Raw genomic sequence first — 288,358 nt, forward strand, 5'->3', positions numbered from 1 at the left:
CGAGCTCCTTCCAGATGATATTCAACCCGTCTTGCTTTCCGAGCCATAAACCATCACTACGACTAGTTTGGGTTAGGGTCTGGGAGACCTTCTCCCTTGCTTTTAGACAAGCGCATAAAACAACACATGACCTTTAAATAGCCGTCGTTGAATCATTCTCCCACTTGACTGATGCATCTGCGCCAAATGCGCCTTTCTTTCTGACCGCATCTCTCTTCCTTTCTGTCTACGTCCCCATACACGGTTCTCCCACGTCCCCTTCCCCTTTCTCTCTCTCTCTCTCTCTCGCTCTCGCCCTCTCTCGTTCTCACTCTCTCTCCCTCTCTCTCGCTCTCGCTCGCGCTCTCGCTTTCTCTCGTTCCTGCTCTCTCTCCCTCTCTCTCGCTCTCGCCCTCTCTCGTTCTCACTCTCTCTCCCTCTCTCTCGCTCTCGCTCGCGCTCTCGCTTTCTCTCGTTCCTGCTCTCTCTCCCTCTCTCTCGCTCGCTCGCGCACGCACACACACACGCACGCACACACACACTTGGCTGCTAATGCATGATTTCTGGGTGGACAGGTGCTTGTCTTCAACTTGTCACCTTTCATCAGTCAAACTGCTGTTCAGTGAAAGCACTTGCCTGTTCCACACACACACACACACACACACACACACACACACACACACACACACACACACACACACACACACACACACACACACACACACACACACACACACGGGAGAATGGATAGTTGGGTGAGTTTCTCACCCCTGCCTGGTTAGAATGTTTACTCCTGGGTGTGTTATAATGTGTTAACCTGCATGAAGTCATCCGCGTCACATTTAAAAACTGATGCGTGTGCGTGTGCTTGTCTCTGTTGTGTACGTGCGTGCGTGCGTGTGTGTCCTTGAGAAGTCCTTGTCCTCTGTGACGTTAACTGCTCCAGATGTTGAGTTTTCCTCTCTCTCTCTCTCTCTCTCTCTCTCTCTCTCTCTCTCTCTCTCTCTCTCTCTCTCTCTCTCTCTCTCTCTCTCTCTCTCTCTCTCTCTCTGTTGCTAAACGGCTAATTGAACGAAATCATTGGGAAAAAAATTTTCGGGTCTGTATGAGCCAAAACATTATGACCACTCACAGGTGAACCGAGCAACGATCATCTCCAAACAAGGGCACGTGTTAAGTTTTGGGTAGATCGAACAATCAGTTCTCGTAGTCCACGTGCCGGATGCGGGGGAATTGGGCAGGAGTATAGACCTGAGCGACTTTGACAAGGGCCAAATTGTTAGGGCCAGACGACTGGGTCCGAGCATCTCTGAGACGACGAGGCTTGTGGGGTGCTCCCGGTCAGCAGTGGTGAGTACCTACTGACAGTGGTCCGAGGAGGGGCAAACGCCGCCGCAATAGTGCGCTCTTGGATGCCTTTGTGGTAGATAACACATGATAGAGTGCCCCCTAGGGTGGCCCAGTGTGCAATACAGTGTGATACGGTGCCCTCTAGGGTGCCCTTCCAGTGGACAAAATGTGGACTTTCTGCACACTGGTGCCCTTTTTATTTTTTTCCGTCCCTGCCCCTCAAACAGCAGGAGTCCGCCTCCGCCCCCTGTCCACCTTCGAAGGCACCTGCAATGGGCAAGCAAGTGTCCGAACTGGACCTTGGAGCAGTGGAAGGTCGCCCGGTCCGATGAGTCCCGTTTTCTGTTGGATCTCGCGGATGGTCGTGTACGTGTGCGTCGTTTACCTGGGGAAGTGATGGCACCAGGGTGCACTGTGGGAAGACGACAAGCCGGTGGAGGGGGTGTGATGCTCTGGCCAATGTCCTGCTGGGAAACCCTCCCTTAAACATCGTTGCAGACCAGGTACACCCCTTCATGGCGATGGTGTTCCCTGATGGCAGCGGCCTCTCTCAGCAGGATACTGCGCCCTGCCACACTGCACACACTCTTCAGGGATGGTTTGAGGAGCATGACGAAGTGTTCAAGGTGTTGCCCTGGCCTCCGGATTCTCCAGATCTCAATCCGACTGAGCATCTGTGGGATGTGCTGGACCGACAAGTCCAATCCACGGCGGCCCCATCTCACAACCTACAGGACCTGCAGGTTCTGCTGCTAACGTTTTGGTGCCAGATACCACAGGACACCTTCAGGGGTCTTGCGGAGTCCATGCCTTGGCAGGTCGGCGCTGTTTTGGCGGCACACGGAGGACCAACAGCATATTAGGCAAGGTGGTCATAATTTTTTGGCTCATCATTGTATATTTTTGTGATCGATGTGCAGTTTTGGGTGTGTGTGTGTGTGTGTGTGTGTGCGTGTGTGTTCATATAGTGTTTTAACCCCCTTTTTCTCCCCAATTGTATCCGGCCAATTACCCCACTCTTCCGAGCCGTCCCGGTCTCTGCTCCACCCCCTCTGCCGATCCGGGGAGGGCTGCAGACTGCCACATGCCTCCTCCGATACACGTGGAGTCGCCAGCCGCTTCTTTTCACCTGACAGTGAGGAGTTTCGCCAGGGGAGGCGTAGCGCGTAGGAGGATCACGCTATTCCCCCAAGTCCCCTCCCCGAACAGGCGCCTCAACCGACCAGAGGAGGCGCTAGTGCAGCGACCAGCATACATACCCACATCCGGCTTCACACCCGCAGACACAGCCAACTGTGTCTGTAGGGACGCCCGACCAAGCCGGACGTAACACGGGGATTCGATCCAGCGATCCCCGTGTTTAGTGGGCAACGGAATAGACCGCTGCGCTACCCGGACGCCCCATATAGTGTTTTAAACCCGTATAGGCCATTTACGCTTGTCACACGGGCTGCTCCCGTTAGGGGTCGCCACAGCGGATCCTCCGTTTCCATCTCTTCCTGTCTTCTGCATCCTCCTCTATCCTACACATGCTGACCAGTGTTTTGACCAAGTATTACAGTTTCCATATACACACCGACTAAACCGTGAGAGTAAACTTATACGTATGGCGCAACTGTGTTCCGTGCCCAGCCCTTCACTTTGTCTCTGTTTCACATGTTGGGACCCCCCCCCCCACCACCACCACCACCACCACCACTCAATAGCTAATGGAGCGAACCTGTCTGTGCTTTCCAGCGGATGCATCCACAAGCTGGAATTTCCCATGGCTGATCATCATCTACAGTCACGGACGCCTTCCCTCCCCACCCACCCACCCACTCCCCCACCCATCAAACCCAGTGAAACACAGAGGGAAAGATATCAAACAATTCACCATTTCCCATTATTCTCTCTATCCGGCGACATATGGTTCCAATCAGCACTTTGTGTGTGTGCGTGTGCGTGCGTGTGTGTGTGAGTGCGTGCGTGTGTGTGTGTCTGACATCATGTGAATGTTTTTATTTTCCATATATTTTCTTTCCTCAAATACAAAGCTCTTTGTCCACACTCTTGCTATCCATCTCATCCACGCTCCTCCTTCCTCTCACGCCCTCTCCTTCTTCCATGCATGTCTCTCATCTCTCTCTCCGTGCCCACGTCCCGATTCTCAGGTTTAAAATCCCCCCCTCCCCCCTCTCTCTCTCTCTCTCTCTCTCTCTCTCTCTCTCTCTCTCTCTCTCTCTCTCTCTCTCTCTCCCTCTCTCCCTCTATTTTAGTCTTGCTGTTCTTGGCTGCATGTCAGACCTCAGGCAGACCTAGAGGTCTTTTTCCCAAGCGATCTGCAGGGCGGACTCCAGGGACCCGCGCCCACGCACGCGCGCACACGGACACACACTCAAATACGCACGCGTGCACACAAACAAACACGCACATACAAAAACACACGCACACACGCGTATACACTCAATCACAGCTCCCATTTTTCTCCTCATACTGAAATAACATCTAAACACACAGATAAACCCCCCACGCAATATGTCCTTGCCTCCCTTTGCGCACGCGCACGCGCGCGCACTCACACACACACTCACACACACACCATGCTGTGTCCATTTCCTCCTCTGAGCCCTCCCATCTCTATTTCTATCCCACATCTTCCTCTTTCTGCTGCTCTGCCCTGGATCCCAGCATCATGTAAACAAGCGGCCACGGAGCGTTGTTGAAAGTCCAAGTCCAGGTCTCTCTTTTAGCTTATCAATCCGGGTCGAAGGAAAACACGGAGCGGGTGCTCAGCGTGGTGGTCTGGGGCAGCCCGAAGTGTCTGTCTGCATGAGGAAAGTGCCTTTGTGCACGCCACAAACTTTTCAATCAAGCTTTTTTTTCCATTAAGGTTAGATCAGCTGATCCCGCTCACAAGGGAGTCCTGGTCATGACAGCAGCGGTGCATTTAGGTATAGGTAAGACAAGAATCAAAACTAAAACACTCCCCCCCCAACCTGGCTTGTTCGTGGTGCTAGCTGTCCTGTGAGTGAAAACCTAATCGACACAGAAGATATTCAGGGTACACAGCGGGCCGGGGGTGAGGGGGTGGGGGGTGGGGGGTACGGCTGACAGCTCGGCATGAGATGCATCACCTCACACTGTGCAAGCCAAGGAGGTTAAAGGGCTTTTTAATGCATTTCCGTTTTCAAATATTACTTTAATTCGCCTTAATTGGCTGAAAGAGGCTCCTTGTACTGATTATGTATCGAAGTGTATTCTGCCCCGTGCATAATGGGGGGGGGGCTTTCCACGGCCCAGCCTCTGAGGGGGGGGCGGGGGGGTATGATGGGACGTCTACCGACCAAAACGTGGTTTGAACCAAATCAGTGATGATCAACTGGTGAAACCAAACACAACAACTTTATATTGAACAAATTAATCAGAATTCGTTATTCGTCCCCGAGGGGAAATCGCGGGGGGGGGGGTGCGATTACGGACGCTCGCGCTCTACTAAAGAAAAACCCCCAAAAGTTAACCAGACACAAGATAGCGAGAAAATAGAAACAAAACCAAGAGAAAAACGGAAACAAATCGAAATAAAAGATAAAAGAAGAAATAGAAAGAAGAACAAAATATATAAACAGCTGTTTATATTTTATATACATTTACATAAATCAGATTCGTTGATTTAATAAAGCGTTAGCCCCCCGCCCCGGACCATGGTGCAGCGATGAGTGAAGCAGCTCCTTCATCTTCACCGGCAGGCTTTCTCAGGAGCCCAGTGATTAATTAGTGCGGTGCAGATTATGACCGAGTCACATCGTCCACGTGTATCTTCTCCTACCTTCACTTCCTGGTCCTTGAACACACACAAAACAAAGGACATGATGTTCAGAAACTGTATTTCCCTAACTTAACGTCTTGTCAAGCGTCTTCTTCAGCGTGAACGGAGGGCTCGGCAGGGCGGCGTGTGCGTGAGCTTGGAGGGCCGGGTGACAGATGAGTGGGCTTACAGCGTTCTCTGGTGGTCGCGTAAGGAACAGGCATGCTGGAGCCTGAGCGGGAAGAAAGACGTCATGATGGATGGCTCACCTTCCAGTCAACAACGACGCGCCTTAAGCGAGCTTGGAACAGAAAGCAGGTTGAAGGAAAATGGAGGATTTGGTATTTGCACGTGCACTTGCAGGTGTTGCACGGTCTAGCTGTGTGTTCTTGTATGAAGGTATTTTGCATAAAAGTAGAAACTTGTGTCTGTACTTTGGCAGTGCTTTCTAGTTTCCCCGTAGTTGCACGGAAGGTAAGCGATAACAATCCCCTGGACAATACCACCTGCTGGTGTAATGGGGTATTTCCAATGCTTTGCAGCTTCACCGGATCAGTAAACTGCTGTGAGTAGAAGTGTTGACACACCACAGTGACTACAGGGTTCAGGTGGAGGCTGTATGTTTAAAAAAAAGCCTCTTTATTTGTATCATTGTAAAGTTGTTTTTAGTTACAATGAAACGTGTCTCCTGCATCTAACCCATCCTATCGTATAGGAGCAGGGGGCAGCTGCAGCGCCCGGGGACCGACTCCAGTTCTTCTTTCCACTGCCTTGCTCAGGGGCACAGGCAGGAGTTTTAATCCTAACATGCATGTCTTTTTGGTGATGGGGGGGGGGGCGGAGCAGCCGGAGGAAACCCACGCAGACGCGGGGAGAACATGCAAACTCCACACAGAAGGGACCGGGACGGCGTGGGGTTCGAACCCAGGACCTTCTTGCTGTGAGGCAACAGTGCTAACCACTGGGCCACCGTGCCGCCTGTTCGGGCGTATCAAATAAACCAGGGGTGTCAAACTCCAGGCCTCAAGGGCTGCAGTGTCTGCAGGTATTTGTTGCAACCGTGCACTACACCACCTGATTAAACTAGTTCCTTTCCCTCCTTGATCCAGGAGGTGAGCTAATTAGTTAAATCAGGTGGTGTAGTGCATGGTTGCAACAAATACCTGCAGACACTGCGGCCCTCGAGGCCTGGAGTTTGACACCCCTGATATAAACAGTTCAGTGTAATAGTAGGTAAGAGCGGAAGTGACGGCATCAAGAGCCAGCGGATATCTAATGAAGTCTCGCTGTGTGCTATTCGGGCGGGGATGCTTCTTGGTTGTGAGTGATCTGCGCTGATCCTCCCACGCGCTACGTCCCCCTGGTGAAACTCCTCACTGTCAGGTGAAAAGAAGCCGCTGGAGACTCCACTTGTATCGGAGGAGGCACGTGGTAGTCTGCAGCCCTCCCCGGGTCGGCAGAGGGGGGGTGGAGTTCGGAAGAGTGGGGTGATTGGCCGGATATAATCGGGGGGAGAAGAAAAAAAAGGGGGGGGTCAAAAAAAAGAAAAGAAAGGGGAGTTTTGTCAGGTGGGTGGAACAGTCAGAAATCCAGAGTTACCTAGAAGAAGATTTGTTAGTGAGCTGTCCTGATGTGTTCTCTAGCCCCCTCTCACCTCCATGCCCCGCGACCCACCCCACCCCACCCAACCCCGCTCCCTTGTTCCCACAGCTCCTGAATGCTTCATCAGCTTCTTAAAATACATACACACACACACACACATCTGTCAATCTCTTCTACTTTTTCTGTGATTCAGACATGATAACTTATGAAGGCTCTGGCCTTCACATCGTGCTGTTGGCCTGACAGGTCCATGTGTGTGTGTGTGTGTGGGGGGGGGTGTCTCTTGGGAGCAGCTGACAGGGACAATGAGTGCACTCACATGTCAGCCTTATGTTTTCACCGAAACGAGTCCATTTTCATCAGTTTTTCTGTGTGACGACTTCCCCCCCCCCCCCCTCTGCTTCTTAGTGTCCCCGCTTGTCTGCCTGTATCCATCAGTCTGAAGCTGCACCGCCGTGGAGACACGGGACTTGAAAACGTCTCTCAGCACTGACACTCAGGTACACACACCAGACGGTCATGTGCAGTACCACAGACCCACTGATGAACCCTTGTGTCTGCTTATCTACAGCAAAGCATTGTGTGTGTGTGTGTGCATGTGCATGTGTGTGTGTGTTTGTTTGAGTGTTTCTATGAGGGAGAGAGTGCACATGCACACACCAATGAGGATATTTCTTCTTCTTTTGGCTGCTCCCGTCAGGGGTCGCCACAGTGCATCATCCGTTTCCGTCTCTGCTCTTATTGTGCTCTGACTGATTCATCTGCTCTTTCTGGCCCCGGACCACGCGGGGCCCCAAAAAGGTCAGGGGTATCATGTTCGTGTATAGTAGGGATGCCCAATCATACCCTACAAGGGACATTTGTTCCAACCCTGTGTCGCAATGCAGGGCCCAGGCTAGTCTCTACTGATTCAGGGCCCCAAGCTAGTCTCTACTGATGCAGGGCCCCAAGCTACAGTCTTTACTGATGCAGGGCCCCCTGCTACAGTCTCTACTGATGCAGGGCCCCAATCTATGGTCTCTACTGATGCAGGGCCCCAAGCTACAGTCTCTACTGATGCAGGGCCCCAATCTATGGTCTCTACTGATGCAGGGCCCCAAGCTACAGTCTCTACTGATGCAGGGCCCCCTGCTACAAAGTCCATGCAGATTGGCATAGCATCGACTACCATGTTGGGTATTTGCATTAGTTTCACATTTAACAATGTTTAGTATTGTTTGCGTAGCCTATCTGATGGGGCGGGGGTGGGGGGCGCAATGGACATGCATGCCCCGCGGCCCCCTGGTGGGTTAATCTGGCTATGTCTTTGGTTTACACCTGCACTATGCCAGCTTAAAGATAAAGGCCGGCGCTTGGAACGCCTTTACATGAAAATTGACCTTGTTGTTCATAAAGACATGTATGATGACCACATACTTCATGATAAGGAGGCTCTGTTCACAGCAAAATCGTCTTATTATGCACATTTAATTAGATCAAGCGAAGGGAACACTAGAGCACTGTTTTCCATGGTAAACAATACTTTACAGCCACTGGACACTCTTGCACTTCACCTGTATTCAATTGCTCAATGTAACCCCTTCATTACCTTTTTTAATGCCAAAATTGAAAATATTCATCAGCAACTGACCTCGTCGAACAGTACCGCATACAGTTCATCTTATTCACCCTTCTATGTTCCCCTCTCTTCTTCACTATCTAGTTTTAAACTCCCAGCTGTTGCTGAAATATCTGGTCTTATTCGCAAATCTAAATCATCTACCTGTCAGCTAGACCCCCTTCCTACTCATTTAGTAAAAGCCTGTATACCTTCTCTATCTTCTTTTAAAGCTGATATCATACATTCCTCCCTTACCTCTGGCCTTGTTCCCTCATCTCTCAAAACAGCTGCAATAACTCCAATACTCAAGAAACCTGGTGTTCTTGAGTGCTCTGAAAGGCGCCCACAAAAAATATTATTATTATTATTTATTATTAATATTATTATTATTATTATCTCTTCCTGCCCTCTGCATCTTCCTCTGTCACACCAACCACCTGCTTGTCCTCCCTCATCACATCAATTTCCTGTTGCCTGGCAGCTCCATATTCAGCATCCTCCTCCCAATAAATATACCCAGCATCTCTCCTCCACACATGTCCAAACCATTTCCATCTCCAAACCATCGCCTCTCTTCCTTTGTCTCCTCCTCCAAACCATCCAACCTGAGCCTACCCTCTAATATACTCATTCCTAATCCTGTCCTTCATCACTCCAAATGAAAATCTCAGAATCTTCAACTCTGCCATCTCCAGCTCTGCCTCCTGTCTTTTCATCAGTGCCACCATCTCCAAACCATACAACATAGCTGGTCTCACAACCACCTTGTAACTCTTCCCTTCAACCCTTCTGGTGCAAATCACTCCTGACACTCTTCTCCACCCACTCCACCCTGCCTGAACTTTCTTCTTCACTTCTCTTCTGCACTCCCCGTTACTTTGAACAGTTGACCCCTAGTATTTAAACTCATCCACCTTCATCACCTCTACTCCTTCCATCCTCACCATTCCACTGTCCTCCCTCTCATTTACGCACACATGTTCCATCTTGCTCCTACTGACTTTCATTCCTCTTCTCTCCACTGTCACAGTGTCACACTGCCCTCATACATATCCTGCACCACTCTTTCATACTTCTCTGCCACTCCTGACTTCCTCATGCAATACCACACCTCCTCTCTCGGCACTCTGTCATATGCTTTCTCTAAATCCATAAAGACACAATGTGACGCCTTCTGATACGTCTCCATCAACATTCTCAAAGCAAACATCACATCTGTAGTGCTCTTTTGTGGCATGAAACCATACTGCTGCTAGCTAATCATCACCTCCTTCTTAAACCTAGCCTCTAAAACTCTTTCCCATATCTTCATGCTGTGGCAGAGCAACTTTATGCCTCTGTAGTTGCTACAGTTCTGTACGTCACCCTTATTCTTGAAAATCAGTATCAGTATGTTTCTTATCCACTGCTCAGGCATCCTCTCACTTTCCAAGATTGTGTTAAACAATCTAGTTAAAAACTCCACTGCCATCTCTCCTAAACACCTCCATGCCTCCACAGGTATGTCATCTGGACCAACTGCCTTTCCATTCTTCAGCCTCTTCATAGCTGCCCTAACTTCTCTCTTGCTAATCCACAGCATTTGCTGATTCACTATCCCCACACCATCCAACCTTCTCTCTCTCTCTGTAATTTTCTTCATCCATCAGCCCCTCAAATTACTCATTCCACCTTCTCAACACACCCTTCTCGCTTGTCAGCACATTTCCATCTCTATCCTTCATCACCCTAACCTGCTGCACATCCTTCCCAGCTTGGTCCCTCTGTCTAACCAAACAGTTCAAGTCCTTTTCTCCTTCCTTAGTGTCCAACCTCTCATACAACTCACCATATGCCTTTTCCTTTGCCTTCACCACCTCTCTCTTTGCCTTACGCCATAGCTCCTTGTACTCCTGTCTACTTTCTTCATCTCGCTGACTATCCCACTTCTTCTGTGCCAGCCTCTTCCTCTGTATACTTTGTTGTACTTCCTCATTCCACCACCAAGTCTCCTTGTCTTCCTTCCTCTGTTCTGATGAAACACCAAGTACCTTCCTACCTGTCTCCCTCACTATTTCTGCAGTGGTTGCCCAGTCATCCGGCAATTCTTCACTACCACCCAGTCAGTGCCTGTCTTCACTCCTGCCTGAACGCCACACAACAGTCTTCCTACTTCAACTTCCAGCATTTGATCCTTGGCTCTGCTTTCACTCTCTTCCTCTTCTTCATCTCCAAAGTCATCCTACAGACCACCATCCAATGCTGCCTAGCTACCTTCTCCCCTGTTATCACCTTGCAGTCTCCAATCCCTTTTAGATCGTGCCTTCTACATAAGATATAGTCCACCTGTGTGCACTTTCCTCCACTCTTATACACTCACCGGCCACTTTATCAGGCACACCTATCCAACTGCTCGTTAACGCAAATTTCTAATCAGCCAATCACATGGCAGAAACTCAATGCATTTAGGCATGTAGACATGGTCAAGACGATCTGCTGCAGTTCAAACCGAGCATCAGAATGGGGAAGAAAGGTGATTTAAGTGACTTTGAACGTGGCATGGTTGTTGGTGCCAGACAGGCTGGTCTGAGTATTTCAGAAATTGCTGATCTACTGGGATTTTCACGCACAACCATCTCTAGGGTTTACAGAGAATGGTCCGAAAAAGAGAAAATATCCAGTGAGCGGCAGTTCTGTGGGCGAAAATGCCTTGTTGATGCCAGAGGTCAGAGGAGAATGGCCAGACTGGTTCGAGCTGATAGAAAGGCAACAGTAACTCAAATAACCACTCATTACAACCGAGGTATGCAGAAGAGCATCTCTGAACGCACAACACGTTGAACCTTGAGGCAGATGGGCTACAGCAGCAGAAGACCACACCGGGTGCCACTCCTGTCAGCTAAGAACAGGAAACTGAGGCTACAATTCGCACAGGCTCACCAAAATTGGACAATAGAAGATTGGAAAAACGTTGCCTGGTCCGATGAGTCTCGATTTCTGCTGCGACATTCGGATGGTAGGGTCAGAATTTGGCGTCAACAACATGAAAGCATGGATCCATCCTGCCTTGTATCAACGGTTCAGGCTGGTGGTGGTGGTGTAATGGTGTGGGGGATATTTTCTTGGCACACTTTGGGCCCCTTAGTACCAATTGAGCATCGTGTCAACGCCACAGCCTACCTGAGTATTGTTGCTGACCATGTCCATCCCTTTATGACCACAGTGTTCCCATCTTCTGATGGCTATTTCCAGCAGGATAACGCGCCATGTCATAAAGCTCGAATCATCTCAGACTGGTTTCTTGAACATGACAATGAGTTCACTGTACTCAAATGGCCTCCACAATCACCAGATCTCAATCCAATAGAGCACCTTTGGGATGTGGTGGACCGGGAGATTCACATCATGGATGTGCAGCCGACAAATCTGCAGCAACTGCGTGATGCTATCATGTCAATATGGACCAAACTCTCTGAGGAATGTTTCCAGTACCTTGTTGAATCTATGCCACGAAGGATTAAGGCAGTTCTGAAGGCAAAAGGGGGTCCAACCCGGTACTAGCAAGGTGTACCTAATAAAGTGGCCAGTGAGTGTATGTCACCCTGAGTTCCTCCCTCAACTTGAAATATATACTAATAATGATAATAAAATTAAACTTATATAGGGCTTTTCTAATACTCAAAGTTGCTTTACAATAAACGGGATGAAACAACACGACAGCTAAACATAACACAGACATACAGGGGTGGATGGGAAGGGGGGCTATGAGAGAGAGAAGCGGCAGCCACACACGACGCCATCAGTACTCTCCGACTTGGACAGATACAAAAGGGAAAGGAAAAACAAACATCATAAATCACATAAATCACAGATGAAGTCTGAGGAGATGAGTCCCGACCAATGACCTGTATGTGGGCAGCCCGCAGCAGTGCCCGATGCGCTTGGGGAGAGAGTTGGGGAGGGAGTTGAGGGAGGGAGCAGGTCGAGCGCTCAGTCCCCAGCCTGCCCCAGACCAGAGGTGGATGAGATGACGGGGGGGGGGGGGCGAGAAGGCAATGGAGAAAATGTGTATCTTGAGACGGGATTGGAAGAGTGGGAGGGATTCTGAGTCTCTAATGATTTGGGGGAGTGAGTTCCAGAGCCTGGGAGCAGCCCTGGAGAAGGCTCAGTCACCAAAGCCGCGGAAGTTGGACCGGGGGGTAGAGAGAAGGGAGGTGTAGGTGGATCAGAGGGACTGAGAGGGTTGGTAGGGGGAGAGGAGGTCGTGAAGTATAGGGGAGCCAGTTTGTGAAGGGCTTTATAAGTAAGAACCAGGATTTTGCAATTGATCCGGTGGGAGATGGGTAGTCAGTAGAGGTCTTTTAGGACTGGGTCGATGTGGTGCCAGGATTTAGTGAAAGTTAAAAGTCAGGCAGATGCGTTCTGGACCAATTGGGGTCTCCTGTTAAAGCTAGCACTGATGCCATAGAGGAGGGAGTTGCAGTAATCAAGGCGGGAGGAGATGAAGGCATGGATCAGTAGCTCAGCAGCAAGGTGTGTGAAAGAGGGTCTTATTTTCGCAATGTTTTGAAGGTGGTAGAAGGAGGATTTGACCATTTGGCGGATATGTGTCTCAAGGGAGAGGCTGTGGTATTCACCACAGCCATTTTCATCCTTTTCGCAAAATCCATCACCATCTCTCCTTCCACATTCCTCTCCTTGACACCATACCTACCCATCACCTCCTCTTCACCTCTGTTCCTTTCACCAACACGCCCATTGAAATCTGCTCCAATCACCACTTTCTCCTCCATGGGTACACTCTCCACCACTTCATCCAACTCACTCCAGAACTCTTCTTTCTTTTCTATCTCACACCCAACTTGTGGGGTATATGTGCTGATAACATTCATCATCACAGCTTTGATTTCCAGTTTCATACTCATCTCTCTGTCTGACACTCTCTTCACCACCAACACACTCTTGACATACTCTTCCTTCAGAATTACCACTACCCCATTTCTCCTCCCATTCGCACCATGGTACAACAGTTTGAGCCCACCTCCGATGCTCTTGGCCTTACTCCGCTTCCACCTGGTCTCTTGCACACAGTATATCTACCTTCCTTCTCCCCATCAAATCAGCCAGCTCACTCCTTTCACCAGTCATAGTGCCAACATTCAAAGTTCTGACTCTCACCTCCACACTCTGACTCTTCGTCCTCTCCCGCTGCCTCTAGACATGCCTACCCCCTCTTCTTCTCCTTCACCCAACAGTAGCATAGTTTCCACCATCACCCTGCTGCCCAACAGTATTAGTGGCGGCCATTGGTAACCTGGGCCTCAACCGACCTGGTATGAAAATCTGATTTATGAGCCGCATATTTGATTTGGCAAAGGTTTTACGCCGGATGACCTCCCTGACACAACCCTCTCCATTTATCCAGGCTTGGGACCGGCACTAAGAATGCACTGGCTTGTGCATCCTCAGTGGCTGGGTTACCAATGAGGAAATTTAAAGAATTAAGAAGAAAAAAACGCATACACGCTCAATTACACTAAATTACATAGACAAGATTTACAAAGGATACATTCATAGCTTATCACATATCATTCCATTAAGTTGCATGCTCTATAGTACCCAACTGAAAACATTGAATAAAACTTAAGAATGACTAATATCTTCAGCTAGCTGTAGTAAAAACCAAGATTGAACCAATGACATGATATGTCTTTATGCATGCTCAATAATCCAGGTAAGGAATTCACAGAAAGTTGGATCAGTTCATCTTGACGCAACATTTATTGAGAAAGAATCATTTCATCACTCATTTAAGTGACCTCTTCAGTCTCAGTTGACTGCAGGTATCCCACCCTTATGAACAATACAGTGGCATAACAACTGAAACCAACGATCAGTTTCATATGCAAATTGACATGAGTTACTGGTTTGAACGGGGAGTCAAAGTGGTCATCTGTGTTAAGAGGGAACGACCTTCCCTGAACCGGGGGGAGCTAAGAGTACATCTGTCACCATCTTACAATGCTGTGATTGCAACTATTCCCCAATTCTCTGTGAACATGGCCTCTAGTTAATGGTCAAAGTAATTTACATATGAAACCGATCGTTGTTTCCGGTCATTATGCCACTGAATTGTTTATAAGGGTGAGGATACCTGCAGTCAGTTTAGGCTGAAGAGGTCACTTAGATGAGTGATGAAATATTTCTCTCAATAAACGTTGTGTCCAGATGAACTGATTTAACTTTCTGTGATCAATGACATGATACTTGTGCAGCCCTAGATATCCATCCATCCATTATCTTAACCGCTTATCCTGCTCTCAGGGTCACGGGGATGCTGGAGCCTATTCCAGCAGTCATTGGGCGGCAGGAAGGGACACACCCTGGACAGGCCTCCAGGCCATCACAGGGCCGACACACACACACCCATTCATACCTAGGGACAATTTTTAGTACCACCAATTCACCTGACCTACATGTCTTTGGACTGTGGGAGGAAACCGGAGCCCCTGGAGGAAACCCATGCAGACACGGGGAGAACATGCAAACTCCACACAGAGGACGACCCGGGATGACCCATCAAGGTTGACTACCCTGGGTCTCGAACCCAGGACCTTCTTGCTGTGAGGCGACTGTGCTAACCACTGTGCCACCGTGCCACCCAGATAATCTAAGCAAAATAAGTAATTTAAGCAAAATGTCAAGGTCCTCTTTGCCAGATATTATGAGCTAATGGTGTAAGCTAGCTCAGAACAGTTAAAAAAATAATGCTTTGTGTAAAAATAATCCAAAGTCAACATCTTTGTTGTTTTATAAACGCATTGGTTTTATCAATGTTACATGAGTGCAATAAAGTAATGGTATCAAACATATCAAAGTCGTGGTCTAATTAATTAACTCATGTGCTGAAAGATGATCAGGTCAGGTCTTGGCCTGTAGCCTGGTCTATGAGTGCGAGACAACCCTGGCCTACAATATGAAGGTGCTCATGCATGTAAAACTTTTCAATAAAGTTCAAGTTCAAGTTGTGATTGTCCAATAAGGACAAAACAATGTGGAGATAGGCAGCAAAGCATTCATCATGGGTAAATGACAGGTAAAAGATGAGTTAAATTGTGGTGTATAGACTTTCTCATGACAAATGCAAAAAAGTCTTTTGCCTAGACTTCATTGAGGCAATGAAGGGGATGATGCTCCTTCATTACAAATATGGAAATTATAAGTTGAAAAAATCTTATTACCATAATTTAACCATCATGTACTTTAGTTTGGAGTGGATGGATGGCACGCATTACTGCGTGCTTGACTGACATCTCGGAGTGGATGGCGACACACCACCTGAAGCTCAGTCTGGACAAGACAGAGCTGATGTTCCTCCCGGGGAAAGGTTGTCCACACCGAGACCTGGCCATCACCATTGACAACACCGTGGTGACGCCAAATCGGACTGTGAGGAATCTGGGTGTGATCCTGGACGATCAACTGTCGTTTGCTGCAAACGTTAAATTGGTTGCTCGCTTCTGCAGATTTCTCCTCTATAACATCAGGAGGATTTGCCCATTCCTCACCGACGAGACGGCACAGGTGCTCATCCAGGCTCTGGTCATCTCCCGGCTGGACTACGGCAACTCCCCCCTTGCTGGTGCCCCGGTGTCGGCCATCAGACCTCTGGAGCTTGTTCAGAAAGCTGCAGCTCGTCTGGTGTTCAACCGCCCTAAGTTCTCCCACACAACTCCCCTTCTCATTTCCCTACACCCAGTAGCTGCTCGCATCCAGTTTAAGACTCTGGTAATAGCCTACAGGGCAGTGAAAGGAACAGCGCCTTCCTATCTCCAGGCCATGGTCAAGCCCTACACCCCCGCCCGACCACTTCACTCTGCTGCCTCGAGACGCCTGGTTGCCCCGTCGCTCAGAGGCCCCTGCTGCCGATCGACCCGGTCACGGCTCTTTTCTGTCCTGGCCCCCTTCACTTGAGGCAACAACTCATCCCCAACCCGGAGGGAGCAATCCACCATTTTCCGGTAGAGAACCATGGCCTCAGACTTGGAGGGGCTGACTCTCATCCCGGCCATTTCACAGTCAGCTGCAAACTGCCCCAGTGTGCTCTGGAGGTTGCGTTCTGATGAAACCAACAAAACCACATCATCTGCGAAGAGCAGAGATGCAATTGATTAACAGGCGGATTGGTGCAGCATCAGCAGTAATGTGGACATTGTACCTGACTGTTGTGGTGAAGAGGGAGCTTAGCCGGAAGGCAAAGCTCTCAATTTACCAGTTCCAACCCTCACCTATGGTCATGAGTTTTGGGTAGTGACCAAAAGGGTGAGATCGCGGATACAAGCGACTGAAATGAGTTTCCTCCGTAGGGTGTCTTGGCTCAGCCTTAGAGATAGGGTGAGGAGCTCGGACATCTGGAGGGAGCTCAGAATGGGGGCCGCTGCTCCTTCACATCGAAAGGAGCCAGTTTAGGTGGTTCGGTCATCGGATTAGGATGCCCCCTGGGTGCCTTCCTTTGGAGATTTTCCGGGCACAGCCAACTGGGAGGAGACCCCAGGGTAGACCCAGAACTTGATGGAGGAACTACATGTCCAATCTGGCCTGGGAACGCCTTGGGATCCCCCAGGAGGAGCTGGAGGGCATTGCTGGGGAGAGGGATATCTGGAGTGCTCTACTTAGTTTGCTGCCACCGCGACCCTACCCTATAGAGAAGCAGCTGAAGATGAATGAATGAATGAATAATTGCTTAACATTTAGTGCATCTGCATTTCTTCAAAATTAGTCTTGTAACTATTATGTTGATTGGGCTGTTGATTCTTCAGTCAAATTGGATTGAAGATTAAAAAGTCTATTCTATTCTCCTCTATTCCATTCTTCTTTATTCTATTCTATTTATTCCACTCTGTTCTATTTACTCTAATCTATTCTGCTCTATTCTAGTCAACTCGATTCTATTCTATTCTACTCAGTTCTTTTCTATTCTGTTCTATTCTAGCCTATTCTATTCTATTCTACTCTTCTATTCTATTCTGTCAACTGTGTTAACTGTCTTAAGTTTTGTTTTTTGGTTGTTTTTTTATCTCTAAACATTTCTTATTACACGTTTTTCATTTTCCTTTCTATGACACCAAGTGGATATTTGGGTTGTACGTAGCATTGAGTTGTGTTATTCTTGGTACATGACATTGGGATGTGTTTTTCTTTTTTTTTTCCCTTTCTCTCGTGTGTTTTTGATGTGTTTTGTTTTCTTCTCCTCTTATTGTTCACAGTAGTTGAGTTTGTGTTGTGCAGCACAACTTGCATTGAGTTTGAACTATACAGCACAGTGGAAATTGAGTTTGAAATGTATAGTAGCTGAATTAACTTAAGAGTTGGTGAGAAGGGTTTGAAAAAAAACTTCATATTTCCTCCTACTCCTTTTCGAACACGTAACAAACAATCTGATGCATACGGGGATTTGATCGCTGAGTTTGGTGTGTTGATTTGTTGATCACTTCAGATTATTGGCAATGCATTATCTGTATGTTATATTCTGCTTATTTACATGTTCGAAATAAATCAAAATTCTATTCTATTCTGTTCTACAGAGTTTGCAGATCATCTCAGTGAGTCGGCAGGCGTGCGATGACCACGGGAGAGCCAGCGTATCTGTGCGTGTGCGTGACGTCAGCAGAGGAGGACGTTTCTGTAGCAACTGGGGCAGGTCCGCCAGCCGCATTTCCTCACACATCCGGAGGATCGCCGTTGGTACCTGAGATCCGGGTCTGTCTGTGGCTTTGCAGACGCGGGGCGACGCAGTATCGAGGCGGCGGGCCCGCGGGTGCGTGGAGATGCTGAACATGTGGAAAGTCCGAGAGCTGGTGGATAAAGCGTGAGTATTGCGCCACACGCACTTGTCAGCAGCTAGCCAGTTAGCCGGATTGTAACAGTCGGCGAGGTACCGGGCAGAGGAAACGGGCCGATGTCGTGACGTCACGCACGTTAGCCCCTCAGCTGTTAGCTCGGGCAGCTAAGGAGCATCCCGAACCAGCTGGATAGTTGCCAGTTATTTTTTGGCTTCGCGGGACAGTAAGAAATCCCGTTTGAACGTTGCGTCTGTCATTACGAACTTTTGTAAGACTATTTGTGTGGATGCGACCGCCAAGCTGCAACATAATGTCAAGTAAACGTTGCTGCCTATGCAAACTGAAAAGCCTCACAGCTAGCTAATTCCGACAGCAAGCTACCCCCCCCCCCCCCACTGCCGCTGTTGCTGCTGCTGCCCAGCAGCGCTGCAGGATCACGCCCTGTCCCACCCTGCTGATGCTCGCTACACCCATCGGGCATCAGGCTATCGCCGTATCGCCGCGCCAAGCATTTAAAAATAGCAAGCTTTAGATATTTCCCGTACATTTGAATGATTAACGTACTGCTAATTAGCTAGCAGCTGAGTTCTGCGCTATTAGTAATCGGTCTCAACAAGGCCCGTGCTTCACAGGCAGGCAAACAAAGCGGTATCCGAGACCACATCACAAAGCCGATTTTACAGCTGTTCATAGTTCCGATATGATCTGGGTGCGCTTGGTTTATCACAGCTGTAGGTTACACACGCGGAAGAATTCGCTCTGCACATTGCCTCGAGTCTTAAAGTGCAGCATAACGGTGTGTACTGACTCACGAGGTCACTTAGAGGAGTGGTGAAACGTCTCTCCCACTAAACGCTGTGTGCAGATGAACTGATTCGACTGTAGCTAGCGCTTGTGGAGAGCTTTTTACTTTTGCTTCTTTTTCTTATCTAGTGTAAAGCGTCCTTGGGTTCCTTGAAAGGCGCTATACAAGTTGTTGTTGTTGGATTATTGAGCATGCATGTATGCATCGAGACATAATGATGTGTATTGATGCATGGTCAATAATTCAGGTAAGGTGTGTACTTTGTTTGCAAAGCCTGAAGGAAAACACTCTCCTCTTGTTCTGTTGTACATGATAACCTACCCAAGTAAACAACGCGTATATCATCAGGGTACCCACTTGGAGATGAGGTTTACATAAGTCCAAACAAGGATGTGTTTGGATCATGTGGCAAACAAATGACCATTGAACACAATGATGGCATTCTACATAAGCAGCACTCACTTACATGAACGCTTTAAAGCACCTTTTTGGTATCTTTGCCTCGGTGGGAATCAAAGCCTTTACAATGGCAGTAATCATACCATGTTCTTCCTATTCAATGACACTGAGCCGATAACAAAATACTATTTAAAGAGACAGAAAATGTAGAGATGAGACAGAGAATGCAGAGATGAGATGAAAAGAAAATAGTGATAAGAAGTAAGAAAGCATAAAGCAAGAATGTTATGAAAGGAGATGAGATAACGTGAAAGACATAGCACAAAAGGATCCATCCAAAAAGCCCAGAGAGAGGAATGGATACCGGCTCCTGCTGGCTGTCGGTTGTGCCTGGCTGGGCAGGATGAATACACTATTATTGATCTACCTTGGTAGGAGTGGCAGCAAGGCCTTGGATTTCCAGCAGGTTGAGGAGTCGAGCCACTCTAGAAATATCTGTGTCCTGTCTCTCTCAGCTATAAAATACATCTTCACGAGGCAACTCGTGGAAAATACAGATGCTGCTTTTTTTTCGTTTTTTCTGCTGGAGGAAAGCAGATAGAGCGAGAGAGATGTAGAAAGGGTGGAGAAAAGGAGAGACATAGATAAAGAAAGATGAAAGAGCAATGAGAGGCCAGCAGAGAAGGGGAGATGAAGGGAAGGAGGAGAGGGGGAATAGGAATAAGATAAATGAGGGGATGAGGAAGGAGAGACAAAAAGGGGGGAAACAGGCTGGAGGAGGTAGGCGAGGAGACAGAAATGGAGGGGGGGCAGTGGATAAGAGAATGGAGGATGTATATGTTTCACATTTACATGTACTTTGACAATGTGTAGGCTAGGGGGTCTGTGTTCAGGTCTGCAGCAGTGAGCCAGACCCATCGAGAGAACAAAACAAACACACACACACACACACACACACACACACGCACACACACAAAAGCAGGTGAGGCCGCAAAACAAAGAGGGCAGAAAATAGAGGTTGCCTCTGTTGGGGTTTGGTTGTGTTTACCTCACTAGAGTGAGGTAAACACAACCAAACACATGCACACACACACATGCACACACACACACACTGCATTGCTCAACTCACTTTGATGTACACACCCACTCACTTCCCTTTGTCTCTGGAGCAGCTGAATATATCACACGTGTGTGTGTGCGTGTGTGTGTGTGTGTGTGTGTGTGTGTGTGTGTGTGTGTGTGTGCATGCGCACATTTCATGTGTCAATGTACTGGCCAGGATGCGAAGGCTTTTTAAAAAGGTTTCATTCATTATTCAAAAGACTGAGATTCTCCTTGTCACCTTGAAAAACACCCACTCTTGCTGTCTCTCTTTTATACACTAAAGTTCATTCTGTTTGTATGTTTGTGTATGTGTATGTGTCAGTTGGTGGATTTAATTGTGTGTGTTTGTGTGTGTGTGTGAATGTGATGTCACAATAATCTTTTCTTCTACAATGCTGCAGGGAGTGTTGGTGTGTCCTCTCCTTTTCATCTGTCTAAAGAGTGAATTTGTACCTTAAGTTTGTGTGTGTTTGTGTTCTGAGAGGGAAGGGGGAGACATGGAGAGACAGAGAGAGAAAGGAAGAGAGACATGGAGAGAGAGATTATGTTCTGATTTTTTAATCTGTTTGTAATGACTGATATCTGTAATGACAAATATCAGATGATGTTTGTAATGACAAACATGGAGAGAGAGGGGGGGATACAGAGAGAGAGACATGGAGAGAGAGAAAGGGAGAGAAAGGAAGAGAGAGACATGGACAGAGAGAGAGAAAGGAAGCGAGAGAGAGACATGGAGAGCGAGAAAGAGAGAGGTTGTTAGAGAGAGAGATACAGAGAGGAGGAGAGAGACCTGGAGAGAGAGAAAGGAAGAGAGAGAGACATGGAGAGAGAAAGGAAGAGACATGGAGAGCGAGAAAGAGAGAGGTTGTTAGAGAGAGATACAGAGAGGAGGAGAGAGACAGAGACATGGAGAGAGAGAGAGGAAGGAAGAGTGAGACATGGAGAGAGAGAAAGAGAGAGAGGGGTTATCAGTAGCAGCAGGTATTCATCTGTCATATGTAGTAGTAGTAGTAGTAGTAGTAGTAGTAGTAGTGTGTGTGTAGATAGGCCTGAGACGTCAAGATGGGATAATGAGGGTCTGCTAGCTTTGAAGATCCTCTGTAATGAATGGTTGTTCGAGTCCATTTGGGTACGTGTTATTGTGCACATGCATCCATATGAGTGTCTATTTGTCTTTCCTCTGCCATCCCCCACCCCTCCTTCATTTCATGTTTTTGTTGTTGAATGTTTGACCCTTGACCTTTGGGAATGTGACCAGTAGAGTGTGAAGGGGACCGTAGAGCTAAGCCAAAGATCATTTGCTGAGAACTAACAAGGCTGACTGTAATACACAATAATAGGACTATTTGAAAGGTTTTTCATTTCCCAAGCTGCGTGTTCATTTCATTTCCTTATTTCAGTTCGTTTTTTGTTTTTTGTGATTGTGGGTTATATTTTTGGAAAGGTTGTTTCCACATACAAGTCACAGCAATCCTCCTGGCACTTAACAGCATATTGGTGAGTTAATTGTAAAGTGCTTTGAGTGGCTGTTGCAGCTAGAAAAGTGCTATATAAAATGCAACTTGATTGATTGATTGATTGATTGATTGATCCAATATAGCCTGAAATTGATTATTCAAGATTCAAGATCCTTTATTGTTACTTCTCATTATGCAAGTACAAGAGAGTAAAATTCTTGTGTTAAAATTCTTTGACTTCTGACATACATATAACACATGTTACAACACATATTTCTTACAAAGTTTATATTACAGCGTTTAATATTTTATCTTTGGTCATTTAAAGCTGCCATGAGTAGTTTTGGATTTTTGTTGATTTTGCACGGCCCTGTTAACAAAAGTGGTAGTGTTGTGCAGAAGAATGATTTCACGGGGCGTCCGGATAGCGTGGCGGTCTATTCCGTTGCCTACCAACATGGGGATCACCAGTTCAAATCCCCGTATTACCTTCGGCTTGGTCAGGCGTCCATACAGACACAATTGCCCGTGTCTGCGGGTGGAAAGCCGGATGTGGGTATGTCCTGGTCACTGCACTAGCGCCTCCTCTGGTCAGTCGGGGCGCCTGTTAAGAGGGGAGGGAGAACTGGGGGGAATAGTGTGATCCTCCCACGCGCTACGCCCCCCTGGTGAAACACCTCACTGTCAGGTGAAAAGAAGCGGCTGGCGACTCCACATGTATCGGAGGAGGCATGTGGTAGTCTGCAGCCCCCCCCCCCCCGGTTCAGTTATGGCTAGATGGGGTACAGCCACGGACGGAAGTGACACAAAATCTCGCCGGGCGTATTTCGTTGTTATGGCGCTAGCTTGCCTAGCTAACCTCCTGAGAGACATGGCGGCAAATTCAGAAGAAGCTCACAAAGGCTATTTTCAGTTTCCCTTTACGTAGATCTTTTGAGGGTATTTTTTTAAAAATATGAGGAGGACACACTGATGAAATTTGTTGTTTCGACAAAAGACAAGGCTTTTGGTCAGGAGTTTGAGTTTTCATAGCTAGCTAATGTTAATTATCTAGCTAGTTAGCATAGTTATCGATAGCTTAGCTAACATTACAAATGTGACGTTACGTTTGCTAACGTTAGCTCACCATTTGAAGTGGATTTGTAAGATACACGGTATCACGCGGTTCATGATTTCATTTCATTTTACTAAGGTACGCTACGTAGCTAGCTAGCAATTTATAGCAAAACACCAAGAGAGGTCGAGCAAATTAAGAAATCTATATGCAAAATATTCTCAGACAATGGGCTAAAAATCACAATTGAAGCAAACAAAAAACAAATCGACTTTGTGGACATCTCAATTGACCTTAGGAATGGCACATACAAGCCTTACATTAAGCCCAACAACACGCTGCAGTATGTCCATAGAGAAAGCAACCACCCACCCTCCATCTTGAAGAACATCCCAGAAAGCATTAATAGAAGACTCTCAACATTATTGTCTAATGAGTCAATTGTCAGTGAAGCTACACCCCCATACCAAGATGCATTACAAAAGAATGGCTACAATTTTAAACTAAAGTACAGCCCACCATTAAATACTGACTGCCAGCAAATCAATAAATGTAGCAGAAGACGAAACATCACCTGGTACAACCCACCCTGCTGTGGCCACAAACATCGGTAAGCACTTTTTTAAACTTTTGGATAAGTGCTTTACCCTGGACCATCAACTGAGGAAGATATTCAATAGGAACACCATCAAAATTAGTTACAGCTGCATGCCAAACATTCATTCATTCATTCATTCAACATCAGCCACTTCTCCTGGGTCGGTCGCGGTGGCAGCAATCTAAGTAGGGCACTGTCCCCAGCAACGCCCTCCAGCTCCTCCTGGGGGATCCCAAGGCATTCCCAGGCCAGATTGGACATGTAGTCCCTCCAGTGAGTTCTGGGTCTACCCCGGGGTCTCCTCCCAGTTGGTCATGCCCGGTAAACCTCCAAAGGAAGGCACCCAGGAGGTATCCTAATCAGATGCCCGAACCACCTCAACTGGCTCCTTGCGAAGCGAAGGATCAGCGGCTCTACTCCGAGCTCCCTCCGGATGTCCGAGCTCCTCACCCTATCTCTAAGGTTGAGCCCAGACACCCTACAGAGGAAACTCATATCAGCTGCTTGTATCCGTGATCTCACGCTTTGGAGCACTACCCAAAGCTGATGACCATAGGTGAGGGTTGGAAGATTGACTGGTAAATTGAGAGCTTTGTCTTCCAGCTCAGCTTCCTCTTTACCACAACTGTCCAGTACAACATCCACATTTCTGCTGATGCTGCACCAATCTGACTTTCAATCTCCTGCTTCATCCTCCCCTCACTCGTGAACAAGACCCCGAGATACTTGAACTCCTTCACTTGAGGCAACAACTCATCCCCAACCCTGAGAGAGAGCAATCCACCATATCCCGGTAGAGAAATGCCTAACATTCAACAAATAATGTCATCCAACAACACAAGAATCATGAACAAATCAATGACACCTTCATCACAATCGGACTCCCCCAACTGCAACTGCCATATGAACGACTCATGCCCCTCGAAAGAAAATGCTAGACGAAGGGAGTTATCTACCAAGCTACAGTGATGAGAAATGACAGCAAAATAGAGACATACGTCAGTCTAACAGAGGGAACAATCAAAAAGAGGTTTAATGCACACGTGTGTAGCTTTAGAAACAACCGTTTAAAGAATGTAACAGCTTTAAGCCATTATATTTGGTCATTGGCGGACAGAAACATTAATTATTCAACGACCTGGAAAATCCTCTCAAAGAACAAAGCATATTCAACCAATAGTAAAAGGTGCAATCTATGTCTAACTGGAAAATATTTTATCATTTGCAAACCAAAAATGTCCACATTGAATAACGGGACTGAATTGACCAGCAGTTGCAGACATAAATATAAGCACCTATTTTGTAATTATAAATAAATCATACCAATAGACAAATACCCCCCTCCCCCCACTGGACAGTTAGCGATCACGTTTTTGAATGTAGGCACCTCTCCCTTCCCCATTGGACATTGTGCACGTGATGTGCATGACGAGACACTAAATGGTATGGTCTTTCCCGTGTAGCTTTATTGACAGCTGATGATTGCTTATGGCATTTAACAGGCTTGTACTTTCTCATAAAGAATTTACTTGACTCACTGGATTATTTTGCTCCTTATTTGTTGAGCACTTTTCCTATCGTTGAGTGTTTCTTTTAACAAAGTTATATTTATATTTATTTATAGTGGTGTTTTCATGTCACCTTTTAGTATTGGCTCAGCTCACTTGGAACCTCAATGGAGGTGGCACCAAAAAAAGTACCTGGTACCAGGTACTATCCCTAACTTTTGCCCAATGGAAAACCCAAAAAAAGTGAGTAGAGTTGAGTTAAGTCGAGCTGGTACCATGCAGTGGAAAAGGGCCATTAGATGAGTGGTGAAACCTGTCAATCATTGTGTCCAGATGAACTGATGTAACCTTCTTTGAGCTGTGTATTAGATATACAGTGATGAGGTAATGTACCTCAAATTATGCGTATCACATCGGTGTGCCGAACATCATTTTGTAGGACATCCCACTCGGAGACAAGCGTTTGGAATTTAATGACAAAATCTAACTCATAGTAGCTATAAGATAAGTATTATAGCTGGGGGAGCTTAGAAATATCGTTTATTGGGCTGCAGTTGAATTGAGCACCCTTGCCTCTTAATGTGAAAACTGAATGTGCATCTTTACTTATGCACCAGTCTCCTCCTTACGGTTTTAATGACTGTTACTCTGCTCATTTTAGCTACAGATGTTGACTTTTGTGATGCAAATATACAGGAAAGATGTGTACTTAAAAAAGTTTTAAAAAAAAGTATGCAATCACACACAAGCATCTAGTGATCGTTTTGTGCCTCTTGTTTTCAGCACCAATGTGGTGATGAATTACTCTGAGATCGAGTCCAAAGTGAGGGAGGCCACCAATGATGATCCCTGGGGCCCCTCTGGACAACTTATGGGAGAGATCGCTAAGTATGTCTCTAACATACACACACACACACACACACACACACACACACACACACGTAAATGCACACACATATCAGAGAGTTAGCCAAGTGGGTCATATGTGTGCAAATACGTATCTATATGCATGTTTTGATAAGCACTTATTAGCAGTAATTGAGATGGATAAGATAAATAAGATGTGTCTGTTGCCTGCAGGTCTACCTTCATGTACGAACAGTTCCCAGAGGTGATGAATATGCTGTGGACCAGAATGCTGAAGGACAACAAGAAGAACTGGAGACGGGTGTACAAGGTAAGGCCACCAAAGTTTCCAGGGCTGTCTACTGGAAACAGATTTGCTTTGTAAAAAAAAAGTGTGACCGTGATAAAGGTCTAGTCAGTTTCCCTGTCTGTCATCCACCTTGGTTCACACCCTCTTCTCGTGGCCCCGTTCCATGCTCTGCTTTGCTGGTTTTGCCAGGACTGGTTGGCATCTTTGTGACCTAGCAGCTGGAGCAAATGATCCATAAAAGATATGTTACACATGCCGTGTGTACTCCTACATTGATCATTCATCAAAGTAAACGACGACAAAGCAAAGCAAGCAAAACAAACAAATTATAACAAATAAAATGGAAAGGTAGCACATACGCAGCAAGTTTGCCAGTGAGCTGTTTCCTTTGTTTCAGTCAGCGCCGCTCTGCAAACCACTGGGAAATTTGCCAGCCATGTTTCAGGAAAGCTGAACTATTACACATCACACCTTCTTAAAGGTGTATTAAACTTTTTCTTTACATTTTTGGAGCTAAAGAAATGGTGGTATGGGCCTAGGTTGGTGTACGTGATTGTCTTCATGATAAATTCAACAAAAATTAGACTCATCAAACAGTTGTTTTGAGGAAGGAAATCTATTCTTTTATATGCAAGGAAAAACACACAGGGCGGCACGGTGGCGCAGTGGTTAGCACGGTCACCTCACAGCAAGAAGGTCTTGGGTTCAAACCCCGGGGTTGTCCAGCCTTGGAGGTCATCCCAGGTCGTCCTCTGTGTGGAGTTTGCATGTTCTTACCGTGTCTGCGTGGGTTTCCTGCGGGCGCTCCGGTTTCCTCCCGCAGTCCAAAGACATGTAGGTCAGGTGAATCGGCGATACTAAATTGTCCCGGGGTGAGAATGTGTCAGCCCTGTGATGGACTGGCGGCCTGTCCAGGGTGTCTCCCCGCCTGCCACTCAGTGACTGCTGGGATAGGCTCCAGCATCCCGCAACCCTAATTAGGATAAGCGGCTTGGATAATGGATGGATGGAAAATGCGCATTACAGTCAGCACCTGCCAAATTGCTTGTTTAAAGAGTTTGTAAATCCTGGACCATTTTAGTGAGTTTGCTGATATCTACACTTTAAAAACGATCTAAAGGTTGGAAGCATGCCAGGCTGATCTTGGTAAAAAATTATGTGGGTAGAAAGACAACACACCGGCGTTGGCTAACTTTATATCCTTTATACATGGACACCTCCATCACTGTCCTCTACATCTACACCCCTTTATATCCTTTATACATGGACACCACCATCACTGTCCTCTACATCTACACCCCTTTATATCCTTTATACATGGACACCACCATCACTGACCTCTACATCTACACCCCTTTATATCCTTTATACATGGACGCCTCCATCACTGTCCTCTACATCTATACCCTTTATATCCTTTTTACATGGACACCACCATCACTGTCCTCTACATCTACACCCCTTTATATCCTGTATACATGGACACCACCATCACTGTCCTCTACATCAACACCCCTTTATATCCTTTATACATGGACACCACCATCACTGTCCTCTACATCTACACCCCTTTTTATCATTTTTCTAAATGCGAGTAGGAGGAGAAAAAGTGCTTACTTACTGTTTAAAGCTTTCATTTTTTTTCAGTGATAATGTTTCCCATCAAATCTCATCATTGTAAATCAGTGTGGATGAAAGTGGCTGCTAAATGTCACATCCTTCACATGTAAGTTTGCTTGTGATGTTGTGGACTTGAATCCACATCCCCCCCTTCTCCCTCACCTTTCTTGTCAGTCTGCACTGTTCCGTCTCAGTGTGTGCATTCACGATCAGATGTCTTCACTGCTGTTCAGTCGCTCACTTGGACCCCTGAATGCACCATTTTGAACTGCGGAGCCCCTTTCTGGTCTTATCAACCAATGGTTGTCCATAGGAACAATATAGTGATTGTTTTTATAGTCTTTTATTTGTTTTCATTTTAACTTTTGTCTATGAATAAATTTCTCTTATGGTCTAACGAAGCAAAAAAGCCTTAAAATAATCTCCTGAACAAGATTATTTCTGGCCTAGTCCTGCTGATCATCTTCCTCCTCCTTTAGCCCTCCTTCTGTTATGACATTCCTCTCTCTATTCGCTACCCAGGCTCTACTGCTGCTGGCCTATCTGATCAGGAATGGCTCGGAGCGAGTCGTCACCAGTGCCAGAGAACACATCTATGATCTGCGATCACTGGAGAATTACCACTTCATCGGTAGGGCCCTATGAGACAATACTCTTCTTTCGGCTTGTTCCCTGTTTCTCAGGGGTCGCCACAGCGGATTTTATAGTTTCCATCAGTACCCTGTGAGGGCACAGCACCAATGGCGATCATTGTTAACCCAGGCCCTGACTGATCTGGTATGGTCTTGTCAATCCGCATACTGATTTGGCAGAATTTTACGTTGGATGCCCTTCCTGACAGAACCACTAACCCTATGGATGGGGGCACAGGTAAAGCACTGGATGCCATCCCAGTATTCATGAACTTGCACCCATGCCTGTCACCCTATGAGACAACACACTGCCTCTTCATTGGTCAGATTGGCAGTGTGACAAAATATCCATCCATCCATCCATCCATCCATTATCCGAACCACTTAAGCACTTAATAGGGGTGACATTAGATTGACATAGTGAGCAGAGAGACTACCCTTTAACCCAAAGGCTGGGGTGCAAGCCCTAATAACTGCAAGCATCCCCTCTGTTTAAATGTCATTGAAGAAGCTGGCCCTGTGAGGGTGGGCAAGGGAAAAATTAACTTTTACAGTCATTCTCATTGAACAGTCATTTGGGCAGTAAACTGAAAGTTGCTGTCACAGAATCGTTAAGATTAGATTGTTTTATTAGTCACACGACCAAGGCCGGTGGGATTTGTTTTTGGTTCACATTGAACTCTGCAGCACAATACATACATGGACAACAACAGACACTCCACATATTATCACGAACAATACAGTTACACAATAGCAGAAACAAACATATCACACATAACAATTAGGTGAATGGTGGTATTTATGCCAATGGTGTGTGATGAGGGGACTATAGGGAGGAATTCAGAGTCCTGATGGCTAGGGAAAAAAACTGTTTGTGAAGTGTTTAGTCTTAGTGGACAGTCACCTGTAGCACCTCCCTGAGGGAAGGAACTGGAAGAGGTGATGAGCAGGATGTAAGGGGTCGGAGATGATATTCTTTGCTCGCTTTACAGTCCGGTTAGTATGTAGAGATTCAACAGAGGGGAGTGGGTTGCCTATGACTTTGGATGCCTTGTTGACAATGCTGCAGTTTTTTCCATGTTTGATTGTCCGTGCCGCCGTATTATACTGTAATGGAAGATGTTATGATGGACCCGATAATGGCTGAGTAAAACAGAAAGAGCAGTTGATGTTTGATCCGGTATTTTTTAAGCTGTCTAAGAAAGTAAAGTCATTGTTGAGTTTTTGCAATGATGTGTTCAGTGTTAATTTTCCAGTTCAGGTTATTGCTGATGTATGTTCCAAGGAATTTAAAAGAGTTGGTTGTGGTGATGGGGTCTCCATTCATTTGTATGGGTGTTTTGGGATTCGGCATGCATCGGAAGTCAATAATGAGTTCTTGGGTTTTGGCTGTGTTAAGCATAAGGTTGTTGTTTGCGCACCAAGTGACAGCTTGGTCTATTTCAGTGCGGTACTGGGTTTCATCATTGTTGGAGATGAAGCCTACAATGGTTGTGTCATCTGCGTATTTTATTATTAGAGTGTTTACATCAACTTTAGCGTTCTTTCAGTCCATCCCAGCTGACAAGTTATCCCTTTAAAAAGAGCTGGTCATCTCAGTGACACTAATGTTGAATAAAGCTGTTGATTGTGAATCTTATGGTCTTATTTTAGACACAATCAATTATGAAATCTGAACAAATAAACTGACAAGCGACAACAAAATTCTGTGAGCGCTCTTAGGTTTGTCAGGATTGCCATGATACAACAGGAAACATCCTTTCTATGCATCCCACTTGCATGGTGCAAACTCTGCTTGTGTGCCTCCAGATGAGAACGGTAAAGATCAGGGCATCAACGTGCGTCAGAAGGTGAAGGAGATGGTGGAGTTTGTCCAGGATGATGACAGACTGAGGGAGGAGAGGAAGAAAGCCAAGAAAAACAAAGACAAATACATTGGTGTCTCCTCAGACAGCATGGGAGGAGGAGGAGGCAGCCTCAAGAACTGTGAGTAACCCTACATTAGATAGTTTTACACATGCAGTGCCTGATATTTATTTCAGCAAGCAAGACCTGAACCTGGTTTCTAACTCACTCACTCACTCACTCATTCACTCACTCACAAGCTGTATCATCTGCATAGATTAGAGGGGGGTTTGCAACCCCCTCAAAAATGTGTGTTAGTGAGTGCTTCTGAAGATGTGCTATTATAAGGTGTTAAAAGTTTTGTGGTTTGTCTTTTTTTTATAGTCCTCATTGGTAAGAAAATTGGCAAAATATTTTTTTTCACCCCTACCACTATTCTCTATTACGCTTCGGGACAGCACAGTGGCCCAGTGGTTGGTGCTGTTGCCTCACAGCAAGAAGGTCCTGGGTTCGTACCCCAGGCTGTCCCAGGTCCTTTCTGTGTGGAGTTTGCATGTTCTCCCCGTGTCTGCGTGGGTTTCCTCCGGGTGCTCTGGTTTCCTCTCACCATCAAAAAGACATGCATGTTAGAGTTAATACTCTTGTCTGTGCCCCTGAGCAAGGCAATGGAAGGAAGAACTGGAGTTGGTCCCCGGGTGCTGCACGGCAGCTGCCCACTGCTCCCAGCTACACAGCTAGGATGGGTTAAATGCAGAGAGTAAATGTCACTTGTTATTCTGTTCTATTTTCTCTTATTCAATCATTTGGTATGTCCCTTGTGGTTTCATTCACGGTAGGATTTCACAGAAACACCACAGATAGTGATGCAAGTAAAATGTACTGTCACCTTTAACATGCTCAGACAAATCAGTCTTTTGATACAAGTTTTGATGTGTTTCTGATGCGTCAGCTTGCTTTTCTGGGTTGTTGGTTAGCTAAAAACATGATTCAGACACGTTAACTTGAGCTCTGTAGAGCTTAGTGCAAAATAATCTATTTTACCATGTCAATGTTAAGCATCAGATCAGGATATTTTTAAAATAATATGTAAAGGTTGCGACCCTGTTGAAAATGTGCAGTCAATATGAGGTCTACTTCCAGTTACAATGTGAAGACGGATGATCCTTGTGTCATTCTGTTCACAACAAAGTCACACAACCACTGTTTAGGATTATATTAGGCGTGTGTGTGTGTGTGTGTGTGTATGTATTTGTGTGTATATGTTTGAGGCAATAGATGACGAATGCCCTGAAAAGCTCTCCAAATCCACAATTCTTTTTAATAACACAGAACACAGAGCATAAATCCTCCATACACCATGGAGAATCGGATTAAAGGTGGTGGCAGGTGGGGTGGAGAATGGCACAGCAGCAGCCAGCCAAGCAGGAGCACAAACCTGACACTGAGCAGCACAGACTCGAACTTCACCAGTCGGATTGCTCGCCCTTTTCAGCAAGGCGGCGGGGGGGGGGGGGGGGGGGTTGTGATTGGTGTATGATGTGGATGTGGCAGAGGCCTACTGGATGAGCCGCCCTACCGTGAACTCTCCCTGCTTATTTAATTACAACCAGCACACTGGCCTTAGGCGAGACGCGTGCCCTCATGGGGTGAAAGGTGGAGCCGCTCAGTTAGCAGTCATACCAGACTGAAGTTGCACTGAACAGCTCCCAGGTAAACATACATGTTGATGTAAGATAATGATCACTATAACCTTTACTGGCATAGAAGAAGGTTTAAAACAAAACACCTCAGGAAAGGTTAAGTGTCGAAGAAAATAAGACGTGTTGACCTCGGATCAGGGCTCACTCAGAATATTGACATGACTTCTGCAATTACTCGCACAGTTTGCTGTGAAGTGCACGTACTCTTTCCATAAGGAAATCATAGCGTTTACACACATTCAGCTGAATACTGAAGGACTATGCATCAGAAACATTTAGTAAGGACAGCATAGATGATGTTATCAATTTCCGACCTCTAATCACCCTTTCTAGACAAGTTCATACACCAACACGTTTATGAACCAAGTCCAGAAAGGTGATCACTTTTCTTCTCTAATTCTAATTTTAACCACTTTTCTAATTTGTTTTTTTCTTTTTACACTATCACATATGGCTTTTTCAGTGATGTGACCATATTTTTCCATTTAAAGAAATTTCAATATTGTGAATTGTACAGTCAGCTTTTTTTCTTTTTTTTTTTAATATGACAGAGCCTGGATGTTATTGTTAATCTCCTTCACTCATCATCTGGACTCTGAAGCAGTGTGCAGAAAACGCACATTGTTGCACCATTGGTGAGTGTTACCCAAAGCTCCCTGTTTGACCCTCTGACTCTTCCTCTCTCTCTCTCCCTCTCCCCCAGCTGGAAGTAGCGAATTGGACCGGAATAAATGGGACGAGGACTGGGACAAGAGCAGAGGGGCCTTTCCCTTCAGTGAGAAGCTGGGAGAGATCAGTGACAAGATTGGCAGCACTATCGACGACACACTGAGCAAGTTTAGGAAGAAGGAGCGCGATGACTCCCCCGACAGAATCAGGTAAACAAATCAACACACACAAGCAAATTCCCTCATGAAGTCTACGTGCAAGTTTATGCACATGTGGAGAGATGCACAAATAATCTCTGGTGATGGAGCAGCCGGGGAAATCTTCTAAGTTACCAACTGCAACGAGATATATGTTCGGTTGCCATAGTGATGGAGAGGAGGACCGGGCATCCAGGAATGGTCGTCAGGAAAAACTAGACTTCAAAGACGAGGAGGAAACTGTGACAACCAAGAGCATCCAGATCACCCAGGCAACTGAGACCACAACAACCACCACGCGGAAGCGCAGCGGAGGGACAGGCAGCAAGACTCTGGATTTGGGGGCTGCAGCACACTACACTGGTGACAAGAGCCCTGAGGAGGTGGTGTGTGTGGTTTTTGTTTTTTTCACACACGCGGACACCCACACGCATGCACTTTTTTAAATACAAAATCTATTACCTAAAGTTGAATATTATTAAGAATTTTGTAGTCACTTTCTCCCTTTCTTATGACTTCTCTCGGCTTTCTCTCTCTAGCCATCAGTCAGGCAGTCGTCCAGTAGCGGCCTAGCTGATCTGCTGATGGTCGACCCTTCATCCAATCACAGCGCTACAATAGGTAAGGCCCACTCCCTCCCAACTGAACACAAAAACATGTGTCCTAAAGCGGATTTAGAGTTGGCCTCAGGATTGGTATTCCATAATCATTTCTGTGTTATTTAAAGGTACAGTCCTGAAGACATGATTTTGTTTAACTTTCTCTCACCTATAGTTATACTGATCATTGCGTTGGTGGTCGACCTGTCAAAATCTCAGAGGTCTATTTCAAAATGCAAGCAAGCAAGCAAAATTTTATTTATATAGCACTTTTAAAAAAATAGTTACAAAGTACTTTACACTCAATACACCAAATATGAATAAATACATAAAATAAATTGAATGACTATAAGACATGGTATAGGGAGTAACAGACCAAGCTAAAAACGACACAAAACAGAAGGCAGGGGAGGGAATCTATAAAAAGGCTTGCCTGAAAAGATGGGTTTTTAGAAGCCGCTTAAAACGGTCCAAAGATTCAGCGAATCTAATGGACTGGGGAAGATTATTCCAGAGGCTCGGGGCTAAAACTGCAAAGGCGCAGTCAGCTTTTGTTTTGCAGTTGTAGTGAGGGATGGATAAAAGACCGAGGTTTGAGGATCGGAGTGGTCGGGAAGTGGAATGAGGAATGATAAGATCAGAAATGTAACTGTGGGCAATATCATGCAGTGCTTTAAATGTAATCAATAAGATCTTATAGATTATTCTGAATTTTACGGGAAAATGAAATGGACACTAGAGCTGTTGCCAATGTTGTTGTGTCAATACATTTCCTCACTGTCAAGCAGAAACAACATGGTTGAACCTGTTTCAGCTATCATTTTTTACGAGCATGACCTGTGATATCCGCTTGTCCACCACAACAACTTTGCTTCCTCTGTCACACCAGGAATTGGCAGAGCAAAATATATTCACATGTTCTGCTCCTGCTTCACTACTTACTGCAAACCATGCCGCATGTTTTTTGTGTAGCAGTTATATTTTGGCAGAGCACAGTAGTGTAAAACTGGATGGTTATACACTGCTAAAATTATAGCTTCCTCTGTTTACTTTCCCCAGCGACTGCCCTGTCAGAGGTCAACACAGTCAAAGCCGTTTTTGGCTAGACCGGACCAGCAGGTCAACCCGACAAACATGAACGTCTGTCTGTGTCATGTTTAGAGTGACTGAACAGGGGTGGCAGCACGGTGGCGCAGTGGTTAGCGCGGTCACCTCACAGCAAGAAGGTCCTGGGTTTGAGCCCTGGGTTGGTCCAAACTTGGGGGTCTTCCCGGGTCGTCCTCTGTGTGGAGTTTGCATGTTCTCCCCGTGTCTGCATGGGTTTCCTCCAGGGGCTCCGGTTTCGTCCCACAGTCCAAAGTCTGTGAGTGTTAGTAAAATGAGACATCCGCACATAAAACATATGAAAGAGGAGGGGGAGTTAACAGATAATTAGAATGGGCATCCAGGGAGTGTAGCGGTCTATTCCGTTGCCTACCAACACAGGGATCACTGGTTTGAATCCCCGTGTTACCTCCAGCTTGGTCGGACGTCCCTACAGACATAATTGGCTGTGTCTGCGGGTGGGAAGCTGGATGTGGGTATGTGTCGTGGTCGCTGCACTTGCGCCTCCTCTGATCAGTCGGGGCGCCTGTTCGAGGGGGAGGGGGGACTGTGGGAAATAGTGTGATCCTCCCACATGCTACGTCCGCTTGGCGAAACCCCTCACTATCAGGTGAAAAGAAGCGGCTGGTGACTCTACATGTATCGGAGGAGGCATGTGGTAGTCTGCAGCCCTCCCCGGCTTGGCAGAGGGGGTGGAGCAGCAACCAGGAGGACTCGGAAGAGTGGGGTAATTGGCCGGATACAATTGAGGAGACAAAGGGGGGGGGGGATCCACAAAAAAAGCTAATTAGAATAGTTATAATTACAATTAAATTGAGTTCTCTTTCAAATCAAAAAAGACATGCATGCTAGGGTTAGTACTCCTGTCTGTGCCCTTGACCGAGGCATGGCAAGACAAACTGGAGTTGGTGCCTAGGTGCTGCACGGCGGCTGCCCACTATAGGTTAAATGCAGAGCATAATTTCCCTACGGGGATCAATAGAGTATATCAAAATCAAAATGTGATATGCTGCTTCAGTACACTTTAACAGCAAATGTTACTGGGACCGCAACAGAAAATTGCAGATGAACATTTAATATCCAGGAATTCACACTATACTGCTACCACTGACTATCCCTGTAACAAACTGGCCACAGTTTCGAACAGTGACCATACTCGGTCCAGCCATATATGAGATTTTGACCTAGTCTTACCCTCTTGGTCACTGGCGCAAGTTCAAGTGTCAAGAGTTCACCAAATTTGAACTCTGCTTGAATACATCACATGAATTTATCTCACTGCTGGGTGAAAAGCCATAGATTGCAACGATTCCATCCAAATGCATTCAATTCATTGCGAAATATTACTGTCGAAATATGCTGGTGGATCAGGGGCTTTATTCCGCAGCGTTTGACTGCCGTGGTGAAGGATGTAAAACGCTAGGCACCTCATCATTTTTCCTGGGAATGTCCTGCCAGATGAGCAACTACAATGTCATTCCTGATTTGTATATTGATGGGTTTGTTATTGCCTACACCAGTAAAACCAGTATCCGTATCAAGTTTGTGTGTGGCTCTTGAAGATTGCAAATTTTGGCCCAGTGAACTGTTCTGGATTTTGTTTTGTAATAAATACAGGACAGATTTAAGTGATTCACTTCCCTTGTGTTTGTCTGTACAGGTGGAAGCTCAGACCTCATCGGCGGTTTTGCCGACTTCTCCTCCCCGGCAGCCTCCGCCAGCCTTCCATCCTCCACTGGTATGTACTTCTACTTGATCTCTCTGTGTACTCCTTTCTTTCTTTTCTTTTTTTTTTTTGCCTCCACCTGTTAGTACATGGATCGCTGTACCACTTCCCTTTGAAAATCTCTCCAAACCTCTAGTCTAGTCAGTGGGAGAGGTGGGGGAAAGCTCTACGAGTGCAGGGCTTTTGTTGGCTTCTTTGCCATATATATGCTTGTTGGCAACAGTTAACATTAAAATGAGTTGCTAAAAAAGCATTTATTACTTAGATATTTAGCTACATCCAGACTTCACCTCAACTGTGACCCATCTTTTGCTTCAAAAAAGGGAACATTTTTTGTTTAAATTTGGTTCACTTTCATATGTGGTCCCAGATCAAATGGATATCTGATGGTCGGCTGTGCAACTCGGGTTTGTATGGTTAAGTCAAAATGGGTGTGACTGGCTGTTTGTATAGGCAATATAGCTGGTCTTTTAAGTGACCAATCACTTTTATTGCCTCTGCAAAATTATAGTGCAATGAAGTCAGGGACGAGGCCTGTGACACAAGTGGGGGTTGTGGTTATGACAGACATTAGTTGGGCTATTCGGTCGAAAAAAAGCAAAGTCACTGATTTTAGAAACCCAAGGGTATGTATTACAATTGACCAGTGTTTGAAAAAAAAATGGTGAAAAGACAGAGCGCTGTCATAAGACTTCATTTATTGTTGGCCGTTTGCACATATGACTCATTTGAGGATGGATCAGATGAGTCACTTTCATAGATCAGTGTGAACAATGGAACAAATTTGTGCAATAATACAAAGCTTCAAAAAGGACCTTTGTTTGCATCTAAATCTTCAGGATTGTAACTTGAGGTTTCTGTTTCAGCGAGTGTATAGATGGTGTGGGATGTTTATGAAGGGAGTGCAGAAGGAAAATCAGAGAATGGGATAGCTTAACAGGAAATATGAAGAGGGCTGATTGATCAGGGAAGCGAGGAGGGTAGTGGATTGAATTGGGGATACATTTTTAAAAGTGTGTATGTGATATGGTGTAGTTATGTAGAGATTTGAAGGGTGGAGGTACATGCATATTCCACCTGTCTGGATACAGAAAGAGAGGGGTGAAAGGAGAGAATTGGAGATGGGGTTGAAGTAATAACTAATTCAAAGTAATGAGAAGGCAGGAGGATAAGGGGTAGTGGGTTGGGAAGAATAGAGCACAAAGCAGATGAAACTTCTTGCAAACTTAAAATAGACCTTCAGAATCATGACCTCAATCATCCATTCCACCCCTGTCTCCCAGGTGCTGCGTCATCCAATGGCAATGGAGAATTCGGAGACTGGAACGCCTTTGCAGCAAATGCCCCAGCCACCTCAAGCGCCGGTCCCTCCCAGTCCGTCAACAACCTGTTTGGCAGTGTCCAGTCACCTTCAGTTCCAGCCTCCAATACCACCACCGTCCCTCCTTCCGCTGAGCTCTTAGACCTGATGGGTGGGGCTAACCATCAACTAACCAATCAGCACACAACACTGAGTGCCTCTCAGAGCATGACTTTCTGTCTGGGCGGGGCCACACCAGGAACAACTGTTGCCATGCCCGCCGTACCCCTCTCGCGTTCCCAGCAGGTAGCTACTTTAACACTACAGGAAGAGCTTCTTTGTCTCAAACTTTCAGTCATGGAAGTGATCAGAAAAAACTGAAGTGTAAGAAGCACTGATACAACAGCCCAAAGTCAACACAACATTTGGAATTTTATAATGCAGCCATGTCAAAATACATATTACAGTCTAACTGCCTCACGTCTTATTTGGAAAGCACCATTGTACTTTGTAACATCTGAGTCGTCAGGTCATACAAATACTTGTGTGTGTGTGTGTGTGTGTGTGTGTGTCCTATGCAGTGTCGGCACCAGAACAAATCTGACGGCCGGGCCTATGGTTTTCACGGGGGGCATGAGCATTAAGGCTGTCAAATTTACATTCTATATTTGAATATTCTTCGATTGTGAATTTTTTTATTAATTATTTGCTAAATTAACCTTCGAATGTGCACTTAGAATCCTTACTTGTGCTCCGCTCTTTTCCCCCGTTGTTTTCCATTCGCACACAGACGCTACAAGCAGATCGCGTGAGCTTACTCGCAGCAAACAGCCCTGTGTGTCACACGCAATTACCACCTGAATGGACAAAATCACAGTGATGTTCCGCTCCGGTGTCCTGCTAACCCCGCTCCTCCACAATCACGAAATTTAAGCATTTTATTTCATTGATTATTATTATTATTGATTATGTATTGAAATGTGCTATGTGCATTAATTAATTACATGATGTTTAAGTACTAATTTTCACATCATCACTGGGTAATTGGCGGGGGGGGCACAACTTTCATTTGGGGGGCGAGGCCCGGCCAATGCCCCCCCGTAGCGCCGACACTGGTCCTATGCCTATAATCTGCAGGGTTCAGGGAAATAGAAACTGCCCTTTGCACTAATGTAGTCAACATTCAAGCCAGGGAGTTTTTTGTTTTTTGGGGGGGGGGGGGGTCCAAGCTTTTTTCCACAGTTTAAAAGTGATGTATTTCTCTACTTGTGTTTGTGTGTAGCCCCACTTCTTGTGTGTTCCTTTAACTGTAACAAGTACGTATTGTATTTCTAGAGCCTGGGAGGCCTGATGTCCCAGCAGCCATTTGGACAGCAGCAGAAGGTCGGAGTCGGAGGCCAAGGATCGTTGGGTTCAACCTGGTCTGACCCTTCAGTCAACATTAGCCTGGACTTCCTGTCAGCAGGCCTCAACCCCACCAAGACACCTCCCACTCTCAACAACATCATCCAGCAGCAGGGTATAACTGGCTTTATATATTAAAACCTACTGCATTTATCAAAGTTCAACTTCAATGAATTTGATTCAGACAAGCATTATTGAGGAATATTGATATTAGGAGTGTCATATTTTTCAGCTTCAAAACTATCATCTGATTTGTTACAACTATTTTAGCATGCCCTTTCTGAACACAGCCAGTTCTCGGGAGATCGAGGGGTGTGTGGCCCTGAGTTCACGCTATATTGATAACTAACTAGCTAGCATGATGTTGCTAGGCAACAGCAATTAAAAACAGACCAACTTGACACAGATGATGACAATTCATTGAGTGTCCATTCAAATCAGAGTAGTGGATGATGTGATTTATCACAAGATGCAGATTGGATTTCTGAAACACTTTAATTATGCTGAAACCCAGCATTTCTAACATTTTGGGTTACTCCACATTCATAAACCCTCTGTTTAAAAATACTTTGAATTTGGAGAACATGATATTCATTGGAGTAGATCTTTGCAATCACATTTAAAAGGGTAGTAACCCTGGGGTGGGATCCAGCGTGAGGTCCAGTGTGTTAGACCAATAACACATGAAGCGAGTATAAAGTGGACATCGCCAGTGTTGGCTCACTAAACTCTCTGGGTAGACTTGTGAGAAGCTGGGCTGAGGCGTTTACTACAACAGTTTTACCTTCAGTCTAACCCACACCACCATCACTGTGCTCTACATCTACACCCCTTTATATCCTTTATACATGGACACCTCCATCACTGTCCTCTACATCTACACCCTTTACATCCTTTATACATGGACACCTCCATCACTGTCCTCTACATCTATACCCCTTTATATCCTTTATACATGGACACCTCCATCACTGTCCTCTACATCTACACCCCTTTATGTCCTTTATACATGGACACCTCCATCACTGTCCTCTACATCTACACCCTTTATATCCTTTTTACAAATGTGAGTAGGTGGAGACAGACCAAAAAACAAGTGCTTACTTACGCTTTAAACACAGTCACCACAGTTAAAATTCTGTTGTCTATTGTCAAAAGGTTATGAATATATATATAAAAAAACTTCGTTTGGAAGATATTTGGAAAAACAAATTGTTTACACTTAAAGTCCAGCTCTTCAACTCTGGTTCAAACTTGAGTTGTTACCAAGTGGTAAAACCAACTGGAGACTTACACCGTGTAAACCATTGACTTCTGTCTCCACAGGTGTGCCTCCAGTCAGCCTTTTGGCCCAGAACTTTGGAGGGTTGAACCTTAGCTCCCCGCCTTCAGTCACACCCATCAGACCAGCCAATCCTATGATGGCAGGCAACACAATGACCATGGGCATACCTGCATCTATGGCAACGGGCATGCCTACTTCCATGGCAACTGGTATGCCTGCTCCGATGGCAACGGGTACCATGGGAATGGGGATGGGTGGAATTCCTGTAAACCAAGGCATGATGGGAATGAACATGAATATCAATATGAGCATGGCATCTCCAGTGATGATGGGCAGTATGGCTGGCATGGGGATGCCAGGAGTCGGGATGCCAGCCATGGGCCTAGGACACTCAATCACCCCAGCCATGGTGCCACCCAAACAAGATGCCTTTGCTAACTTCGGCAACTTTGGGAAATGAAGGAAAATGTATTATTTTTGTGTGCGGTGGTGGGTGTGTGTGAACGAGCGTTTGTGTGTGAGAGACGACGCACAGACGAGATACTGTACTTGAAGATGGCTGCAAAGGTTTTCTTCTCAGCTCTTCTCTTTTGACATCCAAGTGTGTTAACGTGGTCTTGGGGGGTAGAGCAAGAGGCTTACCGGTGTTATGAAATGTGAAACCATTCAGACAGCATCCTGGCTATACAGTGTACAGGCAGTAGTTGTCCAACAGAGGGTAGGATAGGTGTGCATCAAGGTGACATGGTTTTCCTTTCCCCTCAGAGGTTCACTGAATGGCTGAGTTGGATATTAAATACAAAAGATGTCCTCTTCTGTCATTGTCCTGTCCTGTCTTATCCTCTCCTCTCTTTTAATCAAACATACCTCACTGGAGTTGTTGTAGGTAGCCCAATATTGGTGTAGAAATGAATTCAGCTTTGAGCTGAACTTAAAAGAACAAAGTTGAACCTTGAAAGGTGGATGAGAAAAGTTAACTGGGTCCTTAAATATCCCTCGACTGTTTAACTTTGGTCCTACTCTTTCTGTCCCATTACCTAAAATATGGTCATTTTAATTTTACTGTCTTACTGTTCATGACATTTTCTGTTACCTCTTTCACGTCAATGCCTAGTTGTTTGGTAAGAATCTGACAGCAAACGCGATCAGTATTTTATGTGGCGCTATTAAGAACTAGTCACTGGTGTTTCTTAAAATCCCTCCCACCATTACATCACTTCAGCATGCCATTGCTAGACACTGACCTGGACTAATGAGATGATGGCATTTTAAGTGCACGTGCATTAAAAATATTTTAGACCTTAGAATACTATGCATACAGAAGAGTCGAGTATTTGAAAGTGTTTTGAAGGTATCGTGGACATGAAGTCTGACAGAAAGGGCTATAGAGGAAATTCATCAACGGACTACAACTGAACACCTTGCAGTTGTGGCCACCTCTCCCACATCTTAAAGCTACAATTCTGAAGACTGTCGTTTTTGTTCAACTTACTGACACCTATGGTGATACAGGCAACTCCCCTCAAAACTATGAGATCCAGTCAAAATCTTAACAGTTGCCAGTGTCAGTACCTGACCCCCTCTCCCCCCCACTGGAAAAGAACATGCTTAAACCTGGATTTCAGCAATTGATCGGTTGTAATTTTGATGGTGCTGTTCAAAAATATTTGAAATGCAACTATAGTTAAGAGGGCGGCACTGGTTGGCGCGGTCGCCTCACAGCAAGAAGGTCCTGGGTTCAAGCCCCGGGGTAGTCCAACCTTGAGGGGTCGTTCCGGGTCGTCCTCTGTGTGGAGTTTGCATGTTCCTGCGTGGGTTTCCTCCGGGTGCTCTGGTTTCCTCCTACAGTCCAAAGACATGTAGGTCAGGTTAATCGGACATACTAAATTCTCCCAAGGTGTGTGTGTGTGTGTGTGTGTGTGTGTGTGTGTGTGTGTGTGTGTGTGTGTGTGTGCGCGCGCGTGCGCGCGCACCGGCCCTGTGATAGACTGGTGACCTGTCCAGGGTGTCTCCCCACCTGCCGCCCAATGACTGCTGGGATGGGCTCCAACATCCCCGCGACCCTGAGTAGGATAAGCGGTTTGGATAATGGATGGATGGATGGATGGATGGATGGGTGGTCATCTACAAGCTTGGCCTGTCATATCTACATGTTAACAGAGGTAAAAGTCCTAAACATGTGTTTGTTTCACCCATGTACTAAACCAGCTGATCCTAATCAACAGCACTAGGAAATACAACAAAGTCTGGACCTTCTGAACCTGGTTTTGCCACCTCTGCTTGTTAGCTGCAACAGCCTTGCTTCCTCTTCAAATTTGCTTCTACTTGCTTTCATCGTTTCCATGTGGCTGCCATGTTGAAGGTGCAAAACGCCATGTGCCATGTCATTTTCTCTGGGGAAGCCCCGCCCAAGGGTGAACTCATGATTTCGATATTTGTGGATTAGATACTGCCTTAACTAAGCGAGCGATGGCAAGTATCAAAAAGGACCTTTGTTTGCATGTAAATCTTCAGAGTTCTGGCTTTAGTTCTGGTGGTACACACGCGACAGTTTTGTTCAGGCACCTTCAGTAGGTGAACAATGACCGAGGAGTCGCTGCTGCGGTGTTGCTTTAGTACCAGCTGAGCGTCGCTCACGCCGGGGGGACGCGTGACGATGCGTTTTGACCTCGCAGCTCTCCTGCTGCTGGGAGCGAGGCCCGCTGACGTGACACCTGTCATCAACATGAAGGAGTCTTTATGAATGTTGGATCACTTGTCTTTTTTTGGGGGGGGGGTTGTTCCCCCCTTTTTCTCTCCAATTGTGCTAGACCAATTACCCCACTCTTCTGAGCCATCCTGGTTGCTGCTCCACCCCCTCCGCCGATCCGGGGAGGGCTGCAGACTACCACGTCTCCTCTGAGACATGTGGAGTCGCCAGCCGCTTCTTTTCACCTGACGGTGAGGAGTTTCACCAGGGGGACGTAGCGCGTGGGAGGATCACACTATTACCCGTCCCCCCCGAACAGGCGCCCTGACCGACCAGAGGAGGCGCTAGTGCAGCAACCAGGACACATACCCACATCTGGTTTCCCACCTGCAGACACGGCCAATCATGTCTGTAGGGACGCCCGACCAATTCGGAGGTAACGCAGGGATTCAAACTGATGATCCCCGTGTTGCTAGGCAACGGAATAGACCGCTACACTACCCGGACGCCCTAATTATGTATTTTTTTAATACAACATGTCGCAACTCTCTGAGGAAGAACAAGTTATCCTGGGGTTTTTTTTTTCTTTTCAAAAAGTATAAAACCCAACAGCCCCCCCCATATGACAATGTCAACTTTGCTTTAAAAATGACATCATCGACCGAATGACACTTCATGACAACGGTCATGAACATTCATAAAAGACTCCTTCGTGTTCATGACGAGTGTCATGTCAGCCTGATGCACAGCCCTTCAAATACCGGGACCCACATTAGAAAGGGATATATGGAGGAGAGGGTTGGGGGGGGGGTTAATCTTCATCAGTGAGGCTGATCCAAAAGGGTGCTTGGATTTTGAGTTAAGCATGCTTGTATATGTGGCAGAAACAGACTGTGTGTGTGTGTGTGTGTGTGACAGAGTTTCTACATGGGTATTCGTCACTGTTTGGCGTGAACAGCGTGCAGACACAACTTAGCAGAGGCTCTTGTCACGTCCTGAGGTGCACTGCGCTTCAAATGACCAAATCTTTATTTTGTTACTCTCCGAAAGACAATTCCACAGCCATTAGTTTAATATTTTAATAATCCACTTGTAAGGTTGTGTTTATACGCTTCTGTTAAACGAATGGCATATTTACTAAAAACCCTAATTTAGTTTAAATGAAAAATGTGGAAAATGAAGGATGAATCCCTTTTTCATTGTGTTTCCTTAAAAGTGCAGCTTGTTTTGATTTGGTTGTACTCAATATTTTCTGTACCTCGTTGAGCGGCTCATTAAATATCATGACATGAAGGATTTTTGGCTTTCTCGTTTGTACCGAAGTTAGGAATGTCTAATCATGTGGAGTAAGCAAATTAAAATGCTGGAAATGGGTCATCTTTAGTTCAAATAAACACATTTTAATTTATGGTAAAATATAAAATATTGAAAATAGATCAAACTTATTTAAATGAGGTAGATAAAGACGCAGTAAGAGATTTTGCATGCTGGTTGACAGTTTTTTTTTCCTGTGAGCGACTGATTTTTTTGGGGGGGGATTTTTCCCCCTTTTTCTCCCCAATTGTACCAGGCCAATTACCCCACTCTTCCGAGCCATCCCGGTCACTGCCGATCCGGGGAGGGCTGCAGACTACCACACGTCTCCTCCGATACATGTGGAGTCGCCAGCCGCTTCTTTTCACCTGACAGTGAGGGGTTTTGCCAGGGGGATGTAGCGTGTGGGAGGATCACGCTATTCCCCCCCCCCGAACAGGCGCCCCAACAGACCAGAGGAGGCGCTAGTGCAGCGACCAGGATACATACCCACATCCGGCTTCCCACCCACAGACACGGCCAATTGTGTCTGTAGGGACGCCCAACCAAGCCGGAGGTAACACGGGGATTCGAACCAGAGATCCCCGTGTTGGTAGGCAACGCAATAGACCGCTACGCTACCCGGACCCCCCGTGAGTGACTGATTTAAGCTGAGAAGCAAGTCAGGTTATCTGGTGGTAATATGGAAAGCATTGGCTCTGTGTGTACTTCCAAGTATTGTGTTTAACCTGCCATCTAAACCCGTAAAATTACCTGTAAGCATGTCACACTCTCATCGTTGCTTGGTAAAATTGTCATAATTAAAATTATTTATCATATAACATTATGATATGAGCAAGCCATCCCCAACATTTCCCACTGGGAAAGGGTGCTCTTCTGTGGCCGGATGAGACCGACCAATTTCTGTAACTGTTACTGTACCGAGTGTCACATCGCTGCAGTTTAAGGTGTTGCTTTTTAGTTTTCATTGTTAAAAGAAACAACTACAAACTTCTGTGTGGTTCTCACTCATGTAGTTTCTTTGAGTCCAAGGTACATAATGTGGGCAAAAGCCTGAGACTAAAACTAATGAATGCCACTTTATTTAAAGCCATGTTAATCGACATTGTATTCTTACAGTGAATTCATCCTCTGCATTTAACCCATCCTATTGTATAGGAGCAGTGGGCAGCTGCAGCGCCTGGGGACCAACTCCAGTTCTTCTGTCCATGGCCTTGCTCAGGGGCACAGACAGGAGTATTAACACTAACATGCATGTCTTTTTGATGGTGGGAGGAAACCGGTGCACCCGGACAAAACCCACGCAGACACGGGGAGAACATGCAAACTCCACACAGAAAGGACCTGGGACAGCCTGGGGTTCGAACCCAGGACCTTCTTGCTGTGAAGCAACAGTGCTACCAACTGGGCCACCATGGTCTGATAACATCACCATATGTACAGAGTACATATTGTGATTTACAATCACTCATTAATGGCTTTGTTGCCTAGCAATAATGCTGGGCACTCTTAAGGATATGTGCATGCAGGACAGCTGCAGACCTTCTCTCTGTCTGGTCTTCCAACACCTTTCACACTGGATCTGAAACGTCACACTGAATGGGACAAAGGTCCAACGTAAATTTCTATGTGAAATATTTGTCTTGTCCAATAGCAGGTTTGGCATAAAAAGGGTTTCAGATAGGCTAGATCAGAGCATAACAACAATATTGTTGGACTAAAAGTCAGCATCATTGTTTTTGAGTATGTTGTTCTTTCAATACATTGTACATCTATTTAATATAAACCCTGACTGTTATTACATACATTTGTTATGCGGCGGCAACAGAGGAGGTTTATGTGTATGTCAAAGAGACATGGTGTAAGACTGGTAATATCTTTTTGGCCATAGTTCCAAAAGTATGTTTGGGTAGAAACGACACAGCACATCACCAAAAGAACAGCATACCCACAGTGAAGCATGGTGGTGGCAGCATCAGGCTTTTGGGGCTGCTGTTCTTCAGCCCGACGGTGGAGGGAACCATGACTAGCTCCAAATACCAGTCGATTTGGGGACGACACCTTCAGGCGTCTGCTAGAAAGCTGAAGATGAAGAGGAAATTCACCTTTCAGCAGGACAATGACCCAAACCATTTATCCAAATCAACAAAGGAATGGCTTCACCAAAAGAAGATCAGTGTTTTGGAAAGACCCAGTCCGAGCCCAGACCTGAATCCAATAGACCATCTGTGGGTGACCTGAGGGGGGCTGTGCACAGGAGATGCACTCACAATTTGACGGATCTACAACGTTTTTGCAGGGGAGAGTGGGGAAATTTGCCAAGTCAAGATCTGCCAAACCGATAAGACTCTCGCCCAAAAAGAGTGAGTGCTGTAATAAAATTAAAAGATGCTTCCACAAAGTATTAGTTTGGGGATGTGCACACTTATGCAACCACCTGATTGTTAAGTTTTGTAGTGTAAACTACTAATAAGACACATTAGTCCCTAGTTAATGGGTCTGACCCCTTAGCCGAGCGGTTACTTATGTCGCCTTATGGTGCAGCGTACCTCGTATCGAATCCCACACCGGGCAAGAAAATAAACGGTTACAGTAGTTTCTTTGTTTTCCCTAAAAAAATGTTTCCATTATTCTGTAGGTTGCGATTTCACATTAAAAGTGGAAAAAGACCTTACATGATTGTTCTTGGTTTCGTTTTTTTTGCATCGCAAAAACCTGCCGTTTTAACATCATAGGGGCACAAGTCAAGCGTTTTAAGGTTTGGTTTTTCTAAACACCCAGCAGACGACAAGGTAAAATATTGGTTTCATTTGTAATGTGGAATAATCGCTTTAACCATTTCCGTTCTGTTCCGCTCCGTTCCGTTCATGCGCGCGTGACTTGTCTCTTTGTAGCCTGTTCTGCTGTTATCCAGACGGGGGCGCTAACGTTACGTTGAGGAGCGCGTCTGTGTTTGCCGGCGTCGCTATAGTAAAAAAAATTAGCCTGTTAAAATAGCAGCCTACCATTTGCTGGTTGTTGAATATATACAAATATTATTTTATATCTATTAATAAATACGCAATGTCGCGTGCGAGGTAACCATGGGAACGGGTGTTGCTTCGCATGTGAAAAGCGCATTACGGTTGATTTCGCCGACTCGACTCATGATCGAGTAAACAAACGCGATCCCGTTAGATTTTCATAAAGCCGCCGACCTCGACAATGGACAGACACCCAACACGAAGGACGCAAATGACGTTCAAAGAGAGTAAACGAGTTAAAATGGAAGGTGATGGCAACCCAGGAACAAAGAAGGTCAGGCGAGCTATCGATAGCCTAGCCGTAGCATCTTCCACAGCCGATAGAGGTCAGTCTGGAGCCGGAGAGCACGTTCACCTGTTACATAACAGTCAAGATGGCGCCCAAAAAAATGAAGGCCGCCAGTTTAGCGTGACGGCCGAGGTAAGTGGTGAGGGAAATCTGGCTCCAAAGTCACCAGAGGTCAAAACATCCTGTTCACCGTCATATGCCTCAGAGGAGGTGGGGAGACCCAGTGACTGGTGCAGTTCTGCCAAAGCCCCTATACCAGTTGAGAGTCTCCAGCCAGCTGCAGGAGGGTTCAGAGCCCAACAAACTCTCAAGACAAAGGGAAGTCGAAGGGTTGACACGTCACCAACCGTTGCTGCAGGACAGCCAGTAACACCCACCCAAGTCCCGTTCCCCTGGACCCATGGGACACCCGGACCTGGGGTTAACACGTCAGGCATCAATCTCACCATTCCACCAGCAGATTCAGGTATTAAATCAAGTTGCATTTTATACAGTTCTTGTGTGTAATACCATCTGAAATCAGTGAGTAAGTTGGCCAGCGACGGGTCCATGCTATACTATCATGATATGTGTTTAATCCCGAATCTTAGTTTTCCAAAGATTATTCCAACCTTTTCAGTGACATCTCCCTTTCTTTAGTGATGATGAACATACTGTCGCGGTTTTTCTATAGCCCGGATAACTATGGATGGAGGCGGGGACTTTTAGGTGCGACAAACCGGGCTTCACCACCGTTAGCTAGATAGCTGCGCCAATGCTAGGGCTGGCCTGCTAGTTAGCTAGTTAGCCGTGTGCTAATGGGTTAGCAAGCTCACCTTGGGACCAGGGCTGGTGATGGAACAGGGCGGCTGAGCTCTAGGCGGGGCGGGAGATGGATGGCTGCTCTCCGGGGTGCGTGTCTCTCTCTCTCTCCGTACTCTGGCTCCGGCGTGACCGGGTGAATGTCTCTCTCAGTCTCTCTGGGGAAGCTCACGGGGGTAGTCAGCTAGCTACAGGTACCGAGGCAGTCTGCTGCTAACACTACCACTGCTAGCCACCGTATCTGCTGTCTAGCCCAGGATACGCTAGGTTTCCCTGCTCTATCCCACGCTAAGGTGACAGTCTACGATATGGTTGCTAAACAGTTCTGGCCTTTGTCTCCCCCGCGGTGTCTAATATAGTTGCGTCTGTGACAGCGCGAGCAAACCTGTGATTGGTCCTCTAGCTGCACGTGCCCAGTGCAACAGTCCAAGTACATCCCCAGGCATTTCCCACTACACTGCCCCCCTCCAGCACTGTTGAGTCCCTTCAACATAAATGAACAACAGACTACAAAGATCAGTCTGATTAATCTAACACGATAAACGGGACAGAACACCCGCGAAATGAACTAGGCCCGGAACAAAGGGCGTCAAACAAATGTGGGTGGTCGCTATCCATACTGGACTCTTGTGACTAGCCTAGTAACCCCCAAGTCAACTAGTCACGTCCGTCAAAGTTAGTCTAGGAGCCAGGCGGGCCTCCGGACTGGCCGGCCCCGTCTGGTGGTGTACGGGAGATGGGACTCAGCGGCGTCGGCTTCGTCTCCTTCTGGGTCAGGGGCGTTGGACTGCCCGCCCGGAGCACAGGCTGCTGTCCCACGACGTTGGGTGATTGTCGACTCGCCTGAAGAGTAGCTGGCAGCAGTGTGTTGGAGCGGCTGGAACCGAGCCGGGGAGCCTGGTGTGCTGGGTCCTCCATCGTCGTTTGCGTGGAACAGGTCCTCCAGCCGGAGATCAAGGTCTTCATCGATCTCCTCCTGCTCTGTCACTCCTTCGTACTCCTCTGTTCTCTGCGCCCCCGGCTCCTCCATGTCAGCAGCGGGAGGACCTCCTTCAGGTGTTTCCTGCGGCCCTATGGCTGGTGCTGGAGCAGACAACAGAGCATGGCGCCTGTCATCTGTGCCCCAGATCTTCACCAGGCAGTCATCTGAGCCCGTGAAAATGCGTCGCCCGGTGCGGTCGAAGGTGACACAGTAGACAGAGGAGAGATGTCCCAGAATCCTCTTGTGCATCTTCATGTGCTGGTAGACAGCTGTAGGCAGTAGCTGGCGTAGACGGTAGGAGCCATTGAGCCGACGCCCATTGCTCGTCTCCACGATATTGGGTGGACTCCCATAGATAATAGGAGGCTCTGGGGGTCGTCCACAGTGCAGAGCAGCCAGCGCTGAGCCCTTCCACACAACATGCTTGCAGCTCTTGTTGGTACGCAGGAGGTTCTGCCTGCCGGCTCCCAGGATGCTGTGGAGACCAGGCACGCTGGCAGGAACCTCTTTCTCCAGCAGTGGACATACTCGAGAACACACTTGGAGTAGGTGGTCTGGGCTGATGTGCCTGTGCAACTTCACCTTGTTAATGTTGTCGATGCCACTGGCCAGGGTCTTGAGCTCGGGGGTGCTCAAGCTGTCTCCTACCGGCGGAGGACTTGGAGAGCTATCGCGACGCCGCTCGTCTTCCCATGCTACTCGCCGGACTCTCCCCCCTCCTTCAACCTCTCGCCCCAGCGTCGCTCCAAAGTCATACTCGCGTGCCTCAACCTTCCTGATTGCTTCAGCTAGTGTTTTGGGTTCTGCCCCCAGGACTTCATACGCGATGTTTTGGTTCTTCAGCCCGCGCAGAAAGGCTTCTGCAGCGTAGGCCTCCTGCAGTGTAACACCAACCCGCGGGTATGCCAGTGTGACAAGTCCCCTCACTTCCTCGCCAAACGCATAGAGGGTCATCTCTCTGGCCTGCTTAACCTCGCTGAGTTTACGGCGCGCAGTTCCCCCAGGCAGCTCTTTACCGTAGCGGCGGCGTAACTGGGTGATGAGCGCGTGGTAGTCATCTTTTATCGGAGCCGGCTGCGCGATGACAAAAGACATGGCGTTGTCCCTCAGTCGGAGATACAAGGCGTCCAAACAGGTCTCGTCGGTCCAGCCCCTCTTTCTCGCCATCCGTTCGAATGGTCCAACGAAACTATCCCAGTCGCCCTTACCATCAAAAGTGGCGAGGAGCTTGATGTCATTTTCGTGTCCTCGGTCGGGACCTTGTGAGCTTCGGTTGCCGCTCCGACTTTGAAGGTCTCCTGTCTGGCTCTGTTGACCTCTAGAGGAACCTGCCTGCCCTCCAACGCTGTCATCCAGCAGGTTTCGGCCGCCGTTGCTGTCCAGGGACATTTGGCCACCCTGCATCCCGTCGGGGGGTGGTACTGCAGTCGCTCCATTTTTTCCACCATGACCGATCGGAGTGCTGGTAAGTGGTGCGGGCTCACTGGGTCCATTTCCTGTATAGCGCAGGGCTGCTGGGGCCGCTTTGCTGCTCGGCCTGGCTGGCGTCTCCTCATTGCGCCGGTCGCTCAAGTTAGCCACTGCGCCCATAGCTGCTGGCAACAGGTGATCAGCGCCATCTCGCTGTCTGGCCCCTGGGTTCTCCCGGGCCGGGGTGAACTGCGAGAGTAGGCCCATGTCTTGCACCGTTCTGCTAGTTCGTTCTCCGAGCACAGCCCCTGCCGACCCTACACAACTATCGCTTTGAGGGCCACCAGGAGAAACCCCCTGCTTCACCACTTGAGCGATGGGCGACAAACCGGGAGGCTCACCCCGGATATCCGAACGATGACGGGCCCAATCGGCGTGCTGAATGGGAGGTGTGGGGGGACGAAATCGCTTAGCCACCGCCTCCGCTAGTCCATCGATATGCGCTGTGAGGGCCTCCATCTGCATCTCTATCTGGCGTTGCATCTTAACCTGGGCCTGGCGTTCCACGTTTTCCATCTGGCGTTGCATCTGAACCTGGGCCTGGTTCATGGTTTCCATCTGCGCCAGGAGGAGCTTCATCCAGGCGTGCTCTCCGGGGTCTTCGGTCCCCACACCAGCACCATCCAGACTCAACTCAGACTGTTCTTCTACATCTCCCTTGTCCTGTGACATTTTCACTTTTCCACTGATTTACGTGACTGCTGAAGAAATTACAGTGCTTCACAAAACGGCTGACTCACTCAGTTGCTAGCTGGGTTAGCTCACAGTGTGCAGGCTGAATTATGCCGCCATGTGACCGGGGCAGGATCCTCCGGTGTTGAGATTATGGCGAATCCCAACCTTTTATCCCACTTCTGACACCACTTGTCGCGGTTTTTCTATAGCCCGGATAACTATGGATGGAGGCGGGGACTTTTAGGTGCGACAAACCGGGCTTCACCACCGTTAGCTAGATAGCTGCGCCAATGCTAGGGCTGGCCTGCTAGTTAGCTAGTTAGCCGTGTGCTAATGGGTTAGCAAGCTCACCTTGGGACCAGGGCTGGTGATGGAACAGGGCGGCTGAGCTCTAGGCGGGGCGGGAGATGGATGGCTGCTCTCCGGGGTGCGTGTCTCTCTCTCTCTCCGTACTCTGGCTCCGGCGTGACCGGGTGAATGTCTCTCTCAGTCTCTCTGGGGAAGCTCACGGGGGTAGTCAGCTAGCTACAGGTACCGAGGCAGTCTGCTGCTAACACTACCACTGCTAGCCACCGTATCTGCTGTCTAGCCCAGGATACGCTAGGTTTCCCTGCTCTATCCCACGCTAAGGTGACAGTCTACGATATGGTTGCTAAACAGTTCTGGCCTTTGTCTCCCCCGCGGTGTCTAATATAGTTGCGTCTGTGACAGCGCGAGCAAACCTGTGATTGGTCCTCTAGCTGCACGTGCCCAGTGCAACAGTCCAAGTACATCCCCAGGCATTTCCCACTACAATACCATTTAGCAAAGACAAGAATGGCAACATTAAAAGGCCGATGAATGCCTATATGGTGTGGGCTCGTATCCATCGGTCAGCCCTGTCCCAAGCCAACCCTGCTGCCAACAGTGCAAATATCAGCATTCAGCTAGGGTATGAGTGGAGCAAGCTCAGCGAGGAACAAAAGATGCCCTACTATGAGGAGGCTCGCAGATTAAAAAATATGCACCAACAGCAGTTTCCTGGTATGATCAATAATGCTGATTTTTCATAAGTGATGCAGCTATGCAAATAATGAACATCAACTACCAAGCTACTACTACCCTACTACCATTCACTGTAGAAGATACTTGCAGCTATATTGCAAGAAAGTGTCTCTGACTGACTGGTAGATATTTGTTTTCCCCCATGGGAAACATGGTTTTGAATTGTTTGCTGCTGTGTTAAGCATTTGAGTTCTGCTCTGAAAACGTTATTGTCTTCTTTGTGATCATTACAGACTGGATTTATCAGCCCAAGAAGAAGTGCAGTGAAGGGATCAAGACATCAGTTTCTTTGTCCTCCAGTAGCTCTGGCTCAGGACAGAGAACCGAGGCTGAGCTGTATCCCCCTAATACTGTCCCAAGATCTCAATGCTCTCTTCCTCACTACAGCACACTGGAGCCAGGTATAAAACGCATGCATGATAGGTGCCATGATAACAATCTCTCTCTAAATGTCATTAAGACAAAAGAAATCAGTGTTGACTTTAGAAGGATTAGAGGAAATCACATTCCTATTTCCATCAATGGGTCATCTGTTGAAATTGTGGACAGTTTTGGATTACTCAGTTTACACTTCACAGACACCCACACATGGTCTCTCAACACCAATTTCATCCTCAAGAAGGCACAGCAGAGACTATTTTCTGAGGTATCTTAAGAGTTTTGGTATGAGTACCAAAACTTTTACGAACTTTTATCATAGTACCGTTGAGAGTGTTTTGACAGGCAATATCACAATGTGGTTTGGCAACCTGACTGCTAAGGACTGCAGACTGCTTCAAAGGATTGTAAAGACGGCAGCAAAAATCATTGGCATGAAACTACCACCACTTCATATTTACACCACTCGCTGCAAAAGGAAAGCCCTGAAACATAGGTACTAAACACTTAAACATGTTTTTTAAGCAGTAAACTGAATGATATGACTGTATGGTGATGAAACATCATTGCTCGTGTTAATATTGACATTTCTTACCAAATTTATAAAAATCGGTTTTCATGGGTTGAAAATGTCTCAATACGCCATCTACTGTTTAAATCAGCCCTGAAGCTTGCAAGGTAAATGTTGATATAGAGTCGACCGGTTGGGACTGATCTACATCATGAAAAAGAAAAGTGTTAACGCCCTCTAATCAGTGGTGAGCGACCCACCTCCCCCAGCCCCGCCACTGAGTGTGAGTCTGTGAAACCCCGCTCATTTTCAAATATATGCTAATCGAGACTCATCATTCACAGGAGTTTACTTGCTAACCTTGTGCCTTAATTACGTTTTCTACCAACCTTTTGAATATTTACAGTTAGTTATAGTTATATTCATCATTTTCAATTTTAGCGCAATGGTTGGACTTGTGCTTTTGACGGCTAGAGAAGTATCACTGGACGACTGAGTCGGTTGGGCTGGGCTCACGCTACGGCTGGGGGGGCAGTTTCCCCATCGCCCGCCTCTCTCAGCCGCCAGGAAGTCGTGGCCCCCCTTTCGTCTGCGACGCATCTGTGTTGATGTGGTTTCTGTTGCCATGCCGGAAAGCGGGCTGGTGAAGGGGACTGGGTACGGCGGTGAGCCAGCGACTTGCGCTCATGCTCCTGCCTCACCACCCCACCTCCCCAGCCCTTTGCCCAATTTTGAGCATTTTTCATAATTATGCAGTGGGTAGAGTTAGGCTCAGACCTGGGGAAGAAGTTACACTTATGCTCAGGTTTTGTTCTCGCGCCTTCCATCTAAAAAATGTTACCGTAAAAGTTTCTTTCCACAGGCAGTCAGGTTGCTGAACAGCTTGATGCACCCATATACACCTTACATTGTTGTTACTATACTGTATATTGTGTATATAATGTATTAATTCATTGTGTACATCGTCTATGTATGTCTGTAGTGTTGTCTTTTTTTGGGGGGGGGGTATGTCCTTGTGTGCCTTGTGTTAAGGGAGAGCAAGCCAGAACACAAGAATTTCGTTGTATTCTAAATGCACTTGACAATAAAGTTGAACTTGAAAATACAGATATATAGAGGTTTCTGATACAGTGAGCATTACTCATTAAATTAATGGAAATGTGCTGTTTTTCTTTGTTATATAAATTTCCGGTCTCATGTATTATGAATTCATTCGTATGTGTGTGTGTGTGTTTGTGCATGCCTGTACCTGTGCGTATGTGAACATGTGCATGCCATCCACAGGTTCCAGTGGTCTCCCTACTGCTAGTTTTCCTGAGGGGCCCTCAGTTACTCACAGTCAGCAGTTGATAAATTCCACCCCAACCTTCAGTACTTTTGGCAGCACTTGTCCACCCAGGATGACCGAACACTCCACCATATGCACCCCATCCACTAACCTCACCTCCAATCCAAACATCAGCTGCACAGAGTCAACCGACAGGTCACACCAGAGGATGAGTGGTAGACATCTTGATGCGAACTCACCCTCATCTGACATGGTCTGTTCTTTTCTTCAAACTGTCCCATTGGCTCAACACAGTCTGCCAAACTCGAACCTGTACCCACTTTCTGCCGTGTATCCTCATCAAATGGGATTTTATCCCAGACCACACTTTGGCACCTACCCTCCCATGGGTTTCTTCTCTGGATTTCAGTACTACCTCCACAGGTTAGGAGGGGTCTTACCATCTTTTGTAAAATATTTCTACCTGTCAAGAGCTAATTAGTGGGGTTTTTGGTTTTATTTTGTGTGTGTGTGTGTTTTGTCTGTTTGCTTGTTTAAACAGATTTGGATTTTTTTTTTGTCAGCCTAACATGTAGACAAGCAAATTTAATTTTGAAAATAGGTGTGTGTGTGTGTGTGTGTGTGTGTGTGTGTGTGTGTGTGTGTGTGTGTGTGTGTGTGTGTGTGTGTTGGCCCTGTGATGGACTGGTGGCCTGTCCAGGGTGTCTCCCCGCCTGCCGCCCAATGACTGCTGGGGTAGGCCCCCAGCATCCCCGCAACCCTGAGTAGGATAAGCGGTTTGGATAATGGATGGATGGATGGATGGATGGATACTGAAAGAAACTCTCATCAGTTACACTACTTTACCTTTATTTTAACATAACTTCAGCCAGCAAGATAAATAATAGGAACTTTATATAATGTGTATTAATTTTTGTATGGTAAAACCTAATTGCTCATACATATCCTTCTTTGCCCCATCCCTCTATCCTTTTATTAACTGGCTCACTGTGTGCTCCCTTTAGTTTTCCCCACTGCTACCCAGTTACTGGACACTCCATGTGTGATGTAATGGGTTCCTATGAGAGCCACCTGCTGAGACACCAAGTTGCCCTGCCCACCCTTCATATGGGGTTCATGCAGCAGGACCAATATCCGACTGGGCTTGGTAGCCTTGGCCAGCAGGGGTATGCAGGGGTCCCCTCCTTTACGTCTTCCTCCAGCTCAGAGGTGCGGGCACTGACCGCCACTGTGGAAACAGCAATCAGAAATCTTTGTTCGACAGACAGCACCAACAAACATTCACAGGATAACCAGCCAACACCCTCTGGAGGAGGAAGAGGGATCTAAAAAGGAGGGTTATGTATATATTGTCAGTGTTCTACGAGACATAGTCAACACATACAATGCTATATGGGCAATAATTTTTACCAAGGTTGATAGGATACTTTCAAACTCAGTTCTGATGTGCTATATATTTTGTGTTTGGTTATTTAGATTATTTAAAGATTCTGTTATTCTAGTATGGTATTTAAGAAGTTCTCGAATGGTTTGAGTTGATATGATTCAACGTATTCATTTGTAACACATTCCAAGATCAACGTTATTGAATAAATGGACGTTTGTATTTACATATCTTTATTTATCCTGACGAAATGAACAAAACGTGAGCTGTTTACCGGTGTGTTTTTGTTAAAGCACATAGGCTTTAACGTGTTTGTGTAGTTTGGAGGGCTGGTCAAGACCAACCAAATATAGGTCCCTCGAGGGAAGTTGTAATTTATAAAGAATATACCGCCGCCACAACATTTAACTTCAATCATGCACAGGTATAAATTGAGTTGCTTCATTCTGCTACCCCAATAAAATGCCACCGGAAACTGTGACAACCAATGAAAAGCTATGCTAACAGCAACGCAGACTAGATTTTGAATGGAGCCTGGATGGAGTACAGATAGGGCGAACAAAGGCACCGCGATTTGAGAGACACAAGAGATTGCTTGGCAAAAACCTATACGATAACTTTTGCCTTCCAATCAGAATTCGCAAAGCGCCAGCCCGTACGGTGATTGACACGACCTTTGGCGAATGTGAGGTGGAAAAACCTCTTTAGAGGCGTTTCCAGGAAGAGCCGTTACATTTTCCTGTAATGGCGGACCAGGCAGACGGTGAAACTATCGGGTTCAACGACAACAGGTCAGTTGTGAGCGAATATATTGTTTAACCGTGTATCCTTGAAACAAAATACTGAACGTGTGAAAAAGAACGGTCTCAAGCTGGATGAAACGGCTTTGCCGTGAGAATGTGAGCGCTGTCGATATTGTCTGAGTGTGGCCACGCTAGCTAGCTGGTAATTAGCTAGCATACGTTGCCTAGCGTCTCTGCAGCATGTCCGTGGCACGCGGTAAACACAGCTAGACGAGTGTTAATTAGCCCGGTTCGTCCCGGGTGGACCGGCTCCATGTCTGACCCGGCCATGTGTCGGGGCCACGGCCTTTGTCGTTTAATTCAGCGTTCAAAAAATTGCTATATAAAAGCCAGATAATATCAGACAGCTATCAAGCTAAGCTACATTCCGATTTGTTTGTAAGTTGCAGCACATTCCGCTTCGTTTCGATTAAACTGACTCTACTGTTGCTGTGTACTCTCGTTTTGTTGCGGGAATGGTGATCTATGGTCAGCTACCGTATCGGCCACAGTTCCTCTGAATGATGCGATGTGCCCTCCAGGTTTTGTTTAAAGTTAGGTAATGATGTTGGTAGGGTTTTGTACGAGCGCCAGAAAGTGATCTGTATTCCAATGTTAACCGTGGCTTGATGCTGGTGTGGTCTACCAGAATGGCGCAGCAGCCAGTGCGGTTCCGTGGCCCTGCGCCCTCCCAGACCCCGGTATTACGGGGTCCTCCCCCGCTTCTCAGGCCACCGCCCCCTCCTTTCGGAATGATGCGAGGACCGCCGCCGAGAACCCCTTTTGGACGGCCACCCTTTGACCCTAACATGCCGCCCATCCCACCACCGGGAGGCATGCCCCCGCCCATTGGACCTCCCCACTTACAGGTGACTATCATTTTTGACACAACTGCATGGTGTTCAGCTGCATCAAAGTTTATGGCTAAGTTCTTGAATTGCACAGAAATAACTTTCAACTCTCTTGCTGAGCTCTCTTCAGTGAGTTTTGTCAGAGGAAAGTATATTTAAAACTCATCTCTTAAACATGCCTTTGTTGGGCCTGCCTTAATTCATAGACTCTTGATACAGATTTGTGCCATTGTCCTGTTACTTTGGAATCCCCTATTACTTGTGTCACTATTGGTGACCTACCTGGTATGCAGTTACATTAATTTTACAGGAAATAACATGCACTCTTGGTTAAGCTATAACTACTGTTCAGTGCTCCAAGATGCCTTTAGGTTCACACACACACACACACACACACACACACACACACACACACACATCTCATCGGTGACTTTCTTTTTAAGTCGGTTTTGATAGAGGCATCTGCTAATTGAGAAATGTTAAATGGAAATATTTTGCTTGATTAGAATTAGAAACATTTGAGTAGGATATGTCTGATGTGTTTGCACTGATGATCCTGCTAATGATGGTTTTTGTTGTACAATTGTGGAAACCACTCAAACTGATCATTCTATAATCACAAAAATATTGTGCAACACCTACACCCTATGTCATCAGATTGTAAGGTTCAAATTTTTAAGCTTATTCGACAATTGCACTGATGCAATTCAAGAGTGTGCTTTTAAATTTCGATTGACCAGTAGTGGACAGAGACACTCATGAGTCTGAGTCTGGAGAGAAATTGATCCTGGGAAGAAACTAGTTCTTGCTAGCATGAATGGCAGACTGTAACAGTTGCTCTTTTGTGTGAGATTGAGAGCACAGTCAAGGTTTGATGTGAGTAACTCCGTTTCTTAATCTTTTTGAATTTCACTAACTTCTCAGTCTCTGGAGAGCTCCTAACAACATGGTTTTCCTATCACCACAGAGACCCCCATTCCTTCCCCCTCCAATTGGAAACTTGCCCCCACCTCCAGGGATGTTGTTTCCTCCTGGGATGCCCCCGGTTCCTGGAACTGGGAATCCTGCGCTCAACCCTACCGAGGAGATCTGGGTGGAGAACAAAACTCCAGAAGGAAAGGTGAGGCACATGACAACAGTCAGTTGTGAGTAGAGATGCACCGAAATAAAAATTCTTGGCCGAAAACCAAAAATGAGGAAACCAAGGCCGAAAACCGAAACACCAAAAGAAATGATTATGTCAGTTATTAGAACCATTGCATTTATGGCTATGACTGTGTACTAACCTCACTAAAATCAAGGCATTGCAATTCAAAGAATAAATCAATTACAAAAGTATGAAAATATTTATTTAGCACTGACATTACAACAACGCACAATATAAATTAAAATTCAAAACAAAATGTTTAACTTGACCCCACTCATGTATACATTAAATAATAATGTACAGGCCTATAACTGACTGGCCTGCTGAAAGATTGTAAAATTAAATATGTTCTCTCATAAAAACACGAAGTGCGTTTGAGTCAAGTGCCTTTTAAATCTTTCTCTGTAGGACTACTACAACAAAGTGCATTGCCACTGACTATGGCATGCACTTTAGATCGGTCGATATGCCAGGTGTCGAACATATTGGCGAATGCAGCAGAAATGGCTGCTGCTGTATGTGACCCTCTAAACTCTTGTGAATGGAGCAGAATCTTTTGCAGCTTGAAATCTGTATCGATCCACTGTGCGGTTAGACTGAGCATACTGGTGAGGCTGACGTCTGCATATGTCGGTCATGAAACTGATAGCTGTAATATCTGATGCTATAAGCTCATGGACATGAGTTGCAACAACATTAAACAGCTCAGGTAAACACACGTCTGAGAAATGCCGTCTGCTTGGCATGGCATAACGGGGCTCAATGTGATCAATCAGCCTACGAAATCCCACATCTACGACAGAGAACGGCTGATCATCTAAGGCAATAAACTCCATAATTTTTTGTGTTATGCCCTTTGCCTTAGCACCATCACTGGAAAACTTTCTTGCCTTTTCAAATAAGTCCGCTACAGACGGAGTGGGCGTGCTCGGATTGACTTTTCTTTTCTGCGCCGCATTCTTCTCATATTCAGAATGGCGATCGGGATGTTTGGATTTCAGGTGATAAATTAAACCCAACGTGGAGAAACTCTTTGCAGACACACCCCCTCTTGAAATTTCAGCATTGCATGTTTTGCAAATCGCTATCTGTGTGTCTTTCCCCGAGATATTGAAATACATCCACACCGCAGACATGTCGGCTCTTATCCAGATAACCGTGTGCTGGCTGCGCTTTTTGCTTGCGTCATCACAATTCTGTTTTGGCCGTGTTGTTTCGGTGATTTAGGTCTTTCGGCTGAAAACCCGAAAATGCGCTTTTGGGCCATTTTCGGTGGCCGAATTTTCGGTGCATCCCTAGTTGTGAGTGTGGAGCAAGCCGTTGCAGCAAAAGAACATCTCTGCTGTTTTTCAGCTGGGTAAATAAAGGTGTGGAGAGGTGTATTACTTTTGCTCTGTGCGGTATGCATTTGTTGTCATTTCGCATTATGTCATCTGAGGAGCAGTCACCAGTTGTAAAGAGATATGGCTAAATATCATACAACCCAAGTCATACAGGCCAGACACAATGAATGTACATACTGCAAACCTTCACATTCAGTTTAGAAATAAAGAACTGGAAAACTTATACAAAGCTTTGTGATCAATAAAATGTGTCCGAATGTAAGGTATTTGCTCTTTCACAGATATTGTTAAACGCACTTCCCAGAAATTTGCTACACATGCATGCTCATATACATTCTTGTCAACTTTGTAATCATGCAAGTTAATATACTACAGGGCTATTTAGACCCTTTTCACTTCTAACAAGTGTGTTCTCCTCTTACTCTGACCCTCTCAGGCATATTATTACAATGCCAGGACAAGGGAGTCTTCATGGAGTAAACCAGAGGGTGTGAAGGTCATCCAGCAGTCAGAGCTCAACCCTCTGCTCGTAGCTGGTCCTGGGCCTGCAGGGACTGGGGCAAGTGCATCAGGGGCACCCGTGACCGTCAGTTCAAGCAGTGTCAACACTACAGCCAGCACGACAGTGGCTGTTACATCAAGCGAGGCTCCTTCACCGACTCCTCCTCGCACACTCACCTCCAGCCCAGACTCCACTACCACGCCAACTCCCTCTGTCTCCATTGCAGGTTGGCCCACAAGTCTAAATCAAACACACGCACAGGCATATGCACATGCATGAAATAAATATTCAAGATCAATGCTCTCTCTCCTTTTACTCCCATTCTCAACAGCCACTGTTGTAGCAGACCTTACTCCTGTTGCCTCAGTGACCTCAAGTGTTGCTGTGTCCCCGGTCGCCGTGGTGACTGTTTCCACGGTGCCGTCGTCAGTCACAGCGGTGCAGACAATGCCATTGCTCCCTGCCGCTCTGCCTCACAGTGTGGCCCAGCCCAGTGCAGCCATACCTGCCTTCCCCCCTGTCATGGTGCCACCCTTCAGAGTGCCCCTACCTGGCATGCACATCCCTTTACCAGGTAAGAGCCAGGACAGGAAAGCAACTCCTTTGTCGTGTTTCTTGCCAGCTTCAGAATAGAAAAGGACCTCCAAACAATGGCCAGTTAGCTGCCAAAATGGCTGGTAGAGTAGACAGCATTTAACTGGAATTAATTTCTCACCTTGATATGGAGTAATCTAGGGTCATCACTTAAGTGTTTGCAAATATCAATTCCCTGTCTTTCACTTTCTGGTACACCTCTTCTGATACATGGCTACTCTGATTCCTCCTGTCCTCTGCCAAGTTCTCTCTTTCCCTTAGTTGGAGTTAAACTGGGTGAAAAAGTTATTTTTTTTGCTGCGTGAAGTACCCTGTGTGTTATGTTTGAAGGTGGGCTCTGCATAGGGTCAGTATTGCAGTCAGAAAAGAGAGGGGGTCGATGTATTTGGATATAATAAAATTCAGTAAATAGACTGAAAGTAGGGCTGGGCAATATATCGATATCTTGATAGGAGATTAAATATCGTCTGGAATTTTGGATATTGAAATACGATATGGCATAAGTGTTGTCTTTTCCTGGTTTGAAAGGCTGCATTACAGTAGTGATGTAATTATCTGAACTTACCATACTGTTCTAACTGTTCTATCATTTGCCTTCACCCACTTAGTTATTATATAGGCATTATTGATGATTATTTATCAATTTGATTGTGTAACTGTTTTGTGAAAGTACCAAAAGTCATCCCCACAATATCAGTATCAAGGTATTTGGTCCAAAAATATCTTGTATTTGATTTTGTCTAAATCGCTCAGCCATAACTGAAAGTCTTCATCAGGTGATTTGTTGATTTGATGTATAACATTTGTGATCAGACTTGAAGACGGATTGGCTTTGGTTTAGCGGAGCTTAAAATAAAACATAAATGTCATTGTTGAAATCAGTCATTAGTCTCGCCCATTGAGTGAAGAACACAGTCTTTGTATCAAATGCCTGCAATCTGCTGGCTGATTAACATGAACCGAGACTGAGCCGTTTTCTTTTTTTTTCCCTTTTTTTTTTAAGCTAGAGAAACCTGTTGTGCTGCTTGCTCCTAGTGTAAGAGCATATTTTTGTATGGTCCACACAAAAGCACACTTCTTTCTCCTTTCATGGTTTCTAATTTACACATACAGGATTCCCTCATAAGTACACACACACACAAATATAAAAGTCAAAGAAGCTGATGTCCAGTTGCCTGCTATTTTCAACCAGATACTTGCTTGTCCGTTGTTCTTGCAGGTGTAGCAATGATGCAGATAGTAGGCACGCCCTATGTAAAGGCAGGCCCCAGCGCCAACGGTAAACACCCTCCCGCTCACCTCCAAGAGCTAGATGGCATGGTAGTGAATGGTGTCTACATGATTTCATATGGTGTATATGAGAACCTTCAAACAGTGGCATGGTGGTGAATGCTGTGAACATGATCCATACAGTGTACAGTGGTGTAAGTTCCCCCACCTAGACAGACAAAGCAGGCTTTTTCACTTGGCTTGTCCATCTTTGTTTGGCTTGTCCATCTTTGTTAGGATGTAAATAAAGTATCATTTACAGGCTTAGTGTTACAAATAAAAACAAATTTAGCTAATTTCAGGCAGATTTCCACAGTATGCATTGTTTATTTGGGTACATAGAAAGAAAAGCAGACCGCCAACACACAATACAAATACAACACCAGCATGTTTACAAATCTATTTTGAAGCATCAGGCATCACTGGATGCACGTTTTCCGTGTAATGCTAACTGTTCTAACGCTAATGGTCCAAACTTTCATTGATAATTTTTCTCACTTGAGAAGGAGGAAAGTGCTGGAGAAAGAAGGCATTATCTTCTGCTGTGTTCATTTTTGTAGAACATACTGATAGTTTAATTGCCTGATGAATTCACTTCATTGCTAACGAAGTAGAGGAATTCAGGCTAGAAATGCATTCTTGTGATGCATTTTAGTTGTCTATTACCCTCTGGCATTGATAGCTTCAGTGTCTGGTATCTTCAGAGAAGTCCAAGGAATCACCAGTGTTACTGAGTTTGATAAATGAGTGAGAGGCCACTTGTTAAACATTATCCAGGCTATTAAATTGGACATTTTCATGCTCCATTTGGGATGTATGGTTGTTGACTACAGGTTTATGAACGATTTGACCAAGATACAGTCTTCATTTTGTTTGGTAACATCATCCCAAACCCCAAACATTGTTAAATCCTGATAAAATGAGTCAGTAATATCAAAATAAGGGCTACATAACATGTGGTTGTCTGGTGTTGTGACATGGTTGTGTGTGTTTTACAGTACTGTGGCCCTATATGTGTGTGTGTGTGTGTGTGTGTGATCTGTGTTTAACGTCATGGCGTAACACAGCATTTAATCCTTCCACAAAATTAACCACAAATGCTGATGCAAAGAAATTGTTTGGTTTGGAAAATTTACAAAAATGGCAAAGAACAAGAGTAACTTCTCCCAGTAGTCTTGGACAATTTGTTTGGTTTTCCCAATATAGGCTTTTTTTTTTCTTGGGTCAGTGTGTTTTTTAGTTTATCTTGAAGTTGACTTATAAAGGGGCTGATGCCATGGCAAGCAAGAGATAATTTACTTGTATTCAGTAACTCACACAGAAAATATCATCAACCAATCACTGTTTGTCTGTCCATTCTCTGACCAATGACAGGTATGCTTCCTGGGATGGCTCCACCCCTGGTTCCCATGATGCACCCTCAGCTGGCTCTCACAGCAGCCCCCGGCTCCCTTGCTGGATCGTTGCAGCTCCCTGAGTGGTCAGAGTATAAAACCGCAGATGGGAAGACCTACTACTACAATAACCGAACACTGGAGTCCACTTGGGAGAAACCACAGGCCCTGCTGGACAAAGGTTAGGTCCAGCCGCATGCACGCACACACCGTTGCATGCAGACAGGATATAGTGCCCTCAAAATAGTCACCCCCCTTGCATTTTTTCACATTATGTTCCTGTTACATCTCCAAATTATGCCACATTTATGAAACAAACAAAATATGTAAGGATATTTGTCTTTTAACAACATGGAAAAAGACTTACACTTCAGCCCCCCAGAGTCAAAAATCTGTAGATAGGCCTTTGCCAACAATTACAGCATTGAGTCTTCTCAAGCATGTCCGTATGAGTTTTTGCACAGATAGATTTTGGAATTTTTGCTCATCTCATAATGCAAGTTTGTTCCACCTCTGACACATTAGATGCAGAGCGTTAGCTGACGGCAATTTTCAGGTCATACCACGGGTTTTCAATGGGGTTTAAATCCAGCCTTTGGCTGAGCCATTCCAGAATATGAAACTTCTTTTATTGAGCCATTCCTTCATAGTCTTTGTTGTGTGCTTTTGGTCATTGTCCTGTTGGAACATAAATCTTTGTACTAAACGCAAATGTCTTGCTGACTGGAACAGGTTCTTCTCAAGGATTTCCCTGTATTTGGCCCCATCTTTCAAGCCTGCTGAAAAGCAACCTCATAACATGATGCTGTCTCCACCATGCTTAATGGTAGGAATGGTGTTCCTGGGTGTTGGGCTGCATTTGGTTTGCACCAAACATATCGCTTTGCTTTCAGGCCGAAGAGCTCAACTTAAGCTGCAGCAGATCACAAAATCTTCTTCCATGATATTGTCACATGGCTTCTAGCAAACTCCAGGTGTGATTTTAATGTCAGCCTTTCTCAGAGGTGGCTTCTTTCTTGCCACTCTCCGAAGTTATTGATCTCTAGACAGATTTTCCCATTTCATTCAATGAACGACACTCTGAATTTTGTATTAGTTTTTCAGTCAGTTATCTACTCAGTTTGGTAGAATGGCCTGATTAGGGCTGGGCAATATGGCTTAAAAAAATATCTCATTATTTTAGAACCTTTTGGTGATATATCGCTCGATATTTAGGCCCTCTCTCTGAAGTGGCGTAACAGAATGAATTTTTTTTTCAATCAGGCATAATTTAGACTAAACAGCCTTTATTGAACTTGCAATCAATTAGTTTGTAGTTTGTCAACATCTCCTGGCAGCGAGAGGCAATCGAAACATAAGTTTGAACTTGAAAATGAGTATATTTAATGACTTGATGGAATTAGGCTGTAAAACAGCATGCAGTGATATAATTATTACAGTAAATGATGTATATACTGCTACCGCTGTATATTTTACCTAGGTTGTTCAGATTATTTTCCTTGCAGTTAATTGGTCAAAACTGATCCCTGAGATTTTACAATTTTATCCATTTGAAATGTGATGATGATGTGGCGATTCTGTTGGACAATCTGTCAGTATTACAGTAGAACAGCGTTTCAACATAGTTGTATGTAGGAGCCAACAAAGGGATTTTTCTTAGACTACAAACAAAGCGTAACAGCTGTTGTGGCTCATGTGCCATCAGCTGACCAAAAATTTGCCCGCACCCTTGTAAAAATGTGATTAAAGCTAATACAGGCAGCCTAAATTTCATCAAACTACATTCACATTGTTCTACAGTTCTATTGATCATCTCTCTGACAGAAGCATCATCACATCGGCATCACGTTTTAATCTCTCTTTTTTTTTTTCCTGTTGGAGTTGTTTCCAACATGTACGTGTTTGCCGCTGAACCAGCGGGGGTGACCCAACCAAAAAAAATTCATCTGCAGTATATAGAGACTGAACAGTGTCTACAACTACAGTAAAGACACCGGTTACAAGATATAACAATACAAACAACTTTATTAATCCCGCTAGGAGCTTTTTTTTTTTTTGGGAGCAACTTGTCGTACACAAAACACAGTAACATGCAAACAAACAACAATAAATAACACCCCAGGGAGCTAAATGTGGAATAAAATCTATATGATCTTTAAGTAATTAATATTGATAGGCTAATTAAACTTGGTAAACACAATAAGATAAACTTGATGAACAGTTAGTATTATGCACCCTGACTCCATGATCCAGATGGATAAATGAACAAAACCTTGCTGGGGAAATGTTGCGCATTGCTGCTTGAAATGCATCAGATATGCAAACTTTTAAGTAAACATGTTGTAATTCATTCTGGCTAAATGGCTTAAAATCATTTATAAACAAAATTGCAAACTAAATTTTCAGTTTTCAGTTCTGGGACTTGAATGTGCAGTTTTGGGGGTGCTTCCTGAGCAAAGAATTCACGCCTTGACAAATTATAGCTGGGGTCAATGGTCTTCAAGGGAAACGATCATAATTTTCTCCATTCTCTATCTCTCTCCGCTCTGTCTGTCTGTCTCTCTCTCTCAGGATAGCATTCCATGATCAGCTTTAATACTGAGCAGTCTTCTGTGTGTGTGTGTGTGTCTGAAACGCCGCTGAAATTGTATCTGCTGGCGACATCATTTGCAGACAATGTGTGAATTTGAAAATGTGCTTCTTGGTTTGCCAGTGGGCCATATTTGCCTTGTTCTTTCCACTTTCACATTTTTCTGATGGAATAACAAAGCTACGTATCAATCAGTCAATCAATCAGATTTTATTTGCATAGCACTTTTCATACAAACAAATGTAACACAAAGTGCTTCACACAATAAAACAATAAAATCCCCCCCCACACACAAAAAAATAAATAAAAGTACAGGCTAATTTTATAAAAGTACAGACAAGTTTAATACGGAGTTGGTAAAATAGATAAAAGTGCCATAAGCACTGATTAATTAAAAGTAACAACAATCAGAGCAGAATATATAAAAAAAAATAGCACTTATACACACACTATGAACTTAGCTGTAGGCTGTTTTAAAATGTAAAGTCTTTAACCTGCTTTTAAATGTGTCCAGTGTGGGGGCCTCTCTCAGGTCCTCAGGCAGGGCGTTCCATCTACTTGGGGCGTAAATAGAAAATGCAGCTTCCCCTGCTCTAGCCTTAGCACGAGGGATGGTTAAAAGACCACTGCCAGTGGACCTGAGAGTTCTTGTTGGTTTGTAAGGAGTTAACATGTCTTTTATATAGTGTGGTTGTTTATGGGGTTAAATCAGTCATCCATCCATCCATCCATCATCCAAACCGCCTATCCTGCTGTCAGGGTCGCGGGGATGCTGGAGCCTATCCCAGCACCAGAACTTGAATTGAAGCTATTGAATTGTTTACAGTGAATCTTAGGTATTTGATTATATTGGGTCTGAATTCATGTCCTTGAAATTCAGATTTTGAAAATTTAGACTTAAAAATTCAGGTTGCAGAAATTCAGTGCCTTTTCAAATAAAATGACTTGATTAAATTCTGGTTTTGAAATTCTGGAAAAACAAACCAAGCTATATTCAAACTCCCTCCTGGCCCAACGCAGCTGATAGGTCAGAGGGAAGAGCGTTTAGATATGAGAATCAATCTTTTAGTATCCCAGATGGAGGAAAATGACCATGATGGAGGAGAAACCCATTGAAACTCTTGCATGTAAACTGCTTGTTCTTCCTTCTCATCGTAGCAGCTAGCTGATTCAAACTCAAATTAGACATTTAATTTGATAGGCTAATATGACTTCATTCAAACCATTCTCCCCCCCCCCCACACATTTTAACAATTTATTAATGCACACGCATATAAATACATACAAATATACATACATACACATAAACACAAAACCAATAAGACATCAAGACAGAAAGTTAATACCGTTAAATATATAGCCTGGGTAATCAGGTATGATGATGGGATACTGGCATATCACAATAGGACCTATATGGAGGTGTAATGCGAGATCTCAGGCCATGCTAGACCATAGAGACCACTTCGGAGGGCCTGGGCTCCGTCAACTCCAATAAAGTCTAGAAAGGGATCCCAGATGTGCAAAAACTGGAATGGTTTGCCCATATTTAAACCATTCTTGTTATTGACAAGTTTGTCAATACCAGTCAAAATGAGTCTCTAATTTATGTTTGCAACAGCTTGCTACTACCATTAAAAGGAAGAACAAGCAGCTTACGCTTGGAAGAGGTAGTGAGATTACACTCAAAGCAGACTACTCAATACGGTGTTGACTTGTCCAAGCACAAGTATCATGGCAAAATATAGCAGTTCCTCTCTTCAACATGCCAAAAATCATGTGACCACCACAAACTATGCTTAGTTACTTTAGATACATGTTGGGGATGAGTCCAGCTGCCTTTGAACGTGTCAGGCTTTAAACTACCACTTTAGATTACACCAGCACATACACGTCTCGGCAGTTCCCAAAAGTATATGTTGTGCTCTGTTACACACAACAACCTTTCCCACTTGTACAAGTATATCCCTGCAATCCTTTTGCCTTTTTAATTACTTCAGTAACGTCCCTAAGTGTGCATTTTCATGAGGTCTCAACTCAAATCTTCCATACTATTGCAATACTAAGTGTTGGCCACTGGATGTCCCCATCAGGACATTTCAAACACCTCGAAACAATGAACCTTTTTTTGGCGCGTCCATCCATTATTCCAACCGCTTATCCTGCTCTCAGGTCGCGGGGATGCTGGAGCCTATTGCTTCAAAATGGTTCAGTGCTTCAGAAAGCTTTGTTTCTCCTATCACGTGGGAGAGGGCTGATGGCTTTGTCCTCAGCCATGGTTGACTCTGAGATTTCCCTATACGTGGGACAGAAAGTGCTGTTCTGATCCTATCTGAAAGCTCTATCTTCTGACCTGCAAGCTGTGTTGTGATTGGCCATGAGGGAGCTATATCACCCTGAAATCAAGCCACTTGAATATAGCGTGCTGGGTTTTCTGCTACCTGAATTTTTTTAATCTGTTTTCAAGATCTGAATTTCAAATGGGGAATTTATACTCAGTATATTCAAATATATAAAATTCACTGAAAATTTTTCGTTAACATCAAAATGTGCTTATTTTTTTCCGAACGTCATGAATTCAATAGTTTCTTAAATTAAAGTTCTGCTGAGACTGCTTTAACGCCACAGTGTCAGAGGCTGTTTACACCTGGCATTAGCACGTGTCTTGGGTGAGCCGATCACAAGTGGACATCTGTGAATACAGCTGTGAGTACAGGTGTGAATGCAGGCAATACATCTTCAATGCATCTTGAGATCCAATCGCTCAGGCTACATTCGTAGGTGGCCTGGGATGCATTTGTCTACATCACATTTGAAGTGTAAACGCACGTGTCCTAGGCCACATTGAAGGACCACCTAGTCAACTGACATCCTCTGTGTAGGCTGCATAGGCAGAAGACATCAGTTGACTTGGCAGTCACCAAAGCCTCCTCTGGGTTTATTTATTTTTTTTTATTTTATCTTTTTACCTCATCTATAATTTCTAACACACATCAGACCCACAACTGTGGAAGAGCCCCCGTATGCTTGCACATTCAAGTTTGGGTTCATTATCTACCACAGTACAGAGCCTAACCCTCTCAGATCCGCAGGAATAATTAAATAATCTAAACCTGAATTGATGTGATCGAGTTGAGCCTGACAAGGTTCGGGTTGAGAATCACAAACTCTGCTGTTCAGATAATTACATTTTCACACGTAATGAGATTTAAGAATGAGTTCCAACTTTTTCTGTGTATTTTTAGCACAAAATAAAAGGCAAACAATCGCAGCCTGATGCTCCTAATTCACTCGGTTAATTTTCCTCATCAGATTATTTGTCTCTAGCGGGCACGAAATGCATTTTCTGTATCCATGCCATTGTAATAATATGAAACTATTTACCCACAATTGACTATTTCCAAAATGCAAAATATCAGGTTAGGGGTCTGAAGGCTTTCAGACAGGTCTTTATCATAATAATTTTTATTTACACAGCACTTTGTAAAACCTGTTGTGCTTCACAACAGTGTGGAATGGAAAAAAAAGAAACGAAATGTAGTTGGGATATAGGATGATTTATTTTATTTATTTAAAATTTGTGTGACAACATGATTTGGTAGAATAATTGACAGTAATAACTTACAGATGTGAAATACGTCATACTAATTGACGGAGCATTAAAATGAGGAGTGAGCAAGGATGTCTCATTTTGTTACATACCTGTTGCTTCGAATCCTCTCTCACGTTTCTGTACATGTTTACGTGGGTTTGACACGTCTGTGCAACGTGGAGGTTTCGAGATGACGGTGGACACAGTTTTACGCAATTAACACAGGAGTTATTTAATTGTCTTTCATTTGTTCACTTGCACGGGCCAGTTTGCTCTGATGTCGGAGCCGTTTCCTTGCTGTCTCCTTTCAGCACGTGTGACTCCCCTTTTATCTGTCTCCCTTCAGCCCTGTGTTTCACCCAGGACCCAGCTTCACTGTGGTATATAAGGGACAGGTTGTTAGTTTGACACACCTGAGGCTAATTCACTAATTGGCCTCCTTTCATGTCTGCGAGCCATGCTCCCTTTCACCGTTTACAGGCGAGGCTAAACCACATCCCCCTACCACAGTAATGTATGTGTTTATTTGCATACAGAGCTGGGAAGTGAGATCCGATCACAAGTGGTCACTTGAGACGTATGTGGAGATGCATTCTAATGCCAGGTGTGAACTGACGTATTTAGAGCTGGCCACTTGTGATTGGATTACCCGAGACGCATATTAATGCCAGGTGAACAGCCTCTCCCATATGTGACAAGAAGGGGTTGTATGACTACAGTAACTAGCTCGGCCCTCAAGAAACTCGGTTGGATGCACAAAAAGCATATTAAAATCAATGTGTTGACAGTTTTGCCTACATTCCTATCTCCGACACATAATCTCAAATATATCTTAAATATTTGAAATGTCACCCAGCCCTAGGCCCAATATTGGTATTGTGCCATTATTTATTTATTTTTTTCCCATTTTGTTAAAATTGTCTTTACGGTGCTCAAAGAGGTTCAAAGCTTTTTTTAATCTTTTTATAAGCTTTTTGCTTTAACAACTTCATCTCAAAGCTTGGCAGACAGTTTCCTTGGTCTGTATGACACAAGACTGATCTGATTTGTTTCACGTGTGAGAACACGGCGTGGGTGATATTTATGCAATCATGCCATTGAACACAGGTGGATTTGAAGTCAGCATAGGTGGACATTGTTGATATATTGTGATTTCTCAAGAAAATTGACTACACCTGTCCCAATTCAAGTTATAACAAAGGAGGTGAATACTTATTAATTAGGTAATTTTCAGGTTTTTATTTTCTAGTTTGTAGGTCCTCAAAATATTTAATTTTATTGTGACATTTTGACTTTCCAACACAGCAAAATGGGAAATAATCAAAGGGGGGGATACCTCCTGAAACCACTGTATATCCATGTGTATGTAAAAACTATGGAAGCACCAGTAGGTATGCTCTTGATTGGGGTTTTTTTTCCTTTTTATTTATCCCCATCTTCTTACAATTTTGCGATTGTATACTTTTTTTAAGCATGAGTTAGATTCTAATAGCCTAGTATTTAGTGTCATGTTCAGTTTGAACACTTCAAGACCTCGCTGCATTGCATCACTGAAGTGCTTTTGTGTGCCCCTCTGCTCCCAGAGAAAGAGGCTGAGAAGGCAAAGGAGCGTCTGGCCCAGGAAGAAGCTGAAGCCATGGAGATGGAAGATGAAGAGAGCAAGGTGGACAACACCAGTGAGAAGGAGGTGGGTGAGGATCCATTACTAGTCAAATCAATTTTATTTGTACAGCCAAAATTACAAATTTGCCCCAGGGGGCTTTACAGCAACACAACATCCTGTCCTTAAACCCTCGCATCGGATAAGGGACAACTCCCTTTAAAAAAACCTCTAATAGGGAGAAACCTCAGGGAGAGCCAGCAGAGGAGGGATCTCTCTTCCAAGATGGACAGACGTGCAGTCAGTCAATCAAGTTGCATTTTATATAGTGCTTTTCTAACTGCAACAGCCACTCAAAGTGCAATGGATGTTGTCGTGTTCACTCAATTTACAGTATTGAAAGAGGATAACAGAATTATAAGGGAATTATAAAATATATGAAGAATAAGATGAGGAGGATGCCAAACAGTGTCCAGACACCTCAATAAACAGCCTAGGACCCGAGCCACGTGACCACCATCACCATGTAGACAAAAAAAAAAAACACATTAGTCACACGTCTGAGTGAGAGAAGGATATAACATTGAAACAGGATAACAAAGTTATATGGATTTATAAAATGTATAAAAAGAAAATGTGATGAGGGGGATGCCAAGCAGTGTTCAGGTGGTGATCACCATGGAGACCTGGGAGGACAGACTGCACGTGCACACATGGGAGACTCACATCACAACATGCACACACACAGAAGAAGAGAAGGAAAACATCATTCAGAGAGAAAAGACGTGTGAGAGAAGAGAACAGTTTGCAATAGTCAATAATCTATACGCTATAATCTCGTCAGCAGAACAGTGCTTGTTAAATTCATTGAGACAGAAACTGACCTGCCATGCAGTACAGGTTGTGAAGCACTCAATGTAAAGGCAAGTAATTGTAGGCTAAGGAAAAAGGATGAGTTTTAAGTTTGGATTTAAAGGACTCAACAGACTCTGATTGTCTGATGGTAGCAGGCAGGTTATTCCACAAGAATGGGGCCCAATAGGAAAAGGCCCTGCCACCAGTTGACTTCCTAACTATGGGTACACAGAGGAGCCCTGTATTTTGAGAGTGAAGAGCTTGAGATGGAATGTACGGTTTAAGGAGATCAGACGGGTATGATGGGGCAAGACCTTGTAGGATTTTATAAGTCAGCAGAAGCGCCTTGAAGTCTGATCTAACTTGGATAGGAAGCCAATGAAGGGAGACATTTAATTGGTCTAATATGGTCAAATTTTCTGGTTTTGATTAGAATTCTAGCTGCAGCATTCTGAACCATCTGAAGACTTTTAGTGCTAGCATTGGCAGATCTGAAAATGGAACATTACAGCAATCTAGTCTGGATGAAACAAATGCATGTATTAGAGTCTCTGCATCAGCCATGGACAGGAAAGACCAAATTTGAGCTACGTATGTTACGTAAGTGAAAAAAGGCAGTTTTGATGATATCTTTATTGTGCTTTTCAAAGGAAAGACTGGGCTCAAACATAACATCAAGATTTTTGGCTGCCAAACTTTCTGTAATCACAGTGTTGTCATTGTTAATTGTTACTTGATGAAATTGGTGTCTGTGTCTCTCAGGACCAACAACCAGCACCTCAATTTTATCCAAATTTAAAAACAGAAAGTTACATTTTTCACAGCAGCCAAGCAGGCCTGTAAATTAGTTATTTGAGTGTGATCGTCAGCTCTTATAGGCACATACAGCCAAGTATCATCAGTATAGCAATGGATGTTTATTCCATGACTGCATATAATTTGGCCAAGAGGTGAAATATAAAGAGAGAAAAGTAGAGAGCCAAGAACTGAGCTCTGAGGTACGCCATATTTAATGTCAGAAAATTTTGATGTAATATTATAGCAGACACAATGTGTCATTCCAGATAAGTAGGACTTAAGCCAAGAGAAAGTTAAGCCAGAGACACCAAAATTACAATTTATTCTGTCTAATAGTGTACAGTGATCAGTACAGGATTAGGAACACGTACTATATTAGAGGGACAGCTCAGGTTGGACAGTTTGGAGACAAAGCAAGAGAGGCAAGATTGACATGGCTTGGACATTTGTGGAGGAGAGATGCTGGGTATATTGGGAGAAGGATGCTGAATATGGAGCTGCCAAGGAAGAGGGAAAAGAAGAAGGCCAAAGAGGAGGTTTATGGATGTGTTGAGAGAGGATATGCAGGTGGCTGGTGTGACAGGAAGATGCAGAGGACAAGAAGAAAAGGAAACGGATGATCCGCTGTGGCGACCCCTAACGGGAACAGCCGAAAGTAGTAGTAGTATACAGTGATCAGTGGTGTCAAAGCCTGCACTGAGGTCCAGTAGTGGAAGCACAGAAGTGAAATCAGAGTCCATAGCTAGTAGGAAATCGTTCACGACTCTGATCAGAGCAGTGTCAGTGGAGTGACAGGCCCCGAAAGCCAATTGAAAAGGTTCATATTGATAGTTTTCTTCTATATGGTTCAAAAGTTGTTGATACAGTTGATGCAGTTGCCCCCTGGGCAACTGCATCAACACAAAGCCGATTAATTAAACTAGTTGGCTCCACATCCGCACTAGATTTAAACCGAGCTGGCTGTCTAATCACCTGCAACCTGCTGAATGAGAAGTCCCTAGTGTCAAACTACATGTAGACGGCTATCTAGTATATTGCTAGACAAAAGAGTGGCACCGTCCCCAGTAGGGTGAATGCTGTCTGCTTTCAGAAGGTAAAGGTGGCCCCAGAAAGAAGACCAGTTGTCAATATAGCCAAATCCCTGCTCATTACAGTAACATTTCAGCCAGCAGTTCATTGAGGTGAGCCTACTGTACATCTCATCATTACCCCTCACAGGTAAGGGACCAGAGACAATTAATCGATGCCGACACGTTTCTGGCAAACTCCAAGTGTCCTGAATAGGCTGGTCTCTTGATTGCGTCATCCTGTCATTATTGGTGGTGACATGAATGACAATGTTGCTGAAAGTAGTGGTGCTATGTGCCTGGGTTCCCTGATTCTCCCTCTGTGATGCCAGCACCCTAAGATTATCCTCTCAGGTAAACTGTGAACCAAGGCTGGTGAAGCTAATCTGATATTCTGGGTGATTGAGTTTCCTATCAGTAGGGTGCGTTGCTTTACTCTGTTGACAGGAGTGGGAGAGGCACGCTGGCTGGTACGACTACCAACAGGGCTGGTGAGGGGCAAAAACCTGTTTGCAGTCGGGAGAGGTGACTGCAGACCAGGCTACACAACCGGTGGCTTTCTCTCGCAATCCTTCTAATGCCGGTAAACAGAGACAAACTCTGCCACATCTGGCGATGAGGCTGAGCTAATGCTTACAATAGCAGGTCTGCTGTCAGGCCCAGGGCTAAGGCTATCTGGAGTGCCCATCGCATCTAACGTAATCCTAGCCGAAAAAAGCTGCTCTAACTCACGGACATGTCTCTAGTAGAGACAACATATCTGTAACTGCGGAACAGTCACCATACACCATCGGTTTATCGAGGCTGCTTTGACGGCAAATGCAATAGCGCTAGCTGCTAAGTCAGGCAAACCTCGAAGCTAGTAACAAACTAGGAAGGAGAGGCCGCCTGCTAAACACGAGTCATTTGAGAAAGAAAACTAGAGAATCTAGCGATAAATTAACTAAGCACAGAAAATTGCTAAATCAGTACATCAAATGAGGTTACAGCAGAATATAGCGAAGAGATAGTAAGAGAATAAACAGCAGTTATCGATCTCATGAAGCCAACTCTCATGAAGACAGAAGCCGGAAACAGCTGGCTGTGACATCAGTTAACGATGACGATATGAAGACATATCTGATGTGTCAGAGCTCATTTGCCTACTGCCAATAAATGAGACCACAAGAAAAATAGCAGGTCACAAAGAATTAACAGAGCCATTCTCGCTCATCCTGTCTGTGTAGGAGCCCAAAGAGGAGGAGATGACAGAAGAAGAAAAAGCTGCTCAGAAAGCCAAACCTGTCGCTACCAACCCTATCCCTGGAACTCCCTGGTATGCAACTTATTGTGCTACACTACAGCACTTCACCATACCACACCACTTTAAAACCAAGAATCTAATCTTGCCTGTGTTGGTATATGTCAAACTTTATACTTAATGTGTGTATTGTTTGTGATTATGTATGTCAGGTGTGTGGTGTGGACGGGTGATGATCGTGTGTTCTTCTACAACCCCACCACACGGCTTTCCATGTGGGACCGGCCTGAGGAGCTGGTTGGTCGAGCTGATGTGGACAAGAACATCCAGGAGCCACCACACAAGAGAAGCCTGGAAGATGGCAAGAAGACGGGTAGGAAGACGTGCACACACACAGAATACATAGTGAAAGGGCTTCAGAGCACCCAGAAAGACAATCAGGAGTTGTGTGTTATAACACATGTTTGAAGTACACATCCACACAAGTCTAAATGTATTAGACTGCTCTGTCTAGAGCTGGCTGATTCCCCCCCCCCCCCGATTCAATTGGTTAATTTGCATTTTTACTTTCCTACGATTTGTTAAATGGCAGAAACGCAAAATCGTAGAGTAGGGTGTCTCTGCAGACCGGAGACTTTTGGGTAGCTGCAGACAAACATGGCACTGCAGCATGAGCTTGTCAACACCCATCCCAACCTTTAACCCTAACTTTTTAACCATCCTGAATTAGTGTTTGACCAACAGAGGATACAGTTACCCTGCCTCACTCAAAGTCTCTGATCTGCAGAGACACAAACTTGAAATAGCAATTTCAAAAAAAGTTATAGAAAAGGAAATGCGGTGGATCTCTCTCACTTTCCAGAATGCGTGCAAAACTCAGCCCCTAACAGACCATAAAAATGTCCACGAACACAAATGAAGAACTCATTCTCAAAAAAGGCAATGTTACTTCAGTTGTACGGAAGTGGTTCAGATTCATGCGGTCAGATATAGAACAAATAACCATTCTGTGTAAGGTTTGTAGAAAATCGACCGCTGCAAGACAAGGGAACACAACCAACTTATTCCAGCACCTGCGATGGAATGGCAGGAATGTGTAGCACTAAGAGATACAGATGCCAGCTCAAGCCACAAAGCACCTGCAAAAAAGCAGGTAACCTTGGGCAGCAGCATTTTCAACAGTCATTCCTTATAACAAGAAAGGGCCGCAGTGGCCAGCGATCACAGATGCGGTGACATATTACATCGCAAAAGTTATGGTCCCCATCTATACCATAGAAAAAAAACAGGTTCATCAAGATGCTGCAAAGGACTAACCTTAACTATCAGCAGCCCAAGCGTAGCAGGCATTTTGCCAAAAATGCATTGCCCAATTTATATAACAAAAGAAGAGCTAGAGTCACAGAGCAGCTAAAAAATATCTTATTATTCTTCCACTACCGACTTATGGTCCAGCCAAACCCCAGAGCCATATATGAGTCTGACTGTGCATTTTATTGATGGAGAATGGACCCTGCAAAGCATGTGCCTGCAGATATAGTACTTCCTGGACGACCACACTGGCGATGTAATAGCTCAAGAGCTGAAAGACTCGCTGGCCTCCTGGAAGCTTCCAGAAGACCATCTAGTCTGCATAACTACAGACAGCAGTATCAACATGTTTAAAGCCTTGAAACTGACCGAGTGGCCCAACCTTTAATGCTTTGGACACAGGCTTCACAATGCCATCCGTAAGTGGCTACACAATGCATAACAAACTTATCACCATTCACACTGTTGGTAAATGCAAATTAATTTTGCACTGGTGTAATCAATGACTGCATCAGAACATCAGTAAAGCAACGTGATACATAATAGTAACATGACCCAGTTCTGTTATACTCTTTATCGGCACTCTTTGGAATACTCTTGTCCAATGTAATTTACTCGACCGGAACTAATTGTTGTATGAAAGTGCATAAGATAATGTAATACTAGTGAGTGTGTGTGTAGGCTATTCATTAATGAAATTATACTTGCAGTGTGAAACTTTTTTTTCTTTGTCAAACATAATTAAGCTTAATTAAGAAGTGTTAGACTATCACAATGTGTGAATGTTGTCCATGTCACATTAAATAATAAATGGTGACATTCTAAAATGTTTTTGGTTTCTTCCCTTTTTCTTTTCTTTTTCTTTTTACTGTGAATGGTATGAAAGATCCATGGATTTACCGCACTATTGGGGTTTGCAAAAAGATTGTAAGTGCCTACTCGTTCAGTTGGAAGAAGAGATATGGCAGTCGTACATGCTAAGCTCAGTCTACCTTCTCAAAACCTCATCACCTAGTCCCCAACCAGGTGGGGTTCAACGATGGTAGAATGATTGTTTGAACAGGAGAAGGCCATAGCACAGGTCCTTGGAGCAGACAAGAAAAAGTCACCTGGTACCCACCTGGCACAACGTTGACGTGCTGGAGTCACTGAATAAAGTGGTAAATCCACTGAAAGAATTCACTGATGCCCTATCTGGTTTGACTTACGTGAGTGTCTCGTGCCTCAAACTGGTACTGCACCTGTTAAACGACAGCCTTCTGCAGCCAAAGCAGGGTGAGGCTGAGCTCACCAAACAGATCAAGAGCAACATACTGGAGTACTTTAACAATAAATACAATGACCCTGTAAAACAGGAACTCCTGGACATGGCCTCACTCATGGACCCCTGGTTCCAGACAATCTACATAGCAGATGACAAAGTGGACGGAATCAGAAAAAGAGCTGATGTCTCTTATAGCTGAGAAAAGCAAATCCCAGCCTGGCACATCTGTGCAGGTGCACCAAGAAGAAGCTGAACCTGTAACGATGAAGAAGAAAACTGATAAGCTTCTTCAAGAAGACTGTCGTCTACCTCCCAGTCAGAGCAGGACAAAGGTGAAGCTGAGCTGTCATCCTACTTATTGTCATCTGAAACAGGCCCTGACACAGACCCACTGCAGTGGTAGAAGCTACATGAAGTTAACTTCCCAAGACTGAGTAATCTGGCCAAGAAATATCTTTCCATTACTGCCACAAGTGCCCCTTTGGAGAGGGTTTTCAGTACAGGGGGTAACATGGTAATGTGCGGAAGAGCGTGTCTCAAGCCAGAGGCAGTAGACAGGCTTGTCTTCCTCTCCAAATACAACTTCCTAGAAAGTTAAAGGGGTGTTATTTTGTTTGAGAGTATTTTGTTATTTATTTTATCATCATTATTTACTGTGGAGTTTTTTGTTTTTTTCAGGGATGGCCAATGGACACCCCCCCCCCATTTGATTTTTTTTTTTAAATCTGCACAATAATAACAGCCAAGTGGTGCAGTTTCCCCCCCCCCCCCCCCCAACAACTGATTTGTTCACATAGGCCTAGACTACTTGGTAATAATTTATTCTATTCTGGTAATAAAGTAAATATTTCTTTAAATTTTGCCTTGGTCTTTTCGGTTTGTTTAGAGAAAAACAAGAAAATCGAGATTTAAATTGAAAATTGTCCATTAGATTGAAAAGAAAAAAAAACAAGGTTTTATTTTTAGGCCAAATCGCCTAGCCCCAGGTCTGTCTATTGATTTTCTCTTGTTCCTGTCAATATACAGGTGTCAATAAGGAGGAGCCAGAGGTTGCAGTAGGTGCTGAAGAGAATCAGGAGGATGAGCCAATCAAAGCCAAGAAAAGAAAGTGAGCCTTGGGTCCCCCCTCCCTCTATATTAATTTCTCTCTCTTTCTTTCTTTCCTCGTACAAAGCCCTTTCTTACGATATTAAAACAGTATTAGAACAAGTGGCATTGTTGAGTATCTTTTTGTCTCATTTCCATCAGTGTTTGCATTCCTGATGACCTGTTCTTCCTCTCTTTCTCCTCTTCTGCTCACTCTCTTAATTTCCTATACCTTTTCCTTCATCTTTCCAAATCTCTCTTCATTTCGCCATCAATCTTTCATTTACCTTCTTGCCTAAGCTTACATCTGACCAATGTGACTTTCCTCCTTACAGGAAGGAGGATATAAAAGAGGGCGACTCAGAAAAGGAAGCAGCAATGGAGGCAGAGCTGAGGGCAGCCAGAGAAAGAGCTGTAGTGCCGCTAGAGGCCCGAATGACCCAGTTCAAAGACATGCTTTTGGAAAGAGGGGTAACGCATAACACAAATAAAAACTTAATTAGTGCTGTGATTCTATTAGGTTGTTATTGGTAATAGAGCAAGACTGGGGAAATTGATTGTGCTCGCTTCCTTTACTAAATACCATATAGGTGCAAAATGAGTAATGTATCTAACTCTTAACTTTTTTTGTGGAACTGTTTACTTGCCAACAGTTGTTGGTTATGGGCAGCTTCCAGATATGAATGAATATAATTAACTGATTGAATAAACCTGACGGATTGCAAAGTGACTGTAGTTTTAAACATGATGTGATAAAAATCTAAACCAAGTGGAGCGTTCATCTTTTTTTCCAAATATTATCTTAAGGGGACACAGTTTTCTTCCTCGTCTCCCTGCACAATCAAACCACTGTGCCTCATTTTAGAAAACGTCATGTCTCCAAAATGGATTATGGAAGTCAACTCCCTGTGTTCTTTGCCTATTGACATTTTGTTTTTCTTCTATCATCAGTTGTATCGCTAAACATTAACATGAGGGCATTTTTGAATTACAGTTTTTGAATATGCTCAGTTTTTAAATTGTTTTAAAATGTTGAACATTTTTAGAATGAAGGCCTTTAAAATTAATATGTTTATACTGCGTCTTTGTTTGTAATGCAAAGCTGTGAAACAAGCTAGCTTTCTTCTGTCCAAGCCCAATGTTTTGTCATTTAGGTGTCAGCCTTCTCTACATGGGACAAAGAGCTGCATAAGATCGTGTTTGATCCTCGCTACCTTCTGCTCAACCCTAAGGAGAGGAAACAGGTGCTCTGTCTCTCCTTATCAACCTGTCCCTGTTATTTTGATTCCCCCTGTCTCTGCTTATCGCTGTCTTTGACATCACTTCAAGACTTTGTGTCTCTGTGCCCTCAACAGGTGTTTGATCAGTACGTGAAGACAAGAGCTGAGGAGGAAAGGAAGGAGAAGAAGAACAAACTGATGCATGCCAAAGATGAGTTCAGGAGGATGATGGAGGACGCCAAGCTCAACCCTAGGTAAAGGGATAGTGTACGATCTCATTTTGTTTTGACAAAAACACCTCCCATATCATCCAACTGGAGAATTGTTCCCATGTGTTTTGTTTTAGTCAGTGAATGAAAGATTAATAATTTCACAATACTGGTACAGAGAACGACAGAATTCTGGTGCAAATCTTGGAATAATGAAATTCTGTATGATATGTACTCGGTGGCCTCTTTATTAGATCGACAGGGCCCAGAGTTCCAGTTACTATTTGTCTACTCTAAATATTAGAATCGGCAAGACCCATGATCTGGGTGATGTTGTATGTCCTGTTTGTTTGTGCCAGACATGGTAGTTCAAGCATTTTAGAAAACGCCACATTTTTAGGATTTTCGCGTTGTACACATAAGCTGGTGCCAAAAAACATCCAGTGAGTGGCAGTTATGTAAGTGAACACGCCTTGTTGAAGAGAGGTCAGTAGAACGCCAAAAGGAAGGTCACAAGTATGCAAATAACAGGTCAGTATTACAGTGTTGTGCAGAAGGGCATTTCTGAACACAGCTCTTCAAACTTTGAGGCGGGTTGGCTACAGTAAGAGACAACCATTGTGGTTTCCATACTTGTTGGCTAAGAACAAGAGGATTGGGGTACAGTGGGTACGTGATCACAAAAATTGGAGATTGACTCTGCTCTGAAGATTCTTAGCTTGCGTTGGACATGCCAGATGGGTCAGAATATGGCATCAACAACCAAGGATCGGCTCTGAGCCCTTTCTTGTTTGCAATGATGATGGACACGTTGATGGATGAGATCAGGCAGGAGTCTCCGTGGACTATTGATGTTTGCGGATGATAGTATGATCTGTAGCAAGAGTAGGGTGCAGGTTGAGGAGAGCCTGGAGAGGTGGATGTATGCACTGGCTAGAAGAGGAATGAAAGTCAGTAGGAGCAAGATGGAATACATATGCATGAATAAGAGGGAGGACAGTGGAATGGTGAGGATGCAAGGAATAGAGGTGACAAAGGCCTATGAGTTTAAGTACTTGGGGTCGACTGTCCAAAGTAACGGGGAGTGTGGAAAAGAGGTGAAGAGGAGATTGCAGGCAGGATGGAGTGCGTGGAGGAGAGTGCCAGGAGTGAGTTGCAACAAAAGGGTACCAGCAAGAGTTAAAGGGAAGGTTTACAAGATGGTTTTGAGACCAGCTATGTTATATGGTTTGGAGACAGTGGCACTGATGAAAAGACAGGAGGCGGAGCTGGAGGTGGCAGAGTTGAAGATGCTAAGATTTTCATTGGGAGTGCAGAAGAAAGAGACGATTAGGAACGAGTATATTAAAGGGACAGCTCAGGTTGGAGGGTTTGGAGACAAAGCAAGCGAGGCAAGATTGAGATGGTTTGGACGTGTGGAGGAGAGATGCTGGGTATATTGGGAGAAGGATGCTGAAAATGGAGCTGCCAGGGAAGAGGAAAAGGGGAAGGTCAAAGAGGAGGTTTATGGATGTGGTGAGAGAGGACATGCAGGTGGCTGGTGTGACAGGAAGATGCAGAGGACAGGAATAGATGGAAACGGATGATCCGCTGTGGCGACCCCTAACGGGAGCCGCCAAAAGTAGTAGTAGTAGTAGCATGAATCCATGCATCTGTTCAGCCTGGTGTCAAATTTAAAGGCTGGTGGATGTGGTATTATGGTGGGGGAATGTTTTCATGGCACACATTAGGTGCCGTTATACCAATAAGTAGCATAATTTAAATGCCGTAGTGCACCTAAGAACTATTGATGACCAAGTGAATTAATTCCCTCATGGCCACAGACGACCCTTTTTCAAGTAGGTGCCAGTAGCACAATTATGTATGCCCAATGTCACAAAGCACCTCAACATTGTTCCAGGAACATGACGGCAACTTTAGTTTACTACAGTTGTCAACACAACTCCCAGATTGAGTTTTGGATTGAGGTGAAATGGGGGGCTATTAGCAAAAACGTGTGGTCAGAAAAAGTCTTTGCTACCAAATCAGCATGGACCAAGATCTCTGTAATGTTTCCAGCACCTTGTTTTTAATATCTCAAAGAATTAAGGCTGTTTCTGGAGGAAAAATAGTGTTCTGTCAGATACTATGAAGTTTAACTTACTAAAGTTGTCACTGAGTGTATTTTTTACTTATTCTAGATCATACTGAAAACATTTGATTGACCTGAGGGGGTATCTGGTGTTATTCTGCCTCACAAGAACTAAAATCCTGCTTTTTCGAATCTGTACAGGACAACATTCAGTGAATTCGCAGTGAAGTACGGCAGAGACCCACGGTTTAAGACCATAGAGAAGATGAAGGACAGAGAGGCTATTTTCACTGAGTTCATCACCGCTCTCAGGAAGAGAGAGAAGGAGGACTCCAAGACCAGAGGAGAGAAGGTAACATTCGCAGACTTGTCCATATTGCTGTTTCTCTCCTGACCTGAAATCTTTGCGGCCACGATGGAATACAGTAAAATATGCTCTTAAAATACGTCTCACCACTGGAGAATCTGGCAAGATATCTTTCATAACCATCAAAACTAGGGAATAGTCGGAAGAGGGTAATTGGGCCCAAAATTGGTTGAATTGTCTTGTATTGTGGGCCATAAATCACTGAGTCCTTATTTGCTCCAGGGTTGGCCTTCTGTTAATCTGCTAATGTTATGTTACATACACACACACGCACATATTTTATACATTTATATGTACTGTTATATACCCGCTATAGTTTGAGGATGGGACAGCATCTTGGCAAGAAATCAAGCCCAAAAAAGGATTGCCACATCCAAAGAAATAAAATACCAGTCAGAATTACCAAACATTTAATTACAAATCGGAATAAAAGAAAGTAAAGCAAAATGACTCAGAAGGTTTCTGCTTTTGATTGCCGGATGGATTTCCTCCTCATGCAGTCCCAGACAATATCAACTTAATTCAGAAAACCTGGGGAAGTGGGAGGGGAGGGTAAAAAACAAAACAAAATGGACAACGTTGGACAGGCACAGAACGGAGGAAAGCAGATTTACTCCTTTGGGGATAGAAAAGGGTTTTTCTTCTTCTTGTACTTCATATTTCTGTGCGTGTGTGTGTGTGTCCAGGTAAAACAGGACTTCTTTGAGCTGCTTGGTGAGCACCATATAGAGGGGGGCCAGCGCTGGAGCAAAGTAAAGGAGAGGCTAGAGACGGACCCCCGCTACAAGACTGTGGAGAGCTCAGCTCTCAGGGAAGAGCTTTTCAAACAGTACATGGAAAAACAGGCCAAGGTAGGACCAGTTTTTGTGTGCGTGCATGCATGCATGTGTGCGTGTGTGTGTGCATGCTTTGGAAGGATAATTGTTTTCATGATTGTTTAGATTGTCCTGCCTTTGCATAGGTCAAGTCAAGTCAATTTTATTTGTATAGCCCAGTATCACAAATTACAAATTTGCCTCAAGGGAATTTACAGCAACACAACATCCTGTCCTTAGACCCTCGCATCTGTGGTTGTGATAAGGGACATAACCCCTTGCATTTCTGTAAGAGCAACACTCAAGACTGTGCTCAGCATGGGCTATTATTATTACTGGTAACTGCAGTGTGCAGAAAACACTTGAGTTTTTGTGCATCAGTATGATATGATTGCAGACTGGAAATACTGGCAGACCACGTATAATGTTCTGACTGCCTTTTTTTTTTGTTGCTTTGGTTCCTGTATTAGTATGAACTTAATAACACTGGCTGTGATATTGTTTAAGAGCACAAAAAGTATCATTAATGCAGGGCAGCCTCAAAGATGGCTTGGTAATTTTTAATTTTTTAATTTTAAACCTTTTTATTAAACAAAGATTGTCCCCATGATATCAGAATCAGTCTTTTAACATACACATCACTAACAACATTTGATTCCAACATGGTCCTTGGAGTTGTGTTAGGACAACAAATCCACTAAAAATGACCAAGAATTGCGTGTTTGTCATTCGCCTCAGAGTGTGGACATTGAAAAGGAGCGGGAGTTGGAGCGCCAAGCTCGCATCGAGGCCAGTCTGCGAGAGAGGGAGCGTGAGGTGCAGAAGGCTCGATCGGAGCAGACCAAAGAGATCGACAGAGAAAGGGAGCAGCACAAAAGGGAGGAGGCCATTCAGCATTTCAGAGCCCTCATGTCTGATATGGTGAGCTGCCGTGACTTTGGGTTTGTCCAGTAGGTCTTCTTCAGTGTATTTTAGTGAACTAGTGCCGTGCCCGTTCAAAACATGCCTGTTCGGAACGGCCGATTGTTTGGCCTCTGGTATTGCTGCTTGCAGCTTTCTCGAGAACCGCTCATCCAAACAACTTCATACTCGACGCTGCAGTTCCTTGGGTCCTCAGCCTTACACCTGCCAAGAGTAAAGTCAATCAGATGAATGGTTGTCAAGAAAATTGCAGGACAGACATACACAGAAACTTCTTCCATTTTAGATGTGCTGTCACATTATTCATGAATTCAAAGGATAAGAGTTTCAAATCTTTATCTCCATGCAGACATGCTTGGACAATAGACTGGTGTCCTACTGAATAAGCTCTAACAGTAATTAACAGTATAACAGTAATTTAAACCCTGAATTACATTTTTTTTTTTTTTTTTTTTTTAGCTGTAGACATGTTTGCATGCCCTCTTCCTAATGAACTCTATCAATGCTAGACATAATTTCACCATTGGCTATGACTTCTTGATAAAAGACCCAAACTTGTTTTGTGTGTGCCTTTAGGTGCGTTCTTCAGATGCAACGTGGTCAGACACGCGTCGCAACCTGCGCAAAGACCACCGGTGGGAATCAGCCTCACTTTTGGAGAGAGAGGAGAAAGAGAAATTGTTTAATGAACACGTAGAAGCGCTAGCCAAGAAGAAAAAAGAGCACTTCAGACAGCTACTGGATGAGACCAGCATGGTGAGTGAGCAATATGTTCAAATAGATGCAACGGGTGTTTAGAAAATCAAAGCCAGACTGAGAAGCAAAATATTAGGAATTAAAGCAAGTAAAAGGGTAGCTGTTGCTCTTGAAAGTTATTGACAGGTACACAAATGGTGTTTGTTTGTTTTTTTGTTTTGTTTTTTTGCAATGAACAATTTTATTAACATTTTTCAAAGAGAAAGGCGGGACAGAAAAAGAAATAATAATTAAGAAAAATAAATAAATAAATCCCCTCAAAGTTCAGTAACAATGCCTTATAGTACAGCATTCAATACACGATTCCACCTCTGTCCTTGTTCACAAAGCCACAAATGGGCCCCAGGTAAGCTCAAATTGGTCCATCTTGTCCAAAAGAGAATATGAGACCCTCTCATATTCTCTTTTGGACATAAATATTTTTTATATTTATGTCCTATATATATATATATATATATATATATATCATCATAAATATATTTGATATTTGAACTACTTTGGTTCTCCTTGCCCACTATGTCCTGTTGTCAATTCCGCCTTGGTTTTTGTATGTTTTGTCTTTGTGTGAGAGTTTTTATACTAGCTGCAAACTAATTTCCCTGCAAGGGACAATAAAGATATTTTGACTTGACTTTGACTAATAGCTAGCCAGCTGACCCATAGTTGTAGCCTACTCTTCATAGGGAGGGGGTATTCTTTTTCCAGTGTATCAACAGAGTATACGTTTGGCAGTTGTGGTGGCCAGGATAATCCACCTCTTTTCAAAGGAGGAGAGTCCAGAGTCCTTGAGTTCCATTGTTAAGCCCAACATAAACAGCTTTATGGTGGTTGGGAATTGCCTCTTAACAACTTCAAATAAAACTTGTTGAATGTTATTCCACCAGTCCTTTAGTGCCAGGCATAACTGAAGTATAGTATGTGAAATAGAGGCCCCAGCTCCCTTACACCTCCAACAGCAGTCATCTGGTATGAGATTCCTCCTATGCAATTTTTGTGGTGTCCTGTGCCATCTATGAATTATTTTCAGTTGGACAAATTTATTTCCTACTTCTTTGTACATAGTATTCAGGTTGATTAAGCATGATTTCCACTCAACAGGGGAAATGTCCAGAGCCAGCTCTTTTGCCCATTGATCCTTAACCTTGTTTAAAAGGTCAGCTATTTGTTCCTGTAGCATGCAGTACATTTTTGGAGCCACTCCCTTTCGGGATGATGCCTTTGTTAGAAGCGCCTCAGTTGGACTGCCTGTCGGACAGACAAGGGGACGTCCTAGCAATTTGGACAAAGCACTTTGCATTTGAACATGTTTCCAAAATTGATTTCGTGGGAGATTATCAGCGTTCCCACTTGTCCTGGAAATTCAGAGACAAGATTTCCAGTCATGGAAAACCTGGAAAATTTACTAAAATGAACAAATATCCTGGAAGAAAATCTATGTTGTCCTGGAACATTTTAATTGTATTTAGCCCCTCACTCAGACCATAATTTTTGGCCCTGCATAGAAAAGAATTTGGTCACCTCTGGATTATAGGATAAGATGTGTTGTATGACAGGTATACCCTCTCCTGACACGCAATTTCCCCACCTAGTGGCTGACTGTATTTTTAAACCCATTGGGCATTTTTAGTTTCAGTTTTGACCGTTTCGGGCTGCTGTAGCTGCTCAGTGTGGAGCGTTGAAGCCAGCACATGGTGTTAGCAGTGTGAAGTCAGCAGCTCCACAGAGCAAAATAAATATATGCCTGTAAGTATGAGCACACGTGCCATTTTATGTTAAGCATGTGAAGTAAAACAGATTGTTTACGATATGATTATTGCGATCGCAATGCTAATTTCCGTTAGCGCGTTAATGGTAATTCCCATTATGTGTTAGCATCGAGCTAACGGACTATGCGGTAGTGTGTGTGTGCGTGTGCGTGCAGATTATGCAACAGTTTATTCAAATTTAGATTTTTGGACTTAACTCTATGTGACACTTTGCCATGGCAATAGAAAATGTTTTAGAAAATATTTGATATCATAATGGTTAATTCAGGCTATTTATTTCTAATTGCAGAAGTGAGTGGTGCAGGGCAGAATGTCAAGGAGATCTAAGTTTAAGGAGGAATGGAAGGCAAATCCTGAGTTCAGGGACTGGATAGGTCATGTGGCAGGTGATGAACACCGTGCATACTGCAAGATATGCAAAAGACGTTTGATATAGGCATATCTGCTGTTAAAAGCCATGCCAAAGGACAGGGACATGTCGAGGTCACGTCAGTCAGTGGGCCACGAATTACTGACTTCATCAGTCAACCTCCCACCCCAAATTCTGAAGCTGACAGACAGGCAACAGTGGCAGGGAGTCAAGGGAGCAGAGAGGCAACAGTGGCAGAGAGTCAAGGGAGCAGAGAAGCAACAGTGGCAGAGAGTCAAGGGAGCAGAGAGGTCCAACCATTAACTTCTCAGAGTCTAACTCCACGCCAGGTTGCACCCAACATTGGAAGTAATTTCTCCAGTTAAGCTGTTTTAGAAGCAGATCCGCTGGGTGATAAAAATTACCCTGTCCCATTTTTCTTTTAACTCATGTTTGGATATGGCTACACTGTTTGCACAAATGACAGTGACATAGCCAAAAAGTTCACATGTGGTTCAACCAAAGCAGCATATCTGGTTTGTTTTGGCCTGGCACCATATTTCCAAGATATGCTCGTGAAATACATCAGAAAATCAGACTGCTACGTCATCTCTTTTGATGACTATCTCAATAAAGTCATGCAGACCAAGCAGATGGATGTAGTGGTCTTATACTGGAGTGAGAGCGAAGAGAAGGTGGTTGTCCATTACCTGGACTCCCAGTTTATGGGACACACCCAAGCAGAAAAGCTGGTAGAGAAAATGAAGAATTTTCTATCTCCACTGGATCCAAACAAACTCCTACTTGATGGCTCAAGTGTGAACTTCAAGTTTCTGAGAGTATTTGAGGAGGACAGGAGCGAGGAGGACCCAAATGCTAGAGGGTTAGTAAACCTAGGGAGCTGTGGTCTACATACTGTGCATGGGAGTGTTCAGCAGGGTGAGAAGGAGACTGGATGGAAGATGGGTGAATTCCTAAGAGCCCTTTGGCAGCTTCTTCATGATATACCAGCCAGGCGGGATGACTTCATTGAAATCACCATAACGTCAACATTCCCCCTCAAATTCTGGGCTCACAAGTGGGTGGAGGATGTGGCAGTGGCAGAGTGGGCCATTGAGATTTGGCCATCTGTTCAAAGATTTGTTGACAGCTACAACAAACTCCCAAAGAGCAAAGTACAAATGTCAGCATTGTATGTCATGGTCAGAGTGGCTGTTGGTAACCCCTTTTTTGAAGCCAAGCTACAGTTTTTTGCCTATGTGGGAGGCAGTTCAAACCATTTCTTGAAGCTTTTCAAACCAATGACCCTATCATGCCTTTTTTGGCAAAAGAGCTTCAATCCATTCTGAGGAGCTTGCTTTCATGTTTCATGAAGAGGGAGGTTCTTGAGAACATCAAGACACCCCTCCAATTGCTCAAAATTTATATTCTTGACAAAGCACTGCATGTGCCACTAAAAGAGGCTGACATGGGCTTTGCCACCAAACAAGCTCTGACAAAGCCTCTGAGAAGCTCCATGAAAATCCACTGCTGGGCCAACAGTTCAGGAAAGAATGTGTTGCCCTCCTCTGCAACCGCAAAGACACTGCTGGACAAATGCCCACTGAATTATGCTGCTGTAAGACACATGAGTTCCCCTCACCCAGTCACCATGATTAAGAAGAGAAGAGTGCCATATCCAAGTTTGAAAAGCCTCCTACAGCTGCTTCTGAATGCCAAATGGCATACTGCACAGGACTGTGACCAAATCCTCAGTGAGTACAAAATTGACTGAGATGGTTCAACACCACAAAGAAGAATTCCAGGAGTTTGTCTACAGAAGTGGCTCCTGCCGAGTAGACACATTTCTAGGATGGTAAAGCAAATGGTAAAGCAAAGTATGCAAATCTGTGGAAGCTACTGAAAGGCCTATTCACACGGTCACATGGTCAAGCAGTAGTTGAAACAGGATTCTCGGTTAACAAGGACATGCTGGTTGGAAACCTGAAAGAGAGGACTCTGACATCACTACGCCTGATCAAAGATTATGTGACTGGTGTGTCTCACTGGAAGGAGTACTACCAAGACCCCTCATGCAGCTTTGCAAAATTGCCAGAATGCGATATTTTCAGTACATGTAGGATGAAAAAAAGAAGAAAGAAGAATCGGCAAATGAAAAGAAAAGAGCTCACCTCCGAAATCACAAAAGTGGCCACCAAGAGACAGAAAATAATAGCCAGCATTGAAGCAATGCAACAAGAGGCAGATGTAATGGCAGAGAAGGCTGAAAGAAAGCAGGACATCACATTGCTCACAAAGTCTAACGCCTACCGCAAAAGTGTGACAGAAAAAAAGAAAGAAGTGACTGTTCTGGAGGTAACTTTGTCAGACCTTAAAGAAAGACTTCAAAGGCAGAGGTAGACTAACCTCCGCATTGTTCCTAGAGCCACACCAGATGTCTTTTCAGTAGGTTATGTTGCGTTTTAAATTGTTTTGTTTTGGTTTTTTTCAACCTCACTCTGGCATTCAGGCTATTTTAAGTTGGACTTTCATTTTAAGTTTCACTCTCTATTTAGCTGCACAACTCTGCTGTTAGTCAAGGCATTCTAATGGCCCATGCTGTTGACGTCAAGTCTACAAGGATTTCAGATGGACCTATTTAACTGCTTGTTTTCTCAAGATTTAGATTATTTTATGATTTTCTTTAAATTTAAAATCTAGACCTATGAAAAGTTCTGCTGTATGAGACACTTTAATTTCAGTAAAGCTTAGCTGTTAAAATTTAACTCTTTGAGTTGTGCGGGTTTTTTGTTGTTGTGTGTCAGTGGTTGTTTGACAAAAGTAAATTTAACTTAAACTGAAATTAAGATTTTATGCATCAACGTTGATACAGCTATAAGGGTGCGTACAACCCATTACAAGACCACCTGTTAAACAATACTTTGACAATAACACACAATGTACAGTGTACATTATGGTGTGATTTGTTACTTTATTGCATTTTGAAATTGGTGCAGAGGTAGACATTGTCAATTTTTGTCCAAGTTTGAAGTTCATACGGGGTGAGTATTGTAACTGCCACAATTCAAGTTAAGTGTAAGACAGAACATGTTAGTGTTTGTTTGTTGAGGAGAGCTTGTAAGTAAAAAATCTAAACAAAAACATAGTACAAGTGCAAGTCACGTCTAATAACAAGAGGAGGCCAGATGACCTTATTGTACGGTTAGCAGTGATGGGTGTAGCAGTCACCTGTAATGAACGTGAGACACTTCATCATGAACCCTGCATCATTATAAAAGGAGGAATAAAACTGGGGTTAAATGTGTCGATACTAGGCCTACCAGTAAATTATATGACTGTGAGCAAGTGCTGTCCTGGATTGTCAGGAAAAACTGGAAAAGTCCTGGAAAGGAAAATTAGTTCTCAAAAAGAGTGGGGAACCCTGATTATGCTTAACTGAAATTTGGTCAAAGCTTAAGCACTGTTTAGTATGTTCGTCAAATAGATCAGATATACAGTTAATCTCCACCGCCTGCCACTGTTTCCAACAGACAGTCTTGCTTCCTATAAGGATACGTTTGTTATGCCACACAGGGGGGCCTGGGGAGATTTATAAAAGTCCCAACGCCCTGCTCTGTGCAACTTGACCCATAACAAGCTGGTATTTGCAACAACAGGGTGGTCAGATAGTTGTGGTTTATCTGTATTAGATAAGCCGAGCCAAGGAGAAGCTCCTCCACAAGCCTCAAACTCTAACTGAAACCAGCTTGGCCTGACCCACTCCTACCTATTTGCTAGCCACACACTCATATGTTTTATGTTAATAGTCCAATAATACCACCTGAAATTTGGGAGACCAAGTCCACCCCTCCTCGTGGGAGCCTGTAGTTTCTTTACACTTAAGCGATGCTGTGTGTCACCCCACATAAAATCTGGTGTTTGTCTATCAATTTCTTTAAAGTAAGAGTTTTGAGATATTCAAAGTAATATGTACTAAAATGTAATAGATTATAGGTGCCAACATCATTTTAAGAGAGTTCATTTTAACCCATAAGGAAAGGTGAATCCTGGACCATCGAGCAAACTCGATTCTTTATTTTCTGAAGTAGGGGTTTGAAGTTTACTTCAACCATGTCCCTATAGCTGGGGGTTATTAGGATACCTAATAAGACCTGTCTGTGAATGTTCTCATTCATCCAGGTCATGGTTATCCAAAGGAGTTGAATCAAGTGCAACCGGACTTGGTATATAGTCAGAAAGGTACAAACTGAGGAGGCCTCTTGGATGAGAGGCGAAACATCTTCACCGATATATACCAAGTCCAGTTGCACTTGATTCAACTCCTTTGGCTAATAAGACCTATTTAACTGCTTTTTAATACCCTTAGGGGACCATTTGAACTTCCACTGATTAAAATGAATGGCTGGGCAAAAGCCTGACAGGGGCAAGACCTCAGATTTCTCTCAATTAATGTGATAACCTGAGAGTAAAATGATGGTAATAAAAACCAGACCAATTTAAAAAAAAAAACATTCAATAAAAAAAGGTAACAGAACTAAATACCCTCCCAGCCCAAACCAGAGGATCTGGGGAAAAGCAACACATACTTAACCATAACCTACTTCGTCAACTTGAGGTCACCTGAACTCGATTTACCGTCAACCTGACTCTATATATCTGTAAAAACCCCTTTTGTAAAAATATGTAAAACTATATGGCTATATAAGAGGCTTGTTACTACACCCTCTAGTAGCAAATAAACCTAAACCCATCTATAATAATGAAGGGCAACCTTGTTAATAAAAATGCATAGGCTGTTAACCGTAAAATAAAGGGGAAATCTACCAATACCAATACTCTTGGCCCAGAAACATATCTAGCCAGTAGAAGCCTAAACAGTTAGGATAGTAATGCCATGACATAACAACGAGAAGGAGAAGAAAGCAAAAAAGCCATAGCTATAACTGTATTATCAACCAATATTAAACATAGCTCACAGTCTGAATTCTGAAATTAGTCCTTAGCGATCCTCCGGTGTTCGAAACCTGTGCTTGGCCCCATTTAGTTTCATCTCCAGTGTGGCAGGGAACCCTAGGCAAACCAAACTCCACTCCCCTCTCTTTCAGATCGGCTTTTACTTGTTTATAAGACATCCTCAGATCGCTGACACATTTAGAGTGGTCAGGAAAGAACATGATCCGGGCTCCGCGCCATGTGCCCCTTCTCTCGTGCTGCCCGTGATGTTTCCTCTTTCACCTGGAAACAGAGCATATAGATCATGAGGGGCCGTGGCCAGACTCCCTCTCTCTGGTCACGTCTTGGTGGACCACCGCGCGCTTTGTGCGCTTGCTGTGTCTCCAGTGGTGTTTCAAACTGGTGCCCCAGCATTTCTGGAATCTCCTTCTATAAAAACAGTATCACGTCTTTGTTCTCTGCCCTCTCAGGTATACCTACGATTTTAATATTACAGTGACGTCCTCTGTTGTCCAGATTGTCAACGTGATCCTGTAGTTTTCTGATTTCTTAATTGCTTCCAACTGGTTATTAGACCTGTCCGCGGCACCCTCCAGTGCTTCAATCCGGTCCTCGGCTTCACCAATGCGGGAGCTTAGACTGTCAAATTTCCCCTCCATATCTTCCATTTTGGCCTCGATTTCTGTCGTCACCTGTTCAATATTTTGCGTAGACACCCAGATTACACTGATCTCTTTAGCAAGAAAACTCGGCGTAGGCTCGTCTGTTTCTCTGTCTTGTGTTGACGCTAGCGTATCTGTCTCTGGCATGATGCTGGGGGCGTCCATGTTTTTGCTAGTTTTAGACGGTTGAGTTAAATGTTTTGGGCGCAGTGTTTTTCGGTTTTCACGGTTCAACATTGGCATTTCAGTTAAAGAAGAGCTTCCAAACTATTGTCAACAAGTTCTTAATGCTAAAAGTGGAGTCGTATTGTTGTTTATAACGCTTTAGTGTCGGATTTACCGGAGCACCTCTCTCAAGCTGCCATCTCCGTCGAGAGCACACGTGATTCTCCTCAGTTTTTCATGATTGCTTGTTGGAAATCAATTAATCCAAGAAACTCAAACCAGTGTGGTTACTGTTTGAATTGCACTAGCTTAGCAATATTTTTTGTTTGTTGTAGATCACACTGACCACGACATGGAAGGAAGTAAAGAAGATTATAAAGGAGGACCCCCGCTGCATCAAGTTCTCTTCCAGCGATCGGGTAAGGATTTATTATATTTCTCCAATAATAATGATCAATATGCTGATATAGGCTTACAGAACTGCAAGATTTAAGATTGATGCTTCTGACACGTAACTCCAGGGGTCTGGGGCCTGCAGCAGGAGAAATATTTTCTTCCACATGACCTCTATAACCGTAGTCACTTGACCAGACAGAAGTCCTCATCACCTGAGGCCCCACTTCAGCTTTGGAGGAATGTTACCTTATAGCCACCAATAACATGAATGATCTGCTTGGCACAAGTCCTGCCTATTTATTGTTCACCAGCAGTTTTGTGCGTAGTCCCACACGTACATGGGTATTTTTGAAAACGTAGCTTTTTTATGCATTTTGGCCTTTTGTCCACGAGCAAGCTGCATTTTAGGTCACTGAAAACAGACCTTTTGGAGAACTCCTTGGCTTTTTTTTTTTCAAGCTTCTGATTGGCCAACATGGTTCTAGGGAGCCATGTTGGCCAATCAGAGGGTTATCACCGCCTGTTGGTTTGTATGGCTGGACCCAAATATTCGACTATTTGGATATTCATTCGTTGGGTAGGTGGGTAGGTTTTCAATTTTGGGATTCGAATATTCTTTTCATTTTCTTTTCTTTTCATATAAATGTAGACTATCAATAAAGGTGAACTGCAAAATGCATTTGTCAGTCCATTCTTGTACTACTATATTTATACTTTTTAATTGCCCTGTTAAAATGTGGAAATATATACTGTCTCAGCTTAGGTGCGTGACATCCCTCTCACTCACAGCAGTGACGTCACGCTTCAGTTCACTTTGGTCATTAAAGGGAAGACAAGATGCCGAAGAGCTCGGCTGTGCTGCTATTATAATTGCGCTACCATGTTCTGTTTATTACAGTTTGTTCATTTCTTCTTTTTTTTTTGATACATTTATTTCTAGTTTTTCCCCTTATCCCACTCGATTGACCCAATGGCATATGGCTGGAACTCTTTTCAAATAACTCCCCTGGCTCACATTTTCACAGGAAGGAGATAGTTGTAACACCAGCTTCCTTCAAACTCGTGTCGGCTGCTCTCGCTATTTTACACGCTGAAACCTTGCATGGATTACATTACCTTCAGGCCGCGAAGGAGACGTAGGGAGAATCCTTTCGGTTGCTTGGCTGCAGGCGCCCGGACGGGCCAGAGGGGTCGCTGGAGAACAACGAGTCCCCGAACACTACACCGATGTACACCCACTATCCCTAGGGTAAGGGTGGCCTAATGAATGCCTTACCCCGTGGACGCTCTGGCCGTGACCGGTTACAGCGAGTCTGGGATACGAACCTCCCAGCCACATGACGAGTGGGTTGCAAGAACGGCTGTTTATTCCGCTCGGCCATCAGAGGGGCCTTTTTCATTCTTTACTGTGTCGGTAATTGGTAAAAATAATTGTATTTCTGAGTGATTTCTTCGTCAGAAGAACGAGGTCAGAGTATTACGCCATTAAGCCTGCCGTTACGGCGATCTCATTAAAAGTATTGTTGTGATAACAGAAATAAGCGGGATTTGTATCCGTGTTTGACTCTTGTTAGGTTCAGCTTGTAAAACGTTATAGATTTAGGTTACTAGCTGATGGAATGTGGAACTGGAGTTGGTCCCCGCGCGCTGCTCCTAGTGTATAGGAAGGGTTAAACGCAGAGGACACATTTCGTTTCAATGTATGCAATTACTGAGACATGACAATAAAGAAATTATAAATAAATATAAATCTTATAAATCATAAATTTGATGGAGCCAGTATGCCGTTTCTGCACTTCTGTCTCACAGCGCCTTGTCGGGCGTTGTCTGGGATTCGGAGCCCTTTATTGTGAGCATTTATGTAGGTCTATAATTTATCCATGGTGAGAAAATTTGTCGCAAAAAGTGCATAGACAGGACCTCGTTCAACCAAATCCCTCGGGATTACAAACATGCATAAGTCACACCAAACCTTTTGGAAAATGTTTTTTATTAACAAATAACAATACAAACAACAATACTGCAGAATAACAGAATCCTTAACAATTAATATCTTCAATTAAACCGAAAGACACGTGTTGCAGCGCTATGCCGTCCATGTCAGCCGAGAACGGAGAGATGTCTGGCTGAGTCCCTCCTGAGTCACACACACACACACACACACACACACACACACACACACACACACACCTCAGCCGAAGCTCCGAGTATTCGCTGTTGATTACTACCGAAGTTCTGAGCCCAAAAAATGGTATTTGGGACAGCCCTATAATGGTTTGGTATGCTGTTGACACCGCTTCAATTGTGTTTTTGTGTTTTCAATTGGGCAGATTTTCAGGAACTCCGTTTTCAGTGTCAACTTGTAGACGGGGAAAATTGAGTTTTTGGCTTGTTAGCTTTTTTGTCAGGCTTCTGATTAGCCAACAGGTTGGGATTATATCGCCGCCTGTTGGTTTGGCATGCTCTTGACAGTGCATCCATTGTGTTGAGTATCATGTGTTTTTGTGTTTTCATTTGGACGGAGATTTTTTTTAAACCGTGCTTGTGTGGGCGGGAATTTATTTTTATTTTCTTTTAAGAATGAAGGAGGAAAAACCCCGTTTTCAAAAATACCAGTGTGCGTGTGGGCTAAGCACAAGTTGCTATTCTTTTCAGGACATTAACAACTGACAACTCTGAATGAAACAATGATCCGTACATTGCTGTCTTAACATGAATCGAAATATTATCCGCCATGTTCTACTACTGTCGAATCAGTTCTGCTTGCTGGCGTCAGCAGAGCACTTTCATTCAGGCATCTAAGCAAAAATGAAAAGATGAACAATAGCTGGTCCCGTGTCAGCATGAACAATTGTTCCACAAACCTATTCAGCTGTGATGGTTAACTTTAACCGTCCCTTTTCCATAACCTTATTCTGGGCCTTGATGCTAGATACAGTGATTGATAATGCCAATCTAGCTGGCAATTATGTGTGCTCGAGTATGGTTTTGTAACTGTTATTAATCTCACTGATTGCTTTTATTAGTCTTTTTATTGTCTTAGAGTGTCTTCTAACAATTCCTTGTAAAACATTATCATACTAAATTTGATTATTGATGACTGATTTGCTGATTTGTTCATGTAGAAGAGGCAGCGAGAGTTTGAGGACTACATCAAAGACAAATACATCACAGCCAAAGCTGACTTCAGGACCCTCCTCAAGGAGACAAAGTTCATCACCTACAGGTCTTTATCCATGCACAGCCACATAAATACATGGGACATAAATGTAAAAACTAAACCAAAAACTGAAGCGCAGTAGTTTCTTTTCAGTGAAGGTTGTGCTGTTGCTGTTGTTAAAATTCTAAACAAAATCTTTAGTCAGCAGAAGGAAAATCTGTAATATTTACTTCAAAGTACCTTCCACTCATCCATACACCCCCTTCCAGATCAAGGAAGCTGATACAAGAGTCAGAGCAGCATCTGAAAGATGTCGAGAAGGTTCTACAAAACGATAAGCGCTACCTGGTCCTGGAGTGCGTTCCAGAGGAACGCAGGAAGCTCATCATGTTCTACATCGAAGATCTGGACCGCCGTGGGCCACCCCCTCCTCCCACCGCCTCTGAACCCACACGACGTTCCACCAAGTGACCTGTTGAATCACCTTGTGGCCGGTGCCCTTCTCCTCTCTGCTCCACCCAACCTTCAGCCAGAGCATGACCCCCTAATCCCTTGACCTCACATCCTTCCTCTAGGCCCTAAGGCTGGCCTTCCAGAGAGCAGTGTTATCGTTGGGGCTTATGTTGCTTAGAGATGTACCATAGAGAAGTACTGGTAAAGTCTCTGTGTTATGTCACCATGTAGCCCTGAACTAGCCCTGTGTCTAAGGCAACAGCAGGGAACGGAGGTTACCTGATCTCAGGTTAACCTTTGACCCCTTCACCTCTGACTGACTGCATTAGAGGGAGGGGTTTTGTGATATGACTGCTGCCTCAGCAGCCAATTAGGTGTAAGATAGCTGATGTAAATGAAATTCTGTATGTGTGTGAATGTGTGTGTGCGTGCGTGTGCGTGAGGCGTCCTTAAGCCTTATTGCTCCACTGTGCCAGTTATTGGCTCAGTGTGAATGTTTGTTTCTGCTCAGTGGTTTACTCTGATGTTGCAGCAGTTTCTCTGTTGAAAATAAAGGCAACTTCCACTGTTTTTTTCCCAATGGCTCCTGTGGATTTTGTTTTAATCTGTGTGCCATTAACCAAATCTGCAAATGTTAGTGGAATAGACTCCGTTATAGTGAAACTAAAGACGTGAAAGCCCATCTCTTAATAAAGATTATTATTGATATGAAGAACACCTCCAACCCTTTCACTGAGATTTTGACATTTGTATAACGGGAGTCTCGTATGTATGTATGTATGTATGTATGTATGTATGTATGTATAGGCACGGTGGCACAGTGGTTAGCGCGGTCACCTCACAGTAAGAAGGCCCTGGGTTCGAGCCCCGGAGTAGTCAACCTTGGGGGTCGTCCTCTGTGTGGAGTTTGCCGGGTGCTCCGGTTTCCTCCCACAGTCCAAAGACTTGCAGGTCAGGTGAATCAGGCGTACTAAATTTTCCCTAGGTGTGTGTGTGTGTGTCTCTCTCTCTCTCTCTCTCTCTCTCTCTCTCTCGCGGCTTGTCCAGGGTGTCTCCCCGCCTGCCGCCCAAAGACTGCTGGGACAGGCTCCAGCATCCCTGCGACCCTGAGTAAGGATAAGTAGTTTGGATAATGGGTATATATATAGAGAGAGAGAGAGAGAGAGAGAGAGAGAGAAGGCAAAAGAAAAGGCATATGGTGAGTTGAATGAGAGGTTAGACAGAGACGGATGACCCGCTGTGGCGACCCCTAACGGGAGCAGCCGAAAGTGGTAGTAGTAGTATAACGGAAGTCTCATAATATCCCAGCTTTTATTCGATTAGGAAATAGCATAGTCATAAACGATAAAAATAACTTTGTTTAAAACTCCTATGTCCTCGATGTGGACTTGCACGGGTCAATAGTTATCAGTCATTTTTGTGATGGTGAGCTGAATATAACGGGTTGATTCTCTGCTCACGTGAACTGAGGAGTTTGAGTGAAGTGGAATTTCCCGACCCAACTACCAGTAAATTTTCACAAGCCAACGTCAAACTTTTAGCTCGGATGAGCGTTGTTGTTGTTGTTTTTCCAGAGAACATTGCGTGGAGGTCCCGCTGAAAGTCCGGGGAAGGATGTGTTAAGCAGCTTGCCTTTCATCAGCAGGGACATTGGGCGCAGCGTCACAGGGGCTCTACCTACCGTGCCTACGTTCGGGTTGAAAAATAACCGTTAATATCCCCACTGGCAGAAAGCTGATGAGAAAAAAGACGCACTCAGCGTCTGTTAATAAAAAAGAAAAAATATATATATATATACACGCTGAATCACGCCTTGTAATAAGTCTCCATCAGTTCACCTTTTCCCGTCTCAGCTGACTGGCCGGCCCGGGATGATGTGATTGGTTCAAACTAGCCCCGCCCAGGTCACGTGTGAATGTTGCCGGACGTCGACGGCAGGAGAGCCGGCCCTCACCCGCCGGGGCCGCGTCACAAGGCGATGTTTTGGCTTTGTTTCGTTTTTAAAATAATCTCTATCATTGCATATGCGCCTGGATTATTAGCCCGGAGAACGGTGTCAATTGAACGGAGGAGTCGCTAGCCGAGATTATTTCCACTCATCGGGGACAGACAGCGTGCCTCTTCGCCTTGTCTCTCCGCGCTATGCTTCGCCTCTTCCTCTTCCTCTTCCTCCTCCTGCTGTCATGGCCGCCGGTCAGCGGAGACGCCGGGGCCACCCGGCTCGACGTGGGGGGCCCGCCATCTAAGATAGGCAAGAGAAGTCGTCCGTCCGCATGTTGTCCAGCCAGCGTTAGCTGGTGCTGTGCTGGTGTTTGTGGCTTGGCAGGGGGACAGGCCAGCCGGGGCATCCTGTCCTCTTGAGACGCGTTTTGAATCAGCGATGTGAGGGATGAGTGTTGCTGTCTTGCTGTATAAGGGAAGATAACGTTCTGTGGTAAAAGCCCATAACGTGATGGGGGGGGGGCTGATTTTATCAGACGCCACGCATCGGCCTACTGCACCTTTTGTCATCATGTGCATCCTATTGAAGAGACCGACGAATGATTGATTACATACACCCACTGAGCACTTTATTAGGAACACAACAGGGCCTCCCCTAGCTCTCAAAACAGCGTCAATTCTTATTGGTATGGATTCCACAAGATGTTGGAAACATTACTTTGAGATTCTGGCCCATGTTGACACGATTGCATCGTGCAATGTATGCAGATTTGTCAGCTGCATATGCGTGCTTCAGATCTCCCTTTCTACCACATCTCAAAGCTGCCTGTGAATGTTCTCATTCATCCAGGTCATGGTTATCCAAAGGAGTTGAATCAAGTGCAACTGGACTTGGTATATTGAAGACGTTTCGCCTCTCATCCAAGAGGCTTCCTCAATTCGTGCCTTTCCGACTAGACGAAGCTAGTCTGACTGGCTGGTGATGAGACTCAGAATTTATCCTCTTGGAGTCGTTGTCACAAAGAGCCATGGACATCTATAGCTCTGACAACGACTCCAAGAGAATAAATTCTGAGTCTCATCACCAGCCAGCCAGACTAGCTTGGTCTAGTCAGAAACGCACGAACTGAGGAAGCCTCTTGGATGAGAGGCGAAACGTCTTCACGGATATATACCAAGTCCAGTTGTACTTGATTCAACTCCTTTGGACATCTCAAAGGTGTTCCATTGGCTTCAGATCCGGTGACTGGGAAGGCCACTGAAGAACACTGAACTCATTGTCATGTTCATGAAACCGGTTTGAGATTACCTTTGCTTTGTGAGATGCTGCATTATCATGCCAGAAATAGCCATTAGAAGATGGTTAAATTGTGGCCATGAAGAGATGCACCTGGTCAGCAACAATACTAAAATAGGCTGTGGCATTCAAGCTATGATTGACTAGTATTAACAGGCCCAAAGTGTGCCAGCAAAAATTCCCCACACCATTACAACACCGCCACCAGCCTGAACTGTTGACCCAACGCAGGTTGGGTCCATGGTTTCATGCTGTTGGCGCCAAATTCCGACCTTACTATCTGTGTGCCTCAGCAGAAATCGAGCTTCATCAGATGTTTTTCCAGTCTTCAGCTGCCCAGTTTTGGTGAGCCTGTGCTCACTGCAGCCTCAACTTTCTGTTCTTGGCTGACAGAAGAGGAACCCGACATGGCCTTCTGCTTTTGTACCCATCCGCCTCGAGGTTCGACATGTTGCGCGTTCTGAGATGCTTTTCGGCTCACCACAATCGTACAGAGTGGTTATCTGAGTTACCATAGCCTTTCCGTCAACTCAAACCAGTCTCATTAATAAGAACTTTCTGTCCACATAGCTGCCTGTCAATGGATTTTTTTTTTCATTTTTCACACCATTCTGAGTGAATTCTAGAAACTTTTGTTTGAAAATCCCAGATCAGCAGTAACAGAAATACTCAAACCAGCCCGCCTCGCACCAACAGTCATGCCACAGTTGAAATCACTGAGATCACATTTTTTCCCCATTTTGATGGTTGATGTGAACGTTAACAAAGCCCCTGACCCGTATCGGCATGGTTTTATGCATTGCACTGCTGCCATAAGATTTGCTGATTACGTAATCGTTTGAATAAGTAGGTGTAGAGGCTTAGTGAGTATATAACTGATGTGCTGATGTGTTTTATGTTATGCAAAGTGGATTTAGGAATTCACGGACATATTTCCTGCAAATCACATGTAAGATCAGAGATCCAGCAGGACTATCTCTTTCCCAACCAGGCTACCTAAATGGCTTATATTAATGTCACACATTTATCTGTATAATTTACATTTCAACAACTTTGAGACATCTTCACTTTTTTTTAATCCTCCTTGTTCTGTTTCTGTCCAATTCAGCGGTCATCGGGGCAGGGATAGGTGGTACCGCCACGGCTCATTTCCTGCGCCAGCACTTTGGCCCTGAGGTCCAGGTGGATGTGTTTGAGAAAGGAGAGGTCGGAGGTCGTCTCGCCACAGTAACGGTCAATCACCATGACTACGAGTCAGGGGGATCCATCATTCACTCCCTCAACCTCCACATGCAGGATTTTGTCAAACAGTTAGGTGAGTTTACGTGGCCACACAAAAACTCGCACACATACACAACCTCAAAAATTCTTCTTGTCAGTCTGTTATGCCAGTCATGAGAGCTGAGACATTGGGGTGATTTTCAAGACCAAAGAGAACTGTCCATTTCAAGTAAATTTTAAGATTCAGACACAGTATTTCCTGTATCCTAGTGGCTTGTTGTGTATAAATTAACAAACTGTAGGACATGCTACATCTCACCTGTATCTAATAATTTCTTTTATAAAAGAAGTTTTATTAAAAGCAACAATCAATTATGAATCATCTCACCATTTCTTGTCTGATTAAATTGAATTGTTTACATTTAAAGTAATAGCACTCAGTATTATACGTATTAAAATTTTATAGCTGGGGCGCCCTGGTGGCTCACCTGGTAGAGCATGTACCACATAAGGCTGAGTCCTTACTGCAGCGGCCTGGGTTCGAATCCGGCCCCTTACTGCATGTCATCCCCTGCCCCTCCTGTCTCTCTCGCTATCTAACAAAAAGGCAGAAAATGCCAAAAAAAATAATCAAAAATTTTTTTATAGCCCTTGTGGAGTAGAGACGATTCACTTGTGTGTATATACACTCACCGGCTGGCCATTTTATTAGGCACACCTGTCCAACTGCTCGTGAACGCAAATTTCTAATCAGCCAATCACATGGCAGCAACTCAATGCATTTAGGCATGTAGACATGGTCAAGACGATCTGCTGCAGTTCAAACCGAGCATCAGAATGGGGAAGAAAGGTGATTTAAGTGACTTTGAACGTGGCATGGTTGTTGGTGCCAGACGGGCTGGTCTGAGTATTTCAGAAACTGCTGATCTACTGGGATTTTCACGCACAACCATCTCTAGGGTTTACAGAGAGTGGTCCGAAAAAGAGAAAATATCCAGTGAGCGACAGTTCTGTGGGCGAAAATGCCTTGTTGATGCCAGAGGTCAGAGGAGAATGGCCAGACTGGTTCGAGCTGATAGAAAGGCAACAGTAACTCAAATAACCACTCATTACAACCGAGGTATGCAGAAGAGCATCTCTGAACGCACAACACGTCGAACCTTGAGGTAGATGGGCTACAGCAGCAGAAGACCACACCGGGTGCCACTCCTGTCAGCTAAGAACAGGAAACTGAGGCTACAATTCGCACAGGCTCACCAAAATTGGACAATAGAAGATTGGAAAAACGTTGCCTGGTCTGATGAGTCTCGATTTCTGCTGCGACACTCGGATGGTAGGGTCAGAATTTGGCATCAACAACATGAAAGCATGGATCCATCCTGCCTTGTATCAACGGTTTAGGCTGGTGGTGGTGGTGTAATGGTGTGGGGGATATTTTCTTGGCACACTTTGGGCCCCTTAGTACCAATTGAGCATCGTGTCAACGCCACAGCCTACCTGAGTATTGTTGCTGACCATGTCCATCCCTTTATGACCACAGTGTTCCCATCTTCTGATGGCTACTTCCAGCAGGATAACGCGCCATGTCATAAAGCTCGAATCATCTCAGACTGGTTTCTTGAACATGACAATGAGTTCACTGTCTTCAAATGGCCTCCACAATCACCAGATCTCAATCCAATAGAGCACCTTTGGGATGTGGTGGACCGGGAGATTCGCATCATGGATGTGCAGCCGACAAATCTGCAGCACTGCGTGATGCTATCATGTCAATGGGCCAAACTCTCTGAGGAATCTTTCCAGTACCTTGTTGAATCTATGCCATGAAAGATTAAGGCAGTTCTGAAGGCAAAAGGGGGTCCAACCCGGTACTAGCAAGGTGTACCTAATAAAGTGGCCAGTGAGTATATTCATAGACGGAAAAAAACTTTTTTTAGCTTTCGTGCTTAATTTACCAGGTTATCAAGAACTTTCACAAACACATACAGTGGTGTGAAAAAGTGTTTGCCCCCTTCCTGATTTCTTATTTTTTTGCATGTTTGTCACACTTAAATGTTTCAGATCATCAAACAAATTTAAATATTAGACAAAGATAACACAAGTAAACACAAAATGCAGTTTTTTAATGAAGGTTTTTATTATTAAGGGAAAAGAAAAATCCAAACCTACATGGCCCTGTGTGAAAAAGTGATTGCCCCCCCCCCCCCCTGTTAAAACATAAATTAAGTGTGGTTTAGGACATCTTTGGAAAGCTGAGTTCAATTTCTCTAGCCATACCCAGGCCTGATTACTGCCATACCTCTTCTCAATCAAGAAATCACTTAAATAGGACCTGCCTGACAAAGTGAAGTAGACCAAAAGATCCTCCAAAGCTAGATATCATGCTGCGCTCCAAAGAAATTCAGGAACAAATGAGAAACAAAGTAATTGAAATCTATCAGTCTGGAAAAGGTTATAAAGCCATTTCTAAAGCTTTGGGACTCCAGCGAACCACAGTAAGAGCCATTATCCACAAATGGCGAAAACATGGAACAGTGGTGAACCTTCCCAGGAGTGGCTGGCCGACCAAAATTACCCCAAGAGCGCAGCGATGACTCATCCAAGAGGTCACAAAGACCCCACAACAACATCCAAAGAACTGCAGGCCTCACTTGCCTTAGTTAAGATCAGTGTTCATGACTCCACCATAAGAAAGAGACCGGGCAAAAATGGCCTGCATGGCAGAGTTCCAAGACGAAAACCACTGCTGAGCAAAAAGAACATAAAGGCTCCTCTCAGTTTTGCCAGAAAACATCTTGATGATCCCCAAGACTTTTGGGAAAATACTCTGTGGACTGACGAGACAAAAGTTGAACTTTTTGAAAGGTGTGTGTCCCATTACATCTGGTGTAAAAGTAACACAACATTTCAGAAAAGGAACATCATACCAACAGTAAAATATGGTGGTGGTAGTGTGATGGTCTGGGGCTGTTTTGCTGCTTCAGGACCTGGAAGACTTGCTGTGGTAAATGGAACCATGAATTCTGCTGCCTACCAAAAAATCCTGAAGGAGAAAGTCCGGCCATCTGTTCGTGACCTCAAGCTGAAGCGCACTTGGGTTCTGCAGCAGGACAATGATCCAAAACACACCAGCAAGTCCACCTCTGAATGGCTTAAGAAGAACAAAATGAAGACTTTGGAGTGGACTAGTCAAAGTCCTGACCTGAATCCGATTGAGATGCTGTGGCATGACCTTAAAAAGGCGGTTCATGCTCGAAAAACCTCCAATGTGGCTGAATTACAACAATTCTGCAAAGATGAGTGGGCCAAAATTCCTCCACAGCGCTGTAAAAGACTCATTGCCAGTTAGCGCAAACGCTTGATTGCAGTTGTTGCTGCTAAGGGTGGCCCAACCAGTTATTAGGTTTAGGGGGCAATCACTTTTTCACACAGGACCATGTAGCTTTGGATTTTTTCCCCCCCTTAATAATAAAAACCTTCATTTAAAAACTGCATTTTGTGTTTACTTGTGTTATCTTTGTCTAATATTTAAATTTGTTTGATGATCTGAAACGTTTAAGTGTGACAAACATGCAAAAAAATAAGAAATCAGGAAGGGGGCAAACACTTTTTCACACCACTGTAAGCATGCACGGAGCAGGAAGAGGCTGAGCAGCAACTCCTCTAGGGCGCTATCTCTACAGCACAGGGCTATTTATGTCATTGCTGTCAATCACAAGGATGTGTTTTACATCCCCTAAAAGTGTTGAGCGCCTTGACAAGTTTTGTTTTTGTTTTTTACGCTCAGTGTACACTCAGTGTGTCAGTGTGTCTAGGGGTCAGCGTTTCAGCATTTAGTAACAGTGCAAGGTTTCAGATGGCTTTTCAAGACTCGCGTGGCAACATCTGCCATAGTCAAGTCAAGTCAAGAGGGCCTTACATACCCACAGTGAGAAACGGGTTAATACAGGAAACGACAACAGACAACACTCTCCATCCTTAGATCATCAATTCAAATGGAGGAAAATCCATCCATCCATCCATCCATTATCTGAGCCACTTATCCTGCTCTCAGGGTCGCGGGGATGCTGGACTGCTGGAAATGGAGGAAAATGCCACACAAAAAAAGAAAAGAAAACTTGTCGAGAGAAAAAGATAAGGGAAACCTCAGGAAGTGTATCAAAGGATGGATCCCTCCTTCTTGATGGACAGGTGATAAGGGGGCGAGGTAGACAGCGTTGTAACAAATTCAGAAACGAAACGTGACTACATCCAGCGCTAAGTGCAAAAGGACAACGCTGTGTGCAGAAGCGTGTGAGGCTGTCCTGCGCAACACCCTGTGTGTGTGTTACAGAGCCTTGGAAAACAGAAGAGAGTTGTCATACCTGCAACAAGCAGGCAGACCCAGACGCATCACTCACAGAGAGAGAGGGAGAGAGTTGGAGCTGTCACAAATGATGAGGGAGCAGTCATGAACAAAAGCCAAAACAAAAGGTAGATAAGAGTCCCCGGAGAGGCCAGGGCCTGGGTTAATGGGAACAGAGGATGCAGTGCAGACAGAAGCCTGACCCCTGCCATCACCGCACTGCTCCTAGCACCAAATGTCCTGAAAAAGAGAGGACAGACACACAACGGGCAGTCTCGTACACTCACATCAATCATGCAAACAAACAGGTAATGGGGTTAGAAAGGTGCTAAAGCTTTCAAGGAGAGCGGAAGGGCCGTAATGTTTTCCCATTGGCAGGATCCAGCGTTGCACTAACTAGAAAGACTAAAACACTAACCTAGCGTTACATTGAGACTGTTTAGGAGGTATTAAAGTTGAGTGCCAGCAAACCAACACAGCAGTGACTGCCAGTCAGACAATAATGAGAATGAGTTGGATTTTAGTTTTGATTCGAAGAAAACTACAGAATCAGCCTCCCATATGTCCCCAGGAAGACTGTTTCAAAGAAAAAGGGATGCAACAAGAAATGTTGGCTCTGCAAACAGAGGAGGCCCGCACATTTACATTGGAGGGCATGGGACAATACAAAAGGCTTCATAAGGGCTTATGGATAAGATGGAGCAATCCATTTTATATGTTAGCAGAAGAACTTTGAAGTTGGATTGAGCATGGATAGGTAGCCAGTGAAGGGAGGCAAGGACGTTTGTAATGGTCGAAATTTTTGTTTTAGTGGTGTCTGTTATTACTACTATTGGGCCCTTAATTACTTCAACACTAGGATTACCGATGTGATACTATTATTGGTGCTATTACTGGTACTACTACTATCACCATTATACCCATCTACTACCTGCACTCAACATGACATACACTCATGGCTATGATATATCAATAAAACTGATATGTGGCGTTGTCCATCTACTTTCTCTCTTAAGGATCTAAGGTACACGCACACTATTGCGCGTTACATGGCATGTGCGCTTGGCTATAATATCGGGAATGAGGAACACTTTGCCGTTTCCCCCAGCCCACAGCAGTACAACACAAAGACAAAAACACATCCAAGAACTACAAGAACACACATATCCAAACTAACACATATATCCAAACTAAACAAAAAAAAAAGACTGTCCAAGGGAATGAACGCCAGCCAGGATGACTGTCGGAACTGCCGGTCTGCATGGGCTAGCAGTTAGCTTAGCCCGCCCCGCTTCTGCGTCCTGTCAGACCGCCCTCGGTGTTTCCTCCTCGGGTGCAGCTCCAGGCAGGGACCGTGGTCCCCGGGCCCACCGGACGAAGCAGACCAAGCTCTCCCAGCTGATCCAGCGCCAGCTCTCCAAGCCAGACACCCTCGACACACCTCCCGGCACTCCTCACGACGACATCCAAAAACACCACAGTCAACCCCAGGTCAGGCCGCCGCCAGACCGCCGTCGGTGTCATCGGAACTGCCAGTCTGCGTGGGCTAGCAGTTAGCTTTGCCTGCCCCGCTCTCCCAGCTGATCCAGCGCCAGCTCTCCCAGCCATCAAACGAAGACAAAACTTAGACGCAGACATGGACAAAGACACTACATGGATGGTACTGGGTGAGGCCGCCGCAAACGCGAATTCGCGCCGCCGTCTTCCCACACCGGAACCGGAAGTATGATTACTTGAATTAACAGCTAATTGTTAACTTTGGTAAGTAGGGGTCTGGCTTCAGCAGTCGGTAGGATGGATTGGATTTTAGCAAAGTCATGACTGTGGGGGCAAAAAAAAGCTGCATCGGTGACTTCTCTAATGTGACTCAAAGGGGTTGGATTGAAACCAACACCACAATTTTTAACCAAGGAGTCACACAGTCTTCAAGATTTAATCTTACCTCCTCAAACTCAGCCAGTGTCCACACTTCCCACAAGCCTATGTTCAGGGTGATGAGCTAATAAAGGTTTCCTTACAGAAACTTGTGACCCAATAGCTGTTGCCAAATCTGTGCATTTTGTGTATGCGTAACCATACAAGCGCTTTATTTTATGTTTTTCATTATCTGTTTTTATGCTTATTTGTGTTTTTTCTCTCAATTCAGTTTCGCATTTCTGCTGCTCCGACAACTAAATTGCATATGAGGCTCTTTAAATTGTGTGTGTGTGTGTGTGTGTGTGTGTGTGTGTGTGTGTGTGTGTGTGTGTGTGTGTGTGTGCGTGTGTGTGCGTGTGTGTGCGCGTGCCCTCAGGTCTGAAGTACCGTCGCAGCGTGGCAGGTAAGACGGCGGTGTTTAACGGTGAAGAGGTGATTCTGGAGGAGACGGACTGGTACCTGCTGGACCTGTTCCGTCTTTGGTGGCGTTATGGCATCAGCTTCATTCGCTTGCAGATGTGGGTGGAGGAGATAATGGAGAAATTCATGAGGTTAGGGTAGAACTAACGACATTCCCTTCATCCCTGCACCTCATGGCACACTTTCCTCTCCACTCGAGCGGCTCTGAATTCTTGGGGCTTGACTAAATGTGACCCACCTCAGTGCATCATTCTGAATATTGTGTCATGTCTGTGTCTGAAAGCCCCCTTCCTCCCACCCAAAATCAAACCACCCCTACTTCCATTCATCTATCAGTCTTCCCGTTTGTCTGTCAGTCAGTCTGTCTCCTGGTAATATCATGCGGTCTTGATGCGCTGAGACAGAGTAAATGGCGACTTTCAGAATGAGCCTCAACACATTTATGTGTCCTGGTTGTGGGCATGACAGTTTTACCCTGCGGGTTACAATGCAAGCTGGACGACCTCCAGAGGTGGTTAGGCAGATCCTACGCCTATGTATCATAATGCCAGATGGCATACATGAGTACAGATCACATGTTACCATATTTCCCAGACTATAAGTAGCTGTTTTTCTTTTACTCGTCTGGCTGGTCCCGCGACTTATATTCCAAAGCGATTTATACGATGCAATTTTGTCTGACGAATATGCTGCAGTTCAACTAAGGCTACTTGATGACACTGTTTAATTTTGTGACTCAATGGAAAATACTGTACCACCATATAAATCTAGTTTATACACTGATGTTATTTTCCTTGCAACAACACTTCTTTTTTTTTTTTTTGCTGAATGCGACTTGTAGTCCAGGAAATATGGTAATACCAGGTGTAAATGATATCTTAAGTGCCTTTGCTATACATTTGCTATTGTGTGTGTGTGTGTGTGTGTGTGTGTGTGTGTGTGTGTGTGTGTGTGTGTGTGCGTGTGTGTGTGCGTGCGTGCGTGCACTCCAGGATTTATAAGTACCAGGCTCACGGCTATGCCTTCAGCTCAGTGGAAGAGCTGCTAGGCTCTCTGGGTGGGAGTGGCTTCATAAACATGACCCGGCGGCCGCTCTCCGATTCCCTGCTGGAGCTGGGCGTGTCCCAGCACTTCATAGACGAGGTCATCGCCCCCATCATGAGAGTCAACTACGGACAGAATGTCAGCATCCCTGCATTTGTAGGTCAGAAACGTGGAAAGGGAGGGAAGATGAGGAGGGAAGGAGAGAGGGAGGGAGGGTTGCGGGAAGAGAGAAGGAGGGATGCTGAAATGAGGTGTGAAGTGTCAACTAAATATCAGCCTCCCTGCTAGTGTAGGTCATGAGAGAGTAAAGAAGGGGGGAGGAGGAGAAGAGGAGCTCCCAGTTCAAAAAAGCTAACAAGGTGAAAGGAGGGGGGTAAAGAAAAGAAAAGAAAAGAGGGTGAGAATGTGTAGATGGTTGTAAATTACTTTATTGCACATAACTTTATTACTCTGGTACACACTTTGGTGTGTGTGTGTGCGTGCGTGCTCGTGTCTGTGTTTTGAGTGTGTTTTTGTTGTGTCTGCATGTGTATATGGTTGTTTGTATGTTTGCCTGTGTGTTTGTGTATCAGGCGCCGTGTCCCTAGCTGGTGCCCAGACCAACCTATGGGCGGTTGAAGGCGGCAACAAGCTGGTGTGCTCTGGTCTGCTGAAGCTAGCTAACGCGAACCTGCTGCAGGCCCAAGTCACTACTGTCTCCCCTGTCTACTCCGGTACTCAGCCCCTCGTAGTTGTATTGGCCTTAACGTATTATCAAGGCTCGGCGTTTTCGGTTTTTACCGATTTTCACTGAAAAATACCCAGGTTTTTTAAAAGGAGCAGATTGGTTTAAACTGATTTTCACCCAGATTTTATGTTTCCACGGATCCAAAAGTTGTTCCTGTTCGTGCGAGGTTATCTAACAGTGTCCTCTTGTGGCGAAATTCGGCTCGCTGGATGGCTTTGAAAAATACAAACCGAAAACGCTGAGCCTTGAGTATGATATATCAATATACTACTTTATCTGAATTCCACTGACTTGATCTGCAACATCTCTGATATTAAATTTTGCTTCCATCTAGTAGCAAAAGCACATGCAGTCCGTTACTGAAACAAATTTCAGTACCTTATAACAAAAATATTGTATATTCTACTAATGAAATGTACTTTAATTCATAGCAATGTTTGAAAATGTCACCAGTCATGCAGATTCAGATATGTGATTAACAATTTGTGTTTAACAAAAAACACAAGCTAACTGCTCATTTGATACAACTGCTCTTCACACATGTAACTGCAGTATTAATAGTTAGCATTACGGCTCATATGCAGTTTCCAGCAATAATGGAATGGGTCAAAATATGTCTTTATTCACATCCAAAATACACTTCTCAGGCTTTGATGCAACACTTGCATACATTTGCATCTGTTACATTCTTGCATATTTATTCATTAGTTCATGTAATCCCACATTTGCCCTCCAGGAGAGATAGTCCAGTACCAGCTGAGCTTCAATACAGCAACCGGGTCAGGTTCAGAGCTGTATGACATTGTGGTGTTGGCCACGCCGCTCCAGACCAGCGTGGCGTCCGGGGTCAAGTTCCAGGGTTTCTCCTCGCCCTTTGACACGCTGCCCGGCGAATACCATCGCACCGTGGCGACTGTCGTCCATGGTTACCTCAACACCTCTTTCTTCGGTTTCCCGGACCCCCGCCTGTTCCCCTTCGCCAGCGTCCTGACAACCGACACGCCCGATCTGTTCTTCAACAGCGCAGCCAGCGTATGCCCCGTCAACATCTCGGCGGGGTTCAGACGCAAACAGCCGCAGGAGGCCGGGATCTACAAGGTGTTCTCACCTCAGCCACTGGACAAGGCCCAGCTCAAAACACTCTTCAGGTCAGGGGCAACTACAATAGCATGGAAACGATTAGTCAGTTAATGCTTGGTCAGTCGACAGAACATTAATCCATTCTAATTGTGTAATTATTCGATTAATCATTTGAGGTACTTAACAAGTAAAAATGCAAAACTTTTACCAGTTACAGTTTCACAAATGCTAAGTTGCTGGTCAGACTAAGTAACAGATGTAAGACACCACTTTGGACTCTGAGAACTTGAAATGGACATCAGTCATTCTATCTGATATTTCATAAACGAACCGATTAATTAAAACAATCATCGATAGGTTGATAATGAAAGTAATTGTCATTTGTTGCCCTAAACGACAACCACTTCTGCTGCTTTTGTATTTCCTCTTGTTTCAGTTCGTCTGCTTCTCCGCCTCCTTTTTCTCCTCTCTCCACGCACCGTCCTGTTTTGCGTTTTATTTGTTGCGTCGTGAAGCTGGGATCTGAATACTGTACCCATGTTGTTTGTCTATGAAGGGTTTGGAAAAAAGAAAATCAGATGACAGCTGTACAACAATCATTAGAGTTCACACCAGTGCTAGCCTTGCAAAGCCAGCCTAACTCTCGCAAGCTTAGTTTTAGCTATACCAGATATTAGTCCAGAGAAGATCCATTGACAACCAGTTGGGTCCGGTAGCTGGATACCGGACCATTCAGCGAACTATGGGGAGCAGTTTAAATGACGACAACAACAAGCGCCATATTTCGAAAATGAAAATTGCTGTGCTAGGAGAGGTTAGCCTTGATGCTGAGAAAGAATCAGTTTTATCAGACACATTTACGAAAAAGACAAGACTCGTGTACAGACGTAATAACTAACTCTGCATGGGTTGACCTACTAGCGGTAGTGGTGTTTACTACCAGCTGACCAGTGTGTTTGGAAATGTGGGGATCTGGTTGTACGTTATGGAGTTTGCGGCTCTGACAGATTCAAATCTGATCCAGTTGCCTGCAAAGTAATTGTGGTCTGCATGCATTGACAACGTCCCTAACATAAAACAAATTCCTGCTGCGCCTTGCCAGACCACAATGAGCAAAGAGACATTTTTGGGCTGGCTTTGTGAGGTTATGACAGTGCAGCATACTGACAAATAATAATAAAGCAGAGTATACATGCAAGATAGTAAGAGTAGTCTGAATTGGATCATGAAGGTTTTCTCCATCTACCATCTTTCCACAGGTCTTACTACTCAGTGCAGGTGACGGAGTGGCAGGCCTACCCGCAGTACGCCAGCGGTCAGGGACTACCGCCGGTGGAGCTCCACTCTAATCTCTACTACCTCAACGGCATTGAGTGGGCTGGCAGCGCTATGGAGATGAGCTCAGTGGCCGCCAAAAACATTGCCCTGCTGGCCTACCACCGCTGGAACCGGCAGACAGACATGGTGGACCAGAAGGACCTAATGCATAGGATCAAGACTGAACTATGACCTGTTTGTCTGCGTCGCCAAGCCCTCGCCCAAACTGCTAAACTGTGTACGAACCTAACAACCTCAAACGTAGCTCACCAGAAAACACTGAAAGGGATTTCTGTCTCTTCAACCAAATCACAACAGCAGTGGGTTGGGGACCCACATCGCTGACAATGCCGGAGAAATCATGGATGTTCTGTCAGCGACACCAACCGCTACATGTCGGAAATGACCTATAAGAATGCTCTCTAATGCAGTCACAAGGCGTCTATCTCTCTCCATCGCCTCAATCTATCACAAACACTGGAATGATATTTAACCTGTTTGATAGTTAGCACAGCAGGACATAGCAAGTAGAGTGATGCTAGGTGTCTCCAAATTGTGTTTTGAAATATGTGGATGATGCGTTTAATTTTCTGGCAGATATCTACTGCATGGACTCAAATCGAAATAATGGCATCATGCAGTAACTGTCAACCCTAAGCCCATAAACTCTATTGTGACCTACTTGAAGGAATTCAAACATGTATTGTTTAGCGGAAGAGCTTTGGCACCTTTATATCGTGTACATAAACAGTCTTAACACTGCTAGCGACCACATGCTCCCTGTCACCACCCATTTATCAATGTTAACTGGCTGATTGCCTGGCTGCATGTGTCAGTGTTGTCGCATAGTGCAGTTTTGTTAAGTTCAAGAGCTACGGAAATCTGAGTAGAGAAAAGCCACAATCCTTCCCAACAAAATAGTACCTTTATCAATTGATATCTATATCTGCCCCTTAACAGTTCCGAGACTGGCTTCTGGGTAGCGTAGTGGTCTATTTCGTTGCCTACCAACATGGGGATAGCCGGTTCAAATCCCCGTGTTACCTCTGGCTTAGTCGGGCATCTCTACAGACTCATGGGTGTGTGTCCTGGTCGCTGCACTAGCGCCTCCTCTGGTCGGTCGGGGCGCCTGTTCGCGGGGGAGAGGGGGAATAGCGTGATCCTCCCACGCGCTACGTCCCCCTGGCAAAACTCCTCACTGTCAGGTGAAAAGAAGCGCCTAGTGACCCCACATGTATCGGAGGAGACATGTGGTAGTCTGCAGCCCTCCCCGGATCGGCAGAGGGGGTGGAGCAGTGACCAGGACAGCTCAGAAGAATGGGGTAATTGGCCGGATACAATTGAGGAGAAAAAGGGGTAAACCCCCCCCCCCCCAACAAAAAAAAGCCAGTTCCGAGATCGTAATGAGATTAGGTGAGGGCAGTTATATCCCGAGAGGAGATCTTAATGTGAATCGTGCTATTATAACATTAGTTAAAATGATACCGTGCATCACTGGTCTCTGAGGAAAATTACCTGTTTTACTGGCCCTCAACCACAGGTAGGTCAGAGGTCAGGAGGTGGCACTGATTCAAGAGTCTTGTTCACGAGCACATTTTTGGAGTGAATGCTCCTGGACAAATGGCTTCTGTGTCGATTGCTGGCTAAAGGACGAATCCTGTGACTGCCAGACAACAGACAACCCTGCTGTCCAAAACCTTACTGTTAACAGAGGGGGATTTCAGATCACTGACATCCTATCCATTAGGGCAGGGGAACAGTGGAGCATGTGTCTTCATGATTTTGTAACCTGGCTATACAACTGTTGTGTGCACAAGGTCCTGGACCCTGTCTATCTGTGTACCACTCCAGATGTATTGGCATCTTTATCTTCCATTCGCTTGCTGTTACTGCAAGGTTATCTCACTGAAAGCAATCTCGTGGGGTTTTTTTTAAATAAATACAGTCATCCTTAAATGAAGTCGTGATAATAGCCACTGGCGCTATGTTCTTTAGCCCCCGTGACCTGGGATCAACCCTTCTTGTTTCCCCTTCCTGCTGCTTCTGTTGCATAACTCAGTGGAAAGAATTTTTTTTCTGATGAAATGAGCCAGCAAGGTCTCAAATTGGACAAAAGAAAAGTAGAGAGCAAATCTTTTAGGTGCTACCGGGAGTGATTTTAGTTTGGCAATACATCACAACGTGTTTCACAAAAAAAAAAAAAAGAAAAGGAAAAAAACATTGAGGCTGTGCACCATCTCTCAGTTGCACTTTTACGGAGATATAAGAGCTTCAAATACTGAGCTATTGTTTTCTAGCTCAACAAGGAGTATTTTAAGCTACTTTGTTTGAACCAGTAGTGTAGTCAAAGGCACGCCATGGTAAATGTACCACTAAGATAACACGGTATACTAAAATATCAGCCCACTTAATAGAGTGTTTGCCGATGGTCATGTCACAGTATAGCTAACTATTGAACTATAAGGGTGGGTTTGAATCATGGTGCTGTGCCACTGAAGGGAATAATAGAAAATGAGCGGCACGGTGGCGCAGTGGTTAGCGCTGCCGCCTCACAGCAAGAAGGTCCTGGGTTCGAACCCCAGGGGTTGTCCAACCTTGGGGTCATCCCAGGTCGTCCTCTGTGTGGCGTTTCCCCCACCATCAAAAAGACATGCATGTTAGGGTTAATACGCCTGTCTGGGCCCTTGACCGAGGCATGGCAAGACGAACTGGAGTTGGTACCTGGGTGCTGCATGGTGGCTGCACAGTGGCTGCCTACTGCTCCAAGCTACGCAGCTAGGATGGGTTGAATGCAGAGCAGAATTTCCCTACGCGGATCATTAAAGTATATCAAAATAAAAAAAATCAAAATTGAGACCAAGGTTTTCCCCCCCATTGTTTAGCATTGGGTGAAATGACCAATCGAGCCCTTTCACTTTAATACTGACTCATAAAAATGTACTTGGACAGTAGTGATTTTAAGCCTAAGAAGGACTCGAACACTATTTTGCTGTCTCCAATGTTTAGCTCTGACCCTGAACTGCTGAACCAAGTTTGAACCCAACAACCTTGGTTGTAGTTCACCAGAGAAGAAAAAGGGGGCTTTGCGTTTCGTCACAAAAATGTCTCGTAGAAAAACAGCGTTGTCTCAAAAGCACTGTGGTATACAGTAAAGTGAAATGCATGGTTAAGTTGGCCGCAGTTAACGTGGGCCTTCAGTCGGTAGTCACAAGGAAGGTTCAGAAACCTGCACACCGCTGAATCGAGACAAAGTCCGTTGATTTTTCAGAAGTGTTGGAAATATTACTAGGTTTTCCTGTTTTATATTGCCTTGCTTGACCGCAGTCAGGCCTGTATTTGTTTTATGAGGACAACAGCACCGTAATGATAATGATATACCAAACCATCTTGCGATGTTTTTTTGGAGAGGTCATCGTAGTCAATGACTCCACCCCAGAACATGTTTGTTTTCAGTTGCAACTGTGATCTGGACCTTTTTTATAGCTGTGGAAAAGGTCCAGATCACAGGCTTTGCCTAAATTGTCCCACAGAGGTATTTAGAAAATGTACCGTGAATACAAAACCAAGGTCAGTTTTCTCTGTTAGTGCTCCCGGCTAAAAAAATTCATCCCTCTATAAAATGCTACTATAACCCGGGAAGCTTTGCTTGTCTAACAGAAGGGGAAATTTAGATTTTATTTATCTGTTATGATTTTCATCATTTATGTTGTTGATGGAATAAAATATTGGGGTCTTGTCATAAAGTGTCTGCCTTAATAACAATTAATCAAATATATTTAGAAAGCAAACTTCGTATGCGAAAAAAGCAATATAATGGAACGCAACATGCTTTACATTAAAAGGATAAGAAATACGGTCATTCTCTTTCTCTATATATCTATATCTATCTATTTATACATATATATATACACATACATATATATATATACACATACACACATATATATATATACACACACACGCATATATATATATATATATATATATATATATATATATATATATATATATATATATATATATGTAGGCCCTGTGATGGCCTGACGGCCTTTCTAGGGTGTCTCCCCGCCTGCCGCCCAATGACTGCTGGGATAGGCTCCAACATCCCCGCGACCCTGAGAGCAGGATAAGCGGCTTGGGTAATTGATGGATGGAAATATATATATATATATATATATATATATATATATATATATATATATATATATATATATATATATATATATATACATATATATATATATATAACTTTTTTCCCCTGAAACTGTCAATGGTATCATAAGTGCTCAACTAATGAGGAGCGGACTATCAACACAGATACAGGGGGAAAAATGTATTAAAACTTTTTTTTCCTGTATCTGTGTTGATATATATATATATATATATATATATATATATATATATATATATATATATATGTGTGTGTGTGTGTGTGTGTGTGTATTTAGAAAACAGGTGGGTGCCTAGTGGTTACCCAAAATATTTCGGTTTCCTTTTCTTTCTTTTTTTTTTATGTTTTGATTTCCAGCCACGGGTCTTGAAAAGTTCGAGCAAGAGACCGAAGGACCTTTTTTACTATTTGCTGAGTCACTGTGACAGGGAGCTTTAAGCCCCTCCCTCCTGACGTCACCGAAAAACAAAACAGTCTTTAGTGGGTCGGATCTTTCCTGTTTCAGTTGTGAACGTTTGGGATCGTTTTCTTTCTCAAACACACTTCTTTGCATCTGGTGTGATTTAATTACTTGTCAACGGTGGACACTCCCGCCCACTGGCTCAGACAATACACCCCAGGCTGGTGTTTTTTCTTTTCTTTCTCTCTTTTATTCTGACTCTGTTGAGATCTGTGGACAAGTCAGTCTACATCTCGCCAAAGTCAGCCCTCGGTACAACAAAAACAACAAAAACAAAACACACACGTTCGTTTTCCTGCTTCTATTTGTGTAAAGGTGCAAGAGTTGTAATTTCGCCTCTAAAGGGGGGGGGCAAGAAATGAAGCGTGTGACCCAGCTTAACCATTTGCTTTCAGAGGTCGAAAGCAGTTGAAAAGGAAGTGACCACTACTGCACGATTATACAAACGTATAATACTGCTTTAACATCCTACGTTAGAGGATCCACTGGCTATTAGAAGAAAAGAAAAAAAAAACACCATTCATAGTGTTGCACACTAAATTATTTAAGGAATTTCAGAGACAAACACAGCATTTACCTTATACATAAATTATTGTGATGGGAGTTTCCACTCAAGGCCCTGCGCTCTTCTGGACCTTGGGCAGCGTCCATGTTCACAGACAACCATCAAGGCTTTTCTCTCTCTGTGTCCGATAACACAGCCCTCTGTACGGTTTTCAGACTGTACCACATTCTTTCTTTCCTATTCCATTCTGAGTTATGCTGTATTCAGTTCAAACCCCGCATCTTGATGCTGGTGAGGAATCTGTGGTCCTCAGTACTGCCGAGAGAACAAAAAGCACAGTAAAGGAGCACAGTGCTGACCACCGTCACTTGTTACCTGTCAAGTGGTGCAGAGGCCCACGCATATCTGTCGCGTTCACCATCTTGCTTTCACGCACATGCATGCACGCGTGCACGCATGCACGTGCTCTCTTGTATCATATTGTCCTACCCTATACTTGCTATTGTCTTTATTTACCCAGAGACTGTTTGATCAACACAGGGGAAGCCTGTAGTGCTGGTGTGTTCCTGTGCTGCAGGGTAGCTTTGCTCCAGCACTCTCTGTCCACATCAGCTGAATCTATCTGCACTGCACTTCAGCTATCACAGCGGTAGGTAGTTTTCCTAGACCACACTCAGGCCTCAGGCTGTCTAACATTTTCCTCCTCTCGTCTCAATTCTTGGTCCACTGGAAACCACCGTGCCTGTTCGTTGTTGCCTTCACCTCATATGAATTGTTGTAGATACGGCAGCTTGGCCTTTCTGTCGGCCGCATTTTTGGGTTGCGAGTTCCTCTCACTATCTTGTGATGTTACTCTGTTGGCTGGTTCTAACTAGATGTCTTGTTGTGAGGGGGCAGAATCAAACAAAGCTTCTTTCAGTACAAGTAAGCCGTTTGTGCACTTTGTCACTTTCCCCAGAGAAATACTGAAAGAAAAAGAGAACTGATAATAACAGGAAATACAAATAGAGACAGAGAGAGAGAGAGGAAGAGAGAGAGAGAGGGAGTTTTCTTGAGCCGCTTTGTTCGTGAAGACCAATTTGAGTTGTTAACCATAATGAGTGAGGACAATTAGGCGAAGTGAGGACATTTTGGCCGGTCCTTACGTCTTCAATGTTAGGGTTAAGTTAGGGTTAAGGTTAGAATTAGGATAAAGTTAGGGTTAAGGGTTAAGGTCAGGCAGGTGGTCCTGATGGTTAAGGTTAAAATCAGGGGCTGAGGAACTGATGCAGGCAATGAGTTTATAGAGAAAAAATAAACAAATATGACTTTGTAATGTGTGATCACGCCACCTATCACAGCTTCAGGTAAAACCTCCCTAACCAAGTAAAATAATCCTTTCCAGTCTACCTATTGACCCCACTGGTGGAAAGTAAAAGTCGCTTTCCCGTTGCCTAAAAGAGGTGTGCGTGTGTGTGTGTGTGTGTGTGTGTGTGTGTGTGTGTGTGTGTGTGTGTGTGTGTGTGTGTGTGTGTGTGTGTGTGTGTGTGTGTGTGTGTGTGTGTGTGTGTGTGTGTGTGTGTGCTTGGAAGAGCTGCCACACCCACTTAAAAAATCTTTTTGGAACATTTTCAAATGAAGAGTTTTTAACATTATGTACTATGTATGTATGTATGTATTATGTACTGTGTATGTGTGTGTGTGGGGGGTGGGGGGGGGCTATGATGGCCCGGCAGCCTGTCCAGGGTGTCTCCCCGCCTGCTGCCCAGTGACTGCTGGGATAGGCTCCAGCATCCCCGCGACCCTGAGTAAGGACAAGCGGTTTGGATAGTGAATGAATGAATGAACATTATGTACTCTCGGCGCTGGGTCAGTTGTCTTACCACACCGCACATTTCCGGAGGAAGCGTAGCCGTGTATGTAAGGCATGGGTCTGATCATGTGTGTCATATGTTCATATGTCTTTTTCACACTTGGTCGATTTAACTTCTCTTGTCTAGCTAGCTAGTTAGCTATGTTTTAACTTATCATAGATGGATATCAGATATCCATCTTGATACACATGCACAGCCAGATATTATCTAGGTGTGTGTGTGAGAGAGAGTGAGACAGAGAGAGAGAGACAGAGAGAGAGAGAGAGAGAGAGTGAGACAGAGTGAGAGAGAGAGAGAGAGAGAGAGAGAGTGAGATAGAGAGAGAGAGAGAGAGAGAGAGAGAGAGAGAGAGAGAGAGAGAGAGAGAGAGAGAGAGAGAGTGAGACAGAGTGAGAGAGAGAGAGAGAGAGAGTGAGAGAGAGAGAGAGAGAGAGAGAGAGAGAGAGTGAGACAGAGAGAGAGAGAGAGAGAGAGAGAGAGAGTGAGACAGAGTGAGAGAGAGAGAGAGAGAGAGAGAGTGAGATAGAGAGAGAGAGAGAGAGAGAGAGAGAGAGAGAGAGAGAGAGAGAGAGAGAGAGAGAGAGAGAGAGAGAGAGAGAGAACTACAAATAAAACTGAAATCAATCCTCTCTTCGAGCATGTTTCAGAGAAATTGTTAAAACAGACTTAAGTAACAGAAGGCACTTGCTGTTGGCGGCACCCATTGACTGTATAATGAATGTCGCAATGATGGTGGAAGGCAGGGGGCAGGTGGATGTTCACTGTATCTGGAGAGAGAGGGGGGGGGGGTTTAATACTGTTAATTCCAACAAAAGATGGGACTTCAACAGCATGTGAACATGCTTGAATGCTACTGTCAGACCTGGGCCCTGACAATTAACATCAAAAAGACCACAACAATGATGTTTCAGAAAAAGATCCAGATGTCAGAGAAACAAATATCACTTTACAATCGCAACACATATAATAGAAAACTGGTCAACATGGGTGGCATGGTGGCACAGTGGTTAGCGTGGCCGCCTCACAGCAAGAAGGTTCTGGATTCTAGCCTCGGGGTAGTCCAACCTTGGGGGTTGTCCCAGGTCGTCCTCTGTGGGGTATTTGCATGTTCTGCCCGTGTCCACGTGGGTTTCCTCCGGGGTGCGCCGGTTTCCTCCCACAGTTCATAGACATGTAGGTCAGGTGAATTGGCTGTACTAAATTGCCCCTAGGTATGTATGTATGTATGTATGTGTGTGTGTGTGTATGTGTGTGAGATGGTCAGGCGGCCTGTCCAGGGTGTCTCCCCGCCTGCTGCCCAGTGACTGCTGGGATAGGCTCCAGCATCCCCGCGACCCTGAGAACAGGATAAGTGGTTCGGATAATGGATGGATGGATAATAGAAAACTGTTTGGGACATAATTATTTAGGCTTGAGAATAAGTCCCACTGGAATGTTCAACCCAGCAGTCAAGGAACTGAGAGAGAAAGCACACAGGGCATTTCATGCAATCAAAAGACAAATTCACATTCAGATTACGATTTTAATTTGGCTCAAATTACTTCAGTCAATTATAGAGCCCACTCTGCTCAGTGGAAGTGAAGTGTGGGGCCCGCAAACAAACCTAAACTTTGAACAATGGGAAAAAACATCCAATTGAAAATGCACACACTGAATTTTGTAAAAGCATCCTGCAGGAGCACAGGACAACAACTAATAACGCCTGCAGAACTGAATTGGGTCAATTTCCATTATTATTGAAAATCCAAAAAAAACGATCAATTAAATATCGGCTTAATCTAAAAGAAAGTGACCCCCCACTCCTACCACCACAACGTCCGGCCGAGCCAAGAGATGAGCAAAGACAACGGTCACCTCACTCAGCTGGTCCTGATGCTCCGTTCTGGTCCAAGCAGTTTTCTGCCTCAGGACCAGTCTGGCACCAGGACTATCAGAGTCCACCAAATTATAGCACAACAGAAACAAAAGCACCTCACCTATTGGAACACAAACTCACACACACAAAGTAAAATGCAACGCTATCTCGCCCTAAAAAAACAATACCTACCTAACCGCAACCTACCGAACCGCAACCCACCTAACCACAGCGACTGATGTGAAACACAGAAACATGTTACTAACAAAGCACCCCACTGAGTGCTCATAGCCTGGCCATAGAAACAGGCAGATATAAGAAAACATGGCTCCCCCAAAGAGGAGCAACTGTGCCAACAGTTGTGGAAGAACCGCTGTAGAGACAGGGCAGCACTTCCTCACACAGTGCCCAACATTTCAACTTATTAGGGAACAATTTTTCCCCAAAATTCAACAATAAACACCCACAATTTTAAATCAGATAATGAAAAACTAGAAAATTATGCTGGGGGGAATGAAAGAAAGTTGCTTTCTGGCAGGGCAGTCTATCTCTGCCTCCCACTATACGAGGGAACCAGAATGACCTGCTGATCTACACCAGGCCTCAGTTACCCTCTTTTTATTTATGTATTATATGTATACATTATTGTGTATTATATGTATATGTTATTGTGTATTATATGTATACATTATGGTCCTATTTCTGTATGCGTATTTGTTATCATTTGCTATTTATACAACGCTTTGGTATTTTGTCAAAGTCATGCCAATAGAGCAAATTTTGAATTTGAATTTGTGAGAGAGAGAGAGAGAGGGGGGGGGTTGGCCATGCAGCGCTGCCTTGCTTTAAAGAGGTGTTGGGGTAGAATCCCGGGGCCGCGCCGCTATTGGGCCCCGGCGGACCACGTGACAGAGCAGTCACGCGCTTTCCAGGAACCCGTCAGGAAGAAGAAAAACAAAACAAACCCGAGAGGCTTGGCGCATGGACTCCATTGGAAATGGCCTTATTATCGACAACCTAGCGACCTGCACCAAGTCAGTCGGAGCGAAACGTTGGTGTGAGCCTTTGGCTAAAGTGAGTAGGGTTGTTCTTGTTCGTTTGGCAAACTTCAGCCCGTTCAGCGTAGCGCCGGCGGTGCCACTGCCGAGGTGTTTGAGGGGCTGTGTGTGTGTGTGTGTGTGTGTGTGTGTGTGTGTGTTGCGGGCTGACTCGCTTTGTCGGGCTGCTGGGATGAAGGGGGCGGACGGAGGCCATACTGCGAGCTGCTCGGCGAGAAGGAAGCGAGACCCAGTTCCGCATTCAAACAGCCGAAAGAGCGTGAAAACACAAGCGATACGGCGGCGTACTGCGGTTACTCGCTGCGTATCGATTAATTTGTCGCCGCTGCAAACGTTTTCGGGGAGAAAAGAGCAGTTGCATAAGGACCAAGACCCATTATGACCAGCGTTGCAAGTGAATGACAGCAAGGCAGAGATCTGTCCATAATGCGATACTTTCTGGCGAAGGCGTCCAGGTACTCGGTTAATGTCGACCCGTTTTCGTGTGACAACAGATTGAGAAAGTAATAAACGTGCGCTTATGTAAGCAGATTTGCTGTTTTGGGATTTGCGAACCCACTGCCAATGGTTTTCCTAATCGTCCTTAAACTATTGTGTCCCGGGGGTTCGGTGTGATTATAACGATCACCCTTTCGTCGTTAGCGTGGTTTTGGGGCAGTGTGAGAGGACAGTCGTTGAAGGGGGTTAAGCGTTACTGGGTCAGTGAAATGTGTTCAACACGCGTAAACAGCCCGTGCTTCACGGTACACGCCCCCCCCAGCACAACACTCACTGCTGGGGGAAAGCGCGTGAGCGAACCAGAAATGTCCATGTGTTTGAAAAGTAGACCGATCGATGGTTTACATTATTTAATCGGTGTCACGCCGTTTTCAGATGTCACGTTTAAAAAAAAAATTTTTTGGATACTGAATAGTTTCTGTTTACATATGCAACAAAACAAACGCTGCACAGTTTGCAGAGACTACGCTGGTAGACGTCGTTGGATTCGTCCTTTTTCTTTTTGTGACGGATAAAGATCGATGCTCTGTATCGCCGCATTTCAGTTGGCAGCAACAACGTAATGTTAGGCGGTAGATCTTGTATTTGCGTTTATATAGCAATCTAGGCCATGGGCACAGGCCTCCAAATTGTTTATCTTCAGTCTCAACCTAGATTGAAACGGGCTGGCTTCATTATGAAGTCTGGCAGTCCTGCGAGCCAACCGTGGCGCAGCAGAGGCGGGTCTTTGTCCCTGGTAGACCAATAGAATAAAGGGATTACGTGGGTGTTGGCACAGCAAGTCAGGTTGAGAGATTGTTTTGTTTTGCCTAGATTCTATGGTGAATAGTGCAGAGACGGTAGACATGGCTTTTTTTACACGACACCTCTCACGTTTCGTGTTCTTTCCAGTTTCAAGTTAGGATCTGTCAACCCCTGTAATAATACGATGTTTGCTTTGTTGGCTTTGCTCCACATTGATCCCTCGAGCTTGTGTCTCTTGATCCACATTAAAGTGATACAAGACTGTTTTTTTCAGCATGTTTTTTTTTACCACGTCACCTCCATTTATTTTAAAACTTATACTTCATCCTGTTTGTTTATGTGTCGTTTGCCTTAGAAAACTTTGCAAGTTGGAATGTACCCACAACAGCACTTAGATCCCGTGGCTCTAAAATGTCCCACTTGGATCAATGCTAATGTATTCTTGTAGGTGGGGTGGTGCCTCCTATGTGGACCACCCTCTTTGTAGATGGAAACCAGGCTCTCTAAATCAGTGCTAGAGGTATTTTTGTCAGTAACTCTAGTACAACGGAGAGAGGTGTTGCTGGTGTTGGTAATCCATTCCCCTTCATCCTTCCTGCTTTGTAACAGTCATGCCTATTTGTTACAGGATGTACAAGTATACCCCAACATATAGCTACAGATTCCAAATAATGACAAATCTATCAGATCATCAATTAAAGCTCTTATTTGAGATTCAAATATTGACTTGTCACATACTTCACGTACAAGTACAATGAGCAGTGAAATGCTCTCTCTGGCAACTCAGAAATTGTGCATCAAAAAGAACACAAATTGATTTTTTTTTTTCATTGATCTTTGATTTCATTTTTCTTGCCAAATATTAGAAACATCTTTTGCGAAACGGTTTTAACATCATGCCCATCTATATTGGAAGCACTCCTCCAATGGCCCTAGAGATGTTTTTGGTTGAGCTGGAGTTTGGAATGAAAGATAAAGCAATAGATCAGTGTCATTCTTGCTTGATCAGTGGTGTTGTAAGTTACATCAGGTGGATACTTAAAACAGTGAGCAGTGAAATGATATCTATGAAAGTGAAATGGCTATTCAATAAACGAAAGAGAATCTTTACATCTTGGGTGCTCTGTTGGCTTCTGTGCATACATTTCATTTGGCAAGTTGTATGCAGTAACAGATATTTAGATGTCTTTGACTACTCATTGGATTGTCACTGAGCAGCCTAACCTGTCCCTCTCCCTCATAAATTAATTTGCCATACTAACCTTATTTGACAAACGGGAATTTCTGTGGATGCTTTCTGATTTCAAAGTAAACGCAAACAGGCCAATGCTCCTCCTGTATGTTCCCTCAGTAGAAATTTGTGAGCTTTCTGAAATCAGTGGACCGCTGATTGGTAATTGTACGTATTCATTCCAAATCAGGAGGTTGACCTACTTAGATCCTCCCCAATGTTATAAAGAAGAAAATATGAACCGTTTGCGTGACAGTGGAGCTGTAGGTTAAGGCAGCCCAACTCCAACCAGAACATTTTTCTTCTCTTTTTTTTTTAAACCCAAGTTCTGACAGGATGGGTATTAAATTTATGGATCCAGACCCAGTTAAAGTTGAAAATGTATTTCTAATTGACAAAATATTTGTCAACAATACTGTTCAACTAGAACCTGACTCAAACCTGAGCAGTTTAGTAGACACTCGGGTCTGTGTTGGGGTTTTGCAAAAAAGAAAAAAAAATCAACCGTTTTAAGTTCTTCATCATTGCAAATATTGCCGACGATGCATTTAGTTGAATTCCTATCCATTCTGCCACTGGAAAGGATGTAATTCAAACATAGCCGATAAGGGGGAAATGTACTGAATGTTTGTAAAATTATGCTTTGTGAACGTAGCTTTCATCCTGCCCTCTGTGATACAAGAGAGCCAGAATTACTGTTGTTGATACTCTCTTCTTTGTGCCTTATGTTTCCTTATTCTGCTTCTGCAGCAGGTGAAACCAGACACAGCTACTGAAGCAGGAAGAACAATGTGTGTGTGTCTGTGTGTGTAAGGGGGGTGTGCTGATGATCATAATCAGTAATGCAGAGGCTGTTTTCAGATGTCTTGGTGGATGTCACGTGGTTTTGTTTGCATGAGTGTGCCCCATAAGTGGGCTTTTAAGTTTGTACCTGTGCCGCGTGAGCTCACGTCTGCATTCGTGCGTTGTAGATTTGTTGAGTTGCTGTTCTGTCTCCAGCTGCATGTTAAATGTGCAAGGCAGCGTTTCATCTGTGACTTCCTGTCTGTATGCAAAATGTGTGTATTTGTGTATCTAGAAGACAGAGCTCAGAGCAGAGGTGATGAGTTCATCTGACTCGGTTAGTGCTCAGTAAGAGGAAATGACATCGTCAACCTCACCCCTTTTCTCCCCTTCATACACCCGTGATGTATGTTTGTTAGTGTCACTGTGTGCTATTCAGGAGCCATGCATCCCTGCAGATTTTTAAAAAAAAATATTTGTTATGCAAAGGCGATGCAGGGCCCAAAGCCCAGTCTCAGTCTGTGTGTGGCAGGCAGTAGGCAGTGTAGGATAGAAGAACAGTGACAAACAACCAGAGAATGATGTGTGGACTTGGGTGAGAGTGATGATGAAAGAGATAAGGCTGTGCCAGCCTAGCGTAGCCTGCACTGGGGAAATGATGAAAGAAAGTGAGAAGGTTGAGAAGAGATGAGAGAGTGATAGCCTTGCGTATAGCCTAGCACAGCATTACACGAGATAGGCCTAGCAGTAGTGAGACTAAAATGGAATGATCTTGTCCAGTGGCTAGCATGCAGTCGGCCTCAGTGGTTAACAGTGAGAGGCCTAGGGGCAGTTGGGCAATTCTTTTTAGCAACACAGTTCAGCAACGTGGCCTTCCCTCAGAAATGTTGTATTACAGCCTCAGTCACCCAATTTTTTTGACCATCTAAATTTTTTGGTTTTCAAATGGTTTGACCTGTACATGGAAAATAAGCCCTTTTGAAACTTCCATAACCTGTCATACCGCTTCATGTGGTGTTTGCCCATACTTGAAAAGAGGAAACAGATGTTTTTCAGAGTAGGCCCACATTTAAAACTGATCTCTGGTTGTCTTGTAATGTAACTTCTTCTGTCAAAACATCAGACTACGTTTCTGGTGTGGATCTGCTGTTACTTACCTGGCATTTCCGTATTTTGATGACCTTTAGTCCAAATAGGGCTGGGCATAAATTCAATATTATTGCTTATCGTCTTTCAGTGGTATTGTATTAGGATGAGATTTGCATATTGTCATTGTGATACACAGTTGTGCTGTCTAAACGACTGATAACAAGAATCTGTTACCTCAAATTTCTCACAAAATGTTAATATCAAACCGACTAGTTTTGGTTCGATATACTTTACATTACTTCACAGTGCAACATAAATAACCTCAATGAGGTTTTTAAAAGAACATTTTGCTGCACATGCAGTTAGTGCTGGTGGTCTATGTACTCGCTTAAAAATATAACCGCTTCACTGTAATTCATTTCTATTCTCCTGCCAATAGAGCTGTTCTACATTGTCTACATGTACAATTAATCAGGAGCTCATGACAGGCCATGGTATATTGTGATTATATCACAGTTAAGGGGTGTTGTTGACGACCCCCTTAGCTGTGATATAATCACAGTGTATCATGGCCTGGAGTGACCTATTGCTTTTATAAAACAGTTACTAAGCATGGCGGTATGAAAGACCGTTTTATTTTTATTCATTTCGGCTTTTTTTGCAGTTCGTTGACCTCCATTATACGTATCTCTTCATATCATCTTTTAGGTTCAGCAGGTGACCCCCCCCCCCCCGAGAAATGCACTGCTCAATCCAGTTCTCCATAGTTAGGCCACCACGGAGGCTGAAGTTGACCTTAGATGTTTCCATTTTGTAGCGGTTTGTTAGCTAGCTAACTAGTTTGTTAGGCTACCCCCCCGATTAGACGTGGAGTGATACTGAACTGTGTAAAGTAAAGGACTTAGACATCGTCGCTGTTGTATATGGTTATTATACCATGGCTAACAACCAGTCAGATTGCTTGATTTGAGCTATCCGTTTTATAAGTATGCATATCAACTTGATGTCCACCATCTACTGACATCAAGTGGATGGTGTAAGTAAGCCAGCTGGCTATAGTGGGCTACAGCAATACAGGCAACATTGACAAGCATTGTCTACATTGCATTGTCATTATAGAGATGCCACCACTATGACTAATAACTGGAAATAACATTTAAAATCTACCAAATTTCTCTTTAAATGTGGTAGTTTTGCATATGTAAGCAGATATTATGATACATAGCCTATTGAGCTTGTTTAAAAATTCCCAATAATTATCCATCCATCCATTATCCAAGCCACTTATCCAAATTGGGGTCACGGTGTGCTGGAGCCTATCCCAGCAGTCATTGGGCGGCACGTGGGGAGACACCCTAGACAGACTGCCAGGCCATCACAGGGCCAACACATTCACACCTAGGGACAATTTTTAGTACAGCCGATTCACCTGACCTACATGTCTTTGGACTGTGGGAGGAAACCCGCGCAGACACAAATTATCCAATAATACTAATAATAGCCAACAATTATTATCATAATATTTTCTATATTGCCCAGCACCAAGTGCAATGATACTTTTTAAATGGATACCACATTGTATTCATGTCCTGTGGTCTGTAATTTGCTCCTACTGCCAAGACAGATTCCAACTTACTTGACTGTCAGTAAATTTGAACTTGACTGCTTAAAAAAAAAACAAAAAAAAAACAAAGAACGTCAAGTCATTAAATCTCCATGTGTTCCAGCTATGGGCACAATACTGCCATCACAGTAAGCATGGGAAAGAATGTCTGCTTCGTGGTTCACATATAAGGGCCAGAACACGCTGCACCACCTGTAGCCAATGATTAATCAAAAGACCCTGGTTGACCAACCAACCTGTGCTGATGGAGCTTGGTATAAGGTGCTGCCTACATAGCTGAAGTGGTTACAAATTTGCTTTGTACCACTTTTGACTTAAAGTTTACACTCACTAGTACAAGATAAATACGAAATAATAAGTCCAACCAGTTATGCATTTAATCCTTGCACGAGAACATCTCAACCAGAAACTGAAGCCTAATCAGGGCAAGGAACTTGCAGTCTGCAGACTGGAAATATTGAAAACCTTATCTGCACTGTTTTATAAACAGAGCAGGACTTTTCAGAGATTGTATGAACCTCAGGAGGAATATTTTTTTTTACCTGTGGTGGAATAGAGCTGTAAAATTGTGTATTTTTCACATTTTAAATTTATGCGGCTAATAATCACACAGATTATAGACTTAACATTGGTATTTAACTTTTTACTCTTCTGACAATGTCAACTGCAGTAAGAAATGAGAAGATAAATGAGGATGTTGATTGGAAACAAAATAACTGGAATAATTTGTTACTTGACAAAGAAATATGCCACAAGCAAGTCTCACCAGTCTCACCAGTATGCAAACAATGGTGCACGTCTAACCCCCGTCTCAAACCCTGTATCCTCTTTCTAGCTTCACCTGAGACCTGACTGATAGAGACAACTCCACCAGACTACAGCAGAGCAGACCAAAAACGGGTCTAGTCTAGTTCCCAGTTCCCTTAAGTTCCTCAGGTTGAGGACAGCAGCACTTGGTGGTTGTCTCCTCCGGCATTGCACTCCTCTGCTGGGCAAACACAGACTCACGCCACTGGGACCAGAGAGGAGACCCAGAGGTTCCCCCCGCTGGAACTTGGAGCTGTGCCTGGCGATGCCTCAGGTGAGCAGGAGGACAGAAGGAGGGTGACTGTTCAAATACCATACAGCTGTGCTTGCACCAGCATCCAGGTAGCAAGGTGTCTGCACACCGCCGGAGAATAAATGAGTTTGATGAATTCCAGGTTTTAACAAATTGAGGAATAAGATTAAAAAAAAAATCTAGAAAAGTGCTGAAAAATGTAGTTTGGTCCTTAAAAATACAATTATACACTGTATATAGCTGAGGATCCACTGCCATTTCACAAACTTTGGTTCCTCATGTGAAGAATAATGTTCAACCATAGAATAATGCAGCCAGTGACCAGTCACGATGAACACACTGCGATTTACTGAGAACGCATAAAATGTACTCCAGAAATTAAGACTCTGGCAAAAGAATAGAACACATCGCATATACTTTTTTGGGGGTGTTCCCTCTTTTTTCTCCCCAGTTGTACTTGGCCAATTACCCCACTCTTCCGAGCCGTCCCGGTCATTGCTCCATCCCCTCTGCCAATCCGGGGAGGGCTGCAGACTACCACATGCCTCCTCCGATACATGTGGAGTCGCCAGCCGCTTCTTTTCTCCTGACAGGGAGGAGTTTTGCCAGGGGGACGTAGCGCGTGGGAGGATCACGCTATTCCCCGCAGTCCCCCCTCCCCCCTGAACAGGCGCCCCGACCGACCAGAGGAGGCGCTAGTGCGGCAACCTGCACATATACCCACGTCCGTCTTCCCACCCGCAGACACGGCCAATTGTGTCTTTACGGACGCCCGTCCAAGCCGGAGGTAACACGGGGATTCGAACCACTGAACTCCGTGTTGGTAGGCAACGGAAGAGACCGCCATGCCACCCGGACGCTCAACAACACACATACTTTTGCACACTAGTTTTATGTTCACTACGTACTGAAATATAGTCTATGCCCTGGACTGCCAACCTGTCAGGGATGGAGATGTTTGTGATAAGGTTTCTCATTGCATTTTTTACGACAAAAAATTAAAATCAGAGAAGTGGGGTGCGATCTTAGAACTTTGCTGTTGTGTTGCAGCCCAGCATCAGCGGGATGGAGCCTCCCTTTGGGGATGCCTTTCAGAACTATTCATTTGCTGACCAGGCCCTGACCAGCACGGAGCTGCTCGCCAGCAGCTCTGACCCGGACTTCATGTACGAACTTGTAAGTAACTGGTTTAACTGTTGCTCTCTCTGCTTTTGTACACACGCAAACACACACACGCTTACACACACATGCAAACATGCACCAGGATACTGTAAAAATCAAGGCAACATAAAAGGTTTGACACACAAATGTAAAAGAAACAGTCCAGAGAAAACGCTTGCACATAACAATTAACACATGACGGCTATAACCCCAACAGTACTGAAATCTGATTCAAATCATTGCTGCGTGCTTCTCTTACCACCTACATACATCACTCTCTTGTTTCCTCCCACAGGACAGAGACATGTCCCATAGGCAGAGCCCCCATGGGGACAACACAGTGGGGGTAGGAGATGCAGGGAAGGAGTTAGAGGGCTGTGTGGACCAGCTGATGGGGTTGGGAGAGTGTGAGGCGGTCTACAGCAGCTCCGCATTTGAACAGTGGGACTCCTACTGGGAGGACCTAACCAGGTACCGTACCAGATCACAGATTAGTCTTGCATATTCTGCAGTCAACTTTATCTGCACTTGAATTATAAGGAATAGGATTTGCTTAAAACTTCCTAGAACTAAAAAGGGCTTTAAATCATTGGGTGTGCCTATTTTTGGATGTGTCATGTAGATAGCAGTCAAGTAGAAAAGCTGACAGTCTGTCGCATGTTTACTAATCTGGATTTCAGAGCAGGAATGTCCTCTGCATAAAATATGTGATGAGACAATAGAGGTGATTTTTAATTTGTGACTTTTTAAAATCTGGACCAGGGTTTATTTTGAGACATTGACCTTCATCGGTTACTGTAGGAAGATCCTATATTGTTGAGCTTCCTTAACCAAGCTGGAAATGATACTGTCCCTTTGGTGGATGTCTGCAATGGACCCGAGGAACTTAACCAACTCTGCGGAGTTCACAATTTAGCCGTATCTCCAAAGCGTGATCAGCAGTATTTTTTTTTTAAGTTGGTCCCTGTCTCAACAGTTTCGGGTGTGTTCAATTGTGTATGGAGTCATTATTGTCATGAAAACTAAAGTTGAATGCAAACCTGAGCAGTTTGACGGTAGGCAGAATGGGTGCAGTCATTCCAGAACATGTAATCGATGAGGGAACATAATCAAAACCCTGGGGTCTCAGACGGGACGGGCACTTTCAGCAACTACATCCTTCTGTTTGTCAGAGAGGTTAGTATGCACCTGTGTTTAGAGAGAACACAGTAAACATGGGAAAGTTTCCAGTTTAGTAGTTTCAGTACAATGTAATGGAAATGTGTCTAAACTCTGGTGGAGCACCAGGACAACCTTGTTTGTCCATTTGCTCCACCAGAAAGTTTAGACACAGGTTTATCGCATTATTCTCAGATTGATGTGCCCTGCCAAGGGTTGAGGAGTAGTTCTGTGACATCTTTGAACTAACTTAGCTGGAAATGGATAAACTTCCCCCTGGGAGGCCCGTATGGAACTGGTGCTACTGAGCATGCACGGTGCCCAGTGGGGTTAGTCACAGGGCAGGTCCATGTGGTGGTAGTGGTGGGTGTTCAAATTAACTTGCAGGATAGTTGTTGATGGAGGGTGTTGGACATGGGTATGTGGGGGGGGGACCAGAACTCACTGTTGAGCCCACTGGAGGTTTTGTGAGCCTAATTCAACAATGCATCAGTGAAGGAAGATGCCCACTTGACAACCCCAGTGAAATACTTAAGTCTACATTCTTAGTGGTTGTCAAACTTGGTAGTCAACTAAGCCATTTGGAGCCAGGTTTATGGAGATTTATGATGGCACTTCCTGATGTCCTCTCCTTAAACGTAAGGACTAGTGAGGTAGGTTTATGGTTTAATTCTGCTTCAATTTGTGGTCCCCTAATTATCGGCACAATGGCTTTAACATCAGATCCTGTGTATTACCAAAGGCACTTGGAGGTTAGTGACGCTGGCGGTCTGTAGCTACAGAGCCAGGTAACTTCGCTTTGTAAGACACAGTGAACAATAGTGGCTACTTTGGAGGCATTTAGGGACTTTCTTGTTGAAAGGAAGCTGTTGAAGAGGCAAGTGAACAGTAGAACAGTGGGTTGGTGAAGTGTCAGGGGACTTCAGATGAGAGTCTAGGAAACTCCTGTGGTTTCCCTGATGTTTTTCTTTTCTAAAATGTTTATCACGTTCTCCTCAGCAATAGTGACGACAATGTGTTTGCTCTGAAGACTGTTTGTCAAGTGTGATAGGATAAGAGCAGCCTGTTCTTGCAGCCTTCTAAATGAGAAAGTACTGTTAAGTTCTTTACTGCTGTTTGGTGGCTCAAGAGTCCTTATTGACTTCAGACTGTTGCCTGCATCTCAGGTTTTCATAATCAATGCATTAGCAAGGTTATATTTGCAATGGATGTCTATAGTTGGGGCAGCACAGTGGTGCAGTGGTTAGCACGGTCGCCTCACAGCAAGAAGGTCCTAGGTTCGAGCCCCGGGTAGTCCAACCTTGGGGGTTGTCCCAGGTCGTCCTCTGTGTGGAGTTTGCATGTTCTCCCCGTGTCTGCGTGGGTTTCCTCCGGGGGCTCCGGTTTTCTCCCACAGTCCAAAGACATGTAGGTCAGGTGAATCGGCCGTACTAAATTGTCCCTAGGTATGAATGTGTGTGTGTGTGTGTGTGTGTGTGTGTGTGTGTGTGTATTTCAGCCCTGTGTGATAGTCTGACGGCCTGTCTGCCGCCCAATGACTGCTGGGATATGCTCCAGCATCCCCGCGACCCTGAGAGCAGGATAAGCAGTTCAGATAATGGATGGATAGATGGTCTACAGTTGGCAGGCTTTTATGCAGAAAGGGATATTTCAGACAGTCACTGTGTTGGTGTCAACTCGTAGTCCTATGGTGCTAAAAAAAGTCTTTCAGCTCTCCTTTGGGAGCCACCCACAGACTGTGAAACAAATGGGTTCACATCATAGTTTTTACATGTGTTACTTCCAAAAGGCTTTATCTGTGTCGTCATGATGTTTGAATACTATTTGAGTAAGGTGGTGACTCATGAATCAGAATCAAGTTTATTGACCCTGTAGGTTTGCACTACATGGAATGTGACTCTGGTTTCGTGGCTCTCTCAGTGTACTTAACATAGAATGTCAACATGACAATACAACAATCATCAGATATATAGATAAGGATTGACTTATATACAGGTGAAATAAGAGATGATAAAGTGCAGCGGTGCAGAGAATATATCAGAGATGCTGCAATAGATGTTAGCAGGTTACTTACATACATGCCCGAGGTAGGTGGACATGACAGAGTACCAGTATACGTACAATGTACAGTACAGTATATACAACATGGTTGGATTTATTTGACAGTGTTAAGCATTCATTTGAATGACAGCCCTTGGAAGGAAATTGTTTTTATATCTGGTTGTTTTGGGGTACATTGCTGTGTAGTGCCTATCAGAGGGGAGGAGTTGGAACAGGTTGTGGCCAGGGTGTGATGGGTCTGCAGTTTCCTGACTCTGGAGATGTATAAGTCCTTTATGGAGGGCAGGTTGGCACTGATGGTTTTCTCTGCAGATCTAATTGTCCGTTGTAGTCTGTCCCTGTCCTGTTTGGTGGCCGATCCAAACCAGACAGTGATGGATTTGCAGAAGACAGACTGGATTATTGCAGAGTAGAACTGAATCAGCAGTTCCTAAGGCAAGTTGAACTTTCTGAGCTGGCGAAGAAAGTGCATCCTCTGCTGGGCCTTTTGGATGATTGTGTGTATGTTGGATGCCCACCTTAGGTCCTGGGAGATTGTGGAACCCGGAAATTAATTTCATTCAGTGGATTTAAAATATTTTGTTTCCATGGTTATATTTAAGCGATAGTTATAAGACAGACAGCCTTTTTTTTTTTTTTTTTTTGCATTAACATTATTGATACAACTGTATGTCTATGTGCTTGGCAGATACACACGGCTGGCCAGCTGTGACATCTGGGGCACCAAAGAGGTGGACTTTCTTGGATTGGATGACTCCTCCAGTCCATACCAGGATGAAGAGGTGATTGGCCGAACCCCAACTTTGGCCCAGCTCAATAGCGAGGATTCTCAGCCCGTGTGTGAAGCACTCTACCACCCTGCTGACTTGACCGTACTTGCACCTCAGCCACAACTTCATCTGGCACCACCCCCCTTCCACAGTAAAAGACCTCTAGGCCTTAGCCTTGGGTGTGGTGCTGGTCCAACACGGCCCTCCCCTACTCCTTCATCCTCATCCCGCCCATCCCACAGCTCTCTCCCTGATTTCCCCGAGGGCTCCCAGAAGGCCACATGGCCCATCCCCTCCAGCACAGAGACTATGGCCAAGACCCAAAACCGCCTCAGTCTCATCCAGGACCATGTCCAAAGTCAACCTGTGAGCCATGTACTGGGAACGAAGATAGCTGCCCCATCATCCCACAGCTCTGACTTTGTACGCAAGGCCAAAGTTCGTGTGAGCACAGCACATAGAGCTCAGGCCGACATACCCAGCCAGTCGGAGATTGAGGGGTCAGGGTCACCTCTACCCCTCTCCCAGCACCAGGATGAAAAGGCATCCACCTCAGGCAACACCGCTCTAGTGTCTATCCCTGCTCCTCTAGCCTGCGGCTCTGGACGCATGTCAAACTATGAGAGGAGGGCAGAAGGAACTGGAAAGAGGGAGTTGCCTGTAGGCTGGTCTGCAGCCATGCCTCAGCTGGTTTCAGTCAACCAGTCCCTAGAGGGGAGTACCTCAGGGCTGGTGAGCGGCAGCGTTAGCCTGCAAGGGGCAAGTGGTGGTGTTCTGGTGGTTGAGGGCAATGAGAAGGGCAAGGAGGAGGAGCACAACTACTCTCTGTTCCTGACCCGCGCTAGACTTGCCAGCAGATCTCAGTCCCAGCTGGAAGAGGAGGAGGAGGAAGACGAGGAGGAAGAGGAAGAAGTGGAGGAGGAGGAAGCAGAGGGGCTAGAGCTGGATGATGAAGATCATGACGAGGGCTTCGGCAGCGAGCACGAGCTGTCAGAGAATGATGACGAGGAAGAGGAGGAAGATGAAGACTACGAAGCTGACAAGGACGATGACATGAGTGACGCCTTCTCCGAGCCAGGTACCCCCGCCATTTTATGCTTGCAGTCACAATTGCCATAGTTACAAACCATTTGCACCAAATTGTTTGTGTAGCTCATCATTCCCTAGTTCTTTCTTTCTTTCTTTCCTCTGTCTGTCTTGCTTAGGCTGTGACGTGGAACTGGTAGATGACATCAAAGGTCTGACGGCAGGAGTTTCCAGTCGGAAGAGGGGGAAGCGCCGCTACTTCTGGGAGTACAGTGAGCAGCTCACCCCCTCCAAACAGGAGCGCATGCTCAAGCCCTGCGAGTGGGACAGACACACACTGCCCAGCAACCTCTATCAAAAGAATGGCCCTCTCCACGGTACGTACACACACACTCATAAAAACAAAAGAAGGGGCTTTATAAAGCCACAGGCTTTAGGTTTAAACCCACACGGGGGTTTAAACCATCAGAGCGAGGTTAATGTCGTCCAGAGATGAAAGGTTTGTTAGAGCTCTCAAAGCAGTGAGAAAATGTGGTTATTTGAATAACTCTGCATACGCAGTCTTTACTTGTACAAAAATGTTGGGGACGAGACAAAGGCTCACTCTGAATTTTGATAAAACTCTTTCCAGTTTCAGTATAAAATGTGGACAGTGTTGTTGGGCGAAGGCCTGGTGTTTTTTAAGCTGCGTATACTGCAGTGTTTCTTATGGTCATTGACACATTTTTAAAGTTGGTGTTGTTTGAATGAGTTCTAGGTAGTCCGTTTCCCATTTCCTGTAAGACTGAGTTTTACGTAATCTAATGGCATGAGAGAGTTTTTCTGTTACAAAGTCTCCTCCTGTTGTTGTTACAGCCATTGGTTGTGAGCTGGGAGAGGCAGATTGTTTTTTGGGGTTTTTTTGTTTGTTGGTTTTTTGTACCAGATTTTGTGATCTCTTCAACATTCTCTAAAATCATGATAACAGAGCTGAAATTACTTAACATATTGTCTGATTTTACAGAGGTAAAATTGTCTTTGCTTTTCAAATGTGGTCTTAAGTGATGGGTCCCATCGCGACTAGGGTTGGGGTTCGATATCATTTTATCAAACCTGAATCCACCATCAAATCTGCTTATCAAATCCAATTCCATTCGAATTCAGTATCAAACCCTTTGGGTTGTTAAAAAAATAGCTTATTATTTTTGATCCACACATGTTTAGGCCCGTTTTTGCTGCTCAACTATGAGGTCAGAGGTAAATAAAATTAAGCGTTAAGGCCTGTGTTGGAGTAGACTTGCCTGCATATCACCATCACTCATTGAATCCACAGCAAAGATTTAATAACCTTTTTATTACAATGCTGTATATGGTTTTATTATGCCACAGCAAACGACAGCAGTTGTAAAACAAAGGTCTGGTGTTTTGGGAAAAAAAGTTCAATAAGAGATTTGTTTAACTCGGAGCTTATTGAGAAGTGGCTTTCGAACCCCAACCCTAACCAAGGCATGACATTTCTTATCACACAGCTTTATTGAATAGTCTTTTCTTACTGGTTAATAAAATCATACCGTTGGTTGTCGGTTTTGAGCGACAGCAAATGAATGAGCAGCAGTATGGTTTCATGCCACGAAAGAGCACCACAGATGCGATGTTTGCTTGTGAGAATGTTGATGGAGAAGTAGAGGAGGTCAGAAGGAGAGTCATTGTGTCTTTGTGGATTTAGAGAAAGCATATGACAGGGTGTCGAGAGAGGAGGTGTGGTATTGTATGAGGAAGTCGGGAGTTGCAGAGAAGTATGTAGGAGTGGTGCAGGATATGTATGAGGGAAGTGTGACAATGGTGAAGTGTGCAGTTGGAAAGACAGATGGGTTCAAGGTGGAGGTGGGATTACATCAAGGATCGGCTCAGCCCTTTCTTGTTGGTAATGGTGATGGACAGATTGACGGACGAGATAAGGCAGAAGTCTCCATGGACTATGATGTTTGCAGATGACATTGTGATCTGTAGCAAGAGTAGGGTGCAGGTTGAGGAGAGCCTGGAGAGGTGGAGGTATGCTCTGGAGAGAAGAAGAATGAAAGTCAGTAGGAGCAAGACAGAATACATATGCGTGAACGAGAGGGAGGACAGTGGAATGGTGAGGATGCAAGGAGTGGAGGTCACGAAGGCATATCAGTTTAAATACATGGAGTCAACTGTCCAAAGTAACGGGGAGTGCAGAATAGAGGTGAAGAAGGGTGTGCAGGCAGGGTGGAGTGGGTGGAGAAGAGTGTCAGGAGTGATTTGCAACAGAAGGGTGCGAGCAAGAGTTAAAGGGAAGGTTTATAAGATGGTTGTGAGACCAGCTATGTTATATGGTTTGCAGACAGTGGCACTGATGAAAAGAGGAGGCGGAGCTGGAGGTGACAGAGTTGAAGATGCTAAGATTTTCATTGGGTGTGATGAAGAAGGACAGGATTAGGAATGAGTATATTAGAGGGACAGCTCAGGTTGGACGGTTTGGAGACAAAGCAAGAGAGGCAAGATTGAGATGGCTTGGACATGTGTGGAGGAGAGATGCTGGGTGTATTGGGAGAAGGATGCTAAATATGGAGCTGACAGGGAAGAGGAAGGCCAAAGAGGAGGTTTATGGATGTGGTGAGGGAAGACATGCAAGTGGCTGGTGTGACAGAGGAAGATGCAGAGGACAGGAAGAAATGGAAACGGATGATCCGCTATGGTTACCCCTAATGGGAGCAGCGAAAAGTAGTAGTAGAGAGAGGTTGTTGGTTTTGAATTATGGACTGCTATTTCACATCTAAAGACACACAGGTGGTCACAGCACAGTACCGGAGCAGAACATGCCATTTGCATTGAAATGGGAAGTGCCGGCCGACATGTACCGACTAGACACTGGGCACTGCAGGTGTTGGGGTTTTATGTTGACATGAATCGAAGGGTCATCCTTGATGCACATCGACTGGCATTGGTTTGTTTTGGCCTTAATCAAATCCACAATTCGCTTGAATCTACATGTCTAGTTTTCTGGTCATGGAAACTATTGGAAAAACCTATGGTAGCCAGATATCCTTGAATACTCCAGCCAGTGGTGGAAAATTATTAACTTACTGCATACAAAAATATCTTCAGACTACTCTTTATAAGATTAACAGATAATAGAATTGACAACAGGATTCTGCTATCAATATATACACAAGGGTTTAGTCATTTCTATCAGATGTAAATAATATGTAGGAATGACAATAAAATTCCACTCTGGAAGACAGTCTACTGAGAAGACTATTATTTACATGTTAATAACAGGTGTACGTAATACACGTACGCCTGTTACGTAAAAGGCGTAGACACACATTTTTGACAACCTTATAGTGGATTTTGGTCTACAGCTTGAGTGGATGAGAGTGGAAGAAAGATGTATGGAAAAAAACAGGGTTTGTGTGACTGTTTCGATGAGGATACAAACTCAAAGCTGTTGTTGGGAACGTCAGGGTCCAAACATTAAAGGTGGCTGCAGTGGAAATAGATCCCTAACCCTGGCAGTGCCAGGCTCTATCCATTGAACCACGATAGAGCAGAAAAAGACAGATGGGGGTGTCCGGGTAGCGTAGCGGTCTATTCCGTTTCCTACCAACACGGGGATCCCGGTTCGACTCCCTCTGTTGCCTCCGGCTTGGTTGGGCATCCCTACAGACACAATTGGTCATGTCTGTGGGTGGGAAACCGGATTTGGGTATGTGTGCTGGTTGCTGCACTAGTGCCTCCTCTGGTCGGTCGGGGCACCTGTTTGGGAGGGAGGGGGAACTGGGGGGAATAGCGTGATCCTCTCATGTGCTACGTCCCCCTGGTGAAACTCCTCACTGTCAGGTGAAAAGAAGTGGCTGGCAACTCCACATGTATCGGAGGAGGCATGTGGTAGTCTGCAGCCCTCCCCGGATCAGCAGAGGGGGGTGGAGCAGCGACCGGGAAGGCTCGGAAGAGTGGGGTAATTGGCCGGATACAACTGTGAAGAAAAACAGGGGGGTGGAGGAATAAAAATAAATGAAAGAAAATGACAGATGAAAGTTGGTCTGCCTCCAACTCTGCCATACTTATTGCTAATAAAATAAAACATTAGTGAGTGATGTTAATAGCATTCGCTGACAAATGTTTTTGTTTTGTTTTTTTCTCGTTTGTGATCAGGGAAGTACATGATGAAGAAGTCTCGTCGTACAGACGTGGAGGATCTGACTCCTAATCCACGCAAGCTGCTGCAGATCGGCACGGAGCTCCGCAAACTTAACAAGGTGATCAGTGACCTGACCCCTGTCAGCGAGCTGCCGCTCACAGCACGGCCTCGATCTCGCAAGGAGAAGAACAAGCTGGCCTCCAGGTACAAGAAAACACAATGGCATGCACACACAAACACACACACACATACACACATGCTTGTTGCTTGTTATTTCACTTACTTTTACATCCACTCCTTACTTTTTTCTGTATGTTATCTATTCTATCATTTGTTTTTGAGGGCTGCCATTCAGTTAATAGGTTGTGTATGGCCCAAATCTACAGCCACTGTTCTCATCTTTTAACTTCCACTGTCCTGTTGTGATTTACAGAGCTTGCCGTTTAAAAAAGAAGGCTCAGTATGAAGCCAACAAGGTCAAGCTGTGGGGACTCAGCACAGAATACGGTAGGTTGCTGTAGAGTTTATGCTTTATAAATATATTCACTGATCAGCCAGAACATTAAAACCACCATCTATCTGCGTGGGGAGCGAAGGCTAGCCTGTTTGGGCTGATCACACAGAAGAGCTACTATAGGTCAGATTGCTGAAAAGTTAATGCTGGCCATGATAGACAGGTGTCAGAAGACGGTGCATCGCAGTTTGCTTCTTATGGGGCTGTGTAGCTGCAGACTGGTCAGAGTGCCCATGATGACCCCTGTCCACTGCCGAAAGCGCCTAGAATGGGCACATGAGCATCAGAACTGGACCATGGAGCAATGGAAGAAGGTGGCCTGGTCTAATGAATCACGTTTTCTTTTGCATCATGTGGACGGCCAGGTGTGTGAATGTCGTTTACCTGGGGAAGAGATGGCCCCAGGATGCATTATGGGAAGAAGGCGAGCCGGTGGAGTTCAGTGTGATGCCCTAGGCAATGTTCTGCTGGGAAACCTTGGGACCTGGCATTACTTTGACAAGTACCACGTCACCTACCTAAACATTGTTGCAGACTACGTACACCCCTTCATGGCGATGGTATTCCTGGTGGCAGTGGCCTCTTTGAGCAGGATAGTGCTTTGATTGACTTGTTGTCTGTTAGCAGTATGTGCTCATTTTTGGAGCGAAGGAGAATTCGACAGCAGTGGCTGGGACCGTATATTGCTTTAGTAGCATCGAAGAAGCCTCTGGTATCCCCAGAGCCTGCAAGGTGTTGGATCTCGAGGGCCTTCTCCATCCACCACTGGTTCTTCTGTTCCCTGACCCAGCTTTGGATGGCTGACTTTACTCTTGCAGGCAGCTCGTTTATTTTGGCAATTGATGTCATTCTGCCAGGTGGTAAAGGCTTGCTCCTTGATGTTCCTTAACCATTGGATTTCCAGGTCATTCTCATCAAACCAATCTTCGTGGTTCTTCATCTTTTGTCCAAGAGTGGTTTTACAAGTGCCAATCATTTCAGTCCTGAACATATCCCAGTGGCTTTCAATAATATCATCTGGAGGGCATCTGGGTAGCGTAGTGGTCTATTCTGTTGCCTACTAACACGGGGATCACAGTTTGAATCCCCATGTTGCCTCCAGCTTGGTCAGGTGTTCCTACAGTCACAATTGGCCATGTTTGTGGGTGGGAAGCCGAATGTGGCTATGTGTCCCAGTCGTTGCACTAGCGCATCCTCTGGTCGGTCGGGGCACCTGTTCGGGGGGAAGGGGGAACTGGGGGGAATAGCGTGATCCTCCCACGCGCTATGTCTCCCTTGCGAAACTCCTGTGAGGTGAAAAGAAGCGGCTGGCAACTCCATGTGTATCAGAGGAGGTATATGGTAGTCTGCAGCCCTCCCCGGATCGGCAGAGGGGGTGGAGCAGCAACCGAGAAGGCTCGGAAAGAGTGAGGTAATTGGCTGGATAGAAACGGGGGGGGGGGTTATATTATCTGGATACTGCTTTGGCATTGATGTACTGAGCATGGCCTGAAACTGTTGACAAAAGTCAGTCGCTCAGAGTTGAGCTTTGGGCAGCTCTGCTTTTTCTGCACCCTTCTATTCCAGTGAAGATGGATGGACAGGGTGGAATGGATAAGGCGGTGGTCAGTCCAGCAGTCATCTGCACTGATCATCACTTTGGTGTTAAGTACCTCGTGCTGGTTTCTTTGACAGACGATAATGTAGTCAATGAGGTGCCAAGTGTTAGAACGAGGGTTCCTCCAGGTTGTTTTAGATTTGTTCATCTGGCGGAAGAGTGTGTTGGTGATGGCTAGGCCTTGTTCTGAGGATGTTGTTACAGCAGGATGACATTGGAGTTTATGTTTCCAACTCCTTCCTCGCCAATTATGCCTCTCCACAAGTTGTAATTTCATCCCACTCTGGTACTGAAATCTCCAAGCAGGATTAGCTTATCCTCCATGGGGGCTTTGGTGAGAACATTGTCCAGGATGGCATAGAAGGTCTCCTTTACTTCAACTTGTGAGTCAAGTGTTGGAGCGTGTGCACTGATGACAGTGACGCTTTGGTTATTTACAAGTGCCAGTCGTATTGTCATCAGACGTTCACTGATGCCCAGACGAAGCTCAGCAAGGTGGCAAATGAGGCTGTTTTTAATGGCAAAGCCCACACCGTGGATCCTCGGCTCATCAGCTGCTTTTCCTTTCCAGAAGAAAGTGTAACCACCCTTCTCCTCTTTCAGCTGCCCTTGGTCAGCCAGTCGGGTTTCAGAGTGTGCAGCAACATCAGTCTGGATTCTCCTCAGCTCTCAGGTGACGATGGCAGTACGCCGTTCAGGTCGATCGCTTGATTGATTGTCCACGAGAGTTCATATTTTCCAGGCTTCAAAATACGAGTTTCTGTTTCTGACCATATGGTGGTGATCCCTCTGGATGCAGTGGTCCAGACAGGAGGTATGAGTCAGACTGTTTACGGCACCTTTTCTAGTACCTTCCCCAACTGGGGTGAGCAGAGCAGATCCTAAATAGGGCTGCTCAGTCATGGGTGCAGCAGCCGAGAGGTCCCTCTGCTTCAGTCCCAGGGCTTAGCGACTAATCATACAACCACCACCTGTGTGCCAGGTTGTGGCTACACACACGGGGGGGGGGGGTGTATCTCCTCAGTGGCATACTATTTTGTCCCCTGTGAAAGGAAGATTCAGCCCTGATATTTTAGTGTTTTTGGGGAGAAAATATTTGAAGAGAACTAATTTTCTGCTGATTCATTTATATTTTGGTGGGACAAGTGACACACACCAGACATTCTTAAAAGCTTTTTAACTTAGAATTTTAAACACGTTTCCAAAAGGCATCCAGTGAACAGCAACCACCTGTCTACTTTGAAACAGAAGTACAGGATGCTCACCAACACAACTGAGGAATTTTGCGTTTGTCACTTCAGTTGATGAGACGCGTTGAATTTTTTCTTTTCTTTATTCCTAGTCCTGTCTCATGATTTTTTCTTTTTAATACCTTAATTCCTTTAACACCTAAAGATCGCTAGTATTTTTGATATTACATTTGCATAATTACATTCTGTGTTTGTGTGTGTGTGTGTGTATGTGTGTGTTGTGTGTGTGTGTGGGGGGTTGTATATGTGTGTCTTATGCCTCCATAGATCGACTGCTTTTTGTGATCAACGCCATCAAAGAAGAAATAGTGACACGTGTGAAGGACGCCTCTCCCCAGCCAAGCGACATGGCTGACACGCTGGACCGACTGATACAAGAGACACTAGGTGAGTAGAACAGTGTAGCTGAGTTTCATTCACTCACTCGCTCACTCGGCCAACGTTGCTTTCCATTGCTGCCCTCTCTGAACCAACTGGGCGCCTGCACGGCTCACATCTACGGTTGATCGGGCAGCGACACTTTCAAAACATGTATAAGGTATGAGTCTTTTTTTTTGGGGGGGGGGACCTCCCTCCCTTTTTCTTCCCAATTGTATCTGTCCAGTTACCTCACTCTTCCGAGCCATCCCGGTCGCTGCTCCACCCCCCTCTGCTGATCCGGGGAGGGCTGCAGACTACCACATGCCTCCTCCGATTCATGTGGAGTTGCCAGCCGCTTCTTTTCACCTGACAGTGAGGAGTTTCGCCAGGGGGAAGTAGCGCGTAGGAGGATAACGCTATTCCCCCCCAATCCCCCCTCCCCCCTGAACAGGCACCCTGATCAACCAGAGGAGGCGCTAGTGCAGCGATCAGGACACACACCCACATCCGGCTTCCCACCCGTAGACACGGCCAATTGTGTCTGTGGGGACGCCCGACCAAGCCGGAGGTAACACGGGGATTCAAACTGGGATCCCCGTGTTGGTAGGCCACGGAATAGACTGCTACGCTACCCGGACGACCAAGGGTATGAGTCTTGAGAGTAAATGAATGTCAATCGCATTTCGCAAGTCAGCAAATCATTCTGCTGATCTAAGCACAGGAGTAATAATAATAATAATAATAAATTAAACTTATACAGTGCTTTTAGAGTCACTTTACAATAAACGGCGGTGAAACAAGACAACAGATAAATATAGCACAGACATACAGGGGTGGATGGGAAGGGGGGCTATGAGAGGGAGAAGCGGCAGCCACACACGACGCCAGCAGTACTCTCCCACTTAAACAGATGCATCAGGGCAAGCCTATTCCTCTCCCGAGGTATCCACTAGGCAGTGGCACTATTTAACCCATAGCTAGGGGCTGGTTCGTGGGCATCAGGGAATAGCCACACACCAGTGGGCCTGCGTACCACACGTCTAGGGGCCAGACTTCCTCCGAGTCCCTTGTAGTTCAGCCAGGGTCCAAGGTGTACCCAGTTACCGTGTGTCGCCACGAGGAGGCACTACATAGGGCTTGCTGTTGGAGAGGCTATGTACTGGCAGGGAGAGACTTACGTGCTCGGCTCTCCTGTTCGCATTTCTGCTAGCCAGCGGTGAAGGTTGAGAGTGAGACGTGACAGGCACACAATACTACATCAACACACTAGATGCTTCACAACAACCCCACTTCCTACACAAGAATGTCACACACAAGAATGTCAAGAGTATTCAATTCAATTCAATTTTATTTGTATAGCCCAATATCACAAATTACAAATTTGCCTCAGTGGGCTTAACAGCAACACAACATCCTGTCCTTAGATCCTCTCATCGGATAAGGAACAGCTCCCTAAAAAACCCCTTTAACAGGGAGAAAAAATAGGAAGAAACCTCAGGGAGAGCAACAGAGGAGGGATCTCTCTCCCAAGATGGACACCGTGCGATGGATGTTGTGTTCACGCAATTTACATAATAGAACATTGAAAGAGGATAACAGAATTATAATGGACATAAAATTTATGAAGAACATGATGCACAGGATGCCAAGCAGTGTCCACATGCCAACGGAGCAGTCCAGGACCCAAGCCACGCGACCAGCATCATCATGTAATAAAAGAAAAGCTTATGTGAGGAGTGGAAGGGCAGGCAGCATCGAAATGGCAACCACCATCCCCACGGAGACCTGGAAGGAGAATCGACTGCACAAACACAGAAAAAGAGAAGGAGAAGACATCATTCAGAGAGAGAGAAAAGACATGTTAGAGAAGAGAACAGTTTGAAATAGTCATTAGCCATAATCAATTAAATCATCAATTATTCATAATTTATACTCTGTAATCAATACTCGATAATCTCGTCGGCAGAACAGTGGTTGGTAAATTCATTGAGACAGAAAACCAACCCACCATCCAGTACAGGTTGTGAAACACTCAACTTAAAGGCAACTAATTGTAAACTAAGGCAAAAAGACAAGTTTTAAGTTTGGATTTAAAGGACTCAACAGACTCTGATTGTCTGATGGCAGCAGGCAGGTTATTCCACAACAATGGAGCCCGATAGGAAAAGGCCCTGCCACCAGCTGACTTCTTTTTAACTTTGGGTACACACAGGAGCCCTGTATTTTGAGAACGAAGTGCTCGAGATGGCATGTAAGGTTTAACGATATCAGACAGGTAGGATGGGGCGAGCCCATTTAGGATTTTATAAGTCAGCAGAAGCACCTTGTATTCTGATCTAACATAGATAGGAAGCCAATGAAGGGAGGCAAGAATTGGTGTAATATGGTCAAATTTCCTAGTTTTAGTTAGGATTCTAGCAGCAGCATTCTGAACCATCTGAAGACTTTTAGTACTAGAATGTGGCAGACCTGAGAACAGAACGTTACAGTAATCAAGTCTGGATGAAACAAATGCATGTATTAGAATCTCTGCGTCAGCCATGGAGAGAAAAGACCGAATTTTAGCTATGTTACGTAAGTGAAAAAAGGCAGTCTTGTTGATTTCTTTAATGTCCTTATCAAAGGAAAGGCTGGGATCAAACGCAACACCAAGATTTTTGGCTGCCACATTTTGTGAAATCACAGAGTTGTCGATTTTTATCGTTACTTGATCAAATTGGTGTCTGTGTCTAGCAGGGCCAATGACCAGCATCACGGTTTTATCTGAATTTAAAAGCAGAAAGTTAAGTGACATCCAGTTTTTCACAGTAGCCAAGCAGGCCTCTAAGTTAGTGATTTGAGTATGATCATCAGCCCTTATAGGCACATACAACTGAGTATCATCAGCATAGCAATGAAAATGTATTCCATAACTGCATATAATTTGGTCAAGAGGTGTAATGTAAAGAGAGAAAAGTAGAGGGCCAAGTACTGAGCCCTGAGGCAAACCATATTTAATGTCAGAAAATTTTGATATAATGTTATTATAGCAGACACAATGTGTTATTCCAGATAAGTAGGACTTAAGCCAAGAGAGAGCTAAGCCAGAGACACCAAAATTACAATTTAATCTATCTAAAAGTATACAGTGATCAATGGTGTCAAAGGCTGCACTGCGGTCCAGTAGTAGAAGCACAGAAGTGGAATCAGAGTCGACAGCCAGTAGAAGATCATTTACCACTCTGGTCAGAGCAGTTTCAGTGGAGTAACAGGGCCTGAAAGCCGACTGAAAAGGTTCATATAGATCGTTTTTTTTTATATGGATCAAAAGTTGTTGATACACAACTCTCTCTAGTACTTTAGAGAAGAATGGAAGATTAGAGACTGGCCGATAGTTATTAAGAGACCCTGGATCAAGGTGCGGTTTTTTAAGTAGAGGTTTAACCACAGCTGTCTTAAAACTGCTGGGAACAATGCCAGTAGTAAGAGATAAATTAACGATGTCTAGCATTGTAGGTCCAAGAAAAGGCCAGAGGTCTTTAAAAAGTTTTGCTGGTAAGGGATCAAGTAGGCAAGCAGTTGGTTTAGAAGCTGACACGAACTTAGTCAAAGTATCAAGAGAGATAGTCTCAAAAACTGTAATAACTGGAACTGTCAGTGACTCATTGTGTAGATATGAATTTAGTATGACTACTGTACAGTACTAGTGGATGAACCAAAAATAACAGCCTCTCTCTTTATTTTCCCAGGGTTAGGGTTTGACCAAAATGGTCGCATAGCAAACCTTTTATTTTTGGAAAGTGCAACTTCATATTGGACTCGGTAGCATTAGTGTGAGGGTCTGCCTAGGAGGCTGTGCGTCCGCAAACTGACAAGCTAAATGTTATTATTAGGTAGATTGTGTTAGCTTGAGCGCTGCATATTAAAAACTTTTTTTTTTAATATTTTCCATTCAGTTAACTTGGGCACTGCTTAAAAGTCATATATTGGCAGGAAAAACACTGGTTTTTCTGTCTGTGTGTATGTGTATCTGTCTGCTGCTAATCTTGCGTACTACTGGGCCTGTCAGCCACATAGTTTTTGTGCAGTTATGACTGTATGATCAAGGGCCTGTCATGGTTGCAGTGATTCAAAACCTTTGAAAAACCCGTTTTATACCGCAACTGAATGCTAATTCCTCAGGTGGTTTTTCACCTAAGTCCAAGCACCAGAGAAGGGGAGATGCGCCTGGCGAGGATCTGCACTCTACTGAGTGCACTCCTCTAGTTTCTAGTACAGTTAGTTAAATAGAGTGAACAAATTCAAAGTTCACACCCTTTTCTAAAAGGCATTTTTTTCTTTGAATCCTTTTTATTTTTGTCTTTATTTGTAGTGACTAGGATAGGTATCAGCAATACATTTCTCACTTTGAATTCTCTTTTGTCCAATCCCTGCAGTGACACCACCTGTTGCCGGGCAGACTTCAGACTTTGTCAACCAGATCTTGGAAAACACAGGACGCGGGGATCCCACTGGCGGATTGATTGGCCTGCGAGTCCCCACCTCCAAAATCTAGACAAACCCCGTCCACTGAGAGGAGTGCGTTAAATATTACCACCGTGGTGTCCCGTTGTAACTATGCCCTCCTCTGCATGCCCCTCCAACCTAGCATACATACACGTTGTTAGTCACGTAAACACACATACCACTCCCTGTGTGGATGTATGTGTGCTCATACCACCATGTAGCTGTATGGTGCCCTTTCTCTCTGTCTGCAATCAGTGTTGCAGGCAGTCAACATGTCATTGTCTCCCTGCCAAGCATCTGATGGGAAAAGCGTCTCTTTAGCAAAGCGAGGGTTAGGTGTATAGCTAATAGTACGTCCCACATCCAGTGGTGATTAAATTGGTGTGTATAATATAACATCACATAAAATCCAAGCTACAGTCATATCTGTTAGTGGTCTGCTCCTATAGAGCCCCTTACCAGGGGTATAGTCACGAGCCACACAAGTACAATCACTGGAATACTTTCCCACAATTAGTTTGACATAGTAGTAAGAGAAAGAACAGTCGCACTTTGGAACAATTGGAGGTTGAGTTACAATTACTATTTGCTTGAAGTTCACCTTTGTATGGCAAAAGGAAATAGCGATAGGTTGGTAAGGGTAAATTGACTTGCTTTGCAAAACTCCTCCATCATGGCTCTGTTTGTCAAGGGGTGAGACAGCACAGAACTGCAAAGTGAGAGGCAGCATGCTGAGAGGTCATTATGAGGTGGCAGAAAATATCTGGTATTGAAGACCTAGATATCACCATGCCACTCTGTGCCACTCACTGTAGCTGCTGTTAAAAACATAGGAGTCAACATTTAGTATCTTAAATGTCCAAAACCAACTCACCAGAGCGGCAGTATACACAAAGGTGGCAATTTTTATGAAATTTTATGGGATTTGATGAGTGAGTATATGAGCTGCCATGTCACCAAGTTGATATTAGGGTTAGTATCATGCCATATCTGACTTGTCCCCTGTTGGCTGTCCACTCTGGCACCCTGGCTTCCACACAGCAGGAAGTGCCATAATAGTGTACCCATTAGCTTGCCTCCATCACAAACAACTTTAGGAATTAACCGCCCGAAGTCCTGCTAACTTAGAGAGATTTGGGCAGGAGGAAGGTAAAGACAGCTGACTTTGACAATGTTAACTAAAAAAAACAGGAAGTAGTTGGCATTGTTGAGTAAAGGAGAGTATAGATTCGTGCCCTGGTCTCATCCAAAGCTCTTGTACTGGTTCTATATTGGGATTGGGTGAAATGGCCAGTTTGCCAGTACAGGAGCAGACTGAGCAAGATGGCTGTGCTGGTGGCAATGATGAAGATGAAGATGATAATGATGATCCATCTCCTCTGTGAACTGTTGTTAAGGGTTCTCTCGATGGGGGGGGGGGCATCGGCCCCCATTTCTTTTGTATACTAAGGATGACCAGACTAACAGTTTGGGGTGTTCATACTAGTGTTTGATCAGAGTTTTATTCATTGTGCCTTGTGTATGTGTATGTGGAAGAGGAAGGCGGGGGAAAGAACAGTTAATGGGTCAGAGCTCCCACAGGTCCAAACAAGTAGAAGGACCACTTTACACTGAGGGAGGTCATCAATGAACGCATGGAGGGGAGATGCATCTCTGGGGTTTGTTGTGTATTTCAGCTGTTTAAAGATATTCTGAATGTACATAAGAAAACAGAAGCTATCGATGTGTGATGCCACAGAGTCTGTGTATATAGGAGGGCTCTGCAAATGATTACCTATGGCTTTTGGTACTCTATCTTTGGGGATGGGAAGAAAGAAGGGGAGGGTTAAAAGATATTTTTTGTTTAGAGTTACAAGAAAAAAAAATTGCACACTATATTTTGATTGTTTTTTGTACCAAAGACACATGCAACGAAACGGCGACTAGCCAGTTTAAAGTAAGGTTTTGCACAGCTTACCTGACGCCGTATTGAATGTAAGAAATGTGGGAGGGTCAGGAAACTTCATAGAACTGTGAAATTAGCTTGGGTCCAATTCTGTACAGAAAAGGAACATTGATTTTTTTTTGTTTTTTTTTTTGGGTTTTACTAAAATCGTCTCACCACACCAGTGGGCTTTTCCAATAGATTTGTTGCTTAGGAAGTGCTTCATTCCTGTACTGATTCCTCCCTCCACATGCTAAGTGTGTTATGGTGCAGAGCAGGAGAAAGGAGTGCGCCGGTAGATAAGCTATATTACATTTCTCAATTGTTTTTGTCAAAAATGTCACCAACAGTAACCAAAATGTTATGTATCCGTGGCACTTGTTTGATTTCTATATGTAGACGAGAAAGGTTTTCTTCATCAGCGAAAAGTTAACTGAATTATGTGTTCTAAACAAAGTACTGTATATAGCTATATTCATTTTATATATATATATATATATATATATATATATATATATATATATATATGGTTAAATGCCACTTTTATTTCCATGACGACTGATACTATTAAGCATGACACATTTCTAAAGTCTATCATCGCATTGAGAAAGTTAGAGATAAAAAACAAAAAACAGATTGGAAAGAAAAATATGTGTTATATTTTTGTAATTAAGCTGCCTAGCTTTCCTGTTGGTTTGGAAGTACTCCATAGACAAGACCTCCAGGGATTCAAGTCTCTCCCCGAGGGAGGAGAAGGAAAGTGGTCTCAGTAAGCAGTTTCGTCGTTTTGACATTTTTGAGGTTCAAGCCAACCCTTCGCCTCTCCCGTCTCCGCAGGCTCCGTTTACTACAGAGAGTCGAGACCGGATGTATTCCAAACCCTGCGACGCAACCAAGACTTGGTCTGATTTGGAAGGTTTTGAAACAATTTCGGGATGCGTTTTCTTTTTGTTTTTTTGTTTTTGTTTTTTTTTTCTCCTTTATTTTTTTACTGTTTGAGAGTAGACAGGGAAAGGGTACGCGAAAAGGAAGAACTAGCCCGGACGTCACCGCAGAGTTGCGAGGGAGCCGGGCAAACTTTGGCTGGCCTCATGAGATGCCTGCTGAGTTTTATTGTTTTGGGGGGGGGGGGGTTTGTTTTGTTTTGGGTTTTTTGTTTGTTTGTTTGTTTTTTTTGTTTTTTTTATGAGACTTGTCTCTGATTGATGTAAGAGCTGCTGTGACAGGTGCTCAAAGAGGGCCAAAGCCATTAGTCTGTCCCATGCTAGCCTGGATTCAGCCCTCATGGATCACCCTTTTTTGTCCCATTCCCCGGGTTAACCGTGCGGCCTTCTGGGATTTGCACGACTTGTCTTTTGGGGGTCCCCAGTCTGCATTGATCTCACTCAGTCACCACAGCAGAGGTCCACTTCATTATTATCTTGGTTATTATGATTGACACTTAGCAACAAGCAAAGCGGGTCCGGGCTGCAAATTGGTGATTCAGATTTCAAGGCTGGTGAACCGAGCTGCTTCCTCTGCTGGTGTCCCCGGGGAAAACCAAGGGGGCCGTATCCGGGCTAGCGCAGTGTGGCTCCGTTGAGGAACAACTCCTCCACAGGAAGAGCTCTTTTTCGTTGTCTTCGAGGCTTGTCCGTTGTACTCGGCGAGGTGACGGGGCCGTTGTCCTGGGCTGTGGTTTTTACCATGCTCTGTGTGTCATCGAATAACAGCTTGTGATTGATACTTATTTTACTCCAGCTGTTTTTCTGTTCTAAGAAGGGAGAAATGGTGCTTTTTCTGAAACTAGAATGACGAGTGTCCTTGATTCTTATTTGACTTGTTGTTAATAATCTAGTTGTAGCCTAAAAACTTAGCTCTCCTACCGTCCATAACTATTTTCTTAGTAGTGATTCGTTTTTTTGTAAATAGACTATAAGTTAAAATGTATCTTCTAAATGTTCGATATAGATATATGTATAGAATATTCTATCTTATATGTTTGAAAACAAAAGCACTTTGTTCCAAAAAAAGGAAAAAAAACAAAAAAGAAAAAGAAAAGCATTTTTTCTTCCATTTGCTGCTATAAGGCCTGGTGTGAATGCTGCAGTGTACTTGACTATTACTTTCTAGGATAGGTCTATTACCTGACTTGCAGAGGTCTATTGCCTGGCAGGGCTAGATCAGTGGCCCCCAGAGGTCACTAGGTTGGGCTGGTCTGTCCGGAGCTACGCCGTGATATGAGGTGTTGGTTGATCGCGTATCATTGCGTGGCTTTTGGACCGTCCGAAGTGTCTTGGATAAGCCTATTTCTTTGACAGAATAGGCCTACTACACAGTCAGGGACGGTGTCGATAGTGAGTTTGTGGTCTTAAAAAGAGGTTTTTGATTCCAGGGCCCCTACATTGATTCTGATGATGACCCCCTTGGCATCATGATTCGTTTGCCTTCAGTAGAGGTTTCCTATGGAAAAACTGATTCTGCTTTGGCTTCCTCTTCAGGGTGATGTACAGTGTAGACACATTTCTCCAGAGAGCTATATTGTTATCATTTTTAAACTGATTTCTACTTGTGACTTAATAAGGAGGGGTTTAGCCCAGGGCGGGCAGGACGAACCTGGTTTAAAGAGGTCCTGACCGCCTCGGGGAAGTTAATATTATCATTGTACTGTATGGCAAGCCAATTACAAATGGAGATTCAATCCGGACACTTATTGCCTTCTTAAATAACCTTCACACAACACACACAGACAAAACAAAATCATAGACTAAATGACAGACTAAATGACAGGCGTCTGTCAGTAGCCAAGAGGCTTCCTGATGGCACATGACAGCGGTCTGTTAAGTACTGTCAACAACAAACATGTTCAGCTCAAAACAATAGTTACTTCAGTAGCAGACATGGGAAGAATAAATTGAAAAATGGGTGGAAATGATTAAAACAACGCAGTGTGCTTGATTTTTTTCTTTTTTTTCTTTTCTTTTTTTTTTCTCGTCGGGGCACTTAAATATTTGAGGCATAATTTCACCTGGGATTTTGCCCCAAGTCTGTTTGCGGGTAATGGCCTGTGGTTGAGCCTGCAGTGGGCGGCTGGTTGACCGACAGTAGATTGAGACTGAGCCAGCAAGCATTGTGGCGGTGTGTGTGAGTGTGTGTGTGTGTGTGTGTGTGTGTGTGTGTGTGTGTGTGTGTGTGTGTGTGTGTGTGTGTGTGTGTGGTTGTCGGTCATGAGGCTGGTTCAAGAGAGTCCTCACAGGTTTTACATTTAACGTGAGAGGTGCAAGCTGTGCAACTTTACATTCAAACCTGAAGACTCTGTGGCATTTTAACAGTCAAGGAAACAAGCAAAATTCCGCGCCAGTTAAGATATTCCTCTTTTCTTTTTTTTCCTCTCTCTGAAGACATAAAACCTATACAGTCAAATATTCAGTTAATAGAGTGTGAAGTCTGTGCTACTCTTGTCCAATATAACATAATTGAATCCATAAAGCTCTTCAGCAAATCAGGGTAATGTTCTGAGATATGTGATGACGTTTAAAATCTAAAGAAAATATATTTATGTATTCCAATTTATGTCGCCATTCTTTCCTCTGTACAAAAATTGTGTGTTTGTGTAATTACTTATCAATGTAAATCAATATGGTGCAGTGCTCTCAACGCAAACAAAAAGGCCAATAGACTTGTCATGAAAAGTCGCATGGTTTCCAAGTTCTGTCAAGGTCCTTTATTCCAACAAACATAAAGTACAATCTTTTTCCATTTGAGAGGGATTTTCACTCAGCCTTCCAGTTTTAATCCAACTAGGGTTTATCACATGGTGCTGATTACCTGTTAATGTTAGCATCCAAGATACTGAACAGGTGTCGAGTAACGACTTGGCCTACTTGTGATCGCGTCCGGTTATAATTCACTTTGTCCGAGTGACCATCGCTCTGAGTTATGATGAGCGTCAACAGTAGGCCGTACTTCACCTCCTCACTCATGGTGATTGGTTGCAAACATTGACAGTTGGCATAACAGCGCTCAGTTGGACCAATCAGAGGAAGATGGCTTCTTTCTTTAAACAACAGTAAAATGGTGATTTATGTGTTGCAAATCTGCATAATTAGTAATGTTGAGCATACGCTCTTTTTTTTTTTGTTGTTTAAGACGGACTCTTGGATTTGATGTCAACGCCTGAAATTGAATGCGTTTATTTGCACTCAAGACATTATCCATCATATCTAATGTGCATCTTTTCCCAAATACTTCCTAAAACTAAGAGTCTTGCTGGCATGGTTGATTTAAGGCACCATTTGTAAGCCATGTCCTTGGGTTTTTTTTGTAATATGTGCAAATGTTGCATGGCTGTGAGTCAGTCCCCCGCCCCGCCCCAATCCCAGTGTCTGATCTCTATATGGGTTCATGGTGAATTTGGCAGTAATATGTCATCATTGGTGGGGAAAGTGAAAGGTGAAAAATGTATTGCATTTTACAAATTAAGTTAAAGTCAAAGCCCCCTCTTTGGAAAAGGAGTTGATAAAAAAACAACAACATGGGGATCATTCAGATGAGCCGACCCCCAACCCTTGACACGTTGTACCCCGCTGAGAGTGTGACGTCAGATCTCTGAGCCTGGATTTAAATGTCTTTTAAAGCTCTTTCAAGATGTCCCCTCATGTTTTAACTGGTCCGAGCTGCCCCCTTGCCTGTAAAACATCTTGTTTCCAGAGGCTGTGTGCTTTTCCTCCACCTTATGTCGCTGTGTAACGTAGATGAATGACCATGTGTACTCTGTATGACGAGGATGCAGTGGGAATGACAGTGTTTGCATGCGGATTCCATGACATTATGTGAGAAACAGAGTTGTATCTTTGAAATGCTCGGAAAATCAGATGGATTCTCATGGAAGGTTCCTGGCAACGGACATAATTCCAGACCCAATTTGGCAAATCATGTGTAACTTCTCTGTCAGAGGTTTTTACATGACACTTAGACCAACTTACAGTGTGTTTATTGCTTTACCCTCAGTCCAAGGATTTTATACCTGAAACTGATGAATGAGCACAAAAGAGACAGAAAGTTTGGCTCCTCAAGGGTTCAAGATGCAAATAGAGTCCATTCAGTGCCCCCGCTTTCATTACCCGATCTCCCACAACGCTACCAAGCTTGCACTTGGTTTTTACAGAATCTCAAGAAAAATAAAACAAACATTGTTCTAAATATGATGCCTGCTGAACCAGGTGCCTTACTCAAAGAGATGAGAACACAAACTTGATCTGCACCTTTTGTCAGTCTGGAGGAGGTTCTCCTACAGGAACCAAGGACTGGGTCTCCCAAAACATTCATACGAGTGTGTTTCTCTCCTGGCTCTGATTCTGAAAGTGAACCTTTAAAGAGATGAAATGTCCCAATATGACATCTTGATCCCCCCCCCCTTTCAAAAATGCAATCATTTCTTTGATGGATAGATACAGTACTAACTGTTGTTGGATGCAGTTCTCACTTCTCAAAAAGTTTTTTTTGAGGGGGGGGGGCGTCTAGGTGACGTAGCGGTCGATTCTGTTGCCTACCAACACGGGGATCGGAGGTTCAAATCCCAGTGTTGCCTCCGGCTTGGTCGGGCGTCCCTATAGCCACAATTGGCCGTGTCTGCGGGTGGGAAGCCGGATGTGGGTATGTATCTTGGTCGCTGCACTAGCGCCTCCTCTGGTCGGTCGGGGCGCCTGTTCAGGGAGGAGGGGGAACTAGTGGGGGGGGGGTAGCGTGATCCTTCCATGTGCTACTTCCCCCTGGTGAAACTCCTCACTGTCCGGTGAAAAGAAGCGGCTGGCGACTCCACATGTATGGGAGGAGGCGTGTGGTAGTCTGCAGCCCTCTCCGGATCGGCCGAGGGGGTGGAGCAGCAACCGGGACGACTCGGTAGAGAAGGGTAATTGGCCAAGTGCAATTGGGGAGAAAAAAAGGGGGGGAATCCCCCCCCCCCAAAAAAAGCTTTGGTGGAAAGAAAATTATTGCTAAGATTTTTTCTCATTTGGTTCACTTCTAAATGATAATTACAGAGCAAAAAAAAAAGTATTAATGGTAAACCACACTGGTCGGCATTGTTTTGGGACCCCCGGTTGTGTTTGAACTCTTTTCTCTGCCCACTATGCCACGCTGTCTGGGCTGTCGCTGCTCGTGTGTCAGGAGGAAGAGCGACTCCTCTTCGTCAGAGCCACTAAGCCGGCTATGGCCGGGGGGGGATCTACTCGCCGAAATACATTTCACTCTTTTTCTGTGGCTTCACACGGGGCGCGATGTGTGCTGCCTCTCAGAGGAGAAGAAGAAGAAAAAAAATTCCGTAAAAGAAAAGGATGAAATATAACTTTTCTGTCTCCATCACGACACAATTGTTAAGTGCCAGACCCTCCTGGAAAGTCACCGTTGGCACTGAGTTGCACGTTGCTAAGCGACGACCGAGCATGGAGGTAAAACTGTGGTGCTAACGTGTCGGTGGCTGGGTGCTAACATGGCTGTGTTCTAAAACGAAAAACCGCATTAGCCATATTTTGTTTATTTTTTTTTTTGTATTGTTGTTTTGTATCGAGGAATCTGGTCAGTGGCACGCGTGTCTCTGACTGTGCTGCGCTGCCGAGTGCTGTCGTGTAGGCCGGTGTAACTGCTGCTGCCGCCGCCGCTGCTGCTTCTTCGCTGATGAATGTCCGGTAGTCTTCCTCACCACGATCCTAGAGACAGACACGTGCGGTAGATGGTCCCTTTGAAACGTTCCTGTCGTCGCATGTCCAAACCGTGCGGTCCCGTGTAGGCTCGGTCCGAGGGCGACAAAGAGAAACCAAAAGTCTCTCTTTGTGGTCAGGCTGCAGAAAGATTGTGAATGTTGTTGTTGTTGTTGTTTTTTTTTTTTTACACGGACACAGTTTTGAACCTTTTTTATGATATTTTGATTTGATGTTATGCTCTGAATCTGTATGTGATGTTGCACGTTTTGAGGTTTGTTTTTTTGTTTTGTTTTGTTTTTTTCCTAAATTTTATTTTATTGTTCCCCCCCCCCACCCCCAGATCCTTCTGTTCATACCGTTGCTTTGATCTGTTGTACTTTTGTTGTTGTTGTTGCTGAGTCTCGGAACGTACCATTTAGTGAGGTTTTATATGGAATATAGCTCACGCAGCTGTTCTCCCGTAGCGTGCGTTACTCAAAGAGTCCGCGAGGCGTCGGTTTCCGGCCTTTTTTCCCGGCCATGGCGGGAAAAAAAGGGGGGGGTCGACGTGCTAAAAAGCCGATGTCTGTGAAACCAGTTGAAGAGTTCTGTCATGTGAAGCACCCGTAAGAGAATAGAAAGAGGACACGTTTTTAGGACAGGGGAGCAGCGCCTGACTTGGGCTTGAGTCGGCGAGGAGCTTCTGCTCTGTTTGACACAACTCTTCTTGGCACGAGGGCAACAAACAAACAAAAACTGTCTTCTGCGGCTCGCGGAGCGCTGATCTGCGATCGGTTTGCCCCGCTGCCACTTCCCAACCTTAGCCGGTGGCGATCGGGGCGGGGGTTTGCAAATCTGACCCGAGATCAGCGTTCAGGGACACCCCCCCTCCCCCTCTTGTCTATAGGTGTTTGACCCGCTAGGTTTTGTGTCTCTATAAGAGCTCCTGGCGATGGTTCGCATTTGGCCCGGCCGGGGCAATCCTGAGATCAGCCGGACGTCAACTAGGGCTGGTGGGCAGAGACCCCTCGTCCCCCCTTGTAATGAATCATGTTTTGGGGTTTGTTTTTTTTCCCCTTCCCTCTCCTGCAGACTGATCTAATAAACAAACAATAACAACCCAACCGTCAACAATAAAAAACTCAACCCTCTTTCTATACAAGTCAAACTTCATCAACCACATGCTGCGATGATTTACATCTCCTTCCAAACTTGCCAAATTGCATGGAGTGAGAGACGCGCGTGTGTGTGTGTGTGTGTGTCTTTTTTTTTTTAAATGAAATCTTCAAGTGTTGGTTCTGTTTTAGTGAAAATATCAGTGGATGTTGACACGATTGTTTTAGGAAATCCCGTACAAGTCATAACGTGTTGAGAATATGGGCGATGATCCGCCATCCTGAGCTCCACAGCCACATGCCGTCGTTGTGATGCTTCTGGTCTCGTATGGTAGCCTGTTTGACTAGATCAACAGCATGGGATCTTTCAGTAGCTAGTCGTGTGTGTGTGTGTGTGTGAGAGAGAGAGAGAGTGTGAGTGTGTGTGTGTGTGTGTGTGTGTGTGTGTGTGTGTGTGTGTGTGTGTGTGTGTGTGTGTTCTCTCCCCCAGTCTCAGTAGGAAGGCTGTACTTCATTGCTAAGTGCTCTGTAATAGATCTCTTGGTGATTATTATTGTTACTATTATTTCATAAAGAAGCAAAACCCGCAGAAAGTGTATCCTGCTGAAACTAACTTGATCCTCCCCTTAGCAACAACGTCTATATTTGTAGTTCACATATATGCCTGTTAAAATATAATATCTTGACAGTTGTTATATTTATGTTGTGTAATAAATGTCGTGCTGGGTTTTTACTTTTTGTTCTAACTTTTCATTTTACACGGTCAGCTTTTTTGTTTTTTGTTTTTTTTTGTTTTTTTTGGAGGCACTGCATAGAGGTATAAATCATCACGTGTCTGGTTCTTTTAACAGCTTCTGACACCGATATGGTCTCTAGCTGTTTCACATCCAACAGACACTTGCCCTGTGACTCGTGTGTTATTGGGCCTCTTTTGTTTCCCTCCTTTTTTTGTTTGTTTGTTTGTTGTTTTTTTTTTAATCATGTTTTCCCTGTTGTATCAGCCAGGAGTTGGTACCTCAGTTCAGCTTGTAACCACAATAGTCTCATTATGTTATTGATTTTACTATCAAAGTAATAAAACATAGCACCACATCCTTGACTCGTGTCTTTTTACTGTGTACTCTAGAGACTGTGTCCCCGTAACGCATCGCCAGAAACTACAACTTAAGTCTTAAGATTTAATGGTCACGTCTACAGCTAGGTTGCTGATGTGAGGAGGGGGCTGCATACTGACGTAAATGCATCAGTTAATTAAATTAAGTTTCCCTTATTCATCCCCTTGGGGAGATTCAGTTACTGCAAACTAACCCATCCTAGCTGTGATCTGTGTTGCTAGCAGCAGTGGGCCGCCGCCTTCATGCTGCACCCGGGGCCCAACTCCAGGTCTTTTCCCACTGCCTTGGTCAGGGGCACAGGCCAGAGCATAAACCCTAACATGCACGTTTCTTTTGATGGTGGGAGGACACTGGAGCAGACACATGCAAACTCCACACAGAAAGGAACGACCCCTAAGGTTGGACAACCCTGGGGTTCAAACCCAGCACCTGCTCCGCACAGTATCACCGTGCCGCATCAACACACTGATGCAGCGGTTTGTTGAACCATAATACAACTGCAGAGGTCATCAACTAAATGTACAGCATGGGTCTATATCCCTCAGTTGCATGTCTGAGCACACTAACTGACATACTCACCAGTGTTACTGATAGGGAAGTAGAAAGTGGACCACGTCTAACTGATGCAAGTGGCCATCTGCCAGTCTCTGCAGTCCTTCAGAGCTGTGCCAGGACCAACAAAGACGTTAAGACTAACAAACTAATTAGACACCAGGTGCCATTAATTATTTTAAAAGAAGACCCAACGAAACGAAAATAAAGTCTATGTGGAAGATCTACATGAGGCCTATGAGACGTTTTTGTCCATAACAAAAGTTGTCCTGTAGTAAACAGAAATTTACGGAGAAGCCGCACCGCAGTTAACGAAGGTTATACACAATACGTGCAAAAAAAAAACCAAAATATAGACACTACCGTTCAAAAGTTTGGGATCACCCAAACAATTTTGTGTTTTCCATGAAAAGTCACACTTATTCACCACCATATGTTGTGAAATGAATAGAAAATAGAGTCAAGACATTGACAAGGTTAGAAATAATGATTTGTATTTGAAATAAGATTTTTTTTACGTCAAACTTTGCTTTCGTCAAAGAATCCTCCATTTGCAGCAATTACAGCATTGCAGACCTTTGGCATTCTAGCTGTTAATTTGTTGAGGTAATCTGGAGAAATTGCACCCCACGCTTCCAGAAGCAGCTCCCACAAGTTGGATTGGTTGGATGGGCACTTCTTTGAGCAGATTGAGTTTCTGGAGCATCACATTTGTGGGGTCAATTTAACGCTCAAAATGGCCAGAAAAAGAGAACTTTCATCTGAAACTCGACAGTCTATTCTTGTTCTTAGAAATTAAGGCTATTCCATGCGAGAAATTGCTAAGATATTGAAGATTTCCTACACCGGTGTGTACTACTCCCTTCAGAGGACAGCACAAACAGGCTCTAACCAGAGTAGAAAAAGAAGTGGGAGGCCGCGTTGCACAACTGAGCAAGAAGATAAGTACATTAGAGTCTCTAGTTTGAGAAACAGACGCCTCACAGGTCCCCAACTGGCATCTTCATTAAATAGTACCTGTTAGAGCCTGTTTGTGCTGTCCTCTGAAGGGAGTAGTACACACCGGTGTAGGAAATCTTCAATTTCTTAGCAATTTCTCGCATGGAATAGCCTTCATTTCTAAGAACAAGAATAGACTGTCGAGTTTCAGATGAAAGTTCTCTTTTTCTGGCCATTTTGAGCGTTTAATTGACCCCACAAATGTGATGCTCCAGAAACTCAATCTGCTCAAAGAAGTGCCCATCCAACCAATCCAACTTGTGGGAGCTGCTTCTGGAAGCGTGGGGTGCAATTTCTCCAGATTACCTCAACAAATTAACAGCTAGAATGCCAAAGGTCTGCAATGCTGTAATTGCTGCAAATGGAGGATTCTTTGACGAAAGCAAAGTTTGATGTAAAAAAAATCTTATTTCAAATACAAATCATTATTTCTAACCTTGTCAATGTCTTGACTCTATTTTCTATTCATTTCACAACATATGGTGGTGAATAAGTGTGACTTTTCATGGAAAACACGAAATTGTTTGGGTGATCCCAAACTTTTGAACGGTAGTGTATATATATATATATATATATATATATATATATATATATATATATATATATATATATATAAAGAATTTTTGAAGAACAAAAGAAGTAGAACAAGACATACAAAAACAAACTGACAAGTATTATGAGATGCAGCAAAAGTGAATAATTGGAGGACAACCGAAATATTAAAAAACACATTGAAAGTATTGAATGACATTATAAAAAAAAAAACGGCCAGACAAAGCAAAGTACAGCTATTAGTGATATGGATTTAGTTGCAGATGAAGTCAGTGATTTATTTCTTTTTCTTTCTTTTCTTTTATTGGATCTAATGTAGCTAACCAAGGAGAGTGTTAAGCCCTGCAGTAAAGATGGTGTGGAAAGTAAAACTAAATAAACACTCCATGTTTATAAGGGGAACAGATGACAAAGAAATCATTCACGTTTAAGAGTAAGACGTCTGGGCGTCCGGGGCTATTCCGTTGCCTACCAACACGGGGATCGGAGGTTCGAACCCCCGTGTTACCTCCGGCTTGGTTGGGCGTCCCTACAGACACAATTGGCCGTGTCTGCGGGAGGGAAGCCGGGTGTGGGTGTGTGTCCTGGTCGCTGCACTAGCGCCTCCTCTGGTCGGTCGGGGCGCCTGTTCAGGGGAGAGGGGGAACTGGGGGGGATAGCGTGATAATGATAATAATAATAGTAACTTAAACTTATATATCGCTTTTCTAACCCTCCCACGCGCTACATCCCCCCGGTGAAACTCCTCACTGCCAGGTGAAAAGAAGCAGCTGGCGACTCCACATGTATCTGAGGAGGCATGTGGTAGTCTGCAGCCCTCCTGGATCGGCAGAGGGGGGTGGAGCAGCGACCGGGACCGCTCGGACGAGTGGGGTAATTGGCCGGGTACAATTGGGGAGAGAAAAAAACCCCAAAACAAAAAAATAATAAGACGTCCACAGACGGGGATGGAAATGATCTGGTACATTTCCTAGCAAATTGAAAACCGATGACGTCATACCTATATATAAGGCTGGAAGATAGACGTGTATTCTCTTAATCACAGACCCGTCTGCTTACTTTCACTGTTCTCTCAAATACTGGGGGAAATATTCTACAGGACTGCGCGGTTTCATTGCCAAACACAACAGACTATGTGAACAGCAATGCGGGTTTAGGACTAATAGGAGGAAATATCAACCGCAGTAGAAAATAGGAATATACAGTAGCGGTACTCCTAAATTATGTGCAGAGCAATAAATTATTACCGGAGCGTATCCAAACGCTGTTTAAAAAGAAAGAAAATACATATGATTCGAGAGGAATTCGTATGTTCAAAAAGCAGACTGATATAAAATAACGTTGTGTTTCAGTCACAAGGCGTCCATCCATCCATCATCTCTGCTTTCAGGCTCGCGCAGATGCTGGAGCCTATCCCAGCAGCCACTGGGCGGCAGGCGGGAAACCTGGTCTGAACTTTCAATTTCCGGACTAAACGGTAGTGTAACCGAGCTATTTTCTCGCCCGGTGCGGGATTCGATACGGGTGTACTGCACCACAAGGCGACACCACTAACCGCTCGGCTAAAGGGTCAGATCCGTTAGCTAGGGACTAACGTGTCTTACTAGTAGTTTACAGTAGTCTGTGTGTATTTTAAGGGACTCGCCGTTCATTTCCCGTGACGCCAGAAGACTCCATTAGTAATGTCCCCACTTGCCATGCCGTGTTGAGTATTTTATGTGCAAATATACGTGTGGGTTAATTTATTCTAAGAATGTAATTATAATGCTCTTAACTGAACCTACACGAAGTGACGCAAGGTGCTCTTCTTGTTTCTGGAAACACTGGAACAAACGTTTAAATCACGGTGGACGTGTGAACTGCTGCTTTTAGCTTTATTTTTGTGTTGTTATCCTGTGTTGTATTCCTTTGTTGTCGTTTTCAGTGTGGACCTACCCATGCGTCTGGATAAAGTAAGAGTTGACCCCCCGAGTAGGACAGGTAAAAGATCGCGCGGGAACGTCCGGAAGCCCGGAAGTGCCCTTTTGCGCATGCTCGGAAGATTATTCAAGCCTCCTCTTTTGCTCGGCCAACATAATTATAATTATCCCCCCCCCCATATTTAAAAGTCGCCTGACCACAGTTATACTCGTTCGCTTGATGCAACTTTTAAAGCGGAATGGTCAAAATTATGCAATAATTGATAAAAGCTCGTTTATATTTTTTGACACAACCATCATGTTGAGCCAACACATTTCTTCATTTACACAACCTTTCTCAACATTCATTTTTATAGTGTAGTAGTGTTAGGAATAAGTATTGTATCAATAGTAGTTTTAGTAGTATAAGTTTCATTAGGAGTGTAAACTACTAATAAGACACGTTAGCGCTGACCCTTTAACCGAGCGGTTAGTGATGCCGCTTTGTGGTGCAGTACACTCCGTATCGAATCCCGCACCGGGCAAGAAAATAACCAGTTGCAGCGGTGGGATCCGGAAGTGTGCAGATCCTCGGAAGTTTCTTCGGAGCGCGGGAATAACAAAGCGCGAGGGTGCGCTTCCGGGAGAGGATGACGACTGTAAACTACTAATAAGACTAACGGGTCTGACCCTTCGAGCGGTTAGTGATGCCACCTTGTGGTGCAGTACACCGCGTATCGAATCCCGCACCGGGCAAGAAAATAACCGGTTACAGTAGTAGTAAACGTTTTAGTGTTAGTAGTTGTTATAGTTATTAGTATTTGTAGTAGGAATAGTTTTTAGTGTTAAGATTAGTGGTAGTAATAGTTTTAGTAGTATAAGTAATAAATGTTTTTGTGTTAGTATCATAGTTTTAGTTGTATACGTAGTAGTAACACATGTTAGTATTGTAGCGAATTCAGTAGACAACGCAACCACAGGAACTGCCGCGGCCGGAAAGCGAACCAGTGTCGCCCACACCGCAGGAGACATCGCTAACCGCTCGACTAAAGGGTCAGACTCCCGAGCCAGCGGCCAGCGTGTCTTCTTATCCATGCACGTTACAGTATTAATAGTTTTAGTAATATAAGTAGTAGTAATAGTTTTTAAGTGTTAGTATTTTAGTAGTATTAGTGGTAGTTACAGTCTTTTAGTGTTAGTGGTAATAGTTAGTAGTGATAGTTTTAGTAGTAGTAGCAATTTGTCCAAGCAAACGTCCTTAGCACATTCACATCTGTGCCAACGTACATCCAACCTCTCATAAAAACCAGATAAAAGCTCAATAATGATGTCTTCAAAATAATTAACTGCTTTTCTAGTTTTTTTTATCTTATGTTTATGCTGCAACTGTCCAGTGTGTCTCCCCACCCGCCACCCAGGGACTGCTGGGGTAGGCTCCGGCATCCCCACGACCCTGTTTAGCTGTAGCCCAAGTTTTCTATCTGTACGGTAGGGTCCCATTTATTGATGGCCTTCCTTAGCGGGCAGAATCAACGATTCCTCTGACATCACAGAAAGCTGACTCAGTTCATCTGGACACAAGGTTGTAAACATTGTGTCCAGATGAACTGAGTCAGCTTTCTATGATTTCCTTACTGGATTATTGAGCATGCATAAAGACAGACAAGTGGTCCCCCTCGTTGAACAGACTCATAATAGTTTTGCAAAAATGACATCATTCCCACAGCTTTGAGAGCAAGGTTTTGTTTGAGGTAACTCTGGAGTCACATGCATTTTAATGGTCCCCATTTTCAGAATCAGAAGCAGAATCATGTTTATTGGCCATGTGGGTTTGCACAAACATGTGTACTTAACAGTGTACTTAACATAGAATAACAACACTATGTAACGGGGGCAGTTCTATGCTGGTCAGCCTGCTGCACGCCCGTCACTCTCATCATTAGCTCTGCGTTGTGTTCTATTTTCGGTGGGGTCCCAGATGTTGTGGGGGGCCCTCAGTCTCTCATCATCATCATCATCATCATCATGATCAAGGAAGGAGGGGGGACACACAGGACTCTATTTGGCTCACCTTGCCATTTATTTTGGTTTCAAACCCTTCGACAAACGTCCGGTCCTCCAGCGGGAGCGGCGTTTCTTACGGACGTGGGGGTCGAAGTTCAACCACTGCCCGGACTTCACTCGTGTGCGTTAGAAGGAGAAACCGTCCACGGGACTCCGATGTAAGAAAGGATAAACAAGTATTTTATCCCACAGCTTGCAGTATCTTCTTACAGGGATACTCAAGGTTACGTTCTCCTCAACCAGCAAAACTGTCCTACGGTAAGAAACACGCGTGGCTCGGCTCGATCGCTGCTTGAGACTCCTCCCACAAAACAAAAATGGCCTGTCCCGCGTTCCCTCTTCCGTGTACCCACAAGACCTCTCTCTTAAAGCGACAGTACACGTATATGACGGTCGTTGTAAAACACATAAAAGTAAATAATGACATAAAATAAAATGTAGTAAATACAAATAACAGCACACAGACAGGATTTGGTGATATTTCATACTCAAACAAAATAAAATAAAAACATTAATTTTAACCTGGTTACATTCACCCCTCCTGAAATTCACCAACATCCTGACAGCAGGATAAAAAGAGAAAGAGGAAAGGAAAAGCCCATCACTGACTTCTGGCACAAGTGAAAAGAAGGACCTAGTCCTCCAGTCAACTTAGGAGCTACCTTGGTTACGAGCTCCAGAAAATAATGAGGTTGATCAAGTCTCAGAATTCCCTTAGATCAGGGGTCAGGAACCTTTTTGACTGGGAGAGCCATAAAAGCCAAATATTTCTAAATATATTTCATTGAGAGCCATATAGTATTTTTAACGTATAATAAATGAAATATGTCTTACTTTTAATGCGACTTCTGGTGCTGCATGGCGTATCGAAGTGCCGCTTTATATGTGACCGTTTCATCGATGCAATGTTATCATTGCATATGAGACATACGGCAGATCCTGCTCTCTCCACAAATGCAGATTCCTCTGCGCACGCAGCCTGGAATGCACGGCAACCACCGTCTTTTTTTCTTTTCGCCCTCTTTTCCCTTACAAGGGTTGAAGCGGATAAACTAGTTGGCTATCTGATCAAATTGATTTCTTCACGTTTACAATGACCCGGACATGCTCGCGAGCCATTGGTTCCCGACCCAACCCACGGGTGACCCGTGACCCGTGAAATTTATCTTCAAAACTCATTTCTGTTTACTTTAAAATGACACAGTATTATTAAGAAATATCACAAGTATTTTAAAATCAGTTCCAAACTGATTTTTTTTTTCAACTCAAAATTGTCTGGGAGCCATATGCCGTCACCGGAAGAGCCATATATGGCTCGCGAGCCATAGGTTCCCGACCGCTGCCTTAGATCAATGTGACGCCTGATACGCCACACCATGCACTTGGCCCAAAACAACCCTGTCTGATAGACACCTAATAACTCACATTAAACTAGTTTGAATGACTCCAACCGCCATCAAAGTTCAAACCCTCACTCCGTAGAAATGGCATCTGAGCCATAGATTCTATTAACCTGTTCACTGACCTCACCACCCTCCCTGTGCGTGTCCTAACCCGACCATCGCTCTCTACTTGTGTGCGTGAGACAGTGCGAGCTGCAACATCTGTATCGAGTGAGGGTGGTGCCCCTGTGTGCGAATCAGTGTGAGATATAACACCTACATCGAGTGAGTGTGATGCCTCTATGTGTGGTGCGTGTGTGTTGGGTGGAGACTGAGCAGTGGCCCCCACAGGACTGACTACCAGACTAGACGGAATGAACTCTTCCGCTTCTGCCCACTCAGATCTAGGTGAGTCTCCAAGTGATGAGACTGCTAGCCCCACTGCATCCCCTGAGACCGTCAGGCCATCTGCACTGTCCTCCTCATCGGACTCTGTGCAGTCAAACAACTGACTGGTTGTACTGGACTCCTCACCCTGATCTAACTCAGGAAGGGGCAAGAAGTTGACCTCCAACAAACGGTTCCTGTGCACCACCCTGGTGTGCCCCCTCTGCATCCTGAATCTTGTAGACGTGGATATTGGGGTTGACACCGACAACCGTGTACACTCTGTTCTCCCATTTGTCAGCCAACTTTCTCTTCCCTCGCTCACTCTGGTTCGCAACCAAAACACGATCCCCGACAGACAGGACAGTGCCCTTGGCATGTCTGTTGTACTGTCGCGCCTGATGCTGCTGCTCAGCCGTGGAGTGCTTCTGAGCGATCTCCATTGCACTCCTTAGACAGGAAAGCAGAGACTGAGCATAAGAGGCATAATCAACAACGTGAGGGTCATGCAAAACCTGCCTGAACATAACATCCACCGGCAGTCTTGGGACACGCCCATACATCAGGAAGAAAGGCGCGTAACCCGTGGTCTCGTGAACAGTGGCATTGTACGCGAGCATGAGAGAATGGATCTGCTGAGGCCACTGTTGCTTCTGCTGAAGCGGAAGGGAACGGAGCATATTCCCCATCGTGCGATTAAACCGCTCTGTCCCGCCATTACCCATAGGATGGTAGGCCGTCGTGTGGGACTTCGCTACACCCGCCAACCTGAGAAGCTCTGCAATCAGGTTGCTCTCAAAGTTTGTGCCCTGATCAGAATGTATTCTCTCCAGAAACCCGTAAACACAGAATACATGATCCCAGAGTTTCTTGGCGACCTGCTTCGCTGTCTGATTAGCGCAGGGGAACGCGTGAGCAAGCTTAGTGAAGTGGTCAGTAACCACTAGGACATCGACCGACCGCTGCTTACTGTCCTCAGCGGACCAGAAATTCATACACACAAGCTCACCAAACTCCTCATATAGTCATCACCGCCAGAGACAGGTGCGGGAGACGGTGCGGGAGACGGTGTAGGAGACCTTGCAAAAAATGGTATAGGAGATGACGCATGAGCCGGGACGGGAGATGGCACCACCGGCACGGTCGTGTTCAAGTCGGGAGCCATGTCGACTACAGGGACATGAACCTGTGAATGGAACCTATGCTCTACCACGCCTGCTTCACGTTGTCCACCTGCAGCAACACGGGACTTCCTCTCCAGCATGTGCTCATCAAGCCTCTCCTGGATCTCGCTAGCAGACCATTTCCCTGCGGACTTGAACTTAAAAACATTGGCAAGAGACTGATCTGGACAGTGTTTGATAAACATCATGCTTACCTCATGGCTTGGCTCTTCAATACTACGGCCCTGCCACTTCAAGCATTCGGCAGCCACCTCCACTGTCTTATTAAGCCTAATCCAATACTCCATAGCGTCCTCACCTGGCTTGGGCAGCGTACTGTAAAAGTCCGCCAGGGGCATGCTCGAGTATGTGAAGTCACTAAAGTGTTGCTTCAGTACATCAAAAATAATGTGGGGGTTCGCTATGTGGTCGACAGATGTGTTGCACAGCTTTATCCTCACCACGTCCCTTGCTTTCCCCATAAGCTTAGCTAGAATCTCATGTGACTGCTCACTAACTGGAATGGCTTGCTTCCTCAAATACAAAGTCATAAGGCTCTCCCACTCATGAACTGTAAACTTATCAGAGCTATCGCCCCTGAAAATAGGAGGCTCCCTAGCATCTGTCTGCATTACTACTCTAACACTAGGCACTGTTTCCGAACACTGTTCAGCAGACCTAGCACTGTCTGTGTGTGTGTTTCTAAGCATTTGTGTTTCCTGCAGCTTAGCAGTGATTGACTCTCCTATCTTCTCTGCTAACTGAGTAATGAGCATTGCTAACTCACCCACTGGCTGCTCGCTGTTACCTAGCACAGCCCCTTCGCTGATACCTGGCCTGGCCCGTTCTACGTAGCGTGTGGAGGTGAACTGAGGAGTGCCAAATGTGGTCGGGTCTCTAGGTCCTGGTGCTCTGGTGTCTGGTTCCCCACCCTCTAAGAGCTGCCCGAAACTCCTACCTACACCTAGCCGTAAACCCCCACCCACATCTAACTGGTACCCCCTCTCCATAGCACACTGGTGATCCAAAAGATCCTGATCAGCAATGTTACCCCCACCTACGTACGAACCACCCTCTGCCATGTTCCTACCTCTAACACTCAGATAAAATAAAAAATAAAATAAAAAAGTGAAAAGCTCAATTCATTTAAATAACTGAATCTAGAAATCACTAAGAGATTGAAACAATCACACACAATCAACAAATTCACCAATAGATTAATCACATATGCACATATCCAGTAGTTTATATCAATAGATTATTCACACGAGTCCTTCAATCACATCAACATTAACCTTTTTTCCTTTTTTTTTTTTTCGTGTGTTTTTCTTCCTTCAGTATATACAAATGTCCTGTTCACAAGCCCAGTCCATGGTAACCACAGCTATGACTGCCCAGTGTCCACACAGCTCAACTCCAGTCCACTGTAACATGAGCGTACAGTCTATAGAAATACCTGAGGACGTCTGGGGCTTGATGACGACAGCAGCCTCCCGCGGCGAGCAACTGATGTCACTCTCAGGATCCAGGAGGGTCACGGCACCAATGTAACGGGGGTAGTTCTATGCTGTTCTATGCTGGTCAGCCTGCTGCACGCCCGTCACTCTCATCATTAGCTCTGCGTTGTGTTCTATTTTCGGTGGGGTCCCAGATGTTGTGGGGGGCCCTCAGTCTCTCATCATCATCATCATCATCATGATCAAGGAAGGAGGGGGGACACACGACTCTATTTGGCTCACCTTGCCATTTATTTTGGTTTCAAACCCTTCGACAAACGTCCGGTCCTCCAGCGGGAGCGGTGTTTCTTACGGACGTGGGGGTCGAAGTTCAACCACTGCCCGGACTTCACTCGTGTGCGTTAGAAGGAGAAACCGTCCACGGGACTCCGATGTAAGAAAGGATAAACGAGTATTTTATCCCACAGCTTGCAGTATCTTCTTACAGGGATACTCAAGGTTACGTTCTCCTCAACCAGCAAAACTGTCCTACGGTAAGAAACACGCGTGGCTCGGCTCGATCGCTGCTTGAGACTCCTCCCACAAAACAAAAATGGCCTCTCCCGCGTTCCCTCTTCCGTGTACCCACAAGACCTCTCTCTTAAAGCGACAGTACACGTATATGACGGTCGTTGTAAAACACATAAAAGTAAATAATGACATAAAATAAAATGTAGTAAATACAAATAACAGCACACAGACAGGATTTGGTGATATTTCATACTCAAACAAAATAAAATAAAAACATTAATTTTAACCTGGTTACAACTACAAACACAACAATCTTCAGACACAAGGATTGACTTATACGGGCGAAATAAGAGGTGATAAAGTGCAGTGGTGCAGAGAATACATCAGAGATGCAGAAATAGATGGTAGCAGGTTACTTACACAAATGCCTGAGGTAGATGGACATGACAGAGTACCAGTATACGTACAATGTGCAGTACAGTATATACAACATGGTTGGATTTATTTGACAGTGTTAAGCGTTCATTTGAATGACAGCCCATTTTCAGTGTAACACCAGATATAAAGCAGGCCTCCCTGTTGTACTGTGCATAAAGGTTCCACAAGTCATGCAACAAGATGCACAGCCGTTGATACAAAGGGAATCAAACCAGAAGTCCTTTTTGTGTTTACATGGCTCCTCTTCTGAGCATGGAGACATTCTTAAACCGGGGAGTCACAATGCTGCTAAATATTCAATCAATCTAATATGATATTTAAGGCAAATTGTTGGTTTTAACAAATTACCGTTCAAAGAACGACTCTCTCTCTCTCTCTCTCTCTCTCTCTCTCTCTCTCTCTCTCTCTCTCTCTCTCTCTCTCTCTCTCTCTCTCTCTCTCTCTCTCTCTCTCTCTCTCTCTCTCTCTCGCTCTCTAATACTCCTACAAGCACACACCGGTGTGCCGTTTGTCTTTAAAATTATTTGCTTCTATTATTTGCTTATTTGCTGCGGGTGAGATATTTAAGCGAAATTGTATGTCTGTTTTCAGCCCAAATTTCTTACTCTTTCCTTGTTTGTGTTTTCAGTGTTTTATATCTATCACTTTACTTTTATGTGTTACTACTGTGTTTGGCTTAATTAACTTGTGGGGTTTAACGTGGATTTAGCTCTAAAATGTCTGGTAGTGCTTTAGATTAAGTGTTAGTTAATAAGTAATAATGCCCTTATAAATCCTTACGAAATGCTTATTAACATTATGTGTTAATCTACCGCTACCACCACCACCACCACCACTACTACTACTACTACTACTACTACTACTACTACTACTTTCGGCTGCTACCGTTAGGGGTCGCCACAGCGGATCATCCGTTTCCACCTCTTCCTGTCCTCTGCATCTTCCTCTGTCACACCATCCACCTGCATGTCCTCTCTCACCACATCCATAAACCTCTTTGACCTTCCTCTTTTCCTCTTCCCTTAGCAGCTCCATATTCAGCATCCTTATTTTCGGCCACTAGGCGGCGCTTGCGAAATATGCAAAACCTACTTTTTCCCACACTTGTTTTAGGTTGTGAAACCAATTTGCATAAAACGTTGCACAGAGCATCCTCATGATTACGGTATTAAATAACTTTGATAGTCCACAAAATGCAAACGTTATGACTAGTAAAGGTCTTATTACTCATTAACCAGTGGTTATTATTGTATTATTAACACAATAATGTCTGTAATTGAGAGAACCTGTTATATGCAGATGCACACAAACGCACATTGTGTTGCAGGTTCCTCCATCGCCTCAGTGCAGCTAATCCCTTAATATAGTGTACTGGATTATTGACCATGCATCAAGACACCTGGTAAATTTAAAAATGTTTAAAAATAACACACTGGACGAATATGAGAATGGATGGTCAGAAGAAACACAACATGTAAGTTTTTTTTTTTACTTATATTGTTTGTTGTTTTGATGTTACCTTTTGATGTCAGATATGATGCGTTGTTTAAAGGGGGGGCATTATAAACTGTAGCTTCACCCTACAACTTTTTTAGACCGTGGAAATCTTAAGTTGTGTAACCGGTTAATTTCTTGCCCGGTGCGGGATTCGATACGAAGTGTACCGCACCACAAGGCGACATCACTAACCGCTCGGCTAAAAGGTCAAACTCGTTAGCTAGGGGCTAATGTGTCTTATTAGTAGTTTACAGTTGCGTTATTGCGTTGCTTTACACAGTGGCATTTGAGTTTCTGACTCCTCTTTATGTGTCTATGTATGTGTGTGTATGAATTGATATGTTTATACACGTGACTTAATTGTTTATGGCATTGATTGCAAACCGAAATCAGTTTTCAAATTTCAAATTGTCAAATGTTGTTCTGGACAGATAGAGAGCCGGCCACTGCAAATAGCGAATTACGTTATACAGCTAAAAAGGGGAAAAAAGAAAGAAATTTTACGTTAGAAATGCGACTTTTATCGCAGCGTTGAGCAACAATGGTTTTAAACAGATTTTTTCTGGTTTGGTTTGTTTTGTTTTATTTTTTTTACTGTTAAATAAATAAATGAACGGATACGACTTCCTCCTCGTTTTCAGGGCAGCGCGTGCAGTTTGATCGTTTGGGCTTGCCGTACAAAAACAAACATGGCGTCGTCTTTGGACGTCCACGTCCGAATTTGTGGACAAGAAATATTAAAGTACGATTTGGAGATAAAGGCTCTCATCCAGGTAAGGATTTCAGTACGTTGCTTATAGATTTCCTCCGTTGTTTTTTAGCTAGCCGCTGCCCCCCCCCCGAATTTCCCCGAAGAATATCTCTCCAGAGAGCTGGCTAAAGCATTAGCATGAGCAATGTGAAAGGTAACGCTACATGAACCAATACGCAACCGTCTAGCTACACGATCAGAACTTCGAACATAGATTCTGGCTAACTGCAAAGTGGAAGGTCGACACGGTTTATTTGTTACGTTTATCCGTCATATTTGCTTTGGTTTGATCTTCCGCAGCAGTACTTTGGAACAATTTAAAGTGTTGGGGGGGGGCAGTTTTTCTGTCATGAGATAGTTGATTGGCTGATCTGTATTAGAGTTACTGGTGGCCCCTGTTTAAGCTCTGAAAAAAAAACAACCTCTAGTCAAGGGCTATATAAAGTCGTCCTCTCTGTCTTAAAGGTAATCAAACATGATGTTATCTGGTCAAACACGACTCACATACTGATCGTCTCTATACTATCAATTGCTCATAATATTTCCTGTCTGTCTGTCTGTCTGTCTGACTGTTTGTGAAATATAGGACATCAGAGAATGCTCTGGCCCCCAGTCTGCTCTCATGGAGTTCAACTCCCAGGTCAAAGAGAAATTCAATCAACTCCGTTGTAGAATACAGGTCAGGTAACTCAATGAAAAAAATATTGCTAAAGCGTATGAAACTATATTATTGTGTTTATATCAGATCTGCTACCATATTTCAGATGTAGTTGTCGATTTTGTGTTTGGTCTGGTTGTTGTTGGCAGGACCTGGAACAGATGTCCAGAGAACAAGACAGCGACACAGACAGACTGACAATCCAGGCAGAGACAGAAGGCCAGCGCAGACAGATGCTTAGGTATACAACATAAACACACTCACATATGTGTACACACACACATTCACACATTGGTTTGAAAATAAAGTGTGAATTTGACTTGGTGTAACCTTCCAATTAAGGTCAGGGGCTCAATGAAGAGTGACTGTTTGGTTGATTATCTTTTCAAATGCAAATCATCTTATTTTAAAGGCAACCTAAAGTTGTATGATGTAGGAAGAACGTCCCCGACATTTTGTTTCATGCCGTCATTTTGTTTCATCTCCAGTGTAAGTCTGTACAACCAACCCAATGCTTTCTTTACTTACTTATTCATATGCCCCTTCAGCACTGTCAAGATCTCTCCTGGGGATGTAGCAATATCTCCAGGGGAATGTATTTAAATGTGTTTAAATGTGTCTGACAAGTAGTGAAACTGGACAAGAAAAAGTCACTGAACTTTGCATCTTCTGCATCATTTAATAATGGCGAGGTGATTACTTATATTTTCTTTGAACCCCTAGGGACAAGTGTCTGAAGCCATCCATATTGTGATGTAACGTCCATTGTGCATTCTAAAATTCCATTAATAACTATCAAGAATACTGAAGGGGGCCCTGGTCTTGGCTTTGTTATCAAGAAAGACAATAAAATATTGTTCGGAATCCTTATCCAAACATCAAGTCTGACCAACTTAGGGGGGGGCAATGTTGAGCAGTTTTACCTGATGCAGTGGCTGCCTAAGCTTTTGCTATATTTACTGTTGTATTTTATTTTTCAATCTGTTAAATTCGATAAGTAAATAGAAGTTGTGCATTCAAATTTGCAGAAATATGTCATGTTAAAGTTTGTTCTTTCCAGAATTTTTTTTTAGAAATATGTCATGTTAAAGTTTGTTCCTTGCAGAATTTTTTTTTTAGCTTGTTTTCACCAAGAGGTTCAACAAAACATGCGATTTCTCCAAGTGTGCCCAAACTTTTGTGTACCACTGTAAGTTTATCTTATCAAACCATGCGTTATCAGTGTGCTGCTCCGTCTTTTTCATAATATAGTTCTTCTCCCTTGTTCATAGGGGAAAAAAAACAGAACAGCTAAACACACGAACACATAAAACTGAATATAACAAAGAAGTCCAGACAACTGAGCAAGAAGGGGGCAAGGAGAACAGACACATAAAAAAAACCCACTGAAAATTTGTTATGCTCTGTCACTGTCAGCAACCAGACAGCGTGGCGGAAGGCTAACCTGGCCTGTAAACTGGCTATAGACTACATGGAGAAGGATGAACTGCTGCATGGTGGGGAGAACCTGGCCACAAGACAGAGGTAATTAGAAGTAATCACTGCTGCTAAGCTACCATTAGAAATAGAACAAAATACCAAACACCACTCTACTGGCATTCTGCTAAATAACAACAGTATTCTCAATGTAAACTCTTCTAACCAAATTGGAAAATCTTTCTTCTAGTAAATGAAGGATACCATTGAGTAAAAAACTATTGCTATATTGTCAATCTAACTGAAAGTTGAGACAGATGCCTGCCTGCATATTTTCCTGCAAAGATAGCACTGCAGAAACTTGTTTTTCAATTCTCACTGTCACTTCCACTGGGCAAGTGGAAACACGCTTCTCTGCCATAACTGCACTCAAATTTAATTCCAATGTTTCTTCTATGTAAAGTGACAATGCATGCCCTGTTTTGATTTGTATGTGTGTGCGTGTGTGTGTGTGCATGTGTGTGTGTGTGTGTGTGCGCGCGCGCGCGTGTGCATATGGTCCTTGCATATGTGAACCCTTATGCATATTTGTGCTCATTTGCAAAGTGTGTATGTGATTTATCTGTTTGGTTTGTGTGTATCAGAAAGGCAACCAAGGAAAGCCTAGTGCAGACAAACAGCAACATCACAGAGAGTCTGATGTCAATCAGCAGAATGATGGCCCAACAGGTGAAGCAAAGTGAAGACTCCATCGGCACTCTTGGTAAAGATCTTATTCTATGTGTGTGTGTGTGTTTGCTTGCGTGTGTGCGTGTTCCCATCCACTGAAGATGAGAGGCAGAGAGCTAACAAAAAGTAACTTGAGAAATGATGTTCTCCCTCTTCCTTCTCCCTCCTATTCTCAGCCACCTCCTCTAGAACAGTGCAGGAGACCAATGACGAGTTCAAGACCATGACGGGAACCATACATCTGGGAAGGAAGCTGATCCTCAAGTATAATCGTCGGGAACTGACAGACAAGCTGCTCATCTTCCTGGCTCTGGCTCTGTTCCTGGCCACCGTACTCTACATCCTCAAGAAACGCCTCTTCCCCTTCATCTAGGCAGCTAGGTAGTGACCCTATCCAAATACTGCACAGTATGTCTCTGCTTTTCTTTCAAGGATAATGTGGGCCTAGCTGCAGAGCATTACACACATACAGGGATGCCAGTATGGAAAATGCCATACCAAAGGGAAAATCACATACAGGCTTGGAGACCTGAGAGATTGGGACCCATAGGTTTACACCTCATGTCGGACTCAGAACTAAAGATGGCCCAGTGCTTTTGTACCTAACAGAAAATGTTTTTGACAGGTTCAGCTTACATTCTGTATGTGGTGAGTGTGTGTTGGTTCAGTTGTGTGTTTTCCAGACAGCTTTCCAAAGCCAGAGGATATCTCTGTTGTTTCAGGTCCAATGGTAACTACTGTCAGTGATAACTACGCTGAGTGCCTTCTTTCAAATCAGGACAGTGTTACCACTAATTGCTAAACTAGAATACATTTTGTATACCAGTCGCTGGTAAGGGCCTCCTTGTTTTATTGTCAGTGAGAGTTTGTTGCTGAATGATAAATGTTAGTTTCAGTCAAGTTCCGTTGAATGCGTTGTTATTGTGCACCGGTCATTGGTAACGATATCCCACTAGATGGCAGCATACAAAATAATAGCATCATTAAAGAGATGGTAAGTTTCTTTTTACCTTTGTTTGAGCTAAAACATGTTGGTGTTTTGTGAGAATTTCCCCTGAAAGCTGTGCTGCCTTCTCCCAGGGTAAAATGCACATTACGATCAACATCCCAGAATTGCCGATGTCATATGGGGTTATCAAAGACACCGATATGTAATGTTGCATAGCCGATAGATATTGGGTCTAGTGGCCCAGTCCCGCAACATGTTGCCGTTGGCCAAGTAAATGCTTTGGTTAAGACTTATGAGAAGCTGAGGTGTGTTGTTTTACCACAACATTGCCATCTTCACCCCCCCACACACACACCCACACACACCACTGTCCTCTTCATCTGCATCCTTTTTTTAAAATGAGTGTGTGTACTGTTAACTTACTGTTGAAGTGTGTGTCTGTGTGCACTTGCATGTGAGCTCGTGTGTGTGTGTGTGCATGTATGTGCAGGGACTCATAATAACTTACTTTTTATTAGTTTCAAATACCTGCTTTACGCGAGGTACTTAAAAGTTTTATTGAATTCCGAGTGAACATGCTATCAAACCTCCTGAGTACACATTCATTAAGAGATAAAACCCACTAAAATTTTACAAAAGGGTTAACATGAAACAAAAGACTCGTAGGAAAAGTGAAACACCAGAAATACATAATTATATCACAACCTTAATATGCTGCTATACTCCGACAGACTATCCTGTGTCATCAAGCTTTTAACAGACATTAAGTTAGCTTTTACAGACTGTATGGTGTAAAGTTTTGCAAAGACATTCCTTATAAATAAAAAAAAAGACATATATGTAGAATATAAACACTATTGATCAGCCGCACTTCAGCTGGAGACAAATTTCCTGTAAAGTGTTTACCCATGTTTAAGTCCAGAGCATTTTTGTCTTTTATGTATGTATACTACTGGACAAAACGTTTTTGAACACCCCCGTTTTTCTTTCTTTTTTTAAAAAAATTGAAATGTAAGCAGTTCAAGTCCAGTGGGTGAATAACCTGAAATACTACAACGGTAAGCGATAAACTGCCAGAGGTAAAAAAAAAAAAAAGTTACCAAAAGCAAAAAAATTTTAATTTCAGAATTAAAAAAAAAATGTTTCAGGGAACAAGTACTGGGTTAACAACTTACAGCTGTTCTGCAGCAATGCAAGTAAATTAATCCTTGAAAGTTGATGCAAACAATTCCTACAGGTTTCTCAACTTTTGTTGATCATTTACAAACCCTCTGTCTGTATAAAAGCAGTGTTGTAATAACACAGACTGGGTTATTACACCCTCTGAAGTATTATTCGGACAATACTGCACTGTAGGAAGTAGCATTTTGCTATCATAATGGTGAGAAACAGGCAGTTAACCAAGGAAGACAGCCATAACCCTTAAAAGTATAGGCTTTCCTTTTTGCGTCCCCAGTGATGCCAAGTAGAGTGTAGACCTTGCACAGTGAGCGGCCGGCAAAGCCTTCTACACCCCACTTCAATAGGCTCATAACATGCCTTCCAGCGTCTCCTCCGGCACTGATCCACCAGCTCCTGGTGCTTGGACTGCTTCCACTCATTTGCCTCTTCCATCTGGCCCTCCTAAGAAACTGTCAGCTCTATAATGAGCACCTGCTTTGAGGAGGCTGATGCACTACGTCTGGCCCCAACGAAGTTGTCATAACATGGTCCAGTGGTCCGTGTTACCTGAGCTGCTCCTCCAAGTCGACTCACAGCTCCCAGTCTGACACAGAGGTGAGAAGACCGGCTGCTGATCTGGGCTGTGACTGAGGCTGCTCACCAGCTCTGTCAAAGGCAATGTTCCTGTGTCCATGGGCTTGCTTGTCGTTGGCCACGGCTTTGGAGTTGGCCTCTGCGACTGTCTTCAGCACCTGGTCATGTCGCCAGGAAGAAGGTCTTATGGACCGATGAATCAAAATTTAAAATCTTTGGTTCATAATGCAGGGTTTTTATACACCGTTGAGTAGGTGAAAGGGTGGTTCCTAAGTGTGTGACACCAATTGTCAAACATGGAGGAGGAAGCCTGATTGTCTGGGGCTCTTTCGGTGACGCACAGAGTTACTGGCACCCTGAACCAAAAGGGCCCCCACAGCATTTTGCAGTGCTATGCACTACCCTCGGGCCTATGCCTAGTTGGTCAGGGGTTCATCCTACAGCAAGATAATGACCCAAAACATACCTCCAGGCTATATCAGAACTACCTTAGAAGAAAAGAACAAGATGGTAAAATTCAAATCATAGAATGGTCAGCACAGTCTCCAGACTTAAACCCCACTGAGCTGGTTTGGGATGAACTGGACAGAAAGATGAAAGTAAAGCAACCTACAAGTGCAACACGTTTGTGGGAACTTCTGCAACAGTGGTGGGGAGAATTTTCTGAACAATATTTGATTTCCATTGTAGAAAGAATGCCACGAGTGTGTTCAACCGTTATATCTGCAAAAGGTGGCTACTTTGAGTCAAGAATTTAGGTTACATTTTGTCAAACCATGACTCCATGATTCCTTTTTTATCTCCAATTGTTTATTTGTTCTGTTGTTTAATTTCAGAGTACATTGAGACATTAAACTGTGTAAATTTCAATAAAAACTGGATATGGAGGTGTTATAAAACTTTTGACCGGTAGTGTACGTGCTACTACACAGTTTACTGTAAAGATGATGTGAGGTAGATATCTGGTTCTGTTTTTATCTTTCTGTCATATACAGTGCATATAAAACGTATATCACAAGCACCTTGTAAAGTTATAATAAATTATCGTTCTGTGCTCTCCCCCATAGAGAGTATACTTTAATGGAGCTACTTCTACCACTGCTGCTACTGCTACTACTACTACTCTACTACTACTACTACTACAAGTACTACCTAAGGTAGCAAGTATAACCTTGGCCTCTGACACGTCTGTCTGCACATGCTCCTTCCTGTCTGTTGTTATGACTGGCCATATCCCTTTCTGTTTCTCCGCCTGCCTGTCTCTGTCTGTCTGGCTACTTGTTTCTGTCTGTCTATGGTGCAATGACCGTTATTTCACCAGAACCTGGGAGGTCAGGTTCCGTGGCTATGTTGAGCCGATTAAAGCCCCTCGTTCCCTCCGGATCAGCTGTTCTGGTTGTCTGCTGCTGGCGACCCTGGCCAGTGATAGTCTGAGGTATGGTAGGAGGCGGGACAGTGGTCTGTAGCGGAGCATCCGATTGGCGTAGAGAGCAGGCACTGCTGAAGCTGCTGCACAGCGCCCCCCAGTGCTGGTTGCACTGTGCATGCAAACGACGGCCAACCCATGACCTTACCTCCTCTCCACAGCCCATCAAGAAGTTCACCAGCTCCACGTATGACCTGGTGAGGAATACACATGCAAACATGGAGTCTTATTTCTTCCATAGCCAACAACTTAAGAGGCAAAAATAACAACAGTAGACTGGGTAAGATTACACGTTTACTGAGAACCTCTCTACCTCTCTTTTGCTGTTTTCTTATTATTTTCAGTGGGAAGGATGTGGAAGGACGTTGCAAGTCCAGAAGTGAGAGCTCAACATGTCCTGGTGTTCTTAAAAACTAAGTGGTAGACGTTAAAAATATCAGAACGGTTAATGTTTTTACTTTCTCACATATTGTAGAGGTTTTAATAAATTGCTAATCTACGATAAATCCCTTTTGTGGATTTGGGAAAGGTCTGCCACAGTGTATAATTACAATTCTGGGGGGGTTAGTCTGAGAGTGTGCTGCATTCATTCTGTTGTTGCTAGCTTGGATCGCGATAACGTCTTTATTCGAATTTTGTTGGCATTTTCACTGTGAAGACAGACTCATTTGAAGTGGGTGTTGGGCTGAAGGATGGGCTTTGCCCCTTTATGGGATTTTCCCGATCGGGATGTCACAACCTGACGTCAGCGCAGCGAATGTATGCGTCTGCGGGGCATCTGGCTCAGTGACATGAGCACAACATTTCTGGTCTTTCAGAAGGACGTCCTGTTGGCGTCATCACAATGCAGCCACCAATGTGCACTGATGGTGGTGTGCTGCCAAGTGTGACATGGCTTGATTCAGATTCAGCTCCCCCCGAATATCTGAGGCCGATGTCCATGCCTGGACAAATCTTATTTACAAGTGAGTGTAAAGGGATCATAAAATTGATATTCACATAGGTGCAGCAACTGTAGCAAATGCTGGGGCTATGTGAAATGGTTGTTGAAAATAAGTAGCTGTGCCACGAAGCAAAACTCTCTTGATTCGGCTGTCCCATCTTTTTTCCAGTACAAGTAGAGGAAATGAGGTTTTCTCTGTGGGGATTGCAGAGCTCACCCAATGTTACAGGGTGTGCAGCTCAGCAAACCCAGATGACCTCAAGGTATGGACACTTTCCCTCTTCACCAAATTGAGCCCAGCTGAGGTGGCTCAGACATCTGGTGAGGACTCTGACTGGATGCAGCCATTTTTAAGTCTACTGAGCGCTAGCAACTGAAAGAAGACCCTGCGGCAGGCCTAGGTCATTTTGATTGGGATAATATATCCCAACTTGCTTAGGAACACTTTGGGATGTCCCAGGAGGAGCTACTAGACGGTAGTGACACAAAGGAGAGGTATGTCTGGGATCCCTGTTGCCATCGCGGTCCTGACCCGGCTTGAATCTGTGTGTCAGTTGCATGAGAGCACCTGTGCGTGCCTTAATTGGTTTGTTTGTTTGTTTATATGTGTGTGCGTGTGTGTGTGCGAAGCCCTCACCCCGGTGGAAACAGCAGGTGGAAGTGGATGAGGTCACCCATGGTGTCCATGTGGTCCCGGAGTACCAGGCAGAGCTGGTGTTTGGAGTAACATTCTCGCTGGAGTGAGAACACCATCTCCCTCACCGCTCCACACCGACGACTCACGCAGCTGAACCGTTGGCGAAGTCCCAGCGCCATGCAGCGTAACGCCTCCTTCACAAACGACTTACCCTAAAACGAACAGAGGGCATTTATCCCAGCTCAGTGCTATGCACAAGAATGAGCTGCTTAACAGATAAGGAAGATGCATAACCTTTCACAGGATTGACTTTGAAGCAGCATAAAGTTAACAGCACCTTGCATACGATGCAGGCGAGACACACAGCACACTAATCATTATTGAACTTGCCAAGTAATTTTTCCAGGAGAACTGTCGGTATATGACACGGCATATTTCAAATAGTAGTATTTGGCATTTCAGAAAGGTGAAGAACCACTGAGACTGATCATGCTACACCATGGGAACATAGTAGGTGAACTTGATGATTTAGAACATTCAGTTTGGATAATGCCTTCAAGACACTCCTACTATTCTGCATTCTCATGGCATATGAAAAGGATTTCTTAATTGTCTGGTCTGACATTAATTAGGCCACAGGCTTGCAGGGTGGTATTCCCGGTTATGTGCAATGTATGTAACGCCGCTAAGACAAAAAGCAGACAAATGCTTCCCAGCAAGGCTGCATATTATAGAAAACAACAGGGTCTACCACCAGGGACACAGTCGTCTACAGCTGTGATAATGAATGTTATACTTGTATAGTGTCTGTCCATCTCTCCAACATCATCATCATCCTCTACTTCTCTCGCTCTCTCAGAGCTACAGTGACAAGATTCATTTCCATTATGTTATGCTGAATCACATTGCAACTCACGGTACTGTGTCATATTTTATCCTATTGCTTTGTATCTTATACTTTTCTATATCCAATTATATCATCTCATATACCCCCCCCCTTTACTTTGTGTTGTTGCATCTTATGGACCTTATGGGTTCATATTTTACATATTAGTTAACACATTTGACACCTTCCCAGTGTATATACTGAAGACATGTTTGTTTTTAATCTCACTTCTGTCCTGAGGTAAATAGTTCAGTTCTCAGTTGCCCTCCGGAGTTTACTGTATACCCTGCAGTACCTTACATAAACTTCGCAGAGATCACTGTGACACCGCACAAACATCACTCTCAACTCATCCTTCGGTAAAGACCTGCTTTTTTTGGATGTCGGGTATAGCAAGCGTAGACTGTATTTGTTGTATAGCATGACACGGTGTGAACACCATCTTAACCAGTTAACAGATAGGCAAGCTCACAAAGAGAGAGACACACACACACACACACACCCACACACACACACACACACACACACACACACACACACACACCTGTGAGTCATAGCGTCCAGCGTTGTGCAGCAGCGTGAGACAGATGTGGTGCAGCCCTCGAATTTCACAGGAGTTGTTATTGAAACACTGAAATGTCCCACAGCCAACGTCCCCTGAACTCACCAAGCAACTCTGGATCTCCGCTGAGAGACAAATTTGAGAGACGAAGCATGAAACCTGGGGTGATGACTGATAACTGACTTGACTTGAGAAACATAACAAACTGATGCACAGTAATTCGTCTTGTCTACTTATATATATATATATATATATACACACACCAAGGTCATTGATCAGACTCGGACTGTCATTACATAGACAGTGGGGGGTTGGTGGCGGTTGCCGGCGGGGGTTCACATGAGGCCCGTCAGGGAGGTCCGCCTGGTACGGAGGGAATGTGCTGGGACAGGAGTGAGCCGCCGGGCGCATTGAATTACAGCGCACCAACAGAACAGGAGACCGCGGAGGAGCCACGGCGAGCATTCACACACTCCGCTGCGCCGGGCCAGGTTGTTAAAAGGGTCCAGAAACAAGATCTGATTGACTAGAGACGGGCTTTTACCTTGCAGGCGACCCCGATCCCACGGACGCACCGCCCCCCCCCCCCAGCGCATTGTTAAGTGCGTTACATCCAAATTCATATATATACATATATATATATGTATATATATGAATATGAATATATATAAGCCGCAATTACCCATCGACCGCCCACTCAGGTACATAAAGCTCCCGAGCCTGATGTTAAACCAGCGGCAAACCGCCCGGAGCCTTATAACGTGTCAGGGACGGTGTCGGTAAGAAGGCGGACGTGAGGCTTGATGGATGATCTTGCGAAGTCGGTGCGGTTTCAGTGTGCAGCAAACCCGAAAGCTCTGTGAGGGGGGTTGGCTCCATCAGAGAGACACGCTCTGCTTCACAGCTACAGGTATCAAATAATGTCGCGATTACGACAAAAACAAAAACTAAGCGACTGAATTTGCAACTATAGACTCGGGTGCAAAGCACGAGTAGCGCCACTACAAAAAAAAAAATCGGCTGTGAGCGTGGAGCTGGGCGCGCGATGGTAGTATACAGGTTCCGATATTCTTGCGCCAAGTTTTTAACGGAAGTCTTTTATTTTTTTTACACCCGCTGCGCCGCTGGCAGACTACAGCGAGGCTGGCACGCCGGCTAAACTCACGAGAGAGAAGGGCACATTTCACCGAGTCAGACAACCGAGCGCCTCGTCGCAGCGCTGACGACACGTAAACGTCAGGAGGCGGACGGGGGGGGAAGGCTCCTTCCTACCTGTGTTGTGGAGGGACAGGCGTCTTTTGGGCTGGATGAGCGCCTTCTCCTGGGAGTCGCTCTGGTCCGTTTGCGGCGCTACCTGTTGACAGGCAAGGAGCACAAAACACAAACCAGACCACTTCAGTGGCATCGCTGGGGACAAATGCGATCAAAAAGTTTGAGATGGGGGGAGGGGTGGGGTGGGGGAGAGAGAAAAAAAAACCCGAAAGGTTAAATGGGTTTTGTTACAGTCTTTAGCAACAGGGAGGTGGCAGCCACGTTTGAACTGGACGCGCTTTGGGGCCGGACGCCGTGTAACACGCCGGCTATAAAGCCCCGCTTGCCTTGCGCGTTCGTGACACTGTGAATGAGGGAGCCGCGGTCCGTCTCCACCAATCACAGCGCAGTCGTGCGCGCGCGCGCACAAGCACACTTTGCTCATCCACTACGAGAGAAAGGGAAAGGAGGAGGGAAGGTGTCAGAGGAGCTCGGCGGTACAGTGAGGGAAAATGAGAGAATGGGATAAAAGTACCGCCGTCAAATAAGTGGGGGGGGGGGGACGTGAGTGGTTTCAGAATACTTAAAACACCCCCCCCCCATCAGAGTTAAAATGTTCTTATAAGGTATTAGACAGAGGCAGACGCTTTGTCCCTCCAGAGCCAGGGCACATGAAGGTCAACTAGACAGAAGAGATCAACACTCAATTAACCCGCCAGATAGCCGTGTGTGTATGTGTGTCTCTCTCTCTCTCTCTCTCTCTCTCTCTCTCTCTCTCTCTCTCTCTCTCTCTCTCTCTCTCTCTCTCTCTCTCTCTCTCTCTCTCTCTCTCTCTCTCTCTCTCCCCCTCTCCGGGAGGGTGAGGGTAAGCAGCTGCTGGTGTAGCAGTGAGACGTGCAGTAAGGAACGTAGCTAAGGCGCTAAGAGTGAAGATAATCACAAGAAGATGTGGGGGGGGGGGGTTACATAGGCAGAAAGACAGACTGGCTGATTGATTACAGGGTAGTTTTTTTTGGGGGGGGGCAAGTTTTTTTCCCCTCTTACCATTTTATGTTTGACAAAATTTTACAGAGACTTCCACAAACACATTGACATCATTGTATTGTCATATTTATCGCCATTTACCTGTTATCAATTACCTGTGATGGCAACACAATAGGAGGGTTTTATCAAATAACAGCAAGCCGGGTGGGCAGACGGGTAGCTTAGGTAACATACATGACTATGGGTGTGCACGCGGGCCATCTCCACCTAATTTTCACCAGCTTGCCCTTAGTGGCTTACCAAGTGCAGCAATGCAGGATGGGACAAACAACCTGCAAGTTTAGGTTTCACTTTTTTTTCTCTGCATTTAGTGGTCATTGTGTGGTGGAGAGAATGTTTCTCGTGTTCTTAAATGTCCTTACTTCATGTCCGCTGAACCTCTCCAATGTTTGCATTGTATTGTACTTATATTTCAGTCCACACTTTAGTCTCTCTATCGCTTCATCTGTCTGTCTGTCTCTCTATCGATCTCGGATATGTGTGTATGTCCAAGGTAAGCTGCTTTTGGTAATATTTCAAAGCTGTTCAAAGCATACAGCCTGTTTTGTTTTTTTTAATGGCCCTGACCAATGACCCCTGACATCCAGGGCAGGACACAACAAGGTCATGTGACATCACTGTCTCCAGAACAGACGGTGAACAACAAAAGAGTCCCAAAATGCCAAAATCTCACCTACTCAAGCCACTGCTGAACTCACCTCTTTACTCCCCCAGTCTCTCCCCAAATCACCATAACTGAAATTGGGTGTCAAATCGTCATTTCATCAATGGAGCGTGGGAGGGAGGTAACGTAATGGGACCGTGTGGTGTTTGTGTGTGAATGTGTATCGGGGCACATCAAGGGTAGGCTTACTTACTTACCTTGTGTTTGGATGTTTTGATGAAGGACTTTCTTCTTTCAGTCTCTCTCTCTCTCTCTCTCTCTCTCTCTCTCTCTCTCTCTCTCTCTCTCTCTCTCTCTCTCTCTCTCTCTCTCTCTCTCTCTCTCTCTCTCTCTCTCTCTGCCGTTCTGATCCAGTTTCAAAACAACATCCCACGGCTTCCCTCACTCAGCCCTTGTTGACCACTCACACAATGACCCTTAGGCACCCCCCCTCACACACACACACACAGATACATGCCCACACACACACACACACACACGCAGATACATGCCCACATAGACATAAAATGAAATTCTTACTATACAAGCCAAGTACACACACACACACACACACACACACAAACATAGATACATGCCCACATAGACATAAAATGAAACTCTTACTATACAAGCACAAGTACACACACACACACACACACACACACAGCAGTGCAGTGCAAACACTAAGCATGCACAGCTCACCTGTACCCTCTGTCCTTCACATGACCATGCAATGGCGAAGCCAGCAAGTAAACATACTGTGCATGTCTGCCTGTATGACAGCAACTTGAAAAAAGCTTTTGCTTTTGAGATGACGCACAGAAAGCTCGAGGTGGCCAGTTCATACACACAGTGCTGGTAAAGCGGTGACATGTGCCGTAGTGTACCTCCGAAACGACACAATGAGACGTTAAACCCTTCTCCCCTTTGAGACGGGGGGAGAAGCTGATGAGGGAACCTGGCTGTCAAGAGTCACTCATTTTAACTGATCCCTGCCAATAATCATGATAAATATAACTGACATTTTTTTTGGTGATGGTGGCCGCTTGGCTCGGGTCCTGGGCTGTTCCGGTGGTGTCTGGACACTGCTTGGCATCCTCCTCCTCATATTCGTCATGTATTTTATACTTCCACAATAATTCTGCTATCCTCTTTCTACGCTGTATCGTGTAAATTGGGTAAACAAAACATCCTGTCCGTCTTGGGGGAGCGATCCCTCCTCCGTTTGCTCTCCCTGAGGGTTCTTCCCATTTTGTTCTCCCCGTTAAAGGGCCTTTTAGGGAGCCGTTCCTTATCTGATGCGAGGGTCGAAGTAAAACTGACTTGACTGAAACTGACTTTGTTAAAACAACACGCAGAAAACAGCGCGGACTTCTATTTTCCCCCTGTGTCTGAAAGAGACACGAGACACTGTCTTAGCCCCAGGAGTGGAATACCAACAGCTCTCATTATCCGCACACGAAAACACAAAATACTGCAATACACACTGCACACATAGACGTAGATGCTCACAAACAAAACACACACACACACACGCACAGACTCGCTATTGCACACACTAGTACACACGCACATTTTTGCGTTGCGGGTCATTCACTTAACCGAAAACAAGCGGGTAAATCAATAAAGGTTATACAAGCACAGATGAGTGACAGCGCTCCTGGCCGAGGGAGGGAGCGAGACCTGTGCCCGTGTTTACGGCTCGTTCTTTGAGACCCGTTGGGGCGTTTGTTTCGCTTCCTTTGAGACCGTAAAGAATAAAACGGTGACACGAGCAAAACCAGGCATCCGAGAAACCGCAATGCACCAGTTTCAGCTGAGTGTACACACCTTTTGATATAATGATATTGATTAATCTTTTGGAGATTGCATAAATATTTCTGATTTAAAATTCACAGCTACAACTTAGTCTACGTCTGGAACAGGCCCCTTGAAATCTGGATCGTGAAAATGAAGCAAAACCCCGGGATCTTCACCTGAGCATAGTTAAAGTTGAAGATATACAGACTACATAGAAAGATGGGTTATATCCAGGGGTGGGCAGTAACGAAGTACATTTACTTGAGTACTGTAGTTAAGTACATTTTCAAGTATCTGTACTTTACTCGAGTATTACTTTCTTCTTCTTTTTTTGTTTAAGCTTACGACTTTTACTCCACTACATTTGAAAGACAAATATTGTACTTTTGACTCCACTACATTTCAAACCTCAAAATTAACCAATACTTCACTGTCTGAAAGTTTTGTTTGGTTGGGAATTAATACAATCTTTATCGAGGTTGTTTTTTTTTTTTGGGGTTTTTTTTGTCTCGCATAAAGCAGTGTTGCTGTTGGGCAGTTATAAAGCTAGAGGTGTGTAACAGGGCTTTTAAGGTAGGTTGGTTGTTTTAGTAAGTGGTTAAATTTAAAAAATGAAAACAACAATGACTGTCCTTCTGTCAATTACATTATGGGCATTTCTATAGGCCTTGTAGCGTATTCTAGAAGCATTTTATTCTAAAGGTTCTAGAAGCAAGTCAGTGCATTCAGTAGATAGTTTCACAGTCAGTTGTAAATGCATTGTGGCAACAATACAACTGCGTTGACTCTAAAAAGAAAATGTAATTTTGAATACTTAGTCCCCCCCCTTTCTCCCCAGTTGTATCCGGCCAATTACCCCACTCTTCCGAGCCATCCCGGTCGCTGCCCCACCCCCTCTTCCGATCCGGGGAGGGCCGCACACTACCACACGCCTCCTCCGATATACGTGGAGTCGCCAGCCGCTTCTTTTCACCCGACAGTGAGGAATTTCGCCAGGGGGACGTAGCGCGTGGCAGGATGTGGGTGTGTGTTCTGAAACTTTTCACCCGTTTGCTGGGAGGTGCAGGTGAAAGTTTGTCGACAATTCTGTTGCATGTCGTTGACATTTATCCATGGTAAATCTTGCAGGCATCATGAAAAATATGCCATTGACAACAGCACATGCCAACAAACAGGAACCTGGTATGACCGCTGCGGTAGAAACCGGAAGTCAGTGGACTACAGTTATGCACAGGGCAGATTTAGAGGCCAAGGCAACATCTTGACCTCTGTCATGTTCCTCAAACCATTCCTGAACATTTTTGCAGTGTGGCACATTATCCTGCTGAAAGAGGCCACTGCCATCAGGGAATACTGTTGTCATGAGGGGGTGTACCTAGTCTGCAACGATGTTTAGGTAGGTGGTACGTGTCAAAGTAACATCCCCATGAGTGCCAGGACCCAAGTTTTCCCAGCAGAACATTGCCCAGAGCATCGCACTGCCTCCACCTGCTTGCCTTCTTCCCATAGTGCATCCTGGTACCATCTCTTCCCCAGGTAAACGATGCACACGCAGCCGGCCATCCACAGGATGTAAAAGAAAACGTGATCCATCACACCAGGCCACCTTCTTCCGTTGCTCCATGGTCCAGTTCTGACACTCACGTGCTCATTGTAGGCGCTTTCAGTGGTGGACAGGGGTCACCATGGGCACTCTGACTGGTCTGCAGCTACACAGCCCCATTCGCAGCAAGATGCGGTGCACTGTTCTGACACCTGTCTATCATAGCCAGCATTAACTTTTTCAGCAATTTGAGCTACAGTAGCTCTTCTGTGGGATCGGACCAGACGACTAGCCTTCACACCCCACACACATCAATGAGCCTTGGGCACCCATGTCCCTGTCGCCGGTTGTCCTTCCTTGGACAGCTTTTGATAGGTATTGACCACTGCATACCGGGAACATCCCACAAGACCTGCCGTTTTGGAGATGCTCTGACCCAGTCGTCTACCCATCAAAATTTGGCCCTTGTCAAAGTCACTCAGATCCTTACACTTGCCCATTTTTCCTGCTTCCAACACATCAACTTCAGGAACTGACTGTTCACTTGCTGCCTAATATATCCCATCCCTTGACAGGTGGCATTGTAATAAGATAATCAATGTTAATCACTTACCTGTCAGTGGTTTTAATGTTTTGCTGATTGGTGTACACTCCAAAGCAGCCATCCTCACGGTCTTTTTGACGCATTAGCTATGCTAATGGAAGGTCTCTCTTATAAACTGCTTGCAAAAAAAAATCTTAAGTCTTGCATGAGGTCCAGTGATTTCCATACTAATTATACACGCTACACATTTTGTGATAATTCTGGATGGAAGTTATAGGAGGGGGAACCTGTCTCCCCACGTGATATTACCTCTGCCAATATAAACCATCTTATTTCACCATGTCTTGTCTCACAAAATATCAACATCCGAATCATTTTTGGTGTATTTCCCCTTTAAAATGAAAACGTTTGGAAAAACTACGCTTCTTAGTGGTTTGGAACCATTACCATAAACTGTACTCTTGTCTAGTATGATAAACTTTGGTTACTGACATGGCCAATACCTCTTCATCCTGAGCCAGAAAATAATACAAGTACTATAGACACCGTAGCTCTGTTGCTGTCGCCTCTTCCTTCAAACGGGGATTAACAGACTCAAGCAGTGTGTCCTACTGTACTAATAAACAACTGAGGGGGTTTTCCAGTCTAACACCATGTTTATCTTCTCATCTCTTGGTTAAAATGTTTACTTACAAAATTTGATTGATTAAAAAACAGCAAAGCAAAAGCCCAAATGACACATCAGCATTTAAAAAAAATCACTTGGCTCATTTTACACATAACAGCAATAATGCTTATTCTACAATTAATTAATAATTGCGAAAGAGGTTAACATGCCTAACAAAACCCATTCCGTACCTAGTTTATCAAAAAGTGGGTTATTCCATGAGGGTGCACAGCATGTTAACTTTTTGCATCAAGGGGTATCATCCCACCTCTAAAACAGTAGCCTTTGTACTTCACTAGGCGGGTTTCCATTAACCTGCTTAATGCGCAATTTGAAATGGCTAACTAAAAAACGAGTAATGGAAACACGTGAATTTCGAAAAAACTCAAATATTGTAAAAAAGTTTATACACTTGCATGAGGTGGTTTTTCGGACGATTCGACAAAGCAATAATGGAAACATTTTTTGCATTTAAGTCAAGGCAGCCAGTTTATAAAGAGCGATGGCTATGCGCTTCTTGGTTGGAACCACAGAATAGAGATCCTACGATCTCTATTCTGTGGTTGGAACTGGCTCTCCCGGGCATGACACGCAGCCCCACGAGGAGTCCTATTCCGTAGCATAACTCATCAAATGTTAAGCAGGTCATTCTGAGGTTTTGGATGCACAGGACCTCTGTAAAATCATTGCGGATGTTGGCTTACAATAAATTCCTGATATATGGCTACTGCCAGGTATAAGGGGTTTTGCATCATTGCATGCATCGCATGCCCCCCCCGTCACATTCGATTAAACACTACCAAGGCTATAGCGGTGCAGGCAATCAAAATCACCATGCCAACACTTATCAGGTCTTGGAGCTCTGTCGCCGTATCGTGAGAGGAGAAACCCCAGCTTTAATCGCATATTATCACTCAATGGAAACATAGACCATTTGCAATTGTGTTTTATTGACTTTAAAAAAAATCACTTCATTTTGCGCAAAACTGCAATGGAAACCCACCTACAGACAGCACTGAAACCCCACCTAAGTGCTGACCAGTTTGAAACCAGAAAGATTCCGGAACTATAGTCTGTTTAAACAGAAAGAGGTAGTTTAAAAACCTCCTAGCCCCACTCCTCTCCCTCCGCCTCTTCCTCAAGTACGCTCTACCCTGGTGCCACACACCTACATAGGCTTGTCCAGGTGTACACCAGAATATCATCAGCATGTACAGCTGTTTGCAGGGGAAAAGAAAAGAGGAAAGAGATTGCTGCACTTGTATCAAGCGCAAGATACTATAAGTAAATCTTCTACACAAGTCACAAACAGCAGCAGACCACATCCCTTGATTCTGCAGCAGGAGGTGGTGACACACATATACAGAGTTTTCTTATTCCAATCAGAGGCATCAGTTTTTTCCAAGTCATTGCTGTGTGCATTTAAGATACAAAATCAACTTCAGGATAAGGGGGTAAACAGGCAACCTGTGGTTGTGTGTAGGCTGATTTCAGGGTGTTTGGGGGGCAGTCGTCTGTGGGACATCTGGCTGTTCTATCTGCTCTGAAGGTGTATGGTTAGGATTGGAGACGCTCTCGTCTTTCCTGTCTCCAGACAAGAAGTCATGAATAGCAGTCTCGATGTGTGGCCGGAAAGTGTGATTTAGCTTGGGGTCGACCACTTGAGTGATGATCCTGTCCACACCAGACTCCAGCATGCCCGAACTGTCCACAGCAAAACAATACAGACGATTAATGAAGCCGTCCGCAAAGCATGGGAGAGCAGGAGCGTGAAAAGCATTTAAAGTTGTTACTCACTGTACTACACTTTGCCTCAGCCCGTTCCTCATTTGGTTCTTGTTGATCGACGGGTTCCAGTCTTGCGTGCTCAGGTGCGTGGTTACAAAGTTGTCGACTTTCTGACGCAAATTCTGATAGGCTGGCTAAGGATGGTGTAAAAAACAGATAGGTTAGCCATCATGCATTATCTGACCATACTGCTCCGTCCACACATTAGCAACGTTGCCCATATAAAGTCCACACATTAGCAACGTTGCCCATATAAACTCATACACTTTACTCAGTTAAAAAACAACAACAAAAAACACACAATGAGATGGGGGGGGGACCCCAGTTGGTTTTAGTGTCCAGCACTCTGTGACATGGTTAGACTTAAGCTAGCAAGAAAGCTAGCTCACCTTTGTATCTACGTCTGCTAGACAGTCCCGGCGAAACTCGTCGAAAAGCCCTCGGTTCTTTAGATGCTCTACAATCATGGCGACCAGTTGTGGGTCACCAGGGGGTAGGTTTGCCGCAGTGGCATTGCCACTACTGCCCTCCGCCATGCCGAAAGGCAGGGGGGCAATTTGATTTCCAGATGGATTTGCTCACTTTCTTTCTTGATAGCTAAATAATGGCTAGCCACTTGTTTCGCTACAACGGATACGACTGGTTCGTTTCTCCTCGTAAAACTGCGGGCGGAGCACTCCCTCCCTCCAATGAACGGCTCTCAGTGTCGCCTTAACGGTAGTTACTGTAGTAACATACGAGCGCCCCATTTTCAGTTGTCACGCGTGCGAGCTCAGAATGCGTTTTATAAACCGGAAGTTGACGAGTTGATTCAAGTATTGTCGCGGAATGAAGGTAACCGTAGCATGGGGTCTGGTTGCATTAGCTATTTAGACTTTTTAAAATGAACACCATGCTACAAAAAAAAAACAACCTCCAACTTGGTTTACGCCGAGTTTCCAGACTGATATAGATACTACCAAATGTCAACGACTTTGCTTGTCCTTCGGTTGTTAACGCTAACTAGCATAGCTAGCTAACTAGCATAGCTAGTGACTGCCAACATTATGCTAGCTGCAGGATAATAGCACAAGCTAGCTGTGTAGAAAGCGCACGAACAGTCAACATCTATCTCAAATAACACTAAAATCAGGTTTTTCATTGTGTGAATGAATGATAATGTTAATTACAATTATAGCCGGACACACGACTAGCTGTCTATTATTGCCAAGTTAGCCAGCTAGCAAACGTAGCTGTCTTGTATGACTGTAATGCTGAATTTGATTTTAATCCTCCTATATTTTACTTTAAACATTGTTCACATTTTTTTTGTCACATCTAATATTTAATCATTTCTGCTGACCTTCCTTCGCCGCGAAGAGTGGTCTTGAGAGCTTAGATGAAAGTTCCTCGCAGTACTTGCTCACTTTATATCTCCCTTCAAACACATTTTACAAAGAAATCTTAAATCGGTAAATCTAACGCTAAACTGTGTGTAGTCATGTTTAACTTTGCCTAAATTTATTTTTAATTTTATTTAACTTTAAACTGGATTTTGAAAGGCAGTTTGTGGAGCCTGCATTTAAGCCACTAGCCTGTGGTATGGGATAAGGTGAGTTGCTTTTGAGGTTTTTGACGTTGTGTTTTTGTTGAAGATGAGTGGTGAATCGGGTGGGAACAAAGAGTTTATGGAGCAGCTGCGGATGCAGCAACTGTACGGTCAACGAAGTGAGGATGGTTCTGACCCGTATACCTACACTGACCCAGAGGATGGGACGGTATATGACTGGGATCATGACAAGAAAGCCTGGTTCCCCAAAGTATGACCTTTTTTCAGCTCTCAGATTTGATGCCCTAGAATGTTGTCTGCTTTGCAGGCTTTTTCATTCCCAAACTTTCTTATTCAGGGCTAACTTTTAGTGTTTCATAATTTTATGCAACTTTATCTCTACTGGCAAATGTTGATGTCCACTTATGTATTTTTACATTGTTGATAATTGGTATCTTTAGATTGCATGTTACTTCAACTAAATACTTTTTTTCTGTCACTGCAACATATTGCTATCAACACTGACCATTGACTGTTAGGTTTTTGCAACAACAAACATTCTTTACCTATTTAGTTGGTTATGAGTCAGTGTTGTTGGCTGGATAAGTTACTTTGAAAAGGCTATGCCATTGTCTAGCATTAGTACTTTGAACTTCAGGATTTAAGTCCTGCTTAAGCACATCAAGCTATGCAAATCTTGCAACTAAGAAGATGCCGTCATAGGTTGGAGGACATAGCCTGTCTTTCCTTCAGTGATCATTTTGAAATGAGCAAAATCTAAATTTCACTTGATTGCAAAATTATGAAAAAATTTAAACGTTGGTTTAGCTATAGTCTTGTTGTCAGATTGTTAAACATTTTTTTCATCATACATTTTTCAAGTTAGTGCACTGATTTACTTCATCTATTAATAATATATTTGGTCATGCCTTCTTGTCAGTTTGTCTGAATGCAAGCTAGAGTCTTAAGTGATTTTTTTAAAATTTATTTTTCCATAAAAGATATTAGCAGTGCTTCCCTAATCCCAGGCAGGGATTAGTGAATCATATGATTACACCATCTGTAAGCGTGGCAAAAGGTGTCAGTTGTGGAAATGGCTAACCTCCATATGCGTTGGATCTTACTTTTGTCTTTTATGTCCCACCAGATAACAGAGGACTTTATTGCAGCCTACCAGGCCAACTATGGCTTCACTCAGGATGGAAATCCAGATGCTAACGCTTCCACAGTTGGTGAGGCAGCAGCCTCTGGTCCATGTGATAAGGCTCCGGAAAAAGGAAATCCAGCAGAACCAGCCCAGACGGAAAACTCCAACCAGGATCCAACACAAGCCACAGAGGCAAAACAGAAAGGAGAAAAGAGGAAAGCAGAGCCAGGTATGGTGAAACACACACATGGTGTAACTTGAGAAGCGGATTGTGTAGCCTTTGAAAGAGCAATCCAATTGCTTCTATACAAATAGGAAAGGAAAAATGGTGGGGTGGGCTTGGCAAGGGTCGACAAGTTTTAATCACAGTAAATATCTGAGCATCTGTTTTTCTAGTCCAATGAGTGTTTGAGCTTTTGTAAAGGTAACAAACAATGGTATGGATTTCTTTTTCTTTTTTTCAGAACTTTGTTTATTGAAGTTTTAAGTGGTATAAACATACAAGATGTCGTATCAAGACATGAATTGACAATTATGCACAGTAATACCCACAAAAAAACAAAAACAAAAAGACAACTATAGTAACCGCTTGCTTGGTCGCCTTGCCCATCAATGGTATGGATTTCTACCCTGCTGTGCATCAGCAGTACTGATGAAAGAAAAAGCAGTGCACACTGCTCCAGTGATATTTTTGCACAATATAAGTTTCTACTATTGCTAAAGGTGGCTCTACATTTGGCGACTGAACCGGTTTTTGCCGACACAGGCTGTTCTGACTTACACTATTCAGACTTAGACTGGTCTTAACGATCAGTCTTGCCTCCTGTGTTGAGCTTATTCACACATGGCGACAGGACAGATTGAGGGTTTCAAACTTGGAATACTTACTTCTTCACATCTCATCTCAAATTTTGTGGAACCTTGTGGAAAATGTCAGCTCAAAAAGGAAGCAAAAGAGCAAAGCGTGCTGAAGAAGTGAGTGAGACTATCAGCAGACAGATAGCGCTCTCGTCAAAGTGCTGGTGAAAGTACAAATTAGGGGTTGCACAGACTAGTTGACTTATCAACTTAACTGCTCTGTGATGACGCTTTAAGCTTGACTTTGACTAGTCGCTGATCACATGGTTATGACATTAACAACATGAAGCCTCAGAGAAGACAACAGGTGAGAGTAGCCCAGTGGCAGGTCATCCCAGCAAACCAGTAGTGCAGGGGTCGGCAACGCGTGCCCACAGTGGCACACAAGGACATTAACACAGGCATGTGTAGCAATTCGGAAAGATTTGCCAGTTTTGTTTTTCTCAAAAGTGTTTCTCAGACATTTATTTTTTTATTTTTTCGTACTTAAATGGGAGTTGTAGCACATATAGGTTATTGCATACACTGATGCATCTGAGTTGCAACCTGTTGTTGTTTCTACTTATTTCTGTTCCATAAATAATGTGTATGAGCTGTCTGTTATCAGCATATGCATTAAGTTTTGGTTGCAAAGCAGTCCCTCCTGCCTTGGTTTTATTCATGACATCATCAGCAATTAGTCAAGGTCGACTCAACTTTCATCACATAACAGTCGACTTTAAAAAAAATCTGAAGTCATGCAACCCCTAGTACAAATTAACAAATATGGCGCACAAACAATTAGTTCATGGGTTTAGTTTGTACAACTGTCAATCTGCTTCAAACTTAACAAAAGAAAAAGTAATTACATCACACATTGAAGAAGACATGACTTGAGATGACCACCTCAGATTGTATACACAAAGAGTAAAAAGCGGCTACAACAGCCATTGTCTTGACCATTGTCATTAAATGTTTATATCCTTGTATGTGCAAGTCGAATTTATTGTTAAATGACTTAATGTCTCTGTTTATGTTCCAAAGCTTAAATCCCATTGGCTGTTGCCAGAGCCCGTCTCCGACTTCAATCTTTGACTCATTCACAATACCTGACACAGTCCTGACTAAATTGAACATGTTTAAAAAAGTTAGCCGCAAAGATTCAGACTGGTCAGGACTCAACAGGGGGGTGAAGAAATCTTGAGACTTGAGCCCTTTCACACACGAGGATAATCTGCGTCCAGTTATCAAGCCCCCTGTGGCTTCTGTCAGCAAGGACAGCCCAATTCGAGAATCGGCTGAATTCTTGTCAAGTGTAGGGCTGCCTTAAGGTAGAATTTCTCGGGTGTATTTTTTTCATCCCCTTTTTTTTTATCTCAACAGGATGGTTTGATGTGGACAACAATAAGAACACTAATGTCTATGTGTCAGGTTCGTATCGCTCATTCAGTTTGCCTATTCAAGTCATCCAATCAAAACAAATTTCCTTCAATTTCTGTCTTTTTTTTTTCCTTCTCTTTCTCTCCTTCCTTCCCCCAGGCCTACCTCCTGACGTCAGTATTGAGGAGTTTGTCGAGTTGATGTCCAAGTGTGGTATCGTGATGCGGGACCCCATCACTGAGGAGTATAAAGTCAAACTCTACAAGGACAGAGAGGGCAATCTGAAAGGAGATGGCCTCTGCTGCTATCTCAAGGTCTGTTAGTTCACCTGTCTCTCTGCCTTTTCTCTTTTGTATTGTGATGGTTCCTTGACAAGTCTGTCTCTTGTCTCGTGTTCTTCTGACCTGTATACTTAAAAATGACATTGAAGCTCTACAGTATCTTGTCTTACAATCTAATTGACGATGTGTTTATGCTTGCGTGCACGTGTATGTACTCTCGGGTGTGTGCCTGTTCAGAAAGAATCGGTGGCCCTGGCTGTGCGTCTGATTGATGAGTCTGAGATCAGAGGTTACCATCTCCATGTGGAGGCAGCACGGTTTGAGATGAAGGGCGTGTATGATGCCAGTAAAAAGAAGAAGAAGAGCAAGGAATATAAGAAGAAGATGCAGCAGCAACAGAAGTACTTCCTTATTCAAATAAAAAAAATGATTGGCTGTTTCATTGTCTTTATGTTTACAGTAGAGTCTCCCTGCCTAGCATTTACTTTGGAACCCTCTTCTGGTGTGTGTGTGTGCATGTGCGTGTGTACGTGCGTGCATCATTTAGGCAGTTAGACTGGCGGCCAGAGAAGCAAGGAGAAGTGAGAAAGCGCCATGAGAAGGTTGTCATCATTCAGAACATGTTCCATCCCAGTGACTTTGAGGTAAAGTGAGAGACACATGCGCACATATACCCACACACACACACTCAATTCTCTGTCTGTACGCTCTATTAACGTCTTTTGTGACCGCTCCAGGAGGACCCACTGGTGCTGAATGAGTATCGGGAGGACCTGAGGACAGAGTGTGAGAAGTTTGGGCCGGTCAAGAAAGTCATCATCTTCGATGTGAGTTCAAGGTTGTGTGTGCTGTTGTCCAGGTCACAGTTAACTTGTCATGTGAACAGCTTAGTTTCTAAGTAGTCCAGGGATAAAGGGGAATCAGATCTCTGAAACTCAATTTCATCTACTTTTTCAACATTATTTGGAAGGGAATTATACAGTGGTGCTTAAAAGTTTGTGAACCCTTTAGAATTTTCTATATTTCTGCATAAATATGACCTAAAACATCATCAGCTTTTCACACAAGTCATAAAAGTAGATAAAGAGAACCCAGTTAAACAAATGAGACAAAAATATTATACTTGGTCAGTTATTTATTGAGGAAAATGATCCAATATTACATATCTGTGAGTGGCAAAAGTATGTGAACCTCTAGGATTAGCAGTTAATTTGAAGGTGAAATTAGAGTCATGTTTTCAATCAATGGGATGACAGTCAGGTGTAAGTGGGTGCCCTGTTTTATTTAAAGAACAGGGATCTATCAAAGTCTGATTGTCATAACACATTTGTGGAAGTGTATCATGGCAAGAATAAAGGAGATTTCTGAGGACCTCAGAAAAAGTGTTGTTGATGCTCATCTGGCTGGAAAAGGTTACAAAACCATCTCTAAAGAGTTTGGACTCCACCAATCGACAGTCGACAGTCAGACAGATTGTGTACAAATGGAGGAAATTCAAGACCATTGTTACCCTCCCCATGAGTGGTCGACCATCACAGATCACTCAAAGAGCAAGGCGTGTAATAGTCGGCCAGGTCACAAAGGAACCTAGGGTAACTTCTACGCAACTAAAGGCCTCTCTCACATTGGCTAATGTTAATGTTCATGAGTCCACCATCAGGAGAACACTGAACAACAATGGTGTGCATGGCAGGGTTGCAAGGAGAAAGCCGCTGCTCTCCAAAAAGAACATTGCTGCCCGTCTGCAGTTTGCTAAAGATCACATGGACAAGCCAGAAGGCTATTGGAAAAATGTTTTGTGGACGGATGAGACCAAAATAGAACTTTTTGGTTGAAATGAGAAGCGTTATGTTTGGAGAAAGGAAAACACTGCATTCCAGCATAAGAACCTTATCCCATCTGTGAAACATGGTGGTGGTAGTATCATGGTTTGGGCCTGTTTTGCTGCATCTGGGCCAGGACGGCTTGCCATCATTGATGGAACAATGAATTCTGAATTATACCAGCGAATTCTTGAGAAAAATGTCAGGACATCTGTCCATGAACAGAATCTCAAGAGAACGTGGGTCATGCAGCAAGATGACCCTAAGCACACAAGTCGTTCTACCAAAGAATGGTTAAAGAAGAATAAAGTTAATATTTGGAATGGCCAAGTCAAAGTCCTGACCTTAATCCAAGTTGTGGAAGGACCTGAAGCGAGCAGTTCATGTGAGGAAACCCACCAACATCCCAGAGTTGAAGCTGTTCTGTATGGAGGAATGGGCAGAAATTCCTCCAAGCCGATGTGCAGGACTGATCAACAGTTACCAAAGACGTTTAGTTGCAGTTATTTCTGGACAAGGGGGAGGGGGTCACACCAGATACTGAAAGCAAAAGTTCACATACTTTTGCCACTCACAGAATATGTAATATTGGATCATTTTCCTCTATAAGTTTTTTTCTCATTTGTTTAATTGGGTTCTCTTTATCTACTTTTAGGACTTGTGTGAAAATCTGATGATGTTTTAGGTCATATTTATGCAGAAATATAGAAAATCCAAAAGGGTTCACAAACTTTCAAGCACCACTGTATTCCCTCTTCGTAATGTTGTGTGTACATAATACAAAATAAACTCTAAATGATCTCAATTAGAAATGGGGTTATTGCAGCAGCAAAAATATAGGATATACAAAAGAATACCAAACCCAATAAAATCTGGATGGGCTATGTAAAAATTAATACAACAAATGCATATTTAATATAATGATACAGCTTCTTTGTTGATAATATAGAGCTCCCAACACCATAATTGAGTTCTCACTATGTTGAATGAATTAACATAGGGTTAAATGAATTCTCATTATATTAACCACTGATAGATTTACAAGTTAAAGCAGAGTGGGGCTGTCATTCAAATGAACACTTAACACTGTCAAATAAATCCAACCATTTTGTATATACTGCACATTGTACGTATACTGGTACACTCTGTCATGTCCATCTACCTCAGGCATGTATATAAGTAACCTCCTAACGTCTATTTCAGCATTCTCTGATATATTCTCTGCACCACTGCACTTTATCACCTCTTAGTTTGCTCATATAAGTCAATCCTTATGTATATATCTGAAGATTGTTGTGTTATAGTGTTGTTATTCATGTTAAGTATACTGAGAGAGCCACGGAACCGGAGTCAAATTCCATGTATGTGCAAACCTACATGGCCAATAAACATGATTCTGATTCTGAGAACCAGCTTATCATTATCATTAAATTCATTTTGTTCGAATGTTGTGATGGATATGGGTGAACTACACAAGTGCCATTCTGGTCAGTTCCCTTGAAGCCTGGTTTTCCCTATGCAATTTGTCTGCCACCGGGCACCAAACCTCCCTAGAAATTTAGTGATTGCTTTACAGCACACAAGTAAAGAAATTTTACCTCAACTCATCTGTGAACATAGCTGCCCTTCTTCCTAAATAGACTTTTGAGCTACGACTTGTAAAAAATGTGCCACATTATGAAGGAAAAAAAAGTCCCTTGGTTGTCTTTGCGACAAACTAATAACTGTTCATTACTGGTTGAGTATTGAAGTCCTTTGGTTTTACGATTAGAGAGGATTCACTTAAATGAACCATGATGGACTATAACAGATGACAGAGTCCTTTTGTTTTTGTTTTTTTGTTCTTTGTCTTTTTTGTCTACATGGTGATGCTGGTCGCGTGGCTCAGGTCCTGGCCTGTTGCGGTGGTGTCTGAACACTGCTTGGCATCATCCTCATCATATTCCTCATATATTTTATAACTCCATTATAATTTTGTTAAGATCTTTCCGTGTTGTGCTCTGTAAATTGTGTCAACACAACATCCATCGCACGTTGGCTGTCTTGGGAGAGAGAGCCCTCTTCTGTTGAGGGAAAACCTGAGGTTTCTTCCTATTTTTTCTCCCTGTTAAAGGATGTTTTTTTAGGGAGTTGTTCCTTATCGGATTTGAGGGTCTAAGGACAGGATGTTGTGTTGCTGTAAATCCCCCTGACGCTAATTTGTGATAATGGGCTATACAAATAAAATTGACTTGACTTGACTTGTTGGGGTGGGGGGATAAGAGAGAGTCAGCGGATGATCTCATACAGTAACTTTTGAGGGAGAGAGACCGTGCTGCTCCAACGTCATGAACATTTCATTTGATGTTTAAAGGAAATTGATTTCATTGCTATTTGCATAGCAGACACAGGAGAGCATAGCATTGGAAAATTGGACATTTGGGTTATTGTTCTTTTTATGCAGTGATTTGAGATTTGGCCGTTTGTGTGAGTCTGATGCTCAGTACATGAGAATGTAATGCCTGTACAGTGACTAAATTATGACTTAATTAAAATGACAATGAGTCATTGACTCTGGACAATGAGACTAATAAGACCAAAGATTTACTCGACTTAACAATAACTTGACTGAAATATAATTAAAATAACTAAAATATATGTAAAATATCTAAAATGTGACAAGAACTATCAGTCACACTGTGGCAAAAATCTAAGGGCACTTTCACACCTAGCTTGTTTGGCGCGGTTTAAACGAACACTGGAGCACCCCCCCACCCCCACCCCAAAAAAAACATTGATTCGTTTGGGCAAAAGAGAACATAGCAATTGCACTCAGATATGGACCAAAACAAGTGGACCGAGGCTGACTAGAAGAGGTGGTCTCGGCACAGTTCCAATCGTACTCGGGGCCGTTCATTTGCAGTGAGAAATCGATCAACATCAACAAAGCAGAACAATTCATTGTATGCTCCCTGGCCCATCAACACTCGCCATCTCCTATGGTGTCTCGATGCAGCAACACGTCGTCTTAGCACACGAAATAACACATCCTCGATACATTGCTGTGCTTCTCTTTCAAATCGAATATGCTGTTCATACACTGAACTCTGGTAAACGAACCACAAAATAGCAACTGCAACAACTGTCCATATATGCTGTTGGTGCTCCATTTTCGATAATGTTACTTGTATTTGTGTTCTGGGTTCTTCGAAAATGTCATTGGACTGTCAAACTTCTGACCAATGAGAGAACTGTTCGCTTGCGCATGTGTTTTCAAGTTCGGTCCGCTCTAAAGATGTTGCCGTGTGACCGCAAATGAACCCGGGTGTGTTGGTAATATTTGTATTGAATCAGTCCCATATTCAGAAAAAAGCAATCAAACTACAGGTGTGAAAGCGCCCGAAGACTAGACTGAATCCAAAAATGGGTGTCAAAAATCATTATCACTCGAGGCGAGTACGACTGTCCTCTCCGTCGGGTTGTCTACTTGTGGGTCTTCAGATGCCTGTAGAGGCCGATCCGCAATCCACATACTTTGATGCAGTGTGGACAGGGGAAAGTGGTGGTGGTTGAGCCTTTTTCTCTCTCTCCTTGCGGTGCTGTCACTTTTCCTCTGACACAGTGGAGTTTAATTTTATGATGTGCAGCTCCTTCCTGCATGGATTTCTTCCAGGACCGCCTATCCAGTGCAGTGTATTCCCAGTTGCTCGATGTGATGTTGAATTTCTTCAGACTGGACTTGGTATTATAGTCCTTGAAATGTTTCTTTTGCCCACTGGGAGCTTGCTGATCTTCCTTCAGCTGGGAGTACGAGATCTGTTTGGGGAGATGTGTGTTGGACATGCAGATGACATGGCCTGTCCATTGAAGTTGGTGCTGCATTATTGTGGTGGTGATGCTAGTCATGTTGGCTTCTTCCAGAATGCTGATGTTGGTGCATCTGTCCTTCCAGCTGATCCTCAGGATCTTTCATAAGGATCTTTGGGATGGTATTGTTCCAGGGATCTCAGGTGCATGCTGAAGGTGGTCCATGACTGCTCCATACAGCAGGTGGGGAGAACAACAGCTCTGTGGACCAGGAGTTTTGTTTGGGCCTTTAGGTCTCGCTCTCTTTTCCTAAGTCTGGCGTAAGTGCCACTGGCACACCTCAGGCAATGGTTGACCTCAGAGTTGTCAGCTTTTTTCTTTCTTTTTTTCTTTTTCCCCCTTTTAAAGAGAAAATAGGATGGGTGAGAGCGAGGACACATGCACAGGCTCAGCGGCAGATAGGCCCATCATGAGAGAAGATGGGGAAAAATGCTGTCATATTTTCAGCCGCATTTAAGAAAATGTGCATCAAGTTTAAATTACAATTAACCACTCATAACATAGAGGTTACAGAAATTAGAACTCCAGTCATTTGAATCAAATGGCAATAAAGTTTCACACCACATAAAGAACAAAGAGAATGACACATGCATAGGCTCAGAAAATTATTACACCATTACACCACCATTACATTTTTTCTCTTGCGCACTCCCTTGAGACAGCTCCTTTGGGAATCCCTGCACTAGTGTATTGACGGTTGGGTATCGATAACCAGTTCTGACTTGGAATTAGTTGCAAATTTTTAAAGAATTTGGTATTTGTTCAGACACGTGAGTTTCTAGGCTGCTTATCAAATGCTGAAATCTTAGTTTCATTCACTTACACAAAACTAGTGAAATACAACAGCATTAAAAAAAAGTCTAAAAGCAAAAGTTTTGGTAAACTGTCAGGAACAGCCAACATAACATCTTTATGATTATTAATAAAGCATTTATGTAGCTGACCAAAGCAAATGTTCTAGTTTATGGTGACGCATGGTCATTGCAATAACATAATTTCATGTAAGGGAGGAAACGCCTCCAGTGGAGTGTTTGCTGCTGCATGGTTTGAATCTAAAAGAATGCACCAGTTTTGATGTTTCTGTCCAAGGCCCAAATTCAGCTAGCACTACCGTATGTGTCATTGTCCTATCACTGTATGCTGCAGCATTAAGATTTCCCTTCACTGGAACTAAGGGGCCAAGCCCAAACCATAAAAAAACAGCCCAGACCATTATTCCTCCTCCATCAACCTTTACAGTTGGCACTATACATTCGGGCAGGTAGCGTTCTCTGGCATCCGCCAAACCCAGATTGGTTCGTCAGACTGCCAGATAGTGAAGCGTGATTCATCACTCCAGAGAGCGCATTTCTACTGCTCCAGAGTCCAGTAACGGTGTGCTTTACACTACTTCAGCTGATGCTTGCCATTTTGCATGGTGATCTTAGGCTTGTGTGCGGCTGGTCGGCCATGGAAACCCATTTCATGAAGCTCCTGATGAACAGTTCTTATGCTCACTTTGCAGTTTGTAACTCGGTAGTGAGTGTTGGAACCAAGGACAGACAATATTTACGCATTTCAGCACTCAGCGGTCCCTTTCTGTGGTCTTGTGTGGCTTACTGCTTCACAGCTGAGCTGTTGTTGCTCCGAGATGTTTCCACTTCACAATAACAGAATTTCAGTTGACCGGAGCAAATCTAGCGGGGCAGAAATTTTACCAACTCACTTGTTGGACAGGTGGCATCCTATGACAGAGACATGTTGAAAGTTACTGAGCTCTTCAGTACAACCCATTCTACTGTTATTGTTTGTCTATAGAGACTGCATGGCCGTATGCTTGATTTTATACATCTACCAACAATGAGTGTGGCTGAAATGGCCAAATCCGTTCATTAGAAAGGGTGTCCACATACCTTTGAATATAAAGTGTACAAGTTTAAAGGGCAATATGGTCCCTCTTCCACTTCTTCCCCAAGAGCTCCTGGTAGGGAAACTCCATTCACCACTGCAATTAAGGGGCAGTTGAACATGAGGAGTGAATTGAATGTCACAGAGTGGTGCTAGCTTGTAATACAGAAAAGCCTTTTCACCTTTTACAGTGAATCCCCTCTTTATGGAATTCTAAAGAATGATAGAATCTAGGTGTAGTAATTTTTGAGTGTAACATTGCAGAAATTGTGAGAAGACTCGATTCCAGGAATCGAAAAGAACCGGATTCTATAAGTGGAAGCGTAATCGGATGCGATAAAATCCAGTGGATACCTAAGTGTATTGACATCATCAAATCTGTGTGTGTCTATACATGTTTGTGTGTGTGCTTGTGTGTTAAAGAGACACCCAGATGGCGTGGCATCGGTAGCATTTAAGGAGCCGGATCATGCTGATGCCTGTCTGCTGGCGTTGGATGGTCGCTGGTTTGGAGGCCGCAAACTCTCTGCTCAGCTGTGGGATGGAACCACAGACTACCAGGTACTGTGCTGTCTGTTGTCCGGTTAAGTAACAACATTGTTAGCAAATAAGGGTAGTGATGTTCTGTACCCTATTGAGATTGAGTACGCACATCAAGCTAACATGATGAGCAGGTGATGGACATTTGAAAGGATGTATACATGGAAGAATAGGTTTCACACACCATGTGTTACGCTTGCATATGATAGTAAAGATTGACTTCAATTCAAGATCAATGAACACCAACACCTTAAAGGAGAATAACTGTTTGTGTGTGTGTGTGTGTGTGTGTGTGTGTGTGTGTGTGTGTGTGTGTGTGTGTGTGTGTGTGTGTGTGTGTGTGTGTGTGTGTGTGTGTGTGTGCGCCCGCTTGCATGCTTGCAGGTGGAAGAGACAACAAGAGAGCGAGAGGAGCGGCTGAAGGGCTGGTCTAATTTCCTGGAAGAAAGCAAAAATCAGGGGCAGCAGGGCACTGACACAACTGAGCCAGCAGAGGTAGCCACCCCCACTGAAACAACACAGACACTGAGCAACACAGCATTAGGCCAAGGCCCGGCTAGAACAGCTCCCCCACCAGAGCCCGAGCAGGACAAGAGAACGAGCAATGACCCAGGAACAGGACAACAGTTGCAAGAACAAACTGAGGAGGAAGTTGGATCCACAGACAGCAGCCTGGCTGGAAGTGATGAGGAGGAGGCCTAGATTACCCACTACAACTCAATCTCTTCATCAACTGCTTAGGACAGCGCTGCCTAAAAGTGAACTGAACTGTTGTGAACCACCTTGTCGAACTGAAAAGGATAAAAGAAATCGGACATTGTCTTTTGTAATGTAGTGGAATAAAGTGTTTTTCTCTACCTTCACAGTCTGCAGATTTTGCTTTTATTTTGTAACCGGGTAACTAGACTTCCCTTAAAATATACAACTATCGCTGATGCAACTAGTGATAACTAAATTACACACATACAAAACCTCTAGTTTTAATCTACTTTAACAGCATCGTTGCAGTTGAGTTCAGCTCCGGAAAAGGTAAGTATCAATCTTGAATACACAAAAACTAAAGTACAAGATATTCACAGTTTTGTTTCATGCACATTTGAGTAGTTGTAGGATCATGTCAAGTGGAACTGGGGAAAAAGAAACGAGCTGAATTTTAATCTGCAACAGGCAAGATCATCTCCTGCAACATGCCCACCTTGCAGTGACACTGACTCCAGCTCCCCATGCATGGACGAATTAACCAACAATAAGACCCTCCCACGCACATCTACCTACCTTGAACTTCCTCTTTTCTCTCAACACTCTTCATCCTCCCACAGCCAGCTTCACCAGCATGCCTGTTACCTACCGTTTCCACTGCATAACCCTAGTATTAATCTCATTTTCTAATTTGATGTAACAGGTCTATAGACAGCTAAAAGATTTGCATATGCTCTTTTCAATATCAGTGTGAACTTCTTTACAAAGTGTGAATACTGCAAAGAAGTGTGTTATGATCTCATTTAATTGCTTTTGATAAATTTGTCACACTGCCCTTATATGCAGGGATATATATATATATTATATAGTTTTCTATTATCTGATACTTGCACTAATTTAACTCACTTACAAATCTGAATCCATAAATCTCTTATTAAAAACGGGTTTAAGAAAACAATTTTTAGAATGACTTTAAGAATCTCAACTTTTATTGACTCACAAATTTCCGCTTATCAGAAATTGGTTCGTGACTGTTTCTGAAATTCAGTTGAACAGATTTCACATTAACTCACTGCCAATTTTTTAACATAATTACATTTACCCATGCTTTTTTAAACAAAGTATAGTAACCCCCCCCCCAAAAAAAAATTAAAAGGCAAAAAAATAAATTTAGAAAATGATCCACGATAACATCCAAATGTAGTCTGAAAGCACACAGCACTGTACCCCAGAACAACCAGATATAAAAAGTTTCTTTCCGCAGGCTGTCATTCAAATGAACGCTTAACACTCAAATAAATCCAACTATGTTGTATATACTGTACTGTACATTGTACGTATACTGGTACTCTGTCATGTCCATCTACCTCAGACATGTCAGTAACCTGCTAACATCTATTTCAGCATCTCTGATATATTCTCTGCACCATTGCACTTTATCACCTCTTATTTCACCTGTATATAGTTGATCCTTGTGTATATATCTGAAGATTGTTGTGTTGTAGTGTTGTTATTCTATGTTAACTACACTGAGAGCCACGAAACCGGAGTCCAATTCCATGTTTGTGCAAACCTACATGGCCAATAAACATGATTCTGATTCTGATCAAAATCAGTGATCCCAACTCCTGGTGATTTTATGCCACTGGATGTTTCCAGCGGGTGGAGGGGGACCTGTTTGGCCTACACAACTCCACTGTCAGTCGAACTGTCGGCAGAGTGTCTAGGGCAGTGACGAGTCTGAAGAACCAGTACATCCGGTCGTCTCCAACAGGGGAAAGAGCTGCTGGACTCTACAGGCGAGCTGGATTTCCAGGGGCGCTACTGATTGTACTCGCATCCCAATTCAGAACCCTGCTGGAGTGAATGGGGAGCTCTTTCAAAACCAGAAGGGTTACTGCTCTATCGATGTGCAAGTGGTGTGTGGTGACAAATCCCAAATAACCAACACCGTAGCACGTTAGCCAGGGTTAACACGACAGTCACATTTTTGACAACAGACAGCTCTGTGTCTTACTGGAAAGCCAAACGTATGAAGGCTATCTCTTAGAGGATAATGACTATCCATGCTGCTCATACCTCATAACTTCACCCCCCCCAAAAAAAAAAAACACCAGCAGAGAGAAGGTACAACTCCTATCAGAAAACACCAAGACAATGGATAGGCAAGGCAAATTTATTTCAGCATCAAGGCAATCCAAAGTGCTTTACATAAAATATAAAAGGCATTAAGAAAAGCAATATAAGGCAATAAAAAGACGTTCAAAAACAAAAAAGAGTAAAAGTTACAGTGCAGTGTAAGACGATAGTTAAAAGCTTCAAATCGTATTTAATAAAAGGCAGCAGCAAACAGGAAAGTCTTCAGCCTAGATTTAAAAGAACTGAGAGTTGTAGTAGAACTGCAGTTTTCAGGGAGGTTGTTCCAGATAATAATAACTGAACGCTGGCTCTCCATGTTTAGTTTTGACTGGGGACGGAAAGCAAACCTGTCCCAGATCATCTGAGCAGTCTGGATGGTTCATAGTGTAGCAGTAGGTCAGAAATGTATTTTGGCCATAAACCATTCAGTGCTTTATAAACCAAGAGCAGAGTTTTAAAATCAATTCTTTGATGGACAGGGAGCCAGTGTAAAGACCTCAGGACTGGAGTGATGTGATCCACTCTTTTGGTCTTAGTAAGGACTCGAGCAGCAGCGTTCTGAATATGCTGCAGCTGTTTGATAGATTTTTTAGAAAGACCTGCAAAGACACCGTTACAGTAGTCAAGTCGACTGAAGATAAATGCATGGACAAGTTTTTCCAAATCCTGCTGAGACATAAATCCTTTAATTGTTCTTCAAGTGACAGTCAGCAGACTTTTTAATTGTCTTAATGTGGCTATTGAAATTCAGGTCTGACCCAAATAGACCCAGAAAGTCACCCAAATATTGTGGGTCTGAAAAAGTTTCTGGCCACCAGCCCCCCTTGTTTTGAGATCAGTGTTGTAGTGAATGGTAAGCGCAGTTAAATATGATTCACTCAAGAAGTGCTCTGAATTAGGAGTGCATCCCTGGATGCCTTTTAGCAGACTTGCATCTACACCAGAAAATCATTGTTCAAGCTCACTAACCATCCTATCCAAGCAGGGGAACAGCAACTCTGTTTTCAAGGTTGCTGAGCTGAACCAATCTGTGCTTGAACCCAAGTTTGCTTCCAACACAAAATCACCAATTTTCCTCTGTTTATATGCCCTTTTTTAGCATTTGATTCTGGGATATTGTGTATTGCACAAGGCCTTGGTTCTCTCACACAGCTCTGTGGCAAATGGATCTGTGTGTTTGCCTCACAGTGTGTCACACACAGCTTGTTTGCAGATGACAGCTTCTGCCAGGTCTAAAGTCTCTTTCTGTAGGAACTTGTGAAGTCCCTCAGTTACAGAAAGCAGCGACTGAAACATCAGTAGTAAATACACTGTTGAGAACTTTTAAAAACTTCTTTCTCAGACCAACAGCGATGAGGGATCCGATGGCAGACAGACATTCAAAAATAGCAGGTAAAGTGTCAAGAACTATAAGGGATCGCAGCTGGCATGCCCAGTGAGTGGTTGTACAAGTTCAGCTAATGTCAATCCAAGTTTGGACAGCTTCTTTGAACTTGTGGTGGTTAACTAGGGAGGTGCTGAAAAGGGAATAGACATATGTCCACCCATATTACAGGTAAACACTTGAGCTGGACACTGTAAGGAGCGTATACTTGACATACAATAGCTAATAGCATAAAGCTAGTTAATGCTATTAGCCCTGTAAACTACTAACAAGACACGTTAGCCCCTAGCTAACGGGGCTGACCCTTTAATCGAGCGGTTAGTGATGTCGCCTTGTGGTGCAGTACACCTCGTATCGAATCCCGCACCGGGCGAAAAAATAACCGATTACAGCCCTTACAGATTTGGCAAATTCCCCCATCAAAAGACGTCTTTTACCTCAACGTATGTCCCTATGTCACAAAAAATACCCATCATCATAATAATTAGGATGATTTCCCAGAGTATCTATTCAAAAATAGTTCCCATTTCTTACCTGCGCACAGGAGCCAGCAGGTTGCCCCGTCGGTGCAGACGCCATGATCGCATCGCAAGTGGATCCTACGCTGCGTTCACGGTGCTACGTGGGAGTGGGAAATCTCACCACTTCAAAGTGCGCTTGCTGAACCGCATAATCTGGCATAGTTTATTGCTTTTATATTGCTGTAACCGGTTATTTTCTTGCCCGGTGCGGGATTCGATACGAGGTGTACTGCACCACAAGGCGACATCACTAACCGCTCAACTAAAGGGTCGGACCCGTTAGCTAGGGGCTAACGTGTCTTATTATTAGTTTACATTGCGATTGGTGCCAAGTTACGGTCTAAAACAGCTTGCTAAACAGAGCTTTGTCACTGGCGTAGATTTTTCACCGCCAATCACATGAATAGGGTGTATAGCGGGTGTTGGGTCTCACTTCTCACGGTACCCACGTTCCCTGAAGGCAACGCGATCGAGGTAGTATGTATGGAAGGCAATTTGAGCAAATAACCTCTTAGAAATGTCTTGTTTACAGGGCATTAAAATGCGTGTCAACACGTATTGTTTGGTCATGTTAACATGTAATATTTTTACGCTTTAACACAACAAATATTGACACGTTAACACGTCGTGTTGAGTTTCTACACCTTACGACGTCTCGTTTTAGCGCGTTAACGCGCAAAGACCTGTCACAGCTAATGGATTGTTCCATTCCTGTCTAATAGGGGTGTGTGGAGTTAGAAAACAACGAGACAGGAGACGTGAGAGTAGACGTAGTCGAGGTAGTTTACTAGCTCCAACTTAGCATGTCATACATTCGACAACGACACTGAACTGTGAACCGGAAGCGGAAGTGCATTATCTGACCCCTCGCCTCTCCCCTTAAAGGTACACCGTCCTCTTAGGTGAATGTCTTTCGTTATATAGATGTGGGTCACCACAGGTGTCAGACAGGAAGCGTATGGACCAGAACGGTTACTATAGGGTGAATTCAGGTAATGTGGGGCACTTTTTGGTAGATGCTCCAGGAGACTTCCAAAAAAAAAAATGTTCACTTACTCCAGTGATGTTTCTATCAATTATTTTAGACATTATTAACATTTTATGTCGAAAGTAAATTGGAATACATAACAGTTTAGAAGCTACACACCCTATAACATGCCTTGACCCCCATCTCTTACTCAAGCAGTGTGTTCAGGTAATGTGTGACAGCTTGTTTGGTAAAGTGGGACACCCATTGTTTTTCATTAAAACATAATTTGACATAGTTTTGTGATGGCAGATCCAGTTTAGCATTCAATTGCCATCTCCATCAAATAGGATTTTTTGTTTGCATGTACACCAGTGCACATAAGAGGACCCTGAAACCGGCATCCCTTTAAATTACAATCCTTACCAGGGTATAACTAAATTATAATACACTAACAATTAAATTATTGTAACGTGCATGGATAAGTTGACACGCTGGCCATTGGCTGACGGGTCTGACCCTTTAGTCGAGCGGTTAGCGATGTCTCCCGCGGTGCGGGTGATACGGGTTCGCGTCCCAGTCCCGGCAGTTTCTGTGGTTGCCCCCCCCCCCCCCCGGATTCGCTACATTGGTGTCAGAAGTGGAATGGCGAGACCGTAAGGCTATCGGAAGCGTATGCGCCCAGTGGCGTGAAGGCGCTGATATGCTTAAGCGCGAGGACGCGGTTCCCGAAGGAGGGGGGTAGTGTAACGTGCATGGATAAGAAGACACGCTGCCCGCTGACTGACGGGTCGGACCCATTAGTCGAGCGGTCAGCGATGTTTCCCGCGGTGCGGGTGATACAAGTTCGCGTCCCGGCCGCGGCAGTTCCGGTGGTTGCCCCCCGAATTCGCTATAATATACTTAGCACTGACATAGGGAGCTAAGGTGCTGTTCTGTGCACCTTTGCGTCATGCAGCCGCGCCGTTTCCAACCACAGCCGGAGGTCCACGTGGGTGGGGCATAAATTCGCCAGCCTCACCCGGGATACAGGGGTTTAAGTTGGACTAAGTTCTGGGTTCTCGTCGCTCTCCAATGTCCCCTCTAGTCCGTCCGGGTGCCTGCAGCCAGGGGCGTGGCCAGGGATTTTGCGCCCCTATAAAGAATATGACCGAGCGCCCTTTATCTATTTAATAAATCATTTAATAAATTTTATTATTTTCCTGACTTCTCTAAACATTAAACCCCTTCCTCTACCTCCATCCCATATGCTACCAGCTTGCCCAACAATCCCCTCACCAACAGCTTCTCCAAACACTCACGCAAGCCTGGGTCCATATTCAACTCAGGTTACTTTTAATTTCTTCCAAATGGTCAACAACAAAATACTTTATTTAAGAAAATAAACATACATCTTCAAAAAATATACAGTTATTATGCTCTATGAACCTTTACTACACTCATTTAACGATTTATTTGTCTAAAACACATTCACATTTGTGGTGATTTTATAACAAATTACTGACATATCGAAGGAAGTTTCAGGTACAGTTTGATTAGAGAATAAAAACACAATACAATGTAAAGCAAAGTCATATAATTATTCCACTGTGGGGGGAACACAGTCAAGTCTGAAGCAGGGAACATCCCTGAGCAGAAGTTCAAGTAAAAGCCGTTTAGTTTTTCACAAAATAGCGCCCCCATGTTTATGTCAACCACTACATTAATCCTTACCTGAACCCTTCCATCTCTGTACTGACATAATACTGCTCATAATCATTACAAAACAAAAAAAGGGTCAAATGCAAAAACATGCACACACATTTCTTAACATTTTCTTCAAATACTGGTGAGCTGGGGGTCCGCGTTGGCTGCGTCCATGTACTGTAACCCCTGAGTAGCAACCCCAGGAGTTTGCTTGCAGGTTTTCCATAGCCCACCCCAACCCCCATCCTCCATCTTGGCCTTTAACTGGGTTGTGGAATTTCTGTTGCTCTGAGACTCTGTGGAGAGGAGGGACACGGCGTCTCTGTCATCAGTGCTGATCGCTGGCCGAGTATCACTAAAGTCGAATGACACAACCCGCGTCAAATTTTGACTTTGAATCAAGCATCAGACCCACAATCAACAGTGAAATACAGCGGACCCTGTTGTTAATGGGCTAATTTACCATTGCGGATTGTTCCACTTTTAAATTGCCTGAATGATGCCAAGTATGTAAGAGCTATATATGAATTAAATACGGCCATACGTCGTAGACCGAGGCTGCCCTGTGCACAGCAACACCCTGCTCACGTGCCAGGGCGGAAAGCAATAATACACACGTACATTTTTTGGGGGGATTTTTCCCCCCTCTTTCTCCCCAATTGTACCCAGCCAATTACCCTATTTTCAGAGCTGTCCCGGTCACTGCTCCATCCCCTCTGCCGATCCGGGGAGGGCTGCAGACTACCACATGCCTCCTCCGATACATGTGGAGTCGCCAGCCGCTGACAGTGAGGAGATTCGCCAGGGGGTGTAGTAAGTGGGAGGATCATGCTACCTCCCCAGTTCCCCCTCCCCGACCGACCAGAGGAGGCGCTAGTGCAGCGACCTGTACACATACCCACATCCGGCTTCCCACCCGCAGACACGGACAATTGTGTCTGTAGGGCTGGTCAACCAAGCCGGAGGTAACACTGAGATTCGAACCGGCGATCCCTGTGTTGGTAGGCAACGGAATAGACCGCTACGCTACCCGGAGGCCCCAACACACACATAGATAAAAGTATATTACCACACACTACAAACGTCAGACCCATTTTGTGTCAATACATCCATCCATCCCAACCCATTATCTGAACCACTTATCCTGCTCTCAGGGAGCCTATCACAGCAGTCATTGGGCGGCAGGTGGGGAGACACCCTGGACAGGCCGCCAGGCCATCACACAGGGCCCACACACACACACATTCATACCTAGCGGCAATTTAGTATGGCCGATTCACCTTGTTTAAACCACAACAGTTGATTTACACCTTGTGTGTTTTTCACAGGGCTTGTGGGCCTGTACGTTCACTGACTGTAGTGGGGGAATGTAACCTGCAATGCATCTTAAAATGCTTCATTTATTTATCTATTATTCTATTCTTTTAACTTATAGGAATTTTTGCCCTCCGCCTGGTCCTCGTGTGAGTTCAGAGACGATTTCTGCATCGTAGTGCGCCCTCGGACAAATCCATCACACACATTATCTACATCCATTACGCACATTAGCTTTCCCGCAGACACCGCATAACATTTTTCCACATTCCCTCCTCAACCAGGGGAATTCTTGCTCCCACTGACCCTGGTATTCTCTCTCGGTCGTGGGGTTGCTACCGCTTGCTTGCTCGCTCCGCGGACTCCGCCTGCTCGTTGTCGTCAGCTGCCGCTGGCTGTTGGTCATCCAGTGGCGCCCCCAAGGGGTGGCCAGGGGTGGCCACGGCCACCCTGATACTATCCCTGGCCCCCCCGCTGGCCCCCCCAGCCACGAGTCGCATATGCAGAATATGCTTCTGATTATGCAGAATATGCTTCTATCTGATATTTTGCATTAGGTGCTGCTCATTTAAATCAATAATGTATATTTTTCTTAACTCTCATATTGACAGTTTTCCACTAGGCTATACAGTATACTACAACAGCATCATAGAATTCCCGAAATTCAGTCACGGCTTTTGGTTTTGGTGTGCCACCCCAAGATTTTCAGTGGCCCCATTTGGCCAACCCTATGAAAAATTTCTGGGGGCGCCACTGTGGTCATCGTCAGAATTGATTTCAGGTTCTTCTCGTCTTTCATCCTCCACCTCATCAATCCCTCTTTTTTTCCCCACCGGCTCGTTTATCAACCACATTCGGCTTTTGAAATAAACTCCGAACACTCAGCTGCCGGGACATTTTGTGATAGCTTACTTAGCTCGTTTAAAACAAGCTGGCAACGAAGAAGACAAGACGCAGAGCGAATTAAAGATGCACAACCGCCACCAAGTGGACAGTGGGGTTTACAACATGTGGCCTGCATGTGTTTATTGACAGTGTTGCGTGTGAATTTAATTGACCTTTCGCAAAGTCCCGCCCCCCTTAGTTACTGTTGCTACGCCCGTCATGCGTTTCAGAACTATCCAGGAAGTAGCCGGAAAACACCAAAACGTGAAGGAAGAAATCAGCGCATTGTGTGGGTAAAAGTAACCGTAATAATACGTTAGCTGTATTAGCTATCAATAATAGCTAGTAGCTAGCTTAGCTTGGAGCAGACAGGTAGTTTTGTTGATTTTGGATGGATTAAGCTGGCCATGGGGTCTGCTATACTGCCAAATCTATTGCCGACATTGCGCTTCTTGCGTTCTGGGTTTCGGGAAGGGAAAGAAAATTACACCCCCTCCAAACTTTTCACATATCTAGTATCCGATCTGCAGATCCCATAGGCACACCGTTTCAGCATTTTGCTGTGTGTTTGAAAGCTTGGCGGACCGTTGCTAAGGTAGGATTGGGCAAGCACCGTTCTGGGGCGGTACTTTGCGAAAGTCAACAGGTCAAATGACGGACAGCCTTTTTTCCGTTATTGTTAAAAAAAAAAATCGGTCAAAGACGGAAAATATTCGGTTAACGCGACCCCTGCCTCTGATACACGTGGAGTCACCAGCCGCTTCTTTTCACCTGACAGTGAGGAGTTTCGCCAGCGGGACGTAGCGCGTAGGAGGATCACGCTATTCCCCCCCCCCTGCCCCCCCCGAAAAGGCGCCCCGAGCGACCAGAGGAGGCGCTAGTGTAGCAACCAGGACACACACCCACATCCGGCTTCCCACCCGCAGACACGGCCAATTGTGTCTGTCGGGGACGCCCGACCAAGCCGGAGGTAATACGGGGGGGGGGGATTCGAACAGATTCTACATTTAAAGGTATTTTGCCATTAAAGGTTTGTTTACATGTGTAGCTGTAGTAAAACACCTCCTCCCAGCCTCACACAAGTCTACCCCGAGAGTTTAGTTGGGCAACGCCGGCATGTCGCCTTTCTACTCGCCTTTCAACTCGCCTCATATTTTACTGGTCTAACATGTTGGATCTGACGTGTGCCAGCAACGTCACATGGGTCTCAGGGTCTTTGACGCTTCCATATTAAACAGATAATTTGGAGGGCATTGATCGTCATATGAAAGGTGAAGCGTAGATGTGTACCCTCAAAACCGCTGTGCAATTGTCTTTCGTTTGTTTGCTTTTTCTCCCCCCCTTTTTTTTTCTCCCAATTTGCACTTGGTCAATTACCCCGCTCTTCTGAGCCGTCCCGGTTGCTGATCCACCCTCTCTGCTGACCCGGGGAGGGCTGCAGACTACCACATATGTCTTCTCCGATACATGTGGAGTCGCCAGCCGCTTCTTTTCATCTGACAGTGAGGAGTTTCACCAGGGGGATGTAGCACATGGGAGGATCATGCTATTCCCCCCAGTTCCCTCTCCCCCCCTGAACAGGCGTCCGACCGACCGACCAGAGAAGGCGCTAGTGCAGCGACCAGGACACGGCCAATTGTGTCTGTAGGGACGCCCGACCAAGCCGGAGGTAACACAGGGATTCAAATCGGCGATTCCCATGTTGTTAGGCAAACATTTTTTTTGCTTTTGTTGAAATGATCATCATAACATATCATGATTTGAGTTTGCTTGGCTCACCTGTGAGGAGTTGGACGGAGACACCATGGGCTCGGATTTTGTATAGTCTGGTGGATTGGCTCGGGGGTCATAGCCGAGCCGTGCCAACATAGGAGCGATTTCGGCCATGTCATTCATCACGTCAGATGGGATATGCCCCACCCACTTGAAAAGGGCGTCTGTGTTCACTGGTTTCACCACCTGATCCGTTGAGCGTTCAACCCTACAAAGAAAGTCATAGTGCAACGATTCACAACATCGTTTCTCTTTACAACAAGCACAGTGGGCAGTCTATTCATCCTTTTACTGTTTTTATGTATTTAGTAAAGCTGATGTAATACATGTGTGATTTAAAAAAGTGCAAGACCTCACCCGTCGACTGTCCCTTGCACATTTCCGAGCAAGTTAGTGTGGTATGTTCTACATATAGTATAGCATACAACATATTAGTTTAAATCAAAGTGTATAGTGAAATCAGTGTGAAAATAAAATCCATGCGGTGCCTATTTAGAGGTCTTTCAACAAGAAATAAAGCATTTGTACGTGGCTGAGATTATCCTAACCGTTACATAACTACTATTTATCTAAAAAGATGTTAATTCCCTCAAAAATGTGGCCTAACAGGTTTAGGTTTATCAGCATGTGGTGGTCAAATCTCCTCAGCATCTGACCTACAAAACCAAATTTTTCGTGAATAACCAGGGATAAGAGAATTAAAGCCATTCACCACAACACTTTCCAAAAATACGGGGAGAGGAGTCTGTATTGGAATCAGCAATCAGGAACACTTTGTCATTTCACTTCATGTACCTGCGCACATGAACTGAAACAAAATATAATTTCTCCCAGCCCATAGCAGTGCAACACAAAGACAAAAACACATATCCAAAAACTACAAGAACACACATATCCAAACTAAGAACACATATATCCAAGCTAGAACACATATCCAAACTAGAACACATATATCCAAACTACAACACATATATCCAAACTAAGAACACGTATATCCAAACTAGAACACGTATATCCAAACTAAGAACACATATATCTAAACTAGAACACGTATATCCAAACTAGAACACATATATCTAAACTAGAACACATATATCCAAACTAGAACACATATATCCAAACTAGAACACATATCCAAACTAAGAACACATATATCCAAACTAGAACACGTATATCCAAACTAGAACACATATCCAAACTAAGAACACATATATCCAAACTAAGAACACATATATCCAAACTAGAACACGTATATCCAAACTAAGAACACATATATCTAAACTAGAACACGTATATCCAAACTAAGAACACATATATCTAAAGTAGAACACGTATATCCAAACTAGAACACATATCCAAACTAAGAACACATATATCCAAACTAGAACACGTATATCCAAACTAAGAACACATATGAGGAAAAACACAGGAGACGAAAGCAAGTTTGAACTTTATTCCTCAGCTCCAAAACATAACTGAAACAGGAACAACCTTGCACCAGAGAGCCCGGGAACGTAAACCACGCCCCCAGCTCACAGTCCTGCTGGGTGAGAGGCATAGCCCCTAGTGTCCGCCACAACATATCCAAACTAGAACACATAAATCCAAACTAGAACACATATATTCGAACTAGAACACATATATCCAAACTAGAACACATATATCCAAACTAAGAACACATATATCCAAACTAGAACACATAAATCCAAACTAAGCAACAAAAGAATCACTGTCCAAGAGAACAAACACCAGCCAGGATGACCGTCGGAACTGCCGGTCTGCATAGGCTAGCAGTTAGCTTAGCCTGCCCCGCTTCCACGTCCTGTCAGACTGCCCTCGGTGTTTCCTCTTCGGGCAAAGCTCTAGGCAATGCCCTGGGCCCACAGGACGCAGTGGACCAAGCTCTCCCAGACATAAAATGAAGACAAACTTAGACGCAGATGTGGACAAAGACACTGCATGGATGGTACTGGGTGAGGCCACCGCAAACTAAGTTTGCGCCGCCATCAGCTGGACTGTTGGGCTTTGTTTGAACATAGACAAAGCTCTGGTAAAAAAGTCCGGCCAAAACTGTAGGGGTCTTCGTGGATAAGCGAACTTACGTCACGTGCGAGAATCGGTCTTACTCACTGATCTGTAAGAAGTTTATATTAGACCTCCAACCTAAGCTGTGTGGCGTATCGTGGAGCTCCTGCTGTTGAAGGGATCTCTGCCTTCACTCCACAGACCAGGTTTCTGGTCTCGCTGACCGGGGAGAATAGTTTCTAAGCAAGTGGATTGATTTTTATATTCGTGATTTTTAACAATACCTGATGATGCCTCAACTGTTTCAGTGCATAATTTGGTCTTCTTCCTTGTCCCTCTGTTGAGTTCTTGTACACCCATATTTGTAGTTTTAACCCTGTCACCTTCAAGAAGCCTTTGTCCTCTTGCCAAACTGTCATTATAAATACTTGCAAACGATTCTTTTTAATTTGACATGCATGGTTAAACCAAAAAGCAAGTTAAATTAAATTTCCTTTATTAATCCCCTTGGGGAAATTCAGTTACTGTAAATTTACACATCCTAGCTGTGATCTGTGTAGCAAGGAGCAGTTGGCTGCCGCCTTCACGCTGCACCCGGGGACCAAGTCCAGTTCTTTTCCCATTGCCTTGGTCAGGGGCACAGACAGGAGTATTAACCCTAACATGCATGTTTCTTTTGATGGTGGGGGAAACCAGAGCACCCGGAGAAAACCCATGACAGACACGGGGAGAACATGCAAACCTCACACAGAGGATGACCTGGGATGACCCCCAAGGTTGGACAACCCCGGGATTTGAACCCAGGACCTTCTTGCTGTGAGGCGACAGCGCCAACCACTTGGCCATCGTGCCACCAAAAGAAAAAGAAGGGTCGAATAAAAAGTGAGCAATGGAACAACACTTTAAATCAGAGGACCTCAGTTCAGATTAAGTTATGGGGTACACTCCAGTGCCCTTGAGCAAAAATACTGAGTTACTTTCGTGGATTGGGACAACTGGAAACACAAGTTCCCACTCAGGGTCAATGAAGTAACACAAGTGCTATCTACTCTCTCTCAACCACCTTTCTGTCATCTATACAGAATATATACTGTTGTGCTACTCAACCATTTGCCACAGAGGGGCAAAAATATGGAGGTTTTCATTCCAACCGGACTCCATAACCGGTTTTTTAACATTTAGTCCTCCTCTTTGGTTGAAGGTGTGTTATTCAGTGAAATCAGATGGTTTATAGTCCAGCTGGAATGAAAACCTGAATACGTAACCAGATTTAACAACCTAATCCATCAGTGAATGAAATTAGATTGGCAAGGTCTACTGCCCCATGTCCTCAACAACTACCTGTTCGGTAACACTGGGAATATCAGTCTCTATTTTCATTTGAGATTGAGAATTGCAGTCAGCAAGGTGTGGTTAAATTGTGCGTTGACTCTTGACCTTCCTTTCACAACACGGTCTAAGTTGATGGGTTGACTACAGTGAAGGCCAGATAGATGTGAATGCACACCTATGCAGAAGCAGAACCTCCAGTCAAGACACACATCACATGCCGCTGGTAGCTCAAAAAAGAAGCACCAGGCGATGTGCATCAAATATGAAGAGTACCGTTGTTAGCACTGTTCTAACACCTTTGCCTCAAAGAAAATACGAGTCCTTTTTTTTTGTGTGGATTTTTCCCCATTTTTCTCCCAAGTTGTACTTGGCCAATTACCCCACTCCTCCGAGCCACCCCCTCTGCCAATCCGGGGAGGGCTGCAGACTACCACATGCCTCCTCCGATACATGTGGAATCACCAGCTGCTTATTTTCACCTGACAGTGAGGAGTTTCGCCAGGGGGACGTAGCGCATGGGAGGATTGCGCTATTCCCCCCAGTTCCCCCTCCCCACTGAACAGGTGCCCCGACTGACCAGAGGAGGAGCTAGTGCAGTGACCAGGACACATACCCACATCCGGCTTCCAACCCGCAGACACGGCTAATTGTGTCTTTAGGGATGCTCGACCAAGCCGGAGGTAACGCGGGGATTCGAATCAGCAAGCTCTATGTTGGTAGGCAACAAAAAAGATTGCTATGCCACCCGGACGCCCTGAAATACAAGTCTGTAGGAGTGTCAATGCCAAAGAATACACTGGTGTTCTGTTCAGTTACAGCGAATCAGCATGAGACTAGACTCCTCACAAATGTAGCTGAACAAGAGGACACACGCACACATGTGCACACACACACACACACACACACACACACACACACGCACACACACTCACTTAGACAGAGACACGCCTCCAGCCTTTCCAATCAGGGCTTCATGGTGCAACACTGCAGGGTCCCATGCCACCTCCAGAAAGTGCAGCAACTTTCTCATTTCTTCCTCTGGGTGCATAACAAGCTGCTCGTAGTGAACAGGTAGACATCTGGCCTCTGCAGCCCCCTGGCACTGGCTGAACATGGTCTCCACTGCACTGCTCCACTTGGTCAGGCAATCCCTGTAGCTCGTCAGGTCGAAACCGGATATGGTTACCTGGGCACACAGGGAGAGAGAAGAACAGATAGCAAAAATACAAGCGCAAGTATAAAAGAAATAGAACTGTGAGGGGGGGGGCGGAAGTGCTAACTTGGTCAACAGTCCAGCTTTTTGTTATTCCTCTATGGATTACAGCTGCGAGGGAATAGATGTGAAGGAATATGAATTTAATGTGCCACATCAAGCATAAAAATACATAAATAAATAAATAAAAAGGAGCCACCCGAGCAATAAAGGTGTGTTTTAACCTTCTTTTTTTTTCTTTTTAAAGATTTTCCCCCCCTTTTACTCCCAATTGTACTTGGCCCTATTTTCAGAGCCATCCCGGTCACTGCTCCACCCTCTCTGCTGATCCGGGGAGGGCTGCAGACTACCACATGCCCCCTCCGATACACGTGGAGTCGCCAGCTGCTTCTTTTCAGCTGACAGCGAGGAGTTTCACCAGGGGGACGTAGCACGTGGAAGGATCATGCTATTCCTCCCAGTTTCCCCCCCCCCCCCGAACAGGCACCCCGACCGACCAGAGGAGGCGCTAGCGCAGTGACCAGGACACATACCCACGTCCAGCTTCCCACTTGCAGAAACGGCCACCTGTGTCTGTAGGGACACCCGACCGAGCCGGAGGTAACACGGGGATTCGAACCGCCTTCCCCGTGTTGATAGGCAACGGAATAGACCGCTACACTACCCGGACGCCCGTGTTTTAACCTTTTAAAGGCCAATCGTAGATAAAAATTTGAATTCTTTTTTTTTCAGGTTTCAAATATTGTTGTAGGAGAACGAGGAAAATTAGCCGTTTGATTTTTTAAAGAAATTTAAAAATTACAATTTATCTTAACATTTATTCAGAATTTATTAAATTTATTTTAAATTTAAATTTAAAATGTAAAATTTTAAAATTGTAACAAATTTGAAATTTATTTTAGATTTATTTTGAAATTTATTTTAATTGATTAATTTATTTTGCCAAGCACTCAAGTGTTGCCACAGTGGGCTTTACAGGGTTCATTTAAACACGTCTCAGGAGAGAAGCTAATCCCACCTTGCGTGATATCATGGAGTGGACAGTGGCTCTCCCATCCCGAAGCATGAGGATGAATTTGGCCTTGGGGAAGAGCCGGGCCAGATAGGCCAGGGACTTGAGGGCAAATGGGTCCTTATTACACAAACGAGGTGCAGGCTCACCATGGCCGACTATTACCTGTAACATATACACAAAAAAAGGTTATTAGTTCAAAACCAGACTTGACAGTTCTTACCACAAATCTGCAAATTAACTTATATGCAGATCACATTCTGCTAATGTTCCGGTTACCCAAGTCTTACGCTATTACGTATAGCTTCATATAAAGATCATTTCCTGTTACCAATAACCACGGTGAGAACTGAGCCCGATTAAAAGAAATACAAATACCTCAAATACAACACCGGTACCTTGGATGTAAAAACACAAATACAAACTATTCTGTGTCCTGTTTATTTTTGTGGCGTGTGTCAACCCTGTTGCCGTGGTAACATCCTCAGTGAGTACACACACAAGCATCCTGAATATGACACCTTATCTCTGGATATTTGCTCGTATCCACATACACATGCACACATCCACACTGTCTGGGTGTAAAACACATTTAAAATGAAGTCCACGGCTGTTCAAATCTGGCCACAAACGACCTCTCCATCGAAATCGTTGATCCTACAGTCAGTGGAGAGGACTGTGTGAAACACCAACTAACTTACCTCTAAAAGGAACGCGCGCACGGCCGCGTCCAACACCTGGTCCGTGACACCAGCCTCGTCCAATCGCATCCTCTCCTTGGCCGAGCGGCTCCAGGCAGTGCGCATCGCCAGGAGACGGGGAATCACCCGGGTCTCCTCCCCACATCTCACGGCGCTGTGGGCATCCAGCATGGCGCGCATCAGCGTGGTGCCGCTTCGAGGGAAGCCGCCGATGAAGATAAGCGGCGTGTCTTCGGGAAACTGGATGGGCATGGACAGGTTCTGACTGGCTGCTGCCAAGTTGAGTTCCACCCATCTGTGTCGGCGGCTTTTGGGAGGGCACTCGATGCTGCTCATGCCCAGGTAAAGTAGAGAGGCGGAGCAGAGAAAGACGCAGCCCAGTAACAGGCTTGATCTACTGTTCCTCATGGTCAGATCAGACCTGCGTTTTATGAAGGTTTGGTTGGAGTTTGAATGGAGGGATGAATTTAGGTCAACGCAAGCAATATTCAGGAAGGGGCGGTTTGACGGCCGGAGTATAGAATAGATATGGAGGAAGCGGAGGACCACTTACTCCTTATTCTAGGTAAGGAAGGAAAGCAGGGAGTGAGGGTGAGGGAGGCAGAGTGAGGGTTTTAGATTCGGGTTGTTAGGTTAAATAAAGATTGGGCCTGGAGAGGTCACACAAGTTTTTTTGGAGGCCCTCATCCTTGACTTCTGAGGGCAGGGTCCAGGCCCTTCACATTCCACAACCAGCCATGTCTTTTCCCCATTGCACCTGCAGGAGAGGTCAGAGACATATGCACGTCAGCACACAGCCACAGCAAGTCACAAACAACTGATGTTCCTGATGACCAAATGAAGGAGTCTGCTTATTCACCCCAAGGGAGTTTAGATGACAAAACTGAGCACGTTTTTTTTTTTCTTCTTCCACAGCGTACTGATAATCGACAGCAATAAACCTAGGCTAGCATTTTACATGATATTTCAAGTTCACGAGGTGAAATACTGTGGCCCAAATAATAAGCATCTTCTCTATCATGCGAGTTAATACCAGTAAGCGGTGCATGTTGATGGGCCATTGCAGAAATGGCCATCTTGACAAGGACACTTTCGCAAGTGAAAAGACGGGTTGAATTCCAACCAGGTGGGGTTTTATAACATTCCTCGGCAATTCTGCATCCCTCGTTTGAGGAGCCTCAACTGCTGGCTGTATCAAAGTTGAGCGCTTCGTGCAACTCGGACAAACTCTTTGGGGGCTGCACGAGATGCCACTAATTGCTACTGCTTCATGTTTTCAAATTCACTGACAGCTTCTAACAAGCTGATACGCAAAGCAATTTGTCTTCTGATCATATTACCATTGACTACGGGAGCCTGCAACCTATAGTTTCTCTTCCGCAATTCACACACAAGCCATTTCCTCAACATACTCCGTCTGGCTCTACCCCGCAGGCTACACACTGTCAGCAAAATCATACAAACGTCAGAAAAAGAAAAGAAAAGAAAAGAAAAGCAATCCAATCAGTGAAATGCTTTCTCGTTTTCCTATCACTTGTCATTACACCACGGTGCATCATCAGCAATGGAAGAAAATCCTGTCCACAAGCGCAGCTGGTTCAGTCTCATTACACCAAAAAGACAGCCATGCCTATTAATATACAGTAGCCGAGCAACTTCAATCCGACACTGTCCTTCTTCGTCAATCCATTCTCAATGCATTTTAATTCGGAGATTAAGCCACTTCATGTGCCTCTTAGGTTATCCACCCGAGGCGGGCTGGTGTTTTTTTTTTAAGATTGCTAACTTGCAGGTGATCTCAGCAAACAAGTGGGTGCATTCTCTGATGATGCGGGGGATTGACCTTGAGAAAACCGCAGCATCAACTAGAAGTTTGGAGATTAGCTAGATGAATACGTGTAGCATGTGCTATGGCAACCGTCTATGTGGAGAAACCAACGCCTTGATAAGGGCTAGAAATACTGCTCTGATGGTGGTAATGGTTGCTGTATCACGAATAGGCCTTGACTAATACAAATGACTACAATCATCGTTCTCTTGGGTTACTGTGCGTGTGTGTGAATGTGTCATTGCGTGTGTGTGTGTGTGTGTGAATTTCACTGCGTGTGTGTGCGCGTGTGAGAAAGTGTCACTGCGTGCGTGCGCGCGCGCACGCGCAGGCCCAACATACCTCACAACAGCAGGAACATCTGGATGAATGGTAGTGATGAGCAAAGTTAGCAGTAAAATCCAGCCGAGGCGGTAGCCAGGTGAACGGCCTCTTATCGATTAAGCATTCACAGACAGACACTGACCGACGACATACCACAGAGCTCGTCGAGGCGTTGTTCTAACGGCAGCCTGTATGGGGTTTTATTTTTTTTTATTGTTTTGGGGTTGGTCCCCCCCCCTCCCCCGACCGCCGCTAGCTGGTTTTATACACGTTAATGGTGAGACGGAATTATAATCTCTCACCAGCGTCTGCAAACAGCCGAATTCCGACAACAACAACAAAAAAAAATTCAAACGCCGATTTCTGCCCGCCAGGTCGAAAAAATGACACGCAGAGACGCCACGGACGAAATCCGCCGCGGTGATGAAGGTGAAAACCGGTTTCGCAGCGGCTCGGGTGTCGAAGTCACGTCGCTCTCCACGACACGACACCCCCGCAAGGCTCTCAACGGTGCGGAGTCGGACGTCGACCGCCGTGGAAAGTCCAGCCTCCGGCGTGCACGAAACACGAACGTAGCGAAGGCGAAGAGAGCTGGCCGCTGATTGGCCGACCGTGGCACTGAATTCCGGCGCACAGCCGCACAGGCGGGTTTTCATTGGCGGACTTTATTAAAGGGCAATTTCGCCCAAAAGAGACGAGCCGTTTCTGTTTCTGAAGTTTACCGCGACGAGGGAAGAGACGTCGGTGGCGTCTGGTGGAGAAAGCTTTAGAAGAAACGTCGACGCCGTGCTTCGCCTGCCTCTAGTCGCCGCTACTCGCGCCCACCTCTCCCATTTCACTTCAGCGAGTTTTTCCGGCGTGGCGTCGTCACGCCGGAAAAACTCGCACACGTTGCCAAATCAAATCAGATGAAAGAAAGTGAAACCCACAGCAACGCAAGACACCGTTCGCATATGGCTATTGTGTTTAGTAACAGCTGATTTAAAAATAACACGCAAATCGTCACGCCCACGCCCCAACTTCACATTCATACACACACATACATACGTACGTACGTGCACACCCCTTATTACCCTTTGATACGCCCTTCTCATTCTTGCAATAAAGTTGCGTAACTTTTCTGTTTGAGTAAACTGAGCCGCACGGTACGAAGAGACTGTCAAACAGGAAGTACACGATCTTTCAGTTTGTTCACTCACTGGTTTATTCCCCTGTAACCCGATCTAATGGCCCAGGCTACTGGAGATAACCATCTTCCGAGTTGTAGGCGCTTCAGGGGAAGTACCTTATCAGAAGACAGACATGTCAACAAGTAATATAAGAGCATAGTAATACAAGACTGCGTTTATTCATTTTGATCAGGGTGTGTTGGCCTGTTGGCATGGGATCTGAAAGGAAGACGGTCATGACACAAGAACAGGAAACCAAATGTAGACGAAGTGCATGGGTCTAACCTGCACATCCTTTCCCCCTCCACACAAAAAGCATCCTACAGCAGAAGATTCTCTTTACATGTGAGTTTCAGGGTAAGAATCCCATTTTATACACCAAGTACCACATATTTACAGGAATTTGTTTCATACTCAATTCTACACCTACTGTTACTGCTTTCATACTCAATTATTAGTTCAAATTCAATTATTGTTGTTGAATTATTAGTTCAAATTCAAGTTTATTGACAGCCAAGTAAGTCTGTGCATATACTGGACCCCACAGCATGCATAATAGTCACCCATTGAGTGAATAAGATTGCATAGTATATTAATCAGAATCAGAATCAGAATCAGAATACTTTATTCATCCCTGAGGGGAAATTGGGTTCTATTACAGACACTCAAGCTCTAATAACTAAAAACTAACAAGATACAAGATAAGAAAATAGAAACAGAAACAAATAGAAATAAAAGATAAAATAAGACATAGAAATAAGAACAAAATATATCAACAAGCATGGTGCACATAACACCCTATCTATACTGCACTACCGCAGCACACAACAGGCAGCACAAACAAAACTTGACGGGGCCAAGCCAATGACCATTAACTCAGAGCGTCTGACAGTCTGAGTCAGAGAGAGGAGTGGTAAAGTTTGATGATCACAGGCAGGAATGACATCCTGTGGCACTCTGTGGCGCTTTTCGGCAGAATGAGTCTGTTACTAAAAGTACTCCTGTGCCCGACCAGCATGTCATGGAGTGGGTGGGAAACATTGTCCATGATGGCACGTAATTTCAGCAGTGTCCTCCTCTCAGAAACCGCCGTAAGAGAATCCAGTTCAACCCCAACAAAGTCACCAGCCTTGCAGATCAGTTTATTGAGCCTGTCTGCATCTGCTACCCAACACACAACAGCAAACAGGAGCGCACTGGCCACCACAGACTCATACCACATCATGAGCATTGTCTGGCAGATGTTGAAGGATCTCAGCCTCCTCAAAAAGTAGAGACGGCTCTGCCTGTTCTTGTAGAGGGCATCAGTGTTCTTAGCCCAGTCCAATTTATTGTCTATATACACTCCCAGGTACTTATAGTATTCCACAGTGTCCACACTGACCCCCTGGATGGAGACAGGGGTCACTGGTGTCATGTCCCTCCTCAGGTCAACAACCAGCTCCTTTGTCTTAGTCACGTTGAGCTGCAGATTGTTCTGCTCACACCACGTGACAAAGTCTCCCACCACAGCCCTGTACTCAGCCTCCTCGCCCTTACTGATGCATCCGACTATAGCAGAGTCATCAGAGAACTTCTGAAGATGGCAGGACTGTGTGGTAGTTGAAGTCCGTGGTGTAGAGGGTGAAAAGGAAGGGAGACAGGACTGTCCCCTGCAGAGCCCTAGTGTTGTTGACCACTCTGTCTGACACACAGTGATGCAAGCGCACATACTGTGGTCTACCAGTAAGGTAGTCAAAAATCCAGGACACAAGGGGGGCATCTACCTTCATTGCTGTCAGCTTCTCACCCAGTAGAGCTGGCCGGATGGTGTTGAAGGCACTGGAAAAGTCAAAGAATATGACCCTCACAGTGCTTGCTGGCTTATCCAGGTGGGCGTAGGCATGGTTAAGTGTGAAAATTATGGCATCCTCAACTCCCAGTCGGGGTTGGTATTATTACAGCACATTACTAAAAACATACATTATTACAGCACACTACTGAAAACATACATTATTACATGCACATGTATTGTTGTATCCCTCTTCTATATGTATGTCATGTGGTATGTATAGTATGTGTACATGTATTTACTGTATGTGAGGCTCTGTATAAAAGGTAAAAACAAATATCATCTTGTAGGACAATAAAGTATATCTATCTATCTATCTATCTATCTATCTATGTATGTATGTATGTATGTATGTATGTATCTATCTATCTATCTATCTATCTATCTATCTATCTATCTATCTATCTATCTATCTATCTATCTATCTATCCATCCGTCCGTTTGTCTGTCTTGTAGGAAATGTATTGCACTAATAAGAAAACATATTAACATGAGTTTACAGTAGAGTCTAAAAGTTTGAGTTTATTCATCATTAATCATTTTGAGGGATGCAAACAAAAAAAGGACGAAAACAAAGGTGTTGTTCATTAAACGCTAATACACAGTTTTTACCCTTTTGATATACATGAGGCAAAATTAAATCGTCTTTTACAAGTCAAAACATTTTGCTAACATCAACATTACCTTAACTGCAGCCTGTAGTCTGTCTGGCACTAATTCCACAAGTCTGTGCAGAATTTGAAAACCCAGTTTATCCCAGTGCTCTCTGAGACTATTACAAGAGGTCGTCCTGTGAAGTTACAGTTTTGCCTTTTCCCTTTTCGCATGTTCCCACATGGGGTTAAAGTCTGGTCACTGCTCAGCCTCCATAAGATGTAGTATTTGTAGACGTGTTTCTTCCTGTCATCTACACCGTCTTCCATGGCACCGTCAGCTCTGAAGTAAACAGGCTGTGATGCAGGTTACATGTGGTCGACCATCTGTTGCTGAATTGTCTGCTTCTATTTCCCAACCTTATCTCCAGATGCTCTGGTTTCCTCCCACAGTCAAAAGACATGTAGGTCAGGTGAATTGGCCTTACTAAATTGTCCCTAGGTGTGAATGTGTCAGCCCTGTGATAGCCTGGCAGCCTGTCCAGGGTGTCTCCCCGCCTGCCGCCCAATGACTGCTGGGATAGGCTCCAGCATCCCGTGACCCGAATTTGGATAAGCAGCTTGGATAGTGGAATGGATGGAATGGATCTCTGCTTGACTGCTCTGACGCTTGCCCTCCGAATGAGAAATGCTGTCTGACATGCTAACCTTTGCGTATGAAGCCAATTTAATGCACACAGTTCTCAGTTCAACGAATTAAAAGATTTATTTTTAGTTGTCTTCCTCTCTGTGTGCATGGTCTCAATGGCAGATTCTGAAACAGAAGACCTGTGGACTCGGAGGTGATGTAACAGCAGCACATCAGCGGTTACCCCGATAGAGAATGTAATCCTAGACACCTCTGTATTAACGGGGGCTGCTCAGCTTGTGTGATCCTCCACTGTAAGCTTCCATGGTTTGGCTGTTGTCCTTGTGTACTTTAAACTGCTTCGGCGGCACACATCTTTGCTTCCTCCTGGCAACATACCAGTTCCCTGTTTCAAACTTTGGTGTCCCCTACAAAACAATTTGGTCCTTCCTCTTTTCTAATGTTGGTTTGGTTATGCAATTTCCACTCATTTATACTTCCCATACAACATCCAAGTAACTAAAAGGGTTGGCTGGGTTTGCTATCTGATTCCTGCAGGTCAATATATCTGTATTTGCTAGAATATACACTACGCTTCTTACTGTCGTGTCTTTAGAGTTTGTTGGCGTTAGCTCCATCTTTCCTTTGGGGCATTTGAATTCTTTTGAAGGGCCGCGCAGGGATGGGCAATATGATCCAGAAAGGGCCGGTGTGGGTGCAGGTCTTTGTTCCAACCAGGCAGTTACACACCTGAGTCTATTAGTCAACCAATAGTCTTTGCTAAGGACCTTGATTTGTAGACTCAGGTGTGTAACTGCTTGGTTGGAACAAAGACCTGCACCCACACCGGCCCTTTCTGGATCATGTTGCCCATCCCTGGTAGGGTATGAAAGGATGCTCCTGGCACAGTCCCACATGGCTAGGGCTCATGTGGGACTGTATAGGCTGCTCAATCAAACCTCCCTGGTTTTGTTAGGAGCATTCAACACACTGCTGATACCCAAATCAACCAAGGCCTTATTCTGAAAGCCAAGACCACATCTACATACTTTAATCACATCCTGTTTTATACTTCTGCTCTTTGCTTGGCTTGCATTATCTTCCTTTCATAAGTGTTTCTGAAATTCATTGACAATGTCTCTTCATCAATGTGAAATCTTACAGAGTTGAAACGTTATGGTTGTGGCCCTGGTCGCACAAGTTGGCTTGAAAGCATACCATGTAGACTCAGACCCAAGTTCATGGTGTTCAGTTTCAAATCCAACATACAGCTTTTGTTAAATATCTTCCTTCTCCCCCTAGCCCTGGTTTGTGTCCTTTCTACTCTTAACATGTCATGATATATTTTGAGATGTAATGCAAACTCACGTATCTGGCCGAGACAAATGGCTAATTCTCTAAAAAGGGTAGACAGCAAGGGTTAACTTATGCAAGAGACATAAGAATTGTTTGCCTTCAACGTGTGTGTATATATTCATGTGTACCTTCAATGTGTGTACCTTCAATGATGTGGCAAATATTGAAGAAAAAAGGCCACCTTGTGGTTCGAAGAAAAGCTCAAAGCTCATCTGCATTAAGTCCACAAGATAAATTACTGCCTGTAACAAAAAAAAATTATATACATATTGTGACGTCTTGAGTTGATGCAGTTGAAGGACAGTAGGGGGAGCTAGAGGGCGAGATAGGATGTAAGTGACTGTAAGAGGGGAGAAGGAGTGTGACGTGGGTTGTTCAAGTAAAGAAGCGTATGCTAACAGACGTGTGTCTTCGAGTGGTCCCTTAGTAACACAACATATTGGCGACGATGCCTGTGAATGTGAACCCAATGCCACCTTTCCTCATGTCTCCGGGCGAGCCCTCGATAAGCTTTTCAAGCTGGCTACGTGCTTTTGAAAATGATCTGCTAGCTTCGGCGGAGAAAATGTCAGAAGCTAGAATGCGCGCGCTTCTCGTCCATAGCCTCGGTGCTGAGGGGTAGGGACTATTTTACACACTGACTTGCGAAGATGAATCTGCACTGACGAAGTTTTTCGTTCCTACTGTTAACGTGGTGGCTGAAAGATACAAGTTTAGACAACGGAGTCACTATCACGGAGAATCAGTGGCACAGAACGTGTCCGCGCTGAGAGAACTCGCTGCTACGTGCGACTTTAAAACGTTTGAGGATGACATGCTACGGGACCAGTTGGTGGAAAAGACTAACTCCAATCGGATAAGAGGGCGTTTGCTGCTGGAGGTGCCCCTAACTCTGGAAAAGGCTGTGACTATTGCTGGACTAATTGAATCCGTCACATCTAATGCTAAAATCATGGACCGGGGAATTGCGACTGCAGCGCCGCCCGCGGCAGCTGTGGGTGTGCAGCCGGTGGACACAACCAAGGGACCGCCAGCGTCCACGAGAGACAACGCCACGAGACAAGGGCTAACATGCTTCAGGTGTGGAGCACGCGACCATAAAGCTTCCTACCCATCTTGCCCCGCCAGGACGGCCCGCTGTAATAACTGCAGGAAACAGGGGCATTTTGCAAAGGTGTGTAGGGGGCCAAAGAGAGTAAGTGAAATTACAGATGATGCGGAGCAAGTAGAGAGCACTGTGCCTGAAGTGACTATATTAAATGTAGACACTATAGCTCGCACTGGGAATAAAATAATGTGCACAGTACAGATGGCTGTTTAGGGGCAGACAACACAAAATGTGGAACTTGTGCTGGACACGGGTTCTGCCGTTTCTATCCTTCCCAATGCAATGTTAATGCAACTTTTCCCAAATGCCCCACTGAGTACACCAACATGAGTTACGGAGGCAATCCTATTCCTGTGAGTGGAACTCTACATGCCATTGTGTCATACGCCAGTAAAAGTATGAGGAGTGAGATATATGTTACACACTTGGGCACGGCCATTCTAGGCAGAGACTTGTTTGCTGGACTTGATATGCAGTTAGTGAATGGTCAGGTTGCAAGTCCGACCTGCTCCCCAGTCACACGTCACCCAGACGCTGTTTCATCAATTTCAGAACAGGGCAATGGGGAGACACTGAGCTATGCAAAAGGATTTGTTCACAAAATCAAAGTGCGCTTAGATGTGACCCCAATTCAGCAAAGACTGCGCCGCCTACCTTTTGCAGTGAGAGGTGCAGTTACGCAGGAGTTTGAGAAGCTTCAAAGGCAGGACATTATAGAGCCTATCGAGTCATCAGAGTGGGTTTCCCCTATTGTAGTGACCGCAAAGAAAGAGGGAGCTATTAGGTTATGTGTGGACTTAAGGGAGCCTAATAAGGCTATAGTGGTGGACAGCTACCCTCTCCCACACATGGAGGAAATGTTTTCAGAGCTCAGAGGGGGAACTGTTTTCGCCACACTGGACCTGCAGAGTGCATATCATCAGGTGCTGCTCCATGAGGACAGCAGAAATCTCACTGCTTTCATCACACACGAGGGTTTCTTCAGGTTTAAACATGTCCCATATGGACTGGCTTCAGGGCCTAGCTGCTTCCAGCGGATGATGACGACCATACTGAAAGACTTACCCGGGTGCCAATGCTACTTGGATGATGTGATCATCCATGGGAAAACCAGGGAACAACATGATGCCCATCTCCGAGCCGTACTCCAGGCCATCAATGCATCAGGACTGAAACTGAACATGGCAAAGTGCAAATTCAGGCAGGAAGAGCTTGGCTTCCTGGAACACAGGGTGTCAGCCCAGGGGATACAGCCAGACCCCTGTCATGTGGAGGCAGTGTTGCAGTTACCTGCCCCCAAGGATGCCTCTGGCCACCGCTCCTTTCTGGGGCTCACTTCATGGTATGCAAAGTTCATTCCCAACTACTCAGTGGTGGAGCCTATGCGCAGCCTGTTGCGAGGAGATGCTGCATATGTCTGGACCGCAAGTGCACAGCAGAGGTTTAAACAGTGAAGCAGTTGATTGTACACAGTCCTGCGTTGACCTTGTTTGACTCTGATCTGCCCACCATCGTAACCACTGACACTTCAGATTATGGAGTTGGGGCTGTGCTGACTGAAATACACCCAGACAACTCCGAGAGAACAGTGGCGTTCGCATCACGCATGCTTTCATCAACAGAGCAGAAGTACTCCACGGTGGAGAAAGAAGCTTTGGGGTGTGTCTGGGCTACAGAGAAATGGAGGACCTACCTGTGGGGCAGACGCTTCACGTTACGTACAGACCACAGCCCCCTCACTACACTACTCTCCTCTAAGGGGCTGGACAGAGCTGGTATGTGTATAGCTAGGTGGTCAGCTAGGTTGCTGTCATTTAATTATGACATGCAGACCTGGCACAGAAAATGTCACAGCTGGCTGTCTGTCCAGGCTCCCGTTGCTAACTGCTGATCAGGGACAGGAGGACGAGCTGTAGGTGGTGGCACTCATCAGCAGTTTCTCAGCTGTGTCTGCAGATGAATTCAAGGAGGCCTGTCAGGCATGCCCTGTTCAGTCACAGCTGCGCGAGTTCATCGCCACAAGATGTGTCCTGCGGTGAGACTACCGTCTACTGGTGCCACAGCAACTGCAGCCACAACCGATATGACTGGCTCACGAGACACGTCAGGGCATCGTCAGAACGAAACAACGTCTCAGGGACCTCTACTGGTAGCCTGGGATGGATGCACAAGTCGAAGCCACAATCAAATCTTGCCTCACATGTCAGCAGCATGGCAAGACAGCTGTTACACATACTACGCCTATGCAACCTGTTCCATTCCCAGATGCTGCATGGGAAAAAGTAGCAATAGACATTGTAGGCCCTTTTGAGTCCACAGCCCCTGGTTGCCGTTTTGCTATTACCCTCATAGATTACTTTAGCAAGTGGCCTGAGGTTGCATTCATGTGCCAAGTTACCCAAGCTGATGCTAAGGACATGTACTCTGCTTCGCAAGTAGATAGTGCTACTGTCGGTTGTTTTCTTGTCTTCCATGAGATCAAAGAGCTTCCTTCACTTAGACTGACACAATAGCCTGATGTACTACATCTGTCTGTTACATCTGATGCCCAGTCAGCATCACTGTACACCCTTAGACCTAGACTCTCTGTATCATTTCTCTTTAAGCATAACTCCTGTTCTGCTGTACCTTTGAGGTATCTGAACACGTGTTTTACAGTTTTCCAGTGTTCTTCTGTTGGTTCAGCAAAGTGCTGAGATAGTTGACGACCACAAAACTTATATCTGGTCGAGTGCATGTGGACAAGTAGATTAAACTTCCTACTGCCTCTCTGTACTTTCTTGGCTCTTTCATTTTTTCAGCATTTTCTGAGTACTCAAGTTTTGTCTCACATGGAATCTTTCTGGACCTGCAATCCTGCATTTCAAATCTCTCCAGTATTTTGCTCACATATCTCTTCTGTGACATTTTAACTTGACCTTCTGCTTGCTCAAAATCTATCCCCAAGAAATGTTTCAACTTTCCCAGGTCTTTCATTTTGAACCTTTTGGTGAGCATCTCCTTTACACTTTTCAGCACACCCTTGTCACTAGCTGCTATGATCAGATCGTCAACCCGTATTATCAAGATTACCTTTCGTTATGTTTTTCTCTTGTATACACACAGTGATCAGCGGGATTCTGTACAAAACCATTTTCACTCAAATATGTAACATAACATTCCAGTTTCTGCCTGACTGCTTTAGACCATAGAGAGACTTATGCAACTTGTATACAAGCTTTTCACACGTTTCTGACTTTTTCTCATAACCTTCTGGTTGCTCTATATAGATTTCACAGTCAATTGGTGCATGCAAATAGGCCGTCTTAACGTCCATCTGGTGTAAGACTAGCTTCTCCTGCGCTGCCTTCTGCATGACCACTCTTACACCTGTCATATCAGCTGTTAGTGAGAATGTCTACTCGTAGTCAGTTCCTGGTTTCTGACTGTAGCCTTTTGCTATGAATCTTGCCTTGTACTTATCAGATCCATCAGTGTCACACTTGAGTGTGTAGACCCATATACCCCCACTGCCTCTTTACCTGGTGGCAACTGGGTGAGGCTGAAGGTCTCGTTCTCCTCCAGTGATCGCATCTCCTTGTTCATGGCATTTTTCCACTGCCTTGATTTGGCAGACGCTGTGGCGTACTGGTAGGTTTGAGGAATGTCGCATACTGCTCTATAAGAAGAGTCCATGCATGTTTGCAGTTTGTACTCTGTATTCCCAGTCTCAAATTCCTGTAGGTGAGCTGGTCTTGGTTCGCAGTGGGTTCCTTCTGATTACAGTCTCGGTGACTTTGCCCGGCTGTGTGCGTTCAGTCTATTCAGGTAAAGTCCCAGAAACTCCACTCTGAACACCCTGACCTGGTACATTTTCCACATTTTCATCAACATTTTCTTCACTGTCATTGACCCTGGGATATACTTTACTATCACCATATTCTATGTATGACTCAGGTGTTTGTGTTTCCTTTTCTTTGGCTGTCTTGGTTGTGAACTTCACCAACCTGTGCTCTCAAACCCTCTCTGTGTCTGGATAGTACACTAGATAAGCTGGGCTGTTTTTATCGTAGCCAATGAAAACACCTTGCTCGCACCTAGAGTCTAGCTTCCCATTCTCTTGCTTGTAAGCAAAACACATTGATCCAAATTTCTGTAGTTTGGAAATGTTTGGTTTCTTGCCTGTGAACAGCTCATATGGCGTTTTCTTTGTGCGCCTGCTGTAGCACCTGTTCCTCACATAAGCTGCTGTCTGCATAGCATATTCCCGTAGCTTATCTGGTAACTTGCTTTCTATCAGTAAGCATCTGCTCATATCTTAGAGAGTTTGCCAACCTCTCTCTGCTGTGCCATTTTGGTGCGGTGAATAGCGTGCAGACATCTCGTGTCTAATCCTATTCTTGGTTAACAGTGCCTGGAAGTTTCGGCTTGTAAACTCAGTGCCGTTATCTGAACGGATACACTTGACTTCTCCGTAAGGTGCCATGTCTGCTAAGAACCTCCTTTCTGTGGCTTGCACTGTATCACTCTTGGACCTTAGAAAATACACCAACATGGTACCTGAGTAGTCATCTGTAAAAGACTGTGCATATCTGTACCCTTCTATGCTCGGTCTTGGCATGGGACCAGCTAAATCAGTGTGGACTAGTTCTAAGGGTTTCTTAGCCTTTCTGTCTGGCTCCCTATTTCTCGCCTGGGTGAATTTGCCGTGTGTACACACTTCACATAACTGATCTGGTCTGACTGCACTTCCTTTTATCTCCATACCTTTCACTATACCTTGTAACGTTTGTACATCTTCGTATTTACAGTGACCCAAAGTTTCATGCCAAGTTTGCATGTCGTGACACCCTTTACATTGGCCAACACTCTCCTCAACAGTTGGCAAGTAATACATATTTCCACTCTCGTGGATGTTGTAATATCCATAGGTCAGGATATAATGGTATGATCCAGTAATGGTCTAGTCCAGCACGACGCTAGATGATGACGTCACTGACCTATCCTGGAGATTCAGGAAATGCACGAGACGGAAGGGATTGTATATGCATCCCAGACCACAGTAAACACGGAACACCAAACGTTATTTAATGCGTGGACATTGCTTCATTCGAGATACTGTCGAGTGACCGTTAGGAGACAACCCTTTTAAATATTACATGGTGTCAGAATCAACTCGCTAGTGCTCACATAGACCTGACGACGAGAGATGGAGGCTACCGGTGTTCCGATGCCACGGATGGATTGGGACTCGCCCAACCTTCCAGATGCGTGGAGGAAGTTTCGCCAGCATGTGGAGCTTATGTTTGCCGGACCACTAAGTGCAAAAAAGGAGGAGGAGGAAAATGCAGCTACTTGCTGTTATGGATTGGATAGAAGGGCAGAGACATCTTCAATACATGGACTCGCACTGCAGACCAGAAAAAGGTATTGAAAACCCATTATGACGGCTTTGAAGCCTACGTAATGCCCAAAGCTAACCTCATCTTTGCACGTTATAAGTTCCACGAAAAGATGCAAGGCGAAGGTGAAAATTTCGACCAGTTTGTGACTGAATTAAGACAGCTAGTGAAAGACTGTGATTATCCTAACAGTGACGAGATGGTCAGGGACAGAATTGTGTTCGCCACAAACTCAACAAGAGTGACAGAAAAGCTTCTCTGTGTAGGTCCAGAGCTAAAACTGGAAAGGGCTGTTGACATAGCACGATCACACGAACTATCCCAGCAGCAATTAAAAGCAATGGATTTCCCACAGCAGGCGTAATCAACCTGTCTGTAGATGCAGTTAGCAAGAAGCCGTTCAGAAAAGGACAGGCACGTCACGACTGCAAAACTAAACAAAACTGACGCTAACAGTGCCATGCAAAACAAAGGATGTGGTGCGTGCGGAGGAGAGCACAGCCGCACTGAGGAATGTCCAGCAAAGGGACGCCAGTATAACAAATGCAAAAAAATTCATCACTATGCTAGGGTGTGTAGGACACCACCACAGCGCCGTCAAGCACAATATAAAGCAAAGAAAGTGCATGCTATTGCAGAGTGCCGAACAGCAATCAGAGGATGAACTGTACATTGACACTATAACTAAACAGCATGAAAACACAAATAAGGAACAGGCCTTTGTAGAATTGGAAATAGGCAAACAGAGGCACAAATTAAAGTTTAAAATAGACACAGGTGCCCAGGCCAACATAATACCAGCAAACACATTCCACCAACTGTTTGGAAATGTAGTCCTAGGCCCACCGTCCAGGCTTTCAGGATATGGTGGGAACACACTCAGTGTGAAAGGTGCCTGTAAGTTAACCTGCAGGTACACAAAGAAAACAGTAATGCTAGATTTTGACATAGTCTGTGCAGAAAGCTCTCCCCCCGTCCTAGGCATGAGAGCATGTCTAGACCTGAACATTGTCAAAATAGTGCATATGGTCAATGCACAGCCAGAGCCACACATGAGCCCGATGGATGAGTATGCAGATGTGTTTCAGGGCATTGGACTGTTTCCTGGAGATTGTAGTCTTCGCCTGAAACCTGAAGTAACACCAGTGGTGTGCCCGCCTTGCCGCATCCCATACACTTTGCGCAGCCGACTCAAAGACGAGTTAGATGAAATGGAGAAAATGGGCATAATCCAAAAGGTCACTGAACCAACAGAATGGGTTAACGCACTGGTGGTAGTGGAAAAGCCCAAAACAGGAAAGCTTAGGATTTGTTTAGATCCCCGTGCCCTAAACAAAGCCATCCAGAGACCCCACTATCCACTCCCTACTCTAGATGACATTACGGCCAAGACTGGCAGGGGCACAGTACTTTAGCATATTAGACGCCAGGTCTGGTTACTGGAACATAAAACTCAGCAAAGAGTCATCCATGCTAACCACATTCAACACTGTCTGTGGCAGATAGGTTCAAGAGACTCCCGTTTGGAATCATATCTGCACAAGATGAGTTCCAGAGACGAGTGGACGAGGCCTATGAAGGACTCAGCAACATTGCCACCATTATCGATGACATCATTGTATATGGCCGCACCAAAGAGGAAATGAATAAAATTGAACAAAGACAAGAAATCATCTGTGTGCTTAAGGTGAGCTATTTTGGACACATACTGACACGAGAGGGCGTCTGGCCTGACCCCAACAAAGTCAAAGCAATCAAAGACATGCTCCCACTGCAGAGCAAGGCGGAGCTAGACACAATATTGGGCATGGTCACTTACCTGTCTAAGTTTGCCCCCAGACTCTCGGAGGCAACAGCCCCGCTCCGAGAACTGTTGAAAGAGAGCAGTGAGTTTGTATGGGACTCGAATCAGGATGCTGCATTCCAGCAAGTGAAAAGCCTCTTAACACAAGAGCCCGGTCCCGTACAAGCCTGCTTTGACCCTACTAAGGATGTGAAGCTGCAGGTGGATGCCTCCAAATGTGGTTTAGGAGTAGTCCTGCTGCAGGATGAGAAACCAATTGCATATGCATCAAAGGCACTGAATGAGACGGAAGTCAACTATGCTCAGATCGAAAAGGAGCTGTACGCCGTGCTCTTTGGATGCAAACGATTCTACCAATACCTGTATGGACCTCAGGTGACCATGGAGTCAGACCACAAGCCGCTTGAGTCAATCATGCGAAAGCCCTTGGCATCTGCACCGCCGCAGCTCCAGCGCATGATACTACAGTTGCAAAGATACAGTGTCAACATTGTTCACAAGCCCGGAAAGCAAATACCAGTCACGGACACGCTGTCTAGGAAGCCAATTGAGTACAGTGACAACTCCCTGAGTGAAGGCATGGATTCCCAAATACACACAGTGATCAGCAGTGCTCCGGTGAGCGACCGGAAAATAGCAGAAATCAGGTCTGCCGCAGCCAAGGATGAGCAACTCTCAGTCTTGAGACAGGTTATCCAATCAGGGTGGCCTGAGACAGTCAAACAATGTTCTGCTGTCGCTGAATATTGGAATCACAGGGATGAAATATCTGAGACAGATGGCATTCTGTTAAAAGGAGAAAAAATTATTGTGCCAAAATCACTCAGAGCAGACATGCTTGCACGCATACACACAGGCCATCTCGGCATGGAGAAGTGTAAGCAGCGTGCGAGAGAGATTCTATTCTGGCCAGGGATGGGTAAACAAATAGAGACAGTAGTTGGATCTTGTAGCATTTGCTTAGAGCGACGCCACTCCGTTCCCAAAGAGCCAATGCTGCCACACACCATTCCTGAACGACCTTGGCAGGACATAGCCGCCGACCTGTTCAAATGGAACAACACTGACTATATAGTTGCAGTTGACTATTACAGCAGGTACTTTGAGGTAGAGAAAATCGCAAACCTCACTTCCCCAACTGTCATCCGGAAGCTGAAGGCCATGTTTGCAAAATTTGGAATACCCCAGTCTGTAGTGAGTGATAATGGTCCTTGCTGCAGCTCACAGGATTTCAAGAGCTTTGCACAGGCATGGGACTTTGAGCATGTCACAAACAGCCCCTTTACCCACAGAGCAATGGGTTGGCTGAGAAGACAGTGCAAACAGCCAAAGCCCTCATGGACAAATCACACACACACAGGTCGGACCCGTACCTCAGCTTATTGGAATACAGGAACACACCAGTGGATGGACTCAACTCCCCAGCACAGCTGTTAATGAGCAGAGCCTTACGCTCAGTACTTCCAACCACTGCAAAACAGCTAAAACCAGAACTCGCTTGTCGCAGTGCAGTCCATGGCAGGAGAGAACTGTGCCAAAAACGACAAAAACAGTATTATGACAGAAATGCTACCTGCACTGCCGACAGGAGCCACAGTCCGAGTCCAACAGCCAACTGGAACGTGGAAACTGTTGTCGGACCAGCTGAGACCCAGAGATCTTACATCATCACAGATGAAGGTCAAGCGCTTCGACGCAATCGACGACACCTTCTACAGACCAACGAATGTGATGCAGGTCAGGAAGTTAACACACACGACCAACAGGTGGAGCCCCAGACCACTGAGTCTAAGACTGTACAGCAAAGTGTGTCAGGTTCCCCAAGAGTGTCACCACAACAAGTCACTACCAGGTCAGGACGTGTGGTTAAGCCAAAAGTTATGTTTGACCTGTGACTGTTTAAGCAGAAAGGTTGATATTGTGTTGCAAAAAAATGTTGTTGAAAATGTGAATTGACGTTGCACTAAAATATTTGTATTATTGTTCATGATGTTCCGGAATGTTAATTGAGCTACCCAGGGCCATTGAAGATTCATTTGCAGATTTATTTCATTGGTGCAATAGTTGAAAATGTCTATTTTCTTATTGATAGATTTATGCTGACATTATATAGCTTACTGCACTTGCATACCACCAAGTATTTTTTTTTATAAAGAAGGGGGATGTAATATCCATAGGTCAGGATATAATGGTATGATCCAGTAATGGTCTAGTCCAGCACGACGCTAGGTGATGACGTCACTGACCTATCCTGGAGATTCAGGAAATGCACGAGACGGAAGGGATTGTATATGCGTCCCAGACCGCAGTAAACACGGGACACCAAACGTTATTTAATGTGTGGACATTGCTTCATTCGAGACACTGTCCAGTGACCGTTAGGAGACAACCCTTTTAAATATTACAGATGTCAAACCTGCTACTGTCCATGGTAACCATCGACTGTCCCCTTTCTTTAAAGTGATTGCCGCCCCTCCGTTTGTTGCTCTTGCCACCGAAAAGATGTCATGTGGGTATACCTCTGATGATGTGCCTCTAGTGCATTCAGGTGCCTGCTGTATGTGGTCCAGGATTCTGATCCATACAGTAGGGTTGTCAACACTACCGCTTTGTAGACCAGAATTTTCGTTCTGGCCTGGAGGTCGCAGTTTTCAAAGACGCTTTTCCTCAGTCTTGAGAAAACCCCACTGGCACAACTGAGGCGGTGGTGTATTTCCTCATCAATATTAGCTTTGGAGGATAGGAGGCTTCCGATATATGTAAAGTGGTCCACATTTTCCAGTCTGGTTTTGTCAACATATATAGTTGGGGTTGGAGCAGGGTTATTTGTGTTGGGTAGTGGCTGGTAGAGTATCTGGGTCTTTTTTATGTTAAGGGCCAGACCAAGCCGATTGTATGCCTTGGCAAAAGCATCCAGAAAGCACTGTATGTCCTCTTCTGAATGGGCCACGAGGGCATTGTCATCGGCATACTGCAGCTCCATGATGGATATGGTGGTGGTTCTGCTTTTAGCCCTGAATCTGTTGATGTTCAGGAGTTGTCCGTCGGTTCTGTACATGATTCTGACTCCTTGTGGCAGGTGTTTATCCATAAGATGGAAGATAGCAGAAATGAAAATGGAGAACAGGGTAGGAGCAATGACACAGCCCTGCTTGACTCCAGTGTGAACCCTGAAGGGTTCCGTTTCATCTCCACTGCCACTGAGTACTGTGGCTGACATATTGTCATGCAGTAGTCTCAGTATCCAGATGTATTTGTCCGGGCAGCCAATTATTGCCAGAACCAGCCAGACAGCCTGACGGTTCACAGAGTCAAAGGCTTTGGTGAGGTCTATGAAGGCCATGTATAGTGGTTGATTTTGTTCCTGGCATTTTTCTTGTAGATGGCGAGCAAAGAAAATCATGTCCATGGTACTTCTATTTGGGCGAAATCCACTCTGAGACTCAGGGAGAATGTTTTCTGACAGGGGGAGGAGTTTATTAGCCAAAACCCGGGCGAGAGTTTTCCCAGTGGCGGATAGGAGGAAAATGCCATGGTAATTTCTACAGTCTGCCTTGTCTCTCTTCTTAAAGTGGAGACAATGAGGGCATCCCTAAGTTGTGCAGGGATTTCCTCCTTTTCCCATATTTTGAAGAGCAGGGTATGGATGTGACTAAGGAGAACTGGCCCACCATCCTTCAGGATTTCTGCTGGGATGCCGTCAGGTCCAGCGGCCTTGTTGTTCTTCATCTTCCTTATGGCATCCTGCACCTCGTTCCGACTGGGTGGTGCTCCCATATTCTCATTGATGGGTTGTTGAGGGAGTTGGTCAAGGGCCTCCATCTCAGTAGTTGTGTCCCTGTTCAGTAGCTCCTCATAATGCTCTTTCCATCTGTTGGTAATTGACTTATTTTCTTTCAGCAGCATTAGCCGATCTTTGGAGCGAAGGGGGGCTAGGCAACGGTGGCTGGGGCCATATACTGCTCTTGTGGCATCGAAGAAACCTCTGGTATCCCCACAGTCAGCAAGCTGCTGGATCTCCAAAGCCTTCCTTGTCCACCATTGGTTCTTCAGTTGCCTAACCCGAGATTGAACAGCTACCTTTGCTATGGCATGGGCTACTCTTTTAGCCTTGCAGCTGATGTCATTTTGGCAGGCAATGAAGGTTTGCCGCTTGATGTCAATGAGCTGTTGGATTTCGTTGTCATTCTCATCATACCAGTCTTGATGTATCCGGGTTTTGTAACCAAGAGTGCTTTTGCAGGAGTCCATGGTGATAGACATAAGCAGGTCCCAGTGTGTATCAATATCTTCTGGATATTGCTTGGGCAGAGCAGCGCTGAGAGTAGCCTGGAGCTGCTCTCGAAAGGTGGTGTCACCCAGCCATTCGATGTTGAGCTTTGGCCGGCACTGTCTTTTTTGCACCCTTCTTTTCCGCGTGAGACTGATGGACATGATGGAGTGGATGAGGCGGTGGTCTGTCCAGCGGTCATCCGCACTGGTCATCGCTCTGGTGTTGAGCACATCATGGCGGTCTTTGGCGCGGATGACTATGTAATCGGTGAGGTGCCAGAGATTAGAGCGAGGATGCATCCAGGTGTTTTGAGTTTATTCTTTTGGCGGAAAAGTGTGTTGGTGATGACCAGGCTGTGTTCTGAGCACTTTGATAGCAGTAATATGCTGTTGGAGTTCGTGTTGGCAACCCCTTATAGGGTGTAACGTACTAACCACTCTGTTCAGCAGGACAGGCATCCACATACTTACCCACGTAAGTACTGAGACTAATTGCATTGGGAATGGGGACCCAGATCTCTTCATTAACCTAATCTTTCAAGGTAAATAAATACTATTACTACCCCTACAAGGCGTGGCTTATTATGCCTGCTACATTCGGATCCGTCAAACAAAAGCTGCGGTGCCAAGACTCCTGTTGCTCTGCTTGCCATTTTGCAAACGCGCTAATTTTACCGTGGCCTACTAGCTTGCTATACTTTTTCTTTGCTAAGCTAGCTTGTTAGCTTCATTGGCTAACGGCCAGAACATCACAGGGATTTATATGTCTTGCCTAATGCAGTTTCAGTCCAGTGTGCATTTTAACTTCTGGAGTGATTCTGAATTGCTGGTTCGTCTAGAATAGAGTAAGTATCATCTTTCTTGCTTAACAAGTTGCCATTGGTCTTATTCCAGCTGCTTGAGTATTAGTCATTTTCTCTAAACATCTGCTGCTGGTTCCTAGTGGGATCTTATTCTAGCTGTAGCTGTCTTATTCTATTTACTTACTTGTCTTATTTACTTAATCTAGCTGTAGCTGTTTTTTCACCTAGTGTGCTCTTAAATATTTCTTGTTGCCTAGCCGTTTTGACTTAGTTATCCTTTTAGCTTAAAAATATATTCCTTGATAACTTGCTGTTTGCAGATTTAATAATATTGTGTGAGGTATGGTAGAATTTTACATAAGTGACCAGTTTCTGGGCAATAGGCCTATTTTCAGTGTACGTCTTTGGCCAATTGGGTGTTAAGTGGCCAGGGTGTGGCCAGAACATCTCAGGGATTTATAAGTCTAGCCTGATTCAGTTTTAATCCAGTTTGCATCTTAACTTCTGGAGTGATTCTGAATTGCTGGTTCGTCTAGAATAGAGTAAGTATCATCTTTCTTGCTTAACAAGTTGCTACTAGTCTTATTCCAGCTGCTTGAATATTAGTCCTTTTGTCCATACATCGGCTGCTGGTTCCTAGTGGGATCTTATTCTAGCTGTAGCTGTATTATTCTATTTACTTATCTGTCTTATTTACTTATTCTAGCTGTAGCTGTTTTTCAGCTAGTGTGCCCTTAGATATTTCTTGTTGCCTAGCTGTTTTGACGTAGTTATCCTTTTAGCTTATAAATATATTCCTTGGTAACTTGCTGTTTGCAGTTTTAATAGTATCGTGTGAGGTTTGATAGAGTTTTACATAAGTGCCCAGTCTCTGGGCAATAAGCCTATTTTCAGTGTACCTCTTTGGCCAATTGGGTGTTAAGTGGCCAGGGTGTGGTCTGCACTCATGGCAGACAATTAGCAATCAGTGTTCTTTAAATCACTGCTGCTACTTGGAAGCATCAGCTTCCAGCGTCAGACAAACAAGCCTAGGTTGAACGAAGGCTAGAGTGAACAAAGGCAAGCGCGACTTTTTCAAGCCAAGACTTCGTCAAGCACAGACTGCTCTTTTTAGATCCGGTCAGTCATCGGTATTTTGTGCACCTAGTATAGACTATGTGTTTCCTTCGCATTCCTGTCCTTTCCTCTTCCCGGGGCTGACATAGACGTTGGGTCACTCCTAGGTGCTGTGATCCTACCAATCTCATCTATCCCACTCTCTCCACTCACGTTGAGCAAGTGGTGACGGGAGGGCTCTGGAATTGCCAGTCTGCGTGCCGAAAGCTGAGTTTATCTCGGGCTACGCATCCTTGCTCTCCCTCAACTTTCTTGCTCTAACTGAGACCTGGATCATGCCAGAAAACACTACCACACCCGCAGCTCTGTCTGATGTGTACTCTTTTTCTCACACGCCCAGAGCTGGGAGGTGGGGTGGTGGCACTGGCCTGCTAATCTCACTGAAATGGAAATACTCTCTTTGTTTCCATTCCACAATTTTCCCCACCCTCTTTTGAATTTCATGCTGTTACTGTCCCTTATCCAGTCAATCTCACCATCGTGGTTGTGTACCGCCCACCAGGCCCCCTTGGTGAGTTTCTGGAGGAGCTTGACACACTTGTCTCACACTTCCCTGTTGGGGACTCTGCACTTATCCTTCTCGGTGACTTCAACATCCACACTAACAAGCTAGATCCTCTTCTCTCTTTCCTCCCCTCCTTTGACCTTCACCTCTCACCCTCTGTTCCTACCCATAAGGCCAGCAACCAGCTGGACCTTATCTTTACTAGACACTGTCCTATTTCCAATCTCTCTGTTACTCCCCTCCAGCTCTCTGACCACTATTTCATGTCCTGCTCTCTCTCCTTCTCTTCACCCCCCTCAGCCCCTTCCCCTACCCACATGGTTTCCACCCGTAGACACCTCTGCTCTCTCTCCGCCACTGATCTTTCTTCCTCTGTTACCTCTGTCCTCCCTACACCTGAATTTTTGTCTGCCCTACCCCCTGACACTGCTACTGATTTTATTCTCTCTACCCTCTCCTCTTCTCTAGACAATCTCTGCCCCCTCGCCTCCAGGCCTGCACGCCCAACTCCACCTGCCCCTTGGCTGACCGACTCAGTATGTACTGACAGACGGAGCCTGAGAGTGGCAGAGCGCAAATGGAGAAAAGGCAAACTCCCAGAGGACCTTCTCAACTTCCAATCTCTTCTTTCCACTTTCTCTTCCTCCCTTTCTGCTGCTAAGACTGCCTTCTATCGCTCTAAAATCCTATCCTCTGCCTCTAATCCTAAGAAACTCTTTGAAACCTTCTCTAAACTTCAACCCCCACCTCCTCCTCCTACTTCCTCCCTTCTCCCTGATGACTTTGCTAACTTCTTTGACAAGAAGGTAAACGACATCATATTCTCCTTTTCTCACCACCCGGTTAGTGCTGCTTGCACTATCCCACCCTCTGCACCCTCCCTCACCTCTCTACGTCCCACCCTATCCCACCTCGCTCCCCTCTCCCCCGACGAGGTTCTAAACGTCATCACATCCAGTCACCCCACCACATGCCCCCGTGACCCGGTCCCCAACCCCTCTTCTTCAGTCTATAGCACCTGAACTCCTTCACTGTCTAACCCACCTAATCAACACCTCCCTCCAGGCAGGATGCTTTCCATCTGCCTTCAAGACTGCTAGAGTCACCCCCCTTCTCAAGAAACCATCACTTAACCCCTCTGACGTCAAAAACTACAGACCAGTTTTCCTTCTACCCCATTCTATCCAAAACTTTCGAATGTGCTGTCTTTAACCAACTTTCCTCCACCAGAACAACCTCCTGGACCCCAACCAGTCTGGGTTCAGGGTGGGTCACTTGACAGAGACGTCCTTCCTTGCAGTAACAGAATCGCTGCACTCTGCAAGAGTAAACTCTCTCTCCTCTGTCCTGATACTCCTGGACCTGTCAGCTGCGTTCGACACAGCGAACCACCAGATCCTCCTCTCTACACTCGAGGGGTTGGGTGTGACAGGCTCTGCATTCTCAATGTTTGTAACCTACCTGACGGGTCGCTCCTACCAGGTGACATGGAGGGGATCTGTGTCGGAGCTTCGCAGACTGACTACAGGCGTTTCACAGGGTTTGGTTCTGGGTCCTCTCCTTTTCTCCCTGTACACGGCATCCCTGGGTTCTGTTATTCGCTCGCATGACTTCTCTTACCATTGTTATGCCGATGACACCCAGCTGATCTTTTCCTTTCCTCCCTCTGACACACAAGTGGAGACATGCATTGCTGCGTGCTTCACTGACATCTTGGAGTGGATAGCGACACACCACCTGAAGCTCAATCTGGACAAGACAGAGTTGATGTTCCTCCCAGGCAAAGGTTGCCCGCACTGAGACCTGGCCATCACCATTGACAACACCGTGGTGACGCCAACTCGGACTGTGAGGAATCTGGGTGTGATCCTGGACGACCAACTGTCGTTTGCTGAAAACTTTGCATCGGTTGCTCGCTCCTGCAGATTTCTCCTCTATAAAATCAGGAGAATTCACCCATTCCTCACCGACGAGATGGCACAGGTGCTCATCCAGGCTCTGGTCATCTCCCGGCTGGACTACGGCAACTCCCTCCTTGCTGGCACCCCGGTGTCAGCCATCAGACCTCTGGAGCTTGTCCAGAAAGCTGCAGCTCGTCTGGTGTTTAACCGCCCTAAGTTCTCCCACACAACTCCCCTTCTCATGTCCCTACACTGGCTCCCAGTAGCTGCCCGCATCCACTTTAAGACTCTGGTACTAGCCTACAGGGCAGTGAAAGGGACTGCTCCTTCCTATCTCCAGGCCATGGTCAAGCCCTACACCCGTGCCCGACCACTTCGCTCTGCTGCCTCAGGACGCCTGGTTGCCCCGTTGCTCAGAGGCCGCTGCTGCCGATCGACCCGGTCACGGCTATTTTCTGTCCTGGCCCCACAGTGGTGGAATGAACTCCCCACTGATGTCAGGACAGCAGAGTCGCTGCCCATCTTTCGGCGCAGGTTGAAAACTCACCTCTTCAGGAACTACTACCCTGTTACTTGCTCTTAGCACTTATTGTATTCACTCATTTAAAAAAAAAATCTCTTTCTTGCACTTTTACTTTAGCACTGGTTTTGGTCTTAGATGCTTGTTTAGAGAGAAGATGCATTTATGACCTCTGATGACTAGTAGTTCTCCTGATTTCCTACGTTAAATGCACTTATTGTAAGTCGCTTTGGATAAAAGCGTCAGCTAAATGACTGTAATGTAATATAATATAATGGTAAGCACCCTATCAAACCCAGCAGCTTGGACGCCATGTAATATATTTTGGTGTATATGTATAAGCCCATACAGAGTAGACATAAATCCAGATGGAAACATGCAACTAAGCAATAACACAAATATGCATATACTTTTTCTATCTTTCTCTATCTATTGTACTTTTTCTATTTATACTTTTTCTATCTACTGTAATCCTCCTTTTCTTTTACTATTCACTGCACCATCAAACAGAAAAATGCCTTGAGAAAATAGTGAGGGGAGAATATGTCCAGATGAGGGACATTTTTGAACCGGTTTCATGCGCTTTCATTCTTTGGTATAAAGTGAGTGGGAACGGGAGCTGGGTTCAGACTGCTGTGATGCAGGAGAGCTTTACCCCTCTGATGATGTGCTACTTCAGTAGTCCCACTATGGGTTACGCCACCTAGAGACTATTTGTTGCAATAAGATTAGTATTTTTGACTTTTCTTTTTCTGTTCTTTTTCTTCTTTTTCTATTCCTTCTTTTTCTTTCTCTTCTTTCTGTTTTTTCTTTCTTTTTTAGTTCTGTTTTGTGTATGAAGGGTGTGATGTGAGCCTCCCTTGTGTGCACGTGCAGTCTATCCTCCTCCCAGGTGTCCACGGTGATGGTGGTCGCCACCTGGACACTGCTTGGCATCACCCTCATCACATTTTCTTTTTATATATCTTATGAATCCATATTATTTTGTTATCCTGTTTTAATGGTATATCCTTCTCTCACTAAGATGTGTGATTTTTTTTTTTTTAGATGGTGATGGTGGTCGTGTGGCTCGGATACTGGGCTGTTCTGGTGGCATCTGGACACTGCTTGGCATCCTCCTCATGATATTCTTCATATATTTTATAATCCCATTATAATTCTGTTATGCCTTTCAATGTCTAAGGACAGGATGTTGTGCTGCTGTAAAGCCCCTTGAGGCAAATTTGTAATTTGTGATACTGGGCTACACAAATAAAATTGACTTGACTTTTGTTTGCCTAGATGTCCCTATTAAGCAGATTCCTTTTTATTCTCTCACGACATTTATTCAATTTATTTATATTCATTTCATCCATTCGTGTTATTGATGTTTGACTTAACCACTCCACAGAAACCCCAAAACAAGCACCCAGCAGGACTTTAGTGGCAAAACTAACTGAAAAAAAATCAAAAGACAATTGAAAGTGATTCTTCAAATATACACGAGGGAGCTAAGGGATTTAGGGTGCTCGACTCGATTCATAAATGAGTTTTACATTATCTGTTATTAGTGGCAATAAAACTCGATGCACCACTGGAGCAGGTTGTTATGTCAACACAGAAGATATACAGGCAAAGAGAGAAGTTCAATGCCCAGGCCAAAATGTGTTTGGTATTGACAGTGTATTACAGTAATCAAAATACAAAATACAAAATCTTGATTACCATCTCTCGCTGCTGATAAAAAAAAGCAAAAACAAAAAGAAGCTCATATTCCTTTGCTAGCTGGACATTGAATACAGTTGCACTCCTAAATTCCTGTTTCCCCAGTGTGAAAATAAGCAATAACAATTCAAAATGTAAAAGATGGAAAAAGAAATGAAATTAATGAAGACACTCAAAGTACACAAACTGTCTTAGAGATGGCAGACTCCGATATACAGAAAACTTTTATCACCATTCCATCTTTGTTATCAATCCATGTCAACCACCGTTCAACTTGTTGCTAATTCAAGAGCACAACTAAATAACACAAAGTTAAAATTATATAAGTAACCCACACATACCTGTATGTAAAACTGTCTTTTCCTGCCTTTCCTGTCTCTCTCTGCTGTCACTGGTAAAATAAAAACAGAAAAACAAAAAAAATCCTGCCCCCTGCATCACTACTGGTTTGGGTAGTTTCATAGGGGATATAAAAATGGTCGACTTTCATAGTGAATTATTAAAACCTTTAAACATGTCAAGGTTACCACCACTACGAAACCGTTCATGCTAAAACATTATGAATAAAAATATATAGACATATATGTCTATATATATATAGAGAGAGAGTAGAGAGTGCACATTTTAATTCTCTGCATCATAATTTGGGTCCACAGTCATTTGGGAGTTGCCTGGATATGAAAAACTGAATGTAATCAGTCACACAGTAATTAAAGCGTTTAGCTCTTCATCAGCAACATATCTTTATCTGTTGCAGCTCACTGGCATGGTAAACAGACTCTCAGTGGGCACATCTACTCAATATCCATGGATGTAGCTTCCTCTGGTTGACAGATGAATTGAAAGAAACGCTGCAAAATCTCATCCTCTCTGATCATTGGATTATCAGCATCCATTAAGATTTTGAGAGTCCTGCCTTGCAGCATATTCCTCAAATTCTTTGCCATTCTCCCCGATTGGGGAGAATATTGAGGAAAGCAACAGAGGAATTTCTTCAACACATCATAATTACGTCTTTCCAGTAAGTGGAAAATAATTTGTTCAATGATCAGAGACAAAGGATGGGCATATTCAATGATCCTAATATTTTTTTTGTTTTTGCCATCTCTGGAATAACCTCCTGAATGTATTGCAATGACATTGCCGTCCTTATCAAAAACAGGTGAGCCGGATGCCCCCTCATAAAAACATGTTTCATAAAGCAAAAGCTTCTTATTGTCCCTTAATTTTCGAAGTTCCTCGTCGAAATCAAATAATCTTTCAGTGAAACGTGACCCGTATACCTGCTGACACTTATTCTTTATAACATCAGCTCGGAGAGCATATGGAACAACATAGCATGGGTCCATCTTTTTTACTCCTTCCCCGGGGTACCCAATGATACAGATAGCCCCTGATGGAGGAACATAATCAAAGTATTCTAACAATCCCAAATGCCCTGGCTGGTCACGGTAAAGCTCCAGCAAAGCCCAATCACGGCGGTAGCCTGAAACATCAGTAAATTCTTGAAAGGCAACAACCTTTCTCACTGACTCTGCCTCGTATTTTTCGGCCAGACTTTCAAAAGAGAAGGTGACGGTAATCTCTTTATGCAGCTCCCAGCTACTTTGGTCGCAACACTCGGCAATGACGTGGCCATTTGTTAGAATGTACCTTTCAAAAAGGAGAAAACCACTCCCAATTGGATGGTAATTTACTCTCAACTGACAAACAGAGTCACTTCGCTTCGACAGTTCCTTGACTGTTTTCATGTAAAAGCAAGTCTCCCCATTCTTTCCAAAGTCTTTACGGGGTGTTTGGATAACTGAAGACCCAGTGACTCCTCGACTTTTCACATGTTTAACTGGTGCACGTGGTAAATTTAGCGAGTTTTCAGCACTTGATATCATGAGACAAGACAGCTGAGCCTGAGAGGTACTAGCTTTCTCCTCTGGCCTGTCTGTATTTCGCATCTCACTTGAGGTGGACGCTTTTGGAGAATCTTTGTTACCATCAGAGGGAGATCCAGGAGGCTCACATGGTGTGGTCTCTTCCTCCAGACTAGACTGACTGTCTGCAACAGCAAATTTCCCACGTAATACGACCTTGAAATTCCTACCATCAAAGACATCGACAAGTGTGGACATTTCGACTTCCTCTTTAGTTTTTAGGTCTAAAAGGATGCAGTCTCTTTCAAAAATTGTACTTTTAAAACGGCCATCAATTTTCAGAACACTTCTAAACTTATGCCCTTTGTATCCATACACACAAACTTGTTTAATTTTGCTTTTTAGACTCGAGTTATTCATAACCTTGTGTATTATACCTTTACCTCCTTTTGTTGTTACATTGAATGTTACTATTTCATCAGGTGGTGTTTTCCCCCATTTCCGTTTGGCTTTACCAACTGGCTCCTGTCCCTGCACTGCAGCATTGATGTACTTAACCTCCAGGAGATCTTCCTCCCCAATAAGATGGCATGGGAAGTGTGTGCTGATAGCTCTCCTGCCTCTTATAATAACGAGCTCTTTCTTTTGGTTCCTTTTAGCCATCTCTGCAAATATCTTGTTTGTCTCTAGTGCGCTCAGGACAGTCTGTGCTTTATTGCAGGTAACCAGGTAGTCAGCCGCACCATTTACTTTCAATGTAAAGGAATGTGTTTCATGTGGCTTCTGTTCCTGAGTATGGGAAAGAATAAATTACAAATAATTAACTAATTGTATAGTACACCACATGTTATTACATCTCCTTAATAGAAAAACTACTAGAACCTATACCATTTCCATCTACTTGAGAAAAACCAAGGCAAAATTCAAATGAAAACAAACATTGGCAGACATTCGAAAGACAGTGAAAAGCAGTAACAATGATTGGGCTCTTTTAAAAGGATCAACTGATTAAATAACATTGATTAAAAAATGACAAACAACAATCAAGTAGTTATAGAAAAAGTACTAAAATATCTGAAAGGACAACAAACCATGCCAGATTTCGAATGCAGAGCTTGACTGGACTCGGCTTGTGGATCGTCGGTCTTGTTGTTTTGAGAAGAAATCTGTAATAGAAAATAAATGATGCCTGACAAAGTATTTAATTTTCACCTCTCAATAGCTTTTTTTAACCATTGTGGCAACCCCCAAATAAAAATTATTGTGTTTCATCTCTACTTCCTCTGAAATCTGACAATCCACTAAGAGCAACAAGTCGTAGTGGTGCGTGGTTCGATTCTTTTCTTGACTCAGTAAGATGTGTGTGCACATCTTACTGAATCAAACGTATGCGGCTTTATTTATTTTGAGTTTCCGCTGTGGTAGATTAAATGGTCCAGTAGAGGGCTCATATACACTCACTGGCCACTTTATTAGGTACACCTTGCTAGTACCGGGTTGGACCCCCTTTTGCCTTCAGAACTACCTTAATCCTTCGTGGCATGGATTCAACAAGGCACTGGAAACATTCCTCAGAGAGTTTGGTCCATATTGACATGATAGCGTCACGCAGTTGCTGCAGATTTGTCGGCTGCACATCCATGATGCGAATCTCCCGGTCCACCACATCCCAAAGGTGCTCTATTGGATTGAGATCTGGTGACTGTGGAGGCCATTTGAGTACAGTGAACTCATTGTCATGTTCAAGAAACCAGTCTGAGATGATTCGAGCTTTATGACATGGCGCGTTATCCTGCTGGAAGTAGCCATCAGAAGATGGGAACACTGTGGTCATAAAGGGATGGACATGGTCAGCAACAATACTCCGGTAGGCTGTGGCGTTGACACGATGCTCAATTGGTACTAAGGGGCCCAAAGTGTGCCAAGAAAATATCCCCACACCATTACACCACCACCACCAGCCTGAACCGTTGATACAAGGCAGGATGGATCCATGCTTTCATGTTGTTGACGCCAAATTCTGACCCTACCATCCGAATGTCGCAGCAGAAATCGAGACTCATCAGACCAGGCAACGTTTTTCCAATCTTCTATTGTCCAATTTTGGTGAGCCTGTGCGAATTGTAGCCTCAGTTTCCTGTTCTTAGCTGACAGGAGTGGCACCCGGTGTGGTCTTCTGCTGCTGTAGCCCATCTGCCTCAAGGTTCGACGTGTTGTGCGTTCAGAGATGCTCTTCTGCATACCTCGGTTGTAATGAGTGGTTATTTGAGTTACTGTTGCCTTTCTATCAGCTCGAACCAGTCTGGCCATTCTCCTCTGACCTCTGGCATCAACAAGGCATTTTCGCCCACAGAACTGCCGCTCACTGGATATTTTCTCTTTTTCGGACCATTCTCTGTAAACCCTAGAGATGGTTGTGCGTGAAAATCCCAGTAGATCAGCAGTTTCTGAAATACTCAGACCAGCCCGTCTGGCACCAACAACCATGCCACGTTCAAAGTCACTTAAATCACCTTTCTTCCCCATTCTGATGCTCGGTTTGAACTGCAGCAGATCGTCTTGACCATGTCTACATGCCTAAATGCATTGAGTTGCTGCCATGTGATTGGCTGATTAGAAATTTGCGTTCACGAGCAGTTGGACAGGTGCGCCTAATAAAGTGGCCGGTGAGTGTATGTCTGATCAATGTTAAATTGGCAGACTGGATATTTACTGAATGTTACTAAAATACTATACTGCAGTAACTATGTATCAGAACATTGTATTGTAGCGAAGTCGCTACCCCGTCAGAATTGTGCCAGTTGTCCTGTTTTACCCATCAGGCACTGCGTGCAGATTGTCAGTTGTTATTAAATGTTTTATGTGGTTTTATGTGTTTATGTTATTACTATTTGTTGTGGTGTAATTGTAGTTGTCATTCTGTTGTGTTGTGTAACCTTGGTACCTGAACAACTTTGTTGTTTGAGTAGATGACCACCATGTATTGTGTCACATTTCCGTAAGTTCTTGTTTCTGCGCGAGTTCAATAAAGGGGCTGCAAAGTTACCTTTGTCGTTGCTTCTACGTTCGCTGCACTGGTGTCAGAAGTGGGATTGCAGCCAATACCCACCAATCAAAGATGGCAACGTCAAGAAGAAACTTCAATGTAGAACTCCGCGAGATTGAGGACTTCATCGAGTGTCTGGATAAAGAGCTTTCCCGGGGAGAGAGCATCGCCGCTCGGAAGATGTCCCGCGGAGGAAGGGCCGACGGAGCCAGTGCCCCTCGTCCTTCAGGACCCGACACGGCCGGCCGGTTCAGCGATTTGGAGGCGTTCTACTCTGATTTCAACGCCGATCATGTCACCGCCGGCCACCACCCACCCACTACCAACAGCCGTCATTCCGCCGCCGGCCGACGCCATGTCATCGCCGGACGCCGTTGTCTCCACCGCCGTTGTCTCATCGCCAGCGACGGCCGCCGCCCAACCACTATCAACAGCCGCCATGTCGCCGTCGGCCGCCGCCATTACGTCACCGGTCACCGTCACCACTTCGCTGACCAACGTCACTACAACCCCAGCACCCCCTGCTAATGTGATGCTGCCATCCCCAAGCATCTTCAAGCTCCCACGGTATGCGGGCATCACAGCCCTGGAGCCATACCTAGCTCAAGTGAAACTGGTAGCAAGTCACAACCAGTGGAGCACCCAAGACACTGCTGCTCATGTTACCCTGGCGCTCGAAGGGAATGCGCTGCAGGTATTGCTCGACCTTATGCCATCAGAACAGCAGGGTTACGAGACACTGGCCGCTGCTTTAGAACGACGCTTTGGTCAACGGGTCTCTACTGACAGCATGCGAGACCGACTGGCCCGCCGGCGCCGCCAAGAGGGCGAGACCCTGGGAACCTATGCAGCAGATGTGCACTTCTTTGCACATCGTGGCTACCCCACCTTTGATCCAGCAGCTCGTGACGAGTTAGCCCTGAGTGCCTTCATCCAGGGGCTCACCCCAGAGAGGTTGAAGGAGCACCTCCGCATCATGGCACCTACAGCCTTCAAGACTGCATTGGAAGAGGCAGAGAGGGTGGAGGCTGTGATGGCCCCACACAACCAACCAAGACCCCGAGTGCGTCAGGCTGAGGTCCACGCAGATGAAGGAGACGTCAAAAGAGGGGTCGTCCACCAGGCTTGTCCGTCACCACGTCGAAAGCAACCAGGCCGACGCCAACCACCCTTCAGACCTTGGTCGCCTCGTGATCCATGCTACTGCTGTGTAGAAGCGGGGCACAAGGCCCTTGACTGCCCTGCCCCTGCACCACGACACCGTAGCACTCCGCAGTCGGAAAACTAGAATGGGGTGGCACCGCGGGGAGACTGCTACCCAGCCAACCGACCATATCCCCCATTAAGAACTCTTCCCAGATTGGCAGAGTGGGCCACGCACACAGTCTCTATCTTTGTTGCTCCGTTGGTGGACACTGCTGCTGGGCCCTTGTGGACACAGGGTCCACCATCTCCATTGTGCGTCCAGGGGTGCTGCCAGAGACAGAGTGGAGGCCCACCACCTTTAAAATCAGAACTGTGACTGGGGAACTAACCAGCATGCTGGGAAAGAGAGCACTGCAGGTGCGGGCAGGGAAAGTTGCAGCCACCCACGAGTTTTGGTTGGCTGAAATACAAGACCCTTGCATCATCGGGCTGGATTTGCTGACTCGCTGGGGGGCTCTGGTCGATGTGTCGAGTAATGCCATTCACCTTGGCACAGAGAGCCTGGCCCTCCGGCGCCGTCCAGAGAGGAAGGTGGGACGTATCCACATCCAGCCAACTCCACCTGTCACCATGCCGCCGCCACCGCCCCCACCTCCAAACGAGGGGATGACGACACTGCCCGGCCCCCAACAATGACGACGACCCTCATTGAGGCTACCATTCCTCAGACACCCTCGCCGGACACTGTTGCCGCCATCCAAGATCTGTATCAGCGGAACAGTGAAGGGCTGGAACCTCAGCAGAGTCAACAGCTGAAAGACCTGCTCCAACAGTTCGCTGAGATTTTTTTTTTAAAGCAATATATTTATTGAATTTTGTTTGCAAATTACATCAAAACAAGTAATAGCACAGTACAGCAAACATTTTTCACCCTACCCCCCCCCCCATAACCCTGTCCCTATAACAAGTAATACAATTCAAAGCAGGGTTAAAGAAGATAATAAAGATACAAATTCAATTAATAAAAATAATAAAATAAAATAATAATAACAATAATTTCTTTCACAGACTGATTAGAGGGTGTGGTTTTTTTCCCAGTTGCTTTTACGCATATAAACAGTCAGATAGAGTTGTTCTACTCCCCCAGAGCTTGTTCTTGATGAAGCAAGTTACCAACATTAGTATTACGTCTTAAGAAGTACAGAAACAATCCCCAGATTTTATCAAAAACACTTTGTTTACGTCTAACAATATACATTATCTTTTCCATTGACATGTTTGAAGCCATTTCTTTAACCCACATACCAATTCTTGGTCCATCAACACTTTTCCAATTAAGAGCAATTACACGTTTTGCTTGTAATATACACATATCTATAAATCTGAACTCATTGCTATGTAAATGTGGGGTGGTAGGATATAAACCAAGAATAAAAAGCTTTGGACTCAATGGTAATTTCTTTGACAAAATTTGATCAATCATATCAACAACATCTTGCCAGAAGGTTTTCACTTCCACACATTCCCATATACAGTGAAACAGCGTCCCCCTTGCCTCACTACACTTAATACAGGTATCAGGAATATTGTCATTAAACTTGTGCAATTTAACAGGAGCTATATATGTACGCATCAGCCATTTATACTGTAGAAGCTTTAGGTTGCTGCTAACTATCTGTCTCTGGGCCTCTTTACATGCCTCACTCCATTCTTCTAAAGATATTTCCTCCTCTATATCTCCCTCCCATAATCTCAGTTTTGTCTCTGATAATTCATCAGATCCAGATACAAATAAGTCATACATAGTTGAAATTAAACCTTTATCATAACAGTGTTTTGTGACTGCAACTTCTAATATAGAAATGGTAGGAATGTCTAATGAATGGCTTTGACAGGATATAAAACTCCTTAGCTGAAGATATTTGAAAAAATGATTCCTTGGAATGTCATACTTGGTAGATATTTCCTCAAAGGACATGAATACTTCATCCTCCTCCCTGTACATGTCTTGCACTTTCCTTAACCCCTTTTCAGCCCATAATTTAAATCCCCTATCATTTTACCCTGGTTTGAAATTGGCATTACCCCAAATAGGACTGAAGCGTGACCGGGACATATTTATATTCAAATACTTACAAGCATCGAACCAAACATCAATCATATTCAATATTATAGGGTTGTCTGTATTTTTCTTCAGATATTTACGGTCTGCTGAATACAAATACAGGTGCAATGGTAAGCCCGGTTTAACAGAGCAGGCTTCCAGATCAATCCAAGCTGGGGGACTTCCAGATGAGAAGTAAAACATAATCGACCTTAATTGTGATGCCCAGTAATACCATTGGATATTTGGACATTTCAGGCCTCCTCGATCATATGGTAGATAAAGTAAAGATAGACGTAATCTAGGATGTTTATTTTGCCAAATAAAGTTGGTAAACAGTTTCTTGATTTTCGTGAACAAAGATGAAGGAGGGGGTAGGGGGATATTCTGGAACAAATAAAGAAATTTGGGAAGTATATTCATCTTTAGGATATTAATCCTGCCGATCATTGAAATAGGTAAGGATGTCCAACGCTCTATCGAAGCAATACTAGCGTCCAGGATGGGCTCATAATTTGACTGAGCAATCTTATTCACCTCAGGGACAATTTTTATTCCCAGATATGTAAATGTGTCTGTTGGGTTGAAGGTAGAAGCATAAACAAGACCATTCTTCCTCTCTGTTTCATTCAGTAACATTATAGATGATTTGGAGTAATTAACTTTATAACCAGATATTTTCCCAAATGATTCAATAAGGCTTAGGAGCGCTGGGATAGATTTATGCAGATTTTTAAGCATTAATATCACATCATCGGCGAAGAGTGCTACCCTGTGCTCCAGATGTCCCTCTCGAATTCCATAAATATCGCTGTGTGTCCTCACCGCTATAGCAAATGGTTCTATCGCTAGGATAAAAAGTAAAGGCGATAAAGGGCTCCCTTGAGGGCAACTTCTACAAATGTTAAAAGGTTTAGAAACCTTACTATTCGTCAAAACTTCTGCAGTAAGCCCTGTACAAAGCAATCTTACCCATTTGATAAATGTATCCCCAAGGCCAAATCGTGTTAACACTTCAAACAGATAAGGCCATTCAACACGGTCGAAGGCCTTCTCTGCATCAAGTGAAAGTAAGGCCGTGTCAGGCGCCTCCCTCTGACTGTATAAAATATTGAGCACTCGTCTAACGTTATGAAAACCCTGTCTCCCTTGAATGAATCCGTTCTGGTCTTCTCCCACTACTCTAGGTAGAAGATCCTCCAATCTTCTTGCAAGAATTTTACAGAGTATTTTTGTATCAGAATTTAGGAGACTAATTGGACGCATATTTTCACATTTTGTATTTGGTTTCCCCGGTTTTGGGAGTAAAGTGATTAGGGTGCCCCTCATAGATGTAGGGAGAAGACCATTCTCAAAGGATTCCTGAAACATCTCCAAGAGGGGTGGTATTAATTTGGTTTGAAATTTTTTATAAATGTCTATAGGGATGCCATCTGGACCCGCTGATTTTCCAGCCTGCATACACCCAATTGCTTCTGCAATTTCCAATGCAGTTACATCTTGATCTAATACTCTACTTTCCTCTTCCGAAATGTTAGGAATATTAAGATTGTCTAGGAATTGTGTTTGCGTGTCCAGATTAGGAGAGCACTCAGAGCTGTATAATTTCCCGTAGAAGTCTCTAAAGGCTTCATTAATCTCTGTCGGGTCCACTATAGTTCTACCACTTGGGACTTCAATACAATTAATAGACCTTTCTGTTTGTTGTTGTTTAATGCGCCATGCTAGAAGTTTTCCGGGCTTTTCCCCCTGATCATAGTAGGACTGTTTGAGTCTCATTAAATCAGCAGCCGCCTTATTAGCTGCCAGTTCATTGTACTGTGCTCTAAGCAGTAGCAGTCTTGTATGAACATCTGTAGGTATATTTCTATTATTATATATTTCTGTTTCCAGTTTTTTAATTTCCTCATCTAATGTCTTCATTTCAAGTCGTGTAGCCTTTTTCTTGGAACTAGTGAAGGAAATGATTTGGCCCCTGATAAAGGCTTTGAAAGCCTCCCACCTTGTGCTAGCAGAAGTCTGGGACTTGTTACATTCAAAATACAGGTCAATCTGCTTATCTAAGAAATCTATGAATGTAGGATCCGCAAGCCACCCGGGTTGAAAACGCCATCTCGGGGGGTCGCACACTAAGTTATTATCTTCATAGGTCAAGGATACTGCAGCGTGGTCAGACAGAACTATACTACTATAATGACATTCATCTATTTTGGAGACAAGTAGCGCTGAAACCAAAAAGTAGTCTATGCGTGAGTGAGTTCTATGAGTACCGGAATAGCAGGAATATTCTACTGCGTTCGGTTTACCATGCCTCCAAACATCAAACAGATTCAATTCCTTCATAAAATGGTGTATCGTCTTTCTGGACTTACTGTGGGTATCATCTAAACCAGTTGACCTGTCTTTTGAAGGATCTAACGTACAGTTAAAGTCACCAGCTATTATGTATTTCCCAGGATGATTTGAAGCAGTCAAAAACAGACTATTATAGAATTTAGAGTCATCTTCATTGGGGCCGTAAACATTTATTAAAGTTAAGGTTTCAGATAATAACCTACCCTGGACTATAATATACCTCCCTGCAGGGTCTTTAACTACATGCTGTACCCGTAATGGAACCGATTTATGAATTAGTATCATAACCCCTCTAGCATGAGTGGTGTAAGGAGCAGACAACACTTGACCCTGCCATCGTCTTGCTATTTTGGGAACGTCCTCATCCACCATGTGTGTTTCTTGTAAAAAAAACGATTTTTGATTTCAAGGATTTTATCCTGCTCATTACCTGTTTCACCTTTGTGAGTTTGATCAAACCCCTACAATTCCACGAAGTAAATTGTACCTTGCAACTCTCTGACATTGATTCCGGTATGTTATATTAGGAACCGTAGTGAAGAAGTACTTTGACAAACCACACCCACTGATGAAAAAATAAATAATAAAATGAAACCACAACAACCCACCCACAACCCCATACGAACCTAAAGTCCAGGAACTCTGGATATCCCCTCCCATCCCACGTTTAACTACCGCTAAAACGAGTTTCTCTACCTTTTCTTTTCGCTCCAGCTCGCTATCTTACTTTTTCTAAATACTAATCACACATATCAGTAATGAACTGTGCAACGCTTACAACATGTAGGCATATATAACATTAACCACCCAAACACATACACAAACCTGGAACCCGTGCATGCAGACTGGAAGGCGAGGAGAGGGAAAAGTCTGTAGCCTGGTCACAAGAGTCCGCGATGCATTGGGCCTTCCTTCCTCCGACAGGCGCATAAACCGATGAGGACTCCCTCTGTCCCTTAGGCCTAGGCCTACTTGCATGTGCCCATGTCATTTCGACTGGTGCTTGGACATTGTCTCTCATTCAGGGTTAAGTGCCTTCCACAAAAGCTGAATAGTCTAGCTATAAACCAGACTGTCCAGGTAGACAAATAAAGCCTAAACAAAAACAAAATGGCGACAGCCCGAACACGTAGCTACATCTTTCGTGTAAATGGAAATAAAATAAAATAAAGTGAGCTTAATAGCCTACTGCATCAGTCCTTATCCGAGGGATTGAATAAACCTCTCCACTTCTGCTGGGGTTTGAAAGGTGTGGGGTCTCTCGTCGTGTGTTACCAGGAGCCGGGCTGGAAAGAGGATTCTGTGCTTGTGGATCCCCCGGTCTCTCAGCTTCTTCCGGACCTGGTCGTAGTCGCGCTGCATCTTGTGCACCCCAGCAGAGAGGTCGATGTGAAAACGGACCGGCGTGTTCTTGTAAAGGACCTGTCCCTTGGTTTTGGCTGCCTTTAGTACTCGCTCCCTATCCTTAAAGTTCATGAACCTCATGATCAATGTCCTTGGACGACCCGTGCGAGAGTCTACCGGAGCGCCGATTCCATGAGCCCGCTCCACTACCAAGCCCTCCCGCGGATCCATGTTCAGAGCCTCCGGCAACCACTTCTCCAAAAATGCAGGTGCATCCTGGCCCTCTTCTTTCTCCGGTAGGCCCACCAACCTTACGTTATGTCGCCGACTCCTGCATTCCAAGTCCTCCACTTTGTCAGTAAGGCTTTTGACGGTGCTTTCCAGCGTGCTAACTCGGGGTGTTAGCTTCTTAACGTCGTCCTCCACGTCAGAAATCCTTTGTTCAGCCTGTTCCATGCGACCCATGCATTCCTGTATTTGTTTCTTTACATCTGCAATTGTCGCTTGCACTCCATCAATTTTCTTGTAAAGTCCACTTTTCAAAGACTGTATGGCTTTCATTATATCTAGGTTGCTATTCTTATCCGTGTCTAACATTTCGTCATCTTCTTCCTCGTGGTCGTCTCCTTCGTTAGCCATATTTTCAACCTGCATGGCGTCGCTAACCTTCTCAGCCTCTTCCTCGTGTCGCGATTTCCTTTTCTCCTTCTCTTTTTCTCTCTTTGCCTTTTCTTTCGGGTTTTTCCCTGACATTTTAGTTCTGGGTACTCTTATACACGTATTGCGTGACTTTAGACAAGATTCGGATTAGTATTGTAGGATTAATTTACACGGTAGCTGCAGAGCTTGAGATGTGCGACCTCCTAGTCCATCGCCATAACCGGAAGTCTCGCTGAGATTTTTGCTGCACGCGAAGAGGAGTGCACCCAGACCAACCTGGTGCAGCACACAATCGACACTTGTACAACCCCGCCCATTAGACTGCGACCCTACTGGTTAGCGCTTGCCAAGCGTGAAGCTGCAGAGCAGATGATTCTAGAGATGGCTGCGGCCGGGGTGATAGAGCCATCCAACAGCCTTTGGGCCGCCCCTGCCATCCTGGTCAAAAAGAAAGATGACACCTGGAGGTTCTGTGTGGACTTTCGTCGGCTGAACAATGCAACTCGCAAGGACTCCTACCCCCCGCATTGATGACGCTCTGGACCACATCGCAGGGTCACAGTGGTTCAGCTCACTTGACCTACGGAGCGGTTACTGGCAGGTGGAGCTGGCACCAGAAGCCAGACCCAAGACAGCCTTCACCATCGGTCAGGGACTCTGGCAGTTTCGTGTGATGCCCTTTGGTCTCTGCAATGCCCCCGCCACGTTCGAGAGACTAATGGAGAGGGTGCTGGCTCACATTCCCCGCAACCGGTGCGTGGTTTACCTTGATGACCTTCTGGTTCATGCCGCTGACTTCGAGCTGGCCCTAGAGAACCTCCGTCAGGTCTTCCAAGTCATTCGGGGGGCGGGCCTGCGCCTGCACCCCAAGAAATGCAACCTCCTTCAACATGAGACCAAGTTTTTGGGCCATGTGGTGGGGGCAGAGGGCGTGGCCCCTGATCCTACTAAGGTGGAGGCGGTCGAGAAATGGCCAGTTCCGCGAAACGTCAGTGAGGTGCGCAGCTTCACGGGGCTCATCTCCTACCACCGACGTTTTGTCCGCAACTTTGCCTCCATTGCCAGTCCCATACACCGTCTCACCGAGAAGGGACGGGAGTTCCACTGGTACAACAATTGTGCAGCCGCCTTTGCCTGGCTCCGCACCGCCTTGATCACTACACCCATCCTGGCCCTTCCTGATCCTAAGTGCCGCTTCATCGTGGACACAGACGCCAGCAATGTGGGGCTGGGGGCCGTCCTGTCTCAGGAAGTTGCTGGGGGAGAGAGAGTGGTGGCTTACTACAGTCGTGTCTTGAGCCGCCCTGAATGCAATTACTGCATTACACAACGCGAGCTCCTGGCGGTGGTCGCAGCGGCCCTGATCTGGCTGCTCAGCTTTAAGGAGCCCGAAGGCCAGGTGGCTAGGTGGATTGAGGAGCTGCAGAGCTACGACTTCGAGACCCAGCACCGAGCTGGGCGCCCGCACAGCAATGCAGATGCCCTCTCCCGTCGTCCCTGCAAGGATTGCAGACATTGTGAGCGCCAAGAGGAGCGAGACAGAGCAATCATCCAAGTGTCCACTACGCAGCAGGTTGAGCCAGAGGAGGCGTGGCTGATGGCAATGGACAAGCAGGAGTGGCAAACAGCGCAGGATAGTGAGCCCACCCTGGCCAGGGTGGGACAGTGGGTCGACACCAAGGCACGCCCCCACTGGCAAGCTGTCTCTGCCATGTCGGTGGAGACCAAGGCCTACTTTTCCCAGTGGGCCACCTTGGCCCGGCGTGATGGACTGTTGTACCGGGTCTGGCAAGCGCCGGGGAAGAAGTGTGTGGCAGTTACTGGTGCCCAAGGACTGGCGCCAACGAGTGCTACAGGCGGCCCACGGCTCGGTGGGGGCAGGTCACTATGGGGTGGCAAAGACGTTGAACAAACTGCGCCAACGGTTCTACTGGGCCGGATGCAGGCATGACACTGAACTTTTTGTGCACTGTTGTGATGCCTGCACTGCCAAGAAAGGACCAACCAGACGCTCCCATGCCCCTCTACAACAATATCAGGTGGGGGCCCCCATGGAACGGGTCGGTGTGGACTTTCTTGGCCCATTTCCCACCACAGACAACGGAAACCGGTACGTCCTTGTGGCCATGGGCTACTTTACCAAATGGCCTGAGGCGTATGCGGTCCCAGACCAGAGCGCTGCCACTACAGCCGAGCGGCTGGTGTGTGAGATGTTCTGTCAGTTCGGCGCACCCGAAGAAATACACAGCGATCAGGGGCGGAACTTCGAGGCACAGGCATTCGCTGAGGTGTTACAACGCATGGGGGTGAAGAAAACCAGAACAACGCCCCTCAACCCCCAGAGCAACGGACTGGTGGAGAGGTTCAATCGAACACTCACAACACAACTCGCTATTGTCACCTCACGGCACCAGCGAGACTGGTACTGTCATCTACCCCTGGTCCTGTGGGCGTACCGGTCGGCAGTACAAGAAAGTACTGGGTGTACACCGGCCGCGCTCATGTTCGGGAGAGAACTGCGGACCCCTGTGGACTTAGCCTTTGGCACGCCCCCGGGTACTGACCTTCCCAAGATACCCGGTTTCGAGTACCTGCGGGACCTCCAACAACATCTGGCCGAGGCACATGAGTTTGCTTGGCAGCATCAGGGACAGGCAGGTGCAAAACAAAAGCGGGCATATGACACTCGTTGTCAGGGCCGCTCCTTCACCCCAGGAGCAAAGGTGTGGGTCTTCAACCCAACTCGGAAGAGAGGAGTCTCCCCCAAGCTCGCCAGCCAGTGGGTGGGGCCCTGTGAGGTGTTGGAGCAGCTTTCGGATGTTGTGTACCGGGTGAAACTGTGTGTCCGGGGGCGGGTGGTAGTTCTGCACCGGGACCGTTTGGCACCTTACCGCCCCTTGGCTGAAGAACCTGTAGATCAGTTTAGCCCACCCGGGACGGTCCCTCCTACACCCACAGGCCCTACCAACCGGACAGACAGTGGGGAACAGGGACCCGTGCCCCCGCGGCGGCGGAGACGACTTCCCCTTCGCTATAGGGACTTTGTTGTCGGCTGAGGACAGGCGACACGCTGGAAAGGGTAACGTAGCGAAGTCGCTACCCCGTCAGAATTGTGCCAATTGTCCTGTTTTACCCATCAGGCACTGCGTGCAGATTGTCAGTTGTTATTAAATGTTTTGTAAGTGTTTTATGTGTTTACTATTTGTTGTGGTGTAATTGTAGTTTTCATTCTGTTGTGTTGTGTAACCTTGGTACTGAAACCCTGAACATCTTTGTTGTTCGAGTAGATGACCCCCATGTATTGTGTCACATTTCCGTAAGTTCTTGTTTCTGCGTGAGTTCAATAAAGGGGCTGCAAAGTTACCTTTGCCGTTACTTCTACGTTCGCCACAGTATGCTTTACAATATTAAAGACATTATTTACATTTTAACCATTTTGTAAACTAATAAAGTCAAAGTGATTAAAAAATCTTTTTCAAAAGTCTTGTCCTTTATTTTATCTAAGATTATATTTTTTCAATAATGTGCCAGTCAAACAACACAATTATTTTTTGTAGACAAAATTACTAGGCTGGTGTAGAAATAGTATTTTACAGGTAAAAGTCTGAAAGGCATTAGCATATTCTGTTTGCCAAACATGTTGTCAACTTTAGATATGACTTGTTGACTGCTGTTTCATACATTCAAGCTTTGTCGTATCGCAGAATGCAGCAGTACAAGTCAAGTCAGTCCATTCAGTAGGCCTATGTAAGTTTACTGTTTTACTATCGTTCAGTATGCACCCCTTGAGACCCAGTTTATACTGAAGTGGAAAACGATTGACTCAAACATGATTGGTTCATTAATTTTGCCCAGCACAAACAAATAGCATCTTACATGAAACAAACAACGGATTAGCCTAAACTTTGTGCAAAACTGCTCTTTCAATGTCAGTCCATCACTCCAGAATGATTAAACGTATGTGTCAATAAACGCTGTATCCAGATGAACTGATTCAACCTTCTTTGATTGGATTATTGAGCATGCACCAAGACACATGAAGAAACTATTTCTGATTCTTACATCTGATCATTTCAGGGCGCTTGCTCAAATTCCTGTCATGACTCAGAGCACCTGAACTGCTTTCCAGTAAAGGGGAAACATTGACTATAAAGAAACGTTCAGTTATGAATGAAACCAACTATGTATGCATATATGTATGTATGTACCCTATATCCAGTTATGTTGCTTAATAAATGGGATTTAAGGTACACTTACCCTCAAAGGACTTCACGATCGAAGGGGGAAAAGGGCGAAGACTCTATCCACCTGTCTGCCTTGGCCGCTGGCTTTCGTTTTTAGTCAAATAAGAAGAGACAGAACGGAAACATCACTGACACGTCGCGGAGGATTACAAACAGGTTTGTGGATTTTCAGTTGATATTGCATTCAATTAAACGTGGATAAAATGTGCATTAAATTTAGTGACAAGTATCTGCAAATTCTTAGAAATCAAGCTCAATGTGCATTCAAACTTAACTGCCGCCACAAAAAAAAAAAAAAGCCACTCACCGTTGAAACTCACGCGCCGATGTGCTGCACAGACCACAGACTGAAGCTTGCTCGCCTTATAGTATCCCGGCGCGTGGGCGCAAGCGGGAAATGACTCATTTTATGCAGATTGACATTGCGTTTTTTTAATTTGCATATTTAAATAGGCAAATAACCTAGACTGGTGGGCCGTCCTGCCGCCCAAAGCAGAAAAGAGGCGCGAGATCTGTGCCCCTCACGTGCGCACAGATCTCGTCTTTCGCGCCTCTTGAGTTTTTGTCGAGGCGCGCACTGCGCTTCAGATGGACGCCGTTTCTGGAGAAGCTGGTGTAACCCGGTTATTATTTTGGTTTCATAAAGTTTATTATTTTGGTACAGCTGTACAATATTGAAATATGATTAAAATATGTTGAAATGTTCAATGTTATTTCAAACACGTAGGCTACATATAATTGCAGTGGTGCTTGAAAGTTTGTGAACCCTTTGGATTTTTCTACATAAACACGACCCAACACATCATCAGATTTTCACACAAGTCCTAAAAGTAGATAAAGAGAACCCAATTAAACAAAAATATTATACCTGATCATTTATTTATTGAGGAAAACGATCCAATATTACACATCTGTGTCTGGCATGGCGCTTACCCTCCAATCATCACTTAATAAAAGTCAAGTAACATTTAACACATATAAATCAATAATAGTTGTGGGTCAACTGCGAATAAAGCATGTTAAACGGCTCTTCTGCGTCGAATCATGTATGGTTATTTTAGCCAACCAGTAGAGCAGGGACTTCGCTGTTAACCGTCTGTACTTTTGTAAGTGTCACAATCGAGGTGGCTCAAGTTCTTTTGCGCCCCAGTGCAATTTCAGGGCAGACGACCAACAACAGGTATTTCTTGATGTGACGGTCGGAATTATTGCCGCCGCCTTGTAGGGGTAACAAAGTGCTTAATCTGGGGAGGACTGAGTGGGACAGGATCTAGGTCCTCCACACCCAATGCTTACGGCTTCAATATTCAGGTGAGTGAACAAGTGGTGCGCTGTTTAGCAGCCTGGACCAACGGTAGCTTCTTAGACTGTGTAAAGTAGCCTCCAGGGTACTTATAGAGTCCTAAGGGGCCGACTGAAGTGTGTGCAAGGTAAGTACCGAACTGACCTGATACCACCCCCCTACTTTACAAAGATCTAGCTAAACAGGTGAAGCGCCCCTACCCCCAGGTAAGTACCCCAATACACTGGTAAATTAAATAGAAAAATTGCAGCCTTTTCTCTCTGATGTTTACTTTATAATAAACACAGGGCATTTGGGAAAATTATTAAAATAAAACTTGGTAACAGTATGACTTCATTTAAACACTTGGCCACTAATACGAAAACCCATGAATGAAATCCATACAGTATCCTTACCATTGACCATTAATGAACCATACCCTTTCCATTTAACCGTGAGAAACAAACATCCCATAATGTAGCCCTATTATGACAACTGAAATGGCTCCTTTTAAACAGGCCAGAGGAAACTTCCTTTAGAATACAGATTACATCTAGACAGGCATTTAACATTCAAATGACACGTCACTCAAAATCACGGTTTCCATAAAGGGTTACATCACGCTAAAAGCATTTGGCTTCAGCAATAACAGGTAAGTAAAACACTTCTTTCTGATTAAACGATTATTCAGCAATGGCTGAACACGTCTGCTGTATCAGTCTGAATGACCGTGTTGCTCCGTCAATAGTGTGGTGTGTGTTTCGCGTGTGCGTGTGTACCAGCGCCGTTGCTGTGCAGTCCCGTTCAGTTCAGTTCACTGGGCGCTGATGTGTGCGGGCGTATGCACGGAATGCACAGCGGTGCAACGTTCCTTCCAGTGCGTGTGCGTGCACGAGCGCAGCGTTAGTTTGTTCAGTTCACAGACAGTTGTGTTCAGGCTGCGCACGGTAGCATGTGTGTTTGTGGATATCAGTGTTAACGTGTGGTGCAGAGTGTAATATTTGCTAGTAATATTTGATTTGCTAATGTCCCTTACGGCTTTCCGTAGCGCCACAACAAAGTCACGTGATGTACGTAACAACGTCGGGGAATCCGGTCGGTGAATAAACACCCAGCACGAGAGAAGTCGTCCTTGCTTTATTAATGTTATAAGTTAACATAGCCAGAGGGCACAGATCATTACATGGTGTCAGAGTAGCGGAGTTTAAATACCCAATATGGATTCGTACGGCGTTCCAGCTCCACGGATGGACTGGGAATCGGCGAACTTACCTGAAGCATGGAGACGATTTCGACAAACAACGGAGCTAATGTTCACGGGCCCCCTGCGCGGGAAGAACGAAGAGGAGAAATGCAGCTACCTCCTGCTCTGGATAGGGGAAAAAGGGCGCGATGTGCACAACACTTGGACACTCAGCGGAGAACAAGCCAAGAAGCTAGAAACGTACTACGATAAGTACACTGAGTACATCACCCCCAAAGCAAACCCGATTTATGCCAGATATAAATTTCATGAAAAGATGCAGGGAGAGAGTGAATCCTTCGAACGATTTGTAACTGAGCTAAAGCTCCTAGTCAAAGACTGTGGCTACCCAAATGCCGACGAGATGGTCAGGGACCGCATCGTGTTTGCCACCAACTCACCCAGAGTGAGAGAAAAGCTACTTAGCCAGGGAGCTGAGCTAACGCTAGAAAAGGCCATAGATGTAGCCCGCTCACACGAGCTAGCAAAGCAACAGCTAACGTTTATGGGCCAGGGCAGCACACATGAAACGGTGCACGCAATAGGCAGAAAGACTTACAAACCGAACGCACCCAAAGCAGCTAACGCTAACTTCAGACAAAGGGACGTTAGCACCGCCGCCAGGGCGTGTAGCTATTGTGGAGGGCTACACGGCGCTAAAGCCACTTGCCCAGCTAAGGGTAAACAATGCATTAAATGCAAGAAGCTCAATCATTTTGCTAAAGTATGCAAGTCTAGCTCCCAGGGACAGACAAAGTACTACCGCGGCACAGTACATGCCGTCGGAGAGAACCCAGAAGAGTACACCACTGACAGAGAGCAGGAAGAACTGTACTTCGACAACATTACAGTGGAGAGCACCGCTGTGGGAGAACAGACAGAGCTGTACATAGACTGCATCTCAATAGAGAACAACGGAAAAAGCAACGAGCAGGCTTACGTAGAGGTTGGAATTGGCACACCTCCACAGAAGGTAAAGTTTAAACTAGACACTGGGGCACAGGCCAATACTATTCCCACCAACCTGTTCCAGGCGCTGTTCAAAAATGTGACACTGAAACCAGCAATACACAGACTCACTGAATATGGAGGAGGCGCGCTGAGCGTGAAAGGCACATGCAAACTCAAATGTAAGTACAGAGACAATGCAATGATGCTGGACTTTTACGTCATTGACACAAACGCCCCACCAGTCATGGCAATGAAAACATGCCGTGACCTAAACTTGGTAAAAATAGTGATGGCTGTGAGCAAGGAAAACAATGTCACATCACAGAGCATAATGGATGAGTATGCAGATGTTTTCCAGGGAATAGGAGAGTTCCCAGGCGAGTGCACCTTCCGCGTCACACCAGATGCAACGCCGGTTGTCTGCCCGCCACGCAGAATCCCCATCGCCCTACGCAGCAAACTGAGGGACGAGCTTGACAGCATGGAGAAAGGCGGCATAATCTGTAAGGTAACAGAACCCACAGAATGGGTGAACGCACTCGTCATTGTTGAGAAGCCAAAGACAGGCAAACTTAGAGTGTGTTTAGACCCCAGAGCTCTTAACAAAGTGATACAACGACCTCACTACCCCCTCCCCACGCTGGAGGACGCCACCACAAAGCTTGCTGGAGCTGAGTACTTTAGCGTGTTAGACGCGCGGTCAGGCTATTGGGCCATCAAACTGAGCACTGAATCCTCAATGTTGACGACATTTAACACAGTGTTTGGCAGGTATCGTTTCCTCAGACTGCCATTCGGAATCGTGTCCGCTCAAGACGAGTTCCAGAGACGCGTGGATGAAACATATGAAGGATTGGACGGTGTGACGGCCATAGTGGACGATATACTAGTGTTCGGCAAGACTAAAGAGGAACATGACCAGCGTCTCAGAGCGATGCTGAAGCGCACAAGGGAGCGAGGGGTGAGGCTCAACCCCGACAAGTGTCACATATGCGTGTCCGAGGTAAGCTACTTCGGCCACACGCTCTCACACGAAGGCATCAAACCAGACCCACACAAGGTGAAGGCGGTCAAGGACATGCAACCCCCACAGAACAAAGCAGAGCTGGAGACAGTCCTCGGCATGATCAACTACCTCGCCAGATTTGCTCCACACCTCTCACAGATAAACTCACCCCTCAGACAGCTTCTGAAACAGGACAGTGAGTTTGTGTGGGATGCAGTCCACGACAAGGCGTTCCAAGAGATGAAGAATCTCATTACACAGCACCCAGGTCCAGTACTCTCATATTTCGACCCGCAGAAAGAGCTGCGACTCCAAGTGGATGCATCCAAAAGTGGCCTTGGGGCTGTCATGCTCCAAGATGGCAAACCAATTGCCTATGCGTCCAAGTCACTCAACAGCACTGAAGAAAACTACGCACAGATAGAGAAGGAGCTCTACGCTGTGGTCTTCGGCTGCAAGAGGTTCCACGAGTACATGTATGGACGAAAAGTGATTGTGGAGTCAGACCACAAGCCTCTGGAGGCAATACTAAAAAAGCCACTGGCAGCAGCACCACCCCGGCTGCAACGGATGATCCTGGCGCTCCAAAAATACGACATCCAAATCATCCACCGCCCCGGTAAGGACATACCGGTGGCCGACACACTGTCACGCAAGTCAATAGAACACCACGACAGTGACCTACAGGAAGGGATGGAGGCCCAAGTGCACACAGTCCTCAGCAACATCCCTGTGAGCGACACAAGACTCACAGAAATCAAGCAGGAAACAGCGCAAGATCCACAGCTCACCGCACTCAGACGAGCCACACTCACTGGCTGGCCAGACACAAAGAAAAACTGCCCGCTCAGCATCCAGGAATACTGGAACCACAGAGCAGAAATCTCAGAAATGGACGGTATCCTGTTCAAAGGTGAGAGAATCATTGTCCCCCAAAAGCTTCGCAAGGACATGATACAGCGCATCCATGCCAGCCACCTTGGCGTGGAAAAAAGCAAATGCCGAGCAAGAGACTTACTGTTCTGGCCTGGCATGGGGAAACAGATCGAGGATGCGGTAGCAGACTGCAGCATATGCCAAGAACGGCGCAGCGCAAATGCAAAGGAACCAATGATGTCACACGCCATACCCGAGCGGCCGTGGCAAGTGATAGGCACAGACCTATTCACATGGAACTCACAGGACTTCATAGTCACTGTGGACTACTACTCCAGATTCTTCGAGCTAGAAAGACTTTACAGCTGCACCTCATCTGCCGTCATCATGAAGCTGAAAGCAGCAATGGCTCGACACGGAATCCCCGAGACTATCATCAGCGACAACGGTCCGTGCTACAGCTCTGGTGAGTTCCGCAACTTCTCACAGACATGGGGTTTCTCACACACCACCACAAGCCCCCACTACCCACAGAGCAACGGCCTCTCCGAGAAGACTGTCCAGACAGCCAAACGCATCCTGGACAAAGCCAAAGCTGAGAACAAAGACCCCTACATGAGCTTACTGGAGTATCGCAACACACCGGTGGACAACCTGAAATCACCGGCACAGCTACTGATGAGTCGGAGGCTGCGGTCCATTCTCCCATCAACAGCAAAACACCTGCAGCCACAGATCGCCAGTCAGGAGGATGTTCACAAAAGGAGAGAGGTATGTCAACAGCGCCAGCAGGCATACTACAACCGAACAGCCAAACCTCTGCCCCACCTGCCCGCAGGCACACCAATCCGCTTCCGGCAGGAGGATGGATCCTGGAGACCTGCAACTGTGGAAAGACCAGCGAACACAGAGAGGAGCTACCACATCCAAACCAAAGAAGGTCAGATCTACCAACGCAACCGTCAACACCTGCGACAAAGCAGAGTGAACACTCACACTACACACACACACACTTCACAGCAGACTGTTACCAGCGCTAACAACAACACACAAGCCCATCAGCAAGAGCATGCTGAACCTCCAGACACGAACAATCAGCGACAACCAGACACACAGCCTGGTTACACCACGAGGTCAGGTCGCACGATCAAACCAAGACAAATCCTTGACTTATGAATGTTAAAAAAAGATAATTTTACACCAACCTGTACTATACCTGCTATGTTTTGAAAAGAAATATTTACAGCGTTCACTTACCTTGTGTACCTACCTGCTGTTTGCAGTTACCAGTAATGAAATGAAAAAAAAGATGAAATGTTATTACGGTGTCACATTTAGACAGTGAAGGAAATGTTTTACACTACTTTGTTGCAGTCCAGTTATATAAGAGTTCCACTTTCATATTCTTTCTTATTAAGATTGTATTCGCTTATAAACGTGCTCAACGTGGTCTGTATCTCTGCAGAGAAAGCAGCACTTTTCAGAAAAAGGGAGATGTAATATTTGCTAGTAATATTTGATTTGCTAATGTCCCTTACGGCTTTCCGTAGCGCCACAACAAAGTCACGTGATGTACGTAACAACGTCGGGGAATCCGGTCGGTGAATAAACACCCAGCACGAGAGAAGTCGTCCTTGCTTTATTAATGTTATAAGTTAACATAGCCAGAGGGCACAGATCATTACACAGAGTTTACCCAGACAACAGCAGAGGTCGCACGTCAGAGATGTATGATGGCTGGCAGGGCAAACTTTTCACGAACCTTCTTGTATAGCGCAGAGAACACGCAGGCTTTTCTGCTTTCTGGCCTCTTACCGTAGCAAAGCGGGATAGAAACTGCATTTTAAATTGCATTATAGCATTTATTCACTCTTTGGGGCAAAAATAAGAGCTTTCAGTTGTAACTTAGATATAGTTAACAAAACAGAATTCTTATGCAGTAACTTTCAGATATATGTAATATGTAATATGGATTCCGGGTAGGCGGCTGCGACAGCCAACCGTGGCCGCACTTGTTCTGTCTAAAGGGCCTGCTTGGTCCCCTCATTTAAAGGAGTCTCTCAATTTACTACACCTGGGCACAATCAAGATAATCAGGAAAAGGCATGCAGGGCGTTACTCAGTTCATGGGGAGAAGGCGCATTATTGCTTGAACGTCGATCTGCGAAACACGTGATACACAGAAAAAGGCAGACTTCGGCTCAGTGACACTCCTCCCACTTTTGAGAGCTGACGTCCCGGCAACCTAGGTTAGCGTTCTATGATTGGTACCTTAGTGGTCTTTGCCCTCTAGTGGACCGCTGGGACTGTCGAGGCCTGTCCTCAGCCACTTCAGGGTGAGCGGGGGGCACTCCTGGCACTTCTGGCTAATATCTGGGGGAAGCAGGGGTCTCACCTCTAATGGTTGAGCTACTCGGCATGCAACCCAAGGTTGTTTGAACCACTCCCATCTAGCCCAGGGCGTGGCCGTGTTTTCCAGTCCAGGAAGCATGTCCACTGTGCCGGATATGCTCGCACGTGATTCCTGTGTATGGTCCACTCAGGGCCCTCCTCTCCTTCGGGGCGGATCCGGTAAGTTGGGTGGCCGGACCGTAGAGCGGCCACCACCACATGGGGTCTAGGGTCCCAACGATCTGCCAGTTTTCCATGTGCTCTCCTATGGAAACAACGAACAAGCACCCGCTCACCAGGTAGTAGGGGTGGGGCAAGTGGCCTGTTGTTCCTGCGCTGTTGGTCATACACCTGCTGTTGTCTGGTAGCTGTCCCCACCTTCACATAGGCCTCCAAGAGAACCTCATGATGATGTAGCACCCACTGGTCCACCTGTGCAGGGAAATTTAACTCCAAGGGTACATTCAATGGACAACCGTGCATGTCTACCAAACATTATATAGTGTGGAGTGTACCCCATTCCACTGTGGACTGTGTTATTATAGGCCTGTAGAATAGCGGGTAATTGTTCCTCCCAGTGTTGCCGCCCTTCAATGCTCAATGTATTTAACAGAGTCAATAGTGTCTGGTTCATCCTTTCACAAGCCCCATTCCCTTGTGGCCAGTATGAGCTAGTTCTGGTTTTTGTACCCCCATATAGTTCACAAAGCTGCTTGAAGTCGCCCCTCTGTCACTATGGAGATGCTCTGGGCAGCCGAAAGTTTGGAAGAGATGTTTCCATAGTACCCGAGCTGTGGTGTGGGCCGTCTGGTCCTTTGTTGGCACTGCCCATGCATATCTGGAGAATACATCGATCATCACCAATAAGTAGGGACATGCATCACCTGGGCGACCCAGGGACAGGTATTCAATAGTCACCATTTCCATCGGGGCACTAGTGATTACTGGCATCATGGGCGCATGAGTCGAGGGCCCAGGTTTACTCACCACACATTCTGGACTTTGGCCAGTCCATTCTTGGCTATCTGCTCTCATTGTTGGCCAATAGAAACCCCGCTGTAATGCAGATAGGGTCTTCTCTGCCCCCATGTGTTGTAGTGCCACCATACCTCTTGCCGTTTCCCCTCAGGGACTACAATCTGGATAGGCTGTTCTCCTGTCTGTTCATCTAGTGCCTGTCTGACTATCAACCCCTTCTGTTTTTTGAGCAGGTTCCATTCCTGCAGGAAGCTTTTTATGTGCTGGGGTACTTCTTGCCATCTTGAAGCATCTAGGGGCTGGCCCTGATCTAACAGTCCTCCCACTGCTCGAAGGGCCTCATCGGCTTGTTGCCAAAAGCTCCGGGGCCATAGGTTTGGGGGGTCCTTTTCTACTACCGTCCCTCCCTCAGCCTGGGCTATGGGTGTCTCTTCACCTTGTTCACAAAGCCTGTCTACTAGGGTCCCTCCAACAGCATGGACCTGGATCTCCTCGCCCTCTTGCTCTGGGAGCTTGGAGAGGACGTCGGCGTTGATGTTGCAAGCTCCTGGCTGGTACTTTATGTCGAACTGGAAATTTGCCAACTTTGCAGCCCAGTGCTGCTCAATTGCCCAAAGGTTAGCTGTATGCAAATGAACAAGCGGGTTATTGTCTGTATTCACTGTGAACTTGGAGCCCCACAGGTAAGGTTTAAATTTCTCAGTTACTACCTATTTTAGTCCCAGCAGTTCCAGCTTGAATGAGCTGTAGTTTTGGTCATTTCGCTCTGTCAGGATCAGGCTCCAGCTACCATAGGCGATGACCCTGTCCAGTCCATCCTGGACTTGAGACAACACTGCCCCCGGCCCATGGAAGCTAGCATCTACGTAGAGTCGAAAGGGGAGAGAGAGAAGTCCGCATACGCTAAAACAGGATGTTGCAAAAGGTTACTCTTCAGTGTATCAAAAGCTGTCTGACACTCTAGGGACCACTGGTTTTTCTCGAGCTGGAATTTTGGCCTTCAAGGAGCTTATGGAGCGGTGCAGCAATCATGGGAAACTTGGGGATGAATCTCCGGTAATACCCTACAAAGCCAAGGAATGACTTTACCTGACTGACTGTGGTAGGGGTCATCCAGTCCTTTACTGCATTGACCTTACCAGGGTCTGGTGTGATCCCTTGACTGCCCACCACATGCCCAAGGTAAGACACCCGTTTTTTGAACAGGTGACACTTCAAGGGTTGTAGTTTCAATCCGTGGCTTCAGAGACGCTCAAAAACCTCTTCCAAATGGGTTAGATGAGTTTCAAAATCTGGGGAATAGACAAACACATCATCAAGGTAAATGAGCAGCGATTCTCCTACCTGGTTCCCCAAACACCTTTGCACTAGTCACTGGAATGTGGCGTTACAGAGTCCAAATGGCATCCGCTCAAACAGCCCAAGTGGAGTGTTGAAAGCTGTTTTTTTATGGTCTCTGGGGTCGATTTCCACTTGCCAGTAGCCACTAGCAAGGTCCAAGGTGGAGTACCAGGCAGCCCCTTTTAGGGTGGTTAAGGATTCCTCAATCCGGGGGAGGGGATAGGCATCTTTGTGGGTCACTGCATTGAGTTTTCTACAGTCGACACAGGAACGCCACGTACCATTCTTCTCTTTTACTTGGACAATAGGCGCAGCCCACGGACTGGCGCTCTCACGCACCACTCCTCCATCCAGCATCTGTTTCAGAAGGCTGAGCAGTTCCTGGTAGAGGAACCGGGCGAAACCTCTCTCTAATAGGTGGAGCAGTGCCTGGTGGGATGTTGTGGAGTATTGCGTCTGTACGGCCAAAGTCTTCCTCATGGCATGCAAACAACTAGGCCCATCTCTTCAGCAGGTCCGAGAGTAGTTCAGCCTGAGCCGGGGTCAGATCCTCCCCTTTCAAGACTTCCGCTGGTACGGTGTCTGCTGATCTGGCTGATTCAGGGGTCGTACTGGTCACTCCCACCTCTATGGTGTGGGGCTCTTTTAGGTTGAGGGTAATGTCCTTTTCCCTTCTAATGTCTTATGGATCAATGGAGTAGATGGTAGCCAGGGGCCGGCCCTGAGGGAGCTCCACAGGATCAAATCAAATCAATTTTATTTGTATAGCCCAATATCACAAATTTGCCTCAGTGGGCTTAACAGCAACACAACACCCTGTCCTTAGACCCTCTCATCAGATAAGGAACAACATCCCTAAAAAAAAACCTTTAACAGGGAGAAAAAATAGGAAGAAACCTCAGGGAGAGCAACAGAGGAGGGATCTCTCTCCCGAGACGGACAGCGTGCAATGGATGTTGTGTTCACGCAATTTACATAATACAACATTGAAAAAGGATAACAGAATTATAATGGACATAAAATTTATGAAGAACACGATGCACAGGGTGCCAAGCAGTGTCCACATGCCAACGGAACAGTCCAGGACCCAAGCCATGCGACCAGCATCATCACGTAAAAAAATAAAAACTTATGTGAGGAGAGGAAGGGCAGGCAGCATCCAAATGGCGACCCCCATCACCACGGAGACCTGGGAGGAGGATACAGGTTAACATTTTGTACTCTAACCAGACAATGATTCCCTTCAATATGGACCAAGGCCTGAGCAACCTGCCATTCCGCTTCATCCTGCATCCCTTCTATTAAGCCACAAAATGGTTGTTTTACAGCAGGGCCATGTACCTCAGTCCATACCACCATCTCACTTTCCGGGGGGCTAAGGACTGGTGATTGCGGCCGGAGGCGGATGGTAGGGCGTACTTCTTCCCCTCTTACAGCTTCCTGAACTTTGTTGCAGAGGGTAAATGCCCTCTCTCACTCCTTTTGGGCCTCAGATCTCATGGTGGTCTGAAACTTAACATGTTGAAGGGGAGTAGCTCCAAAGAGTTCTTGCCAACAGGCAGTGATCACATTCATTCCTAACACTCCCCGATCGCTCCCCAAACAATCACCTCTTACTAGGACCACTCCCCTTTGTGGGATCTTTACCCCTCCTACCTCAAAATCCAAGACAGCGTATCCTACATATGGGATGGACAGCCCATTAACAGCTTTCAAAGTCAGCCAGTCAATGTCTTTTGGGTCGCATCGTGTCTGGTTTTGAATCCACTTCTGATAGAAAGAATCACTAAACAAATTTCCTTGAGATCCTGTGTCTAATAGACATGGGATAGTGACACCTCCTAGCCACTTGCCCTACAGTGGCTGGGTAGGAAAGTTTAAAGCCGGTGCATGCTCACCTTGACGACAGCCTGCTGCAATGTGACCACTTCTCCCACAAAGATAGCAGATGGGGCGGCCCCTCTGGTCCCACTGGTAGTTTGGGGCAGCTCTGTCACCCCGCCTTGGAGCACCACGCTCTCCTAGTAGTCTATCGGGTACTTGGACAGCCTGTAACTGGGTATGAATCTCTGTGGACAAGGTATCGGTTAAGGTTTTCATTTCACCTCGCATTTCGGTCAGTAGTTCCGCTCGTACTTCCCTCTTCCACTTCTCCATGTCGATAGGCCTGGGAGGTGCTTGGTAGCCAGCCGCAGCACACTGCGCTTCCCCCCCTAGATGTCCGGCCACTTCCTTCCAAGGCCTGGCCCTCCCGAGTGGCCTTGGCAAATGACATGTTAGGGGCATGGCGAAGTTGTGTGTAAAGTTCTTGACTGACCGGGCCTGCCACTAACCCCTGTAGCCAAGTCTCAAATAGAATAGTGTCTGTTAATGTTTCACCTATGTTCTGCTCTACACTTTTGCCAGCTGCTTCAGTCTAAGAGTATAGCTGTTAATGGCCTCAATTTCCCCCTGTTTGCATCAAAAAAAAAAACGGGTCCTACTACACCTGGGCACAATCAAGAAAATCGGGAAAAGAGTCCGCGGTGGTGTAGCGGTCTAAGCATTGGCTTTGTGTCGATGCAGTTGCCCACTGGGGACTGGGGTCGCGCCCCGGTCTCGTCAGATCCGACTATGGCCGGACTCGATGAAGCAGCAATCATTGGCAACGCTGTCTTCGGGAGGGGGGCGGGGTCGGCTTGTGTTCGTCACGTGAATGCGTCTCTGTGTGTGTCGGAAAAAACAGTGGTTCGGCCTGGAGTCGCCTTGTCACGAAAGTGGGGAGGCGGTCTCCCTCGAGACTGCCGGCCGGAGAGATGCAGTTGGCGAACGCATGCAGTACGAGGGTGGGTGTTTGAATTAAAATAGGGATCGATTGGCCACTAAATTGGGAGGGAAAAATCAGAAATAAATTTATCCAAGAAAATCGGGAAAAGGCATGCAGAGCGTTACTCAGTTCATGGGGGGAAGGCGTATCATTGGTTGAACGTCAATCTGCGAAACACGTGATACACACAGAGAAAGGCAGACTTCGTCACCAAGTGACATAAGCTTTCATCCCGGCGGCAGTGTAAGGAGAGGGATTCTCCACAAGATGTGTAAACATCGCCAAATTGGAGCTCTGGCAAGGACTTTGCTGTTTTTAGAGACTGAAATACTGCTGCGGGAGCTGTATATGGCTTGCAAGTGCCCAAAACTTGTAGTTTGTTAATATATCCTTGTTTTTCTTCTTTTGTAAGGTGATCCATAGTCGTTGCTTGGAACAGCCGGAAAATTGACAGGTCTGTGCTGCTGCTCCACGGAGTCTCCACTGTTGGCCGCCATGCTAGAACTTTGTTTTGCCCGCCAGGGCTCCGTGCCAGTCACGTGACTGAAAACTAGAATTATCCTTTACTTACGCTCTCTCTATTCTCTATTGTAGTTCATTTCTGTCTTGATAGCATATGTGTTCTCCTTTGCTAATTGTCAAAAAGTGACCACACAACCAATCATGGAAAAAAGATTGTAAAAACTTTCCATGTCGTGAAAGCAGAACAAAGTAAACAAAGGCCGGAAATTGTAATAAAGAAGACGCCCCATTTGAGTGGAGCTGTACCCCAGTTCCATACTAAATATACAGTATCATATATGCTGCTTAGAATTAGCAGAATGAGTGCTATTATCAGTACTCATTTCAGAAACATTACGTATTCTCTGTTTTATATCCGTTATCTTTTGCGGTTGTCTTGGTTTTGGCTTTGTTCTGCAGGAGTTAATTTGTGAAATATCATAGTAGTTGGCAGTGTCCTTTGTTCGCCTTATCATGTGGGCATGGGGCAGCCTCATTACAGTTAGAGTCTTCTTTATTAAAGGGTTGGGGTGGGATGCACACAACTGACACCACTGAAGTTCTGCACCCTGGACGATTCAATGTCTTCATTGGCACTGGGCAAACCTGCCATCACTTTCAGGACCAGATGACATCTGGCAGCTTTTCACCTTCTGAGAGACTCACCATCTCCCCTGCCTCAACTCTCCACCCAGTCAACTGATCCAGGCCTGCTTTGTAAAACCATCTGCTCAGGGAACTGACATCGGTCTGAGGAGCGAGCGGTTGAAGTTGCCTCGGTGCACCAACGGGCCCCAACGGCAAGTGCTTGGTTTATAATATCGACAGTACTTTGTGGTTTTGCTGAAGGGTGTTGTTTGTTTTCTTTTGGTTTATTTTATATCACTTTAAGATAGAGAGAGCCACTTTGCCACCTGGGTTTGAACGTCGGTTTCACCCTCCGCCCTCAAATCTATATCATTGTTTCATTTATTTTGTTTATTTCATTTTATTTTATTATCTGTAACTGTTATCAATTAATAAAAAAATCTACTATTCTATTTAATCATATCTTGGGTGTATTTGCCAAACCAACTCGTTATCAACCTGTAGACCTATATCCCTGTTTTTAACCTCAATACACGCAATAAATGCATTCACTAACTTCCCTTCTAGCTAGCTTAGTTTTACATATATACGCAACCATCTGTTTTAAATGAGAGGTTAGCACCGTGCAGCTGTTCTGCATGTAACTGTATGTCCGTGGCCTACTTCCAAACCTAGCAATATACGGCTTTTCTCGAGCTGAATCCAACTCATTTGTGCCTCTTCTCACAAAAAGAATGCTTGGATGTAACTCGCTAATGACGTCTAATCGCTAACCCGTTTCATCAAACATTAATATGCATTTAATCTTCTAATAAATCCCGGACGAACCCCCAAATTATGTTACGGACTAGTCGGGTCTAGGGGTTAAGGGTTAAGCTCGCAACACTAGTCCTAACCTGGAGTGTGTAGAAAAGATGGAAACGAGGAAAAAAACAAGAAGAAGGACTGATTTCCAAGACGAGAGAAATAGCGGAGGTAGGCTAGCTTACTGTGGTAGCAGGCTACCAGTTAGCAGGTCCCTCCGACAAGGCCTCGGCCGCGTGGGTCTCAGCCTCTCTAAGCGGCGCACACCGTCTTGGTAGTTTAGTTCAGTTAGGTTGATGGTGGATGGTTCCTCAAAAATATAAACGAGACTTAGTTTTCTTCAAAGTCCTTCAAAGCTGGAATGGTGTGAACCTGCACCGCGTTCTCAAAGTGGCGCATCCTGAGGCGTTTAGGCAACCTCCCGCCATTAACAAACTCCAGGAGACACACCCACCTCACAGTGACGTCCTCTTATATACCCTGCTTAACCACACCTCCAATCATTTCTTGAAGAAAACCAGTCCAAATAAGTAAGAAAAGAAGAGGGGAAAAAGGCAGCTATAACCCCTATCACTTCTAACAGTAAGTGCTGGGTCAATGTGCTCAGTAATATAGCACACCACTGGTGCATTACACCTTTTATTTGAGGCGGTACAGGCTTGATCAGCAATTGCGCACACACCTATAGGGTAATAGGTAGCCATTACCAGTGTTAGAATATTTCTAACTTAAATTCTGGGGAAATACATGCTGTACTAGCTTAATTGTGGGTATAGTATTTCTGCAGTGGAGGCCCCGCGCTACTTAATGTGTTATATTTCAATTCAAGTTTTTCTTGTTATACTTTTCAGTCACATGTAATAGTTACCTATTTTAATAATAACACAAGCCTAGTGACATTCAGGGGTAGACAGGAATTTCAGCCATTTCACCATCGACCGCTGAGAACCTAGAATCCAGTTTTGTGTTTTTTTTAAATATTTTTTTAATGCACACAGGAGTCACACAGGAGTGTGACTACTGTGTGCATTATAGCAGCAGGTAAAAAGGAGTTGTTATATATATACACTACCGTTCAAAAGTTTGGGATCACCCAAACAATTTTGTGTTTTCCATGAAAAGTCACACTTATTCACCACCATATGTTGTGAAATGAATGGAAAATAGAGTCAAGACATTGACAAGGTTAGAAATAATGATTTGTATTTGAAATAAGATTTTTTTTACATCAAACTTTGCTTTCGTCAAAGAATCCTCCATTTGCAGCAATTACAGCATTGCAGACCTTTGGCATTCTAGCTGTTAATTTGTGGAGGTAATCTGGAGAAATTGCACCCCACGCCTCCAGAAGCAGCTCCCACAAGTTGGATTGGTTGGATGGGCACTTCTTTGAGCAGATTGAGTTTCTGGAGCATCACATTTGTGGGGTCAATTAAACGCTCAAAATGGCCAGAAAAAGAGAACTTTCATCTGAAACTCGACAGTCTATTCTTGTTCTTAGAAATGAAGGCTATTCCATGCGAGAAATTGCTAAGAAATTGAAGATTTCCTACACCGGTGTGTACTACTCCCTTCAGAGGACAGCACAAACAGGCTCTAACCAGAGTAGAAAAAGAAGTGGGAGGCCGCGTTGCACAACTGAGCAAGAAGATAAGTACATTAGAGTCTCTAGTTTGAGAAACAGACGCCTCACAGGTCCCCAACTGGCATCTTCATTAAATAGTACCTGTTAGAGCCTGTTTGTGCTGTCCTCTGAAGGGAGTAGTACACACCGGTGTAGGAAATCTTCAATTTCTTAGCAATTTCTCGCATGGAATAGCCTTCATTTCTAAGAACAAGAATAGACTGTCGAGTTTCAGATGAAAGTTCTCTTTTTCTGGCCATTTTGAGCGTTTAATTGACCCCACAAATGTGATGCTCCAGAAACTCAATCTGCTCAAAGAAGTGCCCATCCAACCAATCCAACTTGTGGGAGCTGCTTCTGGAAGCGTGGGGTGCAATTTCTCCAGATTACCTCAACAAATTAACAGCTAGAATGCCAAAGGTCTGCAATGCTGTAATTGCTGCAAATGGAGGATTCTTTGACGAAAGCAAAGTTTGATGTAAAAAAAAATCTTATTTCAAATACAAATCATTATTTCTAACCTTGTCAATGTCTTGACTCTATTTTCTATTCATTTCACAACATATGGTGGTGAATAAGTGTGACTTTTCATGGAAAACACGAAATTGTTTGGGTGATCCCAAACTTTTGAACGGTAGTGTATATATATATATATATATATATATATATATATATATATATATATATATATATATATATATATATATATATATATATATATATATGTATATAAATCCAGTGAGTCAAGTAAATTCTTTATGAGACAGTAAAAGCCTGTTTCATGCCATACGCAATTATCACCTGTCAATCAACCTACTTAGGAAAGGATATTCTCTATATATATATATATGTATATATATATTTTTTTCAAAACCGTCAATGGTGTTGATATAAGTGCTCCACTAATGAGGAACGGAATATCAATACAGATGCAGGAAATTGTTTTTAATTAATAATAAAACATAATAATAAATTAAATTAACACATAGCAGTACACGCCTGTTTTGTGCGTCGCACACTCATCAGCTGCTAATTTGTAATTACAAAATAGGTGCTTATATCTATGTCTGCTTGATATAAGCACCTATTTTGTAATTACATAAGCATATTTATATTATATTATATCAATTATAAGCACATTTTTAATTACAAATAAATCATGACAATAGACAAATACCCCCCCCCCCCAATTGGACCGTTAGCGATCAGGTGTTTCTGACATTTGTGTGTGTTGCACCTCTCCCTTGCCCACTGGACAATGTGCACGTGATGTGCATGTGGGGCAGTAGATGGTATGTCCTTTCCTTGAGTAGGTTGATTGACAGCTGATGATTGCTTATGGCGTGAAACAGGCTTGTACTGCCTCATAAAGAATTTACTTGACAAACTGGATAATTTTGCTCCTTATTTGTTGAGCATTTTCCCTACCATTAAGTGTTTCTTTTAACAAAGTTTTATATATATATATATATATATATATATATATACCCCACATTTTGTTATGTTACAGCCTTATCCCAAAATGGATTAAATTCCTTTTTTTCCTCATCAATTTACATACAATACCCCATAATGACAAAGTGAAAAAGGTTTTGTAGAAAGTTTTGCAAATTTATTAAAAATAAAAACTGAAATATTGCATGTACATAAGTATTCACACCCTTTACTCAGTACATGGTTGAGGCACCCTTGGCAGCGATTACAGTCTCAAGTCTTCTTGGGTATGAAGCTACAAGCTTGGCACACCTATATTTGGGGTATTTCTCCCATTCTTCTCTAGAGATCCTCTCGAGCTCTGTAAGGTTAGATGGGGAGCGTCGCTGCACAGCTATTTTCAGCTCTTTCCAGAGATGTTCAACGGGGTTCAAGTCTGGGCTCTGGCCGGGCCACTCAAGGACATTCACAGACTTGTTCCGAAGCCACTCCTTCGTTGTCTTGGCTGTGTGCTTAGGGTCGTTGTCGTGTTGAAAGGTAAACCTTCGCCCCAGTCTGAGGTCCTGAGCACTCTGGAGCAGGTTTTCATCTGCTCCATTCATCTTTCCCTCGATCCTGACTAGTCTCCCAGTTCCTGCCGCTGAAAAACATCCCCACAGCATGATGCTGCCACCACCATGCTTCACTGTAGGGATGGTATTAGCAAGGTGATGAGAGGTGCCTGGTTTCCTCCAGACGTGACGTTTGGCGTTCAGGACAAAGAGCTCAATCTTGGTTTCATCAGACAAGAGAATTTTGTTTCTCATGGTCTGAGCGTCCTTTAGGTGCTTTCTGGCAAACTCCAAGCGGGCTGTCATGTGCCTTTTACTCAGCAGAGGCTTCCGTCTGGCCACTCTACCATAAAGGCCTGATTGGTGGAGTGCTGCAGAGATGGATGTCCTTCTGGAAGGTTCTCCCATCTCCACAGAGGAACGCTAGAGCTCTGTCAGAGTGACCATCGCGTTCTTGGTCACCTCCCTGACCAAGGCCCTTCTCCCCCGATTGCTCAGTTTGGCTGGGCGGCCAGGTCTAGGAAGAGTCCTGGTGGATCCAAACTTCTTCCATTAATGAATGATGGAGACCACTGTGCTCTTCGGGACCTTCAAAGCTGTAGAAAATGTTTTGTACCCTTCCCCAGGTCTGTGCCTCGATACAATCCTGTCTCGGAGGTCGACAGACAATTCCTTTGACTCCATGGCTTGGCTCTGACATGCACTGTCAACAGTGGGACCTTATATAGACAGGTGTGTGCCTTTCCAAATCATGTCCGATCAATTGAATTTACTACAGGTGGACTCCAGTCAAGATGTAGAAACATCTCAAGGATGATCAGTGGAAAAAGGATGAACCTGAGCTCAATTTTGAGTGTCATGGCAAAGGGTGTGAATACTTATGTACATGCAATATTTCAGTTTTTTATTTTTAATAAATTTGCAAAAATTTCTACAAAACCTTTTTCGCTTTGTCATTACGGGGTATTGTGTGTAGATTGATGAGAACAAAAAGGAATTTAATCAATTTTGGAATAAGGCTGTAACATAACAAAATGTGGGGAAAGTGAAGGGGTGTGAATACTTTCTGGATGCAATGAATATATATATATATATATATATATATATATATATATATATATATATATATATATATATATATATATATAGAAGGCCATTAAATCCAGTTAAAAAAAGCTAGAAAACTTCCAACTCAAAGAACCAAAATAATTGGAAATGGGTGAGTGTCTATTTGAATGAGGTAAATGCATGGGAACATTCAACTGCATGGCAGGTATTGTGAGAAACATGATGAAAATACAAACGATGCAATATAACTTTCTACCCCAAGCCTTCATTTGTGGCCTTGATGCATACTCACCCCATTGGTAAATACACCCTATCAAACCCAGCAGCTCAGGCGCCATGTGATATATGTCGGTGTATATGTATAAGCCCACACAGAGTAGACATAAATCTAGATGGAAACATGCAACTAAGCAAGAACACAAACACGCATATATGCTTTTTCTATCTACTGTAATCCTCCTTTTCTTTTACTGTTCACTGTGACTGCAGCATCAAACAGCAAAATGCCTTGAGAAAATAGTGAGGGGAGAATATGTCCAGAAGAGGGACATGTATGACCCTGTTTCATGCTCTTTCATTCTTTGGTATAAAGTGAATGGGAGCTGGGCTCAGACTGCTGTGATGCAGGAGAGCTTTACCCCTCTGATGATGTGCTGTTTCGCCACCTTGAGGCTATTTGTTGCAATAAGATTAGTATTTTTGACTTTTCTTTTTATTCATTTTCTTGTTTGTCTATTCCCTCTTTTTCTTTCTCTTCTTTCTGTTTTAGTTATTTTTTGTGTATGAAGGGTGTGATGTGAGTCTCCCTTGTGTGCACGTGCAGTCTGTCCTCCTCCCAGGTGTCCACGGTGATGGTGGTCGCCATCATGACACTGCTTGGCATCACCCTCATCACATTTTCTTTTTGTATATCTTATGAATCCATATTATTTTGTTATCCTGTTTTAATGGTATATCCTTCTCTCACTAAGATGTGGGATTTTTTTTTTTTCAGATGGTGATGGTGGTCGTGTGGCTCAGGTCCTGGGCTGTTCTGGTGGCATCTGGACACTGCTTGGCATCCTCCTCATCATATTCTTCATATATTTTATAATCCCATTATAATTCTGTTATTGCCTTTCAATGTCTAAGGACAGGATGTTGTGCTGCTGTAAAGCCCCTTGAGGCAAATTTGTAATTTGTGAAACTGGGCTACACAAATAAAATTGACTTGACTTTTGTTTGCCTAGATGTCCCTATTAAGCAGATTCCTTTTTATTCTCTCACGACATTTATTCAATTTATTTATATTCATTTCATCCATTCGTGTTATTGATGTTTGACTTAACCACTCCACAGAAACCCCAAAAAAAGCACCCAGCAGGACTTTAGTGGCAAAAATAACTGAAAAAAAAAAATCAACAAAAGACAATTGAAAGCGATTCTTCAAATATACACGAGGGAGCTAAGGGATTTAGGGTGCTCGACTCGATTCATAAATGAGTTTTACATTATCTGTTATTAGTGGCAATAAAACTCGATGCACCACTGGAGCAGGTTGTTATGTCAACGCAGAAGATATACAGGCAAAGAGAGAAGTTCAATGCCCAGGCCAAAATGTGTTTGGTATTGACAGTTTATTACAGTAATCAAAATACAAAATACAAAATCTTGATTACCATCTCTCGCTGCTGATAACAAAGCAAAAACTAAAAGAAGCTCATATTCCTTTGCTAGCTGGACATTGAATACAGTTGCACTGCTAAATTCCTGTTCCCCCAGTGTGAAAATAAGCAATAACAATTCAAAATGTAAAAGATGGAAAAAAATGAAATGAATCAAAACACTCAAAGTACACAAACTGGCTTAGAGATGGCAGACTCCGATATACAGAAAGCTTTTATCACCATTCCAACTTTGCTATCAACCCATGTCAACCACCGTTCAACTTGTTGCTAATTCAAGAGCACAACTAAATAACACAAAGTTAAAATTATATACTATAAGTAACCCACACATACCTGTATGTAAAACTGTTTTCCTGCCTTTCCTGTCTCTCTCTGCTGTCATTGGTAAAATAAAAACAGAAAATGCCAAAAAAACAAAACTAAACAAAAAGAATCCTGCCCCCTGCATCACTAGTGGTTTGGGTAGTTTCATACAGGGTGTAAAAATAGTCGACTTTCATAGTGAATTATTAAAACCTTTAAACATGTCAAGGTTACCACCACTACAAAAGCG

General features: G+C 44.8%; 10 protein-coding genes across 14 annotated transcripts in view; 6 read left to right on the forward strand and 4 right to left on the reverse strand.

Annotated features, from left to right (window-relative positions):
- Positions 1-18,007: 18,007 nt before the first annotated feature.
- On the forward strand, positions 18,008-41,186 carry LOC130116960 (clathrin interactor 1-like). 2 transcript variants are annotated; one of them, XM_056285073.1, is made up of 12 exons: positions 18,008-18,165; positions 25,848-25,952; positions 26,145-26,241; positions 28,363-28,471; positions 30,282-30,458; positions 32,721-32,895; positions 33,053-33,269; positions 33,423-33,504; positions 36,247-36,324; positions 37,596-37,918; positions 38,948-39,131; positions 40,343-41,186. In XM_056285073.1, the coding sequence occupies exons 1-12, from the start codon at positions 18,125-18,127 to the stop codon at positions 40,759-40,761; spliced, it is 2,007 nt and encodes a 668-aa protein (XP_056141048.1). In that variant the 5' UTR covers positions 18,008-18,124; the 3' UTR covers positions 40,762-41,186. The 2 variants fall into 2 exon arrangements, with proteins under 2 accessions (XP_056141048.1, XP_056141049.1); XM_056285074.1 differs by having other exon boundaries at positions 33,053-33,266.
- Positions 41,187-56,893: 15,707 nt separating this feature from the next.
- LOC130116519 (transcription elongation regulator 1-like) lies at positions 56,894-98,268 on the forward strand. Of its 2 annotated transcripts, XM_056284437.1 has the most exons (21): positions 56,894-56,940; positions 57,581-57,800; positions 58,750-58,902; positions 60,709-61,000; positions 61,106-61,348; positions 62,588-62,647; positions 64,012-64,212; positions 71,794-71,897; positions 75,757-75,845; positions 75,983-76,143; positions 79,372-79,453; positions 79,767-79,902; positions 80,586-80,675; positions 80,787-80,905; positions 83,133-83,283; positions 83,985-84,149; positions 84,852-85,034; positions 85,611-85,790; positions 94,021-94,104; positions 97,207-97,307; positions 97,511-98,268. In XM_056284437.1, exons 1-21 carry the CDS (start codon positions 56,894-56,896, stop codon positions 97,710-97,712), a joined length of 3,063 nt encoding a protein of 1,020 aa, XP_056140412.1. In that variant the 3' UTR covers positions 97,713-98,268. The 2 variants fall into 2 exon arrangements, with proteins under 2 accessions (XP_056140412.1, XP_056140413.1); XM_056284438.1 differs by lacking the exon at positions 62,588-62,647 and having other exon boundaries at positions 56,902-56,940.
- Positions 98,269-99,836: 1,568 nt separating this feature from the next.
- On the forward strand, positions 99,837-115,987 carry LOC130116395 (prenylcysteine oxidase-like). The gene is made up of 7 exons (XM_056284311.1): positions 99,837-99,945; positions 102,041-102,247; positions 108,792-108,966; positions 109,828-110,039; positions 110,452-110,592; positions 111,343-111,754; positions 112,946-115,987. Exons 1-7 carry the CDS (start codon positions 99,837-99,839, stop codon positions 113,193-113,195), a joined length of 1,506 nt encoding a protein of 501 aa, XP_056140286.1. The 3' UTR covers positions 113,196-115,987.
- An 11,875-nt stretch (positions 115,988-127,862) lies between these two features.
- Positions 127,863-148,589, forward strand: crebrf (creb3 regulatory factor). The gene is made up of 10 exons (XM_056284312.1): positions 127,863-127,868; positions 129,734-129,955; positions 130,985-131,110; positions 131,391-131,566; positions 135,003-136,162; positions 136,290-136,487; positions 140,269-140,458; positions 140,688-140,761; positions 143,883-144,002; positions 148,391-148,589. Exons 1-10 carry the CDS (start codon positions 127,863-127,865, stop codon positions 148,507-148,509), a joined length of 2,391 nt encoding a protein of 796 aa, XP_056140287.1. The 3' UTR covers positions 148,510-148,589.
- A 24,268-nt stretch (positions 148,590-172,857) lies between these two features.
- On the forward strand, positions 172,858-176,945 carry bnip1b (BCL2 interacting protein 1b). The gene is made up of 6 exons (XM_056284840.1): positions 172,858-172,945; positions 173,510-173,602; positions 173,731-173,822; positions 174,998-175,105; positions 175,642-175,760; positions 175,903-176,945. Exons 1-6 carry the CDS (start codon positions 172,862-172,864, stop codon positions 176,097-176,099), a joined length of 693 nt encoding a protein of 230 aa, XP_056140815.1. The 5' UTR covers positions 172,858-172,861; the 3' UTR covers positions 176,100-176,945.
- A 2,777-nt stretch (positions 176,946-179,722) lies between these two features.
- LOC130116397 (stanniocalcin-2-like) lies at positions 179,723-192,824 on the reverse strand. The gene is made up of 7 exons (XM_056284313.1): positions 192,554-192,824; positions 192,174-192,298; positions 191,885-192,080; positions 184,157-184,238; positions 182,867-183,009; positions 181,437-181,648; positions 179,723-180,050 (listed from the first exon to the last, which is right to left on the reverse strand). Exons 1-7 carry the CDS (start codon positions 192,698-192,700, stop codon positions 179,723-179,725), a joined length of 1,233 nt encoding a protein of 410 aa, XP_056140288.1. The 5' UTR covers positions 192,701-192,824.
- Positions 192,825-192,966: 142 nt separating this feature from the next.
- htatsf1 (HIV-1 Tat specific factor 1) lies at positions 192,967-206,294 on the forward strand. The gene is made up of 10 exons (XM_056285262.1): positions 192,967-192,998; positions 193,799-193,963; positions 194,840-195,068; positions 197,060-197,107; positions 197,216-197,370; positions 197,575-197,738; positions 197,885-197,981; positions 198,075-198,164; positions 205,317-205,454; positions 205,818-206,294. Exons 1-10 carry the CDS (start codon positions 192,993-192,995, stop codon positions 206,133-206,135), a joined length of 1,410 nt encoding a protein of 469 aa, XP_056141237.1. The 5' UTR covers positions 192,967-192,992; the 3' UTR covers positions 206,136-206,294.
- Positions 206,295-212,461: 6,167 nt separating this feature from the next.
- tpst1l (tyrosylprotein sulfotransferase 1, like) lies at positions 212,462-226,234 on the reverse strand. Of its 2 annotated transcripts, none has more exons than XM_056284915.1 (6): positions 225,255-226,234; positions 223,085-223,841; positions 222,390-222,548; positions 221,091-221,344; positions 216,808-217,009; positions 212,462-213,125 (listed from the first exon to the last, which is right to left on the reverse strand). In XM_056284915.1, exons 2-6 carry the CDS (start codon positions 223,490-223,492, stop codon positions 213,090-213,092), a joined length of 1,059 nt encoding a protein of 352 aa, XP_056140890.1. In that variant the 5' UTR covers positions 223,493-223,841; positions 225,255-226,234; the 3' UTR covers positions 212,462-213,089. The 2 variants fall into 2 exon arrangements, with proteins under 2 accessions (XP_056140890.1, XP_056140891.1); XM_056284916.1 differs by having other exon boundaries at positions 212,462-213,184.
- Positions 226,235-250,721: 24,487 nt separating this feature from the next.
- On the reverse strand, positions 250,722-267,047 carry LOC130116398 (serine protease FAM111A-like). The gene is made up of 5 exons (XM_056284314.1): positions 267,002-267,047; positions 266,708-266,778; positions 252,887-252,961; positions 252,311-252,584; positions 250,722-251,980 (listed from the first exon to the last, which is right to left on the reverse strand). Exons 3-5 carry the CDS (start codon positions 252,887-252,889, stop codon positions 250,722-250,724), a joined length of 1,536 nt encoding a protein of 511 aa, XP_056140289.1. The 5' UTR covers positions 252,890-252,961; positions 266,708-266,778; positions 267,002-267,047.
- Positions 267,048-287,405: 20,358 nt separating this feature from the next.
- Positions 287,406-288,358, reverse strand: part of LOC130117071 (serine protease FAM111A-like) — a 17,851-nt gene continuing 16,898 nt past the window's right edge. For both annotated transcript variants that reach the window (XM_056285218.1, XM_056285219.1), the window contains one exon: positions 287,406-288,358. This exon is cut by the window's right edge and continues 2,122 nt beyond it. The gene's annotated coding sequence lies outside the window, so the exon portion shown is untranslated.

Source organism: Lampris incognitus, chromosome 8 (genome assembly GCF_029633865.1).
Source record: "Lampris incognitus isolate fLamInc1 chromosome 8, fLamInc1.hap2, whole genome shotgun sequence".
NCBI lineage: Eukaryota > Metazoa > Chordata > Actinopteri > Lampriformes > Lampridae > Lampris > Lampris incognitus.

Coding starts and splice junctions, on each gene's coding strand:
- LOC130116960 (XM_056285073.1), top strand. CDS start 18,125: ATGCTGAACATGTGGAAAGTCCGAGAGCTGGTGGATAAAGC. Junction 30,459..32,720: donor AGGAGGCAGCCTCAAGAACT/GTGAGTAACCCT, acceptor CCTCTCCCCCAG/CTGGAAGTAGCGAATTGGAC. Junction 32,896..33,052: donor GACTCCCCCGACAGAATCAG/GTAAACAAATCA, acceptor CGGTTGCCATAG/TGATGGAGAGGAGGACCGGG.
- crebrf (XM_056284312.1), top strand. Junction 131,111..131,390: donor CGGACTTCATGTACGAACTT/GTAAGTAACTGG, acceptor TTCCTCCCACAG/GACAGAGACATGTCCCATAG. Junction 140,459..140,687: donor AAGAACAAGCTGGCCTCCAG/GTACAAGAAAAC, acceptor TGTGATTTACAG/AGCTTGCCGTTTAAAAAAGA.
- LOC130116398 (XM_056284314.1), bottom strand. Junction 251,981..252,310: donor GCAGGGACAGGAGCCAGTTG/GTAAAGCCAAAC, acceptor TTGCTGTTGCAG/ACAGTCAGTCTAGTCTGGAG.
- bnip1b (XM_056284840.1), top strand. CDS start 172,862: ATGGCGTCGTCTTTGGACGTCCACGTCCGAATTTGTGGACAAGAAATA. Junction 172,946..173,509: donor AGATAAAGGCTCTCATCCAG/GTAAGGATTTCA, acceptor TGTGAAATATAG/GACATCAGAGAATGCTCTGG. Junction 173,823..174,997: donor CAGCGCAGACAGATGCTTAG/GTATACAACATA, acceptor TGTCACTGTCAG/CAACCAGACAGCGTGGCGGA.
- LOC130116397 (XM_056284313.1), bottom strand. CDS start 192,700: ATGGCGGAGGGCAGTAGTGGCAATGCCACTGCGGCAAACCTACCCCCT. Junction 192,299..192,553: donor TAGCAGACGTAGATACAAAG/GTGAGCTAGCTT, acceptor CACCATCCTTAG/CCAGCCTATCAGAATTTGCG. Junction 180,051..181,436: donor CACCTGCTGTTTCCACCGGG/GTGAGGGCTTCG, acceptor ATTCCTCACCAG/GTCATACGTGGAGCTGGTGA.
- tpst1l (XM_056284915.1), bottom strand. CDS start 223,492: ATGAGGAACAGTAGATCAAGCCTGTTACTGGGCTGCGTCTTTCTCTGC. Junction 221,345..222,389: donor ACTCCATGATATCACGCAAG/GTGGGATTAGCT, acceptor CTGTGTGCCCAG/GTAACCATATCCGGTTTCGA. Junction 217,010..221,090: donor GGAGGCGTGTCTCTGTCTAA/GTGAGTGTGTGT, acceptor CTTTCTTTGTAG/GGTTGAACGCTCAACGGATC.
- LOC130116519 (XM_056284437.1), top strand. CDS start 56,894: ATGGCGGACCAGGCAGACGGTGAAACTATCGGGTTCAACGACAACAG. Junction 64,213..71,793: donor ACAGGCCCTGCTGGACAAAG/GTTAGGTCCAGC, acceptor CTCTGCTCCCAG/AGAAAGAGGCTGAGAAGGCA. Junction 83,284..83,984: donor CCAAGACCAGAGGAGAGAAG/GTAACATTCGCA, acceptor GTGTGTGTCCAG/GTAAAACAGGACTTCTTTGA.
- LOC130116395 (XM_056284311.1), top strand. CDS start 99,837: ATGCTTCGCCTCTTCCTCTTCCTCTTCCTCCTCCTGCTGTCATGGCCG. Junction 99,946..102,040: donor GGGCCCGCCATCTAAGATAG/GCAAGAGAAGTC, acceptor TGTCCAATTCAG/CGGTCATCGGGGCAGGGATA. Junction 111,755..112,945: donor CAGCTCAAAACACTCTTCAG/GTCAGGGGCAAC, acceptor ATCTTTCCACAG/GTCTTACTACTCAGTGCAGG.
- htatsf1 (XM_056285262.1), top strand. Junction 195,069..197,059: donor AAAGAGGAAAGCAGAGCCAG/GTATGGTGAAAC, acceptor TTATCTCAACAG/GATGGTTTGATGTGGACAAC. Junction 198,165..205,316: donor AGAAAGTCATCATCTTCGAT/GTGAGTTCAAGG, acceptor TGTGTGTTAAAG/AGACACCCAGATGGCGTGGC.